This window comes from Eptatretus burgeri, chromosome 3, assembly GCF_056783735.1.
Source record: "Eptatretus burgeri isolate ZD-2024b chromosome 3, Ebu_testis_v1, whole genome shotgun sequence".
In the NCBI taxonomy this organism is placed as follows: domain Eukaryota; kingdom Metazoa; phylum Chordata; class Myxini; order Myxiniformes; family Myxinidae; genus Eptatretus; species Eptatretus burgeri.
The window spans coordinates 38,449,969-38,685,621 of NC_140963.1; the positions used below are offsets into that span (position 1 = coordinate 38,449,969).

The 235,653-nt window shown below is 43.1% G+C and overlaps 2 protein-coding genes, 1 long non-coding RNA gene and 2 pseudogenes across 4 annotated transcripts; 1 reads left to right on the forward strand and 4 right to left on the reverse strand.

The window, feature by feature from the left end:
* Positions 1 to 62,777: 62,777 nt before the first annotated feature.
* Positions 62,778 to 225,115, forward strand: LOC147029721 (protein turtle homolog B-like). 2 transcript variants are annotated; one of them, XM_085872994.1, is made up of 24 exons: positions 62,778 to 63,008; positions 64,649 to 64,694; positions 113,643 to 113,840; positions 115,218 to 115,364; positions 115,596 to 115,747; positions 116,012 to 116,129; positions 127,431 to 127,572; positions 130,193 to 130,338; positions 136,219 to 136,361; positions 139,316 to 139,456; positions 139,637 to 139,753; positions 145,075 to 145,225; positions 146,901 to 147,012; positions 147,174 to 147,349; positions 152,424 to 152,671; positions 155,983 to 156,067; positions 165,102 to 165,248; positions 165,579 to 165,624; positions 190,583 to 190,899; positions 193,165 to 193,313; positions 193,434 to 194,170; positions 196,527 to 196,745; positions 206,785 to 206,816; positions 219,611 to 225,115. In XM_085872994.1, the coding sequence occupies exons 1-23, from the start codon at positions 62,793 to 62,795 to the stop codon at positions 206,813 to 206,815; spliced, it is 3,984 nt and encodes a 1,327-aa protein (XP_085729120.1). In that variant the 5' UTR covers positions 62,778 to 62,792; the 3' UTR covers position 206,816; positions 219,611 to 225,115. The 2 variants fall into 2 exon arrangements, with proteins under 2 accessions (XP_085729120.1, XP_085729121.1); XM_085872995.1 differs by lacking the exons at positions 62,778 to 63,008; positions 64,649 to 64,694 and adding an exon at positions 110,108 to 110,353 and having other exon boundaries at positions 130,149 to 130,342.
* On the reverse strand, positions 69,941 to 70,702 carry LOC147029722 (uncharacterized). The gene has a single exon (XM_085872018.1). The coding sequence runs from the start codon at positions 70,700 to 70,702 to the stop codon at positions 69,941 to 69,943; it is 762 nt and encodes a 253-aa protein (XP_085728144.1).
* On the reverse strand, positions 72,644 to 72,785 carry LOC147029723 (signal recognition particle RNA; annotated as a pseudogene).
* Positions 95,476 to 110,738, reverse strand: LOC147029724 (uncharacterized). The gene is made up of 3 exons (XR_015056056.1): positions 110,454 to 110,738; positions 95,769 to 95,883; positions 95,476 to 95,550 (listed from the first exon to the last, which is right to left on the reverse strand). It is a non-coding gene; the product is annotated as an uncharacterized LOC147029724 (long non-coding RNA).
* Positions 171,175 to 173,160, reverse strand: LOC147029725 (uncharacterized; annotated as a pseudogene).
* Positions 225,116 to 235,653: the final 10,538 nt, after the last annotated feature.

The window sequence follows — 235,653 nt, forward strand, 5'->3', positions numbered from 1 at the left end:
CTTTCCCATTTCTCTGATGCTGATTGTCCTGTTGTTGGAGACTCCCAATCTACATGACCCATTTCTCTCCTCATACCCTCAAAGTTTACCTTCCTGAAATATAATAGCCTTACCCTACTATCCTGAACTCTAACCCTCAACAGAATCTTTGCAAACACAATGTTATGGTCACTTGCTCCTAAATGCTCCCCAACCTCTACCTCCTCCACTATATGGGGATCGTTACTTAAAAGGAGGTCTAACACTGCACTCCCCCTCGTTGGCTTATCTACAAACTGGGTTAAAAAGCAATCCTGGACTAAAACTTGGAAATCCTCATCCGCTCTGCCCTTTCCTTGTTCCTCTGCCCAATCTATCCTTGGCAAGTTAAAATCCCCCATAATCAATACTCTTCCCTTACCACACGCCCTTTTGAATTCTTCATGCATTCTTCCTTTCTCGTCTTCCTTCCCACCCAGAGCCCTATAAAAGTATCCTCCCAGTATCTTACTGTTTTTACAATCTCGAATCTCCACCCATACAGAATTCTCAACATTTATTCCTTCCTCAATGTCATCCCTTTCTCTTGATGCAATGCTTTCCTTTACCCAGATTGCTACTCCTCCTATTCTCTCCTTCCTATCACACCGATACACCTTGCAGCCTTCTCATCCTGTCCTCAAGTTACTCTCCTTCTTAAACCATGTCTCACTCACTGCAATTATATCGTACTCCTCCCTATCTACTTTGGCTTCAAGCTCTTCCATCTTATTATTTAAACTTCTGGAATTGGTATCGAATATATTTAACTTTTCCCTTCCTGAAATTCTATTTTCCTGCCTGGCCTTACTCATCCCAATTACATTATCAGTTCCTTCCTTAATACTTTCCCCTCCCTCCGCTGACCTAAAAAAGCCTGAATTCCTTCCTCAATTCCCACTGCAAACCTTGCTGCCCCCTTTCTATTTAATATACGGCCATCATTCCGGAAACACTCCAACCCAGCCACTGTGGTTGCACAAGTTAGTGCACTCTCAGTGCCGGTCCCAAGCCTGGATGAATGGGGAGGGTTGCGTCGGGAAGGGCATCTGGCGTAAAACCTATGCCAAATCGATATGCGGATCATAAACCGGATTTCCATACCGGATTGGTCGAGGCCCGGGTTACCAACGACCGCCACCGGTACTGTTGGCCAGCAGAGTACCGGTGGAAACTGTGTTACTGCTGGGCAGAGGAGGAGGAGAAGGAGAGCGGGAAGGCATGTCCAGAGACATTGGGAGAGGAGGAAGGGTAGAAATGTGGAGGTGAGAGTTGGAACTTTGAATGTTGGTACTATGACTGGCAAAGGGTGAGAGTTGGCTGATATGATGCAGAGGAGAAAGGTAGACATACTGTGTGTACAAGAGACCAAGTGGATGGGGTGTAATGCTAGGAGCATCGGAGGTGGTTTCAAACTGTTCTACCATGGTGTGGATGGGAGGAGAAATGGTGTCGGGGTAATCCAGAAGGAGGATTATGTTAAGCGGTATTGGAGGTGAGGAGAGTGTCTGACCGAGTGATGAGTGTGAAGTTGGAAATTGAAGGGGTGATGATGAATGAAGACAGATGAAGACAGCATCATCAGTGCATATGTCCCGCAAGTGGGGTGTGAGATGGAGGAGTAAGATTTCTGGAGTGGTTAGATGAAGTGGTGGAGAGTGTATCCAAAGAAGAAAGAGTGGTGATTGGAGAGGATTTCAATTGGCATGTTGGGGGAAGGGAATAGAGATGATGAGGAGGTGATGGGTAGGTATGATCTCAATGAGAGGAATGTTGAAGGGCAGATGGTGGTGGATTTTGCAAAAAGAATGGAAATGGCAGTGGTAAATACGTATTTTAAGAAGAAGGAGGATCACAGGGTGACATACAAGAGTGGAGGAAGGTGCACACAGGTGGACTACGTCTTAAGCAGGAGATGCAACCTAAAAGAGATTAGAGACTGTAAGGTGGTGGCAGGGGAGAGTGTAGCAAGACAGCATTGATTGGTGGTTTGTCGGATGATTTTGGTGGTGAGGTTTAGGAAGAGAGTGAGGCATGAACCAAGGACCAGATGGTGGAAGCTGAAGGAGGAAGACTGTTGCGTGAAATTCAGGGAGGAGGTGAGACAGGTGTTGGATGGTGGTAAAGAGGTGTGGGACGACTGGGCAACTACAGCAGAAGTGGTGAGAGAGATAGCTAGTAAGGTAATTGGTGTGACATCTGGACAGAGGAAGGAGGACAAGGAGACTTGGTGGTGGAACAAGGAAGTACAGGAAAGTACAAGGAAGAAGAGGTTGGCGAAAAAGAAGTGGGATAGCCAGAGAGATAAAGAAAGTAGACAGGAGTACAAGGAGTGGTGGCGCAAGGCGAAGAGAGAGGTGGTGAAGGCTAAGGAAAAGGCATATGGCGAGCTATCTGAGAAGTTGGATACAAAGAAGGGGAAAAGGATTTTTACTGATTGGCCAGACAGAGGGACCGAGCTGGGAAGGATGTGCTGCAGGTTGGGGTGATAAAGGATGCAGATGGAAATGTGCTGACAAGCGAGGAGAGTGCGTTGAGAAGGTGAATGGAGTACTTTGAGGAGCTGATGAATGAAGAAAATGAGAGAGACAGACAGACAGACAGACAGACAGACAGAGATGGAAGAGGTGGAAATAGTGAATCAGGAAGTGGGGTGGATCAGTAAGGATGAAGTGAGGACTGCTTTGAAGAGGATGAAAAGTGGAAAGGCGGTTGGCCCAGATGACATACCAGTGGAGGCATGGAAATGTTTAAGAGAGATGGCAGTGGGGTTGTTAACCAGATTGTTTAATAAAATCTTGGAAAGTGTGAGGATGCCGGAGGAGTGGAGATTAAGTGTACTGGTTCCGATTTTCAAGAATAAGGGTGATGTGCAGAGCTGTGGAAATTACAGAGGGATAAAGTTGATAAGCCACACCATGAAGTTGTGGGAAAGAGTAGTGGAAGCTCGGTTGAGAGGAGAGGTGATGATCTGTGAGCAGCAATATGGGTTTATGCCAGGAAAGAGCACCACTGATGCGATGTTTGCTTTGAGAATGTTGATGGAGAAGTATAGGGAAGGCCAGAAGGAGTTACATTGTGTGTTTGTGGATTTAGAGAAAGCTTATGATGGGGTGCCAAGAGAGGAGTTGTGGCATTGTATGAGGAAGACGGGAGTGGTGGAGAAGTATGTGAGGATCATGCAGGATATGTATGAGGACAGTGTGATAGCGGTGAGGTGTGCGGTAGGAATGACGGACTGATTTGAGGTAAAAGTGGGATTGCATCAAGGATCGGCTCTGGGCCCTTTCCTGTTAGCAATGGTGATGGACAGGTTGACGGAAGAGATCAGACAGGAGTCTCCATGGACTATGATGTTCGCGGATGACATCATGATCTGTAGGGAGAGTAGGGAGCAGGCTGAGGCGAGCCTTGAGAGGTGGAGGTATGCACTGGAGAGAAGGGGAATGATAGTCAGTAGGAGTAAGATGGAGTACATGTGCGTAAATGAGAGGGAGGGTGGTGGTATGGTGCGGTTGCAAGGAGTTGAGGTGGTAAAGGTGGATGAATTTAAATACTTGGGATCAACTGTCCAAAGTAACGGAGAGTGTGGGAGAGAAGTGAAAAAGAGAGTGCAGGCAGGATGGAGTGGGTGGAGAAAGAGTTGCAGGAGTGATTTGTGACAGAAGGGTAGATGCAAGAGTGAAGGGGAAAGTATATAAGACGGTAGTGAGACCAGCTATGTTGTATGGTTTGGAGGCGGTGACACTAACAAAAATACAGGAAGCGGAGCTGGAGGTGGCAGAGTTAAAGATGCTGCGATTCTCGTTGGGAGTGACGAAGATGGACAGGATAAGGAATGAGTATATTAGAGGGACAGCGCAGGTAGGACGGTTTGAAGACAAAGTGAGAGAGGCGAGATTGAGATGGTTTGGACATGTGCTCAGGAGGGAAACGGAGTATATTGGGAGAAGGATGTTGAAGATGGAGCCGCCAGGCAGGAGGAGAAGAGGAAGGCCAAAGAAGAGGTTCATGGATGCGGTGAGGGCGGACATGCGGGTGGTTGGAGTGTCAATGGAAGATGTGGAGGACAGAGCGAAATGGAGACGGATGATTCGCTGTGGCGACCCCTAACGAGAGCAGCCAAAAGAAGAAGAAGATTCTGGAAACACTCCCTTTGTCCCTGAAATGATTCCCACTGCTTTTTAAATGTAAAACCTTCCTCCCTCCACCATTATTCCAACCATTGGTTGACGTCTATTGCTCTGCTCATAATTTTTATGTTGTTTCCTAATCTTGGGAGAATCCCAGAAAACATGATCTCACAACCCTTTGATTTCAGACGCTTTCCCAATATCCTATATCGATGTTTCAAAACCTCCGAGTAAACTTTCCCTAAATCATTCACACCTTGGTGTACCTCAACCAACTTCTTCCTGCCACGACCTGATACAATATCGTTTACCCTTCCTTCAATGTCCCAAACTCCCGCTCCTTCAAAACTACACAGAATTCTTTGTCGACGATCCTTGCTGCAGAATGAAGAATCTACATATTTAATTGTCTCATCACCCAAAAAAACGGTCTCATTTCTACCAATTTCTATTTCTGCACCTCCAACACTACCTACACACGCTGTACCACCACTGCCTGCACCTCATGTACCTCCACCACTCCCTGCACTCACTGCACCTCCACCACCGGCTGCACCCACTGCACCTCCACCACTGTCTACCTCAGCTGCACCTCCGCCTGTCCCCGCTGCACCATCACCACCGCCTGTCCCCGCTGCACCATCACCACCGCCTGTCCCAGCTGCACCATCCCCACTGCCCTCCTCCGTTGCACCATCACCACTTCCAATATCCTCAGCAACCTCACTCCACAACCATAACCAATTATTATCTTCAAATTTCTCACATTCTGCTACTTGCTGCAAATTATCGATGCGTTCCTTCAACCCGGTAATAACTATCCTCAAGTGGACGATTTCCTCACACTTCCTGCAACGGTAAGAACCTTCTGCTTCCACTATTGTTGACGTGGCCCACATTGAGCAGCTATCACATTTTATGAACTCCTCTTCCTTTCTCCTTCGGTCTCTCTTTATACGCTTTTTTATCCCCATACTCCCAAGGCCCAAACTGACTTAACGCTAAACTTAACACGAGGCCTCCCCCTGCTTCTTTCAATAAACTAACTCTAATACCCGCTAAAACTGTTATGAACACAAATACAGCTTTTTTTCAATACAGTTCCACAGCCCCGGCCATAAATCAAGATAACAAAACATCGTATGCAAAAAAAATACACAAAAAACACCTGTCTTCTTCTGGTCGAACCTACCCTCTTGCGAACTACCGGAAGTGATGTCCTCACAGTTGTTGTTGTTCATGGTTATTTATTTATATTATATCATCTTTGCTGGGAGGTGAAGGAGTAGGAGATGCACCTTGCTTAAATTTTTTTGAGGGCAGAGGGAAAAAGAACTTGGCTGACAGTCCAGAAGCAACGACTAGAACAATGAAGAGAGAACGAGGCAGAAGACGGAGGCCACGTACAGCCGACGATCACAGGGCGGCTCCTCGACTGAGATCGGGAGACGAACCAAACGGTTCAACACAACAAGACACGATTCGGGACAGAAAAGTTGACAAAAAACCACGGATAACAAAACAGAAACGAAAACAAAGCAACAAAACGACGGAAATGGTCTGGGAAACTTAACTTTAGAGTTTAAAAGAACTGGTGGGAGAGCTCGCCACCCATCCGTCCATGTGCACTGATCCCCAAACCCAACCATCTCACACCATTGAAGGTGTGGGAAGAGGTTTGAGGTATGGAGAGGCGTTTTAGGGGAATTGCAGAAGTTTTATATGGAAGGACGTCGGCAAAGGGTGCATCGGTGAGGGATATAAACCGGGTCTGGTGGATGGAGGACGTAGCGAAGGTAGTTGGCGCAAAGGAGGTTTGGAAGAGGAGGGAGAAGATGAAGGTTAGGAAGAGGCAGCCGGATGCAGGGTTGCTTACATCTGTATGGGCAGAAGAATAAAGCAGCAAGGAGAGCTGTGGATAAGGTGAGAAATGATATGGAAGAGGAGCTGTACAACAAGTTGGAAGACGATGGTGGGGACATGAAAGGGGGGGGTGGAGGGTGGTGATTAAGGATGGTGGTGGGAGGCTAGTGACAGAGAGGGGGCAGCACTGAAGGTGTGGGAAGGATATTTCAAAGAGCTTTTCAACCGGGAAGGAAGCAACGGAGAGCTGGAGCTACAGTGTTATGTAGAGGGGAAAGTGGAGTTGGTGGAGATCACAGAGGAGGAGGTGCAGAAAGCATTGAAGGGGATGAAAAAGGGAAGAGAACTAGGCATTGATGAGGTGTGTACAGAAATAATAATTGCAGTGGAAGAAGTTTTAGTCAGTTGGACAAAGAGGTTGTTGAATGTATGCATGAAAGAGGGTTCGAGTCCAGAGGATTGGAGGACAGGGTTAATTGTGCCAATATGGAGAGGGGAAGGGTGATGTCTAAGATCTGGGGAAGTCTGGGGGCAATACGCTCCTAAGTCATGTCATGAAGGTGCTGTCGAGGATTCTGTATGGGAGGGTGAGGAAGAGTGTGGAGATGGAGATCGGAGAAGAGCAGCAGGGTTTTAGAAAGGGTAGGGGGATGACTGATGGGATGTTCATGCTGAAACATCTGGTAGAGAAGAGGTTGGATGTGCAAGGTGAAATGGCATTGAGAATTGTAGACCTGGAAAAGGCCCACTGCACCGTCCCCAGAGAGATGGTGATGGCGCCACTGAGATGGATGGGAGTGCCGGAAGCAGAAGTTAGGTTGGTGAAAGGGATGTCCTGTTGCGGAAATGGCCCTTAGTGTGTTATTAAATATAGGATTAGCCCAGATCCCCCCCTGAAATGCATGTTTAGCCAGGTTGTTTGGTAATTGGACGTTATATGTGTGCCGGGAGATGTAGCAGGCTCTCCAGTGTTCGTACAGTGGTGGTGTGCCGAGAGGTGGTTTTCTTCTTCTTCCTTCCCCTCTCCAAACTAGCCCCGCCCAGCACTCTGAGTGTCGGTCGGCGAGACGTGTCGGCAGCTGATTGGTGGAGGGCAGCTGCAATCTCGAGCGATGGACCAATCACGGGTCCCGGGGGAGTGTCCAGAAAAGCAAACCCCAAGAAGTAAGGGCCGGTGGAACTGCCTGAGCGTCGAGTCGGGCGGTTGGCAGTAAGAGGAACTGCATGAGGGTTTTTTGCGATCTGCGAAAGGCAAGAGGAACTGCATGAGGTCTGTCTGCCTTCTGCTGGATGAGAGGCTGCTCGAGTTGAGTCTGTGATCTGCTTGGTGATGAGGGAGTTGACGGCTGTTCCTCCTCGGCGATGGACCCAGCGTGCAGGTTGTCCCCGGGTTTATCCTGAATCCAACCACGGAGCCTCTGACTGTCTTTGCTCCCGGCACGGCTTGACACGTTTTTCCATCCCGTTGATCTGCCTGCTGAGCCCAACACCCCGATTTGGCCTCGTCTGGTGAGCAGGCCAGGCCTGGATTTGTATGCTGGACCTTGTGAAAAGCCAGCTGGAGTACACCGTGGATCTTTCGCTCTTGTGCCGTCGACCTTACGGGGGCTGAACACGCCGAGGCTGCGTGCGCAAGCGTCCCGGGAGAACGAGTACGAGCGCCATTTTTCCACGCTGCATGCTCGTGCTGGGTGCTCGAATCCGACGACATCGGCTTGTCACGAGCCGCAATCGTGCCTTTGACACTTTTCCTCTCGTCCATGAGGTATCACCAAGTACTCTGTGTCTTGTCTGCATGTTGCCTGCATGTTGTCTATGGTTTATCTCGCTAGGGCTCCCTTCAAAACCCGTAATCCGTAGCTCCCTAGTTAAGGGCGGGTTATAGATTGATTATAACATTGTCGTGAATGTTTTGCTTGTGTCGTGTTCCCCGATGTGTCCCCAATAAATCTGGCTGATTCATATGAAAGTTACCGCCTTGAGTTTATTCGTGCCATGCTGAGAAACAATTTGCTCGATTGTTATTTATACCAAAACGGGTTACGGACTGGCAGACTCCGCTCGGTCTCTGGCAAATCCAGTCTGTAGCCGGGGTCTATTTCCCTGACTGGTACGGCCCAGGTGTACGTTGGTATCTTGATCCGAGGCACGTGACCCGAGACCTGTGCCGAGCCAGCCGGCGTTATAACCCTGGAGACGGCGGTGCTGTTAAGTGACGCCGAATCTTCAACATTTAGCTATCAAGAATAGGGTGCAAATCCCGCCACCGCCGAATCCTTTACAGTACAAGGGAATTAAAGGAAGAGTTTTGGTTGGTGCTGAGATGTTTGAGGAGTTCAGTGTGAACATTGGTTTGAGGCAGGGAAGCTCTCTCAGCCACCTCATGTTTATCATGGTGATGGAGCTGGTAAGCAGGAAGGTAAACATGAGGGGAATTCTGAGGAGGATGTTGTATGTCAATGATCTGGCTGTTGTGCTGGAGAGTTGGTGGGAGATGCAGGAAGTACTAGGGGGAGTGGAAGGAGGCATTTGGGAAGCATGGGCTGACGATGAGTCTGGAGAAGACTGAGGTGATGTGGATCAGGCAGCAGAGAAAATAAATGAATATCAGGTTAGAGGGGAAGGAGATCAGACTGGGAAATAGGTTTGAGTGTTGAGGAGGAACGGTGACCGGGGATGGTACTTCCAAGGCAGAGGTGCAGAGGAGGATATAGCTGGGTGTGAATGTGTGGAGGAGAGTGAAGGGAGTAATGGCAGACAGAAAGATGTCAAGGAAATTGAAAGTGAAGCTGCTGATGTTGTGTGTAACACGAGCCTACCTTTATGGTCTGGAGATGGTGGCACTGCCAGAGAGACGACAAAAGAGGCTGCAGGATAGGAAGAAGATGGATGAACTTGACGGGGAGATTGGTGAGATGCCATCTGAGATGGGCTGGACACTTGGTGCAGATGGGGAAAAAAGAGAATGGCAAAGAGAGCGGACAGGTTGAGGGAGCAAGGTAGGAGATAAAGAGGAAGACCGTGGTTGAGATGGTATGATTGTGTGAGGACGGATATCAGTAAGGTATGGGTGGTTTGAGATAAGAGATAGAGATATATAGATTATATAATATATAGAGAGATATATGGTTGGTTGGTTGAGGCCAGAGCAGGGTGGAAGAGTATCGTGGTCAAGGCAGGGCAGTAGCTTGGTGCATTTTAAAGGGAAGAAGAAGAAGTTCGAGTACGGAGTTGGAGAATGGGTGTTTGAGAATGAGGTTCGAGTATGTGGAGTTGGAGGATGAGGAAGAGAACAATGGGGATAGTTCTTACTACATTCACAACGGATCTTCCCCTTCCACCAGTATGAGCGGGAGGGGGTAAGTTCGTTAAACAAAAATGCTGCAGATATAATATAACTACATTAGGGAACCCTCATGTGTTGGATGCGACTCCCCAGGGTCTTCCAAAACATTTTTTAGCATACACATTTCAAACAATGTTGTGTTTTTTGACGTTAAAATGGGTTGTCCCAGTCTTCATTTTCATGAAGAAAAAGGATATGATGCTGAGCCTTAGTTATACAGCCATAATTATGTTTTCACCTCTGTCTGTCTGTCTGTCTGTCTGTCTGTCTGTCTGTCTGTGAGAAGGATATCTAAAACTGTTTTCGACAGATTCAGACGAAACTTGGTGGACAGGTTGGGTGTGTTACAAGGACAAATTGATTCGATTTTGGTGAGGAACTGGATCCAGATTTTAATTTTTTAAGTGATTCTTCACAATTGAGAGACAGGGCCAAAACCAATAGTGTGTGTGTGTGTGTGTGTGTGTGTGTGTGTGTGTGTGTGTGTGTGTGTGTGTGTGTGTGTGTGTGTGTGTGTGTATGTGACTCACAATGTATGTATGTATATATATATATATATATATATATATATATATATATATATATGTATATATGTGTTGTTGTTGTTCATCTTTCGGCTGCTCCCGTTAGGGGTCGCCACAGCGGATCATCCGTTATGATCCGCATACTGATTTGGCACAGGTTTTACTCCGGATGCCCTTCCTGACGCAACCCAGGTAGGCTCTTACGACCCAGGGATAAGGATTGGGTTTCGCCATGATTCCGGGCTGCCCTACACCCTCTCATAGCGCGGCCCAGCACAGAGCCCCGTTCTCAAGCGATCCTCCAACCCAAGCCTCCGAGTAGCCGGATTACAGGCGCACGCCACTACACGTGGTCTCAAATATATACATATATATATATATATATATATATATATATATATATATATATATATATATATATATATATATATATATATATATATATATATATATATATATATATATATATATATATCTCATGATATTTTAAAAAGTTTTGGGCGTTTTATTACAAAACTTGGTGGATGAGTTGGATAGGTGACAAGACCAAGATGATTCGATTTTGGTTTGGGTCCGGATGCAGATCCAGCCTATCAGTGAGATACAAAACTTAAACTGTTCAGCCTGGCAGAGGGATGCTCTCTACTAAATGCTGTTCTAGTTTCTTGCTGTAATACAGTCACCCAAACCCGAAGTATGGGGCAGGTTTCATGGCACTCATACCTCTGCTCCATCACACCTGTGCATGGCTGGGCCACCCTGGCTGCAATGTTGGTGCTTATATATCTGACACTGCACCATGCCTGTTGTTTTTTGTCTTTCCTCATACATTGATGCCATTTCTTATCCCATTCTCTTTAATATACTGTCCTGTACACCAAACATTGAATCTGAGTCTGGCCATGGGTGTCATTGTGTTGCTCTGTTCGGTTCACAACTTCTTCCTTCACATCATTTTGAAACCTAGCGTGCCAGCATGCCCGAGATGTTGTAACTTCTTTGCACTAACTATCTTCCAAAACTCGCACAGCTTTCAAATTGCCTTTGAATCAGGTCCCTCCATATTTTCCTTGCTCTGCCAGTGGGCCATGGCTGCGAAAGCCCACCGAAGAGTATCCTTTCGGGAAAGTGATGGTTCGGGATTCTGGCAACATGACCCAGCCGCTCTAGTCTGCGTCTTAGTCACCTTATGAGTTCCCTTGCAAGGAACTTTGCCGCAGAAAGAGACCATAATTGCTATGTGCTATTATTACCAACATATGGTTGTTTGTCCATGTTCTATCCTTTTTAAATGCTGAGTGCCAAGCAAGGAAGCAGCACAACCATTTTGTAAATCTTTGGCATCACTCGGTCAGGGTTCTAACCGCTGACCTCTCAGATTCAGAACGGATGCTCCAATCATTACACCACCAAGGATGGTTAGAAAAACAAACAAACAAACAAAAACAACATTCTTGGATACTTGTTTTGAATCTCCTCCCAGCTCTCTCAATGTGTGTGATATTAAGTGCAGGATCCACTGCCGTCATCTGGAGATGTCGAGGACTGCCCTGATGCATCGAGGGGGGAAGGAATCTAACTTCTTGAGATGTTTGTACATTGGTGTCTAGCACTCTCTCGCTGTACTTCTTGGGCAGCCCTCCTCTCAGTGTCCTCACCCAGTATCACAGGTGAAGCAATCGGTGATCCCAAGTCGGAGATCTCCTGGACAGACTCGATCTCCTCATTCCCCACTTGCAAGAGTTCGGTGTCACTGTCGGTGACTTTTCTATCAGGAACCATCATTTTTGTTTTCCTGAAGCTCATACTTGGTCCAAAATCCATTGCTATTCTCGAGAACTCTCTCATGGCACAAATGTTGTTGCAAACATATTCACAGCATGGCAAGTGAAGCACCAAAAGGATGCACAATTCTTAGCTGAAGATGTTGCTCAGACACGGTTTGCCTGCGTGGAGTCAACTTTGCTAACAATGTAAATTTCAATTCCTGAACCTTAAGAGTAGAGTTTCACAAAATGGTGACCCATGTCATCCGAGTCGATCGTACCAGCAACAACTCGTGTTGCCGGCTATCAGCACAACATTTAAAAACATCATTTAACTTCACACTTCATGCAGAGTTCAACACTTCAACAAAACCTTTTGCGGTTGGAAAAGAAACAAAACAGTATAATGAGAGTTGATAGTCACAGCAACCATCACCTGTGATGTGTGGAGCATTCTAATGAGTCTGCACTGTCCCATCAAGCTTTACACTTGTTCTGTAGAGCTTGTGATAACACCCTCCTACCTCCATCTTAATGGTGGTATGTCACGTTAAGAATGCGGCGCACAGCTAACCACATTGCCCCAAGGAAGCAGAGACACTGAAGGAGTACGAGTCAAGACTTCCAGTTCAAGCAGCAAAACGAATGTGTATTTTGTGTCGCAACTGCTTGGATAAATCGGCCAAATCTCCATGCTGTATGAGGATCAACGTTTTAGTAACAAGTTCAAACGCAGAAGCAGGAGAAACCGGAGCCCGTCTCAAGCCAGCATGTTACTAACTTTGTGCCATCTCGTCGGAAATCACGTACACTATACGTGTACACATCACATGGATATTGTATGTACAGACTAGAATGGTACTTTGTAAAGCATGCCTGGCTGAATGGACAGCTACGACCCTCTATGGACAGCTACGACTCTCGATGGACAGCTACGACCCTCGATGGACAGATACGGCCCTCTATGTACAGCTACGACCCTCGATGGACAGATACGGCCCTCTATGGACAGATACGACCCTCTATGTACAGCTACGGCCCTCAATGGACAGATACAGCCCTCTATGTACAGCGACGACCCTCTATGTACAGCTACGGCCCTCAATGGACAGATACAGCCCTCTATGTACAGCGACGACCCTCTATGTACAGCTACGGCCCTCAATGGACAGATACAGCCCTCTATGTACAGCTACGACCCTCTATGGACAGATACAGCCCTCTATGTACAGCTACGGCCCTCAATGGACAGATACAGCCCTCTATGTACAGCGACGACCCTCTATGTACAGCTACGGCCCTCAATGGACAGATACAGCCCTCTATGTACAGCGACGACCCTCTATGTACAGCTACGGCCCTCAATGGACAGATACAGCCCTCTATGTACAGCTACGACCCTCTATGGACAGCTACGGCCCTCTATGGACAGTTATGGCCCTCTATGGACAGCTACGTCAGCTTTATGTCCTTCCCCAGATGTGGTGACCAAAACTGAACACAATATTCCCATTGCTTTATGACCTCCAGAAATCACCCCTTTGCGCTTATCTTCGACTTAGAATCACAAATACTTCGCGTTGCCTCGCAACTCTTTAGAATGTAACGAATAGTTTTAGTTTACAACTTCTGTGGTATTTACATTAAAATGACTGTAACTGTAAACTAAAACTAAGAGTTCATTGTCATCACTTTTTTTTTATTTACTTGATTTATTTAGCTGCTTTCAGGATGCAACCACAATCCACTTCATATTCTTCTGTACTGCGAGTGCCACAAAGAAGTGTTCTGGACCCAGTCCTATTCCTCATCTTCATAAATGATATCTCTGACTCTGGAAAATCTTCTTTATCTATTTGCTGATGACTATGCCTTGCTGTGACATCCCTCATCCTTTAGATCGGCAGGCTACAGCCTCTTCCCTTTCTTCAGACCTTGACAAAACCACAAAATGGTCAAACTCATGGAATATGTCTTTCAATCCTGACAAACCTCACACTCTATCTCTCTCCAAAAGGAATGTCTGGCAAACCCTCACATCTACTTTCTTAATAATCCACTTGAAGAAGTTCAGTCATGAGAACTCCTGGGTATCACCATCAGCCATGATCTTTCTTGAACAAAACACATTTCAATGTTGGCCTCCAAAGCCATCAGGCGACTCGGCATCCTCCATTGCACAAATTCCTTCCTTGCACACCTGAACTTCTATCCACCTACAAGGCTTTTATCCATAGCTTGATGGAGTACTGCTGTCCCCTCTGGGCTGCCTACCCTGCCTCACATCTTGCTCAGCTTGATGCAGTGGAAACCAAGGCCCTCAAGATCATCGGCATCTCACGCTGAAGCTGAGTCGATCACTTCACCATCACAACCAGGTTAGTGGTCTCTCTGTCTTCTAACACCTCCTTTCTGGTCTCGCACCCTTTGCTCTTCCATGCTTTGTCCCCCACCCCCTCCACCCCCCTCTCACCATGTTTCTGCAGGGCACACACGGTCCACCATCAACCCCCTTTTGGTGAAACCACCTAAATCCAGAATCACTGCTCACCTCCACTCATTTGTTCCTCTTTTGTCGTGTCTGTGGAACTGAGTTCCAGGTCTTCAAGATAGCTGTTCACCACCATCTCAGATTGTCCCCAATCCAAAAAGGGGGAGAAGAGTGTGAAGAGAGGAGGGGTGGGGAAGGGGAGAGTGAGGATGGAGAGCAAGGAAGGGTGGAGGAGGGAAGGGAGAGTGAGGAGGTGGATAAGGAAAGAGAGAGGAGCGATAGGGAGCGAGGAGAGGGTTGTGAGGAGATGTGGGGGAAGGGAAGGCAGCATGACGGGAGGGGAAGGAAGGCAGCTTGAGGTGTTGGGGGTGGGGGGGAGGGGAAGGAAAGGCAGCACGAGGGGAGGGGAAAGGAAGGGCTATAAAACATGCCCAAATAGCAACATCTTATTTTTAACCACCGGGTTCAATATAAAACCGGGTGGGAGTATTTATAACCCCTGCTCTCTACCTGACAAAGGCCGACCTGCCTGCATGTATGCTTGCACATGCAGTGACCTTTGCACCCCTCCGGTCGGCTCACTTCGAATCTGATTCGTACATGATACATTATGAGGAAGAAGTTTTAAATTCAAAACTAATCCGTCAGTCCTTAACTGTCTCCTTAACAGAGAGGGAGTGGTGGGGGAGCAGGGGGAGGGGTGAAAGAGGGATGAGAGAGAAGAGAGAGAAAGAGAGAGAGAGAGAGAGAGAGAGAGAGAGAGAGAGAGAGAGAGAGAGAGAGAGAGAGAGAGAGAGAGAGAGAGAGAGAGAGAGAGAGAGAGAGAGAGAGAGAGAGAGAGAGAGAGAGAGAGAGAGAGAGAGAGAGAGAGAGAGAGAGAGAGAGAGAGAGAGAGAGAGAGAGAGAGAGAGAGAGAGAGAGAGAGAGAGAGAGAGAGAGAGAGAGAGAGAGAGAGAGAGAGAGAGAGAGAGAGAGAGAGAGAGAGAGAGAGAGAGAGAGAGAGAGAGAGAGAGAGAGAGAGAGAGAGAGAGAGAGAGAGAGAGAGAGAGAGAGAGAGAGAGAGAGAGAGAGAGAGAGAGAGAGAGAGAGAGAGAGAGAGAGAGAGAGAGAGAGAGAGAGAGAGAGAGAGAGAGAGAGAGAGAGAGAGAGATATATATATATATATATATATATATATATATATATATATATATATATATATATATATTTTCTCTGGTAGATGTGATGTCCAGTTTAATGTCCCTCCGAGAGACACACAATGATGAATCGTCCTGCCTGTGAAATGCTGGGATGACAATTTATAGCTGGGTCGAGATTTGAACCTGGGCTCGGCAGCTGAGAGCAAGCATGCATACCTCTCGGCTCTGCTGCCTGTGATGTGGCGATTCATTGCTTTGTATCAACTGAAAACATTTTTTTACTCATCGTAATCATCTAATTTATTTTGCCTTCCAATTTATTTTGCTCGGTTCTCCATAGAACCAAGCAGCTGTATTGCCGTCGAAGCTTGAGTGCTCACCAAGTGCCTTAATTACTCAAGCAAGCACTCCAACAAAAAGGTTGCAGAAACTTTAATAAATGAAACGTTTAATTTTGTTTTTTTATATGTATCTATCTTTCCGGAAGTGACGGGGAATATAATGAAAGAACATTGTACGAAAAGAAGAAAAGTGGTGTAAAGAAAAATTTCACATTTTTAGCAAGTAAACCACTGCCCGACTCACTGTCCGAGGCACCGCATGGCCAAATGCAGGTGAATCTTTGTTCAAGTCAATCGATATAATTCAGTGACAGTGCACATATTGTAGAGCACTCGCTAAGTGACGCAAGCACTCCGACGATCTCTTTTAAATTCAGTTTCTCTATATTTTCATTCCACACAGCATCACACCAATCACAAATTAACACTATACCATTAATCTATCTGTAATTCCAGCAATCTCTGTGTGTCCGTCTGTCTGTCTGTCTGTCTGTCTGTCTGTCTGTCTGTCTGTCTGTCTGTGACCGCTGTTTCTCGACAACCACTGGTCCGATCTAATTGAAACTTGCCAGGTATATTGCTGGGGACCTGAGGATGTGCCTTTTCAAGGTTTGATATTAATCAGACAAGTGGTTCCCAAGTTACGCCCATTTATTTACCAAACCAATGACAGGACACGGTGCTATGACGTCACTATTGACGTCACAATTATTCTTTTTTTTTTGCACGTACGGCCATGCACTAGTATAAGAAAATACAATATCACAAGAACTCATGAGGTAAACAAAGAGAAACACTATTCTGACGTTGTATACAGATCAGGAGCAGCTTCTTACGGTATGGATAGAAACTCCAAATCGTAATAGTATTGAGGTATTTGTGAAAACTCTCACCCACCATAGAACACCGGATGGGACCCAAAAACATTCCACATAAGGTTTGGTGGGGAGAGCCCCAAAACTGAGGGAGTAGTTCGGGGACGGACGGACAAACACTCCTGCTTTACAAAGGTTATATGGTTTCTCTTTGTGAGTTTCAAAGCAAAATATATTTGACAACATCCAATTTCTGAGCCGTTCGCTGTATTATCATGTTTTCTAAATTACAGAACCAATTTTTTTTCTTCCACTTGTTACACGACGTGTGTGTGTGTGTGTGTGTGTGTGTGTGTGTGTGTGTGTGTGTGTGTGTGTGTGTGTGTGTGTGTGTGTGTGCCCGTCCGTCCGTCCGTCCGTCTGTCTGTGTGTGTTTGGTTCATAAAGCATAACATTCATTTCTCACTCTCCTACTCACACTACCTCTACCTCTCTCTCTCTCTCTCTCTCTCTCTCTCTCTCTCTCTCTCTCTCTCTCTCTCTCTCTCTCTCTCTCTCTCTCTCTCTCTCTCTCTCTCTCTCTCTCTCTGTCCCATCCTCGCTCCACCCCCTCCTAATACAACACAGCATCCTCCAACACCTCTCTCTTTCTGTCTCAGAGCATATCTGGACGGTGATTATGTCTGGATGATGGTTATCTCCATACCTGTCCAAACGTTGATTATGTCCGGACGGACACTCCCTCATACTGCCTTCCCTTGCCCTCCCTTCATGCTGCCTTCCCTTCCTCCACTCCTCCTTTCTCCCCCACCCCTCCTCACTTCCCCACCCATCCTCGCTCTCCCACCACTTCTTGCTCCCCCCCTGCTTCCTCGCTCCCCCACCCCTCCTCGGGCTCCCTACTTCCTCACTCCTCCACCCCTCTCTGTCCTCTCCCCTTTTTCTCCACCCCCCCCCCCCTGAGTGTACCCGTCATCCGGACGGTGGTTATCTCTGGTTGTGTCCGGACGGTGGTTATCTCTGGTTGTGTCCGGATGGTGGTTATCTCTGGTTGTGTCCGGACGGTGGTTATCTCTGGATGTGGCCGGACGGTGGTTATCTCTGGTTGTGTCCGGATGGTGGTTATGTCCAGATGGACCATCCCCTCACACTGCCTTACCTTGATGTATCTGGATGATGGTTATGTCCGGACAGTGGATATCTCCAGACGTGTCCAGATGGTGGTTGTGTCAGAATGGAACCTCCGCTCCCACTGCCTTCCATTGCCCTCTCCTTACCCTCACGCTGCCTCCCCCCTCCCATCACGCTGCCGCCCCTTCCCTCACACTGCCTCCCTGTCCCCTCGCGCTGCCTTCCCATGCCCTTGCATTGCTTCCCCACCCTTCTGCTGCTTTCCCCCACCTTGTGCTGTCTCTCCCCCTCCCCTCGCGCTGCCTTTCTTTCCCTCCCCTTACGCTATCCTCCTCCCAAACCCCCTCCCCCACCATACAACTCTCCAGAGGTCAAGAAAAGGAAGTGGTGTCAAAGAATGTGTGAATTGGACAAATGAAAGCTTTTTTTTATCCCCCCTCCGGCTTTCCCTCAAGTCTCCCTATCAAATGCATGTCCAGAACACCCCCTTCCTCTCCCCACTACCCCCCTCTCTCCCGCCTCTATTCCTCCCCTCCCTTCTCTCTCATTACCCTCACTCTTTCTCTCCCCTCCCCTTAATATCACCGTCAGCGAGGCGACGGGTTGTATTTTTGGTTCACGAGTCAGTAAGGCCGAAGTCACATTTGCTCTACGGTGAGGATACGGCGGCCGTACGCCCTATGAATTGACAGAAACGTGTGGCGGCCGCAGAGTTTCTGCGGTGGCCTCAGGGTGGCCCTACGCCGTTTGGCTATATTTTTACAGGCTGTAGGGGTCTCCGTGGAATTATAGCGCGGAGTTATAACTTTTTTCATTTCTACATTCACCGTATCAATTCGACAAGCTGAAACAAAAGAACTGGTTAAAAAATAATGATAAAAAAGAACCCACTCGTTACCGTCCGTCTGGCCGCACGTTCGCCTTTGAGCCCTCCTGCGGTCCCCCTGCGGGCACCTTGCGTCTGCCTTGAAAATTCTATGGCCGCCGCAGGGACGCCCTAAGGTTACCGTGCGACATCACATCAAAGACTGTACGGCAACCCCACGTTTTCGGTCTCCACAATTTCTAAATACCCCGTGCGGCTACCCGAAAAATAAAAACATGTGACTGCTACATTGTGTGACCGTGGAAATACTGCGGCCGCCCTATAATTGCTAGTGGCCGTAGATTTTGTAGACACTACAGCCGCCGTGGCAAATGTGACTTTGGCCTAAGTGACAACTATATTCGTTATGTCTGTCTGTCTGTCTGTCTGTCTGTCTGTCTGTCCCGAGCATAGCTCCGTGGGTTTTGATCCAATCCTGATAAAATTTGGGTGGGAGGTTTATATCATGATCTCGTTGTGTTTCCCTGAGAATGGGTGTGCTGTGCCCATTATGGGCGGAGCCACGCCAAAAAACATGACTTTTTAGAGGGTAGCCGATTTCAAGTTACATCTTCTCCAAGGGGGTTTGTCGAATCTGGCAGGAGTTTCGGTATTTGGTTAGCCCAATGGCACCTGCATAGCCCCATGGAGCTCAATTTTTCATTTTCGTCCCAAGGTCAAGGTCACAAGGTCACGAACTTAGAAAATGTCAACAAAATCAATAAATTGGGCATCGAGCTCCTCGGATTTTCAACTGTTTCGAATGAAAGTTGGTATGCAAGTCGTGCTCTTCGAGTACTACAACTTTCATCATTTACGTTTTTCCCGATTCCCGCCAGTTTGCCCGTGGCGTCCCCTCGAAGGTCAAAAAATAAAAAAGGCGAACCGTGTACATTGCTCGTGAACCATCGCAGTCTCTGGACTTGTCTCATTTAAAATAATAAGTTGGTGTTTTGACATCCACCACCAAAGGTGAATAGAGGTTATGTTTTCACCCCTGTCTCTCTCTCTCTCTCTCTCTCTCTCTCTCTCTCTCTCTCTCTCTCTCTCTCTCTCTCTCTCTCTCTCTCTCTCTCTCTCTCTCTCTCTCTCTCTCTGTCTGTCTGTGCAGGATATCTCAAAAAGGTTGTGAACAGATTTGGCCGAAATTTGGTGGAGAGCTTGGGTATGTGACAAGGACGAAATGATTCGGTTGTGGTGAAGCTTTTTAAAAGTGATTTTTCACCATTGAGAGATCGAGCCAAAAACGACAGGATAGCACGATATCTCAAAAGGTTGTGTCCGGATTCAGACCAAACTTGGTGGAGCAGTTGTGAATGTGACGAGGAATCATTGATTTGATTTTGGTGAAGATCTGAATCCGAATCCGAGATTTTTTAAAAAGTCATTCTTCACCATTGTGAGTGATTAGGCTAAAACGATATATAGCACAATATGTGAAAAAAAAAATTGGACGGATTCAGATGAAACTTGGAGGATGAGTTGGTTAAGTGGCAAGAACAACTCAATTAAATTTTAGTTTATGTCTGAATCCAGATCCGGCCTATCAGTGGGATACAAAACGTAAACTAATGAGCCTGGCAGAGGTATGCACTCTACTGAGTTGGCCGTTCTAGTTTTTGTTTGTTTTTCCGAGAACCTTTTGAAGACCCCACGTATGTAGGAGTCTTATTCCAGTTCCCTTTTTGGGTTTCTGTTGGTTTTATCATACTTATTATAGGTGTTTCACATTTGCATATATTTTCTTCTATATTTGCTTTACAGCTCATTCGATGAACTGGATGAGACATTTGTGGAGCACCCAAAATTTATGTTAGTGTATTTTCACAATGACTCAGAAAGATTCCTTTTCCAGTGGATGTGATATAATTCCCCCACAGTGACTAAGACCTGTGAACGAGTTGAAACGCATTTCTCTGAAGAACAAATATAATCAACATGTATTTCCCCCCAGCATGAAAGTCTAATGCCACTTCTAAATATGATTTCAGGTATTTCTTTTTAAACCATGTTGAATGCAAAGATAAGATTCCTTTTAATTTCTGGAATTGTTCCTTAAAAGGCATTGTGTCGATGAGTTTTTATGATTCAATCTTATATAGTGAGTTTTATTTCTTCCTTAGATTGTCCAATGCTCATGGAGGAGATCGGACGCGTACTATTAGATGCGGCATGAGGACATGAGGAGACCTTGCACGAATGGACGTGCAACAGGTGATTTGAAATGGTCACATTTCTCGGAATAAATATACCGAACAGGTTTGGATTTTCACTGATCGAAGTGCGCACATCACACGCGTGCGTGGTGGTGGCACAGAAAATGACGACACACTTACAATTGTGATTTCAAAATTTTGATGAGTATAAAGTAACAAGCACATGTTAATTATCGTGAACAAAGACTTCCTCTGCGACACGACTCTTTGTCAGTTGAATTGCACGATATCTTCTGGTCTTTTCCATGAAAACGTAACTTTTCAAAATTAGTTGCCCGCCTACGCAGTGCTCAGATGAAGTGTTGTTGGCTCCAGGGATATGAGCTGTCCTCTTCTTTTTCTCTTAATAAACGACCTTTCGTTGCCATGACCAAACAAAGCATTGAACAATGTTTCCCAACATTCTCTTATCATTGAAACATCTGATGCAGGGTGCACAATTTACATCGAAAGATTGCTCGGTTAACGAGCAATCTGTGCGATTCTGAACTAGGTCAAATCTAAGCACCAGTGGTATACTGTCTAATTGAGTGTTGACATTGTGACCTTTTATGTGTTGGATTTATAGCGTGTGAACAAGTTTAATAACATGGTTTATTAACCTCCGCCATCGAAGATCAGAGATTACTGTTTCCACCCCTTTCTGATTGTTTGTTTGTTTGTTTGTTTGTGAACAGTATTATGGAAAAACTCCTCGACGGATTTCGACGAAACTTGGTGGGGGGTTAGGTATGGTTCAAGGATCATGCCATTAGATTTTGGACTTTGTCCCCCCCCCCCAAAAAAATTTAGAATTTTTTTTTTTTTGCATTTCTACATGTTTTAAGTGATTTCCAACCCCCCCCCCAAAAAAAATGTTAGAGAAAAGAACTATATAACTGTCAGCACTGTTGAGATCATATTTAATGAATAAGATATAAGGTTCACTTGAGTGACCCAGCAGTATTGGCGGCGGAGGTTTTGCACTCTTCCGATCGTGCTCCCCCTCTAGTTTTTGTAAGTGCACTGTCTCCACTCTGTGGTTCAAGGTTGACCACGAAGCGGTGTGAAATAGGCAAAAGGTGCTTGCAAGGCTAATCCACTCGACCGTCCCTGCAGTTGCATTGCCATTGAGGCCGTGGGGCACCTTTCCCCAAGTTATCAATTGGACCTACGGGACTGACTCACGATATAGGACGCTGCTCTAAAAGTGAATGGCATCCTCCCACTTAGCTAATTATTATATACAGGATGACCCATGAAATTAATGTGGTTTTCTTCTTTTTTTGTTGGATATTTGGGAAGCAGTGAAAGTCTAATTGTTAAGGTGGCTGGCTGAAGATCTTGGAGTCCTTCGAGCCCTTGTCGTGTCATTAAAATAACACCATCTGGGTTGACTCAGCATGTTGTCCTTCGGAGGTCCGCAAAATATGCACCAGCTTACTGGGAAGAATGGGTTATTCGAGTATCTTGTGTTGGAATGGTGACCCGTCCAGGAAGAAAACTGCTTTGGCAGCCCTATATGCATCTGAAGATGAGAAATGAGTGGTTCTTATTCTTTGAAGCAGTGATTGTTCACCCCATGCTTGGAAAAGTTGTTCAGTATCTTTTTATTTTTTCAATATGGAAACTCAAGGCCAAGAGAGAAAAAAGAATAGGACAACTCCTATTCACGTAGATGAAGTAATGGAAATAATTCTTAGAAAGAGGTTTCTAAAGAAAGAGAACACAAAAAGCAATGGGAACAGCATAAAAAAAGGGAATTTCATTTCGGAAAACTGTTCTTTCCAAAGTCCTTGGCCACAATAGGCAGGTTGCAGATGTGACCAAAATGCTGGACCAGGCGTCGAGGGCGAGGGAGAAGGAATGGACGAAGTTGAGCTCAGGCTTTGTCCAGGACAATGTAATGAATGGAATGCTTTGTGCCAAAAAAGGTAAGTAAGCACAACACACGCAGGGAAGCAGGAACACAGGTCAACTGTTGGCACGGCATGGACAGCATGGTCAAGGAGCACGAGCTTGGTTCATGGTGGAAAGGCCGCCCATGATGCACAGCTCATCCAGACGTCGTCCAAGCATTGTTCCCTCACACTCCTAGCTGGCTTGGAGCGGTTGCAACAAATCTTTTCATCTTGAGCTGTTCTTGCTCATCCCTGGTCTCTCTGTTCTTTGTCCGTGCTTCCTCCGACCTCTCTGCAATCTGTGCTTCTATCGCCCTCTCTTATCATTGATGTTTTTTTTTTTGAATTTCTTAAGTTTTGATTGTTTCATGGTATTGTCGTGTCAGGAGAAACTCTGCTGTCGTGACCCATTGGACCAGTGCCGGTGTTCATTCCAGTATCTTATAAATGGAGACCCTTGGAGCCCTGCACATCGTATCTTCCGTACATGCCTGCCCATGAACCTTGTCAGTATCCTCTATAAATTGAGTACCCACATGCTTTAAGTCGGTTTAGGAATGACGAGGCATCGTATAATTTTCAGAGGAGTTACTGCAAGCCATCCGGTTGGTCACAGGTGCATTACTCTGAATGCCGATGCTTCCCTGTACAATGTTCATCACACTCGTTCATTTCTATGGCACTGACAAAGTGCTTTGAGATTATACAGTTCAAAGAGACCTCGTTAAGTTCACCCAAAGGGTTGCAGCCGTTCGTGAGGATCATTATCTTGTCACCCTACCCAGAAGGAACTGCTTTTATAATCACACAATTTCCCAAGAATGATTTTCAAAGAGCAATAAACCATTATATATGGATCCAGACATTCATAACAAGCTGGATGCTAGTGGTATGAGGTCCAGAAGACCATTGCTCCTCGTATCTCGAACACAGCGCCATCGACAGCAGCGCGTGCAAACGGGTGACACAACATTGCAGCTGGAGGATGAACCATCGGCACCATGTTATTTTCACTGAGGAATCTTGATTCTGCTTAGACTTCAATGACGGATGTATTTGAGTCGGAAGACGAGGTGGGGAGCAATTTGTTGATTTTTCCATTCGGCAGCTTGATCGGTTTGGAGGAGGCACTCTGATGTTGGGCTAACGTTCAAGTTGACCAATGAACTGTTGTTCTCATTCAGATGAGTGTCAGAAACAGAGATGAGACCATTATGCTGATGTCATCCCACAGCCAAAGGGCAATGTCACAACCTCATCTTTATGGATAACACCACCCGTCCACACTGTGCACATTTTCCCTGCATTTTAGGACCCCAACATCACTCGCATGGAGCGACCGGCATGATCTCTGAACTTAAATCCGATTGAACATACTTCAGACATCTTAGGAAGACATTTTTGCAGACATCACCAAGTCCACCCACAGTCTCTTGATCAACTGATGGAATTGACGCTGGTTACAGCATGGAGCAAACATCTCACGGCGAGAGATGGATCATCCGATTTGGTCGATGACAAGACACACAAGCTCGTATTCTGGTCAACGGTGATCATCAGCATTATTAAAGCCATTTCTCCCAATGTTGACTTGTCTGTGATGAGTTGTGGACTGGCATCGTTGCAAATTTGAATGCTCATTTCAGATGTCCATATTGTTTTTGCATAACAACTTAATTTTGGCTTCCACTTACATCATGTTTGCTTAATGTTGATGTCCACCAGCTGATCGCCCATCCGAGGGATGCCAGACTTTGGGTTGCAACGCCCGAGCTCTGACGCACCAATCCGACAATTTATCACGTCGAGAATCAAACGCAGACTAAAATTTTAAAGCAAGGGTACGACGTCTGCATTATCCTGTTGGGTAAGAGACTTTCCTACTTGTTCCTAATTTGTAAATTCATAAAAGAATCTTGAAAATCTTATTCATATCAGTTCCGCTTACAAAAGGTGTCCAAATAGTTGGCAATTCTCTGCACCAGAAGGAGGCTCGAGATTCCTTTATTATGATTTTTTGAGTCCACTTGATCATGGTAAGAGAAAGAAAATACATTTTGAGAATAAAATTCTTACATTTTATTAATTTTTCATTTTAGGTTTCGGGATGGCCTCCTTACAATAGAGGAAGTCAGCTCCCCTCGCACCAAGGACTTCCAACTGAAAATATTCCAATATATGGTTTAATCAATGGGGCTTTGCACTGCATTCTATGCCAGCAAACTAATGTCAATGTAGTATCAGCAGGACTTGTAGGTAGCTTGTGCGTGGATGGTGATGGCATCTGGTGTTGGTGTAGCACATGCACGATGGGCCGAAAGGCCTCCTTCTGCGACAAAGTTCCTTATCCTGCAAATCAATGTCATACTTTCATTTGCTACCGTAATCTGAAAAAATATCCCATGGTTTGCAGAAACTGCCAATTTCAAATGATGATCAAGACTTTCCGTATAAGGAAAGTGCACACCAAAATCAATTTGTGCACGTAACACACTCACCTCCGCATTAGCAGTTTCATGATTACAGCGAGGAAGGAGCAATGTACTCGCTTTTAACCCACGCAGGTATGAATCCTCAGTTGATAACAGAGGAGTGACGTTAAAACCCCAAATAGAAGTGGATAGTGAAAAAGAATCATTCCCTTAATGCGTCACTCGATGTGAATTACGCATGACCAGTGTGCACATGATGCTGTATTTGTATGCCAAATGTAGACAAAATTTTTGATTAAAAGATCACAAAGTATAAATAATGATCCATACAAGCTGTACTAATGTGATGATGCACTTGTGGCATCCAGTGATTTTATTATTTTCCAGGGTGATCCTTTTGGTTTTAAAATGCGAAACTCATTAAATACATTCACAGTCACACAATAAAAGGGAAAGGGAAACGGTTGGTGGGACAGCTTTGAGCTGTGTCGCGTGGGTTTGAATGTCGACTTGGCTATAAACTGCCACCCTGGTGTCTCCCATGCATGGCGAGGCATATAATGTGCGTACCGTCCACTTGAAGGATGTGAAGCCGCAGGACCCGGCTGTCTCCTGGCAGCACTTGTTGGTGGATGTTAAAGATTCCATGGTGATTTTCATTCAGAGGAAGAGAGTTATCGCCGGCACCCTGAACAACTTACAAATTCCTGCCACCTTGACTTCGGGCCTGATCAGCCGGTTTGTGAAAGACTTGGGTCGAAAACTTACCCCGGTTAAAGGGAAACTAAACTGATTTCTCAAACCTCGAATTCTAGATGTAGCATGGTGGGCCAGAAATATCTGACACATTTTAAACTTGTACAGAATTCTAAATAATGTTTATATTGATATTGTTTTCATTTCAGATTATGAAGGACCCATGCGAGATTTATTGAGATGGTAGAGTGGATGTTTCCTGACAAAATTCAAATGGTTCAAGAACTTGGTGAAGATGACAAACAAAGAAGGATGGAATTTTGTAACACGTTTCTTCTGATGTTCAAGGAAGATGACAGGTTTATCAAAAGACTAATCATGTCAGATGAAGCTCATTTTGAGTTTACATGTGATGTTAACAAGCAAAATACCAAAGAGCAGTTCCACCAATGACCCTCATACCAGTGAACGCGTCACAGTATGGTGGTAACATTTCTTGTGCTGGAGTCAATGGGACGAAATTTTTTTTTTCCGCTGCCAATGGAGCAACTGCTACAGTGAGTGACATCCTCGCAATATCAAGAAATGACAAGTGATTACTGCAAAACTATGGCACATGGGATTTGATGGTCAAACCTGGTTCCAACAAGGTGACGCAACTACTGATAATGTTGGTGCATCAATGTCACTCCTGAAGGACCTGTTCCCAGATCATGTCATTTCATGATTTGAAGATGTCCCATGGGCAGCCAGAAGACCGGATTTAACAGCGCCTGATTTCTTCTTTGGGGGGATTGGCGGGCGGGGGTACCTTAAAATAACTGTCTACCAGACAAGACCAAGGACTATTCAAGACTTATGTAAGCAAATTGCACTGGAAATAGTCCATATTTTACTTGAAACCTTGAGGAAAGTGATGCAAAACGTCGTTATTCGTGTGTCACTGCGTACACGAAAATGGTGGTCACTTGAAAGGTGTTATTTTCAAGATATCGGTCTTATAATAAAGCGGAAATATTCTCCTGAAACCGCTGTTTTGTATGATATATGAATATTCTCATTTTCTACATGAAATATAAATGTCTTAGTTATTTCTTGCCCACCGTGTGTGTGTGTGTGTGTGTGTGTGTGTGTGTGTGTGTGTGTGTGTGTGTGTGTGTGTGTGTGTGTTACACACACATCATTAAAACATGGTACATATGGAGATGTGTTCCCAACAGCGTCATCTCTTTATTATTAACAAAATAATATCCACGTATAATAACATCAGGAAGTCATACATATACTGCATTACCATTCACCAGTGATTTTTCTCAGAGCTTGGGTTAAGTTTACGACGAGGTCCCATTTTCCAGAACAAACACATTTTCATATCCAATGTTATACTCTTTCTCAACACTTTCGCTGCAGTTCCAACGCTCTCACTTTCAGGCCTTTTTTTTTTTCTTCCAGAAATGATTGTTCTAATCTGCTCAAAAATCATACGAAATGAATCCAAAATGGATGATCTCGGCTCCTTATAGACAAGTCACTGATTGGCTCAACGCACGTTGCTCTCATTGATTGAGTGTCTGCAAGGGAAGATGGGGGAGAGGGATGCGTTTGCTCAGATGTGCTGTGTAATTTTTGCCTCTCTTTCTGGATTTTATTTTTTGGATTCGCTAGATATCCCTTATTGTCGGGTTTTCCGTCTGTGTGTGTGTGTGTGTGTGTGTGTATGTGTGTCTGCAACGCGAGGCTCCACAGCATGAACCAGCAAACCGATTTCGATGAAACTTTGCCAACAGGTGCCATATGGTCTGGGAATGTGCGCGTTTGAATTTCGTTGCCTAGCAACCACCCGTTGCTGTGCAGCGGCCGAAAAACCGCGTACAGTATTTTCAATACTTGTCCTTCAGTTTTGAATGTAGAGAAACGAGACTTCGGAATTAAACACTTCGAGATATTTAGAAAATTTTACTTGAGCCGATTTTTGATTGAGGTTTTATTTTCCAAATGGTAGTCCTTCAAAAATCGGGTGTCTATTCACCATCATTTTTTATGAGGGGCTTCGGAAAGTGGGTGGAGCTTAGGGAAAGTGGACGTGGTTGATGAAAAGTGGGAGTGGCGTAGGAAAGTGGGCGTGGCTTATGGAAAGTGGGCGTGGCTTATGAAAAATATTGTGTGGCTCAGGAGGTGTGGTCAAACAAGAGCATTGAGAGAAGTTTATCGGGTTTTCCGTGTGTGTGTGTGTGTGTGTGTGTGTGTGTGTGTGTGTGTGTGTGTGTGTGTATGTGTGTGTGTGCAATGCAAAGCTCCACAGCACAAACCAGCAAACCAATTATTTTTCAAATTGTAGTCCTTCAAAAATAGTGTGTCTATTTACCGTCATTTTTTATGAGTGCCAGTTGGCAAAATACGCAATAGGAAAAATCTTGCCAGGCAGAGGAACAATTGTATGTGAACCAATACGTCTTGGCAATGAATCTTCGTCGGTGGATCGGTCAGAATGAAAAGCATCGTATCCAGCGCTTCAATCCTCGCGAATCCCTCGTCGCCTACCGGCTTGGTTACTTATTTTTGCCACTACAATGAGCACTATAACTAATCAGCATTCTGCGGGTTCACACTAAGCATGGTATTACTGTATATATGTATGTATGTATATTTAACACCCCCTACACTCCTCTAGCCAAACCTGCTGCATAAAGCAACCCAAGAAGGCCGACACAAGGTAAGCACTTTGCTATTCCGAACCCATCCCAGAGTTCCTCCACAGCTATAAAGAAGCTTCGGCTGGAGGAGTGTGGGAGGTGTTAATTATTTAAATAATCCTAGCCACCTGGGTTTAGTTTATTTGGTGAGAGCTGATTGGCTATTCCCTCCATTTACAGGTGAGAGATGTGGGTGGATCTTTTATATATGGTTATATATATATATATATATATATATATATATATATATATATATATATATGTGTATATATATATATATATATATATATATATATATATATATATATATATATATATATGTATGTATGTCATCGTTTTCTGAAATATTCACTATTTAGCAATAAAATGAAATGATTTGGTTCGTATCACAGTAATTTATGTGGAAGTTGTCTCGTCTTGCTTTTGTGAGTCCTGCACAGTTTGCTGTGAAACGTCAGAAACTTTGTTTATAATCTGTATAACCTCCCATAAAAATGTTTATGCTTAAATGTAATGATTTGTTTTTTTACTATGCTATTGCTTCATGTACAAATGTCTTGAGAAACACCTGTTGTACAAGTATTCAGTGAAAAATCTTTCTTATTAGAAAAGTTGAGGCCTACTAGGTTTTTGAAACATCTTCATTTTCTTCTGTACCGATGGAGCACGTGGCTCTGGATATTAGTATTGTTTCTTTGGGGTGGGGGTGCAACTCTGGCACTTGTGCAGCGCCATCTGTAGGTGAGAGCAGAAATTTAAAAAGAAATTCAGGGTGCTGGAAATATCTCACCTCCTCTTCTCGCAGGACACTGTGGGGTCTTTAACATCTACCAACTAATGCCATCAGACGGGCGTCCAGTTTAACATCCAGGGACAACACACACATTGATGAATCACCCTGCCTGTCAAACGCCGGGACCACAGTTTATAGCTGGGTTGAAATTAAAATCTGGGCTGAAATTCTTCTCTTCATATAACCTCAGGACTATGGCTGGGTGAAAGAAAATTGACCATTGGCCAGAAGCCACAATTTTTTTTTAATTTTATCTCCTGAACTCTCGGAAAACATGTCAGCCTTTGATGCCTACGTCTGTCCTCCCACAACCATTTGTAGTTTTTTCATCGTCTTGTTTTTTTTTTTCTTTTTCTCTACAGTTATTAAAAATATCTAAATGGAACTGAATATTTAAGGTTTTCATCCTGAAATGTATTCGAAGGATGGGAATCTGGCATAAAGGAGAAATTCAGAAAAAGTTGAAAAGTTCACGGTCGGTGTTCGGTCTTGGTTAGCTGCAGCCTTGGGGAAATTTGAAAGGGAAGGGCACGATTGTACAGACGTCGGTAAGGGATTTGCCCATCAGAGAAGGGAGACAAAGGAATGAAATCGATGGGAGACCTTGGAGTGAGGAAGGTTTACAGGGAGTGTGATGGTGTGTGTATTTGTGCAGCCTTAGTGTCAATGATGGGTGGACAAAGTGAGCACCATTAAATCGACCTGCACAACGTAAACCTATTTATTCTGAAAACTTCAAGATGCTTTATAGGTCACAACCATGTGCAGTGATTCCTTTTGGACATTTATTTTTGTTGTCCGATCAAGAAATCAATTGCCATGCGATTTAAACGAGTTCAGCAACAATCGTAAAACATCCGCAGTTGAGTAAATTTGTGTAATCGAAGACTTGCCTCCTCGAAAGCATCGAATACCTTGTGGGTTTACATTTGGCGAGTCACGTCCTAATTCCCTTTGCAATTTCTGTTGAAAAAAGTTTACAATTCAATTTTTTTTTCAAATGACAGCCTTTCATATTTTGCACTTTCAAGAAGGACTTTGCTGCGGGTTTGTGTCTCGGTTGTTTTGGACGGCTCGGTCACTGTTATGGGGTTACATTTTTGTGTCGTAAACCACTTTTTTTTCCAGCAGGCCTGCTTGTTTCCAGCAGTAAACAGGAAAAGACCAGGCGTTTATAGCCCTCCCATCTGGTTCTGTTATTTTTGTTGCTGTGAAACCGCCACCTCAGAACAAATTGACCGTCTTACTGAACACTGTTACTGCTTCTGCACTCCGTCTTCAGAAAATAAAGGTAAGATATTAGTCTCTATTATTAAAATGTTCTATTATAAAAAAAATATTTTCATAAGAAGTACACTTTTTATGTTTGTTTTGCAGATGGCATGACATGCTGCGTTGACACCCTCGTTAGTAAATGGTGTTTACCTCTGTCCAAATGGATATTTGTTCGAAATCGGATGAAATCGGAACAGTTGACTTTCAGATCTGAGTTCATTCAATGCCTATTGGGCTGGCAGCATGGCCAATAGGTATGCACACTCATCCCAAAGCTGTTTATAGCCTGGGTTCAAATCTCGGCCCACCTATAACCTGTCATCCCGGTGTTTCACTGGTAGGGTGATTCATTAATTTGTTGGCCGTCCCTCGGATGGACATTAAACTGGGCATCCTGTCCGTTGTCATTAGTCAGTGGATGTTAAAGCTCGCACGGTGTGCTTTGCAAAGAGTAGGTGAGCTATCGCCACCACCATGTGCCGAAATAATTCCAAAATTCCTGCCCTGACCTTGTGTTCCCCCTGTCCTAAGGGAACAGAGTGCAAAAGGGTCAACCTCCAAGGTGTCGCTTTTCCCCTTAGTAGGGAATGTGGATTGTTAGTAGTAGTTGTAGTACTCAATACCTACGTATATCGGAGCAAGCATTCGGTTGGCCAACCTCAGAGTTCCTATGAGTTAATGCGATTGAAGTTTTGATTAACTTGTTATTTGCAAGAAACAAGGTTGTTTAACTAAGACATTATGCATTTGGAATAAAAAGGAAATCTAAGGCAAGTCGAGACTATCTGGAATGACAGCAAAATGAAAATTAAGCCTTCTCGTATCACTGCACCTGTGAAAATTTAAATCACAATCATAACTGAACAGAAGTAAGCAAGCAGAAAGGGAATGCATTTCCTTGTAAACAGCAACAAGAAAGTGAAACGTGGGAGAAGAAAAGACCGGAATATTTTTTTAAATTTTTTTGCAGCTGCAATAATGTAGCAAAGTTTCCGTTAGTGTGGCAATACGAATTCGCTCAATAAGATGAAGGCTTGCTTTGTAATTACTTGGGAGTCATTTCAGGGAAGCCGATGGCTCGAGTTTTGGTGGATGGCACCATGCTGGAAGACCAGTGGTGATGCCAGATAGCGATACAATGTATAAAGCACAATCTTTGCCTGTGGGGTCAGCGATACCTCACTGACCCCAATCAAAACATCTCATGGTGTCCCAAATGTTTTTGAGCAAATGGACGTCAGCAATGCATTTCCACCATCTGCAAAGAGTTCTGCGAACAGTCTAACTCCATCAATGGAGCGATGGAGCCAAATTAAATAAAAATTAGGCCTAAAATTGTTGGTGCCTGAAAGATGGTATTTAAGTGTCACGACGTTTCTGCAAGGTCAAAGTTGACAGACCTGGACTTGTAGCTCTCATCACCATACATGAAGAACTTTGGCGTTTTCTAGATTTTCAGAACATGTTTCATCCTTGAACACTTGCACGCAAATAGAATATTATCGCTGCTTTCCAATTGTGGGTTTAAATATTTTTGATGAATCATAATATTATACTGGATCATGAAACCGTTTTTGGCAAAAAGGAAAGGATTTTAAAACATTGAAACTTCAATATTAAGGGCACTGCACAACTGAGGCTCAATGCTGTTCAAAACAATGAACAAAATAAATAAACAAACAAATAAATAAATATAAACAATGCCTGAGTTTTGGCCACAAAGTTTATCTCCGTTCTGGATAAAGAAGATTGTACATGCCAGATCTTAATCATTTGCATACCATTATTTATAACAATAGTCAAATTCAATTTAGGGTTTACATGAAACAATATGGAATTCAATCAATTAATTAGTTAGAAAGGACTTTTACTTGAAAATAGATTTTCACTTCAAATGCACATTGGCATATTTTATTAATTGCCTTGTTTTTCACTGAATATTTAAACATAGGAAAGCTGAATTTTTCTTTTGTGTCTGCAGTGAAATTTTGTTATGTATCATTTAAACCTGGTGACAGTGGTGGGATAACTGAGGCCCGAGAGCTATGCGCACTAGCCTCTGAGCTATTGTGCTTGAGTTTGAATCCCGACACAGCCATAAACTGTCATCCCAGTGTTTTACAGGCAGGTGATTCATCAATGTGTGTGCCGTCCCTCAGATGGACGTTAAATTTGGTATCCCATCTCATGGCATTAGTTGATGGACGTTAAAGATCCCACGGTGTCCTTTGTGAACACTCAGCGAGTTGTCGCCGATACCCTCAACAAATTACAAATTACTGCCTGGACTGCGGGTAACAGGTAGTCTGATCATCTTGGATGTTCCTTGACACCAGATTACTTACATGCAAAGGGATAATGCACTTGGTTAAGGATCCTTGAGGGTAAGGGGCTTATAAGAGGGTTGGGTGAAGCAAAAATAGACCAACAATATACTCAGCATGCTCTCACAAATACTGTCTCCTTTTTTTTTTTGTGATACAGTACTTCAAATATACAAAAAACACATACAGGTAAACAAAACCTTTCAGTCCTTCTCATCTGTCATCGACAGTACTTAAGGATTTTAACATTTTTTTAACCCCCCCCCCCTCTCGATAACAAATTACTTGGAGCAGTTATCAAAGCCAACACAAAGCAAGTACGAGCTGTGAATGTCGTGATGATTATGGAGGGCAAATGCTGCAGCCACTGGGGTACCGTCACTTATAATCTACCCCAATCGAAACAGCATTTGCTTCACATAACCATTGCACTCACGTATTTGCCTTTCGTCGATTGGCTAATAATATCGACATTGGCTTCCTTATGGAAATAGTTTCTTGAGTTAGGTGCTGTGATACTTCCATTGCTGCTGTTTTACCTGTTAAAGAAAATGCTACATTGAAAGGGCCGCAACAAATTTTCGACCCCATCAACAATAGCATTATCCCCAAACAGGCAACATGTAGCTGCAGTCATTCAGGGGCAATTGGTCATATTTTGTTGACTTTTTTTTTCTTTATACAGTATTGAAACAGAAGTGACAATGGCCTTCCTCAAAGTTAATTTTTTGCTCACGTTTTTGACATACATATTCAAAATTCATTGACATATTCATTGACATCCAAAATTTGACATCCAAAATACATATTCATTGACAAAAATTGACAATGCAATCACGTTTTTTGATGATATTGATAAGATATTGCCGAAGCTGTATAATATATATATTTATATATATATATATATATATATATATATATATATATATATATATATATATATATATATATATATATATATATATATATGAATATTGATTTCTACAAAAAGTCATTTTGTCCGATATGTTGGCTGCTGTCCAACATTCTGTAACATCCAAGTGGCCGTTGGGTCTGTGGAGACTGGTGGTTGAGATAAGACCGTCCAAACAGTGGGGAAAATCCTCTGAAGTTGTCAGAATGTGCCCCCACCCCCATACGTGGTCGTTTATTTCCTACTCTTCTTAAATTATGTCACCATCGCTACACACCGATTATCATCACTTTGGCAGGTTAAAAACAAGCCAATCTGCATCTCACCATTTTTCACCAAATTATCCTCAATTCCCTTTTTTGTTCACTTACCTGTGGTGTTTGCTTTGGTCACTGTTTTATCTCTCTCTCTCTCTCTCTCTCTCTCTCTCTCTCTCTCTCTCTCTCTCTCTCTCTCTCTCTCTCTCCCTCTCTCTATCTCTCTTTGAATCTCTCTCTCTCTCCCTCTCTGAATCTCTCACCAAATCTCTCTCTCTGAATATCTCTCTCTTTCTCTCCATCTCCCTCTCTCTCTGAATCTCTTCCCTCTCCCCTCAGAATCTCTCTTTATGATTATCTCTCCATCTCACTCAATCCGTCTCCTTCTCTTTCTGATTCTCTCTCCTCTCCCCCTCTGAATCTCTCCTCTCCTTCTTTATTTATCTCTCCCTAAATCTCTCTCTGAAACCGCCTGTCTATATATATATATATATATATATATATATATATATATATATATATATATATATATATATATATATATATATATATATATATATATTCATCCATCGGGACCATACTCTTTGCAGAGCATTGGTGCTGCCAAAGCAGTCTCCTTGGCTATTGGGTACAATCCTTGACAAGTCATCCGCCCCTCCGACACAGTATACCAGCAAGCTGGCACTCATTTTGTTGACTTCGGAAGGATGACAGGTCAAGTTAACCCCACCTGGTATTAATTCAACAGCTGCGTGGGATTTGAACTCAGGACCCATGGATCCCAAGCCCACTTTCCCTAATTATTAAGCCAACATCTGGTATATATATATATATATATATATATATATATATATATATATATATATATATATATATATATATATATATATATATATATATATATATATAGACACCCAATGTCTCTCTCTCGCTCCGCATACTTTTCTCTCCTCTCTTTATTTCTTTGTATCCTTGCCATTTATACACACACACACACACACACACACACACACACACACACACACACACACACACACACACACACACACACACACACACACACACACACACACACACACACGACCGTTTACTGATGGCAGGTAGATTGATGCCAAGCACACTGTCAGTAGCCTGCACAGTTCATCTCGTTTCTACATATTTATAGCCTTACATGGTCTTTTCCACATGCCTCACCATCACCAAAATCCAGGCTTCCATCATGTCTGCAACGTTATCCCCTTATCCCACGACACGATGATTTTGTCCAATTATAGAGTGAGAAGAGTTGAACAGGTTGATTCACAACCTTGAATGCTGGTACCTCAAATCTCTTCTGGCTTAGTATTCAGCTCCTTTGAACAAGTTCAGCAATTCTCCTGTCCTATAGAAGTTCAGGAACAAGTTCTGTCACAAGACCAAGATGTCGGTGGGTTAAACAAGAATATACTCAATGTACTTCACCCAATGTTCAGTTGAGATCCTCGGTAATGTAAGGATGGCAGGTGCAGCCTTGCGCTTGGAGTTTCCTTTTTCTTCATAGCCATATAGGTTCAGAATATCAGTCAGTCTTCTCTTGGTCGGCCTGGAGAGAAAATGTATTGAGATGAAGTCGGAAGGAAATCACAGGAAACTGGTCTCCAGGGATCTATGAAATGCTCTACATTAGAGTCTTGTGGGTTTTGAGGGACAGGGAGAGGAAATAAGGCCTTGAGTGATCACAGAGGCATTCCATGTCTTTCTTCAGGAGGAATAAGTCAAAACTGGATTAATCACATTGTGCTTGGTCCTTTATAGCCACTGCCCCACCCACACGTGGCCACGGCCAAAAGCTAGAGTCGCTGATTAAGGTTGAGTATGAATGGTTGACCCACCCCGAGATGATCTCATTTAGTAAAAGTCCACATCCATGGCCTTCCCTGCACGTGCGTTGGTGTTTAATGGCAGCATGAAGTGGGAAATTCGCATTGGATTTTCTTGGGTCCGCTTCCTAAAAATGTTTTTCTTGTGATATTTTATGATTTTATTTGTGATTACTGCTTGATCCTCACTTCTGATTTTGGGTTTTTACATTGGCGAAAATTGGACATGTAAAGCAATTTAGTCCTTGAGTGATCACAGAGTTTCGTTTACCTTCACGATCAAGGACACGAAGAGGATGCACGATGAAGGACAATTTTGGTTACAAGGTGCGGAGGAAATGGGTATGCTTCAAACGGGCCTGGAACTTGTGGTCCAACACTCCGACCTGAAGAGTATTCACGTCAACCATGTAGACTGTGAGCATGAAGCAGATGCGTGTACACAGGACTCGAACCTAGGATTTAGCATCCCACAAATATGAAGCTGTTCAATTAGCTGTCCTAATTTTACACATTTTTCCTTTTGAAGGATTGATGTGAACTCCTTTCAAACTAAAGGTTCCATCCATCCATTGGACCACACTCTGTACAGAGCATTGGCTATTGACCTATTGACCGAAGCAGTCTCCTTGGCTATTGGGCACAATCCTGGACAGGTCACCACTCCGACACAGGATACCAGCACACTGGCACTCATTTTGCTGACTTCAAAAGGATGACAGGCAGAGTCAACCCCACCTGATATTAATTCAACTGCCGAGGCGTATTTGAACTCAGGATCCTAGGATCCCAAACCCACCACCCTAACCATTAGGCCAACACCAGGCATACAAACTAAAGATTACTTGCAATCAATTACATAAAGTTTGTCTTCAAAAGTGCATTCAATTACTGGGGGGAAATTGCTTCTGCAATTCTTATCAGTTATAAAAATGTTATCATGATTTTGTAGCTTTTTTAAATGTAAATGGGTGGTGTGGGGGGGGGGGAAACACTGAAACAGATTTGCTGATTTTTGAGGGAAATTTTTAAAGTAGGGAAACCCCTCCTCTCACCCCAAATCAGTCCCCTTGCCCTCTACGTTATCTCTTGGTACTTGGAACACCTGGAAGGAAAGCAGTAGGAGCGGAAGAGGCAGTAAAGAGCACAATTAAAAAAAGGCCAAAAGGTGAAACTTGGTTAATTACCTGCAAGTAATTTTTCCTTTCCAAGCGAACACTGTTTTTAATCAGCGGGCAGGTGCCGTGGCGCTGTGCTGTGTGCTGTCTGGCTGTGCCGGACGCCTGTTTATCAGGGCCAGTGAATTGTGCCCATGCACGTTATTCTGGGTGCTGCTGCGATGACTCAGACTGTGATGACCATGTTTTCCCAAGTCTTGAAGACTCAAAGAAATAGGACGAAAAGATCGGTGGAGATACTAGGAGACTATGGAGCTGGGAACAGTTACCGAAGCAGTTTGAATTCACGGTCAACCTACTTTTGCTGAAAAAATTCAATCGAAATTGCTCAATTTCAGAACTGAGCCACAAATGCTGAGGAATCTTTAATGTGCTCGAGTACGTATTGCCCTCGAAGGCATTTATTACTTCAAAATGGCTACGACTACTAATCTACATGCCCAGCTAAGGGGTGTAGTGACCCCCTTATGGGTTGACCCTTTTGCACTTTGTTCCCTGAGGACAGGGGAAATGGCAAGTTAGGGCAGGAATTTTGGAATCTTTTGGATTATGGTGCTAGCAATTGTTTGCCTCCTCTTCGTGAAGGATACCGTGGGGGTCTTTAACGTCCATCAACTGATGCTGGCAGATGAGATTCCCCCTTAACGTCCATCCGAGGGATGGCACATACATTGATGAATCACTGTACCTGTGAAACACTGAGATGACAGGTTATAGCTAGGTCAGGATTCAAACCCAGGCTGGACTAGACAGCGAGTGTGTGTACCTCTCGGCCACCCTCCCAGTCCATTACTTCAAAACATATACAGTGTGTGTGTGTGTGTGTGTGTGTGTGTGTGTGTGTGTGTGTGTGTGTGTGTGTGTGTGTGTGGTATATGTGTGTATATATCTATATATATATATACACACACACACACACACACACACACACACACACACACACACACACACACACACACACACACACACACACACACACACACCTTCTACTATATTGTAAAGGTTCTTAATAAGAGTATGACCTTTCATTTCCATTTTGACACTGTCTGTATTACCTTTGATTGTGGCCTCAAAGGTGCAATAAGTATTATATGGTATGGAACTTACATGATGTTTTAAAATGGTATCAACAGGACAAACTTTTTTTTTTTGACCGACATATTGAAGAGTGTGCAACGACAAATTGACAAGGAAGAAATGCTTGAATACTGTTTGTTAGAATGTTGCTGGAGAAGAAGTAAGAGAGAGAGGAATAGGTTGATAACTGCATCGGGCATGGAGACGTAGGTCGGAACAGGTGGTTAATTATTATTCGTATAACTTTGTATATCTTGTGTTCAAAAATCTCAGCTAATGGAAGAGAGAGGTGACATATTTTAGAAAGACAATGCACTAACAGTGGGTTAGTAACACAACAGGCTGATTCAGCAAGCAGGAAGATGGATGGACGGGGAAAGGAGAGACGAGAGGGAAGGAAACCTAATGACCTGTTAGTAAGAGGGATTGGTTGGGGTGTGACGGGAGCTGTTTTTAATCTTAAGAATTCCCTCTTGAGCCAACGCCATTTTCAGGGACTGGGGAGTGTCCTAAAAATTAATATGCAGAGTGAGCAGGACCAGAAGAGAGGTGGTAAAATAGCAGAGGTGACTGACCGATTTGGGATGAAAGAGCTTCTGTTTATTAGAGAGAGAGAGAGAGAGAGAGAGAGAGAGAGAAGAGAAGAGAAGAGAAGAGAAGAGAAGAGAAGAGAAGAGAAGAGAAGAGAAGAGAAGAGAAGAGAAGAGAAGAGAAGAGAAGAGAAGAGAAGAGAAGAGAAGAGAAGAGAAGAGAAGAGAAGGAGAGAAGAGAGGGATAGGCACAGAGGCACACAGACATATTCATTGGGAATATAAGGATTTACTTTGTGCTCAATGACTACTGATGTGAGTATGTAAACAGAAAAGCAAAAGGTAAAGAGGACAACTGAGTGATCTCTCCAAGTGAGGACCACAGATTGCCTCTCCAAAACACTGCTCATTGGTTGGATCGGTTTTCGGAAGTCTTGTTTGGCCATTTTTGGATTTGCTCTCCTCGTCGGGAAGAGAAGGGGATGTAAGTGCAAGGCCAACACAAGCTATAAAAAGCGAAGCATCATCATTTTTAGGAGGTCTCTTGTAAGCAATTGCCTTTAGAAGGAGACATATAAAAGCATGGATGGGGAGAGAAGATTTGATCTCAAGTTATAGCTCGACCGAGCGTAAAGAAGACATCTGTAAAATGATTTAATAGTTGCTATAAATTAAGTTATTAGAGCATTGAAAAGATGAGTCAAACTCTAGGTCATCGTTTAACCACTGTTGCTGTTAGTAGAGCATGAGAGACAAATGTGGTAAGGACACTTGACTGGCATTCCAGAGTTTCAGATGTGGATGAAGGAAAAGCAATGATTTTGGATTCTAAGCTTCAAGAAGTCAAGATGCTCTTTGGTGAATTACCATATTACTAATACATTGTCAGTATAACTCAGCGAACTCAATGACCTTAACTACTACTACTACTATCATTACTTATTTTTCCACTTTATTGTGGGGCCATCCAAGTGGGAAGTTTGGGCCACGTCTTTCAGGAACTAGCTGGTCAGGCATGATGTTCGATTGGAGATGCTTTACGCAGGTATATGAAATTTGGTCATGGTGTCATCGGTAAATTTGTCTACTCTTCCTGAAAGGCTCCATGGAATCGTTAACATCCACCAAGTGATGCCAGCAGATGAGTCCCTAGTTTAACATTCATCCGAGGGACAGCACACATTATGATGCAACGCTCTTCCTGGCTGGAAAACACCAATCCAACAGTTTTTATGAGGTCCAAGAATCAAACATAGATTAGACAGCTCAAAAATCGTCATATAAATTAATTCATTATTATTATTATTTTTATTAAAGGTAGGTGCGGTGCTTCTTTGCTTTGTCAGATGAATTACCTAGTAAGGTGTGTGTAATGTACCTGTCGCTTTGGTGATGTCAATGTACACACTGTGATTGACTGTTCGTGCTTTCAGGCCAACATGGCATCAGCACAAAAACTCTACATATGAAAAGTCAAGCATTGCCCAAAAGTCTCCCTAATTGGATGGAAAGATTAATTGTCAGACAGAGAAAATGAAATTGTTCACGCCATCTTCAATGATAATAATCATCATCAAAGAGGAGGTATTGAGCTTGGTGTTTAGGTTTATGCAATACAGTATAACCACAGAACCGCTTTCTCTGAATCATGTGCCACGTTCCAGAAACAATATTGGAAAGGAAGGACTTAACGTACCCCGTATAGAACAGCTATGGGAATCAAATGTGCAAATATCTTGATTTGAAAGAAAAGGAGAAAAAAACATCCATCCAGCCATTCCTGGTTTATGCAGAGGAAGGATGTGGTGAGAGTGAGTATTGAGTTTTATTTAGGGACTACAATGGCCAGGAATGGGAATTTTGATTCATTTATTGCTCACTTATAAACTTCAAATTTCATACCATTGCCCACAAAGAAAGATGCCAATAAGGTCAGTTTGCTCGGCCTGCTTGGGATTATGTTTCATTGCACTGGCTTCTTCAAGACCTTTTCCTTTCCCTTCCATATCAATGGAATGATGACCTCCCGACCCCTTACATCCCGATGAACCTTCTGCAACCTTCTGCCACCTTAGAAAAAAACCCCCCTACAGATATTATTGCTATCTTACTTTGAATTATGATTTGCTTGTGGAGGATGATGACAAAGGAGACTGCAAGAAAATTTCCTCTGAAAAGCACCCTGTCCCATTGACATGCAAACCACACCTGTATCCTTGCGTGCTGACATGGAGAAAATAACTAAATGGTCATCCACCTGAAAATAATTAAATGGTCAGCATAAAGAGCGGCGAGCAAATGTCTCTATCTTTTACATTCATGGAACTCATTGGTCTTGACACAAGTTTCCTGGGTAGACGAGATTACAAATTGGCATCAAAGGCTGGCTACGACCTTGTAATGCTCCCAACGAGCCAATACCTTTCTAGGATAGTCTCAGTTTGTAAATGGACGTTTGAAGGAATTTGTCCACAGCACCATGGAGTAGAGCATGACAGTTTAGAGCCCCTGATATGGGCTAGTGCTGCTGTAACCCACCTATATCTCCTGGAAGTAGTGTATTACTAAATTCCAACACCTTCAGGCGAATAGGTATCTCCTATTATGAGGCTGGAGGTACAGGGTCTGCATCTCCCCTATCACAGCATTCCATTTTGTCTCGCTGCTCTAGCCATGTCTGCCCTCCCAAGTACTCACCTGCCCTGCAGGGTAACACGTGATCATTGTCTAACCCCTTCCGAAGTTCAATCATTCTGCCCACTTGCATTCCTTCATTTTCCTTTTCTTTCACCTATGGAACTAATTTCCTGAGGCTGTCCCATATTGCTCTTCCCTCCAATCTTTCAAGATCACAGACTATTTAAACAGCTCCTGTGCCTGTCAATATTTTCTTCTACTTTTGTTACTTCCACCACCGAAGCAGTGACCATCCTCATTTTCATAAATGCCAAGGTGAGCCAATGAAAAAAGCCAAGAATTCACAAGGTTTCAGAAAAGCGATGATAATAGAAAACCTATACGCCAAGAAAACCGATAGAAAACCAAGACGCCAAGGTGAACAACGAATAGCCAAGATCTTGTGAAAAAAGCCAAAGAGTGGTCACACTGCACCGAAGGTGGGCAGAGGTTATGTTTTCACTCCTGTCTGTTTGTCTGTGAACAGAATATCTCAAAAAGTTGTGCACGGATTTGGACGAAACTTGGTGGACAAGTTGGATGTGTGACGAGCAGGAAATGCTTAATTTTTGGTGAAGATCCTGATCTGGCTACTCGAATTTTTTATCTGATTCTCCACCATTGAGAGATAGGGCCAAAATGATATACAGTGTAGCATCGTTATGTCAAAAAGTTCGGGACGGATTTGGACGGAACTCGGTGGATGAGTTTGTTTGGTGACAAGAACAAGGCAGTTAGATTTTGGTTGAGGTCCAGATTGAGATCCGGCCTATCAATGGAGACTAAATGTAAACTGTTCAGCCTGGCAGAGGTATTCGTTCTACTGAGTGCTGTTCTAGTTGACTCTGTTGTAATCTCCATCTATATCTCTGCTTTTCCTTGTTTATGGTATTCATCTTGTTGTCCTTTTTGTCTGTACCCCTTTACCCTGTTGACATTATATCTTCAATTTGCCTTTTGTTGCCTATCTAGATCTATTCTTCCATTAGCCTTGAACAATATCAATATATATATATATATATATATATATATATATATATATATATATATATATATATATATATATATATATATTCCTTTGATTAAGTAGGTTTTTAAGTAATTATTTTCACTTATATGCTCCAACATACTTTTAATCATCATCATTATGCCATATACAGAGCATTGTTGCTGCCAAAGCAGTCATGGGGCTACAATCCGGGATGCCACTCCGACTTACGCATTTGAAATTTCGACGTCAGGTGGCACGCATTTGAAATTTGTCCATGGTGCCGGCAATAGCTTGCCAACTCTTCACGAAGGACAATGTGGGATATTTAACATCCACCAACCAATGCCAGTAGACAGGACGCCCAGTTTAACGTCTATCCTATGGACAGCACACACATTGATGAATCATCTTGCCTCTGAAACACTCGGTTTTGATTGAGTTTTTCTGATTGATTTTTGCTCGGTTGAGATTCAAACCCAGGCTAGACAGCTTAGAGGTGAGTGTGCGTACCTCTCAGCTACCCGGCCAGCCCCTTTTCAGACTTTTTAAAACATTTTTTGGTTACTTGCTGTTTCATTCATTGCTTTTCATCAACCAACCTCGCCCCCCCCCCAGATTCCCAGATTTAATTTAGATTTCTTTTTTTAATTGGGGTAGGGAATGGTTGTTGGCAGGGGAGGGGGGGGTGGAGGACATGATTTCCGTTCTTTCAAGAAATTATCTTGAAAATTTAAAGATGAAAAGTAAAATTTGAATTATTTCAATATTTTTTCATTCACAGATATTCTGCACATCAAGTCAAGTTAAGTTACTTTTGTTGTCATGTGTTTTTAAAAAAAAAACAACCAAGGTTAAGAAACAATGAAATTCTGTTAAGTCACATTGTACTCCTGTCATGTGAAACTGATCTGTCTGTTGAAACGATGACCGTCCCTCGGTATTTTGAGATCAATGTATGTTGTGGATTTTCATCCTCAGTGAAACATGTCAAAATCATGACATCGTAAGTGCATGAGCAAGTCTGTTAGGCATTTACACCATTATATCTGAAACAGTAAATTTCGCAGTCGAAACACAAGGCAGAAAGTGAAGGAAGGTCTGGAGCTGAAACGGTAGATTGTCCACCACGCTGACGGTTGCATCTTGGCAGCTGCTATTCTGTGAGTCAGAAATGGAAATGGTCTGTACCTAGGTTGTGGAAAATCTAGCCCAGCCCTTCTGGGAAGAGGTATCCTGCTACGGGGGAGGAAGGGGAGGGGGGGGGGTGCAGTCGGTATTCATCTTGCTTGGTGTTCAGATGTTCACCGTCAACTCCAACTCCAGCTTAAATTGAACCAACGGTCTTAATTATGGAATATCAGAAAAAAAAATCTCAAACCTGCTGCTGTCGTGGATTGCAATGGGATCCACAAAAAACTTGCCAATTCAACAACCATTGAGAAGGTTGAGTTGGTGACATTGAATGATGAGAAATTAGATCTCCTCGGGTATTCCAGAAGCATGAGGTAACCACTTCCAGGATATTTTGTACTTCCAGTAGAGCGTAGGTGTCAGGGTTCCCCAGTGCCATAGAAAATGCTGTTTCTCATCACTGATGTAAATCACCTCCACTTTGGCACACCATGATGAGTGGTGAACAAATGATTCAATACAAATCAGGTGCTGTTTCAGATGTGGAAGGAGTTAGCAGAACCTCTGGGTGTTCCATTTGCTATTACAACAATCTCGGCTCGTGGAAGAGCAAATTCGTTGATGAGAGAAATAACAAGCAGTTCAATGAACAAATGGGGAAAAGAGGTGAGAGAAAGATGAGTTGGTGTTCCGCATGCAGTCTGTGGCTGCTGGTTGCATTTTCTGGAAGCACTGCTGTGCGGCTGATGCAGTGTCCCTGTTATACCAGTAGGCTGGTACTCATGAAGGATGAGAGGCTGTCAACCCACCTGGTGTTATTTAAAACGGAATGACAGGGGCTCAAACTCAAGACCCTGAGATCTTAAGCCAGCCATCTTAACTGTTAAGCCAACAGCAGGCTTAGAAAGATGAGTAACTTTCAGGTAAGAGGGTAGGATGTCGGTCAGGGGGTGGTTAATGATGGTCGAGATGATTGCCGATAGGGATGGAACTTGAGATGGAGGTGCATTGCCATCTTGAAGCCCTGTAAGCAAGATCAGGATTGCACTGCTGTTAATTTTCCATGTTAGCTGTAAATGACAGGTACATAGAGAGACAGCCGACACAAGTGGAGACTGAACGACTGCTGGCCATTCTTAGAATCCTTAACCACTACTGCCAGCTCTTCAAAGAAAGCTAGCCTGGTCATGAGTGAGTCAGGCAACGGTTAAGGGTTAGCCGCAGATCGCAGCCCAACGAGCACATGTAGTCATCCAGACTGATGGCAGTGAATGACCAAGGCCTCATGCATAGTTCTACCAATCTTTACCGTGAATAAAAACGTTTGTGAACACACCAGGTTTCATGGCACTATATTTAACACACCAGATCAGACTTGGTTGAGGATTTTATGTAATAATGAGGGATGATGTAATGAGATGTAAAATTATTTCTTCCACTTGTTATCTCAAAACCGAAGTTCATGTTATGGGAAAGGCAGGTTTGACATTAATTTAGACAAAGATCATATATTGTAACGATATCAGATCATAAAGGGACATATTAACATATTACATCGACAAAAGATGGATTTTTAACCCCCTCTTCCCCCATCACTCTTTAAATGCCCCACGTATATCTATACCTTGCAATGCTTTCTCTCACCTCCTTTAGTCCCATATCCTTCTTCCCCCTCCCTTACTTTATTCAAATTTATTATTTAAATGAATTTTGAAAAGCAACAGCTGAAGCGAAGCACATGACACCTCCAGCTGTAAGAATTGCCATAAATATCACCAACAGACTATCAACGGGCAAAGAACAGTCTTATTGATTGGTTTTGAGAGAATCATGCTCTGCAGGAAGTAGTCCATGGAGTTCAAACAAGGAATGATATTTATCCTTCATGATCCTTTATGATTGGATACCTCCTTCAGGACCATTTCAACCATTCTGTAAACATCCTGAAATCGACCATGTGGAGCAACATGATGAAGTGGAAGAGGACAGCCAACACCATTGCAAACCATTGATCCAGTGGATAATTGAAAATAATCTCAAATGGAATGAGAATCGTGTGTGTGTGTGTGTGTGTGTGTGTGTGTGTGTGTGTGTGTGTGTGTGTGTGTGTGTGTGTGTACACAGCTATATATCGGTTTCGCTCTTTCTCTCAATGGTGAAGAATCACTGAAAAAACTATCAGATCCGGATTCAGATCTTCAACAAAATTGAATCGGTTCATCCTTGTCACACACCGAACCAGTCCACCAAGTTTCATCCGAATCCGTCCACAACTTTTTGAGATATCCTGCACATAAACAGACAGACAAACAGAGAGGGGAGAAAACATAACCTTCACCTTCGATGACGGAGGTAATAATTAGGACTGTGAGAGCAACCACACACAGCACTGAACTTATCAATAGAATAAAACAACTAGTTCGACATTTACTAACACAGCACTGAACTTATCAATAGATTAAAACAACTATTCAGATGTATACTGACATAGCTTTGAACTTATGAATAGATTAAAACAACTAGTTAGACGTTCACTAACACAGCACTGAACTTATCAATAGATTAAAACAACTCGTTCGACATTTACTAACACAGCACTGAACTTATCAATAGATTAATACAACTAGTCAGATGCCGACTGACATAGCACTGAACTTATCAATATATTAAATCAACTCGTTAGATGTTTACCAACACAGCACTGAACTTATCAATCCATTAAAACAACTCGTCAGACGTTTACTAACACAGTACTGAACTTATCAATAGATTGAAATGAGTCAGATGTTTACTAACACAGCACTGAACTTATCAATAGATTAAAACAACTATTCAGATGTATACTGACACAGCTTTGAACTTATCAAGAGATTAAAACAACTAGTTGTACGTTCACTAACATAGCACGGAACTTATCAATAGATTAAAACAACTAGTTCGACATTTACTAACACAGCACTGAACTTATCAATAGATTAAAACAACTATTCAGATGTATACTGACACAGCTTTGAACTTATGAATAGATGAAAACAACTAGTTAGACGTTCACCAACACAGCACGGAACTTATCAATAGATTAAAACAACTCGTCAGATGTCTACTGACATAGCTCTGAACTTATCCATCGATTAAATCAAGTAGTTAGACGTTTACCAACACAGCACTGAATTTATCAATCCATTGAAACAACTAGTCAGACATTTACTAACACAGCACTGAACTTCTCAATAGATTGAAATGAGTCAGATGTTTACTAACACAGCACTGAACTTATCAAGAGATTAAAACAACTCGTCAGATGTCAACTGACATAGCTCTAAACTTATCCATCGATTAAATCAAGTAGTTAGACGTTTACCAACACAGCACTGAATTTATCAATCCATTGAAACAACTAGTCAGACATTTACTAACACAGCACTGAACTTCTCAATAGATTGAAATGAGTCAGATGTTTACTAACACAGCACTGAACTTATCAAGAGATTAAAGCATCTAGTTAGATGTATATAAACACAGCACTGAACTCATCAATGGATTAAAACAACTAGTCAGACGTTTACTAACACAGCACTGAACTTGTCAATAGATTAAAACAACTAGTCAGATGTTTACTAACACAGGGAGCTTCAGTTATCAGATTAAAACAAGTTTTCTTGAAGATCATAAACTGACACCAAATAGAATTGGTGAAATAAAACACGAATAGTGAAAATATGATTAACGAGATATTAATATAAATAATTATTAAAAACATCTTTGTGTAAACCATTTAAACCCATTTCAGTGGTTGCTCGGAGATGAGGAAACATGTATAAAAACCGTTTATAAATAAACGTTTGGATATTTAAATAACAGTTTGATCTGGAGTTGAGTGGTGGGGTTGTGCTTGTTGGTTGATGTGTTATATTTAAGGTAAGATGTACATGATTTAATGTATTATCATGTAATATGAATGTGTGATGGGAGATGTAACTTTGTGATAATACATTAAATCCTCGAGAGAGTAAAGTTTGATTAGTGATGTTACATTGACGGGTTGACTGACTACCTGGACACAACTGAGGATGTGGATCTACTGGTGTCGGTAATCTACTGATGTGGATCCATGACCAAGGTTGTGGATTCACCGTTTGGAGAGGTTCTGGGTTGAAAGGATCGAAACCTCGAGGAAGAACGATTCCCAGCTGATGATCCGTGTGGTTGGGAAACCATTCAATTGCTTTCAGGTTCGGGTTCTTACTTTGGGTAAGGGAACTATGTTTTGAGGTTTACAATTTTAATAAAGTTGAATGAAGGATGTGAAATTAACGTAATTTATAGCAACTCTTTAGATTATATTATACTTGCAAATACAACCAGTCGCTTCCCTGACGGTACTATTAAAGGGGGGGGGGGTGAAGATGGAGGATGGAGGGAGAGAAAAGATGGAGGGAGAGAAGAGGAGGGAGGGGAGGAGGGGGTGGGGCCAGGAAAGGGGGAGCTGGGAGAGCAAGAAAGGGGTAGGAAGGGGAGTCAAAGATTATGTTATGTTATGTTATGTCAAAACACATGCACGCACGCACGCACGCACGCACGCACGCACGCACGCACGCACGCACGCACGCACGCACGCACGCACACACACACACACACACACACACACACACACACACACACACACACACACTTCCAGGTATTTACGTCATCAATGCATTCCTGGAAAACATCGTTTAAATGGAACTTCAAAATCCCATTGATTTTTAAGATGTACTGGACGACCCGTGAACCCGTTGGGTTCCCGTTGTGACAGCGGATGATGAAAACTCATTTCAAGGAAAAAAAAAAAGGATAGCTCCAGCGAACTATACCGTTGAGGTTGTTTGCATTGATCAAATTCTCCCAAAGAGTACTTGACTGAATCGGGAATTGATTGTTTAATAATTTTTTCGTTGCCCGATTTGATCGAAACTTGATACTGCACACCGCAGGCGAATGGTGAGTAAAGTGGCACTAAAATTTTTGCACTATCGTGTACCGTTTTGGCTGTATTTCGGGAACATATATATATATATATACATATACATATACATACATACATATAAGATGAGAGTTTTAGTAATATATAGATTAAAGGGGAAATGCATTCTTGACAGAAAAAACTAAATTGAGTGGAAATTTTTCAAGGTTGCTTCATTCACCCTCATCCTCCCGCTTTGTTAATCGTTCTTTCTTTCTTTTAATTCGATCTTTAATTCCATTTATTTTGCCTTTCTAACTCCAAAGATTCCCCATGGAGACCCCAGCCGTGGCCGCCTTCACGTTGATCCCGCCGGTTAATTATTTTCGTTTATTTTCGTTGCACTGAATGAAACCAGCTCAATGAAGCTGGTTAATTTTGGCACATTCCTAAATATTTTGTTCACTCAATATAATTCTCCAAACAGTCAAAAAAGAAGTTTAATGCTTTGGAAAGTTCACATTTTCTTGTGTATGTAGAGAAGAGGGAACATAAGCTTGCTTGCTTAATGTAAATAGGTATATCAGTTTCGTAATACGACTTGTTTATTTCTTTAAATTATCAGATTTTACAACGGATTTAGACAACTATTTAGTCCTGACGATATCCGATCTTCAAAACCGAAATCATATTTTGACGATCTACTTTAATTAGTCTGTGAGAGTAGATCGTAGAAAATCGTATCATCCAATGCATGAAATCGTTCCAAGCTCCGAACTGGAAAACGATAGTACTTACAAAAGCGATGTAGCGATGATGAACAGGCATTCGATAATATGAGTGAGGAAAGTGAAAAAAACACTTCATAATTAAGAAGTTGTAGTATCGTGTAAGGCTGAGGTTGTTTGCATTGATCAAATTTTCCCGAAGAGTACTTGACTGAATCGGGAATTGATTGTTTAATAATTTTTTTCGTTGCCAGATTTGAACGAAACTTGATACTGCACACTGCAGGGGAATGGTGAGTAAGGTGGGCCAAAAATATTTGCACTATCGTGTACCGTTTTGGCTGTATCTAGGGAACATACATACATACATATATACATATATATATATATATATATGTATGTATGTATGTATGTATGTCAGTATGATGTCAGTAAGATGGGACGTTGATCAAGCCATTAGGTTTGATGGATGTAGTGGTTTGTTATCGGGAACAGCAAGCAGTGTTGCCCCCCGCTGTTGGCTCAGCCGAGTGAGGCCAACTAGGATGGAATAAATGGCGCTTGATTCTCTTCGTGTGTGTCCTCATCATTGTGCTAAAGACACCACAATTGGTGATGAAGATTTGTCGAACCATGACTATATCGCATGATACAAGGTCCCGGAGTATTCTGGAGACAACTTTGAACTCTTTGCGCAGCAGCTCAGTTTCTATTTCCTCGCTAACAACGTCGCCGATGCTGGGAAACAGAAAGCAATTCTTCTGTCATCACTGCTGGCGTAGGTGTTCTGTCTGCTGTCTGATTTGATTTCACCTGCGAAGGCTTCAGATGATTCTATCACCTACAAATTTGTCGTCAAGACGTTTCATGACCATATTAAACCGGGCAAGTCGCCACAGTTTTCACGGTATGAGTTTGACAACCTGGTTCAGTTTCCCAATGAGAGGGTAGCTTATTTTGTTGCCAGACTCAAGCATCTGGCAGGGGATTGCCATTTTGGTGATGTTGAATGTAGGATCGTTTTTTATCGCTGGTTTGCCGGATGAGAAAATGGTCGCATCAGTTCTTTGGATAAAGTTTGAAGGGATTATGTTTGTTAAAGCGGTTGAAACTGCAGCTGTTGTGGAACAAGCTAGAAAAGATCTTTGCATCATCATTGGGGAGGACTTGTCTGGCAATGCCATAGCTGCCAGCAGGACACATGCTCACAATTTCCCATCTGGGTCAGCATATTAGGAACCTCTTTCATCCCAGCTGCATGCAAGCAGGGCATCGCAGGGCCAGCTGAAACCACAGTGTTGTCAGGGTTGTGGTGGTTCAAACTCTTGTTGGAAATGTTTATTTTGGAATACAGTGCGTCACCGGTGTGATCGGACAGGCTATGTGTCTGTCAGGGCCAGGCACTATCATTGGTTAATCTGGTCAAGGCAAGCAGTGACGTCGATCAACTTGGCATATTCCGGATGACGACAGCTGAAAATCACCCCTTTGAGGTGTCTGTCAGTATGATGGGGAGTTGATCAAGCCATTAGGTTTGATGGATGTAGTGGTTTGTTATCGGGAACAGCAAGCAGTGTTGCCCCCTGCATGTGGTTGATGGTTCAGGACCATCTCTCCTGGGTCGCGACTGTTCATCTGGATTGGGTTGACCTTTACAGTGTTCATACAGCATTCCCGTCTCCTTCCTGGTTGGAGGGAATCTTGGAAAACCACCAAGTTCTATTTGATCCTGGGCTCGGAAAGCTCATAGGTGCTCAAGGTCACCTACACCTGAAGGAGGGTGTCAGTCAGTACGATTCTGCAAGCCTCGACCTGTGCCATATGCTCTTTGTGATCGGGTCAAAGCAGAACTCAACCGATTGGAAAAGGTTGGTGTCATTGAACCGGTGGCGCACTCTCAATGGGCCATGCCCGTGGTTACAGTGCTTAAGCAGAATGGAGGTATCCATCTGTGTGGTGACTTAAAAGCAACCGTTAACCCCAACCTCTGTGTGGAGCAGTTGTCCACTGCCATCCATTGATGAGATATATCTGAAGTTGGCGGGGAGTCGGTATTTCACGAAGTTGGATTTACGCAAAGCCTACTTCCATGTCGAGATCACACCAGAGGATCGTCACCTCCTTACCGTCAATATGTGTCAGGGTATGTACCAGTATACCCGGCTTTGTTTTGGTATCACTTTAGCTCCAGCAATGTGGCAGAAAGCTATGGATTGTCTTTGTGCTGATTTACCGGCACAATGTTACTTGGATGACATCCTCATCGTGAGTGCCATGGTTGAACAGCATCTGGAGAACATTGATAGAGTGACGTCTAAGTTAGCTTCTCAGGGTCTGCGCCTGAACATAGACAAATGTTTATTCTTTCAGAAGGGAGTGGAGTACCTCGGCCACGTCATCACCACGGATGGGCTGTCAAAAGCCCCTCAGAAAGTCGATGCCATAGCCAACACGCCCACCCCAAGAGACAAAGTTCAGCTTCGGTCCTTCATTGGGCTCGTTCAGTATTACCAGCGGTATGCCAGCAACCTAAGCACTGAGCTCGCTCCGCTGAATCGCCTGCTGCGTCGAGATGTGCATTGGATGTGAAGTTTGATGGAATAAGCAGAATTTGAACGAGTCAAATCTTGCCTGACTGCAAACACAGTTCTCTCACCTTAAGAACCTTCATGTCCTTTCATTCTTGCATGTGACAGCTCGTTGTACAGCATTGGTGCCGTCTTATCTCAGTTAATTGGTGACGGTACTGAGTATCCGGTGTGTTTTTGTGTCATGTGCTCTGATGGCTGCAGAGCAGAAATATGCTCAAATTGAGCGTGAGGCACTGAGTCTGGTATGGCGTGTGTTGAAATTTCATCAGTCCTTGATAGGTCGACATTTCCTCCTACAAACTGATCATCAGGCACTTCAGTTTTTGTTCAATCCTCGGAAAGGCATTCCAGTCACCACCGCTTCTCGGCTACAGAGATGGTGTCTCTTCCTCGGTACGTATGGCTATGAAATCAAATTTGGTGCTTTTGAATGGCATGATAACTGTGATGGCCTGTCTCAAATGCCTTTTCTTAAGGTTGGAACCAAATGCACAGGTGAGATTGAGGTGTACATGTTTGAACAGATCGAGTCTGGTCTGGTAATCGCTGCAGAGGTGGCCACTGCCATTCGTCGCGATCCCATATTGTCACGTGCTGTGCATGCTGTATTGTCGGTATGTTGGCGTGAGTTGCCCTCAACATCAGAATATTATCCGTATGTGTTGCGCGCATCTGAGCTATTTTTAACTCAAGGTTGTGTTATGTGGGGCATGAGGGTGGTCATTCCTGCTTCAATACGTGAGTGCTGTCTCAACGAGTTACAGGAGGGTCATTTAGGTGTGGTCAAAACGAAGAGTTTAGCCGGGGGCTTGTTGTTGTGGCTTGGGCTTGATGCAGACATCAAGTGGACGGTAAAAACATGTTCTCTGTTATCATCTGAGCTCACGCGTTTGAACATCGGTATTGCAGCACTCTCTGAGGTTCGGAGACCAGATAGGGAGAGATCTTGGTGGGTGGTTACATCTACTATTGGTCTGGTCGCTCTGATGGTTACCATACCCAAGGAGTTGTTGTAGCTGTGTTCAATAAGCTGACTCCAATGATAATTTAGGTAACACCGGTCAACGAGGATATTACGAGAAGAAGGATTTGTCACTCCTTGGGTGTCGTTTCCCTGGTCTCTGTATATGCTCCGACTGAGGCGAGTGATCTCACCGTGAAGGACGAATTCTATGCCACGCTCGAGTCTGTGGTTGATCAGTGCCCCAGGCGAGATACACTTCTAGTCTTGGGGAATTTCAATGCATCGACTGGAACTGATAGGGATGGTTAGGAGGCATGTGTTGGTCCCCATGGGTCTGGAACTGTGAGCCAGAATAGCACTAAGTTCCTTGACTTTGCAAAAAATCATGGACTTAGGGTGGCTGGTTTATGGTTTCAGTGCCCACAAGCTCATCACTGGACTTGGTATTCAAACACTGGCAATGTGGCAAAGGAGATTGACCATGTGCTCATTGATGGTTACTGGAGGATGATACAGAACTGCAGGGTACACTTGGGTGCTCAGTTCCTCAATACTGACCACAGGCATGTGGTAGCAACACTGAAGTTGCAGCTTAAATCCAGGAGAATGGTATCATCCCAGCCTTGGCTGGATGTTGGCAAGCTCGAGGACGAGAGGGTAGCTGAGGAGTTTGTGAATAGGCTGAGTGGGGATTTGGGGGGGGTCTGGGTGCTTTGGGGGATCCAGAAGAGTTGTGGAGTGCCTTCAAGACCACCATCTTTGATGTTGCGGGTAGATGTCATGGAACTCACCGGAGGGTGAAGAAGAATTTTGTCTCTCAAAGGACACTGGATACCATTGACCAGAGTCACAGGGCCAGGTTGAATGGCAGAGCTGAGCTGTTGAGGGAGTTGAGGCGTAAAACTGTACGTGCACGGAGGGTGGATAAGGCCTATGTGCGAGGAATCTGTGAGGGGGTAGAGCATCACCTGTGGCCAAGTGATTCTCATCCTGCTTACAGGGGAATTCACGCATTGCGTTCCTCCAAGCCCATCCCTCAATGTACTGCAGGTTAGAGCAGATGGTCGTGGGCTCTTGACAGAGCAGTCCGAAATGAAGGCTCGCTGGGCCAGTTACTTTGAGCGGCTGTACCAGGCTGATCCACCAGCTGTTGAGATGGATGTCAGGGGTGTTACTGTCCATATTGCTGATCCTCCAATCAACTGCGATCCTCCTTCGTTTGTGGAAACACAGGATGCGGTGAACCGTTTATAATGGGGTAAAGTTCCTGGGAACTGTGGCATCCATGCTGAACTTTTCAAGGCTGGTGGAAATGCTCTACTCATGTTGTTGCATGCAGTTCTGTGCTCTGCCTGGAATGCAGGCATCATCCCAACTGACATGAAGAGGGGTCTTATTGTCCCTCCCTGGAAAGGGAGGGTGATCGCCAGGACTGCAACAATGACCAAGGGGTGACGCTGCTCTCAGTGCCGGGCAAGGTCTTTGCTCAGATAATTCTTGATAGGGTTCGCCTCCATCTGCTTGAGCAACAATACCCAGAGCAGTCAGGCTTTACAGCAAAGAGTCAACGATAGACCGTATCCTTGCCCTTTGGGTCCTCTCTGAATGCAGACGAGAGTTTCAGCAGTGGCTGCTTGCAGTCCATGTTGATCTCTGCAAAGCGTTTGATTCAGTGAATCGGGATGCCCTCTGGAGGATTCTTGGTCTTCGTAGTGTGTCATCAAAACTAATTAATCTGATGTCTGAACTATACTCCGGTGCTGAGAGTGCTCTGAAATGTGGTGATTCCATATCCAACTTATCTCCAGTTGTTACTGGAGTTCGTCAGGGGTGTGTACTGGCCCCCACACTTTTCAGCACTTGTATGGACTGGATTCTGAGGAGGATGTCGGAGAGATCAAGCTGTGATGCATCATTTAGGAATGTCAAGATCTCGAACCTTGATTTCGCAGATGATGCAGTCATCTTTATGAACTCTGGATATCCTTTTGGGAGCCCTCGAGGTGTTGAATGAGGAGTTGGAGCCGCTGGGATTACGGTTTTCCTGGGTCAAAACTAGGATCCAGGCTTTCAATGACATCTTGGATGCTGCTGTCTTCTCTGTACCTGTTTGTGGTGAGGATGTTGAGGTCACGGAGAGATTCACTTTCCTTGGCAGTGATATTCATGTCTCTGATTGCTGTGAGCCAGAGGTCAATATACATCTGGGTCGGGCCTGGGGAGTCACGGATTCACTGGTTCATGGGGTGTGGCGCTGTTGGTACCTGTGAATGAGGACAACAGTCTGAGTCTTCAGGTCCTTGGTGCTTCCAGTCTTGCTCTTCCAATATGAGAGTTGGACTCTGACCAGAGATCTGAGACAGAGACTTCATTGCTTTGGTTCCAGGTCTCTTCAGAGAATCCTTGGCTATCGCTTGTCAGACTTTGTGTCCAATGAGCGGTTGTTGAGAGAGACTCAAATGAGATTTGTTATCTGAATCATCCGTGAGCGTCAGCTGCGGCTGTATGGACATGTGGCTCCTTTTCCTTTTGCTGATCCTGCTCACCAGATTCTCTCAGCGAGGGAGCCTCGTGAGTGGAGGAGGCCAGTGGGCCAACCATGTGCCTTGTGGTTGCAGCATGTGGATCGGAATCTCAAGGAGATGGGGATGGGCCAGGCATCTGCCTGGGGGATGGCCAGACAGAGGCCCCTGGAATACCGGCAGAAAGTGGACGCAGTGACGCGCTGCTCTGGTGCTTGCTCCCATACCTACCTGACCTGACGTGTCAAACTGATGCTGATAATCCCTCATGTGTCTCGTTGTTGTAGATGCCCACCAATAGATCATGGCAATGCTTTCCTGTGAATTTTGCGGGGCCGATCATGGGCCGTATATTTCTGGTGGTGATCGTCGCTTACTCGGAGTGGCCAGAAGTTGCTATCAGGCAGTCCATTTCGGCAGAGAACATGGTGGAGCATCTGCAGAGTATTTTTTTGCAAACAAAGGTGTTCCAGAGATTTTAGTATCGGACAATGGTCCGCAGTTTGTATCTGAGGTATTTGTTTTGTTCATGCATGGTAATGGTGTCAAGCATCAGTGGTCGGTGCCTTTCCACCCAGCTACAAATGGCCAGGCTAAGTCATTTGTCAAAGCTTTGAAACATGCCTTATGCAGGGGTTCAAGCAGTACGATCTGTGCAGAGTAGGGTCAATGTTTTTGCCTGCCTTTCGGAATGCGGTGCATTGTCCTACGTAGGAAACACCTGCCTTCCGCATATATGGTTGACAGTTGCGGTCGTGGCTGGATTTGCTTTGACCTTGCTTATCGGCAGTTATTACGGCGACCGATGTTTGTTCGTTCATGGTAGACCAGCCAGTTTTCATGTGAGACTACTTGCACCAATAGAATTGGGTACCGGCAACTGTGATCCGAGTTTTTGGACCAACTAACAACCTTGTTCCTACTTCTGCCGGTCTTTCCTGGTCATATCATGTGAATCAATTGTTGGCTCGGGGGCTGTTCATTCATATGCTGCCGATTCCGTTCCACCCTTTGATGTTTCCTCATCCATCGATATGCCCGTGATCACGTCCCAACCACCTGTCCCTCTATCTGTGGATCCTGATGTTCAGGGCAGGGATAGTCGCATGGATGTTCCTCCGGCATCGGTTGCACCTGGTTTGGTATCTGGTGTGGTGCCACCATCTATTTTCAAGATCATGCCGTCGCTGGTCATGTCTGCGGCTCAATGTTGGCGTGTTTCTTCCAGACGTGTTGTACAACCTGTGTATTTGGGTGATTATGTGACTTCTGCTTCAGTCACATTTGGCTTGGCGGCCGTAGGGTCTAAAAAATCTACGGCCACTAGCAATTATAGGGCGGCCGCAGTATTTCCACGGTCACACAATGTAGCAGTCACATATGTTTTTATTTTTCGGGGAGCCGCACGGGTATTTAGAAATTGTGGAGACTGAAAATGTGGGGGTGCCATACGGTCTTTGATTTGATGTCGCACGGTGACCTTAGGGTGTCCCTGCGGCGGCCATAGAATTTTGAAGGCAGACGCAAGGTAGCCTCAATGTGCCTGCAAGGCGACCACGGGGGGGGGGGGGGGCTAAGGCGAACGTGGAAATAGTGCGGCCGTCGTCATTTTTTGGGGGTTGGAAAAATTCATTTTTCATTGATAAGAGCCTACGGAAAACGCACGAATAACGCAAGCCCACCGTACGCCCTACGTATGGTCGACGTGGAACACATCTACATCATGGCTACGGCTTGTCGAATTGCTACGGCCAACCTAGAAATGAAAAAAGTTATAACTCCGCGCTTTAATTCCACGGAGACCCCTACAGCCTGTAAAAGATAGCCATACGGCATAGGGCCACCCTGAGGCCACCTCAGAAACTCTACGGCCGCCGCACGTTTCTGTCAATTCGGGGGGGGGGGCAGGGGTAGGCCGCCGTATCCTAGCCGTAGAGCAAATGTGACTCATGCTTTAAGGAGGGAGGAGTGTAGTATAGTTTCCAGCCGAGTGAGACCTACTGGGATGGAATAAATGGTGTTTGATTCTCTTTGTGTGTCCTCATGATTGTGCTAAAGACACCACAGAAATCGTTGTGGCCTGTTCCAAATCGGGGCATGGTTGAGCTGGGCAAAAAACATGGTGGCTTTCGACCTAAGCGAAGTTTCCGAGGATATGCCTTAAGACTCCATGTAGGGCGAGGTGGCCAATGTTTGCCTGATAAAGGATATAATTAAATATGGCCATTAATTATCTTCAAACGGGGTGTTTTAATTAAGCCAAACACCCAAATTTCACTCTTTTACTTCCTTGGAATTTTCTTCGTATGCATGCAAAGTTTCAGGCAGCTAGGTTTTATAGTTTTAGAGTTATGGAGGAGACACACACACACACACACACACACACACACACACACACACACACACACACACACACACACACACACACGCTCCGACATCCACACGTCTCTCAACATAATCCATATCAATCATGATCAACCCAAAATCTTTCCTATAATCTATAAAGCAGAGATATACCTTCCTTTGATATTCGCTTGCATTTTCCATGATCCACCTCTGATTTGCGATTTGATCTCCAGTACCGGTAGCTCTTCTGTAACCAGTTTGCTCAATTGGCATTTCTCACTCTATGAAGTCTCCTATTCTGTGTTGAATGATCTTTAGTAATATCTTGCTGGAATGTGACATCAAGGCAATGGTTTGGTGATTTGAACATTCTCTTGGATCCTCTTTCTTTGGCAATGGTACATTGTTCTTTCCATTTGCCAGCTCTTTCAGGCCTCGAAGTTAGTACCTCACATTCTGTCACTATTGGTTCTTGCTCATATGATCTTTCTTCAAAGATTGCCATCGTATAGTTGGCTCGTTTTTATAGAGTTTCAGTATAGTCCTTCCATCTTTCTTTCACTTATGTTTCTTTTGTTGGATCTTTTCTGATTCTACTCATAAGGAGCCCAATCATAGACCTAAACATTCCTGTGATCTCTGAGCTTTTTAAAAACTTCTCTTGTTTTTTTCCCCCCCCCCCCCCACTCTGTTGTCACTTTCTATCTCTATGCATGTTTCTTTGAAATATTTATCTTTGACTTCACCAGCTTGTTGTTGGAAGTCGGCATTTAATTGCCTAATGTCCTCTCTTGATGTGCCTTTGGTTTTAATTTCTTCTTCTCTCTGTAATATTAATTGCCTCTTCTGACTGCAGCCATTTAGTCTTCATCTTTCTGCTTGCTTTTGGGATGTTGTTTTTGGCCGCTTCAACGTCTTGCCACAATTCATCTGGCATTCCATCAACCAAGTCCAGCTCTGAAAAACGTTTTTTTTTTGAACCTTTATTACCCCACACACACGAAGTAAAAGGTGGGGTTAAGCAATTGGTTTATGTCTGTCTCTCCACCGGTCTGTCCACAAACGTCAGTTTATGACCGAGGAACAACTTAATTTAAATTTAATGTTGTATTTTGAACACAAATGGAAACATAAACCAGAAAACAAACTTGCCGTTTAGCAGTGCTTTGTCTTTGAATTTGTCTCGATAGTGCATGTGCAGAGAGGAGTCAGACTGTTTTTTGTTCTTTTTGACTCTGTCTGCCTACCTGACAGTCAAACAAAAATGAAAATCATTCCAAACAGGAAAGCGACTGTTTTTAAGGATGTCATGAAGGACACAAACAACAGGCACGAAGAAATAATGTAACATCTTAGATAAGGTGGTGTAGTAGCCATTGCATCAACGGCCATAAAACAGCGGTAAACTTCCGAAACTAATTAATGTATACGACCTTTACAATCTTTATTTTATTCCCCTCGCCGGAGGAGAGGGTGGTGCATTTGGGTCTGTTTGTCTGTTTGTGTGTCTACACAGAACTTTAATGTTTTTCTCTGCATCTGCTTGTAGGACTGACACGAACTTTTCACCATTGGAGCGACGACTCATGTAGAATGATTTATTCGTAATTATGACAACATAGTGACCTATGTTGTTAGGTAACACGTGACTGTGGTGTGGCAGCCATGTTGGAAAAAAGGAAAAAAAAACTTTGGACCTCTGGATCTATGAAATCGCACCAAGGAAAAAAATTGAAACTTGGCACATGACAAGTGCTTCTCATGGGGAATAAGTATGATTCTTTATGATGTCATAGTTGCCTTCATTGCTTTCGTAATGACAATTTCATGAGTAGAATGCTACATCCAATCAATATAAAAAATTTTGTGGGTCATCTCGGGATAAATTGGTCTACAGAAAAAAAAAATTGATGTCGTCGTCGGTCACGTGGTTTTCCAGCCATATTGTTAAAAAAAAAAACCTTCATGAATCTCCTCTGAAAAGGCTGAACAGATCGAGGCAAAACTTTACATGTATGTCTGCCTATTCATGAGAAAAAAAATGTTCACACATATCACGACATAGGTCACATGGTTTGGCAGCCATATTGGATTTACCCTAAAACCTGTAAAAAAAATCTTGTTCTCCAGAACAGCTGGACAGATCGAGGGGAAACTTCACACACATGTTCCCCAAGCCTTGGGGATACCAGGGTGTTCACAAATAATTGAAAGGTCACATGGTCTGGCAGCCATATTGGATTGAGCGAAAATCTTTTAAATAATACTTCCTCTTGAACCGCTTCATCGATCAAAGTGAAACTTCAAAATTATGATCTAACAGTGTTGTGGAATATAGGTTTTAAATTTCAACCTGATCAGATGCATGGTCTGGCAGACAGAATGATTAAATTTTTTGATATGGGTTCTTTTTAATTTTAACTTTTGTTTTGAACAAGACTCACTTGACTGTGTCTGGATAGGTATGAGGGTAGAGTAGCAGCAGCTGAAATGTGAATCCAATCCAGGTTCCTCCTAATGACTTCATCTTTGCTTTTTGCTTGTTTGGGTTCCTTCTGATTACTGCAAGGCAGGACTGTACATATTCAGTTTTCTGTTTGATTTGAATTTATTTTAATCCCATTCTGAATTAAATTGAATAGCAACAAACATCATGGGTCAAGGTGAAGTGCCCGATCAAAGTGGAGTTGCATCAAAACTTGAAGTCTTGGTACCCGGTCATCACTGCCAGCAGTTATAAAGAGGCAGTTCTAGTTTTGTCTATTATTAATTACGTAACATACTAGTATACAAAACCACACAAAATACACGACACAAAAATACAAATACACCACACAAAACAAGTCCTGGCGAGGGTCTGCAATGTCTGATTGCTGTTTTTCTTGTTGAAATTGAATTATATACTTGAACACTGTTGAACAGAAATCTCCTTCTTGTCACTTACAATAAACTCCAATTTTGCAGGACTTGGACATGTTAAATAAGTTGGTGTTTAAGACTGACTGCTTCAATAGCGCTAAACTTCTGTCATTTAAAAAAAATGAACTTTAAAATCATTATTTTATTTGAATTGAAAGATATACTTAACACTGCATGGGGTAATATGTTCTATGAACTTTCTAGTTGCATATTGTTACCTCCGCCACCAAAGGTGAAGGAGGTGATGTTTTCACCCCTCTCTGTTTGTTTGTTACTTGCAAAATTGAAGATTTTGGTATTCTGTCTGTTTGTCTGTTTGTCGCCTACAGGTCACAATTTATACCGATCTTCACCACATGGTGGAGTTTTTCATAAGGAAGAAACCTATTGTTTTTGAGGTCAAAAGGTCAACATAGGCCAAAGGTCAACAACTTAAGTGAGATTTCTAAAATCCTAAATTTTCATCTGATTCACTTGAAATTTGAAGAGGTGTTATATTTCAGGTCGCTTGATTAAACCAGCCAATTGTTTTTGAAGTCAACATAGACCAAAATGTCAATTTAGGCCAAAGGTCAACAACTAAGGAGGTATTTCTAAAATCCTCAATTTTCATCTCATTGACTTGAAATTTGAAGAGGATTTGTGAATCAGGTCACTGAATTCAACCACCATTATTTTCGAGGTCAACATAGACCAAAAGGTCAACATAGGCCCAAGGTCAGCAACGATGGAGGTATTTCTAAAATCCTCAATTTTCATCTCATTGACTTGAAATTTGAAGAGGATTCGTGAATCAGTTTACTGAATTCAACCACCAATTATTTTTGAGGTCAAATTTGTTTTATGGATTTTGCAAGGACCATGCTCTGCATGACATCTTGTTCTTGTTTGTTTGTCTGTTTGCTTGTGTGCAGGATATCTAAAAACGTTGTGGATGGATTCAGATGAAATTTTGTGGACAGATTGGGTGTTTGGCAAGGACGAACTGATTAGATTTTGATGAATATCCAGATAGTAGAATTCTAAAAGTGATTCTTCACCATTGAAAGATAGGGCCAAAAACGATATATAGCATGATATTTGAAAAATATATTGGGCCGAATATGTTCTCGTGGATCAAGCATGTGCCTTTCTAGTTTAGATATGTTTTCAAGGTCGTATCTGGTCAAAGTTTTTGATTTTTTTTTTTGCACCCTTCTCAATTTGACTTGTAGCCTTGCCACAGCCACAAGGAGATCATGATCTGTCCCAAAGTCTGCACCTAGCAGAGTGTTGGCAAATTGCACATCACTTCTCCATCTTCTATGGAAATGTAGTCAGTCTGATTTCTATCTTTCCCATCAGATGAAGTTAATGTGCACAGTCTGCGCTTGGGTTGTTTGAACCATGTGTTTGTAATTACGAGATCATTCTCCACACAGAACTCCAGCATTCGCTCCCCTGGCTCATTTTGGATACCAACTCCATGCTTTCTTGCAATTCCTGATGCTCCTGCTTCTCCAATTTTTGCATTCCAGTCTCATGTAATAATAAAAACATCTCCTTTCGGCATCTGTTCTTCCAGTTCCTGCAACCAAAAACTCCTCAACATTTTCTTCATATGTTGTAGAGGTTGGATTATATATCTGAATGATGGTGGTGTTTACTCGATGAACCTTTCAATCTCACTGATAGGTTAAGACTGTATCATTGACTGGGTTATATCCCACTACTGACTCTGCCATCTTCTCATTGCAAATCACTCCAACTACTTATTTTGCAGGTTTCCTGATCAGAAAAGAATACTTTATAATTGTCAGATTGAAACTGCCCCAAGCCAGTCCATCCATGTTCACTTATCACCAAAATTTCAGTTCCTGTCTTCTTCATCTCTTGTTATTATTACATCTAACTTTCCCTGATTCATTCACCTTACATTCCATGTTCCAATTTTGTGAATGTTTGAGAAGCTCAAGAGTTTGACTTTCAGTTGTTGGACCCACAGCAATTGCATTTCCTTGTGGGGTTTGATCCAGTCCCATCATGACGGCGAGTCCTACACTTCGCCATCATCATCACAACACTTCGCTCTTCCCCAGTAACCATTTTGGTGCTTTCAAACCTGTGTAGCTCATAATCTGAGCCCATGGGCTTTATCTCTTACATTTCTGAACACACTTGTTTTCTTGGCATGCACGGAAGCGGTTTGCCATTGCCTTCTTCCTTCAGCACTTTCACAAGATGGATTATCCTAGCTATTCTCCATAAAGTAATTCTCTGCCGAGCATCAAGGCCATGCAGCTGTTAGACATGTGCCAGCTGCCGACATGGCTGTCGACTACCTGCTCCCATGGCTTCATGTAACCCTGATTGGGGCTAAAATTGTGAAGCACACCTTGCCCAAAGGTGGCTCACCGGTTAACAAATGCAAAGGCTACCCTCTTGACAATGGATTGCTGCCTTTACCCCATTCAACCCATAGCCTTTGGTTTCAAAACCCTAACCACAAGATTATGGTGGATTTGGATTCAGAGCTTTCTTCTCCGAGATGAGCTACCTACCAAGGCTAACAAGAACCAACTGCTCGAAGCAACTGGTTTTACAGCGCAAGTGATTTCCCTTTCACTTCTACACCTGTTCGTGATAACACCCCGCCACGAGAAGGTTAGTGTGAGGCTCAACTGTTTGAGGCTGTTTGAGATGCTCAGCTATTGGAGTATTTTGCACACTTCGAGAGATTAGCCTCCATGGCATAACAGTCGATTGGTGGAGGGGGGGGTGGGGGTTGTTATAAATATACGATATATATATATATATATATATATATATATATATATATATATATATATATATATATATATATATATCCACAATGTGACAGTGAATTTAAGGAGTCATTAGGATGTCAGGCAGGTACCAATGCATTTCATCGACCCTTGATTTACATTGAATCCTCTGGAAAATAATCTCTGCACAAGCCTTTCACCAGTGTGGTCAATACACAGCATTGCATCGTGTGGTACAAATAACAGGTATCTTGGAGTCTTGGATATGATCAAACAGGTATTGAGGAGTGATGAATCCAGGTACATATTGTTTAAATTTGATGGCATTGGCTACGAGATGTTTTGGAAAGCCGATTACAGAGTGTGAACAACAATTACAATATCTGAAAGAACCAGGGCATGAACTATATGAGGAATGATAGAGAATCCTACTTTTAACCGATCAAAAAGTGGTAACAGATTTTAGAGTTGCAGTCCAGGATGTGGTTAGGGTATGGGGAGGGTTGTGACTAACTCTTCAAGATAAGTGGTTTCACACCAAGAACTGTTATGGATTGTCCAAAATATTGCATGTCCATAACCGGGTAGGATTTTGCATTTAATTATCATGTTTCACCTGCGTTTTGCAGATTTTCATCAGGATCTATAACGAAATCTGCTTTTACAAACATACTTGATATAAATGGGAGAAAAAAGAAGAAGTCATTTTTCGCCATTACAAGAAAACATCCGATTAGAGAGTCTTGTACTCAGTTGGGGGGGGGGGGGGGGTGGTGTGAGCACTGAGCAGCAAGGATTTTATAGCCATCATTTTAGTACCCAACCATAGGTATCAAGAGGATAGCAGAAAGTGTGGATTGGCACCACATAGAGGTCAAATCAGGAAGGTTAAAGTAGATCATTATAGTGAGCAATCTGGGAATTTTTTTTGTACAATCTACGAGCAAAATGGGAATTCTCCTGAGACTAGTTCACTTTTCCAGAAGCTTAGAATGCAAGTCCTTAACACTGTAGCTTTCGAAAAGATTTTAACCCACACCATCTTGGGCTCTATTCCAGTGTACTTCACATTTCAATTCCACTGGATGTAACTCGTTGGGTTTTAGCACTGCTTTTCATTGATACTTGTACACCTGCCTTTCTTGTCTTATCTATGGAACTCCCATTGCTGTCCTGCCTTTTGAAAACTTTGTTGTTTGTCCACTCGATCTATCATGTGGTGGATGACTAGTCAAATGTGTTTTGGGGTGACACCATCAATCTGCTGGAAGGTGGGCCGGTTTGCGCTGTGTGTTGTGGACGTCGCTCACATAAGTGAAAATAATCTCACCATCTTCGGTGGTTGTGCAACTTGACAAGAACTATTCATCACAGGAAGATATATGTATTTTGTGACTATTGAATTATGAATATGATGAGTGTATAGTTGCACCATATAAAACCGATTTCTCATCGGTGACTGGGCTGACATGTGGGTGGGAAAGGGGCTTTCATATGTGCTTTTTTTTGTATTTTCAGATCGTTTCCAACAGCAGGATTTCTCAAAAAGTATCCCAACTTACAGGTATGATAAATGCCATGACAAATAAAGCAATGAGACAGTCGAAATTCCATTGTTAAACTTTTTTAATAGGCTAATGTCATGACATTGTTATTTGAATGAAGATTTTTGAAAACGGAGGGAGAAACAAAACATAGACTTTTGCACTTTTAACTTTAAAATATTTGATTAGTTTAGAGTCTGAATTGTGACTTTAGAGTCTGAATGCAATAAAGTCTGAATTGTGACTTGTAAATCAGCCTTATTCATGGTTCAAAGTTCAAACGATGGGGATATGACCAACACTAACACACAAAAAAACAGCCAAATGCTATACCAAGTCCCTTTAGCTATTGAAATGGCAAAAAAGTAGTTCTGGGGGGGGGGGGGGGTTGGAGAGGCCTCACATATCAAGTACCTTCAGCTACTGAAATCATTCAAAATCGGTCCCCCCCGAGTTTGCAGTTTAGCTGAAAACCATAAATTTGGGCAAAAAACAAGACTTTATGTTACAAGTGTACCAGAAGTCTCGGTCTTGTATAAATAAAAATAGGTTTGTGCCATGACTTTAAAATTGCTCTCCAATGAAAATTGAAAAAGTCATGAACTCATAAGTTTAGGTATTCATAGATCCGATAATATGATAATTGTAAAAGAATGAAGAAGACATTTCTGAACTACTGGCGCCTTCATACATCCCAAATCTTCATCACGAGTGTTACAGATGTCAAGCCTTTAGTATTATAGCTTGCGGTCAGATGGTGTTCAGTATTCTCAACCAATAAGATGTACCATACTCTTTACAGAGCTTGGTGCTGCTAAAGCAGATGCTTGGTAAGTGCTACGCTTGGTGGTTTGTCATTGCCTTTCCAACAGTCAATCAATCAGAATTAGTAATTTGTTCAAGATGCCGGCAATAACTTGCCTCCTCCATGAAAGACAGCATGGGATCTCTTAACAATCACCAACAACCAACGCGGGCAAATGGATCCTCAGGCTTACCGTCCATCCAAGGAACAGCACATGCATTGATGAATCACTCTGCCTCTGAAATACCGGGCTGACAGTTTATTGGGTCAGGATTCAAACCCAGGGCGAGACAACTTAGAGGCGAGTGTGCATACCTCTAGACTATCTTTCCAGCCCTTTGAGTGTGATAGATGACTCAAAAAGTTCCCACATGTTACTTTAAAACCACATGAAGTTCTTTGGAGATGTGATGTCATCCTTTGGATTATAACCGAAAGACTGCTTGGAGAGAGGGAGACAAATTTTCCTCTCTCAGCTGCTGCAGAGAAGGTGGCAAGAAGTTGCTATCACTCCAGTTAATTGTTCTACGAGTCCATTCTAAATGTACAATTGATTTTGGCTTTTGAACTGCGATTTTTCTGTTCATTCGTTTTAAAAGTACACTTGTTTTTTTGACCTTGTTGAAATAAATTTTAATCGTCAATCAATTCTTGAGCAGCTATAACAAAGGTTTTCCAAAGATTTAAAATTTTATTCGCAATGTAAGGCTTGTGGAGTAACTTGCGTTGTGGCGTATATTGTGTATTCGTGTATCACTGTCGGCCAAGGACATTACTCGACACTACTTTTTCATATATTACTACCAGGCAATGGACAAAACATTCAAATCCGTGTTCCCCAGCAGCAAGAGCTATAGGTGTTCAAATGAGGATGCCAAACAGACCAATCAAAGATTTGGTCCCAAGGCTCCATCATGTAGGTGGTAAAAATTTCCCAAACATCATGGTGCCTTGATGGTCAGTCGTCTCATGCCAAATAAGAATCAGAAATTTCTCCCTTTCATCAGAATTAAATTTAAAATAACCATTATTTCGGTAAATAATGCCTCATATAATCTGATATGATGTTGCTGGCTCGACCTGGTGAGAGTTGCTGGGAATTATGACAGAAACAGGTGAGCCTAAAATGGTGACATACTAGATGTAACATTCCCGAAAAGTTTCCCCCCAGATCTAGTCTGTTTTGATGTTCTCTTTATATATAGATGTAAAAGGTTATCTATGTATTACATATACACCGTGTTTGTGTGTAAAGGGGGAGGGTGGGGTTAAACGAGAGAGAGAGAGAGAGAGAGAGAGAGAGAGAGAGAGAGAGAGAGAGAGAGAGAGAGAGAGAGAGAGAGAGAGAGAGAGAGAGAGAGAGAGAGAGAGAGAGAGAGAGAGAGAGAGAGAGAGAGAGAGAGAGAGAGAGAGAGAGAGAGAGAGAGAGAGAGAGAGAGAGAGGGAGAGAGGGAGAGAGGGAGAGAGGGAGAGAGGGAGAGAGGGAGAGAGGGAGAGAGGGAGAGAGGGAGAGAGGGAGAGAGGGAGAGAGGGAGAGAGGGAGAGAGGGAGAGAGGGAGAGAGGGAGAGAGGGAGAGAGGGAGAGAGGGAGAGAGGGAGAGAGGGACCGAGGCTTAACTTTAATTACAAAAGCAAGAGAAAATGAAACCAGTTACAAACAATTATTTTTAAGAGGAGACCATAAACAACAAGAAGTTAAGCCATCAAAATAAGCACAAAACAAGTATGTTCACGAGCGGTATTTGACGGTGTAGATTGTTTTAGAAGTCAAGGATGAGACAATGTGATAATGTTTGACCAAGTTATAAAAATGATCAACATGATGTGGTACGAGTGACAGGTTATTAGCTGCAAAATGTCGAAAACTCGGTTTCGCTCAACAACTTTCAAAATTTGACCTTTGCATAACCTTTAAAGGTCACAAAACAATGTTGTGGACATTAAAATAAGGAAACAGGATACGTGCTATAGCTTATTGGAGTTAGTTCATCGAAGAAGGTCAAAAACACGGTTCGATTCCCACAACTTTGAAAATTTGACCTTTGTGGCCTTTAAAGGTCAAAGGTCAAGGAGTTCGACCTTTGGTGCACAACTTCCTCTGGAACATTCCAGGAACAATATAACGTCATATAGGCTATTTGGCATTTCGCACTCCTCGGATTATCCATACTTTGATGAAATCAGCGTAAAAACAAACTTGAAGGGGGCGCCACGGACAAGGTGTTCGAGATAGAGAAAAATGGTTTCAATACTTTAGGTGGGGAATGACCTCAAGATTATGCATAAAAAATATTGTCATCCTAGCTCTCAAAGTTTGAGCGGACGTATGATTTTATGTCAAAATTCACAATTTTCTAAGTTTTTGACCTTGTGACCTTGACCTTGGGACGAAAATGAAAAATCGGACAACGACAAGTTTTAGATAATTCATTTTGCTATTCAAATACCGAAGAACGCATTCCATTCAGTCAATTCCCGAGGAGAAGATAGATTTTTAATCCGACTACCCCCTAAAAATGGCTATTTTTGGGCGTGGGTCCACCCACAATGGGCGTAGCATGCCCTCATCCAGGAAAACACAACTAGACATTGATATCGAACACATAACCAAGTTTCATCAAGATCGGATCAAAGTCCACGGAGTTATGCTCTGGACAGACAGACACACAGACATAACGAATATAGTGGTCACTCTGGTTGGCGCTTGTGAACCAATATGTGTGTGAGATGTCATGCAAGCTGTTCTAGGGTTAGAATTAGCTCAGAATGACTTAATCGTTGCTAAATATATAGGGAATTATGTGTGGTCGGTCATGTTCTCATATGTCCCGAGCCATGGAGCTCAGGATTAGTCCGACAGAATAACAGACTAAAATCCGCCAACCCCAAAATGTCTGTAAAAGTTTTTTTCTCTTCTGATTATTATTGTATAGGGTCCCAGTCAACAACCCCAGGTGGGTGTGGGGATGTCACCCTTGGGCAATTTTAAATATTCATGACTTTTTAGATGTCCCCTCCTGTGGTAAAAGCGAATAATATTTTCAAGTGATTTTTCAAATGTCTCTGATATTATCAATTAAATTTGTCCTTAAAATAAATCAGGTCACAATAAACATGATAAAACACATATGTATCATCATATTTATGCATTTAATATATATATAACTAGATATAATCAATTTGCTGACTCAGCATTTTCCGACTTGTACATATTACGTTCCACATGGCAACTAAATATATGACAATATTTACTGCTTGAGAAACTGAAAGTATAAGTATCACATTATATAATAATATCATTATATAATTGTAGTGTACAATTAAAATGTTACAATCACTCGATTTTAAGTTATAAGCGATAACATTTGTGCATACATATTGCATCACCTCATTCCAATTGACTGGCATGTAGTTATATTTATGACTCTATCGCATATACAATACTGATAGTAAATTTCGTTGACTCAGAATTTTTATACCCATGCCATACAATACAATGATACAACAGAAATACAAATAATAAAAACAGAACCAGAAATGTATAGACGAATCATTCGATCAAGTATCATTTGACATGAACACCGACACAAATGAACACATTTAGAGCATTTGCTCATCTTCGCTTTCATCGCTATCCGATGTGTCTTCATTATCAGATTCATTCTGTGCTTGCAGACCTTCGATGGTTTTCTCGTTGAAACAACTTTCGCCACCAGAGCATGCACAGAACTCAGTACATGCAATATTGGCACTGCTGCAACCGCATCCCTTTGTTTGGCATGGAGAATCACTTCCGCAGGAGTATTTGAGGAGTTTCAACAACTCTTGAGGCACCAGACTGGTGTCGTTTGAAACAGTTACTGGACTTAGAGATGTCCCTTCCTTTTGCCACCCAAATTTTGTAGGATCTAATTGTGGTGGGTCGGTGTGTTTGGCATGTTGCCATGTAGTGACTTGGAAGTGGGCCCGGGCGATGCTTTCGTTGGCTGATTCAGTAGTCGGTGGAAGAGTCTGCAGATTTGGCGATCCTCCAATGCTAGGTGGGTGTGGTTGGTCTTGATGACCAAACATTTTGGCGAGCTTCTCATGGTTTTACATTCCTCGCCACCGTAAAAACACAAGAGGAATTTGGTTGCCTGATCGATAACCTCAGGGAAAGGACAGGCAATATTGCCAATCCTGTCCAGGTTGATCCGCTTCTTGTTGAGAACCTTGATGGCAGTTCCTTTGCCAATTCCGTGGTACGTGGCAACAGTATCGCAACCAGTAAGCCCATGTGCAGCAAGAAGATTGCTCATAATGGGACGGCTTTTGTTGACAGTTGCATTAATATCGATCATTATTCGACCTTTGATGGGAGATATCATCATTACCTGTCCTTTGATATCACCTTGGACGACAAAGTGACAGAGAAGAGTGAAGACATCAGTGCCATCAGCTACAACTACGACTTGCGGCATGTCAGCTTGAATGATTTGTCGGATGAATATCGGTGTCGAAATTGTCAGCAATGACTTGTATGAGTCCATCCTGGTGATTAGCAATACCATGAGACTCATGATACCTTGAAGCAGCAACAGCAGATGATTGTTTAAAGAGGCACACTTCATCATAGCTACAAGTTACTCCATAATCACTGAGGTAACCAAGCTGACTTTTAGAATCTCTGAAGAGAACTCCAAGAGCTACTTGTAGATCGATGGGTTGGGCTCGAACTGCAGAAGTAACAATGTTGCCAATTAATAGTGCTGGCATTGTATTCTTCAGTCTCGGTGAGATTCCAGCCAGTAGATCCATCAAGGTCTCTGAAGTCGCTTCCCGAACTGTACTGTTGTCCACATTTAGATTGTAGTGTGATTTAGTCATTTCGATGGACTTACACTCCTGTGTGATTTGTTTAGCTACCTTTGCTACACTGGGTTTGATGTCTTCTTGGTCACCGGTATCTTTTACAGCTTTTAAAAGTCTTGCAGCCTGGGTGTGAAATGCAAGTATGTGTGCATAACCAGGTGATGATAGGACTAGGATTTCACTGCCAAAATGCTCAGACACTTTACTGACCAGCTGTGCGTGGGATAATTCATTTCCACCATGACATTGGTACATTTCAAACACTTCAATGGAATTCCAGAGCTTGTCCTTTTCATTTGACAATGCATCTATGGTGCTAGCAAGAGCTTGCTGGTTCTGATTCGTATCATTGCCAGGGGTTGATGGGTTCATTGCAACATTCTTATGTCAGGGGTATGATCTGTTATTAAAGAAAGTAGCCATACAGTACTGATGGCAGCGAGCCTCAGCTGCATGTAGATCGCTGACAGCACCATCAATGCGAAGACACACATCTTGAGCCCACTGATCATCACGCTCTGAACATTTGTCCAAAATATTCTACTTGTATGACACCATCTCTTCACCTCTCTTGGACAAGGTTGATCTGCACAAGTAAGCAGGTTTCTACCTGTCAGGATGTTTGCGATCCTTCTCAAGGACACAGTTATCACTGCAGTACAGGCACCGTGTGAAGAAATCAAATGGAGCAAAGGAGTGACGTAACCTCTTTGGAGAAGGAAGGTGAACTTCTGTAGATTTATTGCCATGTTTAGTGTTGGACTTGGAGGTGTATCTAGACACACAATTCTTGTGATAATTAATGGTAAGACCCTTCGTTTCAAAGAGCTTCTGTGTCAAGGCAATATGGAGATCGTCCTCGTTTGCTAGACTAGCAGAAATAATGGAATGGACACGACTTAGCCCCTTGTTCTGGATGCAGGGTTGAACATCACAGTTGTATTTATCCTTGAATATACAGTTTGCTGAATCTGCGTCCATCATTCACTGACCATCACCTGAAAAGAGAACCACCAACAAATCTAATCTATCCATCAACATATTTATATATATATATATATATATATATATATATATATATATATATATATATATATATATATATATATATATATATATATATATATATATATATACATACATAGTATCCGCTGTCTCTGATCCACTTAATGATGTATTGATGAATTCTGAATGAAATAATGAAATAATTTGATTATATATAGTTGAAGTGTCATTTATCACCAAAGGAAATGGATGTATTTCCAATATCACCTGAAATAAATTTAAGAATAATCATGAAATCAATAGAACTATTGATGTAGATTCATTGAATTACCATACCGCTCATAAACTGTGCTAAGAAAAACATGTGAAAACTGCTGATTATGTGCCATTTTGGATACAAAAAATTAACTTAGCAATGTTAAATAAGACAAATAACATATTTTCTAATCAGTAGGCAATATATATAGTTCAACCAGTGGATACCAACAATAAACAAGCACTATATCACGGGATGTGTATGAAATTAGTAAAACATCATATTCGGTTGGCGGCCATTTTGAAAAAAGTCAGTAAAAAAATTTGCCCAAAGGTGAGATCACCACACCCACCCAGAATAAATCATAAATACCTTAGAGAATAGGAATCAGGAGAGAAAAACTTTTACAGGCGATAAGGGGTCTCGGTCAGATTCTCCCGGACTAGATCAGGTAATTGTGAATATGACAATTTATGACTTATGGGGCATACGTACATGCATGCATACATATATTGGGAGCATGCACTTTTTCAGCACGTCTCTGCGTCCACTTTTCGTCAGGACTCCAGGGGCCTCCGTCTGTCCACCCCCCAGGCAGATGCCTGGCCCATCCCCATCTCTTAGGGATAGGACACTCCAGTCACCCACCCAAAGGGACCGCCTCAGGCTAACCCAAATAGACTGCCATCTGGAGGACAACACCTCAGCACCACCCAGATGCACACAACAGTGTGTTTTGTGGCGTGAAGTGTTTTGTGGGGGCTGGAGTGCAAATCATGCCACTAACCTCCTCGGGAAGGTAACCAACTGCAGGAGGATGTCCTCAGACACAGTTGGCACGAGATATGGATGGCTGTTGGCTCATGATGAGCTCCTCTGCCCTTTGACAGGTTTTGTATTTAATCTTACGAGGTATCCATGTCCATACACCCTCCACACCAGGGTGACCTGGTGAAGGGTGACAGTTTCGTCACCACCCTCAACCATGAACAGGTTAGTATGGGTTTTACATGATAACTGTGGCAAGCCACAGATCTGATCTGGACTGGCAATCAGGGTTGGGTTCCATCGTATAGGCCGGGCTGCTTTGTACCATCTATTCGCATGGCACAACGCAGGGCTTTCGTCCTCAAGCGATCCCCCAACCCCAGCCTCCAAGTTGCTGGATTACAGGCGTGCACCACGACGCCCAGCATTATGGGGCAGGTGGACGTGAAATAGCCATTTTGTTATTTTTGGGGCTTGTAGAAGAAAGGCGGAGCCAACAGTGTGAGTGTGATAGATGTAGCCAGATTGGTGGAGGGGACCTGTCAATCATGGCCGCTTGCAGGGACTGGATTGGGCCCGGTGTTACGTAGCTTGCCTTGAGTTGTGGCCATTGCCAAATCCTTAAATAACCAGAGCTGAAAGCATTTTTCCACTCGGTTTGAGCTCACACATCACCTTTTTTTGCTCTGCCCATGCACATCGCCGTCTCATCATTGACACATACCCTCGACAGTCTGCAGTACACATCGCCTGCACTCGACCTGCCAATCTTGCTCTCCCGTACATTCCTGAAGGTGCGTGGTTTTGGTTTATATTTTCATTTATCATCTATCTTCATCCCGAGGTTCATTCAGTTTGTGTCAGTGCAAATGAACTAATTCGTGCTACCACACAATCTCAGGTATGATGGTCGTTCAATGTTTCTATCCTGATGGAGGAGGATACTTCAAGTGATATCTATTTCCCAGATTCAGTCTTATTAGGTATGGAGATACAAAATATGGAGACCACACATATGTATATTTTTCAAATTGCTTCAAGTTGATGAGGGTGAACTACAAGTACATTGGAAAATGAATAGAAAAGTCATGTGATGTGTACTTATCAAGTTTTCGGATTTAACAGAAAATGAATATCAACAAAATTCAAGATGAACATGTTGGAAGTATTGGGAGAAAAGGCAATGGAAGCATCAAATAATGGGTGCCTGAATTCATGGTTGGGAGAGCAGGAAAAGGTGAGCTAAAGTCTGGAAGGCCAGCAGAGGCAGTTGATGAACAAAACGTTTATCTGATGGAATCTGTCATCATAAACGATTGGCGAGTCACTCTTTCACAGAGTGCCGTGAAAGACATCATCGATCAACATCTTCAAAAGAATAAGGTTACGGCCAAACGGAATCCCAAATTGCTCTCCGCTGAACAGAATCAGACATATGTGGATGATTCTCATCAAGTTCTGCATTACTTCTGAGAAAGAAAAAAAAACCACAAAATTTTGTCTCACCAAGAATGAAACATGGATTCATCACTTTGATCAACTACAGCGTTCCGAGAACACGACACCCCATGCAGTGTTTAAGTATATAAAGAGACATGACAGAAGTAAATAGACACCTTAAATTTATTCATTTCATCTGTATAACGCAGTTTTACTCGGTGATTTGTACTAATATTCGACTATTTATTTGCAGAAACGAGTTCCTGGGTCTTGTATGACAATTAACTACACCTCGAACCCAGGGAGCCCACAAACTTTCCGATTTTCAAAGACGACAAATTGTTGGCCAATCGGAAGGTGGAGTCAGCCAGCATCAGATAGCTCAGAACCTTGGCATTCTGCTTTCTACGGTCAATCAGGTGATTGTGCAATTCACCAGCGAAGGCAAGGAATCCATAGCTTCCCGTTATGGTTGATCTGGGCCCTCAGACAGGTGTCTTCCAGCTGTCAAGCGGCCCATTGAGAAAACTCCCCGTTTCAAGGTAGCAGATGTTGCAGAGGAGGTCCAAGTTAGCTCAAGAACTGTCGTGCGGTACCTTCATTAACTGGGCTACTTTGGAAGAGCAGCTAGGAGAAAACCTCTTCTTAGACCAGCCAACATTCAAAGGAGAAAGAAGTGGGCTGACGAGATGGCCACCGGACCCTTGGAGTTTTGGCAAACTGTATTTTTTTAAGATGATTCCCAGTTTACTCAATTTTCTGACAGTGGACGCTTATGGTCTGGAGACTTCCCAGTTAAGAGTTCTCTTTGAACTGATTGCAGCCAACTGTCAAACATGGTGGTTTTTCAGTGATGGTGTGGGGAGCAATCTGGAGCACTGGTCGTTCAGAGCTTGTGGAGTGTGTTGGCAACATCAATTCTACGATACACATTTCTATCCTTGAGGATGGACGTCTCCCCGTCTTCTCCACTGGTCAGATGGTCAAAAACAACACTCTGTTCATGGAGGATGGAGCTCCGTGCCACACTGCAAAAAAGACCAAGGAATGGCAGGACAGAAATTGGATCAAGCAATTTCCATGGCCAAGTAAGTCTCCTGACATGAATCCCATTGAACACCTCTGGGCAATATTGGATTGAGCTGTGCGGAAAAAGTCCAGGAAACCAACATCATGGACAGAATTGCTAACCCGTTTGCGTGAAGCCTGGGCAGAAATCTGCAAATGGGAATTCCACAAAATACGAGTGTGTGTATTAAAATGGATCAAATGAGTTTCAAATGTTCAATAAATAAATTATTTGAAAATCATGGTGTCTATTTACTTCTGTCATGTCTCTGTATGGGCGTCGATTGGTGGGGGCGGGGGGGGGGACATGTCCCCCCCTACTTTTTATCAAGGGGGGGGACAACATATCGATTTCCCCCCCCCCCACTTTTTTCATTGAACGTAAGTTACGTAACACAAAACGAGCTGTTCTAGTACAACCAGGCTGAGATGCTCCTCAAATACAAGAATAAATTTTTTAATCTCTATTAAAGTTTTATTGGTCTATTATAGTTCTATTAAAGATGATAGGTTAACAATTTGTCAACAGTGATCCGTGAGATTGGCGGAAATGATCAGTTCGTTCGACTCGATTAGAAGGAATCTCTGGGGGAGAAAAACGGAGGAAGGGGGTGCTTCCAAGTACTTCCGGTATTTCGTTATCACCTCTGGTTCTGAGTACTTGTATTTTGGTATTGATCGGTAAGGTCCTTATTTTCACTCTTGGGGATCCCCAGGGGATGAGAGTATATGGAGGGGGTACCGGGTGAGGATGATTGGGCGCCCTCGTCAAGAAGTGTTAGAACTTCTCGAGTGTCGGCCATGAAGAGGGGCAGGCCCGGTGATGGAAGTAGTGAAGAGTCAGAGGTGCGGGAAGGGGTTAAGGATAAAGAGGAGCCGGGGGATAAATTCCCAATTATAATTTCGGCTGTGGAAGGGTCCAAGTCGTTAATTTTCAATAACCCTATAAAATTGGCTACCGTAATTGGGAAAGAATTTGGTGACATACATTGTGCAAGGAAACTTCGATCGGGTGACCTTCTGATCCAGTGCAAATCGGTGGCCCAGCGGGAAAAGATTCTGAGAGTCTCTATTTTTGGGGATATTCGAATATCTGCTTACATCCCCAGGTCTTTAAGGGAGTGCCGGGGGGTAATTTACGGGATTTACCTGGACATTGATATGGAGGTTATCAAGAGGCATTTGGCTGACATGGGAGTAGGGGATGCTCGTCGTCTTACGTCGGTGAGGGATGGTGTGAAGGTCGATACCACGTGTGGTGTTGTCCTTCTCCATCCCGGTCCTTCCCCCTAAAGTGTTCCTGGGCTACTAAGTCTTTCCTGATCGGGAGTATATCCCCCCCCTTTACGATGTTACAAATGCCAAAGATTCGGTCATACTGCAACATCCTGTCGGGGTAAACGGCATTGCAGCAAGTGTAATGGAGATCATGAGTATGAAAGTTGTACGTGCATTAAGATGTCCTGTCCCAATTGCGGTGGGGAGCACAGTGCAGCCTACAGAGGCTGTCTGGAATTTCAAAGAGCGGCCCAGATTCAGCAAGTGAAAACCACTGGGAAGTTATCGTATGCGGAGGCGGTGCTCAAGGTCCCCAAAGTTATATTGCCAGTCAAAGAAACGAATAGGATTCCTAAAATTCCAGCGCCAGTTAAGATACAAACAGTTTCGGTTGGTTGCCAGACGGAGACAATAGATCAGGATTGCCAAACTGAGGATTCAAGTGCCATGGTGGTTTTGAACATTTCTAAATTGGGGTTCATTGGATTTATTACTGAGGTCGTAAATTGCACAGCTGTTGTACAAAGGAGATCGGAGAAGATTAGCATGATTGTTTCAGCAGCCTGCAAACATCTGGGTTGGGATGGTATTTCTACCAAGGATATTAATAAGATATTTAACAAGACGGGCAATAAAAAAGAGAGAGAAACCAGTCCTGATGCCAAACAGTCTCAGGACCCAATGTAATTTATGTTAATAATCCAATAATAAACAATCTCAAGATGTCCCCTGTGGATCTCACTCTTATTTCTTCAATAGAAGCTGTGAGATGTGATTGGGAAGTCCATGATGACAACCTAGGGAGTGATCACTTTCCTGTGATCACAAATCTCCAATATGAAAGGGGTTCTGTGGACTCTCTCGGTCCAGCTTCTTGGAACTTTTCTAAGGCGAATTGGGGTCAGTTTTCAGATCGATGTGTCAGGGACGTGAAGGAAGAGATTGGTGTTCACAACATTGATAGCATCAATAAGAATATTGTTCAAATTATGTATAACATTGCTTGGGAAACAATCCCAACCTCAATTCCTTCAGTGGGTAGGAAAATTAAGGTCCCCTGGTGGAATGAGGATTGCAAATTGGCAATCCAGGGAAAATGGGCGGCTCTAAAGAGACTTAGGAAAACCCTCAGGTTGGAGGACGTTATAGAGTATAAGAGGAAAAGGGCGATAGCCCAAAGAACTATAAAACGGGCCAAGTCTGCCTCTTGGAAATCACTTTGTTCATCAGTTAATACGGATACCCCTCTCAAAACTATATGGGGAAGAGTCAAAAGTATACAGGGAGTTAAGTCAGGAGGGAGATCTTTTCCAGTGATTATTTCCCAGAACATAGCCCTGTGTTCTAATGCAGACAAGGCAGAAGCCGTGGGCCAATTCTTTTCTAGTAGTGAGAATATCATAAAGGATGACGTTTTAGAGGCTCGTTTTCCCCAAGTTGTAAGTCAAACCAGGGTGATCACCAATACAGTTCTGCCTTCAAATCCTTCACTCAATGTTGACTTCACTATTTGGAAACTGAAGCAGGTGATTCGTTCGGTTAAGAATAGCGCCCCAGGCCCGGATCGGTTATCGTTCCTTATGTTCAAACACTTGGATGATCGGGTGTTAAGAGTGTTCCTGAGTTTCTTCAATAGGATTTGGGCTTTAGGGAAGCTTCCCGGCGATTGGAAACACGCTTTTGTAATTCCTATCCTGAAAGAGGGGAAAGATGGCACTGTCCCATCTTCATATCACCCGATCTCCCTTATCTCAGTTGTTTGCAAATTAATGGAGAAAATGGTGAATAACCGATTGGTCTTCTTCTGGGAAAAGAACAACCTATTGTATAAAGGCCAGAGCGGTTTTCGAAAGGGACGGTCCGTTATGGATCACATTTCCGCACTGGCAAATGATGCAAGGAAATCCCTAGGTAATCAGGAGTCTCTTCTGGGAGTGTTCCTCAATATCCAAAAGGCATACGATTCAGTCTGGAAAAATGGCCTCCTTTATAAATTGTGTAACCTCGGGGTCAATGGCAGAATGCACGATTGGATTGGTGACTTTTTATCTGATAGAACATTTCAGGTGAGGGTTGGCCTGAGCCTCTCCTCTTCATTTCATTCTGATAAGGGCATTCCCCAGGGAAGCTGCTTAAGCCCAACACTCTTTAGTATTATGATAAATGATGTTGCCTCCATCCGCAAGCTCCATAGCAAGTTATTCCTGTTTGTTGACGACATTGCTATGTGGATTCGTTGTAAAAATCTTGCTATTTCGAGTAAAAAACTTCAGGGCGATATCCGGCTCGTGGAGAAATGGGCCGAAGACTGGGGTTTTAAACTATCAGCTGATAAGTCCAAGTTTATCATATTTTCCCGTAAGAAGAAAACGGATGATATTGCAATGGTAATTAATGGCACTTGCATCCATCCATCTAGAGTGGTGTCTTTCTTAGGAGTCACCTTCTATAAGGGACTAACCTGGACCCCGCAGGTGAAGTAGCTGATAGGTAAATGTGCCAAAGGCATAAATTTATTACGTTGTCTCTCTGGAACAGAGTGGGGAGCACATCGTGACAGTCTTCTCATGATACACAAAGCTAAAATTCATTCCCACCTGGATTACGGATGCCTGGCTTTCGGTGATATGGCCAAGAGCAACCGAAAAAAACTTGAGACTGTCCAGTCAAAAGCCCTTCGTGTATGTTTAGGTGCTTTTACTAGCACTTCAGTGTCTGCCCTTCTAGTGGAAATAGGTGAGATGCCCTTGTCCCTTTGCTGGGAGATGCTGAGAATGAAATATTGGGCTAGATCCATTTCTTCTGGGGACAGCCATCCTGGCAAATCCTTATTTGAAAATTGTTGGGAATACCTGAAGTTAGACAACAACTCTGCTTCCTTGCCTCTTGGCCTTGCCTGTATCAAGTTAGCCAAGGAAATGAAGCTGGACTCCCTTCCAGTCAGCCCCCAACATAAAGTTCCCATTTGGCCCCCCTGGACACTCGAACCCCTCCGTCTCCGCATGGATCTCTGGGGAAAAATGGATTCAGTTACTCCTGTGGTAAAGCGCAACCTGGCTATCGAGTTTATAAATACAAGTTGGAGTCAATCTTTGCATATATATGCGGATGGGTCCAAAGAACCCTCTCTAAGAAGGACAGTGGCGGCTTTATGTATCCCTGATGTCCGTGTGGTCAGGGCTTTTCGGTTAACCGATCATCTTTCAGTTTTCTTGACAGAACTATTTGCAATCGTCCTAGCTATGGAATGGATAATCGAGTTCAATCCTCTTAGTGTAGTTATCTTCTCGGACTCACTTTCGGCATTAAAGGCACTGGAATCCGTCCAGGGTGGCTGCAGATATGACTTGGTCCTAGAAGCTTGGCATTTGTATAACATCATGAACTGGAGGGGTCTGGTGGTGGATTTGTGCTGGATCCCTGCTCATGTGGGCATCAGGAGGAATGAGGCCAGTGACCTTGCAGCAAAACAGGCCCTCAGAATGGACAATGTCACCCAAATCCTCTTGGGACCTTCAGAAATCATTAGTCTGGTCAAGGACCGTATTGTGAGAAAATGGCAATGTCAGTGGGACTCCTGCACAAAGGGGAGATTTTTTTCACAAGGTGCAGTCAGAGGTGGTTCCACTTGTTAAGCTCCCCAGGCTCTCCCGGAGGGACCAGGTCATGCTTTGTAGAATAAGACTCGGGCACTGTCACTTAAATGCATACCTCCATAGAATTGGATGTCACCCAACGGGGTTCTGTGATGTGTGCAGAAAACCTGAAGATTTAAACCACTTATTTCTAAATTGCCCTCTCTATGGGGAATCGAGGCAGCGTCTCGTACGGCGTATAAGAATTATGGGGATAAGGGTGTTGGACCTGCAGGTGATGTTGCGGCAGATGAACTGGAAGCACCCTCAACTCTGTAAGGTAGTATTAAAATTCCTGAAGGAATGTGGGAGACCAATTTAAAATGTATCTGCCTTTGAAGGGCTATGGCTGTAGGCAAGTTTGATCAGATTCTGGTGCGTGGCGTGGATAGAGCCTCCTGGCTCTGACAGCGCCATTAAACCCTCAACAAAAAAGGTTAACAATTCAACATTGAGAATCCATGCTTCCCAAGCCACGGTCTCCCACTGGCCAAGCGTCCATAGCAACGTCACTTTTTGATCCTTTGATGTCGGCTCTTCCTATCATTGCGAAGCAGAATTCACCAAGCGTTGGATTATTCACCCACTAACAGGGAACGTGATCTGGACATTGAGGTATGTTGGGACGTTTTTGGACTTTGTATCATCATTTTATGAGTGTTTAAAGAAATCGTGGCTTCATGGCCCGGAGTGCCACACCTTGGATAGTGTTAGGCCGCAACGGCTCGGGGGCCCCTTTAGCGAACAAAATAGTTTATTTCACCTTTCTAACTTGTATCGCCGGATGCCTGATATTATTACCTGCACGATGATGTGTGTGTTTAATTTTTGTGACTTTGCACCATCGACTTATAAGCCAATAAAAGATTTTGCGGCCTGGTATGCTGATTGAGATGGTGGAGCTTGTGCAGGATGACGCGGTTTCACTCCACCAGCTCGCACAAACGAAGGGAAAGATATTTTGTAATTCTGTTTTCATATTTCGCAGTCGATAATAGTGGCCTAAATCCCAACGTTGAAAACCGGGTGAAAATCGAAGGAAAGTGGGTATTTTGGCGACTAAATTAGCTTTGAATACTTGGGAAACATAAAATAAAATGCGCTGATTCACTCGCTTTTGCGGTGGTTAATGCAAATGATTTTTTCATCGGGACTTGGACTTAGGGGAGGTATAGACCTACAAAACGAGAGGTATCATTCAGTCGTCGGACTTATGAGGATTAAATTATAGATTTTAAAAGGTAGCTGTTGAAAAATATGCAAAATTCACCTCAGCGGTTTGGACAAACGAACGGAAAATTATGTTTGAATTCTGTTCTCGGATTATACAGTATCTATAGGGTAGTAATGAGATTACCTCGAAAATCCGATTAAAAAAAGGCTTAGGCTAAGTAGCTTAGCCGCGGCTTGCAATTTTTACTCGGAAAAATAACGTTCTGGAAGGAATTTCTCTTCTGCCATCATCCGAATAATTTTCCGTTTGCACGAGGACAAAGACGAAGGATAGACCGACAGAATAAGGTGTCTCATTAAACTGTGTGATTTAGAATGATTAAATTAGAGATTTTAAATGCGGCGTTGAAAATAAAATAAAGAAGATTGTCAGCTTCTTCTGCACCATGTCGACCCCGCAACGGTTCTGGACCCCTTTATCGACCAAAATGGTTTATTTCACCTTTCTAACTTATATCGCACTATACTTAAACAAAACGTACGGGCACGCACTATACTTAAACACAGGCACGCGGTTTCAAAGTTGTTGTGTTTTTTTTTCTTTTTTTGCACGTACGGGCACGCACTGGTGGAAATGATGAACGTATTTACAAATCAACAAACTATGTACAATAATTGGAAAGAAGAGAGTGCACGTCCGGACGGCAACAGATCTTAATCCCTCGTCTCCTGGTCTCGTGGTTTGTGAGAGGTAAAGAATTAGATAAATGTTCACATTACAACTGATTTTAGCTCATTCTGTTGGTGAACCCTTTTGATGGCATGCAAATCAAGAACACAATCTTTAACGACGACACTAACTATGAACCAATAATATCATAATCATCTCACTCAACTTTTGCTCATTGGTTAATTAAATGCAGATTAAATAAAATGATGAATATTAATAATCCCAGGTAATAAAATACCAGGGTATCTGACCCTAACCAAAAGTAATAAAAGTAATAAGTGTGTAGCCAGGAACAAAGCGAGTAATGGAATGCTAAATTGGGAGCTCAGATGCTGAATTAAGAACTGAACTCGTATCGGCGCTCTTTTAGTAATACATGTGCTACGCAAAGCTTATCACATGTCGACATTGTGCCTGGAGGTATAGTGACCTAGCCAAAAGTACGTTGACCTTAAAAATGCCCTGTTACGCAAAAATAACCCTTGTAATTCACATGTCAAAATTTATTCAACTGAAATGTAATTCCCTTCTCGTTTCATAGAGGATATGGATATCAGAAAGTTTTTCGCGACAGCATCAAGTAGCACATCCCCGACCACTCTCCTGGAGCAATCAAGTTCCCAGAAAGAGGTGGACGATACAAATGAGAAGATAGCAGAAAAGGATGCATGTGCGAGTGCTTGGCCTAATTTCCCAGATCAGCCTTTTCAACCTCATGATGTCAGTTGTATCCCAGTCCAAATACTGCCAAACCGAAAGTTGAAGTTTCAACAACAGTGGTTTAAAGATTTTCCATGGCTTCATTTTGATCAGAGCATTGGCGGTGTATTCTGTCACACCTGTACGGACGCTTCTCGTGAAAAACTTACTGAACTTGCCCGCTGTGCAGAAGACGCATTTGTCTCAAAGGGCTTTCGGAACTGGAAAAAGGCCACAGAAAAATTCAGACAACACGAACGATCAAGCACACATTGGCTTGTCTTTGAAAATCTGAAATGTCGCAGAAGTCAACCTGGTGTCCATGTGCAGCTGAGCAGCAAACAGCTAGAAGAGCAAAGATCTGCACGGTCAGCACTTCTGAAGATTATCACCTCACTGCAATATTTAGCCCGACAAGGTTTTGCAATTCGTGGGAAGGATTCCTCTGAAGGGAATTTCAAAATGCTCTTACATTTGCGGGCCGAGGATGATGTAAACCTCAAGACGTGGCTGTCAAGGAAGACGACGTTCACAAGTGGAGAAATTCAGAACGAAATTCTACAGTTGATGAGTCATGCCATCCTCAGAAATATCTGCAGTAACATGAATGAAATGTCCACTCAGTTTGGACTCGTAACTGATGGAACACAAGATATTCAGGGTAATGAGCAGGAGTGGGTGTGTGTGCGCTATGTGACGGATTCCTCTGATGTTCAAGAAGATCTCATCGGCCTCTACCAAGTATTGTCAACAGGAGTATCACTTTGTAAGATGCTTCAGGATGTCCTAATTCGGTGTCAACTCCCTATTGAACACCTTAGAGTGCAGACTTACGATGGGGCAAGCAACATGTCCGGAAAGTACAAGGGCTGTCAAGCACAGCTAAAAAAACTCCAACCGCTGGCCAATTATGTTCACTGTGGAGCTCATGTCATCCAACTCATTACATCCAAAGCCCTACAAACTGCACCGTTCATAAGAGACGCCCTTGATTATGTCCAGGTACTCAGCAACATCTACAACAACTCTGGAAAATTCAAGCATCTGTACTGGAATATCCACGCTGACGATGCTGACACTCCTTGCCCTACACGCCTGAGGCCAATTTGCCCGGCGCGTTGGTTAACTCGTTCTCCTGCCGTGAAATCGACATTGGATAACTATGAAGTGGTACTGGATGCCCTTCAACAAGCAAGTGATGACTTTGGTACGAACACGGCATCGCGAGCCAAAGGTATTCGAAGCTGTCTTTCATCAGGAAAGTGTGTTATCGGTCTGTTTGCATCATTGCCCGTTCTCCAATCCCTGGAATACCTCAATAAGGCACTTCAGGGTTCACAAGTTACCGTCTCTGGTATGCTTACTGCTGCAAAGGTAACTGCACAGAATCTCCAATCTCTCCGTACCGACCAGACATTTAAGGAGGTTTTCGAAGCAGCACAACAGAAGCTCCAGCAGTGCCAACTTGATCCAGTGACCCTCCCTCGCAAGCGCAAGCTTCCGAAGAGACTTCATGGAGGCACGCAGGAATACACTGCCAATTCTGCAGAGGAGGTATACAGAGTTGAATTTTTCAAAGTCGTCGACAGCGCATCCGAGAACTTAAACGAGTACTTCACATCAACCGACCTCATGGCGTATAGGGACTTGGGTGAAATGCTCCTGTCTGGGTCATTCAAACCACAAATAGTCCGCAAATATCCCGAACTGTCGGATTCCCTAGAGCAGCATTTCTCAACCTTTGATGGCCCATGGCCCCCCTACCGAATCGCTTAACATTCGTGGTCCCCTGCCCTTCAATAAAAGATGCAGATTTCGTTTTATGAAATTTATTTACTCAGTCTTAAAAGATAAATCAAAGTAAACATTTTTCTAAACAATACAATCAATGAGACACTTGCTGTTGGGCTTGTCTGACGAGGCCTTTTATGTCCGGCTTCGTCTTGGACACAGCAAGGCGAATATCGTTCCCAACGTCAAGACGGTTTCTGGACTTCGTTTTAAGGGTCGCAAGGTCAGAAAATCCAGATTCGCAAAGATATGTTGTGGCAAATTGAATGAGCATTACGGATGCCTTCTTGCTGAGTAGTGGATATGCATCCTGAACAGACAACCAGAATGTGGAGTGGTCTTCTTTGTAACTGAAGACCAGCTTCATTGCTTTTGAAACCTTCAACTCTGCCAGCTCCTCTGCTTCATCTTCAGTAGGTTCAATTTTGGCGTTAAACGGATCTTTGTGCCACGGAACATCCAATGGTGCATCGTCAAAATATGATTTGAACTCAGCGGAGAGATTGTCGAGATGTCTAGTGATGCAATCTTTGATGCCGACGGGAAGCTCAATCCTCTGCGTCTGCAGGTGCTCGTCCAAGAAAGGAAACGAGGCAGTGGACCCGGCCTTGATTCGTGCCTGCCAGACTTCCATTCTAGCAGACAGTCTGGCAAGCTTGTCTTGAACGTCACTGACTGTCACATCACGGCCTTTCAAGGACTGGTTCATTTCCTTGAGTCGGCCGAATATATCGGCCAGGTAGGCGAGCATCATGATGAACTCTTCATTGTCGAAGTGGAAATGGAGGTTGTTTTCGTTGTCTCGCAGGAAGATTTCCACCTCAACCCAGAGTTCATACAGCCGAGAGAGACATTTCCCCCTCGATAGCCAACGAACTTTGGTGTGGAACAGAAGTCCAACATGTTCCGCTCCCATTTCGTTGGCCAGGAGTTGGAAGAGCCGATGATTTTTGGCCTTCGCACGAATGAAGTTGATCACTTTGACCGCGACGTCCATGACTTCCAGCAAACGATGCGGAAGAGTCTTTGACACAAGAGCATTTCGGTGGAGCGAACAGTGGGAGGACGTCACATGGGGCCATTCGTTCTTTGCAAGCGTGACGAACCCTCCTCTGACGCCGACCATCGCTGGGGCACCATCAGTACAAATGTGCTTGAAATTCTGCCAACCGAGTCCATTAGCTTCAAAAAAAAGAGTCCACAATAGCTTTTATATCTGCCGCTGTCATTGTGGTTGGTAGGGTATTGCAGAAGAAGAACTCTTCCTTCATCTTTCCCTTTCTCTCGTAGCGAGCGAAGGCGATCAACTGGCTTTACAGGGCGGTGTCGGTAGACTCGTCTAATTGAAGGTTCGCCTGGAGCGTGCTTTGTTTGATTTCGGAGAAACTTGACGGCACACATCAGCGGCCATGTTCGGCAATCCGTCATCGGATCGTGTCATTAGAGAGCGAAACTTGCTGGATCTTCTTTTTCACCTCTGGTCCGATCATCAATTCCACCATTTTCTCTGTACATGGCTTGATAAGGTCCTCAGCAATAGTGTGCAGCTTCTTGCACTTTGCAATTCGGAATGCCACTTCGTAGCTGGATTGAAGAGCAGGTTTTTCTTCTGGCCGGAATCCAAATTTGGGAAGTGTCGCTTCACGGTCATATAATGATCGTTTCGCAGACAGAGCGTCGATATTATCTTCCTTCCTTCCGGGATGCATCTTGTCGCGATGGTTTAAAATTTTGGAAGGACGTAGTGACACATTTGACATCACGACCGAGCAGTGCAGACATTGCGCGCAGTCCACGCCATCTCGACTGAAATTCGTGAATCCAAACTTGACATAGCTGTCATTCCATTTTCGAACCTTCGACATCTGAGAAAAAAAATTGAAAAAAACAAAATTCTAACGTTTTTGTAAACATTGGTTTACTATGAATGGTCTGTGGGCTCCACCTTCTCTTTTAAAATCGTGGTTAAACTCATCTACCCTTTTTACTTTGACACTATGACCGGAGACTCGTCACCTTAATTGTACATTACAAGCTTCTGCATTCTGAATCGCAGTTTTTCGGCGTCCGCTCATGGCCCCCCGGTCGAAGGCCGATGGCCCCTTTGGGGGGCCACGGGCCCCCGGTTGAGAAACGCTGCCCCAGAGCAAGAACTTGGCTTCTTTCGTAACCAGTTCAGTGGTTCATCTGTTGAGGATTACCGTAAGATATTTGTAGACATGGTGCCGGAAGTCCGTCGAATGTTCCCACAGGTGGAACGTTTGCTTCGGCTTCCATTGGTTTCCCCAGCAAGTTCATGCGAAGCTGAACGGTCATTCAGCACACTCAGACGTATGAAGACTTGGTTACGTTCCACAATGACCCAACAACGCCTCAACCATCTCATGATCTGTCATGTTCACCGAGATCGTCTGACTGCACTTGACGCCCAAGACATTGCAACAAAGTTTTTTTAACTGGATCGGCAGACAAGAGGGTTCATATTGTTACGGCTGTGGAAATTGACAGAACACCATAAAGGTCCCTCGATCAGTTAGGCCGATAAGTCCGTGTCCAGATAGATTTCCCCACCGTTGTTTAAAGGGAACTATTCATGTTAACCGGGCTGTGATCTTTGAGTTAGCCGTTAATCTTTACCATCATTATTTTGGACCAACCACGTCCACCACCAACATCTTTCTCAACAACCGTTTTACAACCACCACCACTAACATCGCTCTCAACAACCGCTTCATACCAACTACCTTCCACCACCACAACCACACCTGCCTCTCACCAAGCCACGCCATCCTCACCACTTCGCCAGCAACCGTCAACATCTCCACACCACAAACATCGCCTCACCTTCGTCTCCGAAACGACGCCATCTTTGCGCCAGCCGTGGCGAGTCGGCATCGAGCGGCGTCACTGTAGGGCGACGTGGGACGTTTGCTCGTCGGATCAAGCTTGGTGGTCTCGTGCACGTCCGCTCTCCGCGCAGAGGTCAGAGGTTAGAGGTCGAGGATCGGAGGCCAAACCGCGTCTCACCAGCCCTGTAAAAGGACGAGCAGAGCGCCAAGCTCGCGTTCGAGTTGATCGGTCGGCCTGAGTCAGCCTGGAGAGGTCGGGGAGTCGGGAGGAAGCCAGAAGCCAAGGAGCTGCGTGGAAATCTGGGCTCGTGGCGGAGTCGGGAGCTTGGAGCTTGCAGTCGGTGGAGAGTCCGGGCGTCGCCAAGGAGACGCGAGCTGGAGGGGCAGCCTTGCCTGCTGTGTCGCGCAAACCGCGCGTTCGTGTGGAGAGAGCCGGAGAGAGCTCGCCAGCCAGCGACAGGTGGTCCAAGGTGATCGGGCTTCGGCGCAGTTCGAGCATCACTGAGGGACGGACAGGTTCTTACAGAGCATCAACTCTAAGAGACCAAAGACCCGTTCGTTCCTCTCAAACGAGTTGCCGACGAGACCGAATCACCCGGCCGCTTGGCAAGGCCCGAGCTCGACCGCGGCTATGCTAGCTGCCGTGGGGAAGGAGCATCGCGGGTCGCCCAAGCGCGTTCGTGTGGAGAGAGCCGGAGAGAGCTCGCCTGCCGCGCGGAAGGCCCGAGCTCGACCGCGGCTACGCCAGCTGCTGTGGGGACGGGACGTCGCGGGTCGCCAAAACCAGACACCACGAGGGTGCAGGTAACCTGCAACGGTCTCGTGGGACTCGTTCGGTCTGCCAAGTCCCACGCCATAAAGACCCAAGAGGTCCAGTCTGACCCCATTGCCTTTGATGGGGTCTTTTTCCTGCTTTTCTTTCGAATGAATGTTGTTGCGCCGAGTCCAGTCAGTAAAACTGTGTAAGTGACTGTACATTAATAATTACTTATAGACGTTTGTAGCGCTTTGTCTTGCCCACGTGCCGTGCCGCATCCATTGCTTGTTCTGTGTACGTGCATGTTGGTGGGTTTGAATGACTGCATGATTGTTCCTGCATACGTAGAGTAAATAAATGTGCTGGTTTAAATGTAAACCTGTTCGTTGCGTCCATGCCCCCATTGAAACGCCATCTTGCATTGCGGAATATTAGTTGGTTGTTAAATAGTCGGTAAAGTGATCGGGTCCAACGGGACTGCACGATATTACCCCGCTCGGTTATCCCAAAAGGAAGCGAGCTGCTTAAGCGGCTCGTTTCCAAGCGGTCCCGTTGAGGTACAACCTCTCGGTAACCTACCTACGCGAATAATTAGGTAAATCGAAGATTTGGCGATCGGACCCTGTAGCGCGGGTAGGGTACGGACAAGGTAGTGGTGGGATTGAAAACCCATCAGTGACTGGTTTCTGACGCCATTGCAGAAAGTCACGACTGGATTGTCCATCCGGTGGGCGAACCGGCTGCTATTGGTGAAAAGCGGTCGTTCGCACGCCGGGCGGGCGGGAATACTACAACTATATTTTTGGCAGGTTTTAAGGTAAGTTGACCGTACTCGTGTAATATCAATTTGTATGTCAGTCTAGTTTTCAGTTTATATTTAGTGAATCAGTTCAAGGGTCGTGAGAAGGAAGCTTGATAAACAATTCTTTATATATATATATATATATATATATATATATATATATATATATATATATATATATATATATATTTGATGACACTTGAAACTTTGAAATGTGTATGATTAATGTTTAATTAATTTCGCTCCGTCTGCTTACATTTGATAAAAAGATGGTCGATAGATGGTCAGATTAATTTAAGGGATTTGTGTGATCAGAAGGCAGCATGTCAACGAGCGTATAAAATGAAGAATTTGCAAGGGTAGACTTGCTGTGTCCACGCCGGCACGAAGTGGGCTTCGTGGTCTGTCTGGACATGCAATGTCCCCCCCACTTTTCAAAAGCAATCGACGCCCATGTGTCTCTGTACTTCAATTTTAATAAAATGGTTTTAAAGGTCGTTAAAAACACGATCTTATCATTAAAGTGCTATTTAAGCAGTCTTGTACATCACCTTTATACAATGTAATAAGACGTTGAGTCACATTTTACGAGATGGAGGCTTTATTGATGACCATAGAATGTAGCATCAATCGGCCTCGTACTTACATAGTCATATTGGTGGACTCGTCTTCACCTCAATACTGTCCCTCTCAATTGTCTCACCCTCTCATGTTATATATCAATATATAGCATGGTTCTTGGAAGTATTGTGAAGGTGATTTGTGTTCCACAGTGTTCAAGTATATAATTCAATTTAAATAAAGGTTTAAAGGCATATAAAAAAATTAATTTACCACCGTTTTACCCAGTGTATTACACTACCCTTTGTAACAAGTTGCAGTCGTTATTCATGCCTGTTTGTGTCCTTTATGACAACTATAAAAACAGTAAGGTTCCTGTTTGGAATGATTTTTAACTCTGACTGCTAGACAGACAGATAAAATAAATCAATTATTTCACTTTTCTGCACCTGTGTGGTTTCAGGATGAATTCAGAGCCAAAGTATGGTAAATGGCAAACTCGTATTCCTCTTCATGTTCTGATTTGTGTTCAAAAGATAACATTTGATTTAAATTAGTTGGTCCTCGATCATAAACTGATAAGACAGACGGACATGAACCAATTGCTTAAGCTTGCTTTTTGCTTCGCGCATGCAGGCTAACAATCTAAAAGACAGTCCATACAGAAGAAGCATACCAAGTCTCCACCTTTAGAAAAAAAAAAAAAACATTCGAGTCAAAAGAATCAGCTGGAAAGGTGTGGACTTCCATTGTTTGGGATGCAGAAGATATTATCATTATTATCTGTAATCATCCATTACTACAAAGAAGCATCCATCCATCTGTGTGTCATGCTTCATTCTGAAAGCGTTCTTGCTGTCATAGAATAATTGGAAAGCTAATTATCGATTTATTTGGAACAATAATGTGCGTCCGTTTAATCATAAGGACTGCTGTTTTAAAAGTCCTTTATAATTCTACAACAGCAGGAACACTTTTTATAAGGACAAGGAAGTAGCACACAAAATTATACATGTAATAATACTTCTCAAAGCAAAATAAAAATATATAAAACAGCACAGTGACAACAACATTTAGTAGAGCGCATATCTCCACCAGGCTGAACAGTTTACGTTTTCTATCCCACTGATAGGCCGGATCTGGATCTGGACCTCCAAATCCGAATCAGCTTGTTTTTGTCACCTACCCAACTCATCTACCAAGTTTCCTCCGAATCAGTTCACAACTTTTTGAAATATCATGCTATATAGCATATTGTGTATGGCCCCATCTCTTAATGGCGAAAAATCACAAGAAAATTAAAAAAAGTCTTATCTGGATCTGGATTGGGATCTTCACCAAAATTTAATTGATCCATCCTTGTCATACACCCAACCTGTCCACCTAGTTTCGTCCAAATCCATTTTGGATGTTCACTTTTGCTGTTCACTGGATCCAGGACCAGACAAAAACAAAAAATCATCATTTTATCTGCAAGCTGACAGAAATTTTTGAACACTAATGAGAAAAATGCCAATGCATTTTAGGAGATTATGTTTAGAAATTATATGGATTCTTTGTATTAACTGTAATGAGTCTACAACTTAACCTCTCCACCTACATGGCCTTCATCCACAGCTTGACGGAGTACTGCTCTCCCCTATGGGACACCTTCACACCTTACTCAGCTTTATGCCATGGAAACCAAGGTCTTCAAGATCATTGGAACCTCCCTCACCGAATCTGAGTCTATGGGCCTATCACTTTCCCATCGCATAGAGGTCGGTGGTCTCTTTCTGTCTTCTACCACCTACTTTGTGGTCTTGCAGCCTCTGCTCTTTCCGTGTTTTGTACCTCCCCAGGTTTCTGCAGGTGCATGCAGTCCACCCTCAATCCACCACATTCTGGAAAAACTCCCAAAATCGAGAATCACTGCTCACCACTCGTATGTTTCTCTTCCCCCTCACCCTGTGGAACCAACTTCCACATTCTTTTCAATCTCATTCTTCCCTCCAAGTCTTATAGACAGATGTTCACCACCATCTCAAGTTATCCCCAATCCAAAACCATGATCTTTTCTACCCCTGTTAGACCTTCCCCCTCTCCCCCACCCCTCAACCCCACCTTCCAAATTTCCAGTGTTTCATTCCTGAGAGGATACAAAAACCTTTGAAACAAAAAAACCCTTCTAGGTTGGGCTTAACTTTTTAAACAACCTTCAGACACACATAATAAGAACATAAAATGTAACAAATCTAGTCCATCAATATTGACAGAAGTCATTATATACTTGGCTTAAATTTATTCAACACTGAATTGGTTCTCTTGGCAACATTTGAATCGAGAAACTTCTGAAAGAAAGAGATAACCTTGGGAGTTGAAAACACACATGTGCAAAGTTCATGACCGGGAATGAACAACAAATCAAAAAAATAGTAATTTATTCTCCATTTCATACCGTATAGTTTGTAGTTGCATACTGCCATTTGGTAACATCTTCCTGGCAGCATAAAAAGTTGATCATATTTTTAATTTTGGGTGAATAACCCTTTTTTACTGCTTACGCTGACCAAAGTTTGAGCTTTGACCATGAAGTACCGAAGAGGCTCGTAATTCCTCCTTGACACTGATAAATGAATTTCCTCAAGGTTGGCTGACTGTACTCAAAATCAGCACAGACTTAGGATGAATATCTGAACTTAGGCTGCTGAAAAAAATAAAAACAATCCCACAAATCCAATTCACCTGGCAGGTGTGGCAAAGTGCAAGGAAAATGTGCCTGCTGTACGTTGTCAGTTTGTAAATAAAACTCTTTTGAAGTGAACTTCAATATCAACCTGGGGGAAAATAACAATTCCTGTTATGACATTGCACAAATGATGTACAAACATTCCAAACATGAATGAATGCCTTCACCATGTTTATACAAATATCACCAAAGTGGAGAAGATGCATATATGAAGAAGTAATGGGAAGTTGCGTGCATTTACAAAACAAGGACTAGTACCAATGAACAAGGACGAGCACTGATAGATCTATTATCTCGACTGTGTCCATTGAGCAAGTCAATCCGACAATGCTGTCTCATGTTAAAGCTCTTTACTTTCCTTGCTCGAGGTTTTCACATCACACACTCATCATCTTTATCATACACAAAACACACGTACGCACACAGTCTTTTTCACAAGTCTGTTCCTCACAAATCAAATCATTCATTGAACAGGAACAGCAACATCCAACATTTATTCCTAAAGCATTGCATTATAACATTTAAAGGATGTTGTAAATGATACTACTTCTGTAACACCCTATATTTAACTTTATCTTAATTGCAAACCTCAAAATAGTTGTTTACTGAAAGTAAAAAAAAAACTTTATTAACTTGTGAGAATTAGAAAACTGATCCATTTTCTGACTACTCAGATCACAGGCTGGGCTCTGTTCTTCCTTTAAGCCCAGAACCTCTCTGAATGGTAGATCCACAATCTCCGCTGTGTCTGGACAGTCAGTCAACCCAACAATGCAACCTCACTATTCAAATTTTTCTATCTTCGTTGTTAGACGGTTTAATGTACTATTGTCATGTATTCATAATGCTCATCACACATTCCATTATATGAGGTCCGTCTAAAAAGTAACGGGACTGACTTCAGAAATTTTATTCTAAAAAATATATTTAAATCACAGCTCGTCCCCTTCAAAATAGTTTCCCTCCAGTCACACACTTGGCCATCCTCTTATTCCACGCTTCGATGCACCCCCGGAAGACTTCTTCTGGAATCCTCCGGAGCTCTGTTGTCACGGCCCTTTTGATGGCCTCCACATCAGAAAATCGCGTCCCCTTGATCCATCCACTTGAGTTTGGGGAATAGGAAAAAAATCACAAGGGGCCAAGTCTGGCGAATACGGGGGTTGCTCCAGAGTTGGCACGTTCCTCTCCGCCAGAAACTGTCAGATGCTCAGGGCACTGTGAGCAGGGGCGTTGTCATGGTGGAGCACCCAGTCGTTGTTCTCCCACAGATCCCTCTTGTCCCGGACTGATCTCATGAAGCGCCGGAGGATCTCCTTGGACACGTATTGATTCACTGTTTGACCCTGTGGTACAAACACAAAGTGGACGATGCCCTTGATGTCAAAAAAACGTGATGAGCATCACCTTGACCTTCGACTTCGACATCTTTGCTTTCTTTGGTCTTGGTGATGGCGGACTTTTCCACTGACGATTTTACCGTTTGGTCTCGGGATCGTATTCGAATATCCATGATTCATCGCCAGTAATAACTCTCCCGAGCAGGTCTGGATCATCCTCGAGAGGCTCGATAATGTCTTGACAGACAGTGACTCTTTGCTGTTTCTGGTCCTCGTTCAACAGCTTGGGGACCATCTTTGCGCACACCTTGCGCATTTCGAGATTTTCAGTGATGATGCTCCAGACAGTGTCCTTGTTGATGGAAAGTTCCTCAGCAATCATCTGGACTGTGAGTCGATGATCTACGCGCACCATCTGTTTCACACGCTCCATGTTGTCTGCCGTTCTGCTCGTTGAAGGTCTTCCAGACCAGGGATCGTCTTCAACCTCCTCCCCGTCCCTCTTTGAACCTCTTGTGCCATTCAAATGCACGTGTACGTGACATCGTTTCTTTCCCATAGACTTGCTTGCGCATAGCGAAGAATTCGGAAGGTGTTTTGCAAAGCTTGACAAGAAAATTCAGATTGGATCTCTGCTCACTTCTCATAGCGTGACGGCTCAGACTTGACAATGTGTAAAGCACAACCTGTAAAAAATTACGCAATGAGCGCAGTCAACCATCACCAATCATATATATATTGCTTGAATGTTGCGAAAGACTGTGATGCAACCCGTTCACTCAAGTTGTGTAAGTGGAGCACACAGCAGGCTCAGTCCCGTTATTTTTTCGACGGATCTCGTATCATAATACATCCAATCATGCACACCCTACCTTGCAGGTTACTGGTACTTATACCTTAACCAACACATCTATTTTACGACCACCAACTCAAGCTATTGAAATACAGAAACTGTCATTTTGGTGAGGCTGCTGTTGAGGCCCAACAGTCAGGGTGACTGAATTTCTTCAGGATTGTAAATAAAGTCGATGGGATAGTTCGCCAGAGGGACATTCCGGAGGGAGTGAGTGTGTGGGATTTGTCTGGATTGAAAGACATATTCCAAATGTTTGACCAGCTTGTGATTTTATCAAGGTCCTCAGAGATGTTTAGTTTCGCACTATCTCTCGATGGTGAAGAATCACTTAAAAATATTATCAGATCCGGATCTGGATTCGGATCTTCACCAAAATGGAATCAATTCTTCCTTGTCACACACCCAACGTGTCCAGCAGGTTTCATCCGAATCCGTCCACAACTTTTTGAGATATCCTGCACACAGACAAACAAACAACCAGACAAACAGACACAAAGGCATGAAAACATAACCTCCTTCACCTCCGGTGGCGGAGGTAATAAACGTCCAAAAACAGCGGAAATACAATATACAATAATAATAATATGGTATAACAAAATCAATGTGGTGCCAACCAGCCTGATAAGGATTGGAACCCTAATAATAATAACGAGAGTAAGAATTGCTTTGCAATAAATGTCCCCGACCAATGTGATATTTTCGAAGTCCAAAAATGGAACAGCTCTGTGAAAAATTGATGAAATGCTCTGAAACTTGAACCATTTCCATAGCTTATCATAATAAATCAATGTCGCAAATTTCAGTTGAATATGTTTAAAGGGTATTGGGAAAAGAAGTCTGAAAAACCATTGGTGGGACAAGCGGACCGACAGACAGACTGACAGCAAACCTGTAATCCCCTCCAGTGAAACCAGTAGGGGACTTATAAACAGAAGATAATCATTAGTTTACCACCAGGATGGCTTGGTACCCTAACAAACAGAAAAAAAAAAATCTTAACCAGCCTGGAAGACTTGGGACCCTCATAATAAACCTGATGAAAAAATGAACATCAACATTATAAAAATAAAAAATAAAACACCTACCTACCGTGTTTTTCATCATCAACTGCAATGTGTACCCTATAGCTCCACCAGGTGGTGCTGGCAGAGTATTACAAGTGAGCTGCCAAGTTCACTCGCAAATTTGCATTGCACACGTGGCGTGGTGTGGTTGCTTTCCTGACCCATGCCTGAGGGAGGGGGTATTTCTCTCCCGTAGGGGGAGGGTTTTTCATACGAGTACCATCCTTGGATTCTCTGCCTCATTCATTTCCTGGGATTCATGCATGTTAATGTTTTGAACTAATCGAAAGAGGTTTATCATTTTCATGGCATATATTGCAAAAAATGACACCACACAAACATCCATCAGGTTTTATTTACAGCATATACTTTATTCAGTGAATAATTAGCATACTCCATCCACCGAAAGGTTGGGGTAAACTGCAAAAAAAACACACACACACACACACACACACACACACACACACACACACACACACACACACACACACACACACACACACACACACACACACACACACACACACACACCAGATTATGTTTGGAAACTTTATCTTCCCTTGCCTTCCTTCCCAATTCCTCCCCCCACCCCCCCCCTTTACCCCAACCCTGAGCATTCCACTGTACATTTGTCTTACCCAGTCCCAAGAATGGCAGCTCCAATGCAAAATGTTCCACAACCACATCCAGGATCAGCCACGAACCGGTTCTGCAGCTCCCCAAAGGACATGTGCATTGTGTGCAGCATTCTTGCTGTGCATATACACACACCAGGCACAAGGAAAAAATAAAAAATAACCGCAAAAGATTAGCCGCATGCAAACATCATCAACCGCCAAAAAAGAAGGAGTCCACACATATGAAAATAGGTAGTGTACAGTCAGGTATCGAGTCCTCATATCCAATAATGTATACAATTTTGATCACGTGAGGAATGACATAGCTGCCATCGAGAGGGTTCAGTGTAGATGGATGAGATTTAATCAGGGCCCAGATAGATTCAGCTATAAGGAGCAGCTGAAGGAGACAGGCTTTTCTATATTGGAAAGGTGGTGATTGTGAGAAGGTGTGATGGAGATCATGAAGGATATTGGAAAATAAATGCAGAAAAGGTTTTTAGGGTGATGTACAGAGAGTGACAGGACCAGGGCCACAGGCTGAGCATGAAGAGGAGAGTTAGAATGGTAGTTTATTAGCCCATGTTGGACTTAGTCCAAAATGGAGGCTTATGGATTTGTTCTCGATTTTTGTGTGCGTGAGTGCGGCCACAACCATATCTCGGACATATACGAACTGACTTTATTTGTACTTGGCACAAAGACAACACATGATGGTACACATATGCACATCATTTTGTTTCGCGATGAGATCAAAGATGGCCGACTGGTGGCCATTTTAACTAAAAAAACCCAACAAAACCCAGTTGAACACGTCCTCAACAATTTTTTGGACTTGCATTTACCGATCTTGTTCAAACTTGGCACACAGATAATGAATGACAGCTTATGTATTCACGTCATTTTGTTTCGATATCAGATCCAAGATGGCTGACTGGCGGCCATTTTGTTATTTATATGTGTCCCCAACCATTTCTCAGACATGCATGGTCCGATTTTGTTCAAGTTTGGCACCAGCACAGCACATGAAGGCATACACTTGCCCCTCATTTTACTTTGCAATTTCATAAAAGATAGCCGACTGATCGACTAGCAGCCATTTTAGTTGTACATAAATATGGGCTTGCCCTTTAACTCCGGATAGCAGAATTACTAAAACAACGGGGAATGTGGCATTTTATGTATTTTTGATTTGCTAAGCAAGGGTCTTTCACTCTTACATCTAATCCAGACATCTTTTGACATCGTTCCATCACAATCCCATAACAAAAGTAAAATGTCAAAATATGTCGTAATGGGAAACAATAAGACGATTGTGGTGTTGTAATGTGGTGTCATTCCTACCTTGTTTTTTTTTGAGATTTCATCCCTCTGTTTCTTCATTTTTTATACGCATTATATATATATATATATATATATATATATATATATATATATATATATATATATATATATATATATATATATATATATATATATATTCTTCTTCTTCTTTCGGCTGCTCCCGTTAGGGGTCGCCACAGCGGATCATCCGTATGATCCGCATCGTGATTTGGCACATGTTTTACGCCGGATGCCCTTCCTGACGCAACCCTGGTCGCCTCTTACGACACAGGGATATTTATATATATATATATATATATATATATATATATATATATATATATATATATATATATATATATATATATATATATATCGGGGCGTATTATGTGATACCGGCCGTCTGTCTGTCCGTCCGTCCATCCATCCATCTGTCTGTCCGTTCCTGTCCGCACAAACTCCCAAAGTTTTCAACTTTCATGGTTCATATTTGGTACATAGGTACAGACTGTGGAGACGGTGTGTCGCGACATACGTTCATCATCTAAAGTGGTTGCCATGGCAACCAGGATGCTGTTTTCCATGTAGTAGCACAATTCTGTATATACCTTCTTGTTTGGGCATATATTGTGCTCACTTGAGCTCTTGTTTCTTATTGTTATAGTAAGGATCATCGAGCCTAATCTCTTTCGATGTGTAATCCACAAGGAAAAGTGTGCATAAGCACTCCACAATATTCAAATCTTTTGGAAATCACAAATAACAACAAAGCTTAGATACCCCACAGATCAGGTCCCAGGTTCGAATTATCAGGTGTCAAAGCTTGAATTCAAGTCAACTGACCCACTATGTGTGCAGACCACTGATGTCCTGCTCCAAGGAAACCTTCGGCCACTCAAAGTGTTTGAGGTGGAACAATTGGACTCGAAATCCTTCAGTATCATTTACGACAACAGTAGCAAGCAATCTGATGGGAAAAATACGCACCACTGACTATCACAGGAAAAACCTGTGCATTGCGAAAATGTTATCCATGAATTATTCGTTGTAGATTCGCGCCAGGAGAAAAAAAAAACTTTGTTGGTGTTTTCGAATCCTTCCTTAGAAAGGAATGGCAGATCACATAACCCGGGCAACGAATAAAGTGTTGAAAGTAGGAAGTAAATACTATTTGTTGTTGATATTTCCCGAAAATTTGGAACCCCCCCCCCGAAAACTACTGCAAACAGTCGATCAGCCATTGCCTGATAGCACTGATACCAATGAGAGGAGATACCAATGAAGTGCAGAAAGGGGTCGAATCCGTGATGGGGAGGGGGTAGAAAAAGTGGGAAGAAGGATGTCGGAACAGTACCAGGCTCATTTTTATGGACAGGATAAGATAACCAGGAAACCAATGGAAGGCATGGATGACCCCCAAAATATGGAACGGATAACAAAGTAAATACCTATGGATTTCTTTTTTTTTAATGCCATGAACAAACTTCGGGACATCAAGGGTGATAAAGGTTGTGGTCAAGTTTCATCGGAATTGTGTATGTCATTTCAGCGAAGAAAGCAAATACATATTTTGGGGGGCAACCCCCAAGTAGAATCCCTAAGATGGCAATTTTTAGCTCTGGCACCAAAGGTGAAGGTTATGTTTTCATTCCTTTCTGTCTGTGTTTGTCTGTTTGTGTACAGGAAATCTCAAATTAGTCTTAGTCTAATTAGTCCGTCAGCGAAGCGACGAGTTGGTTCTGCTCATAAGGATAACAAATGTGTCCAAGAGCCGCGTCCTAAAGGTTTTGTCTTCACCAGAAGAAGAAGAAGAAGAACACGGAGCTCTCTTAGAGCCAGCGTTCGCAATGCGACTCGGCTAAAAATTCATTCCAGAAGTCGAAACATCAGCATTTTGATCACAATAACAATAACAACAACAACTTCCGATATTTCGTCACATGCCTTGATGGAGCCAATAGCGAGACCCGTCATGGAGGCTCCTCGTTCATGACGAGAAAATAGTGTATTTACGAAATTACAACACATTCAATGAAATAATCTTTAAATAGTAACGTGAACTTTTCGAAACTTTAAAGTAAATGTCCGAATATATTTAAAAGTTCATGATAGACGCTCTCAAAAGGAACCCTCAATGTGAGGATGTGTACAGGTGTTTAGTATTTAAGGAGATCCGGATCCTGTATATAAAAGAGCCGCGTCGTAAAGGTTTTGTCTTCAACTGAAGAAGAAGAGGAAAAAGAACAAGAAGAAGAAGAAGAAGAAGAAGAAGAAGAAGAAGAGGAACATCATCATCATCATCAACAACAATGCTGAGCTCTCTTAGAGCCAGTGTTCGCTACGCGAGACGTGGCTGAAAATATGACTGCATGTCCTGAAGCTCACCTGGATCAGGAGCAACAGTCACGCAGCTATTTAAAAAATTGGAGTCTGAGGAGGTTTACAAGGGGGGGGGGGATTGCTCCCCAAAATAGGTATTTGCTATAACATTGGGGGGGGGGATTGCTCCCCAAAATAGGTATTTGCTACAGCATTGGGGGGGGGGGATTGCTCCCCAAAATAGGTATTTGCTATAGCATTGGTTCATTGGTACATTTTGCTGATTCTGTCCCATGTTGACTTCCTCCTCAGTATCATAATTCTTTCAGGTGAGTGCCCAGGGGTGTTGCCCATATTTTTCACAAAATTATGCAGACACTGATTAGTTGTCACAACAGGCAATCAGGTCCGGTCAGGTATGGGAGCATGTGCCAGAACAGCGCGTCGCTGCGTCCACTTTCCGCCGGTACTCCAGGGACCTCCGTCTGGCCATCCCCCAGGCAGATGCCAGGCCCATCCCCATCTCCTTGAGATGATGGTCAACCTGATGCAACCACAAGGCACGTGGTCAGCCCACTGGCCTCCTCCACTCATGAGACTCCCTCACTGAGAGAATCTGGTGAGCAGGATCAGCGTCGGGAAAACGAGCCACATGTCCATACAGCCGCAACTGATGCTCACGGACTATGCAGGTAACAAATCTCATCCGAGTCTCTCTCAGCAACCACTCGTTGGACACAAAATCTGACCAGCGATAGCCAAGGATTCTCCGAAGAGACCTGGTACCAAAGGAATTAAGTCTCCATCTCAGATCCTTGGTCAGAGTCCAAGTCTCGCATCCATAGAGCAAGACTGGAAGTACCAAGGAACTGAAGACTCGGACTTTCGTCCTGCCGCACAGGTACCGGCAGTGCCACACCCCATGATCCAGTGAATCCATGACTCCCCACGCCCGACCCAGATGTCTATTGACCTCTGACTCACAGCCAGCAGAGACATGAATATCACTGCCAAGGTAAGTGAATCTCTCCACGACCTCAACATCCTCACCACAAACAGACACAGAAAGGACAGCAGCATCCAAGATGTCACCGAAAGCCTGGATCTTAGTTTTGACCCAAGAAACCCGTAATCCCAACGGCTCCGACTCCTCATTCAGCACCTCGAGGGCCCTCAAAAGGATATCTAAAGTCTCCGCAAAGATGACTGCATCATCTGCAAAATCAAGGTCCGAGATCTTGACATTCCCAAACGATGCACCGCAGCTTGATCTCTCTGACATCCTCCCTAAAATCCAGTCCATACAAGTGCTGAAAAGTGTGGGGGCCAGTACACACCCCTGACGAACTCCAGTAACAACTGGAAATAAGTCAGAGATGGTACCACCATCTCTGGATAACAGGCAATACTAGCCCCACAAAACGACATTTTTCATTCACTGAATCAATAACTATTGGAACATGTGCCCAGCGAAGAAGTCGCCTATAAATCCATTGACACTGTTCTGGACATGGATCAAATCGTTCATTCCCCTGTTAATTTTCTGAACTTGCTACATTCTCCAGGCATGTCACCTCATGAGCTGAAATTGAAACACCAATCGGAACATTGAAACACCAAAACAAACACCAGTCGGAACACCAATCATGTTTCTTCACAATCTGGATTCCCCTAAATTGTGCAACCAAACTCGGTTGGTCATGCGGCAGCTGATGAAAAATCTCACAGAAGCTACAATCTCCATCAGAGAGTTCTCAGGAGAGAATGTGTTGATTCCCCCACATACCACTCATTCCCAGCGACTCTCCATTTGAATTCAAGGGGCTCCAATTCCCAGTATCTTTGTCATTTGCTATGTCGATAAACAAGGTACAAGGACAAATGCTGCACCAAACAGGACTCTATCTAGCCCAACCTTGTTTTTCACATGGCCAGCTTTATATCGAATGCTCCAGAGTTGGGACTGGAACGAGTTTGTTCATATATGGATATGAAGGACGAATCAGGAATGTAGTAGTATACCCATAAGTTCTCACATAAAATAATCTTGATTCAATCAGTGAATAACAAAGCCTACAATCCTCAAACTGTTCAAGACAGGTATCCTGAAAGTTATATACAAGGTGTTCCAAAAAGACCTGGACAACTTTGGTTGTTAATATATTTAGTACCACAAACAATACAATAATGCACTTTATTTTATATGATACAAAAACACCTAAAGTTTTCTTTACTTTCAAATCTGGTGGTTCAATGTAAAAGAAAATAGCGACTCCACAGGAGAAAGTTCAGTGTATCGAATGGGTCATCAAAATGATATCCGACATGCAAGTTCAGCATAATTTCCGTACAAGGTATGGAAGGAATCTGCCATCACGGTCTAGTATCAGAGAGTGGTACAAGACATTTGAGGAGACTGGAAGTTGTCAGAAACAGAAAAGTACTGATCGACCAAGCACAAGTGCAGCAGACGTTGAACAAGTGCGTGAATCATTTCAACAAAGTCGCAGAAAATCAATCCGACATGCATCCAGAGAACTGGAAGTACCAACCACCACTGTACACAGAATTTTGCATAAAAGACTGAAGCTTTAAGGTTATAAAGGTGGCCATGAAGCCGATAAGGTGCAGATTCTGAAGGAACTCAAACCAAATTATTCCTGCAGATTCTGCAGGCGTTTGCCTTGGAAATGCTCAATTGCATAGAGGATGACAAAGATTACCTAAGAAAGGTCATGTTCGCAGATGAAGCTTGCTTTTATGTATTGGGGGAGGTGAACAGGCACAATGTGAGGATCTGGGGCTCTGAAAACCCCCACATGGTCATTGAATACATATGCGGTAGTCCAAAGGTCAATGGATGGTGTGGCCTTCTCCATGACCACTTGATGGGTCTGTTTTTCTTTGCAGCAGATACAGTGTCCTCAACAATTGACATGAACATGTTCGAAGGATATGCCTTCCCACAGATTGAAGACCTGCAACCTGATATCATTTTTCCACAGGATGGCAATCCCTCTCATTGGGCCTTCGTTGTTCGAGCCATCCTGAATGAAAAATTTTCAGATCGCTGGATTGGCCAAGACAGACCAACTGCCTGGCCCCCACAATCACCGGACATCACCCCCTTGATATTTTTTCTATGGGTGTTTGTCAAAAATGTTGTCTACAACACCAAGGTGGTAAAACTGCAGGATCTTTGTTCTTGGATCACAGCTACGTGTGCACTGGTGGACCCAAACATGCTGAGCCGAGCATGGCAATAAATCGTATACTGCCTTGATGTTCTGTACGCGACAAACAGAGCTCACATTGAAGTGTATTGATAGTGTGTACAAAACTTTACGAGTTTCTGTATCATATACACTAAAGGGTATTGTTGTTGTCATTTATGTCATTTATGGTTCCAAATATATTAAGAACCAAAGCTGTCCATGTCTTTTTGAAACACCATGTATAAGAAAGGAAATTTAATAAAGGCCAGAGAGTAAGTTCCAAGTGGCCATCAGATATTTCGCAAAAATCATCATTTATACACCATAATTTCTCAAAAAGTTCAAGTTCGCTGGTAAGAGTACAACAGTGAAATTCAAGTTTTATCCGGCTTTCACAAAGTGCTCTGAACATTACTGCAGTGTCCGTGCTGCACAAATCATTCTTTATCTTTGATTTCCTCGTCTTGTAAATTGTCATTTTTGCTTGGGAAATGAAAGAGTTTGCAAGAACTTTTGTTTGGAGGTTAAAGGAGTCACTTGGACCAAACATGAGGATTGGGGAACTCACGTCAAGGGAAAGACGTGCAAATAGCACTTTTAAGAAAATAAAGAGAGGAGTTAAACAATTTCATCAAACATATTAGTGGGGCAACTTAGCTAAATATAGCATAACAATCGTGCATTTTGTGAGGAAAGCACCAAATTTGGCACACTAGTAGCCTATCATTTTATGAATAGATTTGGATATTGGGTCATCTCAAAAATTTTGATGGCAGTGGAAAATGGCTGCCACAGCCATCAGCGGCTGAATTTGAGATGGCCGAATATCCAAATCTGTTCATAATATGATAGGCTACTAGTGTGCCAAATTTGGTGCTTTCCTCACAAAATGCACAATTGTTATGCTAAGTTGCCCCACTATATGCATTGGACAAGGTTTCACTCTGTCCACAAAAGGGACACTGATTGCTTATTGCTTGTGAAAAGCGGTGGATAAGCGAGTTCGTGGGCAGTATCCAATTTGCAATTCTCCATTGGAGATCACCAGCACATTTTTGCCACAGGTGTTTTTTTTATACCATCCTCAATTTGTGGAGAAAGGAGGAGTGTGTGGTCGGACTGTGGACCACTTACAAGGTGCTGGGGTAGACAAGGAAGGAAAAAGAGCTTTTAAACATTGTAGTCAAAGGTTTTGCAGTTTTTATTGGAAAAGGAAACTAAGCGGCCAAAATCTATTGGTTCTAAGCTTTTAGAAAAGAGAGAAGGAAGGAAAGATTTTTGGGAGATTGTGAGCAGGGGAAGGAGCATATTGCAGGTAGAGGGGTCATGTCAAAGATTCCGCAATATTGGCATTCATAATAAATATATGGCCACCAATGGAATGATTTATTTTATGATTGCTGATGACACAAAACTGGGAGGTATCATGGAGTATGGTAATATTCCATATAGAGGGATGATATGGAGAAAAAATGGCCACCCATTCAAATATATGTGTGGTGTTGGCTTAATGGTTAGAGTGGTGGGCTTGGGATCCTATGATCCTGAGTTCGAAACCCCACTCGGCTGTTATATTAATACCAGGTGGGGTTGACTCTGCCTGTCATCCTTCCGAGGTTGGCAAAATGAGTGCCAGCTTGCTGGTATCCTGTGTGGGAGTGGTGACCCGTCCAGGATTGTATCCAATAGCCAAGGAGTCTGCTTCGGCAGCACCAACGCTCTGCACCGAGTATGGTCCCAATGGATGGATGGATTCAAATGTGTACGTAATCATATGTGCATAAACAATTATCAAGTGAAGTTACAAGCATTTAAAAACCATACCTTGTATTCTTGAGTGTTTTCTGAACAACCAAGATTTAAAAAGATTCAAGAATACATCGCTAAAGTACCACAAGCAGTTGCAAATCCAGGGGGGTTTCCTGGTTGCCCGGAACCCCCCCCCCAACAAAAAAAATTACCATTACAGTGGCAAACCCAGGGGTTCCCTGGTCACCTAGAACTCCTTCTCGTATGTCATATAGTTGCTAGTATGTCATAAAGGCACTACCATCACTCAGGTAGGTCTCACTAGTCATGATATTTAAGATTGAAACTTGAAGTTTAATGAATTCAAGCTATTTTATTTTTAGTTATGCATTTAAATATTAAATTAAGTAACTTTTATATGTTTTTGCACAATACTTGGATATCAAAGAATATGTGAATGTGCATTTATTTGAAAGCTGCAATAAAGTTTTCATAACGTTCATATGACTTAGATTTTCTGTTATTTGGAAACCCCCCCTACCCAATTCCTGGATTTGCCCCTGACAAGAGATCACTAAAACACCTATTTGTATTTCTTCTTCTGCTTTTTCCCCTCTTAAAAAACAATGTAAAACTGTAGCCCAACCTACCTCAATAACTGCCGAAGCCATGATGGTGATTCCAATGCGAGGAAGTTACTTTGTCTCTGTGCTACTGCACGCAACCCAAAATTTAAAAATATATAAACCATTAATCGTTTTCTTAGGAAAATAAATCAAACGTAAATGTGCACTCAACCAAACCAGTCCAGGATCGTGGGAAGGGGAGGGGTGGAGGGGGGGGGGTGGAATGGAAAGTGGACAGAGCCATTCCAAAAATGACACGTATCCAAATCATCACCCAAATCAACTGAAACAAGTATTAGAACATTTTAATAACATAGATGGATTTAATCCATCCAAAAAAGAACAAGATATATAAAACCTTAAGCATTTTATTGCTTAAAAAAATTGCACAATAAAAATAGAATTAAACTGGAGTAATTTGACTGCGCGCAGTCGGGTATGCCTCCACTCTCCCGCACAAACACTTGAGTATTGACATATTTGACCCTTGACCTTTATCATATCTGGCCCAAAATCGAATCACTTAATTGACTTATCTGACTTTACATTTGTACAAAGTTTAATGAAATTATGTCTTTTATTTCTTGAGTTAGGGCGTAAACAGTAAAATTACAGAGTTTGACCTTGACCTTTGATCCTTGACCTTTATCACATCTGGGCCAAAATCTAATCACTTAAATGCCCTGTCTTACTTTACCTTTTTACCTAGTTGGATGAAATTCTACAATTTGCTTCCTGAGTTATCACGTAAACGAAAATCCGGACGGACGGACAACCCGGAAACATAATGCTTCCGGCACCCTTGGTGCCGAGGCATAAAAATATATAAAACACAAGAAAGCAAAGGCTGTCCGCATCCGTTTTCAGGACATGTATAGAATTTGGCTGGTGTTAGGAGAGAAGAGGGGGAGATTGTTGATGTGGTATTCATCCTAGCCTTTTCAGATGTTGAATACTGAATAATATACAACTCACTAAGAGGAAGATCAAAGTAGAAATGCAAAATGCGAAACCCATCCGCATTCAAAATGTATAGCCTTTTATATTCAGACGTCTTCTTCTGACGGGTGCAGGCAGGCACGCACACCGACACCGATCTGGAGCTACATTTATATGTCGCTTACGCATTTTATGAAAACAAATCGAACGTACAAGTTGACTCCACCCCCCCGCCCCCCCAGATCATTCAGTTTTTATTCCCTGCCGCGTGGCGAAAGGGGGATATTGTTGTCACCTGGGTCGTCCGTCCGGCTGGCTTGGCGTCAACATTTATAGCTCTGAGTGCGATAACTCATAAACTGTTCGCCATATCGATTTGAAATTTGGGTCACACATGTACCACCTGAAAAGGAAGAACCCTATTGATTTTGGGCATGACCGAATCCAAGATTGCCGACTGGGGCGGTCGTCTGTCCGTCCGTCCGTCCGGCTGGCTGGCTGGCTGTCCGGCTGGCCGGGCGTCAACATTTATAGCTGTGAGTGCGATAACTCATAAACTTTTCGCCATATCGATTTGAAACTTGGGTCACACATGTACCACCTGAAAAGGAAGAACCCTATTGATTTTGGGCGTGGCCGGATCCAAGATGGCTGACTGGGGTGGCCATCTTGAAAAAAATGTTTTTTCACCATATCGATTTGAAATTTGGGTCACACATGTACCACCTGAAAAGGAAGAACCTCATTGATTTTGGGCGTGGCCGGATCCAAGATAGCCGATTGGGGCGGCCATCTTGAAGAAAATGTTTTTTTGTAATAAATGGAAAAACGCTTATCTGATTTCAATTATTTTTCAATGGCAGGGGATTCCCCATCTCTGATGGTATATTTATAAGTTTATCATCTGCTGTGGTTCACAACGCCATGCGGATTGCATAACAAGCCAAGGTATGTATGCTTTTAGAGTAGTGATGAAGAAGCAAACATAGTATGCTTTCTTGACATTATATCCCATGTACTAGACATAAATGTTGATCTGAATTGTAGTACCATGGAATACGCTAGTATGGCAGAGTACAGCAGAATCATGGAATACTGTGGTATCATGGAGTATTACCACACTTCATGTTACCCATCACAAAATATATCAACATTAAGCATTTTATTGGTTCACAAGCGCCAGCCAGAGTGACCACTATATTTGTTATGTCTGTGTGTCTGTCTGTCTGTCTGTGTGTCTGTGTGTATGTCTGTCTGTCCAGAGCATAAGTCCATGGACTTTGATCCGATCTTGATGAAACTTGGTTATGTGTTCGATATCAATGTCTAGTTGTGTTTTCCTGGATGAGGGCTACTCCCATTGTGGGCGGAGCCACACCCAAAAATAGCCATTTTTAGTGGGTAGTTGGATTAAAAATCTATCTTCTCCTAGCGAATTGACTGAATAGAATGGGTTCTTCGGTATTTGAATAGCAAAATGAATTATCTAAAACTTGTCGTTGTCCGATTTTTTATTTTCGTCCCAAGGTCAAGGTCACAAGGTCAAAAACTTAGAAAATTGCGAATTTTGACATATAAATCATATGAACGCCCAAACTTTGAGAGCTAGGATGACAATATTTTTTATGCATAATCTTGAGGTCATTCCCCACCTAAAGTCTTGAAACCGTTTTGCTCTATCTTGAACACCTTGTCTGTGGCGCCCCCTTCAAGTTTGTTTTTACACTGATTTCATCAAAGTATGGATAATCCGAGGAGTGTGAAATGCCATATGGCCTATATGACGTTATATTGTTCCTGGAATGTTCCAGAGGAAGTTTTGCACCAAAGGTCATAATCCTTGACCTTTGACCTTTAAAGGTCACAAAGGTCAAATTTTCAAAGTTGTGGGAATCAAACCGTGTTTTCGACCTTCTTCGATGAACTAACTCCAATAAGCTATAGCACGTATCCTGTTTCCTTATTTTAATGTCCACAACATTGTTTTCTGACCTTTAAAGGTTATGCAAAGGTCAAATTTTGAAAGTTGAGAATGAAACAGGGTTTTTGACATTTTGCAGCTGTTGATTGAAGGCCACTATAACTAATTATAACTTGCTCAAAAATTATCACATTGTCTCATCCTTGACTTCTGAAACAATCTACATCGTCAAATACCGATCGTGAACCATTGTCATCTTCAGACTTGTTTCTTTCAATTTCTTCCCAAAAAATGCAGAAACAAGAAATAACAAATTAAAAAACCATAAAATGTAAAAACATAGGCGGGATGAAATCTCAAAAAAACAAAAACCAAATAAGGTAGGAATGACACACCATTATGACGCCACAATCATGGTATCCATGAGGATAGTGCTGTCCTATTGTGGCATCAGAATATGTTGTCATTCCTACCTTGTTTGGTTGTTTTTATTGAGATTTCATCCCTCCTATATTTTTACTTTTTTATGTTTTTTATCCCGCCCCCTCCCGGAGGGAGGGAGCGGGATATTGTAATCGTCCGGTTTGTTTGTCTGTCTGTTTGTTTGTTTGTTTGTTTGTCTGTCTGTCTGTTAGCAACTTTATGGCAAAATGGCTTTAGCAAACACTATCAATTTTAATCCACAGGTGGGCAATGAACCTTGGACGACCCCATTAACTTTTGGGTCCAATTGGATCAAAGGTCAAGGTCAAGGTCACGAAAAGATCAAAATCGTTTTTCGCTCATAACTTCGTCAAAAATGATCTGATTTACTTCAAACTAAGCTTATAGTGAACCTTATTCTATTTGTCACTTATAATCATACCAATTCCTATCGTGAAAAATGCATATTTGTGAAGATCGGTAGGGTCCGAAGTTTTGGGGGTCATGGCCATCGGTCAAAATTACAAATTTTCCATCAAAACTAAAACATGGTTACGAAAATACAACTTTACGGGAAAACGGCTGGCTCAAACACTGTCAAATTGTATCCAAGGGTGGTTAATGAACCTCGGACGACCCCATTAACTTTTGGGTCCAATTAGGTCAAAGGTCAAGGTCAGGTCACGAAAAGGTCAAAATCTTTTTCGCTCATAACTTCGTCAAAAATGGTTTAATTGACTTCAAACTAAGACTAAAATATTCCTTATTCTATTCCTTATAATCAACATTCAGGTTAAGGATGTATCAAATTTAAATTTTATCCCCAAAATAACTGTATGCCTTAAATGGGTGGGATTTGTTGTGCCTGGCACCACTTGTTAATTTTTTTTTCACTCGTTCAATTGTATAAACAAGGCGCAAAACAAAGAGTTGTGTGGTCAACGCAAGTTTCACTTTCTTGGCATGCAAATGAAACAATCATAATTGCTAAAGTTTGCACAAAACTCGAATACCATTGACAACCTGTACTGTACGACTGTCTACCTTCGGTTGTCACAGAGGTGTACGGAATCAATGACCATTTCCAATGGCTCATATATTTCTTCTTGTGCCGTGTATTACAGAAAGTAAAAAGCAACGCAAGACGTACAACGCTCGGAATGGAGGGAGGGGAAGAAGATGTGCGCTTAATGAGCAAGAAGAAGAAGAAGAAGAAGAAGCGCAGTGTGGCAGGCAGCCTTTTGCACGTGCCCTGATCCGCTGCAGACGCGGTGCCTGCGCACCACAGGTACAGTGTGTCCATTCCCAGGCAGCTCGGGTGCATTACGAAGCGGCACACTCTGAATCACATGCAGCGAATTCCTGCAAAATCCCCGAGAGCCTTGTCGGGAGTAACAAGACAGGGGGCGGGGTCAAGCGCATTACACCCAGAAGAAGAAGAAGAAGAAGATGAGAAGGTGGTGAAGGAGGAGAGGCAATTGATTGAGGAAGAGGAAGAAGAGGAGGGGGTGGGTGAGAACGAGATAGAAGAGGTGTAAGAAGAGGAGGTTGAACATGAAATTAGTAGTGAGGTAAAGGGATTGTGGCCAGTATATATATATATATATATATATATATATATATATATATATATATATATATATATATATATATATATATATATATATATATATATATATATATATATATATATATATTGGTTTTGGAGTAAGATTCATGTGATTGTAAGGAGGCAGAATTAAAGCGAAGAGAACATCTGAGGAGAGAGGGGGGAGAGAGAGAGAAGGGAAGGAGAGTGGAGTGGAGGGGTTTGGGAGAAGGGAGGGGGTTAGGGGAGAAGAAAGAGGGGAAAAACGAAGTGGTGCGGAGAAGGAGGGAAGAAGGTCGCAGATGTGGCTCTGCAACTGGGGGAATACGAGCAGAGAAGACGGAGAGCCGGCAAGAAGAGGAAGAGGGAGAGGGGTGGAGGTGGAGGAGAGGAGGAAGGTATAAAGAGGGAAGCGGACGGTCGAGAGAGCGCAGGACGGATGGACGCAGCGCTGGCGGCCGTCTCTCTGCTGCTCATCTCGCAAGCATCTCCGGATTCCGAGAGTAAGGATCGTGAAGCGAATTCCCGCCATTTCCGATGCCCATTGAGACTAGCTACGTGTACTATACGTGTCGTGAGCTGTGCATTGATATCCGTATTGACCTTCAGTTTCTTCCTCATCTTCAAGCAGAGCGTCGTGCCTGAGGTCTCAGTCCTTCACTGCACATTATCCTTCCTTCAGTCTCCGTCGTCTTCCGTTTAATGACGATCATCCCTACTGATCCCCCTCCCCTCCCGCGACGGGATCTCCTTTTCCTTTTCCTTTTCAATTCTCTCCGCCAAACTGCCTGTTCTCGGAGCACTTTTTTATTGCCGCTCAGCCGTTCCTTGATTTACTATTTTCCCAATTTCCGACGATCCTCCATCCTTTCCGCTCCAGCCCGCAGCGTCAGGCAACTTATTAGGCTGGACAGCGGCGTGCCGTGACGTCATTTTGCCGCAGTCATATAGATATAAATAAATATATAATCCACTCATTCTATAGGTTTTCTCGCTCTTAATCTAAGCATTGTGTGCATATATATATATATATATATTTTTTTTTTGAGTCACAGTAACCCTTGGTCATACCTATCACTCAGCTGGAGCGAAACCCATACGTATGGATTGAAATCCTATATGCTGCAAGCCATCCATCAGACTACCTTCACCCAACCAGATTGCTTTAATCTATTGAGCGTCACATGCTGTGGCCATCGTTGCCTAAAGTTGGCCGGTATACCAAGTGACGTGCGTTGACATCTTTGTTTAAATACTTGGGATTTATGTTTTGTAAGTACCATTTGTACAACATGCACTTGGTGAAGACATTCCGGCAGATGTACAATCCACGGACCATGGTGGCCGAGGAATCGACTTATTTCACAAGACGGACCATTTGTCTGCGTTGGACGACAAACTCTCAACCGGAGTGAATGGTGAGCAAGGTCTAACCGGCTCAATTTCCAACTTCCAGGTAGGTGGTCGTTCTTGATGATATTTTGATTTTTGATGTACCGTACTCTTCTTCACAGAGTGTTGGTGCTTTCAAAGTAGTTTCTTGGCCAGGGTTATACTGGGTGGTTTTGCCATTACCTTCCCAGTGTTATTTGTCTGTGCTCTAATTTTCAAGGTCTTTGGGATGACACTCGGACAGGGTTCAAACCACCGACCTCCCAGACTCAGAGAGGATGTTCCAACCGTTACACCGCCGACTCTGGTTTCTTGATGATGATATGTATGCGTAACGCCATATTGCATTTATCAATTACATGCTAGATAGCTAGCTAGCTATCATGTGCAGCTTATGGCTACTAGTTGCATCATTTTCTGAGGCTAACCTCGTGTGCGGCTAATGCAGTGCCCTCTATTCCCGGTACACTGGTATTAATTTTCTTGACCTCAGAAGGATGACAGGCTGAGTCAACCCCGCCCGGTGTTAATTCAACAGCAGACAGGGGCTCAAACTCAAGTCCCAAAGATCTTAAGCCAGCCACCTTAAAAAACTGTTAAGCCGGCACCAGGCTTACATTCTACATGATTTACTCCTTCTCATGCATGTCCTTTTTAAACTCATTTTTACACTTCAGTTTGAAAGTGGCGGAGAAATAGTCCGCGTGTACTCCAGTTTCAATAGATTCGTGTCCACTTTTGCCTGCGTCACTTACGCTCCAACACCCCTTCTCACATTCAGCCTCCCTGCCAACACCGTCATAGTATAATTATTGTGGGTTTGTTGTTGCTAGTTGCCATGGAGATGACAATTTTTTCTCTTAAATGAATCGGTGAAAGCTGAAACGTGCTTGTGGAGCTGGTTGGAGTATGTCGAGTTGACTGAGGATGCTAATGTGGTGCTAGGTCTCATTCGTTGAGCTGGCAATGATACGTGGGTATCATATGATGAGGCTTGAAAGCCCAGCATGTGGCATCTGTTTTACACTGCTCCTTAAAGAGGTGTCACTTGACATTGATCATTAAACATGTAGGAAAGTGAAATGCCTCCCCAAGTACCACGTTGCCTTCGAGCTAACAAAGGGGATTCCTCAGACCACATTCTCCCACGCGTCTCGATTCACACGGTGTTTTTTTTTTTTTTTTTTTTTTTACCAAATCATGCTCGAATGATGTGTCAACAAGTTTGGCTGCTCCTGCTGCCCAGGGCTTCCCATTGCAAACATTTACAGTGGTAAAGCACTTTTATGGAGTCCAATCAAATCGATGATCACATGACTTGATGCCTCTGGGTTCAAGGAAACCTTTTTATGTTGGGATTTGTGTGTTGGGTGAAAGTAAGGATGAGATTTTGATGATGCAGAAATGATTCTTATATCCATTAAGGATGAAGGGTTATTTGTTGAGCAGCCTTTCCTTTAGGGATCAAAAATCGTTGCGTTTCAAGCTAATTGAGGTTTGCTGAGAAATGAGAAGAGCGAAGATTGTGCTTTCATCCCTGTCTGTCTGTTTGTCTATGAGCAGGATATCTCAGAAAGTTGTAGACAGATTCCAACGAAACCTGGTGGACAGGTTGGGTGTGTGACGAGGACGAATCGATTAGATTTTGGTGAAGATCCGGATGCAGAGCTGGCCCATCAGTGGCATACAAAACGTAAACTGTTCAGCCTGGTGGAGCTATGTGCTCTCCTGAGTGCTATTCTAGGTGTTCTAGTTTTGGAGTAGTGTGCTGGGCAGATGGCTTCAAGGTATGCAGACTCACCTTTGAGCTGGTTTCATATCTTGGCTTAACTACATCCTGTCACCGTGGCATTTTCGCAGGCAGTGCAAGGCATCAACGTGTGCACCATCCATTGGAAGGATGTTAAGCTGGAGGACATGTGTTGACTCGGGGCATCTGCAGATGTTCAATTCCCCACCGTGTCTTTTGTGAAGAGAAGGCGAGTTATTGCCGGCACCATGGAACAAATTACAAATTCCTACCACGTTCATTCTAATGTCAGGCCTTGACAGCCGCTTCTTGGAAGACTTTGGCCAAAAACTTTGCCTGTTCAACCCCACAAGAAACTTTAATGAAAATCTGAACATAATGGGAGAGAGGGAGACACAGACACACAATTGTGAAATGAAAAATGCATGGAAAGAGAAAGATGTCTCTTCAATAAATAAAATATAACAGTAACATCTAGGGGCCATTGTCCAATAAAGAACGATCTTACCACAGATTTCCAAGACAACAACCGTGTGTGTGTCATTTCATGTATCTACATCTACTGATGTGTCCCTTACAAATTACACGACCCCATTCATGTTTTTGTTGCTCTTTGTAACTGAGATACATGTGCGTGTACCTGCATGCAGGGCGTGGGGCAGCTAACCTACGGCTGCCCCCGGTGTCAGTACGTGCCGGGGAATCCGCCGTGCTGGGCTGTGACTTGGGCGTAGCACGGAGTGGCCGTGCACCTCCATACGTTATCGAATGGTACAAACGAGGAGTTCCGTTCCCACTTCTCATTCAGTTTGGGTCTTACCCGGCGCGGGTGGATCCCGCATACACAGGTGATCATGTAACCCCGTGTCCATTATCATCACCTGCCAAGTTCTCAGGCAGCTTATAAGTGCTGCGATCGCCATGAACTTGTAATTTTCAATGTACTGTACGATGAAATTGGAGAACGGGTCGTACGTAAATGAACAATTTCAGCCTACAAGGTCAAAGCATGAAAAGACAATTGTGCTTCACATAAACGAGTTCATTTTGGCAACAAGCTCTGTTTTGTACTGTATATCAGGTTCAAGTTTAATCACTGCAATGTGCTGTTTTACACAGTTGTGCTTGTTGAAATCACTCACGTGGCATATGACATAACATTGTTTAATGACAATGTATAAATTGCATCAATTAATATCTCGTATAAGTCAGCTGTTGCATTGGAATAAAAGGACATAAAACGAGATTTAATGTTTTGTTTCTGAGCTTTCAAAACAAATAATTGATCAAAAGCTTGTTGTGGAGCTTGTACATAAATCACAAGCAGGACAAGTACATTAGGAGACATCAGGTACTTTTATGTGAATTAGATAGAAGGGCATTAAGAGATGATGGATAAATACAGCCAGCACAGGCATTTGAAACTGACTTCACTCACGTGATCCAGAGGTTCAGATAGGAATGCTAAGTCGGCCAACCTGTAAGCCCACGAGCCAACCCGTAACCTGACAGGCCAACCTGACACCCTGCAGGCCAACCCGTAACCCTACAGAGCAAGCTATATTACTTGTAAAGTCAACACTATTCCATGCACCTTTGGGTTTTAAAAAAAAAACCTATAATTAAGGTAAATCAGTGTTTTTACAAAATTGGAGCTGTGGCCTGGTTATGGGTCATCTCCATCATTTTTTTCATTCAGATGAATGGAGAGGGAAGAATTTACAATTTTGACATACTTGTCATACAACTGGACCTCCAAATCAAAAGTTTCCTCGTTCTAATTCAAATGCTTATTTTGTACAAATATAAAAAGGATACTCGTTCCAATCCTAAAAAGTTATTCAAATTGATACACTGTAAAATGAAAAATACAAATGTCCCATGCAAGGAAGATGCAAGTACTCTCACGTGGCATAAATTTCACAAATAACTTTTCGTGCCATAATGCCAATTATCGAGTTGTTTGGCTGGTGGAACGTGCATTCAATGGGACATGGGTGAGAATTGTTCAGAATATCACAAACTGAGAGGTCATAAGAGTTACAAAAAGTTATTGCTTAATCAATAATAATGATATACAGTACTTCCTATCTATGAATGGAGGTTAAATAGTTATTTATTTGTTTATTTATGTGTAAGGTCAAAAATATTATTTTGGTGCAACATTTACCCCTGTTGTACTTGATGACCAAAGTCTGCTCTTCCCCATCTCTCATGATTCCAAGGGCGGGCAAGTCTTGTGCAGGCAGCTTCTCTGCATATGCGAGACATACAGGCCGAGGACAGCGGTTGGTACGAGTGTCGAGTCCTATTCTTAGATCGAGACTACGACCCCAGTGCTAACGGGACCTGGGCCTACCTCTCTGTAACTGGTATACTTCTTCAGCAACCAACTTACCTGCCCTCTCATTCAGCGAAATAGGCAAGGCATATATTGCCTGTGACCTGGCTTAGTTTCTGCTTTAGTGCTTTTGCAGAACACAAATGCTCCTCCCTCATTTATCAATACGGGGTAGAGTGGAATTCAGAGCATGGCAGTTGCATTCAGGTTGTAACAGTGGTATTCAGGGCCTGGCTTTTTCGGTGTTTTTTTTTCCCTGCAGCACCACCTCGCTTCCGACATACACCAGCACCTTATGTGGAGGCGAGACAAGGAGCTAATGTTGCCCTATACTGCTCTGCTGTGGGGGAACCAGAGCCACTTGTAGCATGGAAAAAGAACGGGGATCCGCTGCGAGCAAGCCTCCGCTACAAGGTGAGGAATCCAATGAGAAGATCTTTTCTTTTGTTATCGTTCCGTTATTATATAAGTGAGAGTCTCCAGTATTGGTGCACTTCACCATCGCCCACGGCTTCAGCCCTCGCCTCAGATGCAATTTATTTTTACACAATATAGTGTACCATTCTTTATGTACACTTGAGGTTCTGCTTTGCTGTTTCTCAGTTTTATTGTTTGTCATGTTAGGCCAGTTTCAATAAACAGTAATAATATAGCAGCCTTCCCCTCTTGCTTGTGCAGCTGGAAAATGGCCGCCTGGTTATTGTGGGAGCTCAACGGAATGACAGCGGGATCTATGCATGCTGGGCCTCATCTGTGCACGGGGAGGTGGTGCATGTGACACGGCTTCTGGTCCAAGGTTCGTCTTTTTTTTCTCTCAATAGTTGTGAGTCTCTGCTGAGTTTGTGCCACATTAAATGTGTCTGAACAATCCTCAAGGTCACTTGCAAAAGGAACAATAAAAAGAGCAATTAGAGATTGCAGACCCTTGCCAGGACTTGTTTTGTGTGGTGTTTGTGTAGTTTTGTGTAATGTATTTTGTGTGGCGTTTGTGTACTGGTGTGTTACATAATTAATAAGCGACATTACTAGAACTGCCACTTTATAACGGCTGGCAGTGATGACCGGGTACCAAGACATCCCGCTTTGATCGGACACCCGACCCTGACCCATGACGTTTATTCTGATTCAATTTAATTCATAATGGGACTAAAATATATTCAATTTAAATCAAATGAAAGACCAAATAGGTACACTGGTACAGTCCTACATTGGAGTAATCAGTAGGAAACCAAAAAAGCAAAAAGCAAAGATGAAGTCATCAGGAGGAACCTGGATGGGATTCACCTTTCAGCTGCTACTTCTCGACCCTCAAACCCATCCAGGCACTGCCATGTGAGCCATATTTTAAAAAAAAAACTTAAATAATTCTGCCTGTCAGACTATGCATCCGATTAGGTTGAAATTTAAAAGATATTCCTCATCACTACTTGATCATAATTGTGAAGTTTCATGTCAATTGATGAAGTGATTCAAGATAATTTTTCTTTTTAATTTTTGCTCAATTCAATATGACTGCCAGACCATGTGACCTATCAATCACTTGTGAATACCCTGGTATCCTCAAGGCTTGGGGAACATTTGTGTGATGTTTCCCCTCGATCTATCCAGCTGTTTTGAAGAAATGATTTTTTTTATAGGTTTGAGGGTAAATCCAGTATGGCTACCAAACCATGCAACCTATGATGTCATAGGTGTGAACGTTTTGTTCTGCATGCATAGGCGGTCATACCTGTAAAGTTTCGCCTCGATCTGTTCAGTTGTTTCAGAGAAGAAGATTTTTGAAGGTTAATATATATATATATATATATATATATATATATATATATATATATATATATATATATATATATATATATATATATATATATATATATATATATATATATTGTTGCGGATTCGCGCCCGCCGGCGTGCGAGCGGCCACGTAACTCGAATCGCGGCACGTCGCCCACCGGACGGACAATCCCGTCGTGACCCTCTCGGACTAACGCCGGGAACTAGTCACGGGTGGGCCTTTCGGCCTCACCACGATCGTGCCAATCGGCCCCCCGCGTGGGATAGGGTTGCTCGCCAAATTCGACCTACCTAAGTACCCACACGGAGGGTAGACCGGGCGATCGCACCTCGCCGCAGGTCGACTTCGGACACGGGCCACTTTAAGCGACCCGTTCCGTACTATCGGGATAACCGAGCGGTGTTATCGTCAACCTCGACGGTTCGATTAATTATTGGGCGTATTTAGCCCACGACCAACCCTTTACGTGAAGTAAGATGGAGATTCAATTAGAGAAAAGACGAAGCGAAACGGGAAAACAGTTCAACATAAAGCACATTTATTCCGCGGCAAACGGAAAGCACACATATACAATTATACACCAAAAGCAAATGTAAAAGTAGAAGAAACACACAATTCTGCACAAAAAGCAAATGCAACAATGCAGATCTACTACCGACTACCGATCACACGGCAACACTTATACAGTTTTACTTCACAGACGGCGCCGACAACACATATACTCAAAGCAAAAGAAAAAGGGACCACCCTCCACAACAAGGGGGCAGACGGGCCTGGGGCCGAGACCGCGTCGAGCCTACCCGTCTGGTGATGAGCCGCAAGATGGCGGCGGCGCCCCGACTCCGCGGGCCTCGCTGGCACTGCCTGGAATGGGGTGGGAACGGGGCCCCCTTCTCACACTGTCTCAGCGCGGGGGGAAACAGGAGGGGGTTGTTGATGCTCGGGGGAATGAGGATATCTCGCTGGCTCGGGTCCCGCGACGAGCGTCTCCACCACGACCTCGGTCGCGTTACCGGCCTCCCCTCTCCGCAGCTCCCCGACTCTGACACGAGCGCCCTCTCGACTGCCTTCGCCGCCGCCACAACTCTCCACTCTTCTCAACTCCGTCCAACTGCGTCCAACTGCTTTCCTCTTCTCAGAAACTCTCAACTCTTTCCAACTCAACTACTGCCAACTCTTCCCAACTCAACTGCTGCTTTTTCGGTGAGCGAACGTGGCCCTTTATAGCCCCCGGGGCTTCGCTCCTTCACCTTCGAACCTTCACCTCTGGCTGGCTCCCCATTGGACAGAGGAAAAGTGGGCGTGAATGATTTTTGATCCGCGAATCTGCATATAGCGATTATACTCCGACGCACCTGGAGGCGGGGCCAAATCGCCCCACGCTCGCCGATAGGACGGAACAGAAGTGGGCGTGAATCGTTTTTGATCCGATTTCTCGGAAAGGCTGGTGTTTTTGCACCCGCTGCTCGGTGCGCGCCCTGTACGAGTCCAGGATCGGTGCCCACAAGCGGCGCGGGAATGGCGGTGATGCGATGGTTGCGAGAGCGAGATATGACGGCAAGGGTCGTGGCTGTTGTTGTGAAGCGGCGTTGCGGTTGGTGGTTGTTGTGTGATGGCTGTTGAGACGTGGTTGGTGGTGGTTGTGGTGGTAGTAATGGCGGCTGGTCCAAAATAAAGATAGTAAAAGAAAAACGGCTATCTAAAAGGGTCGCAGCCCGAATGAATGACATTTATTCCCTCTAAACAACGGGTTTGGACTAACTACACATATACTTACAGAGATATCTCACCTAAGGGACCTGAATGGTGGTTTGCGAATTTCGTCAACCACAACAATATATATATATATATATATATATATATATATATATATATATATATATATATATATATATATATATATATATATATATATATATATATATATATATATATATATATATATATATATATATATATATATATATATGGCTGCCGAACCATGCGACCAGTGATGTCATCAATATATATCCAGAGATGATCCACAAAAGTTTTCATACTGATCGGATTTTACGTTCTATGTATGTAATTATGACATCATGAAAAATAAATCACACTTATTCCCCATGCAGAGTACTTGCCAAATGCTAAGTTTCAATTTTTTCTGTGGAGCGGTTTCAGAGATGGAGGTCGAAAGTATTTCCATTTTTCCAACATGCCTGCCACACCATGTGGCTGATGACGTCATAATTATCATTAAATAATTCCACAAGAGTAATCGATCCGATAGTGAAAATTTCATGTCAATCCGCCAAGTGGTTGCAGAGGAAAAACTCACATTCTGTGTGGACAAACAAACAAACAAGCAGTCATAGACTGGTACTTACGAAATTGTCAACTTGACCTCTGACCTTGTCTAATAAAAGCTGTCTCTCGAGAAGGTAGCGACGCAAACCAGAAGTTTCTATGATGATTCTGTACCAAACCATCAAAAATCGAATGTTTTGGAGGTTTCACCTCACTGTGACCTTGACCTTCGACCGATTTTGACCAAAATCTAATCAGCACTAGCCATCACCCTCCTGAATCACTTGGTGTAATTTGACATTGGTAGCTTCTTCCGTTCTCGAGTTATCGTGCCTACAAACAAACAAACAAGCAGTCATAGAGTGGTACTTACGAAATCGTCAACTTGACCTCTGACCTTGTCTAATAAAAGCTGTCTCTCAAGAAGGTAGCGACGCAAACCAGAAGTTTCTACGATGATTCTGTATCAAACCATCAAAAATCGTAATGTCGACCGAAGCAAAAATCTCCATTCTCCACGCAATTATACCTTAACGTAACCCAACGACGCGTCTGCTCAAGTGCACTGCATCATGGGACGACCCGTGACGCGTCGAGTGAAATATTTTTTATACAATCTTAAAATGTCTCCAAAACATCCGATTTTTACCAGAATTTCTACAACCGAGTTTTAAGCGTCCTAAGCGATCGCAAAAACCGAAGACAAAATTAAAATCGAAGTTAAAATGAACTCTTAACGTCGAGCGAAGCAAAAATACTCCATTTCTCCACGTGAATTTATGAAATTATGTTTGACCTCACTGTGACCTTGACCTTTGACCGATTTTTTTTGACCAAAATCTAATCAGCACTTGCCATCACCCTCCTGAATCACGTGGTGTAATTTGACATTGGTGGCTTCTTCCGTTCTCGAGTTATCGTGCCTACAAACAAACAAACAAACAAGCAGTCATAGACTGGTACTTACGAAATCGTCAACTTGACCTCTGACCTTTTCTAATAAAAGCTGTCTCTAGAGAAGGTAGCGACGCAAACCAGAAGTTTCTACGATGATTCTGTACCAAACCATCAAAAATCAAATGTTTTGGATGTTTGACCTCACTGTGACCTTGACCTTTGACCGATTTTGATCAAAATCTAATCAGCACTAGCCATCACCCTCCTGAATCACTTGGTGTAATTTGACCTTGGTAGCTTCTTCCGTTCTCGAGTTATCTGTACCAAACCATCAAAAATCGAATATTTGACCTTGCTGTGACCTTTACCTTTGACCGATTTTGACCAAAATCTAATCAGTACGAGCCATCACCCTCCTGAATCACGTGGTGTAATTTGACATCGGTAGCGTCTTCCGTTCTCGAGTTATCGGGCCTACAAACAAACAAACAAACAAACAAACAAACAAACGGAAGGCATCAATATACTTACGAAATCTTTAGATTTTGTAAGTAACAAAAAAACAAACAAGCAGTCATAGACTGGTACTTACGAAATCGTCTACTTGACCTCTGACCTTGTCCAATAAAAGCTGTCTCAAGAGAACGTAGCGACGCAAACCAGAAGTTTCTAAGATGATTCTGTACCAAACCATCAAAAATCGAATGTTTTGAATGTTTGACCTCACTGTGACCTTGACCTTTGACCGATTTTGACCAAAATCTAATCAGCGCTCGCCATCACCCTCCTGAATGACGTGGTGTAATTTGACATTGGTAGCTTCTTCCGTTCTCGAGTTATCTGTACCAAACAATCAAAAATCGAATATTTGACCTTGCTGTGACCTTGAGCTTTGACCGATTTTGAGCAAAATCTAATCAGCACTAGCCATCACCCTCCTGAATCACGTGGTGTAATTTGACGTTGGTAGCTTCTTCCGTTCTCGAGTTATCGTGCCTTCAAACAAACAAACAAACAAACAAACAAACAAACAAACAGAAACGGAAGGCATCAATCTACTTACGAAATCTTTAGATTTCGTAAGTAACAAGCAGTCATAGACTGGTACTTACGAAATTGTCAACTTGACCTCTTAACTTGTCTAATAAAAGCTGTCTCTAGAGAAGGTAGCGACGCAAACCAGAAGTTTCTACGATGATTCAGTACCAAACCATCAAAAATTGAATGTTTTGGATGTTTGACCTCACTGTGACCTTGACATTTGACCGATTTTGACCAAAATCTAATCAGCGCTAGCCACCACCATCCTGAATCACATGGTCTAATTTGACATTGGTAGCTTCTTCCGTTCTCGAGTTATCATTTTTTGGATGTTTGACCTCACTGTGACCTTGACCTTTGACCGATTTTGACCAAAATCTAATCAGCACTAGCCATCACCCTCCTGAATCACGAGGTGGAATTTGACATTGGTAACTTCTTCCGTTCTCGAGTTAGCTGTATCAAACCATCAAAAATTGAATATTTGACGTTGCTGTGACCTTGACCTTTGACCGATTTTGACCAAAATCTAATCAGCACTAGCCATCACCCTCCTGAATCACCTGGTATAATTTGACATTGGTAGCTTCTTCCGTTCTCGAGTTATCGTGCCTACAAACAAACAAACAAAGAGAAATGGAAGGCATCAATATACTTACGAAATCTTTAGATTTTGTAAGTAACAAACAAACAAACAAGCAGTCATAGACTGGTACTTACGAAATCGTCTACTTGACCTCTGACCTTGTCCAATAAAAGCTGTCTCGAGAGAACGTAGCGACGCAAACCAGAAGTTTCTAAGATGATTCTGTACCAAACCATCAAAAATCAAATTTTTTGAATGTTTGACCTCACTGTGACCTTGACCTTTGACCGATTTTGACCAAAATCTAATCAGCACTAGCCATCACCCTCCTGAATCACGAGGTGGAATTTGACATTGGTAGCGTCTTCCGTTCTCGAGTTATCATTTTTTGGATGTTTGACCTCACTGTGACCTTGACCTTTGACCGATTTTGACCAAAATCTAATCAGCACGAGCCATCACCCTCCTGAATCACCTGGTGTAATTTGACATTGGTAGCTTCTTCCGTTCTCGAGTTATCTGTATCAAACCATCAAAAATCGAATATTTGACCTCACTGTGACCTTGACCTTTGACCGATTTTGACCAAAATCTAATCAGCACTCGCCATCACCCTCCTGAATCACGTGGTGTAATTTGACATTGGTAGCTCCTTCCGTTCTAGAGTTATCATGCCTACAAACACAAACAAACAGAAACGGAAGTCATTAATATACTTACAAAATCTTCAGATTTCGTCAGTAACAAACAAACAGAAACGGAAGTCATCAATATACTTACGAAATCTTTAGATTTCGTAAGTAACAAGCAGTCATAGACTGGCACTTACGAAATCGTCAACTTGACCTCTGACCTTGTCTAATAAAAGCTGTCTCGAGAGAAGGTGGCGACGCAAACCAGAAGTTTCTACAATGATTCTGTACGAAACCATCAAAAATCGTAACGTCGACCGAAGCAAAAATGTCCATTTCTCCACGCAATTATTTAACATTATTTTATCAAAGTCACAAAACCATAATATTCGGCCATGCACCAACAATCTTTACATAATCCGACGGCTTAGCGAATCAGGCATGCGACAATAACCTTTATTGGGATAAAAATGACTTTTAAACACCATCTTTATCGAAAACACCATCAGCGCGCACATGGAAAACCTTTACGTGATCAACGACGCCTCTGCTCGAGCGCGCTGCACCATTGACGCGCCGTGACGCGGCGAGTGAAATATTTTTTATACAATCTTAAAACGTCTCCAAAACATCCGATTTTTACCAGAATTTCGACATCCAGTGTTAAGCGTCCAAAACGATCGCAAAAACCGAAGACGAAATTAAAATCGAAGTCAAAACGAACTCGTAATGTCGACCGAAGCAAAAATACTCCATTTCTCTACATGAATTTACGGAATTATGTTTGACCTCACTGTGACCTTGACCTTTGATCGATTTTGACCAAAATCTAATTAGCGCTAGCCATCACCCTCCTGAATCACGTGGTATAATTTGACATTGGTAGCTCCTTCCGTTCTCGAGTTATCATTCCTACAAACACAAACAAACAAACAAACAAACAGAAACGGAAGTCATCAATATACTTACGAAATCTTCAGATTTCGTAAGTAACAAACAAACAGAAACGGAAGTCATCAATATACTTACGAAATCTTTAGATTTCGTAAGTAACAAGCAGTCATAGACTGGCACTTACGAAATCGTCAACTTGACCTCTGACCTTGTCTAATAAAAGCTGTCTCGAGAGAAGGTAGCGACGCACACCAGAAGTTTCTACGATGATTCTGTACCAAACCATCAAAAATCGTAACGTCGACCGAAGCAAAAATGTCCATTTCTCCACGCAATTATTTAATATTATTTTATCAAAGTCACAAAACCGTAATATTCGGCCATGCACCAACAATCTTTACATAATCGGACGGCTTAGCGAGTCAGGCATGCGACAATAACCTTTATTAGGATAAAAAATGACTTTTAAACACCATCTTTATCGAAAACACCGTCAGCGCGCACGGAAAACCTTTACGTGATCAACGACGCCTCTGCTCAAGCGCGCTGCACCATGTGACGAGCCGTGACGCGGCGAGTGAAATATTTTTCATCCAATCTTAAAACGTCTCCAAAACATCCGATTTTTACCAGAATTTCGACAACCAGTGTTAAACGTCCAAAGCGATCGCAAAAACCGAAGACAAAATGAAAATCGAAGTCAAAACGAATTCGTAACGTCGACCGAAGTAAAAATACTCCATTTCTCCACATGAATTTACGGAATTATGTTTGACCTCACTGTGACCTTGACCTTTGATCGATTTTGACCAAAATCTAATTAGCGCTCGCCATCACCCTCCTAAATCACGTGGTGTAATTTGACATTAGTAGCTTCTTCTGTTCTCGAGTTATCATGCCCACACACACACATACACACACACACACACACACACACACACACACACACACACACACACACACACACACACACACACACACACACACACACACACACACACACACACACACACACACACGATGGAAGTCATCGATATACTTATGAAATCTTTAGATTTCGTAAGTAACAAATGAAAAAGCACTCATAGAGCGACACTTGACAAAACAGAACAAAGTAGAACGGCACTCTGCAGAGCGCATACCTCTGCCAGGCTGAACAGTTCGTTTTGTATCCCGCTGATGTGCTGGATCTGAACCAAAATCTAATCCACTTGTTCTTGTCACCTAACTAACTCATCCACCGAGTTTTGTCATAACTCATGCACACCTTTTTGAGATGTCATATATATATATATATATATATATATATATATATATATATATATATATATATATATATATATATATATATATATACATATAGTTTTTGGCCATATCTCTCAATTTTAGAAATTCGACTTTGTTGACCTTTTGACCGTAAAAATAATTGGTGGTTGAACTCACTGACTTGACATGCAAATCCTGTTCAAATTCGAAGTCAATTGGATGAAAATTGAGGATTTTAGAAATTGCACCTGTTGTTGACCTTTGGCCTATGTTGAACTTTTGGTCGATGTTGACCTCAAAAATATTTGGTGGTTGAATTCAGTGACCTGATGTGCAAATCCTCTTCAAATTTGAAGTCAATCGGATGAAAATTGAGGATTTTAGGAATGTAAAAAAGTTGTTGACCTTTGGCCTATGTTGACCTCAAAAACAAAAGGCTTCTTCCTTGTGACAAACTCTACCATATGGTGAAGCTTTGTGAAGATTGGTTTAAAATTGTGGCCTGTATGAGACAGACAAACGGACAAACAGACAGATAGGCAGAGACAGAATAACAAAATCGACTGACCAATATACTTGAAAAATCTTCGATTATGCCAAGTAACAAATGGAAATGATCAACAAACTTGTCAAAAAATATTTTTTGCCAAGTAACAGACACAGACAGACAGACAGACAAACAGATCCAAATGCAATACCTCTCCTCTGGTGAGCGTAACTAGAAATTATCCCAAAATGCAAAGCCCATCCACCTTTGCTTTGTACACTAACTAAACACGACAAAAAACAACAGTTTATTTAAACCAGAGTGGTGTCAAAGCCACCCAATGCTCACCTGTTTTTCAATTTATCGTTTTTTGTTTTTAAAAGACGAGTCTAATCATATTTTTTATAAAGCATTGCAGTGAAGTCTTATCCAAATAATTTTAAAGCAATATATGTATTTGTATATTGCAATCAGTGAAAATAGTGTGGTAGATAAAAACATTAGAAAGGAAAAAATAACTTGCACCAAAAACTTTAACTTTTTCATGCTCACGCTGATGCTGATGCTCACGCCGGGGGTTTTGCTATAGCTCTCTGTTCTTCGAACAGGTGAGCAAAAAAGGTAAATTTTATTCATTAGTTTTCTCCATATTCTCATAATAAAGGTTTGTTGAAAATTTGATGACGAAAACTCAAATCGTAAAACAGTTATATCACACACACACACACACACACACACACACACACACACACACACACACACACACACACACACACACACACACACACACACACACACACACACACACACACACACACACACACACACACACACACACACACACACACACACACACACACACACACACACACACACCTGCTACTGCGTTGTGGAAGAGCTAATTAAATGTGTTTTTATACAAGAAAGAGCAAGAGTTTAAAAACTAACCAGTTTGCAAAGTTATAAGCTTTCACAGATTCTCAATATAACTGGATGATATTCATGGAATACTCAACCTGCACAATCAATGGTTTTGGAGATATGGAGATGCAATGTTTTCCCGTTTTTCCAAGTTGGCGCCTGTATGACATGGCCTATGACATTATGATTATCATTGAAATATTCTACAAGAGAAGGCGCTCCGATGGTGAAAATTTCGCATTCATCAGACCAACAGTTGCTGAGAAAAATAAATTCATAATGATCGGATAAGTGTTGTACTTGTCGAATTATGACGTCATAACGAAGGCACCGATGACATCATCATTAACACATCTTATTCCCCATGGAGAGTCATTGACAATGAGCCAGGTCTCAATTTTTCCCATGGAGTGGTTTCAGAGATATGGAGGTGTGAAGTTTTTCCAAGATGGTGCCTGTACCACGTGATCTATGACGTCATAATTAACATCAACGTATTCTGCAGGAGGAGTCATTCCTATGGTGAAAATTTCATGTCAATCGGTCCAAGAATTGCAGAGATATAAAATTCATACTGATCGAATCAAGCGTTGTACTTGTGAAATTATGATGCCACAATTAAGGTACTGATGACATCATCCTCAACATATCTTATTCCCCATTGGGAGTACTTGACAATGAGCCTTGTTTGATTTTTTTTTCCATTGAGCGGTTTTGGAGATATAGAGGTGTCATGTTTTTCCAAGATGGCGTCCATACCACGTGACCTGTGACGTCCTAGTTATGAAATAAATAAAAAATTCTACAGGCAGAGCCACTCCCACGGTAAAAATTTCGTGTCAAACAGATCAACGGTTGCTGTGAAAATGAATTTTAAAAATGCAGACACGCGCACACGCATGTATGCCACATGTATGCAACCGAATGCCTAACCCTCCTTTTCGCTTCGCGAGTGCAGGTTAATTATTATAGATAACATTGTGTGATACTAGCAATTTTATCAGGCTGCGACTGCAAGGACTAAACTTTTTTTTACTTTATCATACATGTGTGATGGGATTTCTAAACGCAAATTGCAATTGGTTGTTTGTGAAGAGGATATGTGGATCATGAGATTGTTTTTATATTATAGATGAATCTTTAACCAATACACTCCTTGAGCATGTTTGGCGTTTCACTGCATCAACACTTTCTTTCTTTTAAGGTCCAAACTATAGTTGTGAGCTGTGTAAAAATCGGCTTTATGTAAATTGGAGAGACCTGGGTAAGTGAAACTTTATGTCTCCCTCCAGGACCCCCAGTCATTGTGTTACCCCCCAGGAATGTGACTGTCAATGCTTCCCAGCATGCATTGTTTTCATGCCGTGCAGAAGCCTACCCCAGCAATATAAGTTACAGTTGGTTCTACGGTGACATCAATGTGCACAGTCTGCGGTGAGGTCGAACAGCCATGTTGGCACGAGTTAACTTTTGTATCGTTGACGCATTGTTTTGCTAACATATCTCACGCAAACCACATTCTCCATTCTCTATTTTGATTTGCTTGCAGTACTTTCCTTATTCATTCTGAATTGTTACGTCATCTTCAACTGCGCCGAACATACATGATTCCCCAGCTGATAGGGTAGTTCAGAGGTAGTGTTTGTTTCAAGGTTGTTTGTCTTGCCTTTGTTTCCAAATGGAAACCTTATTCTGGTTTTTGGCAAGTATAAACTATTATTGCCTGGTGTTGGCTTTATGGTTAGGGTGGTGGGCTTGGGATCCTAGGATCCTGAGTTCAAATCCCACTTGGCTGTTGAATTAATACCAGGTGGGGTTAACTCTGCCTGTCATCCTTCTGAGGTTGGCAAAATGAGTGTCAGCATGCTGGTATCCTGTGTTGGAGTGGGGACCTGTCCAGGATTGCACCCAATAGCCAAGGAGACTGCTTAGGCAGCACCCATGCTCTGCACAGAGTATGGTTCCAATGGATGGATGGATAAACTATTATTCTGGTTTTAGGAAATCATGGAGTTGCACTAAAAGTACTCAAATAAAGTATGTTGTCCATTTGGATGGGTTAAGCAGGCTGTTTCACATGTTGGAACTCGCCAGTGAACTTGAATCCATCATACATTATAAAGGAGTTTGCCAATTTGAGCCAGTACCTTGTTCAAATACCAAATTCCTACCCCTGCCATTCTACTGATGTGGCAATGGGAAACTATCCAGTGTATTTCTTGCTCAGTAACTTATTTTTGCAATTGTTGAGGCTCATGAAATGCTCAAGAAACAAAGGATGTTTGAGGAGCATACTGACATTGGATGATACAATCAGGCAATTGGAATACAAAGAAGCGTCATTATCCAAGTTGAAGGGTCATTTGTAGGTGCTGATTTAAACTCAAGTCACGACCGACAACAAAGGATGAGATGTGGAGTTAGATTTACAGTTGAAGAAAAAAAGGGTCACAAATGAGTGAAAATGAGGATACAGTTTGAATTTAGCAGATGTTGGTAGGTTCTGAGGAGACAGAGAAAAGTAGAGAGCAGAAGTCTCAAATTTGAGAATATGAAGAATGGTAGAAGACTAAGCAACCACCAACCTCAGTAAAAGAGCATTATGGATTTTGGCTTTTCCTCTTAGTAAGGGCATTCATTCAGATACCACTATTCATATTGATCTATCTATCTGTATCCCTCTGTCTGTCTCCATCTATCTCTATCTATCATTCACTAGACTCAGTGGTGTAATGGTTGAGCATCTGCTCTGAGTCTGGGAGGTTGGTAGTTCAAACACCAGAGTTATTGGTTACGTGCTGCTTCCTTGCTTGATACTCAGCATTTAAGAGGATAGAGCACAGACAAAGAATGCTGGGAGGGCAATGGCAAACCACCCAGTGTAACCCTTACCAAGAAACTGCTTCAGTAGCACAAATGTTCTATAAAGAGTACGGTACATCAAAGTCAAACAAATCTATCATCCCTAACTAAAGCTCTGGATCCACCATTCGGACCGGTTCTGTGTGATTAGGGTCAAAACCTCAATGATGTGCAGTTCCCTGCAGCTGATGATCCTCATTGTCATTGAATCAGGCACTGGATAATTAAAGGAATTCTTCAGCTCTCTCTCTCTCTCTCACTCTCTCTCTCTCTCTCTCTCTCTCTCTCTCTCTCTCTCTCTCTCTCTCTCTCTCTCTCTCTCTCTCTCTTTCTTTCTTTCTTTCTTTCTTTCTTTCTTTCTTTCTTTCTCTCTCTCTCTCTCTCTCTCTCTCTCTCTCTCTCTCTCTCTCTCTCTCTCTCTCTCTCTCTCTCTCTCTCTCTCCCTTTCTTTCTTTCTATCTCTCTCTCTCTCTCTCCCTTTCTTTCTATCTTTCTTTCTATCTCTCTCTCTCTCTCTCCCTTTCTTTCTATCTCTCTCTCTCTCTCTCTCTCTCTCTCTCTCTCTCTCTCTCTCTCGCTCTTTGTTTAATGTGCTGCCAAAGTAGCCTCATAGCAAGGATTACAAAAGGTGGTTTGTATTTGCCTTCTCAGCGAATAGTATAGAAGTGATTATAAATACTTCCTGCCAATAAGTGACAATTCTTACTGTATAAGACAAATGTGCTCATTATTTGAGAAACTGAATGAGCGGATGTATTCATTATTTTGATCCTGGTTGTCCTCTGAACATCTAAAGTTTTATTTTAGGCAAAAGTGTTGTGAATGGAGTGACATTCAAGGAAGAACTGAAGCTTTTTATATTAGATATTTACTTTTTTCATCACCTTTTGTATAGTTTTTGTGCCAGAGCTGACAATTAGTGAATTGCGCTTGAGTCAAACTCGTCACGATTTTTTGTGTCTGAAAACCTCATTTGTAACTCATCTACTCTTTTTATTTGAAATAGCTCATTTAAAGTTGAGCCATAAATGGTGTCACTTGAATGAATCATATTTGTCAACTGAGGTGACTAATTAGACTCAATAAGTGAAGTGACATTTGAGATTCAACACCTCATCTGACTATCTCGTCAACCTGCTGCACCGCAGCATGTTATGTTGGTGGTGTTGTACTATGCCATTCCCCTGTACAGTACCTTGGAGGGCAGGGTTCGGGTGCTGTTGGATGGAAGCCTCCTGCTTTATCGTACTGGTCCAGATGATGCAGGCACATACCGCTGTCTGGCAACCAACGGGCTCGGCCGCCCAGCCACTGCCACAGCGACACTTACAGTGCTCTGTAGGTCTGCACCTCATCCTCTCACCTTCCCTGCTGCACCACACCTGACTTCTCCCAAACATAGGGTTTACAACTTGAACTGTGTACCTGACATCTGCTTAATTTTGAGATATTAATTTAATTACAGTAGAGTTTTGTTCAGAGCAATTGTCTTCGAGATGAATTTATTTCAAGTAATAGCAAAGAAAAATCGAATTAAGAAATAAATAAGTAAATATAAAATCATATTCTTATGATTTCAGTGAAATTTGTCTGAAAGAGTTTCTATTTACAAGACTCCACACTAATACATGTCTGTTTGCCACCATGTCTGCTTTTGGAATACCTGCTGTCTGATCAATTTTTAGATATGGTTTGCAGGCAAGTGTTGAGGCTCATCACTGCTCTTTCTTATATGTAGGTTCATGGAAGAGACTGGGGCAGTGGATCAACAGACAAAATAGGGCAAAAGTAAAACATTGGGATGGAAACACACGGCTGCACCAGAGCACAATGAGAGGAAAATTGGAGGTAAACGGTGAGGACAAGGTCTCAGCAGCTGTAGTTAAGTTCCGTAGTAGAAATGGGAGACACCATGGGGTAATGGTAGGAATCAGACCTGAAATAGTGCAGGGAAGAGCTCTCGAAAACTGACTCAGGAAGGCAGTTCGACAGGGAAGAAAAGAAGAGGATGAAAAAATGGAGGTGAGTATTGAGTATTGAGGAGGATGATAACACTCTGAGGGTTTGTTTCTGCCATAACATCTTTGATCTGGAGGGGTATGGGCAGAGGCGAGAGGGCAGGAGGAGTTGGGCCAAGTAGAGCTAGTAAAGAAACTGCTAGGCTACTAACCTGCCTATGGTGGACAAGTAACAGACCCTGAGACTCAGCTTCCTGGAATGGGATTCCAATGACACAGAAGGCCTTAGTTTCCAATGCTTTTCAAGGGAGTCAAGCTAGGAAACAGCAGCACCAGTTTGTATATTGAGAAACCATGTTCTATGTCGTATTCTCCAGATGAAGGCTTTCTACATCATCAACATGACGGCAGAGGAAGGACTTGGCTCTGCGGATAATTTTGAGACAGTGGCGTCTTTTGGAGGCCAGCTTGGAGATATGATCAACTGGAAAAGGATTGATTCATCCTTGTATAGAGTGTACTGCTTCTCTCATCTGGGGAGATTCTAGCTCCACATATTTACTGGACAGAATTGAATCCAAAGTAATCTGATATCAATTCTCCCAAACTTACCTCAAAACTCGACCTGCTCAAATTATGCCACAAAGTTGGCTCTTTTCTCTTTTTTATTTTATAGATATTACTTCGGTTTCTACTCCTAAAAACTTGCTGCTTGTGTACTTCTGCCATTGGTGAGACCAAAAATACTCAACAAGCCACTACATCACATGATCATTGTGTGGCCTTTGGCAACTCAAGGGTCAGCCATTGTGATGTTCATTTCTTCCCATTCACTGCCAAAGTCGGGAACTCTTTACCTTCTTGTGTCTTTCCTAACAGTTATGACCTTCCCTGTTTTTTTTTTATTATTAAAAAAAACATTTTTTTACTTCCTCAAAAACTCTTTGACTATTCTCTCTTTCTTCACTTTTCTATCTACGCAGTTCTTTTATTTCAGGCCTGACATCAATGAGGACTATATAGCCCGTGACTGGAGCCTTCAACATAATAAAAAGTTATGGCTGATCGTGATGCCCAGGAGCTCCAAAGACACTACCTTTCCCAGAGATTGATCACAGAAATATTGGGGGATTTGCTTTCTGGAGGGATAAAGTGAGAATATGGGTCTTTCTCACATTAAAAGACATGTACTAGGAAGATGATCAGTTGCTTATTTTCTCCAGATAAGCAAAAAGGAGTGTGTATCGTGCCTGGTCTAGGGGGTGCAGAACTATCCTGCACAGGGTAAAGTCACCCTGGCAGGAGGGAATCTCACATGCTGTTGGACGTTTTTCAGTGAGGAGGTATAGAATGTGTACAGGAAGACAGGGATTGGAGTCCATGGCCTTTCCTGCAGAGACAGAGTTAAGGAAGTGAGCCTTGGCATGAGCACCACCCTCATTTCCAAGAATGATGCAAAAAGAGATTCTCTCAACTGTAAGCCAGTAAAATGGAAAACTAGTCTTAATCGTGAAGGCTTCAGTGTTATTCTGTGTTGGCAGAAAGATAGAACAGTGGATGGAACCAATGAAATGCTAGTCACCATAGGAAGCTAACATTTTGGGAATTTAGCATTCATTGGAGCAAAAGAGGGAGACACAATACAGGTGAAGGTTAATGGGAGTGAGTGAGAGGTACATGCGTCAGAGTCAGGTCAGAGATCATGGTGCATATGGGTTGACACCATGAAAGGGAGAGTCAGAGTTCAGAAATAAATTCAGGGTTCTGGGACGAGGTGAAAAGGGGGAATAATACGTAAACAAACAAGAACCAACAAAAACAACTAAGAGAGAAAAGAAGAGGAAAAGGAGGATGGAAAAGCAATGCAAAGTGAAGAGAAGAGGAAAAGGAGGAGAAACAAGGTAGATAAAACAGAGTGGGGGAAAAAAAGAATGAAAACTTGTAAAATACTGGAGGTCTAAGTCAATGAAAAGGAGTCAGCATGGTGATCCTGAAGATTAGGCTCTGGTATTTATGCTTGCGAACGTCCATGGTGCTGAAATGGAGAAAAATACTCGAGACTGCCATATGACCGAGTGAATGTCGCGGAAGAGTGAAGTGTCCAATAACTGACTTGGGGATATTTGTGCTGTTGATTCATTTATGGAGCAAGTGTTCATGGAAGCAATTTCCCAGTCTTTGCATGGTCTTTATGTTTCTACAGCCTTTTTTGCAGCCGCACGACACCAGCTCGAAGCAGCTTTTTGAAGCCTCAGGGAGTGTGATAAAGAGCGGTTCATAGGACCCATCCTCTGTTTGCCGCCAGCCCCAGCTTGTTGGTGATGGAAGCACGGGTTGAGGGACCAAGACCTGCCCCCAGGCATAGCCACCCTGGAAGACTGATCTCTTCACATGCTGTTCCAAAGCATCGTAGGTAGGTGGGATGCGCTGGACGGAGTTCCTCTTGGTGAAGAGTTTCTTTCTGGCCTCGTTGACATCCATATATGGACTAGTGCGGTCATAGAGGAGCACCACAAACCTTTCAATGCAGTGCATTGTGTCACCCTGGATGTTGACTGGCGTGGTGGTCAGGGTCACAAGAGAACCTGTCAGTTCTGGAAACGAGTTCCATGTGGCCCAGGCAGATTTCTTCCCATGCCCCACGAATGCTGATACTGTGACACATCCGGTCATGGCGTGGAAGACAGGGAGGGCACGTGTCTTCTGTGGACCGAGGGAGGCAGCTATTTCATGGGCAGGGATGTAGTGGTAGTTCTTGCCCGTCTCAAAGGCAATCCAGAGTTCATCCATGGAAAATGGATTTTTCCCAATACAATGGTTGGAAATATAATAAATCAACACAAATGACATTTGTATTGTTTTCCTTTGTAAATGCACATCGCATGGAGTATTTATCACCTCTGAGAAACCTACAAAGAGAATAACAATGACAGATATCCCATGTTGTTAAAGTAGAATGGTGGCCATTTTGGAAAATGGCCGCCAAAGCTGACCAAGGCAAAATCTCGAGTGGCTCCATATCCAGAATTGTTCAGAATACATTAGTCAACATATGTACCAATTTTGGTGCTTTTATGAAAAGTCGAACAATTGGTTTTCTATGCTGCAGTACTAATTACAGCAACTTCATGGATGATTAAATGTTTCTGGTGGGAGGTCAGAGGGTAAATGTTCTTTGACCAGGGTATCTCACAAATTTCTGTCCCACCTGAAAGAAAGGTGAAGTGGTTGTGGGGATATCAAGGCAGTTTCAGAATTGTTGTTCCTCTGGATGATCTTGACTCAAAGGTTAATGGGATGGTAGGTCAATGTGAATGGAATCCTTTATTCAGTCTCAGAAGGTTCTGTCATTATTGCGTGGTGCTCTGGTCCACTGGTCACACTGGAGGCAGGGAAAGGTAAACCACCATGGAAAGAAAGGAGAAGCTGACATCAGCTTCTTCTCACTTCACATGGCAGTTAGAAAATTGGATTAATGTTCTGTGTGATTCCACCCACCATTCCATCTATCTCAAGATTAAAGAACTTAACTCTCCAAGCTATTTCATCTTTTAATGCAAATCAAGAGCCAGAAACTCGATCATCACGTTGCTCCTCCTGTCACTGATACACCACAAGAACCTCGGAATACAATTGTATCAATTCCAGACAACTTACCTCTTTCTGAGGCCGAATAATATTTCTTCAGCAAATGTTTAAAATTTGTCACCATCTCACAAAGAATGGCCAATTTACTGCGACAGATGACAAATTTTTTTCCACTGCATTCAACTCAAGGCTTTCTTCGACAACATCAAAGATAATCCTGACCAATCCCTCAGAGATTAATTCAAACTCCTCATCATTCTGAAATTCAATCCAAGTGGACCCCTCCCTCTCACAAAAGATAGCCAGTTTACCTCTGTACACTTTTTTGTCAAAAATTGTCACCTTGAACCACAGTGTCAACCTTTTCAACCTCGCCAAAGAAGAACGGAGTGCACTTAAGTCTCTCTGGAAACGGGATGTCATCATCAAACCATCTGACAAAGGTAGTGCAACAGCAATTTGGCACACCAACTTTTAAAAGCAGAAAGCCTTCTGGCAACTTGCCGACACTACCTTTTACTCCAGGGTGACAAAATGTCTTACCCTGGTGAACCAAAAGTCGATCAAGGGCACCATCAAATATTTGATTTCCAAAGAGGAACTCCCACTGACTGCTCCAAGAACGTCAGACATTTACTTTTTACCAAAGACCCACAAGGCCACCGTCCCTTGAATGAACATTAAATTTGGGTGTCTCGTCTGCCAGCATTAGTATGTGGACGTTAAAAATTTTCAGTGTACTTCGTGAGAATACAGTAGGTGAGGTATTACTGCATGAGAAACATAGCAGCACCCCCAACAATGATGTGAACATGCAGCTATGTGCTGTACACAAAAGAACGAAAGAACCAGGGAGGAAGAGACTTTGAAGAGTTCATTATCTAACTATAGTGCATACCTCAACCAGGCTGAACAGTTTACGCTTTGTGGCCCACTCGCAGGCTGGATCTGCATCCGGACCTTAACCAAAATCTATTGGCTTGTTATTGTAACCTATCCAACTCATCCATCAAGTTTTGTCATAATCCATTTACAAGCTTTTGGGATATCGTGCGACAGATCGGTTTTGGCCCCAAATCTCAATGGTCAATAATCACTTAAAAAAATTATAGCATGCGGATTTGCAGCTTCACCAAAATCGAATCAATTCGTCCTTGTCACACACCTAACCTGTCCACAAATGTTTTTTTTTTTCCGAATCCATGCATAACGTTTTGAGATATCCTGCTAACAGACAGACAGGGGTGAAAACATAACCTCCATCCACCTTCCGCGGTCGTGGTAATGAGACAATGTTAGCAGAGAAAGAATGCACAAGGTTTGAAGGGAATTTAGACATGACCAAGTCAAGCAGATAATGCCAGCCTTCTTGGGAAATACAGGTTCAGAATCCAACAGATTGAGTGATGATGATGTTGTTCATAACAATGCTTCGAATTTCAAACTACTTTTAAAAAAGACAACTCTTTCTTGACAAGAAAGCTACATGACACACCTAATAATACACTTCTCACAATGAATCTTACATTCTCCATCCGATGTGCTAAGGATGATCTATATGCAATTGAAAAGGGATTAAAAATTTGTTGGAGTTGAAGAAGTGGTGGTGGGTGATTTAGATTGAGCCGACATTAGAATCTTGGCATTTCCCTGTTTACTTCCCTCCCATCAGTTCCTGCTCGTGTGGTTGCCATGCCAGCTGTAAGCTACCTGCCAGTGGGCCTCCCCGGCTCTCTGGTGTGTCCAACGGGAGCCATTCCCCCAGTCTCTCATGTTAACTGGATGAGGGGTGGCCAGCCACTGGACCTCAGTCAGGTGCGAATTTTCATCCGACCTGTAAATACCATTGAGTGGACCTGTCTTCCTTTCCTGATTATTTAATCACAACTTTTAGATAACAAATGGAGGGGGAGGAGGGGAGAAGAGGGGGAAGGTGGGGTGGGAATAATGGAATAATAGAATGAGATGTTAAGAGTTATCTTTGGGAATTGTTTTTTTGTGGCTGATTGTGATGTAAAATAAGTGTGTTGATGTGGTTCACTTATTGGAAATAATATTGTTGGTTATCCATTTACATTTTTTGGCATAGTTATCCTGTTTCTTGTCCACTGCGTGCACGTGCAATTTTCAGCATTTCGAGCATCAGTTAATATTCATATTATTTTTTACGAGCATTGGCCCACCTTCAGTGGGCAATTTAAAGTGGCGATAGTTCCACAAAGTGTTGCTTTCTTCTGGAACATATTATACCAGTGAAAACAATAACGATGTAATGGAAACATATTTGGCTTTGTATGTATCTCTCTCTCTCTCTCTCTCTCTCTCTCTCTCTCTCTCTCTCTCTCTCTCTCTCTCTCTGTCTCTGTCTCTGTCTCTGTCTCTGTCTCTGTCTCTGTCTCTGTCTCTGTCTCTGTCTCTGTCTCTGTCTCTGTCTCTGTCTCTGTCTCTGTTTCTCTTTCTCTCTCACGTGCCCTTCCAAACTCTGACCACCAGCTCGTCTCTCTCATCGGCTGGAGGGTCCAACAAAAACTTTGGGGTTTCTTTTCTTTTTGTGTGTGTGACTGCTTGTGGGCTCGTCTATAAGTAGAATTGTTTAAGTGTTTAGTTCATCTTTGTAAATACTGCTCTGCATATTCGCTTCAAGTCTTGCATCCTTGTCTTTTATTGTAAATAAATTATGAGAAATATTCTCAGCTCATTTCCGTCCTTTCTTTATTTGGTCCAGCATGGTCTGGGTCTGAGTTCAGATGGGGTTTCATCCCCGATAATCCGTTAATTCTAGCCGGCACGGCTTTGGCAGTTTCCGCTCGGCTGCAACCGAACCGGAGTTGGTAGTCGGTAGTTGGAACTCTACCACAGTCGGTAGAGTGACCTGGTTTGAGAAAGACGTGCCGAGGGCCTGAATCCCCGGTAGTCAAGTCTGCGTGGTTATTTAGGTATATTGGGATCGAGACAATTAACCCTACGCCACGCGATGGAGATATTGGCGTTTCACGGTCGATTAATCGACCTGCCAGCTTCGGAGTTATCCGGAGCGACGGCCGATAATTCCGGGGAGGGCAGTGGGAGACGGCGTAAACTTCCCCACGAGCGGTCGTTTTCGCCACCGACCCCCGGCCCACAACAATATATATGTTTATATATATATGTATATAGATATATATTTGTATATATATATATATATATATATATATATATGTATACGTTTATGTTTATATCCCATAAGGGATATCGATTTATCGATTTTTTTCGAATATCGGAAGTGTTATGGAAAAAATTTATAGCCAATGACATAAGTTGGACCAAAAGCCATAATCGTACCGAATTTGATTGGAATCCGTTGGAGTTTGTGAAAATGCATCAAAACGAATTTTGAGGGGCCTCTTAAGGAAGACAATAATATTAGTATATGTGCCAAATCTTGTTTCATTTCATGCAGTAACAAAAATCTGATGGTGGAACAAAGAAAGGGGCGTGCCGAAATATTAATATAGATGTATACATGTATATATATATATATATATATATATATATATATATATATATATGTATACGTATGTGTATATATATATATGTGTGTGTGTGTGTGTGTGTGTGTGTGTGTGTGTGTGTATATACATATATATATATATATATATATATATATATATATATATATATATATATCTTTTGTTATGGTTTTGGAAACTTACCCCAGGGAGAGAGCGTACATGGACACGTAGGTGACCTGAGGATCAGTTATTACCTCTGGCACCAAAGGTGAAGAAGGTTATGTTTTCACCCCTTTCTGTCTGTTTGTCTGTGTACAGGATATCTCAAAAAGTTGTGAACGGATCCAGATTAAATTTTGTGGACAGTTTCGGTGTGTGACAAGGGCAAACTGTTTAGATTTTGGTGAAGATCCAGATCCGGATCCGACTACTAGAATTTTTTTAAGTCATTCTCACCATTGAGATGGGGCCAAAAACGATATGTAGCATGATATCTCCAAAAGTTTTATACAGATTCAGATGAAACTTGGTGTACTTGTTGGGTGTGCGACAAGAAAGTATTGTTTCAATTTTGGTGAAGATCGTATTCCAGATCCGGATCTGATAATGTTTTAATTGATTCTTCACCATTGAGAGGTCGGGCGAAAAATATTTATAGCACAATATCTCAAAAAGTTTGGGATGGATTCAGATGAAACTTGGTGGACAGTTTGGGTGTGTGACCCCGACAAATTGTTTCGATTTTGGTGAAGATCCGAATCCGGATCCGACTACTGGAATTTTAAAAGTGATTCTTCACCGTTGAGAGATCGGGCTCAAAAACGATATATAGCACGATATTTCAAAAATATATTGGGCCAGATATATTCTCATGGATCAGGAATTACGGGGCGGAGGTATGCGCTCTACCGATTGTCCTCGTTAGTTATTGCTTTTGAAGATAAGTGGTAAATATGCCATGTTCAGAGTTTTTAGGGTTGTTGTTTATTAGCCCCAGTCAGTTCTGCTCAAAAAGGCCCACGGCACGGAAATAGCCGATCCATCTCCCGGGAGCGACCCAGAGATCCTTCACATCTAAGATGTTGGGTTTTTAATGTTGTTTGCTTTTGTGTAAATTATAGTATTTTGTGTTTGACTTTATGATCTTGGAGTCTTCCACAGAAGTGAGACCTCCACTGGCTTTTCCTCTCATGAAGCAGAGTCAGTGTTTTTGAACTTTCGGTGTTTGAATGATTGGTATCTGTGACTACTTAATCGCCCTGTGGTTTCCCTGTGTAGATGGATGGCTGGGTCCAGGAGTTGGACGGCACTATAACTATTCCACGGCCCACCAAGGCAGATGAGGGCATATATACTTGCACTCCATTTAACAATTTGGGCACCACTGGGCCATCACCTCCAACTCAAGTGCTTCTTAAGGTGAGAATTGTAAATGCACAAGAAAAGCCTAAGAGTCCCGGATTTGATTATTTTATCAGATAGGACATTTGTCAGTGTTGCGATGGTAACTGGAAAAAGCTGTGGCACAACTTTAGGTGTAAAGACTCCATCCATCTCTGCTTATTCTTGTTTCCTTGTACATCTGTGTGCATTTTCCAGCCACCGCCTTACTTTACACGAAAGCCAGATTCTGAGTATTACGAGGAGGCTGGGCGGTTGTTGACAATTCCATGCTCAGCTGAGGGAAGTCCAACACCTCGCATACACTGGAAAAACGTACGACACTTTTCCTGCTTGTCCTCTTGCCCATTTGGTTTATTTGCTCGAGTTATCACCTCTCGGTTAAATACCATTTTGCCACCTATGGCTGAAAATTTTCTCTATAACTGTAAGTACTGTACATATATTATGTACACAAAATGGATTTTTGGACCTCCTCCACTATACAGTATATCCTATAGGTTCTCTTTTTCTTTACCTTCCCTCTTATCCCCCCCACCCCTTTTTCTATCCTCCCATTTCTTTCCTCTTCTCTGCTGGTTTCCTTTCTCCTTACCTCCTCCACCAAAGGTGGAAGAAGGTTATGTTTTCACCGTCATCTGTCTGTTTGTTATTTACAAAATCGGAGATTTTTCAAGTATATTGGTCAGTCGACTTTGTTATTCTGTTTGTCTGTTTGTTATGACGAAAATTGAAATTTTTCATCATATATCGGTCTGTCTCATTTGTATGTATGTATGTATGTACGTACGTATGTTTGAATGTATGCATATTTGTCTGTGAGTGCAATAACTCGCGAACACTTTCAATTATCTTCAGCAAACTTTACCAGAAGATTCTGAAGGACAAAAGTGAGCCTGTCAATGTTTTTTGACTGCCACCTTGTCCTTTGACACACAGTATATGTATGTATATGTATATATATATATATATATATATATATATATATATATATATATATATATATATATATATATATATATCGTTGCATCATTTTCATGATTTCCATCATACCTGTCAGGCTACCGCCTGATGTCTTCTTGTCTGTCTGTCTGTCAACCACCTACAGGTCACAATTTTAAACCGACCCTCACAAAACTTTACCAAGCTGTCGAGGTAGTCACAACTGAGAAGCCTATTGATTTTGAGATCAAATGTTATCTTGAGGTCAGATTTCTAAAATAATTATTTTTCATCCATTTGACTTGAAAGTTGAACAGGATTTGCATATTGTGCCAATGAATTGGGAAACGAACTATTTTTGAGGTCAAAAGGTCAAATATCAAGTCAAGGCGAAACCTCTAAAATCATCAAATTTCATCTGAAAAATTGTCAGTTTTCATCTGATTGACCTGAGCTTTGATTAAGATCGTCAATTAAAATCTTAATGAAATGGATGATTTGATGTATCCATGGCAACTTATCATTTGGGGAGTGGGGGGAGGGGGGTGGGGGTGGGGGTGGATTTTATGGCTGATGTTGGTTTAATGGTTCGGGTGGTGGGCTTGGGATCCCAGGGTCCTGAGTTCAAATACTGCTCACTGTTGAATTCATACCAGGTGGGGTTGACTCAGCCTGTCTTCCTTCTGAGGTCGGCAAAATGAGTGCCAGCATGCTGGTATACTGTGTCGGAGTGGCGACCCATCAAGGATTGCACCCAATAGCCAAGGAGACTTCTTCAGCAGCATCAACGCTTTGCACAGAGTATGGTCCCAACCTCCTCTCCTCATGCGAAGCAAAATGTGTATCATGTTTGTTTGTCTGTGAGCAGGATATCTCAAAAGATGTGGATGGATTCGGACAAAATTGGTGGACAGGTTGGGTGTGTGATGAGGAAGAATTATTTCAATTTTGGTGAAGATCCAAATCCGGATCCAGATACGAGAACTTTTGAAGAGAAGTCTTGCCTGAAGGGAATGTGTGACTATTGCAATGCCGTGTGTGTGTGTGTGTGTGTGTGTGTGTGTGTGTGTGTGTGTGTGTGTGTGTGTCCACATCTATATATTCTCGCTTTAAGAATGGTTTTCTCTGCTACCGCCTCTCCGATCAATGCGAAACTTTAAACATAGGAAGGACTCCCTATTGAGAATATATTTTTGCTAATTCTGATGCTGTAGGTCACATAGTTTGGCATCCCCATTGGATTAAAGGGAAAAAAAGATTGGACATCATTTTCTCCAAAACTGCTCAATGCAAAAAATGGCATCTGTCATCAACAGCCCATGGGGTACATAGGGTGATAATGATGATATCATCGGAGAAGTATTCCAGCTATAATTGGTTGAATTGAAATTCTTTTCTGAAAAACCTGAAACTTCATATATCTGATATATGTCTCTCCTCTACCTTGCGGTGGAATCATGAGTGGAGGTCGGTGCCGGCCCGACGCCTCCTCCTCCAGGGTTATTAGGCCCTGTTCCATTGTCCTCTCCCCCTCCACCACACCCCTTCGCATTTGAAACATTGACCATCATGGCGCAGAAGTGGCAGACTGAAGCTCCAGGCCACCAGGGTGGACATCCGTGGCAGTTTGGGACCATGAAACCATGCATTGGTTCACATGTGGCCCCCTGCGACGCATGCCAACCCAGCATCCAGATCCAGTCCATTGGATCTGAACCCCCTGGTGTGGCAGGCAAGACCATCTGCCCGTAGCGGTGTGGGACATGGTACTCACTGAAAATGCTGAACCTGCGGTGCAAAGCTTACAATGATTCAGCGATTAACCATGTATGGCTAAGCAAACTCAGACGTCTGAGGTTGCCGGCAGAATACCCTTTGCCAACCACAACAGACTCCCTTGAGAGGGCCATGCCGGACGCAGTGTGTCGCAAGTACCGTGGAGAAATTCTGAGGGAGGGAGTAGGACTCGTGTCAGTGGCGCAACCCTTTCGAAGACGCAGTGTTAATACCACGTGCCCCATAGAAGGGACCTGTCCCTACGAGTCCAGCTGAAGCATTGGATGCTGAGCGAATTCAATAGAGCGTCCAATGGGAGGTGGGTCGTGACTCGAGACACCACGTGCTTTGTCCATGAGTCGTAGTTCCAAGACGGAGGCAGACAATGTGAGTGAAGAATTAAATTTATGCCGCTCATAACCTGTGCCAAGAAAGGATGTGACAGAACAGCATGATGCATGGAGGATATGGAAATATGGGCCATAATAGCAATGGGCCATACTAATAGCAGTGTTCAGTTACTCATGGTATTTTTGTTCAGAATGAACGTGTGAGGTGAGACTATGCACTCTACGAGTGCCGTTCTAGTTTTAAAAGTGATTCTTCACCATTGAGGGATGGGGCCAAAAACGATATATCCATCCATCCATTGGGACCATACTCTGTGCAGTATTAGTGCTGCTGAGGCAGTCTCCTTGGCTATTGGGTACAATCCTGGACGGGTCGCCACACCGACACAGGATACCAGCAAACTGGCACTCATTTTGCCGAACTCGGAAGGATGACAGACAGAATCAACCCCAACTGGTATTAATTGAATAGTCGAGTGGGATTTGAACTCAGGATCCTAAGTTCCCAAGCCCATCACCCTAACCATGAAGCCAACACCAAGCATAAAACGATACATAGCATGATATTTCAAAAGGTTGTAGACTAGGTATGACAAAACTAGGTGGGTGAATTGGTTAGGTGACAAGAACAAGCCAACTAGATTTTGGTTCAGGTCTGGATCCAGATCTGACCTTTAAGTGGGTACAAAACGTAAACTGTTCAGCCTGGCGGAGCTATACCCTCTACCGGGTGCCATTGTAGTTTTCGTTTTGTTTTTCTCACAATTTTGTTTTTAGCTTGACTTTAGGGATAGGACTGGTGCAAATTGTAACACTTATCTGAATGATTACAAAAGTACAGGACGATGTGCCATTCTGCATCATTATGATGTCCTTCCATCTGCTTAATCTCCTTTATTTGTGTTTCAATCCCATTGTAAGTTATAACAGGAGCACTTTTGATGGGTAAATAAACGCTTTGGAAGCTGTCGTATATGAAGCTGGGGTCCAGCAATAGCATCATTAATTGCCTCCAACAAGAGATATCATTGTCTTCTGAGGCCTGTCGCCAGGATTTTCAAAGAGGTGGCACAAATCTAAAAATGTAAACTGTTTCCTATCCCTGGCCCACGTGCGAAGAGCGCGACATGCTGGAGGGCTCCAGGGGAATCCTCCTTCCCACGGGAATGAATGTTGTTTTTTTATTCTAAACTTTATTTCCTGCACATTTGAGCATTTTGGAGTCAAATTTTTAGATGAAATGTATTTATCTATTTTAGAAAAAGGAATTGTACTTGAAAAAAATTTCGCCGGCAAAAAGGGGATGAATTCACACCCAACGGACCCCCACCCTCTGGTGATGGGCATGCTTCCCAGGTCTTTTGGTGACTGCCGCAATACCATGTACCATGTAAGATCTTTGCTTCGGTTTAAAAAAAAAAAAAAAAAAAAATATATATATATATATATATATATATATATATATATATATATATATATATATATATATATATACACATACATAGTCGAGGCTCGTGGAAGAGCTTGTACTCATACACTGCATCAGGATGCATCAGGACAAAAGGAATAGCAGAGAGAGGGGAAAAACACCAACAGCAGAGTTCAAGGCCAAGACAGAGGCAGACCTTGATGAACAATTGGTGTGGGGAGGAATGGGACAGGAGAGGATGCATGGGGTGGACAAGATGGATACAGAAGGAAATGCTCAGGAGGGAAAATTGAAATTTAGGAAGGAGGAGGGATTGGGGGTGGGGTGGGAGGGGGTTAACGAGGGTAGAAAACATAATAGTTTTGGATCGGGTATGATCCGATATGGTGGTGAACAGCATTCTTGAAAACTTGGAGGGAAAAATGAAATTGAAGAGAATGTGGAATTTGGTTCCACAGGCAGGAAAAAAACAAGTGGAACAGATGAGTGGAGGTTAGCAGTGATCCTGGATTTAGGTAGTTCCACCAGAAGGGAGTTGATGGTGGACTGTGGGTGGCCTGCAGAAACATTGGGGGGGGGGGCACAGAAAGAGCAGAGGGTGCAAGACCAGAATGGAGGCAGTGGAAGACAGAGAGACCATCAACCTGTCTGCAATGGCGAAGTGATAAGCCCAGAGACTCAGCTTCATCGTGAGAGATTCCAATGATCTTGAAGACCTTGGTTTCCATGGCATGAAGCTGAACAAGATGTGAGGCAGGGCAGCCAGCTCAGAGAGGACAGCAGTACCCCATCAAGCCGCGGATGAAAGCCTTGAACGTGGATAGGAGTTCAGGTGTGCCAAGGAAGGACTTTGTATGACAGAGGATGCCCAATCGGCAGCTGGCTTTGCATGCTGACTTTGAAATGTGGTTTGCCCAAGAAAGATCATGGCTGATGGTGAGATCCAGGAGTTTTCATGACTGAACTTCCTCAAGAGGATTGTTCAGAAAGTAGACAGGAGGGTTTTCCAGATGGTCCTTTCAGAGAGAGATAGTGAGTGTGTGAGATCTGTTAGGGTTGTTGGAAGAAAAACACTTTGTCCTCACTTGTTTTTGTGCTATAATAATTCACAATTCTCAGCTGGCTTAACTTGCTTGCAGATTGATGGTGAGGTATCAGCTGGCCAGCAGGTATTGAGAGACGGGCGCCTTCAGTTCCTCTCCCTCAGCCGGGCAGCAACTGGCTGTTGGGTTTGTGAGGCCAGCAACGCTGTCACCACCATCCGTGCTGAAACCCATATCTTTGTGACAGGTCAGCACATTACCACACACATTTTGATCCCAAACCAACACGTCATGCTTGAAATGTGACATTTGCTGCATTCATTATCTGACATTGGTTCTGCTTTGGGAGGAAGACTTCTGCATTTGGGTCAAATTATGGTCAAGGTGAAATTTCGCCATTTACGGTAATCAAGTAGCAGCAATGTAGAATCCAACATTAAAATGCATGGAAGAGCAAAGCAGAATAACTTGCGCTTGCAGTGGAATGGGATCCTGCTCAAAACGGAATTTTGGAATATATATATAGATATATATATACATGCTGAAACGTAAAGCCTCCCATTCTTTTTCTCCAAAACAGGTAAAGGTATTCAAATGAAGCAGACAGATACTGACATTAATGTTTATTCCACCATGGAGCATATTTATTTCTCAACATAATCACCACTGCGGTCCACATATTTCTGCCCACGTTCAAGTAGTTTTGTGATGCCATCATGATAGAACTGCGGGCCTGCTGATTGAACCAGTGCTTCACAGCAGCCTTGACATCATCGTCGGAAGAAAATGTTCTCCATGAAGGTGTTCCTTAAATTTGGGGAAGAGATGAAAATCTTACAGAGACAAGTCAGGGCTGGTGAATGGTGATCCTTTGTGGTGGTACTCCATTGACTTCCTCTTTCTCTCAAGATCATAATGGTGCACCCAACTCTCATCTCCAGTTAGTCATCTAAACTCTCGTCTCCATTCATCTCCAGTCATCTCCATTCATATCATCTCCTGTCGGTCATCCCAACTCTCATCACCAGTCATCTCATCTCCAATTAATCATCCAAACTCTCGTCTCCAGTCATCTCCATTCATATCATCTCCAGTCGGTCATCCCAACTCTCATCTCCAGTGCTTTTCATTTCTTAAACAACACTTACAACGCCATGCTGCCCCTCCACCATCTTGACTAACCTAGAATGAAGACATCTGGAGTTAGATTCACCAGACTTTGCACCCGTTTGTGGGAAGAAGTAATGTGTGGACTGCACTTTGTTTCATTCGAATATCTTTACCCGTTTTGGAGAAAAACAATGGAGGCATTACTTTTCAACATGCCAACGTAGGTTTAGTATCTAAAAAATAAATGTAAGGATAAATTTTAAAAGTATTGAAATATATAACAACTGATTGGATCCCTCATGCGTATCTTGTACAGTTGGGTCATGCCGCACGACTGGCTCTGCACGAGTGTGGTGTGTGGTGGTGACCTAGATCATTGACTAGATCCCATGGTACCTTTCAAAAAGGATAGGCCAGTGTGTGTGCATGGCTGAATTCTAAATTCCTACGCTGATCTTTGGGGGGCACTGCATCAGCAGCATCACCATGTATCCACATACAACTAGCAGACAGGTGGTGCGTACACATTAATCAAACACATTGACATTTCCTGCATTTTGAATTCAAGTGTTTGGAATTAATTAAAAAATACTACAAAGTTTTGCCTTTTTTGATGGTTTACTCCACCAAGACAACACTTTGATCAGACAACTTTACTAGAACAAGCTTTTAGGTTTCGGGTTACTTGGTGAGAAACGTTTATATTGGCTCTTATAAGGTTGCCCCTGATAATATACTGTATATAATCTATTTAATTGTGCTAAATGTTTGTAATGGGCATTTCTTACCTTGTGTGTTGTTGCTGTGTGTAGGGACAGCCCCTCAGGTTTCACACAGCCTGAATGTGAGTGTGGCAGTCCACTCTGTCAACCTGAGTTGGGAGCCAGGATACAACGGGGGGCATCTGCAAAACTTCAGTGTCTGGTAATGGAATGGAAGTTCGACAGATAAATTCAAAGACAAATGCATAAACGATCGGGAAAACCGAAAGGAGAAATGGCTTATGGACAGAATGACTGATTACTCCTTTTCACTACAGATGCTATTGAAATGCTAATCAGTGGTTGTGGTGGTGCCGGATACAGGAGCAAGCGTGCAGATGGTCGGCCAGCAGAGTGGGCCAGTTGGACAGTGCCTGTAGGACAGACTGAGCTGACTCTGGGTGGTCTTGCGGCCGACACACTCTACCAATTCAGCATTCTCGCCACAAACGTAGTTGGCAGCTCTCCTTTCAGCACCATGGTTACTGCTCATACACTTTGTAAGTACTCAACCACACTTGGAAACACAACACACCTCAAATAGATGTAATTTTTTTTCTATTCTTTTGTAATAAACCATCTTTGTTTTTGAGTGAAGTCACACATTTTCTCACCGAACCACATGAGAGCATAATTTATGGTTGTGCAATAGCTTATATGCTCGTTTTTGAGCTTTTGGGTTTGTGGTTTGGATTCTTTGTTTGGATGCTGTGCCTATGAAGAGAAGGGAGGAGTAGAGGCCAAAAGTTCCCACAACATGTAATAAGTAGCTGTCACAATACACACATAATCTGCTTATGGAACAGTCATTTGAAGGATTGTCTACTGATGTCTTTCCCACTGTGAGGACATGTGGCTACTCAAATGGATTGATTTGTCGAGGAGCACATGATTTTAACAATAACAAGTGCATTAACAGTAGGGTGATTGCCTCACCCCTACAGTGGCGCGTGCTCACGCATACACTCACACACACACACACACACACACACACACTCACACACTCACACACTCACACACTCACACACTCACACACACACACACACACATGGAGGTACATACTTTAAGACCTAATAGGTCTCTGTTCCATCTTCTGAAACCCACCCATGTGTGAAGATAGCAGCCAACAGCAACTTACACACACACACACACACACACACACACACACACACACACACACACACACACACACACACACACACGGAGGGACATACTTTAAGACCTAATAGGTCTCTGTTCCATCTTCTGAAACCCACCCATGTGTGAAGATAGCAGCCAACAGCAACTTTCATGCACACACACACACGCACACACACACACACGCACACACACACACACACACACACGCGCACACACACACACACACACACACACACACACACGCGCACACATACACATACACATACACATACACATGCACATACACATACACACACACACACTCTCACACACACACACACACACACACACACACACACACACACACACACACACACACACACACACACACACACACACACACACACACACACACACACACACACACACACACACACACACACACACGGAGGTACATACTTTAAGACCTAATAGGTCTCTGTTCCATCTTCTGAAACCCACCCATGTGTGAAGATAGCAGCCAACAGCAACTTTCATGCACACACACACACACACATACACACACACACACACATACACACACACACACACACACACACACACACAAACACACACACACACACACACACACACACACACACACACACACACACACACACACACACACACAAACACACACATCTACATATTAATAATGTGTGTTTTTCCTCCATAATTCCAAAACTATGAAACCTAGTAGTCTGAAATTTTGCACACATACTAAGGGAACTCCAAGGAAGTGCATGGGTGTAAATTGGCTGATTGGGTTGATTAAAACACACATGTTAATGATAATTAACGACCTTATTTAATTATATCCTTTATCAGGCGTATTCTTGGACACCCTCGGACACCTCTCTCACACTCAATGGGGTCCTAATTCACCATTTTGTCCGGTCTGTTCAAACATACATCGATTTGGAAACACGATCTACTCTCACGGTCTAATTGAAGTATATAATTGAAAGATTATGTCGGACTTGAGAATTGGATGTGTTGGACAAAATAAGTGTCGAAAATCCGAAAATTTTAACAAATTAGTGCTTTTTAACTGTGTACCCAGGTCGAAAAACCAGTTAAAACCAGTACACATTTTCAACTGGTCTCTATTGGTTCTAATTGGTCTTTAACTGGTCTCTATTGGTTTCAACTGGTACCAGTTAAATTCAGTCAGAATTCCAATTTCCCAGTTGTAAAAACCAGTAGCTCATATTTGTACCAGTTAAAGTCTTACTGGTTCCAGTTGATACCAGTTGCAATGTACTGGTCCCAGTTGATACCAGTTGCAATGTACTGGTCTCCCAGTTGATACCAGTTACAATGTACTGGTCCCAGTTGATACCAGTTAGTTAAATACGATTGTATTTCAACTGGTAATATATCACTCTATTCCAATTTCCATATTAAAACCAGTAAGAAACCAACTGGCTTTACTGGTACCAGTTGGCTACTGGTTTTCAACTGGTACCAGTTGACCAGTAAGCTACTGGTCTTTACTGGTTTTTGACCTGGGTATTTTGTTTTTTTTTTTCAACAAAGCATTAAACTTCACTTTTTCTACTGTTTAGGCGATTATATTGAGTGAAGAAAAGATAAAGGAATGTGAAAAAGTATAACCTCATTAAGCGTAACACCGTGCTTCGTAAAATGCTTTTGCAATCCATGATGGCACAGTCCACAGGGGTCCCTTTTTTGGCAATTACATAAGCAGTTTGCTCTTTCCATTTTGAATGATTTGCTTACATTACAAACTAGAAGGGCACTCGGTGGAGCGCATACCTCCTCCACTGAATGCCTGATTCACGAGAACATATCGGGCCCAATACATTTTTGAAACATCATGCTACACAGTACTATAGCGTTTTGGGCCTAATCTCTCCATGGTGAAAAATCACTGTAAAAAATAAATAATTCTCGTATCCTTATCCGGATTTGGATCCTCACCAAAATCAAATCAATTCGTCCTTGCGACACACCCAATCTGTCTACCAAGTTTCGTCCGAATCCATCTACAACTTTTTGAGATATCGTGCGATATATCGTTTTTGTTCCTATCTTCCAATGGTGAAGAATCACTATAAAAATTCTAGTAGTCGGATGCGGATCTGGATCTTCACCCAAATCTAATCAGTTTGTTCTTGTCACACACACCGAACCTGTCGACAAAATTTCATCCAGATCCGTCTACAACTTTTTGAGATATCCTGTACACAGACAAGCAGATATAACCTCCTTCACCTTCAGTGGCGGGGGTAAATCTTAAATTAAGCAGACTTGTCAACGCCAAATTTTAAAAAAAGTGTGGGAATATAAAATATGTCCAGCGAGGTCCCGAACGGACCGAGAATTGAGGGTGTGAAGTGCCTGAAAAATCTCGGGGGGCCTGGGGGCATGCTCCCCCAGAAAATGTTTGCTTTCTGGTGTGTCTTAGATGCAATTTCCTGCATTCTTGTGTCAAATTCATCCATATCTTTTTCTCAGTCAGAATATATGTTTTTATGTCATGTTGTTACTGTTTAGTCCACTCGCTGGACTAAAACAAATGAAGCAACAGCATGAACAAACAAGACAACCATTTTTTTTTCATCAACAGATCAAATGCTACACAGGAATTAGAACAACCATCATCCTTGTAATTAAGATGTATTATTTCAGCATATTGATAGGATTTCCCATGTATTTTGCGGCGATTTCGCGTGACAAATAAACCCCCAGTACCAAGACATTTCATCCGATCAGGATGGTCGTTAACAATTGACCAATAATACTCCGTCTCTCATATAGGAAGTGCGGAACTATGCGAAGGAATCGGATTTAAGTTGGTATTTAGGAGAAAACATCACACAGTGAGCGTCGCCCATGAAGAATTGTTCTGGCATACCATGGCTTCAGGACGTGAGTTCCCGTCCGAATTTGCAAGCACATGAAAACCATGTTCACAAATGAAAAGCGTCATGGAAGTGGAAAACGGCATGGCAATGGAAAGCACAGTGAGCAGAAAGTGGCATCATGGCACTCAGCGCTATGGCTCATTTGTAAAAAGAAATGATCGATTTAGAGAATGGTACAAGTTGTACACGGAGATATGGATTTTTTGGGGGGATATTTGACAAAATAACAAATAACAAAAAAAGTTGGTGGCATCAAAAAAAGAAGCGGGTGGGGATGATCAACTTTTTTTGTTGTTGTTTGGCCAAATATACTATTATAGTTCTGCCAATATAATGATAGTCAGTAGTTTATGCAAGCGAAGAGGAACTTTTTTGTTGTGGCAAGTGAAGAGGCTTTTTTTTTTTTGCTTTCCACCGTTTTGTGCATGCTTTCATTACCAAATACAGTCATACGCCACTTAACGACGGGGTTACATTCTGAGAAACGCGTCGTTAAGCGACGTCGTTGTTGTGCGAACATCATTTTTTTTTTCGTTTTCGTTTTCGAACATTGTACTTACACAAACCTAGACACCGAGGCTATATGGTGTAGCCTATTGCTCCTCAGATACAAACCTGTACAGCATGTTACTGTACTGAATACTGTCGGCAATTGTAACACATCCAAGAGAGACGGAAGACACGTTAGATTTACCTTTGTGCTGTTCATGATGGCCATCGGTGTTGTTAGCAGCAGCTTACAATCTCCTCTCGCATCGATTATAGAAAGGTGAATAATTAGCGTTTGGATTTTATAAATATGTAATCATTGCATCGATGTTATAATGTACAAATGAAGAAACGAGCACCTGTCAATTGTGATATATATATATTTTCGGAACAGTGCGGTTGTTTTAACAACATAAATAGCTTCACTAAATATAAATTTGTGTTTTAATGTCGACTAAGAACAACGATTTATTCGCAGAATTCTTCAATTCAAAGGCAATTTACTTGCTCAAAGGTAAACGTGGAAACATTGGTTCAGTTTGAAAGCCGATTTCCTTAAATCCCGATTTAGCACGATCCTGTTTTTTTCGCGATGACATTTCATTTTATGGACCTCAACGATCGCATTATAACAGGGCCACACTGTCGTTTATTATCATTATGAAGTATTATGGACTGTACCATGTACACAATTGTATGTGCTATTTTTATACGAGCTGACATCATGGCGATAGGAATTTTTCAGTTACATTTTTTAAATTTTTTTTTTTTTTTTCATAGCTGGCAGATCCGTCGTATATGCGATCCGTCGTTGAATATGTGTACTTCTTAGCTATCCTGGGGCAAATACCTTCAGATAATGATGAGCATCCCATTCTTTCCAGAGATCATTATATTTTCCAATAAATCTTATGTTTACCTTTACATATTTAGAAGTCAGACATGAAGCTATTTGAGAAAAAGCAACTCATTTGAGGCAGAGTGAACCTGTCGTTTTATTTTTTTTTGACCAACCTTTTGAAACTTGCCTTTGCAGCTCTTTTCCCACCTGTTCCGATGCCAACCAATCATGCGGTCACCGGGCTTGGGACCTTGCTTCCACCACGCTGTCTTGTGGCCAATCAAACAGAGCGGGCAGTGTACTTGGTTTGGTTGCCACCTGCCAATGAAACTCATATGTTGTGGAACTACAGTGTGGAAGTGCGGCGCCGTGGTGAGCAATGGGAGCAGATAGAATCACTTCCCAGCTCCCAGACAACCTCTGTGATTGAAGGCCTGGCTAAAGTAAGATTTGTCAACCGTGCCACTTTGATCACAATAATTCATCACTATGTTTTTTCCTGTCTTTCATACCTGTTTTCTAACCTTCTTTTTCTATTCTAATTTATTTTCCAACCTTGTCTTCTATCTGCCCTTACCAGTAAAGGATTTCAGCTCCCTTGCATTCATGATATCTTCCATCTTTAAGGGCTGGAAAAAGAACTTCTTTGCATTTGCTTTGTATCTCAGTTTTGTGTTGCTTGTGAAACTATAGTTTGAAACGGTGCTGTCCAGTACTGATGTTGATATAAAGTATTTAAACCTTTGTAAATAAATGTGACCATTGCAAGTTGTCACATTTCAGTTGTGTGGCCCATGCTCGTGTCCTTTGTACATCTTGTTTTTTTTCTTCACCTTTTTGCCCTTTTCTTTTATTATTTTTATTTTCACATTTCTCCTTCTCAATTCTGTTTCTTTCTAATTTTGTTTTTTTCTTTCACTTGCTCATTCTCTGGCTGGGTGGACGGCCTAGAGATTTGCACAGTGCACAATTGCTTCTGAGCTTTCTAGCCTGGGTTTGAATCTCGACCCAGCTATAAACTGCCATTCTGGTGTTTCACAGGTATGACGATACATCAACATGTGGGTCACCCCTCTGATTGGTGTTAAGCTGGTATCCCTTCTGCTGGCATTATTTGGTGGACATTAAAGTTCCTACGGTGACCGTTGCGAAGAATAGGCAAGCTTTTGACATTGGTGAACCGACGATGTAATAGGTGACTGGCGCTATATGAGCATGAATGCACAAATGACACCCACCTTCGTTTTCCATTGACGTTTGACACTCACTTTCTTCCATCGGGATCGACACTCCGTTCAGCAGCTCTATGGATGCTAACTGGCTCTTGTTTGTGTCGGGCTGAACAGAGAGGTGATTATTGCCGTTGACATTTTGTGAGTGCTTCATGTTTTTGCTCGGTTGTTCCAGCAAATGGCTGCTTTCTGGCGTTTGTCCAGCGCCCTGAAAATGGCGTCGAAAGCAAGGCCTGTGTTAATTGGGAGTTGCATCTCGTTCAATGGTGAGGAGAGAATGATTGCGAGAATTGACGGTTGGAGGTCATGTGCAGCGATGCGCCAATAGGCAAGCTGAATTTGGCTGAAGTCGTGCTTGAGGCTCCGCCCACATTGGTCACCGATAAAAGGACAGCAGGAATGCCTTGTGATGGTTGGTTACAGCTCCTGACAGTCCCTGACCTTTGGTGGCAGCTCCTTACAGCTCCTTACAGCTCCTGACCATTGGTGACAGCTCCTGACCATTGGTGACAGCTCCTGACGGTTGGTGACAGCTCCTGGCAGCTCCTGAAGGTTGCAGACTACAGCAATAGTGCTTAGTAACGGTTGGACCGTTCCTGCTGGTTCTGCTCGGTACCTGGCTCTTGGCGTACCTGGTTCTTGGCGTGCCTGGTTCTTTGCGTTCCTAGTTCCTGGGGGTGACGACGTGACGTCCATTGGTGTTTGAGCCTGTTTGCGGGTGGGTGCACGCCGAGGCAGGGTGCTGGCAGTGGACCAAGGCACGCTCACATATTTTGGTTCATGTTAGTAGACACACAACGACTTTTGCCTTGGTAAGCCGAGACCGGATTTCTTTTCCCCTTGAATGGTCTGATGGGTACCCATGTCTCGTGTTTAATTGTTAAGTAAGGCATAGTGATAAGAATGTGCTCTTTATCCATTTTTCTGGAAATGCTTGTTGACTTCTTTATTTGTTTAAGATTATTTTGTTGATTGAACATTTCATTGATTTGAATTCATTCATTTAATCGACAAGGAAATAAAAAGTTCTTCAATTCATTTATTTTTTTATAAATAATAAATTCCTTGTTGACATTTCAACCTGTCCGTGCTTGTCATTTCCTTCCATTGATCCACCATTGTCCAAACCTAGATAGACTGGGAGGTGTTTCCCAAAGTAATTAACCTGTCATAGTCGGCGTGCACCAGTAGTAAATGCTCGGCCGCATTACTTAAGATCTAATCAAGATAAGATTGGTGCATCACCGAAAGCGTGTTCCCCGGTCAGGAGGCCACGTGACCACTAGTTAAACGGCAAATTAGACGGTGGACACTGGAACTCGTGGTTAACTGATTGGTGTTCGTGGTTGTTAAGCAACCCAACGCACCACAAAGTTAATTGTGAGCAGTGGCCCCTGGTCCAGTTCTTCCGAGGAGACACGGGGATTAACCCCCTCAGAATACACTCAGTACCCTATACAATATTATCTCCACAAGACTAGAACGGCACTCAGTAGAGCGCATACCTCCGCCAGGCTGAACAGTTTATGTTTTGTTTCCCACCGGGCTGGATCTGCATGTGCACCTGAACCAAACTCTAATTGGCTTATTCTCGTCACCTACCCAACTCCTCCACCAAGTTTTGACATAACCTGTCCACAATTTCCCCATCCAAATCCTCGATCTTTTCTACCCCCGTTAATCCACCCCAAACACACCTCCTTCAAATTCCCTGCTTTCCTTCCTGAAAGTCCCTGTAGTGTCCATCTTGTATACCCCATGTTCCCCGCCCCATCCCTCTCCCTTCCACAGATCTCCCAATGCCACTGTTCCTCACTGTTTTGTTCTTCCATTGCCCCTCTTGTCTCATGCCCCCCTTGCTGTTCATTGTGTGTTAGCTCTCATACGAGACTTGACAAGGTATACAAAAAAAAACTTGAAATATCTATCATGCTACATATCGTTTTTGGCTATATCTCTCAACGGTGAAGAATCATTTTTAAATTATGGTATCTGGATCTGAATCCAGATCTTCACCAAAATGTAATCAATTCATGCTTGTCACACACCCAACCTGTACACCAAATTTCATCCGAATCTGTCTATAACTTTTTGGGATATCCTGCTCACAGACAGACAGACAGACAGACAGACAGGCAGACAGGCAGACAGACAGGGGTGAAAACATAACCTTCCATCCACCTTTGGTGGTAGAGGTAACAAGATGAATCGTATCTGCACATGTTGCTTGAATTTGCACATGCTTCAAGTAGCAGCACCTTCAGTATCACTTTTAATCATACTCATTTTGATCTCAATAAACACCTTTTTCTTTGTCTATCATTCTTTTCTCCATTATCTTCATGTTTATCAATCCGATTAATTGGAAAACAAATGCTGAAGAACCTTGTTTATCACCAACTTCAATTTAGCAGCTTACACATGGATGCAATCTCCTCAAACGTCTTATTCTTTCCCTTTTCTTCCCTCTCACCCTCCTCCCAACCCCTCCCCTCCACCCACATTGTTGGAACGGTGCTCAGGGTGCGTGGTATGACCTCAGAGTTCGTACAGTGTCAAAGGACAGCATTAGTGAACCATCCAACATGCTCACCATCTGGACAACCGGTGAGTTAAACTGTCCTTTGGTGGGGAATCAATGGACGTGTGTCAAGTTCAAATAAAGACGAGCACATTTAAGATTTGCAGGTGACTATCAATGGAAGTGGCAATGCTTGTTTTAAAAAAAAAAAATTGGACTCATTTGCTGACACATTATTCATTATGATACGGACAGGAGTTGTCTTTTCATTGACAAGTAGCTTGGAATGCGTGCTGTACATTGTAACTTCATATCTGATGCTGCCCAAACGTAACAACATTTGAGTGATTGCTACCTTCGCAGTAGTATACTCCCTTCCCTCAAAAATCCAGGCCTTATGCCAAACTCTGGAATCTTATCTCCTGTGTTTTACTCTTGGCACTTTGATTAAAATGACCATTCTAATGTGAAACCAGCAGAGGGTGCACTGTAGGTGTTTTCAAGGAAATGTTAAGATGGTTGTCTTATCTCCTGTCAGGCAAAAATATGTCATACCTTACTATCTATTATAAAAATGCATGTCTTTTGATGCGATATTGTGAAGATTCATAAAAATTAAATATTTGAGATGAATTTTTTTATATGATATTGATAATTGCAAAAAAGAAAACTCTTTTCTTGTTTCCTCTGCCACCAAAGGTGGACAGAGGTTATGTTGTCATCGCTGTCTGTCTGTTTGTCTCTGAGCAGGATATCTCAAAATTTGAAAAAGTAATTCTTCACCATTGAGAGATTAGACCAAAAACTATGTGTATATATATATATATATATATATATATATATATATATATATATATATATATATATATATATATATATTATAATATATCATGATATCTCAAACAGTTATGGACAGATTTGGACAAAACTTGGTAGATGAGTTGGTTCGGTGATAAGAACAAGTCGATTAAATTTTGGTTCAGATCCAGATGCAGATCTGGCCTAAACGTGGGATACAAAATGTAAACTGCTCTGTCTGGCGGTGGTATGCGCTCTACCGAGTGCCGTTCTAGTTACCCTCGCCAGAAGAGAGGGTATTGCATTTGGGTCCATTTGTTTGTCTGTTTGTTTATCCTCACAGAATGTGAGTATGTGTATGAATTGCATTAGACCCTTCAGAGCCCTAAGATCCTTTAAGACCCCGAAGTCCCTTTAGATCCTTTACAACCCCGAGGACGCAAAAGACACCAAGGGCCCAAAATACCCAAACGACTCAAAAAAAACCCTTGAAGATCCATAAGACGCTTTAGACCCCAAAGACCCTATGGACCCCGTTGTTACACCTGTAATGTCGTGGTAGAGATGTGAAGAGGCAGACACAAGCGAGGGGATAGCACAACCCTGCTTTATTGCCACGAGCGGGAGTGTGAGCGTACGATGCCTGTAACTCCGCTTTATTACGTACTCGATGCACTCTACAGGCACACGACCTACAGTGCTAATGACAGTACATGCTGCTTCTGACGCTACTCGTGCTACAAGTCCCCAGTGGGCGAGTCGTGACGTATGAAGCCCCAACCACGTGACCACCACCAACCGCGACTAGGGCCACGCCCATACAGTACAGCACCCTTTAGAAACCTTCGACCTCTTAAGCCCTTGAGAAACCCAAAAACCTTTTGACTCCTTTCTGCCCGTTAGACATTTCGACCTTCACACCTTTCAGACCTTTTAATACCCTTTCGAATAATTAGACCATTTCGACCACTTCGACGCAATTAGAACTTTTCATACCTTTTGACCTTAAGCCTGGTGTTGGCTTAGTGGTTAGGGTGGCGGCTTGGGATCCCAGTGTCCTGAGTTCAAGCCCCGTTGGCTGCTGAATTAACACCAGGGGGTTGACTCAGCCTGTCATCCATCTGAGGTCGGCAAAGTGAGTACCAGTGTACTGGTCCCAGTGTATGCCCCGGTTAGAATAGGTGTACCATATCCCTGTGTGTCGTAAGAGGCGACCAGGGTTGGTGTCAGGAAGGGCATCTGGCCATAAAACATTGCCTCAAGAAAAAGCCAAACCCCTGCACAGCAGGGAAAAATGGCTGTAAAAACGGTCATTTTTATTATACCTTTTGACCTTAACACATTTACAAAGAGACCATTTAAACCTTTCATTTGCAATCAACATCCTTTCATTTACTACATACTTCCATCTATTTGCCGCACAAAGCAAGTCCTGGTGAGGGTCCACAATCTGATTGCTGTTTATTGTTTTATTTGTGATTATGTCATCAAAATTCGTCTCAAACACTAGATTTAATGAAAGTTGATGTGTGTATAGGCCTAAACTGGTGAAAATATTTTTGCCACACTTTTGTATGAACAGTGAAAATCGATCCCTGTGGTTCATCAACTTTCAAGGCAAATTTCACAGCAACCATAGGCCGACAGCCCATTGCTTACTACTTATTGAATCAACCATTGCAGAGTGAATTTATTGATGTGAAACTGGTGGATGTCTGGACAGTCTCAGGCTGCTTGCTGCTGTTTTTTTTTTTTTTTCTCCAGAAAGCTGCATCATGTATCTACCAGGCTTTCTTCGAAAAGCATTGCGAGGTTCATTAACTTAATGCATTCCTATATTTATATCTGCCACCCAAGGTGGACGGAGGTTGTGTTTTCACCCCTGTTTGTCTGTTGAACTGTGAGCAGGATATCTCAAAAAGTTATGGACGGATTCGGACAAAACTTGGTGAACAGATGGGTGTGTGTGAAAAGGATGAATATATTAGATTTTGGTGAAGATCTGGATCTGGATACTCAAATTTTAAAGTGATTCTTCACAATTGAGAGATGGGGCCAAACACTATATAATAACGTGATATCTCAAAAAGTTGTGTACGAGTTATGACAAAACAACGTGGATGAGTTGGGTCGGTGACAAGAACAAGGAAATTATATTTTGATTCAGGTACGGATGCAGATCTTGCCTGTCAATGGGATACAAAACATAAACCGTTCGGTCTGGGAGTGGTATGCGCTCGACCGAGTGCAGTTCTGGTGTATATATTGTAGTTCTGTATAGTTCCAGGATAAGGGTCATGGATTCAAGTGAAGAAAGGTACCGTAGATTGTTGCTGAAACATCAGAATCAACAATCTTCTCAGTCTTACCCTGTCACTCTGGAAGGATCATTGACTGGAACCCATCTATCAATCTCCATGACAGACACTGGAAAACAGACAGTTGTTATGTTCACGGGGTGTATTGCAATGGTTTTGCCGTGGTCACTGTGGTTCTCAAGATGGGTTTCTTTCCTGCTTATTTTTTTCTTGTTTTGTTTTGATTCTTCTGCTGCGAGACATTCATTCCCCTTCTGCGTTGTATTCCCCCTTCGAGGCCTCACACGGTCTCTTGTGGCAGAACTGTGTGGATTTTTTGACTGGGGAAAGTATAAAAAACAAATGAAAAAGTAAAAGGAGTCGTAAAGAAGAAAACAAAACAAGAGCGCGCACAGCGGGTGTAATGGCTGGCAAGTTAAGTGAGAGGAAAAGGTGGGAACGAGTGCAAGATGCGTGGTCTGGCTGGTGACGAGAAACTTGGCCTGTAAGACCTCCTTTGAGGATGTGAGTGATCCCTCCAAGGGCCGTCTGTTGGAGGCACCGTCTGTGTTGAAGACACTGGGGCTGAGGCAGAGGAGAGCCTCACTGGTGCACATTGATCGGAGAGGGAGCAGAAGCGTTTCCTCCTCCTGAGCATCACCTGAGCCAACCTGAAGCAACGTGTGGTTTCAAGGTGTTGCAGGAATTGCTCCGGTTTGTTCGTTGGTGAAGTTTGAGGACACATCCAGAGAGAGGGGGAAGGGTGGTGGTGAGGCGTCATCCTTGTGGCCTGTGGCTGGGGTGACGCTGTTGGAACATCAAATCAAACGGGCCTGAATTCTTCTCCCCCCTCCCCCCACCTTTCTCCTTTACCCATTATTTTCTTTATAACTTGGCAAATATTCCTTTGTTATTTTGCTTCCTCCTCCCCCTCGCCCCTTGCGATTAGCTAGGGATATCTGGTGGGCCTTTGAATTGTCTTGCCCATATTGTTTTGGCACCTGTCTGTCCTTTAATTACATCTGCCGCCGAAGTTAAAGGAGGCTATGTTTTCACCCCTTTCTGTCTGCTTGTCTGCTTGTCTGCGTGTCTGTTTGTCTGTTTGTCTGTCTGTTTGTTTGTCTGTTTGTGTACAGGATCTCAAAAAGTTGCAGATGGATCTGGATGAAATTTTGTGGACAGATTGGGTGTGTGACAAGGACGATCTGGTTAGATTTTGGTGAAGATCCGGATGCGGCTACTTGAATTTTTTTAAAGTGATTCTTCGCCATTGAGAGTTAGGGCCAAAAACGATATATAGCACGATATCTCAAAAAAGTTGTAGGTGGATTCGGATGAAACTTAGTGGACAGGTTGGATGTGTCGCAAGGATGAACTGATTCGATTTTGGTGAAGATCCGAATCCGGATATGGATACGATAATTATTTAATTTTCACAGTGATTCTTCACCATTGAGAGAAAGCGCGAAAACGATATCGTACTCTATAGCATAATATTTCAAAAATGTATTGGGCCAGATATGTTCTTGTGGATCAGGCATTATGTGGTGGAGGTATGCGCTCTACCAAGTGCCCTTCTTGTTTAATCTTACTACTCCAGAAAGTGGGATTTTTTATTAACGTGATTTATCCATTGCTTGGTGGTAAACCCTGTGTTTTCTTTATCCTGAGTAAAAGATTTGCATATATTCCACTGTTATGAATTGGCATTGCATTACTGGATTTGCACACATTTGCATACAACACTGTATGTTGAAGAGTGGGATATGTGAATTGCCATCAGCATTCAGATGTTAACTTCGCTCGGTCACATCTGACTGCTTATATGGCGCGACCCCGCACATTGGGTACGTATTGGTCTCCCCAGTACACCAATCAGGACCTCCGGAGCAATAGGCGGAACCCCGAGCCCTCTACCCAAGGGCGAAGTCGTAACAGTCTCTTAAACTTCGAGACCTCGCCATCAGTCATGACTTTTCTTGGGCCAACCATAAAGCAAGGCTGGTCTCCAAAGCCAGCCACAAACTGGTGATCATCCATCATTACAAGACATCCCTTGAAAAATCAGAACTACTGTCAGTCTACACGGCCTTTGTCCATAGCTCAACGGAATATTGCTATCCCTTGTGGTCTGGCACCCCAGCGTCACAGATTTCTCTCATGGATTCTGTGAATTTTAAAGCTCTCAACTTTGTTGGCATGTCTGAAGCACAAATTGTAAGTGGAAGCACAAATCTTGTCAGAGCACAGAACTATCGGTGGCCTCTGTTTTTTTTTTTTTTTGTTGTTTTTTTTTTTTAATACCTTCTCGCTTCTGCTCTCTGCTTCTGCTCTCTAGATCCATCTGCTCTCTCGGCGCTTTGACTTTCCCAATCTCCTCCATGATACACACGTGTTTCTATTAACACTTCCCTGGTTAAACTCCAAAATCCAGGCCACCCTCCTATCTCACACTTGTGGAACTGCGTTCCGGAGATTGATCAATTGCCCTCTTCCCTCCAGGGCATCAAGCAGGCAGTTCACCACCATCTCGTGTCATCCCCCACCCCCCGACATACTCGAGATCTTTTCTATCCTTATTAATCCTCCCTAACCCATCCCTCCTCTCTCTTCTCTTTTCCTGTTTATTCATTCAACTGCTTGTGCCCCATTGTTGGTGCATTGCCTTTTTACTCTCTGTCACCTCTCTCTTCTATGAGCCACGGTTTTGTATAGATAAAAAGAACATAAGCCACAAAACGAGTTTAATTCAGTTTTAAAACAAATTGAATTGGAGTTCATAGAACACGATACTCTATGCAGGTTTTTCTACGTATTTGTTTATACGTAGTCAAGGCTCATGAAAGAGCAAGGATAGTGAATGGAACAGGACTTGGACAAAAAACAGGATGCAAAACACGCATGTATGGGGTGGATAAAATGGATACAGAAGGAAATTCCAAGGAGTGAAAACTGAAAAATTGGAAGGAGGGATTTGGGTGTGGTTTATGAGGGTAGAAAAGATCATGGTTTTGGATTGGGGATCACCTGAGATGGTGGGGAACAGCTGTCTTTAAGACCTAAAGGGAAGAATAAGATTGAAGAGGATGTGGAAGTTGATTCCACAGGCAGGAAATAAAAGAAGAGGAAGAAATAGGTGGACGTGAGCAGTGATCTGGATTTTGGTAGTTTCACCAGAAGGGGGTTGATGGTGCACATGTGAGTCCTGTAGAAACCTGGGGTTGGGGTGGGGGGAGAAGCGGGACAAAACATGGAGAGAGCAGAGGGTTCAAGACCAGAAAGGAGGTGGTACAAGATAGAGGGACCACCAATCTTTCTGCGATGGTGAAGAGTGACAGAGCAATAGACTCAGCTTGAGAGTGGGAGATCCCAATGATGTTGAAGGCCTGGTTTCCATGACATGTAGCTGAGCAATATGTGAGGCAGGGCGAGCCAGCCCAAAGGGGAGAGCAGTACTCCATGAAGCTGCAGATGATGGCCTTGTCGGTGGATTTTAGTTCGGGTGTGCCAAGGAAGGACTTCGTACATTGGAGGATGGATGCCCAGTCGGTGGCTGGCTTTTGAGGCCAATTTAAAAATGTGGTTTGCTCAAGAAGGATGATGGCTGATAGTGAGACCCAGGAGTTTGAATGACTGAACTTCCCAAAGAGCATTGTTAAGAAGGTATGACCGTTTTTACAGCCATTTTTCCCTGCTATGCAGGGGTTTGGCTTTTTCTTGAGGCAATGTTTATGGCCGGATGCCCTTCCTGACGCCAACCCTGGTCGCCTCTTACGACACACAGGGATATGGTACACCTATTCTAACCGGGGCATACACCGGGACCAGTACACTGGCACTCATTTTGCCGACCTCGGAAGGATGACAGGCTGAGTCAACCCCCTGGTGTTAATTCAGCAGCCAACGGGGCTTGAACTCAGGACCCTTGGATCCCAAGCCGCCACCCTAACCACTAAGCCAACACCAGGCTTATTGTTAAGAAGGTATATGGGAGAGTTTTCTCGACGGCCCTTTTTGAGAGAGAGCGAGAGTGTGAGATTTGTCAGGATTGAAAGGGATTTACCACCATTTTACCGATTGTCTATTATATGTTTTGTGCTTTTTTTCTTTGCAGTTTTGTGCTCTGCCTGGAACACAGGCATCATCCCAACTGACTGGAAGAGGGGCATTGTTGTCCCTCTCTGGAAAGGGAAGGGTGATCGCCAAGACTGCAACAACTACCGAGGGGTGAAGCTGCTCTCAGTGCCGGGCAAGGTCTTTGCTCGGATAATTCTCGATAGGGTTCGCCACCATCTGCTTGAGCACCAGCGTCCAGAGCAGTCAGGCTTTACACCAAAGAGGTCAACGATTGACCGTATCCTTGCACTTCGTGTCCTCACCGAACGCAGACAAGAGTTTCGGCAGGGGCTGCTTGCAGCCTATGTTGATCTCTGTAAAGCGTTCGATTCAGTGAATCGGGATGTCCTCTGGAGGATTCTTGGTCTTCGTGGGGTGCCACCAAAACTGATCGATCTGATGTCTGAACTCTACTCTGGTACTGAGAGTGCTGTGAAGTGTGGTGGTACCATCTCTGACTTATTTCCAGTTGTTACTGGAGTTCGTCAGGGATGTGTACTTGCCCCCACACTTTTCAGTACTTGTATGGACTGGATTCTAGGGAGGATGTCGGAGAGATCAAGTTGCGGTGCGTCATTTGGGAATGTCAAGATCTCGGACCTTGACTTTGCAGATGATGCAGTCATCTTTGCGGAGACTTTAGACATCCTCTTGGGGGCCCTCGAGGTGCTGAATGAGGAGTCGGAGCCGTTGGGATTACGGGTTTCTTGGGTCAAAACTAAGATCCAGGCTTTCGGTGACATCTTGGATGCTGCTGTCCTGTCTGTGTCTGTTTGTGGTGAGGATGTTGAGGTCGTGGAGAGATTCACTTACCTTGGCAGTGATATTCATGTCTCTGCTGGCTGCGAGTCAGAGGTCAATAGACGTCTGGGTCGGGCCTGGGGAGTCATGGATTCACTGGATCATGGGGTGTGGCGCTGCCGGTACCTGTGCGGGAGGACGAAAGTCCGAGTCTTCAGGTCCTTGGTACTTCCAGTCTTGCTCTATGGGTGCGAGACTTGGACTCTGACCAAGGATCTGAGACGGAGACTTAATTCCTTTGGTACCAGGTCTCTTCGGAGAATCCTTGGCTATCGCTGGTCGGTTTTGTGTCCAACGAGCGGTTGCTGAGAGAGACTCGGATGAGATTTGTTACCTGCATAGTCCGTGAGCGTCAGTTGCGGCTGTATGGACATGTGGCTCGTTTTCCTGACTCTGATCCTGCTCACCAGATTCTCTCAGCGAGGGAGTCTCATGAGTGGAGGAGGCCAGTGGGTCGACCACGTGCCTCATGGTTGCAACAGGTTGACCATCATCTCAAGGAGATGGGGATGGGCCTGGCATCTGCCTGGGGGATGGCCAGACGGAGGCCCCTGGAGTACCGGCGGAAAGTGGACGCAGCGACGTGCTGTTCTGGCACATGCTCCCATACTTGACCTGACCTATTATATCACCCTATCTAACACGTTACATTAGTTATTTGTGCCTGTTGTTTGTGTCCTTTATAACGTCCTTAAAAACAGTAAGTTTCCTGTTTGGAATTATTTTCAATTTTGTTTGACTCTCAATCAGGCAGATAGAGTATAAATATTATTTCACTCCTCTCTGCTCATGTGTGATCGGTACAAATTCAAAGACAAATTACGATAAAACGGCAAACATGTCTTCCTATTCATGTTCCGATTCATGTTTGAAATATAACATTCGATTTAAATAAGTTCTTCCTCGATCATAAACTGATAAGACAGACAGATATGAATCAATTGCTTAACCCTGCTATTAGCTTCGCGCGTGTAATAAACTGAGCCACATAACCGATGACCTTTTCCCCCTGTTGTGCATTATAGATATGTATGACTGAGTAATGAGTAGTAACAGATGAAATATTAACCCTGGTTTTTTTTTTTTTTGGTTTTTTTACTGGGGGCAGTGAGCCGGGAGGATGACGGACGTTCAGCTGTTGCGGCACCAGTCCTTGCAGCTGTGGTCGCAGCTCTCTCATTCCTTGCCGTCGCCGTCCTTTTCAGCACTGCCACCGCCTGCCTTGTCAACCACAGGAATAACCGTCCACGTTCTGGTATATTGACCCTCTGACCTTTTCTACCACAGGTCTTTAATTTAGGTTATGATCATGCTGATAATTGTATCGTCTCTTGTGGTTCATCATTATTTTCCTCATCACAATAAAGCGATCACAGGTGGTGCTGTGTAGCCAACACACTATCCGACTCGGCATGACATGAACAGCCTAGAGTCATGTTTTTTTTTTCCTCACCCACAGAACACAAATGAATAGTGGGGTTGGCTTGCCAGTGATTGCATGTGTTTTTCGTTCTTTTTTTTCAATGGGAGAATGAAATTGGCAACAGTACTGTTTACCTGGGTCCTTGTTTTCTCAATTTTGCAGTGTCTCAACTATCCATCACCCACTGCAAGAAAAGAACCGAGTCTGAGTAGGTTTGTTTTCGTTCTCAAGCACATCTAAATTCCCACCTCTATCTTTCCATTTCGCCAGTATTATGTCCAATCTCTTTTGTCATTTGCCTTTTCCATCACTTTCTTTCTTTCCCTTTTTCAAGTTATTACCTCATATGCATTCCATCCTATTCAATTGCATATCCAAAGTCGAGGCTTGTGGACGAGCGAGAACACAGAAGGGACATACCAGAACAAGAACAACATGGTGGAAATGGGGGAAACACAAACTGCAAGGTAGAGTGACATAATGGAGGGACACTTAGAGGAAGAATGGGCATGGGGAATAATTTGATCAAAGGGAGGGGGAGGATGACAGGTGGGGGAGGGTGGGGGTGAACAATCTGGATGCATGTTTAAACACAGCAAGGACAGGAAGGGATAAACCAGGAATGAAACAGAAATGGAACAAAAAATATGCTGCGGGAGAGGAGGGGAAAATACAATAACCCGGGATTGTTAATGAGGGTATAAAAGATCATGAGTACGGATGGGGTAGTGACCTGAGGTAGTGGTGAACAGACATCCTGAAGCCCTGGAGGGAAGAATGGGATTGACTTGCCATTCGATACTAATTTATATCTTTTCTTCAGTGATTTTGTGTTTAATATCTATCTTCACGTGAAGCAGCTCATTTCTCACATGCTCGACCTCTAAGGGCCACCCATTGTTTTTGCAAGTTGTCAGGAGTCTGGCACTCTTCACAGCCTGTTTGCCCCCAGCATTCAATTTTTGTGTGTTGTTACTCCTGAGCTGGATGCAATGTTATTCTTTTCACCATTTCTGTCATGCTGGGCTATATAAATAATCCAAACTTTCCTTTGAGTTTAATGTCTATGGAACTTGCACATTTGTCTTTTTTCTCCCACTTAACATGACAATGTTTTTTTTTGTTTTTTGTTTTTTTTTCCCCCTCCAGCGCAATTATGTATACATGGCACAAAAGTCTAATAATAAGGGGCAATCTGCATATTACATCTGGAATACTTATTTTATATCCTTTCATGACCTTCCTTTGTAATCACTGACCTGAATTCACCATCCTTTTACGAGACTTGTACATTTTGTGAATATAATTCAGCTGATGCAGTAGTCTGCACAGGATGTTTTTGGTGATGTACAAGCATAAATTGTGGTGCATAAGCACCGGTGGATAAAAACAATTAATTTTCAGCAGACCAAAAGCAAACTGAATTTTTTTTCCTCTAACCCTTATTTTGTTTGATCACACAAGTGAGGCTCATGGTAGGTTGAGATGACAAAGGATTCAGTGGTATTGTACAACCTGTCAGTGGGGAACAGCTGGACAAACATGGACTGCAGAATATAAATAATTTTCCTTTCATTGCATTGGCCACAAATGGGACACGAACTCTTTGAAATAGTAATACAGTCTGTGTATGTCCACTTTAAGTTATTCCATTATACGCAGTTTGGTGAACGCATATGCATCACCATGTTGGTTTGATGAGTGGTACATCACCTGGTGTATAATGAATTAATCATCACCATCATGATGTTCACTGATTTTCAAGCTTGTCTCATTCCTCAAAGCCTTGGTGGTGCGTTGTCAAGTCTGTCTCTGGTGTATACTCCCCATTCATGGAGACAAACACCGCACGCGCCCGGAGACAAACATCACCCACATGCGCCCGGAGAAAAATACTACCCGCACGAGCCCAGAGACAAACCCCGCCTGCACGAGCCTGGAGACAAAGACCGCCCCCGCACGTGCCCGGAGACAAACACTGCCCGCACGCGCCTGGAGACAAACACTGCTTGCGCCCGGAGACAAACATCACCCACATGCGCCCAGAGAAAAATACCATCCGCACGAGCCCGGAGACAAACCCCGCCCGCACGAGCCTGAAGACAAAGACCGCCCCCATACGTGCCCGGACACAAACACTGCCCGCACCCGCACATGCCCGGAGACAAACACAGCCCGCACGTGCCCAGAGACAAACAACACCCGCACGCGCCCAGAGACAAACACCACCCGCACGTGCCCGGAGACAAACACCACCCGCACACGCCCGGAGACAAACACCGCCCGCACACGCCCGGAGACAAACACCGCCCACACGCGCCCGGAGACAAACACCGCCCGCACGCGCCCGGAGACAAACACCGCCCGCACGCGCCCGGAGACAAACACCGCCCGCAGACAAACACCGCCCGCACGCGCCCGGAGACAAACACCGCCTGCACGCGCCCGGAGACAAACACCGCCCGCACGCGCCCGGAGACAAACATCACCCACATGCGCCCGGTGAAAAATACCACCCGCACGAGCCCAGAGACAAACCCCGCCTGCACGAGCCTGGAGACAAAGACCGCCCCCGCACGTGCCCGGAGACAAACACTGCCCGCACGCGCCTGGAGACAAACACTGCTTGCGCCCGGAGACAAACATCACCCACATGCGCCCGGAGAAAAATACCACCCGCACGAGCCCGGAGACAAACCCCGCCCGCATGAGCCTGAAGACAAAGACCGCCCCCGCACGTGCCCGGAGACAAACACTGCCCGCACGCGCCTGGAGACAAACACTGCTTGCGCCCGGAGACAAACATCACCCACATGCGCCCAGAGAAAATACCACCCGCCGAGCCCGGAGACAAACCCCGCCCGCACGAGCCTGAAGACAAAGACCGCCCCCACACGTGCCCGGACACAAACACTGCCCGCACCCGCACATGCCCGGAGACAAACACAGCCCGCACGTGCCCAGAGACAAACAACACCCGCACGCGCCCAGAGACAAACACCACCCGCACGTGCCCGGAGACAAACACCGCCCGCACACGCCCGGAGACAAACACCGCCCGCACACGCCCGGAGACAAACACCGCCCACACGCGCCCGGAGACAAACACCGCCCGCACGCGCCCGGAGACAAACACCGCCCGCAGACAAACACCGCCCGCACGCGCCCGGAGACAAACACCGCCTGCACGCGCCCGGAGACAAACACCGCCCGCACGCGCCCGGAGACAAACATCACCCACATGCGCCCGGAGAAAAATACCACCCGCACGAGCCCAGAGACAAACCCCGCCTGCACGAGCCTGGAGACAAAGACCGCCCCCGCACGTGCCCGGAGACAAACACTGCCCGCACGCGCCTGGAGACAAACACTGCTTGCGCCCGGAGACAAACATCACCCACATGCGCCCGGAGAAAAATACCACCCGCACGAGCCCGGAGACAAACCCCGCCCGCATGAGCCTGAAGACAAAGACCGCCCCCGCACGTGCCCGGAGACAAACACTGCCCGCACGCGCCTGGAGACAAACACTGCTTGCGCCCGGAGACAAACATCACCCACATGCGCCCAGAGAAAAATACCACCCGCACGAGCCCGGAGACAAACCCCGCCCGCACGAGCCTGAAGACAAAGACCGCCCCCACACGTGCCCGGACACAAACACTGCCCGCACCCGCACATGCCCGGAGACAAACACAGCCCGCACGTGCCCAGAGACAAACAACACCCGCACGCGCCCAGAGACAAACACCACCCGCACGTGCCCGGAGACAAACACCGCCCGCACACGCCCGGAGACAAACACCGCCCGCACACGCCCGGAGACAAACACCGCCCACACGCGCCCGGAGACAAACACCGCCCGCACGCGCCCGGAGACAAACACCGCCCGCAGACAAACACCGCCCGCACGCGCCCGGAGACAAACACCGCCCGCACGCGCCCGGAGACAAACACCGCCCGCACGCGCCCGTAGACAAACACCGCCCGCACGCGCCCGGAGACAAACACCGCCCGCACGCGCCCGGAGACAAACACCGCCCGCACGCGCCCGGAGACAAACACCGCCCGCACGCGCCCGGAGACAAACACCGCCCGCACGCGCCCGGAGACAAACACCGCCCGCCCAGAGACAAACACCACCCACCCTCACCCAGAGACAAACACTGCATGGACAAGCCCATGCACAAAAACCACCCGGCAACGTCCGGAGACGAACACCACCCGGACACGCCCAGACACGTCCTGACACAAACACCGCCTGAACATGTCTGGACACAAACCACATCTGGACATATCCAGACACAAACTCCGCCCGGACACGCCCAGACACGTCCGGAGGGGGTGTGGTGGGAGTAGGTAGGGGTGGGGTGCGAGTCCGGAGGAGGTAGGAGGGGATAGGATGGAAGGGAGTAGGGAGGGGAAGGGTTGGGAGGGGACTCCAGAGGGGGTGTGTGGGAGGAGGAAAGGTTTGTGGTGGGAGGTGGGAGGAGTAAACGGGGTTTCCCAGCAACGCTGGGTAATTTTACTGATGGTAAATAAACATGGAAGCGATCAATATAACCCGGCCATCTTGCGCTGCATGGTCGATGGGCTAATTAGACCTATTTGTACTGACCGGGACTTTGCCCGTCGACATTTTGACCTCAGCATTAATTTGTGTTCTCATTATTCTCATAATAAGGGTTTTTTGAAAATCTGATGACAAAACCTCAAATGATAAAAAAAAAGTTTTATTATGGCCTGGACACACACACTCACACTCACACTCACACTCACTCACACTCACACGCCAAACCGTCTCTCACTACATGATGGACAGGCTAGCTATATTGTATTGCCATTTATTACACCTGTTTGATTATGGCATTTACAGATGACATGCAAAGGATCTGTGTTGCTTTTTGAATACAGAGCAGCAGTACAAAATGCCAGCTTTGCAAGGGACAACCGTTGAGTTATTGCATTGAGAGACATGCTCATGTATCTTTGACAGTGAGAAATGCAGTCCGGCACTTGGTTGAGCGCATACCTCTGCCAGGTTGAACTGTTTACGTTTTGTATCCCACTGATAGGCCGGATCTGGATCTGGACATTAATCAAAATTGAATAGACTTGTTCTTGCCACCTAACCAACCCATCCACTGAGTAGTCAGGCAGTTTAAGACCGGGTTTGAGATGGATATGGACGTTCCGGACAAAGCGCCAATTTTTTCCCCACATGTTACCCGTTACCTTAGCTTTCCATTTTTGAAAGGAATCACTTCTTCCGAATACATTATGGTGGCCATCTTGGATTTTCAAGATGGCCGCCATGTAAAAACATATATCTACCAATATCTCAGCTTCTGGGCCACTTAGGATCAGAATCTTGGTGTCTAAACATATATTTTGTGGGTCAAGGAATACAACTATACCATTTAGAAAAGCAACAGATGATTTTTATTTGCACAAAAAAGAAACTGAACGTAAAACTTTAAAAAAAGGGTATATTGCCATCACACACCACTGCTCATGCATTTTATTCCCAGCCTACTTCTCACAGTGACAACTGCAGAGCTCAGTGCACTTCCAACGTGCCTTTCTGCATGCACACCTCACACCACATCCACTTTGAATCCTGCAGCTACATTTGACTCATTCACTGCAGGCCTTGGAGACCACAGGTAACATGTTCCACACAGGAACCCATTAATTGCTATCCTCATCGAGAGTCCAGCCCCAACCTTCTGGAGAAGGTGCATGTTGTTCAATCTGCTCACTGGTGCACCATATTCCTGCCTGATATGCAACTCGTTTTGTGTGCTTCAATCGTGCATCTTGTGTTTGGGGGAAGTCTCTCCATTGTCTTCCACTTCTGGCAAAACAGCTCCTTTCTAGCTCCATCCACATGTTGCAGGTCACTGGTCTTATCACACAGGATAACAATGAAGCATTTCAGCAGCTGGAAATGGTGAGCACCAACCTCTACTTCTGTGTAAGAATGAAGTGTCATGTAGGTAAAATGCACATATCACATCGTGATAGCAGTTCCAAGCCCCCCATGCTGACTTCTTCCCTCTTCCAAAAATTGCAGATGTAGTATCGCATCCCATGAAACTGTGAAAGATAGGGAGTGCCAGGGATTTCTCCCTACCCAGTTCTTCGTAGATATCATTGATGTGGTGATCTGTAAGGTTCTTGCCCGTACCAAAGGCAACCCAAATGCTCACATCTTGGCACGGGGTGATCAGGTGATGGAATTTGCCAATGAGAATCAACGCTACATCCATGTCAACAGTGTGCACCAGCCAGTTGGTGCAGCCATTCTGAAGAGCATCCTTTAAGTGGATCAGCAGCCTGGTGTCTGCTTCCTCATGATCACATGGTGCCATGGATTGATTGGTTTCTCGAAGAATAGCTGTGGCACCATATGTGATGATGATTTCCTTCTCTTTGGGGCAATCTACAGTGGCAATCTTATTGGAAAGGAATGCAAACAGTTCTTGTTTGTTAGCTGGGTCACGTAAGAAGTCATATAGCTGTGTGATAATCTTTTGCAACCTGGTCTTTGTGTGAATCTTCATTCCGATGAATAGCGGCAATGGTGGTTCCCTATCCAGGGAATGCCGACACTTAGCAGAAGTCGACGCATGTTTCTTGATTTTAAGAGAATGGTCTGAGAGACTGTGAGGTTTGCCTGCGAGTCTGGAATGTTGGTCTTTCAGGTCAGCACCATTCAACAACATTGACACAAGGGTCTTGAGAGTAGATGGCACTGATCCTTGTTGACAACGAGAAGGAAATTTGCTATCAAAGTGGAAACCTTTGTAGCTGACAATATCTTTGTGCACTATCTTGGCAGCCTTAGCCAGCAGTAGTGCATCACCTTCATAATCATCACCTTCATGCCATGGCTTGCTTTAGCATTTGCTGCATACAATGTGCAAATACCAGAATCTTATTTTTGCCATCACTTTGCCCTTGTGCTTATGGGAAGTATGCAAGAACTTTCTCCTTGAATTGGGTTCTGTTAGTCTTCTTAGCAACACCAAGGTATCATACCCGGTTTTCATACAGCTGATGCAAGATCAAAAATTTGAAGTGGAAGGTCCCATCTTACACACAGTTTTGTACAAGAGTAAAGAGCTCCACAAGTGCTCTTCCCTTTATTTTCTTTTCCTCAGAAGAGCCTCGCGATTCCTGCTCATTTTGCCGCATCAGTGATCTGGAGCAATTCCGGAGTTCTGTTAAGCACTACAGATGATGTTTAGCCTCAAATGCTATGAGATTGCCACCTTCTATTCGAGCCATTAACTCTGTTTCCTACAGCTCAGTAGCCATCTGTCTTCTGGTCTCATCAGCTCCAAGTGTTCCAAATTCATGTAGGTGTCCATCCTCTCTGATGACAAAACAGACAGACCATTTTGTCAATCGACTGGCACCGAGGCCATTTAACCCAAGAAGTGCTGCTCTCTGCAGCAGCATTCTTGTCACACTCTTTAGGAGCTCTTTCCATATTCTCTTTGCTGAACTTGACAAAGCAAGATTTGTGCCATGCACCCCAGTTTTTGACCAATTCACCTACAGCCATGTCTTCTCCAAAATTATACACCACTGGCAATGTGCCCAGGGCTCTGAAAGAATTAACGTTATTCAGGAAGGAGTTGTATGGTTCTGACTTGTCCCCACTTTGTGTATTGAGTGGGCATTTCAGAAGGTCCGTAGTCTTTTCTTGACAGATCAAGCACATGTTCCAATCCATCATGCAAGCCACCCTGTAAAATAAATGAAATTATTAATTTCTTTTGAAATAATCATCCGATAAAACATGTCACTTAACTTCTCCATCTGTTTTACTTCTTTTTCTTTCCTCTATGTTGATGGACCTGTTCCGCCTGAAAAAAATTCCCTGAAAATAACCAAGCCTTGTTTTATTTTTGACCAAATAACCAATCTGACACTATCCTAAATGGTATAGCTGTATTCCTTGACCCTGAAAATGTATGTTTTTAGAGACCAAGATTATGATCCGAAGTGACTTAGAAGCTGAGATATTGATAGATATAAGATTTTACATGGCGGCCATCTTGAAATTCCAAGATGGCTGCCATAATGTATTCAGAGGAAGTGGTTCCTACCAAAAATGGAAAGCTAAAGCTATAGGTCGCATGTGGGAAAAATTTAGTGCTTTTGTCCAGAACGTCCACATCCATTTGCTAAGCTACCTGACTATAGCTTTGTCATAACTCATCCACAACTTTTTGAGATATTGCGCTATCTATCATTTTTGGTCCTATCTCTAAGTGGTGAATAATCACTTTTAAAATTCTAGTATCCGGATGCGCATCCTAATCTTCACCAAAATCCAATCTTTTCGTCCTTGTCACGCATCCAACCTCTCCACCAAATTTCGTCCGAATCCGTCCACAACTTTTTGAAATATCCTGTTCAAAGACAAACAGACAGACAGACAGACAGACGGGTGAAAACATAACCTCCATCCACCTTTGGTGGTGGAGGTAAATATACGATGCTGATTTGATTAACTGCAGTTTTATCTGATAGGATGGTGCAGAGGGAGCTCATTGACCGTTGAGCTCTCACTAATCTACGTTTCCTTTCCGACCCAATTATAAACTCGGAATGGCTCTTGCAGACAGGCAGTTCCCAAGCCGAGTAAACATAAACTGGGTGTGCCGTGTGCCTCGCATTAGTTGGTGGATGTTAAAGAACCCACAGCGTCTTTTGACGAAGAGTAGGCGAGTTGTTACCGCACCCTGAATAAATTACAAATTCCTGCCCAAACTTACAGGGGGTACTGCATCAGTGGCATAACTGTGCTCCCATCATTGATGTAAACCAGCAGCTCCATGATGCATTAAAAAAAAGAAATTGAATACAAATCATATCAAGTCGTTTTTTAGCTCGCCTGTTCGAAGAACAGAGAGCTATAGCGATACCCCCGGCGTGAGCGTGAGCGTGAAAATGTTAAAGTTTTTGGTGCAAGTTATTTCCTTTCTAATGTTTTTATCTCCCACACTATTTTTTACTGATTACAATATACAAATACATATATTGCTTTAAAATTATTTGGCCAGACTTCACTGCAATGCTTTATAAAAAATATTATTAGACTAGTTTTTTGTGAGATGAAGTTTTAACATTCCAATATATTGGCATTCGTTATTGTTTAGCGGAGTTTCATATATATATATATATATATATATATATATATATATATATATATATATATATATATACATACATATATATATTCACTGTGATTGTTTGCTTACGTCATCACTTAAAATTTGTAGTTAATTTACCACCAACAATCCTTTGGTATTTAAACCAGTAAATAATCCATTCTCTTGGCTAAGTTACTCCCCCCTCCCCCGTTGTGATTTATGACTTGTGATACCGGCTTCCATTAGGTAGCACAATAAGATACACATTTACAAAGAGAGAATTTGGGTACTCCCCTCATCCTGAACCCCAGGGGCTTATGGGGTTTTTTTTTGGGGGGGGGGGTGTTTAGGCACTAAATTTTATTAAGTGAGGCGTGGGGGGCTTAATACCTAAAACCAATACTGTGAGTACAACCACCAACTCATCTATCCAGTGGTTCAGGAATGTATAGAAGTAAAACAAACACTCAAACTATGATATTTAGTACTGTATGATCATTTCCTCAATTCTGTAATGTCTGTGGTTTTAATGCAGAGAATTGGTGAATTTTATTTTGACTTTAAGTACCGCATACACCGAGAGTGGCACTATACTGTAGATATTTACACTGAGAGTTTATGCCCCCCCCTCCCTGATCCCCAGGGGCTATGAAAAATTTTAGTGCCTAAAACCATCCTGGGCATATCCCGAGTCCAACCACCAGTTTTGAACTCATTCCGTCCAGCGGTTTAGGAATGCATTGAAGTTGCACAACCAAACAAAGCACAAACAAACAAACACACTTCTCATTATTTATAGGATGATTACTATTCCGACTGTGCCATCTTTTTGCAATTTGTGAGTGTGTGGCCACAAATATTGAAACAGATGGATAGAGGATGAAGATTCAATTTTGTCTTCATTTTCACTACTTCCCATGTGCTATGTGATATTCGTTTTCAAATAATTAACAGTGACTTGTTTATTTTGTGATGCTTGTACGAGAGGGAAGAAAGTTCCAAGGGGCTGGGTGACGTTTACATTACAAAGTGATGCTTTGTGTGGTGTTCTTTATCTGTTATTGCTGGGTTAAAAAAAAATTTCTCCCTCATTATCACTTTATCAAAGAAACATTAACCCATTGCATTTGTGCATCAACAATTGTGCTGAAATGAAATATTTAAGCCTCTCCCTTTTAGGATATGGGGAAGCTTATACCTGTTGTATGTTTTCATTGTATACAGTCGAGTCGAGACTTGTGGAAGAGGGTTCAGGATGTAACAGACAAAAACAGGATGCAAAACACGCATGCATGGGGTGGACAAGATGGACAAAGAGGATGCATAGGGTGGACTAGATGGATGTAGTCGGAAACTCCAAGGAGGGAAAACGGGAAAATTGGAAGGAGAAGGGATTTGGGTGGGGTTAACGAGGATAGAAAAGGTTTTGGATTGGGGACAATCTGAGATGGTGGTGAACATGAGCTGTCTCGAAGACCTTGAGGGAAGAATGAGATTGAAGAGGATGTGGAAAGTTGATTCCACAGGCCGGAAAAAAAGAGGAACAAATGAGTGGAGGTGAGCAGTGATCCTGGATTTAGGTAGAGGGTTTGATGGAAACAAACCCTGCAGAAACTTTGGTTGGGGAGGGGAGGGTTTGGGACAAAGCACAGACAGATCACAAGGTGCAAGACCAGAAAGGAAGTGATAGAAGACAGAGACCATTGACCTGTCTGTGATGGTGAAGTGATAAACCATAGACTCAGATTCATCGCGGGAGATTCCAATTATGTTAAATAGACTGGAAGCGAGGCAGAGTTTGTTTAGACATTTGAGCACAAAAGGTTCGAGTGTCTGGTACTGCAGTATATGAGTGCCCGACTCAACAGGTCGTTCTTAAGTTCCACCAAGTTGAACACTGGTTTGTGGCACCTGGTCAAATGGCGTCATTTAAGATTTTAATTCGACTTTTGAGCACAAACTTCGAACCTGTATTACTAAACTCAGAAAGGTTCTCTGATTCTGAAAATGCAACTTTTCAGGTCCTTAAGAACACATTTAATTGGGCTTAATTGATGTTTTAATTAGACTTCCGAGCACAAACATCATCAGGGTCGCAAATTACAGCCAAGTCGAGAGAAAACAAAATATGTAACTTTAGAATGGAAACATGTCGGACAAAGTCACTTAAGAATGACTTTAAGGTAACATAAGATGTGTGCTTATGAAGTCAAAACATGCAAAGATCGATAAATATGAATATAGGTCTAAATAAAGATCTGAAGGCAATTCATATCTTCAAGCATAATCACAATCGCATGTGGACTTGGATTGTTTCTCGAACTTCCATCAAAAATGGGAAACTTAGCAGGAACATGTTGTGGTTTTCTCACCCTCAAAGCCTAGTTTGACAACACGGATATCAGATTTAATCATCACCTTCTTCATTTGATGAAACTACGTGTTCCTTGTCTCTATCAACACTATCATCCGGTTGAAGAGATTCGGGCAGCTGTGCATCCCCAAACCAGATTATATTACATTAATCTCATGGCAATGTTGTTGTATGTAATGCTGGTCTGCACCTGACCACATTATCACAACAAATGCTGCCCGTTTGAGATGCACACTGAACTTAGCCTTCCATGGGAGAAGGCAGCTAGCATCTATCCCTTTGGGCTTATGGAAGGGGTTCTTCGATGCAACTGATTACCTGAATGCCTTCTCAAATGCAAGGAACCTTGCAGAGTTTGTCTGTTGTTGGAAGGCCATACGTTGAGCTGGTGAATTCTTCCAGTGCAGAGATGGTTGAATTGCTGACGTCAAATTCACGTACCAAGCCAGCAAATGCTCTTTGATAGAGATTGGTCTTCTGTAAGAGACAGTGGTATGATCTCACAAAAGTGGATTTATCATCGCAGCCAGTGAACGAGTGAAACCCTGGGAGGGCAGAGCACATCTCAGGCCCGATGGTATTGGCTATCTGTGAGATATTAATGTATCTCCTTGACCTTCCGGTTCCAACGTCCGTCCGTACCATTGTGATATATTTGTGGCAATGATGCATCAAAATAACTGTGACGTCAGTGTCAGATTCCCTGACAAATATATTCCCCTGAGTGCCAGTGTTAAGAAATTGCTCTTCCATGAAGACAGATTCTGGTATCGCCCTCATGGTCTTTTGAAGCCAGAGCCATGATTGGTTCCTTTATAACCTCACTCTAGTTGATGTGAAAATGGTCACATCTGTCCTCAAACCCCACATGTATGATTTGATTGTCAGTCATGCCAGTGTACTCTGGTTTTTCCCATTCTCAGAACAAAAATGGTGGCAATTGACGTTTAAACGACAGGGACTTGAGGGCGTCGGAGAGCTTTCTGGATCTGGCTTGCTCTGGTGCTGTTATGTTGTATTGGATGTCTTGGGACCCCCGTGTTTTTCGCTTGTATTGGTATCTTTGATGGACGGGACTCGATAACGTATCGAACATGATGTCGATATGAACTCGACTGTGGGAAACTGCATGCCTGCATGAGAATGGATCTTGCCAGACCCCCATGTGTCCTCGCCAAATTCGGTGGTAGCGCATGCAGCATGAAATTGCCCTTAATGACGCGTCCATCAGTCATGATGATTAACTCTGATATCCGTGTTGTCAAACTACTAGGTTAGGGGTTAGGAAACCAAAACATGTACCTGCTGTTTCCCATTGTTTTATTGAAGTTTGAGAAACCATCTTAGCCCATTTGCGATTGTGATTTTGGTCGTGCATATGAATTACCTATGGGTCCTAATTGAGACCTATTTCCTCCAAATGATCTACATTCATATTTAATCGATCCTAACATGTTTTGACTTAACAATCACGTGTCTTATCTTACCTTTAAGTCATTCTTGAATGACTTTGTCCGATACTTTTCTATTTTTAAGTTGTATATTTTGTTTTCCATTGACATCGGCTGTAATTTGCAACTATCATGATGTTTGTGCTCAGAAGTCTAATTAAAATGTTAATAAAGCCCGATTAATTGTGTTCTTAAGTACCTTTATCCGACCTCCATGTGTTCTTGAGTTACTTTTGCAGAATCAGAGAGCCTTGCTGTGTTTAGGAATACAGGTTCAATGTTTGTGCTCAAAAGTGGAATGAAAATCTAAAATGGCACCATTTAACCAGGCCTTTCTTTCTGGAATGACCGTTCTTGAGTTTGGCATCCATGTACTACAGTACTCAAACCTTTTGTGCCCAAATGTTTCAACAATCTCTGCGTAGCTCTCCATCTAAAGGGCCTTGGTTTCCATAATCCAAGCTGAGCAAGATGTGAGACAGGGGAGCCAACCCCGAATGGAGAGCAGTACTCTATCAAGCTGTGGATGAAGACCTTGTAGGTTGATAGGAGTTCAGGTGTGCCAAGGAAGGACTTCGTATGACGGAGAATGCCCAGCCAGCTGCTGGCTTTGGAGGCCAACTTTGAAATGTGTTTTGCCCAAAAAAAATCATGGCTGATAGTGATACCTTCGAGTTTGAATGACAACTTTCTCGAGAGAATTCTTAAGAAAGTAGATAGGAGTGTTTGGCAGACGGTCCTTTTAGAGAGAGATAGCGAGTATGAGATTTGTCAGGATTGAAAGACATATTCCAAGTGTTTGATCAGCTTGTGATTTTTTTTTCAAGGTCTGAAAAGAGGGAAGATATCACATTTAGCTTGCCCTTCTGAAGGGTGAGGGATGTCACGAAAGAGGATGGAGTCATCAGAAAATAGATAAAGAGGATTTTCCAGAGAGATCATTGATGAAGATCAGAAATAGGAATGGGCCCAGAACACTGCCTTGGGTCACTCCAGACTTGACAGGGAGAGGAGATGAAAGGATTCCGTTGAGAGCCACGCATTGGCTCTGAGAGTGGAGGAAGTCAGTAATCCAAGAGTGAGGTTGGCCTTGGATGCCACAGGCAGAGAGCTTGAAGAGCATTGCGGGATGCGAGACTGCATCAAAAGCATGAGATATATCCAGAGAGATGTCCCTGATCTCATGTCTGACATTAAGGGCCTCCATCCATTGTTGGGTGAATAGCTGTTAGTGGAGTGGTGGATCTTGATCCAGATATGAGAATGTTAAAAGTGATTCTTCACTATTGAGTGATGAGACTAAAAACGACATATATGTAGCACGATGTCTCAAAATGTTTTACAGTGTGTTACAAAAAGACCCAGACAATTTTGGTTGTTAATATATTTTGAACCGCAAATCATACAATGATATCCTTTGGTTTATATGATACAGAAACTCATAAAGTTTTGTGCATACCATCAACACACTTCAATGTGAGCTCCGTTTGTTGCGAGCAGGACATCAATGCGGTACACGAGTTCTTGCCATGTTCGGCTCGGCATGTTTGCATCCACCAGTTTGCATGCAGCTGTGTTCCGAGAACGAAGATCCTGCAGGTTTCCCACCTTGGTGTTGTAAACGACATGTTTGACAAACAGTCACTGAAAAAAATTCAAGTGGGGTTATGTTTGGTGATCGTGGGGACCAGGCAGTTAGTCGGTCTCAACCAATCCGGGTACCTGGGAATTTTTTCTTTCAGGACGGCTCGAACGACTAAGCCACAATGAGGGGAGCGCCATTTCATTGAAAAATGATATTGGGTTGCAGGTCTTCAATCTGTGGGAAGGTGAATCCTTCCAAAATGTTCATGTAAACTGTTGAGGTCACTGTGTCCTCCGCAAAGAAAAGCGGACCAATAAAGTGGTTTGGAGGCCACATCACGCATTCACCTTTGGACTATTGTGTATGTGTTCAATGACCACATGGGGGTTATCAGAGCCCTAGATCCTCATATTGTGCCTGTTCACCTTCCCCGATACATGAAAGCAAGCTTCGTCTGTGAACATGACCTTTCTCAGGTAATCTTCGTCATCCTCTATGCGATTGAGCATTTCCAAGGCAAACACCTTGCGTTTGGGTCCGTCATTTGGTTTGAGTTCCTGCAGAGTCTGCACCTTATAGACATAAAGCTTCAGTCTTTTATGTAAAATCCTGTGTACAGTGGTGGTTGGTAGTCCCAGTTCTCTAGATGCGTGTCGGATTGATTTTCTTGGACTTTGTTGATTCACCCACTTGAACAACGTCTGCTGCACTTGTGCTTGGTTAACCAGTACTTTTCTGTTTCTGACAACTTCCAGTCTCCTTAAACCTTTTGCACCACTCTCTAATACTAGTCAACGATGGCAGATTCCTTCCATATTTTGTACGGAAATTACACTGAACTTGTGTGTTGGATCTCGTCTCTGAACCATTTGATGTAAAGAGTTTTCTCCTTTGGAGTCGCCATTTTCTTTTGCATTAAACCACCAGACGTGAAAATAAAAAAAACTTTGAGTTTCTGTATTATATAAAACAAAGGGTATCGTTGTATCATTTGTGGTACTAAATATATTAATAACCAAAAGTTGTCCATGTCTTTTGGAACACCCTGTTGATGAATTCGGTCAAAACTTGGTGGGGATGTTGGGTGTATGACGAGGATGAATTGATTCGATTTTGGTGAAGATCCAGATCTGGATTCGAAAATTTGTATATATTTTTAAAGTGTTTCTTCATAATTGGGAGAGAGAGCCAAAAGCAATATACATACAGCATGTTATCTCAAAACGTTTTTGACGGATTCTGACAAAACGTGGTGGATGAATTGGGAGGTGACAAGAACAAACTGATTAGATGTTGGTTAAGGTCCAGATGCAGATCTGGCCTATCGGTGGGATACAAAACGTGAACTGTTCAGCCTGGCAGTGGTATGCACTCTACCGAGTACCATTCTAGTTATCCATGTTATTGTAGTTCAGGCTGGCATGGAATGCCATATGCTTGTGACAACATGAATGAAATGCAGACCCCTTTTAAAGGCTTTCATAAATTGTGACCATCCACAATCTATGAAGACATTTTGTGATGTCGTTTTGCTAAATAAATTTGTTTAAATACCTTACAAAGTTAACCGAACAAGTTCATAGAGTCATCGACATAGATTCATGATCTTGCAGCCACCTGTCTAATGCGTTTACCATTGCAAAAGTATGATATCTTATTGAAATGATTGTCTTCGAAATGTAAAATGTGCATGTGTTGATTACCAGGCAGAGCAAATATGTAGCAGATGCTCACAGACAATAACTTAAATTATTTTTTCATAATTTTCACCATTTTCATTTTTTTTAATTTCTAAGACAAGGCGCACACACACACACACACACACACACACACACACACACACACACACACACACACACACCCACACACACACATACGCACACACACACACACACACACACACACACACACACACAAGCATTTAAAGGCCATTTTCCCCGCTAAAGCGGGGGTTAGCCTTGCGGGCCCCATGACGATCTTCTCCACTTTACCCTGTTTTCTGCATCTCCCCTTCTTAATCCCCTTGCCCACATTTCCTCTTCCACCACATTTAGCCAAGTTTTTCTCGGTCTTCCCCGTCCTCTACTTCCGACTACACTCATTTCCAACACTCCTCTCACCCAGTCACTTTCATCCTTCCTCAACACATGACCCGAACATCTCAACCTGTTTCTCTTCACAACCTCCATCACAGACTGTATTTCCATCATCTTCCGCAAGTCATCATTTGTCTTCCTCTCTCTCAACGATACTCCACACATCCACCGAACCATTCGCATTTCCACCCTTTCCAGCCTTTGTTGCTGCTCCATGTTCAGTACCCATGTCTCACTCCCATAAATCATCGTACTCCTCACACATGAAGCATACACCTTTCCCTTCAGCTTCAACGACACTCCCCTCTTTGTCAGCACACCACTCAGTTCCCGAAACTTCTTCCATGCACATCTCACTCTAGCAACCGTCGAAGTCTGATCCACCTTCTCCATTCAGCATCTCTCCAAGATAGCAAAATGTTTTCACCCCTTCCAGCTTCGCACCATCTCCAAGATCCAACTCAACAATTCCTTCATCTGCTGCTCCCTTGATGCACACCTTACACTTGAATGTAGCTGCCACACTGGTTAATGACCCTCTCACCCCACTACATTTTCGATGAACCCATTCAGCTCACATTGTACACTGAATGGAGTTCACTCCGACACCCTTCCTGCACACAGCACACGGCCACTTCCCAGTCCTTTCCACCTCACCACATGCTTTACCACTTGCCATCACCTTCGTCTTTCCGATATTCACCTTCAAACCTTTTGCCTCCATACATTCCTTCCACTTGTTCATCTTCTCCTTCAGTCCATCCATACTCTCTGCAATCAACACCAGATCATCTGCATACAGCAGCTCCCACGGTAAACCCTCCTTTACCCTCTGAGCCAGCACCTCCATCACAACTACAAATAGAAGTGGACTTAGTACCGACCCCTGGTGCACTCCTACCCTCACCTCAAACTCACCACTGTTCCCATCCTTCGTCCTTACAGCTGTGCGTGCTCTCTCGTACATGGCCATCACTACTCTGATCAACCATTCCTCCACTCCTAACTTCCTCAATGCTCATGTCATTACTTCATGTGGGACCCTATCAAATGCTTTCTCCAGATCAACAAACCCAAAAACAACTTCTTCCTCTTCTCCATGTACTTCTCCTGCAACTGCCTTACAATAAAAATTACATCTGTCGTTCCTCTTCCTGGCATAAATCCAAACTGCATTTCGTCAATCTTTACCTTCTTCCTTATCCTCTTCTCCAACACCCTTTCCAATACCTTCATTCCATGCTCCAATAACTTTATTGCTCTGGAGGAGCCACAGTCCAGAGGGTCACCTTTCCCCTTGTACAGAGGGATGAGGGTACTCGTTCCCAATCCACTGGAATGCGGCCTTCTTTCACCACCAGATTACAGATCTCTGTCATTCTCTTCACACCCCAACTTCCCGCTGCCTTCAACATGTCTCCCACAACTCCCGTCGGCCCTCCTGCTTTTCTACTCTTCATTGCTCTTATAGCTTCCTCAACTTCCTTCTCAGTTATCTTCTCTGCTGGTCCTAAAACCGGATTACTCTCGATGTTTCTATCCCATTCATTTTCTACATTCAACAGCCTTTCCATATATCTCTTCCATCTTCCTTTAATTCCATCTGAATCCACAACAATTTGTCCCACTTCATCCTTCAAGCAACTCACCCCCGTCACATCAAATCTCTCTCTCGCTATCTGCTTTGCGATCCTGAATACCGCTCTCTTACCCTCCTCCGAATCCAAGCGTTCTCCAAACATTTTCCTATGGGCCTCCTGCGCCTTTGCAACCTCTTTCTTTGCAGCCTTCTTGGCTTCCTTATAACTTTCATGTGCAGCCTCTTCTTCCACCGTATCCTTTGCCTTTTGCCATTCCTTGAACTTCTTCCTCTTCTCTTCAATCGTCTTTCCAACTTCATCATCCCACCACCATGTGTCCGAGTGCCTTGGTGGTCCTTTTGTCCATCCACATACCTCACCAACGGCTCCCAATAGACTAGCTTTCATTGACATCCAACCACTTTCAAGCTCAACCACATCATCTTCAACCATACTCAGCCTCTCTCTTAATGCTTCCTTCACTGTCGCCTCTTTCAACCTCCACACCTTCATCCTCGGTTGGTACTTCACCTGCCGAATTCTCCGCGCACCTTTCACCCTTATATCGCAGACAACCAGGTGGTGCTGCGAAACAGTCTCCTCCCCTGGGATCACCTTTGTGTCCCGGAGGTTTCCCCTATCCCGCTGACGCACCATCAGGTAGTCAATGGTTGTCGTCAACCCACCTGACGTGTATGTAATAAGCTTATTATCCGCTTTCTGGAATTGAGTATTACAGAGCAACAAATCAGCTCCATCAGCAAACTCCAAGATCCTTTCACCTTCTCCATTTCTCACACCATATCCATAACCCCCATGGACTCCCTCAAAACCGTCTGGACTCCTTCCCACATGTCCATTCAAGTCTCCTCCAACCACAACAACTTCCTCATCTTTCACATTTTCCATCAACTTCTCCATCGCACACCAGAACATGTTCTTCTCTTCATCGCTTCGACCGACCTGCGGGGAATATCCCGAGATGACGTTCACCAAGAGATTTCCGATCACGATTCTCACCATCATCAACCTTTCACTCACTCTAGTCACACTCACTACACTGTCTACAAACTCAGAAAACATTACACCAACACCATGCACGCCTTCCGGGCACCCTTGCCACATAAACTTGTACTTCTGCCCCTGCCTTCCCTTCACCATTCTCACACCACTTCCCTTCCACCGTGTCTCCTGCACACAACATATGTCCACTCTTCTTCTGACCAATGTTTCAACCACTTCTCCAGATCTCCCTGTCATTGTCCCTACATTCCATGTACCAAACCTCAGAAACCGATCTCCACGTGGGGCATCAGACGATTGGTCATCATAAATGGAAAAATTTCCTCCCTTGCTTCGATCGATCGGGTTCCCCACCTTGAGTTTTAACGAGAGGGGGTGAGGACCCCCACGGGGTACTTCGGGCTGTACCCTGCCCATCAGTTGTACTCATCATGGTTTCCTTTTGAGGCGATGTTTTTATGGCCGGATGCCCTTCCTGACGCCAACCCTTTTAGTCGCCTTTTACGACACGCAGGGATACGGTGTACCTATTCTGACCGGGGTACACACCGGGGGTTCTAAGACAAGGCAGAATACAATAATTTCAATAAGACATGTTTGTTTTAGAGGGGTAGGGTGGGGATGCTTGTATTATCCTGTGAGACAGGAGAAAGGAGACTTTTATATCTAGACTTGCGTGGATCGGGAATGATATTAGGTTCCAGGTCTTCAATCTGTGGGATTGAATCGCTCGCCTCTCCACATGTCGTTGCAGAGATTGATGTCATAGATTTGCTGTGTTGGCATGATTTACACCAATCATAATACAAACATTTATTTTCTTCAAATTTATTTATAATATTGGTGATATTATATTTATTTGAAATTTAATTTGTGATATAAGAAGGTCCAAATGGTCAAAATGATGTAAATGGTCAAGGATTATGATGTCTCAGCTGTCTAATCTGTCTAAAGGGTCTAAGGGGTCTCAAGAGTCTTAGTGGTTTTTGGATCTTCAGGGCCTTTTTGGGGCTTTGGGGTATTTTGAGACTTCTGGGTCTTTTGTGACTATTGGGTCTTTTGGGAATTCCTGGTCTTCAGGGGCTTTTGGGTCTTCAGGGTCTTGTAGGTCTTCAGGGTCTTTTTCGTTGTTTGAGTCTTTTGGGTCCTCTGGGTCCTTGGGGCATTAACGTTCAGACAGGACGTGATTAAAAGGCAAATAGTCGTCACGGACTGACGGACGGCTTCACCGCCTTACCATGCTTTTCCTTTTTAGATATATAGATAACAAAAGCATTTCCAACAAGTAAAAGAGAAATCAGAGATTGCAGACCCTCACCAGGACTTCCTTTGTGTGGTGTAATTTGTGTAATATTTGTGTACTGGTGTGTTACAATAATTAATGAGACTTAATTAGAACTGCCACTTTATAACTGTTGGTAGTGATGACCGGGTACCATGACGTCCCGCTTTGATGCAACCCTGCTTTGATCAGACACCTGACACTGACCCATGACGTTTTAAAAATTATTTTTCATTATTCAATTGAATTCAGAATGGGATTAAAATAAATTCAATTCAAATCAAATGGAAGACCAAATAGGTACAGTCCTGCATTGGAGTAATCAGAAGGAACCCAAACAATCAAAAAGCAAAGATGAAGTCATCAGGAGGAACCTGGATGGGATTCGCCTTTCAGCTGCTACTCCTCGACCCTCAATCCCATCCAGACACAGCCAAGTGATCCTCATTAAAAAAGAAAAAAGGAAAAAAAAAGGACCCATATCAAAAAATTAAAAAATTCTGGCTGCCCGACCGTGCGCCCGATCAAGATGGAATTTAAAATGTATATTCCCCATCACTACTAGATCATAAATGTGAATTTTAACTTCAATCGATTAAGTGGTTTCAGAGAAAGCATTACTTAATAGTTTTTTTCAATCCAATATGGCGGCCAAACCATGTGACCCATCAATTATTCCTTAACATTGAACACCAATGGCTTGGGAAACATTTCTGTGAAGTTTCCCCTCAATCTGTCCAGCCATTCTGGAGAAGATTTTTTTTAATAGGTTTGAGTGTAAATCCAATACGGCTGCCAAACCATGTAACCCATGACATCATATGTGTGAACCTTTTCTTCCTCATGGATAGGTGGTAAGACACATAAAGGTTTGCTTCAATCTGTTCAGCCGCTCAGAAAAGAAGATTTTTGATGGTTGGAAACAAACAAAAAAACAAAACAATATGGCTGCCAAATCACGTGACCGATGACGTCATTTTTTTTTTCTGTGGACAATTTTATCCCAAGACGACCCTCAACAAGCTCAAATGAGCTAAGATCCTCGTCCTCTTAATGATGACGTCATAAAAACGAATATGACGTCATTGTGATGTATCATGTTTGCGATAAATTATCTGTGCTAATGCCCGGCTTGATTCCCACAAACAAAATTCAAACAGCTTGCCTAGTTTCGGAGATAATGGTATAGGCGATTTCCATTAGCGGAGAAATTATGACGTCAACTTTTTTTCTCGGAAGAATTTCCAAAATCGGAGATGGTTACTACCTGCGCGTGGGCTTTCTGCATATACATGGCAAGTTTCACGAAGATCCGATGAAAACTCTGGGTTGTGAAAAAAAAAATGTTAAAAAATAGGAAAGATGTCATAAAAATTGATATGACATCACAGTGATGTATCATATGTGCGGTAATTCATCTCTGCTAATGCCCTGTTCGATTCCCGCAAACAGAATTCAAAAAGCTTGCCTAGTTTCGGAGATAATGGTATTGGCGATTTCCATTAGCGGCGATATTATGACGTCAACATTATTTCTAGGAGGAATTTTCAAAATCGGATGGTTTCAAAATCGAAAAACTGTCTGCGCAGGGTATTTCTACATATATATGCCAAGTTTCAGGAAGTTTCGATGAAAACTGTAGGTTGTGAAACAAAAAAGTCCACAAGAAGAAGATGAAGAACAACAACATGAGTAAGACTTAGAGATCCTCCATGAGGATCTAAAAATATTCATACTGATTGCATGTGGTGTTCTATGAATGCAATTATGATGTCATAATGAAGGCACCTATGACATCCTAAAAAAAATCACTTATTCTCCATAAGGAGAACTTGCTATGTGCCAAGTTTCTGTTTCATTCCTTGGTGCGGTTTCAGAGATCCAGAGGTCTATAGTTTTTTCCTTTTTTCCAATGTGGCTGCCACACCACGTGACCTATGACATCATAATTATGATTGAAGCATTCCACACGAGTGGTCACAGCAATGGTGAAAATTTCGTCTCAATCCGACAAGCAGTTGTGGGGAAAAACATGAAAGTTCTGCATAACTAGTTATACATCTACAAGCAAAGAAACATTAATGTTTAACAAGCAAAGCAAAAGCAGTCGGGCATATAATGAACACAAGGGCTTTGTCTTACAGGGAATAAAGAAACAACATGGAGCAAAAGGTCAACAGACAAAAAAGTGGGACAAAAGGAAAACGAGGACAGGGATGTGCAGATGTTCTCAGTACTTCAATTGCTTGCGTTCATTTATATTCCAATGACATTTTGTTATAAAGCAAAAAATTTAATTCAACTCCTCCCATTAATGCTTCACGAGAAAGAAACTATAGTTGGAAGAAAAAGATAACAAGTAAGAGAACAATGAGAAAAATAATGACATTATCAGTGGCAAGACAAGTCCAAAGCATTCTTAAATGGGTGGCAGATCAGGACAACAACAAAGTTCCCACTTATCCATTGAAAGTCTGCAAATAACAAAAAGTCTCATCATGACATCCCCAGGGCTCTGATAATGATACCCAACGTTGCAACAATCGTTTCTGATTCAGTGTGTTAAACCTTTCTTGCACTTGTACTCCGACAGGTAAGCCTGCACCCTGCTGCCCTCAGCAGCTACTACCCAGTGTGACCACTCCTTGGCCTTTTTCACAAGATCTTGGCTATTCGTTGTTCACCTTGGCGTCTTGGTTTTCTATAGGTTTTCTTGGTGTATAGGTTTACTATTATCATCGCTTTTCCGAAACCTTGTGAATTATTGGCTTATTTTCATCGGCTCACCTTGGCATTTATGAAAATGAGGAGTGGTCACACTGAGCACACTTATACCTCTCACGGTCAAATTTTCTGGGGGAAATGATTGCAGTAAAACAATGTCGCTGTCAGATTTCCACATTCATTATATATTTGCCATCTCGATGATGCATAATCACATCACCACGAGCGATGCCTATAGGCACTCTTCTATTCTGTAGGTAGATGAACGTGAACCGATATTCCCAGTTTCAGAAACAGCATTTCCTTGGCTCCAAGTTAGCATTGCAGAGTATTGAAAGCTGCTATCTATTCCACTGTACTCTACAGAAAATCTTGCTTTTTTTTCCACATGTCCCCCGAGTTCCCAAATCCCTGATTTGTGTGCTGCAATATCCCTGAGTTATTTGAAGTGGGCATGAAAACAAATTAATTTTGTCTCATCAGTCATCCAGCTAATCATAACCATAAACTAGCTTTTCCACCCAAAATGCACTCGGCAGGTTGATTGTGAATCTTCGATAGTATCATAGTGCAATCACTGCTGTGTTCTGCACTCTTTTGGGCCATTTCTTCCATTGTTGATGCAGTGGCTGTGAAACTACACATTGGTGGAGTTTTACTCCATTGTGTAATTAATAACTATAATTGGGTGTCCATACTATCACGGAGCTATGGCAAGTATCTCGACGAATCAAAAAACGTTTCCAAGTGAAAATCAATCCTGGAAGGGTCACCACTCCAATGTAGGCCACACGACTGAAGCTGCAAGAATTTGGAATTGGTTCAGCGTGCAAGTGATAACTCACCTACTCTTCAAAAAATAAACCGTAGGATCTTTAATGTCCACCAATGACCAGAGCTTGTTGACAGATCCTCTGGCTTAACATCTGGCCAATGGACGACCTACACAGTGGTGTATATGTATCGCCCTGAATGCGAAACACCAGGATGACATTTTGTAGCAGGGTCAAAATTCACACCAAGGCTAGAGAAGCTCAGACGTGAGTGTGCATATGTCTACGCTTTCGTTCTAGCCACGTTGTATAACTAGAACTGCATTCGGTAGAATGCGTACCTCTGCCAGACTGAACAGTTTACGTTTAGGAATCCATTGATTGGCCCAATCTGGATCTGGACCTCCCAAATCTAATCAGCTTATTCTTGTCACCTACCAACTCATCCACCAAGTTTCGTTCAAATCCGTCCACAACTTTTGGAGATGTCATGCTATATATCGTTTTTGGCCCAATCTCTCAATGGTGAAGAATCACTGAAAAAAACATGATAGTATCTGGATCCGCATCCGGATCTTCACCAGAAAGTACATTAATCATCAATTCTTCCATGTCATACATCCAACCTGTCTACCAAGTTTCGTCCGAATCTATCAACAACGTTTTTGAGACATCCTGTTCACCGATGGGGGTGAAAACATAACCTTCATTCACCTTCGGTGGTGGAAGCAATTGGTAAGACTTATTTCATCTCCACACAATTCCTCTTTAATTTGAACACACAATACGGTGCCTAAGCCATACTTCAATCTCACACACTCATAATTCCTCACAATAAGTCTATAATATATTGATGTGGATGAGATGTTGGCCAACAGTATAATGAGATTGGATGATGCTGCTTCGTCCATGAAGCTTTACCCACATATTAAATAATTTCCTATATCTTCAATGCTTTTTAAATAGTGCTTATAAGTTATTGTGGCATTTTATCATTACACAAGAACAATATAAAACGATTATCATATCTTATGTCCATAAATTACCCTCATACGTCATCATTCGTTTTGGCCTTCTAGCATTTTCGATCTGCGATGTATTGCTTCAGGTCTTCACTGGGTACTGAGTCCCGTGATGAAGCTGATCAACCACAGCCACTGGAATTGAGGCCTGGACGATCTCACGCTCGTCAGCAAGCCTCAGCACGCCGCCCAGGCCCGACCTCACCGATTGAACTCATTGCTCGAGGTCCAGATGGCCGGTTCCTGCTCGGTGTCGAGGAAGGAGATCGAGCTCCGGTTACTACAGAACAGCAAAGAGTTGGTGGTGGAGGCAGAGGAAGGGGTCGAGGTGTTGCCAGCGAGGCAAGTCGAAAACTGGCCGAGGCTGTGAGAGCAAGACCATCTCCAAGGAGAGGGGGAAGCCGTGAGTAATTTGGAGATTTAAATTCAAATTGACATTTTGATTCCGCATGTTCTAAATGCAATGGGTGTGCGAGTTGTGACACTTGGATGTTTTCACTTTGGTTAATCACCGAATGGAAGGTGCTTTTGATTGGCAATATAATCAATGAGCCTTGTTTTTTTTTTGCTTTTTTTAAGTGATCACAACATCACTGCCTTGAACAGTGGTATCAGGATTATGTATAATGAGAGTGGAAAATATCAGGCGATGGCAGGAATTCTTGGAAACCCATATATGAGTTACAAAAACGTATAAAACTAGAACGGACACTCGGTAGAGCGCATACCTTCGCCGCCGCAACTTTTTTCCGGGCACATTTGAAAAACGTCATTTTAAAACGTCCATGACGTCACAACCGTCAGTCCGATTGACGTCAAATTTGGTGTGTAACCTCCTTGAAGGCAGTCCAACAAAATGGAATGATAAACACTGAAAAATTAAAAAGTTGAAAATGACGTCATCTTTTGACGTCATTTTGACGCACTTCTGGGGACGTCACGTCCAATCCGGGACTACCATTCTGAAAGTTCGTAGTTCACTGAACGTTTTAACGTTGGTTTCATGTCAAAAGCTCTATTAGATCTGAAGTTATGCCTACAAGTATATTTTGACCTTGAGTGTGACCTTGACCTTGACTACAGAGTTAATTGGCAAAACCTGTACATCAATAAACAGATATTTTGGTACTGATCCTAATGCCTGGATTTGGGAGACTTTGCTTTATAAATTATATAGATATTTGAATGTAAAATATCAGGACATTTTAGCCACAATTGAAAAACGTCATGTTCAAACGTCAATGACGTCATAATGGTCAGTCCAATCAAAGTCAAATTTGGTGTGTGACGTCCTTAAGGTAAGTCCTACAAAACGGTATGATCAAAACTGATGAGATCAAAAAGTGAAAATTTACGTCATCTTGTGACGTCATTTAGATGCACTTCCGATGACGTTACGTCAAATCCGACACTACATATCCGAAAGGTATCTCGTCATGGAACAATATGGCGGTGGTTGCATGTCGATAGCTGTATTATGAAGGAAGTTATGCTCAAAAGAGTGTTTTTGACTTTTTCATGACCTTGACCTTGACCTTTGACCCGATCGTTCCCAAAATCTAATCAAATCGTCCTTGGATACTCACAAATCATCCCACCAAATTTCATGCAATTCGGTTTAATACTTTCTGAGTTATGCGAATAACAAACAAACATACATATTCACAAATAAATAAATACACAGCGACCAAAACATAACCTTTCGCAGAATGCGAAGGTAACTACAGGGTGCCCCACAGAAAACCAGGAAATTTGGTACAGTTTATTTAAAACAAAACAAAAGCAAACTTAGATGTAGTGTAAAACAAAGATGCACTTTATTTTCAAACAAAGCAAAAGCAAACTTAGATGTTGTGTGAAACAAAGATACACTTTATTTATATGTTAGTTTATTGATATGGTAAAATACGGCAAAATAAATCTCAAAATCTCAAATTTCCTGGTTTTCTGTGGGGCACCCTGTAGAATGGCACTCATCGACGTCAAGATATGCCTCCGACCACATATTTTTTGAAGAATTTTATGTTAAAAATATGGCTGCCGAACCACGTGACTGATGATGTCATCAATCTTCCCCCCCCCCCCCCTTACAATTTAGACCGAGATGACCCTCAAAAATTTCATACTGATCGGATAAAGCGTTTGATAGATGCAATTATGACGTCATAACGAAGCCACCTATGACATCATCAAAATCACACTTATGTTACATGGGGAGGAGTTGACATGTGCCATAATTATCAGTTAAACATTCTACATAAGTTGTCGAACCTCTGGTGAAAATTTCGTGTCAATCGGATAAGCGGTTGCAGAGAAAACGGAGAAAATTAGTGTGGACGGACATACGTACAGACAAAAAGACAGACGGACAACCCGAAAATACAATTGTCCACGAATGTCCTTGTAAGTCATGTGAAAGTACATTGATCTCTTCTAAAATATTTGTCCTCCATCAACCTTCGATAAATGTAAAAAAAAAAGTTTGAGACATCATATTTAGAATTGTCAGACAGATATTTTAAAATATTCTCAAAACACCGTTTACACTGTCTGGTTCTTCAATCTTACATTTGTCAGCAAAATGAAATTTGGTTTCATCATGTGCGATGATGTGCACAATTGAGCTATTATTTTTGTACGACTTGAATGGGCATTTGTGTTCCGTCAGACCCACCACCAAGACCTAGACCACCCGTGGCACCACGCCAGGCGACTGAGCACAGTCGCGTGAAGAACCAGAGTCTGAAACTTAGCGAGCGTGCTGAAATGAAGATGCAGCTCAAGAAGTCAGGACTTCTGAGCACCCGGAAGCAACAGGTTACAATTTTATTATTCCATCGTTTTCATTCTTCGACATTGATTCATTGCTTTGCTTTGTTCATAGTCTTAAATTTTCATATTTTTCATTTTTCTCTTCTGCCTTCTGTTCTCATCCAGGAACGTGAAAGCCATGCTAAGGTAGAATCTTCACGGGACCCCAGCTCTTCAGAGAAACCTCCTATCCCTGTAGTTCAAGTTGAAAGCCAAGGTCCACCTCATGTTCCACCTTGGGACCCCTTAAGGCTCTCGCTGAGCAGCGCCGAGGGTTCCCCTGACTCGGTAGCCCCTCCGAGACCACCACCTCCAGGCGCCACATCTCCACGCTCCCTTTTCGTATACTCACTTTCACCATCTCTCAGCTCGGCAGGTGCAGCAGCTGGTCTTTCTCCAGTTGTCTCTCCTGCACACTCACCTTCACCGAGCTACAATCGCTGTGTTTTTGGCCAGGGTCGTGGAGAGCCAGGTTCCTGGGGAGAGACCAATATTGGCGATTGTGGGAAAAGTGGTGGTGGAAATGGTTGTGGGGAGCAGACAGTCATGGAACCCTGCCTTGAAGGCTATGGTAGTCGATCATCATGCTGGCCTCATCCATGGAAAGGGCAACATTGGGGGAATGAAAGTCTAGTTTCAGATTGGCATGAGCAGGAAACTTGGGGCAACAACTGTCAGGAATGTAACAATGATGGGCTGGGGCCTTGGCAGCCAAACGTTTCCAGTGGGGATGTGGCTGTCTGTATGACAGTGCCTCCAGATTATGAGGAACTGTTTGATATGCGAGTCACAAAGGTGCCAACAGGAAATCGCAAGCATATGATAGAGCGTCATGCTATGACTGCATTTCGACCACCAACAGGGTGAATAGTACTACATCATTTTTCTATCTTTATAAAACCTTAAAAAAAAAACATGTATGAGGGCAGTTCAAGGTTGACATGGACTTTTTATTGTAGAATATATATATATATATATATATATATATATATATATATATATATATATATATATATATATATATATATAAAATAATAATGTGATGCTGAAATTTTGCACCATGATATTGTGTATGCCCTGGGCATGTTGTATGAGAAGTATCACCAATGCTTTTCATTGTGACTAAGTTAGTGACTAACTTAGTCACATGTGCTGTGAAACGTGCGTCATTAAGTTCCTTGTGAAGGAGAACATGAAATCATCTGAAATTCACAGGAGACTGCACAATTTGGTGATGTACGTCTTTCAAGTAGTTGTATTTATGTTTAAATGGGGGTAACGAGTTCAAAAATGGCTGTGATATGGTGAGCGATTATATTCAAGCAAACATCAGATGTGTTGGAGAAATGCAGAATTACTTACAGTACGCACATGAAATTGTGGAGGAATTGGATGTCAATGTGAGAAGTGGGGAAACATTGATTTGAAATCCAAGAAGGTTAGCGTAAGGGGATGGGGTGGGGGTATCAATGGACAATAACGTTTGACAGAAAGACATCTCATGTCGAGAGATGAGATGGGACACATCTCATCTCATCACTCCATTACAGTGGAGTTTATGAAAGGCTACTAGAGGGAGAGGAATGATTTATTGATTATATTTATTTATTTATTTATTTAACGCAATGATGTGGAGACAAACATTTTGCAGGCAGCAGTCAGGTATGTTGTCTCAGGGCATTACTTTACCGCAGGACAATGCTCATCCTCATACTGCAAATGTGTACACTACTATAGCACATATGGGTTGTGAAGTTCCAAAATAATTCGCTATACAGTCGGCACATGTCACACTTTGACATTCCTCTCTTTGGCCCGCTTAAAGGAAATATGGGTTACATGAGGTTTAGGAATGATGAAGACATCAAAGCAAGAGTCCTGATATAGGTGCGTACCAGTCCCAAAGATTTACACGCGGATGGCATCAAGTTGCTATCACATCGAATTGGCGAGTGTGAATGGGAATACCTTGGTATATACTGGAGGTGAAATTTTCTCAACTTTCTTGCACCTTATGATTTATCGGGAATAAAACGTTCACGTCAACCTTGAACCATTTGCCCTCATATTTGTGATCATGTTCATCCTAATGACTTTGCCTTTTATGGAACAAATGCCTGGATTTTTCGATTTGAGATGGGTGGTGAAAGGTAAACCTGCAACTTTTTTTCTCGAGATAATCATATGAGAAGTGATGCTAAGTTGCACAAAGGATTCGAGGCGTTTCCAACAAAATGGTGAACAGTGTGTGATGTGTTACCTAAGATTACAACTTTCTTGTGAACGGAAATACCACATTAGATGACATTTAAAAGAGATTGGCTTTCTCGTTTGGTGGCATCTCACACCAAAGCATTGCATGTTTAAACAAATTAACAATGGATGCGAGTCAGAAATGTATGCTGGACATGTATGTGTATACTGTGTATACCTGCAAACATTACTTGGATGAAACAGTTAATTTTTGGCAATTGCTCCATCAGTGTTTGCAATGTTATATCAGAACTGTGTACTAGTATTGAGATTGTGGAACCCATGATCATTAACTTGCACCTGAAATTCTTAATCTGGCTGTCTCGTGAGAAGTGAATTCTTACAAATTGTTTCTGGAAGGTTCACTTGGCTGTACCTGGATGGGGTTGAGTGTTGTGGAGTAGTGGCTGAAACCTGAATCCTATCAGGATTCAGCTTCTGATGACTCTATCTTTGCTCTTTGCTTATTCGGGTTTCTTCTGATGACTCCAATGCTGTATTTGGTCTTTAATTTGACTAAATATCACCACAACGCAGCCCCACCACTCCACAGCTCAAATATACAATTCTGTGATTTATATTTGGATCACTCAATAATCTGAATGTCATCAGGTTTCAAGGTTACGGGGATGTGAAAACGGATTCGCGGTAATAGCTGTGTGACCACTCCATAATTATTTGTGCTTTTGCAATGATGGGTTTACCACACTAGTTAGACAAATACTGTATGCACATTTGGTTGGGGAATACCTTGAAAGAACTGGGTTTATAAACTTCACTTTACTTTCAAATTGATGAGAATAAATAGTGCAGGTTAACCTTGAACCACCCTTGTAACATTGCCTGAAGTATAACACTGAACTCATTGTTACACAAGCATTGGTGTAATCTCGATTTTGAAATTTCAATTGTTGTGCAAGACTCTCTGATGAACCTGTTATTTATCCATTTTGTTACTCCACACAGGCCTTTTACTGGATTCTCAGATGTTCACCGCTCCCAAGAAGATACTGCAGCAATGATGGCTGGACCGCCTGGTGAGCATGGACCCCACTATCCACCCCCTCCACCCTACCGGCCTCCAATGGCCGCACCCCGTGGGCCAGGTCGTTGGCACGCCCTGGCCGCTCAGCCTCACACTCCCCCAAACAACCAGCCCAGGTCACCTGCCAGCCGCAAACACAGGTAATATATGTGGCATGAGGCCAAACATGGAGGTTTAGTAATGCTACAAAGCTTAAATCAAATATATTTCCAGTGATAATTTGAAGTTTCATCTCATCCTCCTCAAAAATAACACTTACATGGAGGTAAAACTTTTTCTTGATTTAATATGTAATATCAGATAAAAATCACCCACAGCAGACTATTAGGTCTCGGTGATTAGCTCGGCATAGCAAAACACCCATCACCCTTAGTTTCCGAATCAATTCAACGACAGATGCTTTCCTGTAGAAATGCACTATTAGGCAGCAAATTTCAGTCTTATCATGTCTACACATTTGTGATGTCTGTCTCATGTGTTACAGTCAGTTGGTGATTCACAACCATGTAAGTGATGTCTTGAGGGTGTGTGTGTGTGTGTGTGTGTGTGTGTGTGTGTGTGTGTGTGTGTGTGTGTGTGTGTGTGTGTGTGTGTGTGTGTGTGTGTGTGTGTGTGTGTGTGTGTGTGTGTGTCTTAAATTATTGGAAAGTTCACAAGTTGCATTTGCTGCATAAGATGCATTCTTCATCGAACATTGTTAAGTGAAAGACAAGCTACCTTTTATTGCATAAAAGGGAGAGGTGGGGGGGGATTGGATTAATTGAGAAAAGGAAAAGAAGAGGGAAAATAGTGGTGAAGAGGGAGCCGGAAGGTGAGTAGGGGAGTAGGAGTTTAACCAGAGAGTTGGTGTCAAAGCCACCCAATGCTCGCCTGTTTATACATTTATCGTTGTTAAAAGACGAGTCTAATAATATTTTTTATAAAGCATTGCAGTGAAGTCTGATCCAAATAATTTTAAAGCAATATATGTATTTGTATATTGTAATCAGTAAAAAATAGTGTGGTAGATAAAAACGTTAGAAAGGAAAAAACTTTATCGTTGATGTGCTACAAAAAAGTTAAGTTCAAAACAGGTCAAAAATTAAAAAGAATTTGAAATTATTTTTTAATTTCAACTTCACCACACCAATACTATACCCCAAAGGAACCTCCATGCCAAATATCAGCATCCCAGTACACATATTAAATGAATGGCAAGCTTCTAAATAACTTGCACCAAAAACTTTAACGTTGATGTGCTACAAAAAAGTTAAGTTCAAAACAGGTCAAAAATTAAAAAAAATTAGAAATTATTTTTTAATTTCTACTTCACTACACCAATAGTATACCCTAAAGGAACCTCCATGCCAAATATCAGCATCCTAGTACACATATTAAATGAACGGCAAGCTTCTAAATAACTTGCACCAAAAACTTTAACATTTTCACGCTGACGCTGACGCTCACGTGGGGGTATCGCTATAGCTCTCTGTTTTTCTAAAACAGGCGAGCTAAAAACGGTCGGGAGGAATGGGACTAATGAGGGGGCAGGAATTTGGTTATATGGGAATAAAATTTGGTAAAAATTCTGGAAATTTTGCATACTTTATATAGATTCGTTTATTATTTAATTGAGTGAATTGGTAAGGGAAGAAGTAAAAAGAAGGGGTAGTCAATTTTTTTGATCCTTTTAAAAGTTTTCCAAGTCAAAAACACAACCGATATTATTCCAATCAACTATTCTTTAACAGCTCAAATTAGTTCCACCTTCTTTTGGGGTTGGCCAGGGAACGTTTTTTGCCCAAGTCTTTCGTGATCCGGCTCGTTAGGCCCGACATTCGACTGAAGCTGGCAGGAAATTGTAATTTGTCGAGAGTGCCTGCAATACCTCACATACTCTTTTCATAAGACATTGACGGATCATGAATGTCTAAGCTGTCATGTCGGGTTTGTCTCTGTTGCCGTCGATTGTTGTGCATTTTTGTTGGTGTCCATTTTTTCTTTTTTTTGTGTACCTTGTCGAGGCTCGTGTGAGAGCTAACACACAACGCACAGCAAGGGGGGCATGAGACAAGAGGGGGTGGGAGTGGGAAGGACAAAACAGTGGGGAACAGAGACATTAGGAGATCTGTGGAAGGAAGGGGGATGGGGCGGGGAACATGGGGAATAGAAGATGGACATTACAGGGACTTTCAGGAAGGAAAGCAGGGAATTTGAAGGAGGTGGGCTTGGGTGGATTATCGGGGGTAGAAAAGATCGAGGATTTGGATGGGGGATGATAAGAGGTGGTGATGAACAGCTGTTTTGAAGGCCTGGAGGGAAGAATGGGATTGAATAGAGTGAAGGAGTTTATTCCAAAGGCGGGGAAAAAGAGGAATGAAAGAGTGAAGGTGAGCAGTGATTGGTGATTTTGGTAGTTTTACCAGAAGGGGGTTTTTGGCGGACCATGAGCGCCCTGCGGAAATGTGGTGGGGACAAATCGCAGAGAGAGCGGGGGGGGGGGAGGCTGGAGAGGAGACGATAGAAGACAGAAAGACCACCGACCAACCTGCGGTGATTGAGTAAGAGGCCCAAAGACTCAGCCTCGTTGGTGGAGATTCCGATGATCCAAAATGCCTTGGTTTCCACAGCGTGAAGCCGAGAGAGGTGGGAGGCAGGAGCACCAGCCCAGAGGGGAGAGCAGTACTCCATCAGACTGCGGACAAAAGCTTTGTAAGTGGTCAGGAGCTCAGGAGGGCCGAGGAAGGACTTTGCATGATGGAGGATTCCCAGTCGGCGACTGGCTTTGGAGGCGAGATTTGAAATGTGGCTTTCCCAGGAAAGGTCATGGCAGATAGTGAGACCCAGAAGCTTGAAAGAAAGGACTTCTTCCAGAAGATTGTTGAGAAAGTGGATGGGGGGGGGGGTTCTAAACGGTCCTTTCGGAGAGACTTATTGAGAGTGTGAGATTTGTCCGGATTGAAAGACATGTTCCACGTGTTGGACCAGTTTGTGATTTTATCCAGATCTGCAGTGAGCGAAGAAGCTGCTGCTTGCCGGCCTGAGGGATGACCGATGGTACGGCAGAGGGTGGAGTCATCAGCAAAGAGATATAGAGGATTTTCCAGGGAGTCGGAGAGATCATTGATGAAAACCAGAAAAAGAACAGGGCCCAGAACGCTACCTTGAGGAACTACAGCCTGGACACGAAGAGGGGATGAAAGAACTCCATTTAGGGCCACACGTTGACTGCGACAGGAGAGGAAGTCTGCGAGCCATGACTGGAGATGGCCTTGGATACCATAGGAAGAGAGTTTGGTGAGCAGGGCAGGGTGCCAGACCATGTCAAAAGCACGTGATATGTAATTTTGTGCGCAAGAGCGCATTGTTCATATTATGTGCTCATTACTGTCTTCTCGTGCCTGTTTTATTGTTTTGATATTTTGTGTCTGTCTCGGCGAGTTTGGCTGACCCATTTATTTTCCCCAACTCACATACCCACTTGTTGTACTACCTCATATTGCCTCTCTATCTCAATTCCCACTCTTACTTTAATTTCTTCCTTATACCTTCTAAAATCAAGTTCCTTGTGAACGTGAGTGGAGGAGGCCAATGGGCCGATCACCTGCCTCATGGACTTAGGGTGGCTGGGACATGGTTTTAGCACCCACAGGCTCATCGCTGGACTTGGTATTCCAACGCTGGCGGTGTGATAAAGGAGATCAACCGTGTGCTCGTTGATGGTCACTGGAGTATAATCCAGAACTGCAGGGCACACTTGGGTGCTCAGTTCCTCAATACTGACCACAGGCTTGTGGTAGCAACTCTGAAGTTGGAGTTTAAATCTGGGAGAATGGTACCTTCCCAGCCGAAGCTGGGTGTTGGCAAGCTCAAGGATAAGAGGGTGGCTGAGGAGTTTGTGAACAGGCTGAGTGGGGATTTGGGAGGTCTGGGTGCTTTGGGGAATCCTGAAGAGTTGTGGAGTGCCTTCAAGACCACTATCCGTGATGTTGCCGGTTGATGTCTTGGAACTCACCATCGGGTGAAGAAGAATTTTGTCTCTCAAGGGACACTGGATACCATTGACCAGAGTCACAGGGCCAGGCTGAATGGCAGAGCTGAACTGTTCAGGGAGCTGAGGCGTAAAACTGCACCTGCACGAAAGGTGGACAAGGAGGCCGATGTGCAAGGAATCTGTGAGGGCGTAGAGCATAACCCATGGTCAAGTGATTCTCGACCTGCATACAGTGGAATTCGCGCATTGCGTTCGTCCAAGCCTGTTCCTCAGTGTACTGCAGTTAGAGCAGAAGGTGGGCTCTTGACAGAGGAGTCTGAAGTAACGGCCCGCTGGGCCGTTTTCTTTGAGCAGTTGTACCATGCTGATCCACCAGCTGTCAAGTTGTACATCAGGGGTGTTACAATCCCTGTTGCTGACTCTCCAATGAACTGTGTTCCACCTTCATTTGTGGAAACACAGGCTGCGGTGAATCGGTTGAAATGGGTAAAGCTCCATTGATCTGTGGTATCTCTGCTGAACTTCTCAAGGCTGGTGGAAATGCTGCACTCGCGTCATTGCATGCAGTTCTGTGCTCTGCCTGGAACACAGGCATCATCCCAACTGACATGAAGAGGGGCCTTGTTGTCTCTTTCTGGAAAGGGAAGGGTGATCGCCAGGACTGCAACACCTACTATGGGGAAAGCTGCCGAGCTGTTAGTGTTGGGCAAGGTCTTTGCTCAGATAATTATTGATAGGGTTCACCACCATCTGCTTGAGCACCAGTTCCCAGAGCAATCACGTTTTACACCAAAGAAGTCAACGATTCACCCTATCCTTGCCCTTTGGGTCCTCTCTGATTGCAGACGAGAGTTTTGGCAGGGGCTGCTTGCAGCCAATGTTGATCTCTGCAAAGCATTCGATTCAGTGAATCAGGATGCCCTCTGGAGGATTATTGGTCTTCACGGGGTGCCACCAAAATGGATCAATCTGATTTTTGAACAATGCTCTGGTGCTGAGATTGCTGTGAGGTGTGGTGGTTCCATCTCCGACTTACTTCTAATTGTTGCAAGAGTTTGTCAGGGGTGTGCACTGGTGCCGACGCTTTTCAGTGTTTGTATGGACTGGATTATTGGGAGGATGTCAGAGAGTTCAAGCTGTGGTACATCGTTTGGGAATGTCAAGATCTCAGACCTCGATTTCACAGATTATTCAGTCATCCTTGCGGAGATGCTGGATATTTTTATGGGGGCCCTCGAGGTGCTGAATGAGGAGTTGGAGCCACTGGGATTAGGGGTTTCCTGGGTCAAAATTAAGATCCAGGCTTTCCATGATATCTTGGATGCTGCTGTCTTGCCTGTACCTGTTTGTGGTGAGGATGTTGAGGTCATGGAGAGATTCACTGACCTTGGCAGTGATATTCATGTCTCTGCAGGCTGTGAGTAGAGGTCACTGGACATCTGGGTTGGGCCTGGGGAGTCATGAATTTGCTGCATCATGGGGTGTGGCACTGTCGGTACCGATGCAAGAGGATGAAAGTCTGAATCTTTAAGTTCTTGGTGCTTCCAGTCTTACTCTATGGATGTGAGACATGGTCTCTGACCAGAGATCTGAGATGGAGACCACTCCTTCGGTACCAGGTCTCTTCGTAGAATCCTTGGCTCTCGCTGGTCAGACTTTGCGTCCAATGAGCGGTTACTAAGAGAGACTCAGCCACAGCTGACATCTATACAGCTAACAAATTTCATCTGTTTGGACATATGGCTCATTTTCCTGATGCTGATTCTGCTTAACAGATACTCTCAGCTAGGGAGCCTCATGAGTGGAGGAGGCCAACGGATCTACTACATGGCTTGTGGTTGCAGCATGTTGATCGGCATCTCAAGGCGATGGGGCTGGGCCAGACATCTGCCTGCAGGATGGCCAGATGGAGGCCCCTGGAGTACCAGCAGAAAGTGGATGCTGCAATGTGCTGCTCCAGTGCATGCTCCCATACCTGACCTGACCTGTCTCCCTACCACAATCCTGGTATCAGTCTTCTTCTATCTGTCCTTGGAATTCTCAAATCAAACCCATTTTGTCGAGTGCAGGATTATGGTGGTAAAACTCTTCATATTGGTGGCTTCCCCCACAACATCTTCTTCACACCCAGGTGTCGCCCCCTTCCCACACCCATTCCAGATACCCGCACAACTGTGGAGGGTTGCCTGCTCCCACCACTGCTCTGTTTCCCCCAATTCCATGTACCTCCACTATATCTCCCACCTCTTTGCTCCCCCCACCCCTCTTTGCTTCCTCTGCCCCTCTTTGCTTCCCCCCGAAGTTCTGCTTCCTCACATCCCACCATCTCTCCACTTCGACCAGCCTGAACCACATCCTAGTGGCAGATATACAGTTCACATAAATAATTATTTCTCACTGTCCATGTACTGCTCTCCCCACACTTTTCAGCATTTGTATGGACTGGATTCTGGGGAGGATGTCGGAGAGATCAAGCTGCGGTGCATCGTTTTGGAATGTCAAGATCTCTCCTTGATTTCGCAGATGATGCAGCCATCTTTGCAGAGACTCTCGATATTCTATTGGGGGCCCTCAAGGTGCTGAATGAGGAGTCGGAGCCGCTGGGATTACGGGTTTCCTGTGTCAAAACTGAGATCCAAAGTTTCAATGACATTTTGGATGCTGCTATCCTGTCTGTACCTGTTTGTGGTGAGGATGTTGAGGTCGTGGAGAGATTCACTTACCTTGACAGTGATATTCATGTCTCTCCTGGCTGTGAGCCAGAGGTCAACAGACATCTGGGTCGGGCCTGGGGAGTCATGGATTCACTGGATCATGGGGTGTGGCACTGCCAGTACCTGTGCGGGAGGACGAAAGTCCGAGTCTTCAGGTCCTTGGTGCTTCCAGTCTTTATCTATGGATGTGAGACTTGGACTGACCAGGAATCTGAGACGGAGACTTAATTCCTTTGGTACCAGGTTTCTTTGGAGAATCCTTGGCTATCGCTGGTCGGACTTTGTGTCCAACGAACAGTTGCTGAGAGAGACTCAAATGAGATTTGTTTCCTGCATAGTCCATGAACGTCAGCTGCGGCTGTATGGACATGTAGCTCATTTTCCTGATGCTGATCCTGCTCACCTGATTCTCTCAGCGAGGGAGTCTCGTGAGTGGAGGAGGCCAGTGGGCCGACCACGTCCCTCGTGGTTGCAGCAGGTTGATCAGCATCTCAGGGAGATTGGGATGGGCCAGGCTTCTGCCTGGGGGATGGCCAGACGGAGGCTCCTGGAGTACCGGCGGAAATTGGACGCAGAGACGTGCTGCTCTGCGCATGCTGCCATACTTGACCTGACCTGAAGATATGAGCAGGTGTAAGAGATTCTCAAATGGTTTGATTATCCACTGCGTGGGACTGCCTGGTCCTTTCAAATTCACTTGAACAGGGATCAGAGAAGAATGTAAATGCACTACCCTGCCTCGATGTTTCAGCATCAGCATGCCACTATGTCCTTTATAAAGGTATTTGTTGGGGTTCACAGCGACCTTCAATATATTTCATGCCATGAGATGCGATCAATGATATTCCTTGTCGATGTAAGCATACATGCCTGGTGTTAGCTTAATGGTGAGGATGGTGGGCTTGGGATTCTAGGCTCCTGAGTTCAAATCCCGTTCCACTGTTGAATTAATACCAGGTGGGGTAGACTCTGCCTGTCATCCTTCCGAGGTCGGCAAAATGAGTGCCAGCATGCTGGTCTCCTGTGTCGGAGTTGTGACCCATCCAGGATTGTGTCCAATAGCCAAGGAGACTGCTCAGGCAGCACCAATGCTCTTCACAGAGTATGGTCCCAATGAATGATTGAATGAATGCTCTGCACAGAGTGTGGTCCCAATGGATGGATGGATGGTAGGCATACAATGACTGTAATTTAGGAAGTCTCTGTGGAAGGTTAACGGTGATCTGTGCTCAAGTTAAATTGTACGGAATATTTTTGCTTTGGGTCATACTGTAGAGCACCCGTTCTTCACGTTCGCAGTGTTCTGGATTCTATGGGGGCTATCGATATATCCAATGGTACCCTTTTTTTGACTTGCAGTAAAATGAACTTTAGCCTGTAAGCTGTAACAACTTTTCCACAAAACGCATTTGTTTGTGACACTGAGCCAACTCTATTCTTGAACCCTGAGTTGTTCATTGTACAACTGAGGCATGAGTTATTTGTGAAATGTATGTTTGATCGTGTTATCTTCTCAAATGGTGTTTTCTTGTGTGGCACAAATGCATGATGGTTGAGTCACAATTTCATATACTCTGAAGTTGGTGAGAGAGGAGGAGAGGGGCTGGCACGATAGTCTCGAGGTATGCACACTCATTTTTAAGCCATCGAGCCTTGGTTTGAATCCCGAGCCAGCTATAAACTGGTGTTTCATCATTGTGTGTGCCGTCCCTGAGATGGATGTTAAACTGGATGGACATGTGTTAGTATTACATGGTGGACGTTAAAGATCCCAGTGTCCTTTTATAAAGAGTCGGCGAGTTATCACCGACACCATGGTCAAATTACGGATTCGTGTCCTAACTACTGAGTCGAACATCAGGCCAGCTGGTTCATGAAAGACTTGGGCCAAAAACTTTCGCCAACCAACCAAATAAGAATGTGGGAATAATTGTGGTCGTTAAAAGAAAGAAGTATTTAATGACACGGGTTATCCATCCATCCATTGGGACCATACTCTGTGCAGAGCATTGGTGTTGCCGAAGCAGTCTCATTGGCTATTGGACACAATCCTGGACGGGTCACCACTCCGACACAGGATACCAGCAAGTTGGTACTCATTTTGCCAACCTCAGAAGGATGACAGACAGTCACCCCCACCTGATTTTAATTCAACAGCCAAATGGGATTTCAACTCAAGATCCAAGGATCCCAAGCCCTCTGCCCTAACCATTAAGCCAACACCAGGCGCACAAAGGTTATCTCTTAGTCTAAACATATAGAAGTAGAAAAATAAAAGAACGGTGACTATTTATGAAAAGGTTGAAATCGCTGTTCAATTGCATTTGATTTGGACGACATGGAGAAAGGAATTTAAAATTGTTATACAAAAATTGTATAAATTTATCAGTTGCATTAAATTCCTATGCAACATTTGATCAGCCGCCATATTTTTCCTTTGTATGCAATTGGCTTATTCTTTAATTGTCTCGTTTGAAATGTCATGTCACTTATAAGTGCAAACTTGGCAATTCCTTCTGACCACCCACACTGAAAAAGCTCAGAATAATGCGCGAGATACTCTTGTTGCTTCCGGCAATGTTGAGAATAAACCAAAGTGAGACTTGTATTCCCAGCCTGTTGACTTGCTTAACATATCGACTCATTGCGCAAGCGAGTCTTTGGATCACGTAATGGTGTCGCTCATAAAATCCATATTTTATACTTTCCCCACCAATGACGTGATCACCCTTACACAGTCTTTCTCGAAAGTCTGGTTACATACTTAAATTGGAAAGTCAACTCAAATGACATTTAAACATTTTATGCAAGTGGAAACAAAGGACACAGACACATATCGGCACCATTTTTAGTTCCCTTTTTTGTCCCCCCCCACCCCCACCCCTCCGGCAATGTCGGGGATGGGGGACATTAAAATGAGCTCCGTCCAATCAACCGATCATCCGTCAATGACCGACCGACTGTCCATGTACTTTTGTGTACGTGATATTAAAAAAAAAATCGATGAACATTTTGCTTTCATATTGCAGATATCTATTCCTCATGACATTAGATCATTGCTGTGATTGGCTGAATTATGTTACCATGGCAACCATCTCAGTAACTTGGCTTGTGTTCATGATATTTCAATAAAACAATCAAGATTTAGCTTTCGTATTACACAGAACTATTCCTCATACCACCCAAAAGGTGGCAGATCTCGAGTAATCAGCTCCTTGTTAAACTTATCATGTATAGCTTTCCAACTTGTGTATGTTGCCACTTTATTTCAAGTTAAGTTTCAGCAAAAGCAAAATGAATCTTAAGGAAACAAAATCTGTGCCCCAAACCAAAGTCTCACCTGCTGTTGTAATAGAAAAATAAATGACTGACCATGTGTGGTTTTAGTAGTTTTTGGTGGAATGTGATAAATTTGTTTTAGTAAGGTACAAGGTATGCTGTGTCTGTTGTTTATTATGTGGTTTACCCCATTTGTGTTCTTTCTTTTTCAAGCCTTGAGCATATGCGGGAAAACACACCTTAAGGTGAGCCATAGTAAAGCTTCCTATGTCCTAGTTTACCCATAAAGATGAGCTGATTTGGTGTTCCCAACTGCGCACATAGTTCCTGATACTACAATCTCACATTTATATCATATGTATATATGTATATATATATATATATATATATATATATATATATATATATATATATATATATATATATATATATATTTTTTTTTTTTCCTATTCGTATTCTGGTGTTCTGCCCGAAGGTCGGTCCAATACTGCCGAAGTTATACTGGATAGTTTGCCATTGCCTTCCCAACAGTAGTTATGGCAGGAATTTTTAACTTATTCAGGGTTCCAGCGATAGCTAGCCTTCTCTTTGCAAAGGACACCATGGGATCTTTAACGGCCACCAATTAATGTCGGCGGATGGGACTCCCAGTTTAACATTCATCCGAGGGACGGTACACACATTGATGAATCGCCTTGCCTGTGAAACGCTGGGATGAAAATTTATAGCTAGGTTGGGATTCAAACCCAGGCAAGATAGCTTGGAGGTGAGTATGCATATGTACTGTATATGTACATGATACACTGCATATATTAAACAGCCCAATGCAGCTAAAGCTTGCAAACCTACTCCTCTATCCCTTCACTGACTTCCCCATTCATTCACTCCCCCGTACCTTTTTTGCCCACTTCCTCCTCTATTTATCCACTCCTCCATCTACCTTTTCACCCAGTCTGCCAAATTCTCTGGGTCATCCTTGAGTCTACTACTCTCAAATCGAGCAATTCCAGTTATTCTGTGGCACCTTCTACTTTCATCAAATCGAGGTGGTCATAAAAATTAACATGAAGTTACGAAATAGCACAATATACCAATACAGAAATAACGTAGTCGTACTACACCTATAATGGCTGCTGATTGTTGAGTTGTGTGTCATGTCAAAACTTTACAATCTACAACATTACGTGTTGTGTTGGGTAGCATTCCCCATACTGGCTTGATGACGAAGCAAATATTTTATGGGTCCCCAACCCGAGAAGGAGTAACATAAAGCTGCTTGTGTTTAAAGCCACACACCAACATATCACACAGCATATGCCGAGCCTGAAGCAAATAGCTTTTCAAACAAAGAATTGCTCATGTTAAAATAATTTAAAACCAACAAACACTATTGTATGATAATTGACTCACTTTAATGTTAAAACATATATGGATCGAAACCATCCATCCAAACATTCTAAAAGATTCACTGCACAGTGCACACCCGAAATACTGTTGTGGGACGGGTATCGGCGACGAGCACGACCGCTAAGTGGAGCAGTCGAGCCGGCTCCACCAAACACCCGGAATTCAGATCGTTACCCTCAGATAACTCCGAAGGTACGGGTCCCTTACAGGACCGTGAATCGTCAATAATTCAACCACGTGGTGCAGGGTTATTTGCCAAACTTCAAAATACCTGGAGACCCACGTGGCGAGCTACCGAGGGATTCACACCCTCGATGGGGCTCGAACGGGACGAGTCGTCAGCATGCTCGACCCGTGCGTAACCCGAGCGGATGGTTACCGGGGTCCCGTCGGTCCAAATGTACATCTACAGCAGCAACGGCCTTTTTAATCAGCCAACGCGCACCGCGCTAAACCAATGAAGGAAACACAAAAACGAGCTGAAACATTTAACAGGGGATTTATTTATAATGGGGGGAAATGGAACACACAAAGAGCAGAGTTATCCGACTATAAGAAATGCAATCAATGTACAAGCAAAAGCACTTATCCAGTTGCTACTTAAAGATGGGGCCCACAGACACACACACACGCACACACAAAAGAAACGGACCCAAATGGTCTTTATTCGGCTCTCCAGCTTGAGGACAGATGAGCTGAGAACCAGAGCTTTCTCGGACCTTCCCTCCTCGTGCGGTTTTCGACGTCCTGGGTCAGCGGGACTCGAACCCGCAACTCGATGCTGCTGCGAGCACCGGGTATGGAGGGCAGCGTTGGGCTCCAGCACGCTCCTTCAGCATGCGAGGAAACAAGAGCCAGTGACTCGGCGAGACCAGAAGCTGCGACAGGAGACCAGAGGACCAGAAGCAGCGACACGAGACCAGCAGCTGCGGACTCCGCGCCATCCCGTCTATCTTTCTCGCTGGAGGGAGGGGCCTCTTTTTTTTTGCCACTCGCCTCATTGACCGGGGGAAATCGGTCGTCCCCGTGATTGGTCGGGGGTCGTGTCGGGGCATCACGGTGGACCGCCCCTCAGGAATAGTATCCTGCGTGGGCTGTGCTCATTGGCCGACTGCCGGGGAACTCGCTCGCATCTCCCTGATTGGGCGAAAGAGACGTCAGGTCCTCGTGAACCCCACCCACGTACGTGCTGACACGCACGTAGGCAATGGCGTCGGTGTTGGATGGTGGAAGGAAGCCAAAGCAGATGTCGTCATTGTTGTTGTTGTTATAAAAATCCTAACTATCAAAATAACTCCGCAGCGCATGAACATCCAATTCCCACTAGACTAGGGACGGGACCCTAACTAGAAACACTCACTTACCGATATAACTGAGCTATAGGGGACGGCTGTCTGTCTGTGTACACAAGGCTTCCAAATTCGTAACAATACAACCACCATGTTTCAACTCATTCCATCCAATGGATTAAGAGTGCATACAGAGAAGAGACAGACAGTATTATACAAAGCTAATAAGATTGATGTCAGGGTAGACAAACCTTAGGGTTTCCGACCCTTTCGTGTACGTATGTTGTTTGTGGTGCCGAACCCAGCTCGTTCTCTAATGACTGCAATCCAAGGTTTGCACTTCATGAGTATGAACAATCGTACAGGATGGCTACCAATCAAATGGATCTTTGTCAGTTGGGGGTCTGTGACTTCTGAGTGATGTTACAGTGACCACATCAACAGGATAATGTTTTTGAAACTTGTTTTTCAAATAAACAGATACAAAGTCAAATGTGGAAGTTCACCATTACATACAATGTCCAACTCCGATTCCCACATTGAGTTGTTTCTGCCCAGTGACCCTGTCCTGTGGGCTCAACTCATGCATGTTCACCTGGTCCTCCAGGGCTGTTGAACGATAGTGTCCTGTCACGTCGTTCTCTCTCGTCCACTGGCCTGTTCAGGATGATTGAAGAGCTCAAAGGAATTATTTCCCCATACACAATCTGAATGAGTTTTGATCATCCTGATAATAATCGGCTACACGTGTTAACAACCACTCTAGACATTAACACCTCGTTCACTCTTGAGAGTTAAATAGAGCACGGGGACAATTAAAACGCACATCTCATCACATGTCACCCGTTTCTTTACACCTGCCTCTCGTGGGTTTATATAGTGTCATGTAATGATCCGGTGCCTTCCAACAAATGTGATTCTTGGCTACACTGTAAGTTTCAAAATTAGCTCATTACATCAAGTAGTTTATAATTACAATTCACCGATGCATCCTCCAACCTCTTATAACATGTAACCGTCAATTTTAATCGTTCATTTATAGGCATTTACTAATGCTTATCCACAAATACCACAACCAATGATTACTGGCCAAACCATCCAGCTTTTAACTGACAATTCATTATCGTTGCAGAGAATTGACTTTTTTTTTAAAGACTTGTAATAATACCCACTCCCAGCAAGAATGGTGGTACTACACGATACACATTTATATCGAGGATTTACGTCGACACTTATGCCGAAACAAACTGGGCTACAATTCTTTTTTAACCAGCAGAAGCCACAACCAAAGAGTTTCAACTCATTCCATCCAGCAGTTTAGGAAAGCATACAACGCAGACAGACAGACAGAGGTGGTCAGCTCTGTATGATGTATCATTACACCGAGACCCCAACATTCACAGTTCCAACATTCGCAGGTTCTGCATATTGGCAGTTGATAATTTGTGACATGCTCCAAGATTCGTGGGAAATTGCTCCACGTATTTATGGTTTTCAGGGCAAATTTTTTTTTCCCCACAAGTGCGAGCATAACAGTTCCAAAACATATCTTCCATGAGACACACACAAAGCAGCTGATGTACATACAGTACAATACTGTACGTATGCAAAAAACACATCTTCCATGAGCCACGAACATGACCTGCTTCCTGTACGTGTGTTGTAGCTTCATGGGATAAACATAGTTTCATGGGATGTCTCACCATGTGCACTTTAAACATATGGTAGTGCACATACTGTATTGTAGCTTCGCAGGATAAACATAGTTTCGCGGGACATCTCACCAATGTAACACGTCATTCCGCTCAATGCCATCCCCCGTGAGTTACTTACAGAATGAAAACATTAACAGCGCCAATTGATGTATCCAGTAATTACCAGGTCACCACATATGGACATTACACAATGGAAACATTCAGCGCATCTTAGTGTAAATCACCATCTTGCTACAAACAGCACCATCTGAGCTGTTACACTTCAAAAACGCTTGGCAAAATCTTCCTGTAGATAGGAAAGACGTCATGTCCTGTGAGTTAAAGAATGGAAATGTTCAGTATATCTATTAGTGTAATAAGCAGCTTGCTGCATACTGACTACTTACACAATGACATCGCTCACCACATCTATTATCAGCTGCCAAATACAGCATCACCCGTAAAAAAAAAATCCCCCACAAACATTGCGCAGACTACTCACCCTCAACGCATGCGTCAAGCTCGGAGGTGAGTGTCCCTCCGTGGACCACGATGCGGCCAAGACATTCCCTGTAGAACTCACAAGCCTCATCGAGGAGAAGGAGTCCCAGCTGGAGCAGGTCTTGAATGCTGCTGAGACCAGGTGTTTTTTTTGGAAAAAGATGCTGACCAGAACGTTCATCTCACAGCGCAAGAGCAAAGCAGCCGGCTTCAAGGCCGCAAAGGATCGGGTATCCCTTTTCCTCTGCACAAACGCCGAAAGGGACTTCATGGTAAAGCCCATGATACTCTACCATTCCCTGAACCTGCATGTGCTAAAGAACAAAAACAAGCAGGTGCTGCCTGTGTACTGGAGAGTGAACAGGAAGGTGTAGGCGATGTCTGAACGTTTTATGGACTGGATCCATACCTGTTTCATTCCTAATGTTGAGAGGTACCTGGCAGGAAAGAAGATTTCGTTCAAGGTACTCCTGCTGCTTGACAATGCTCCTGGCCACCCCATGGACCTGAATGGTGCATCTTCTTCTTCATCATCATCATCATCATCATCATCATCATCATCATCATCATCATCATCATCTTCATCATTTTGCAAAGTTACATGTGCTGTGTTTGTTTAATAAAAAAATTGAAACGGTACATGATGATGTCGTTGTTTTTTTTTTTTCGTTTCGCGGTACAGTATGGTATGGTTAAGAGACTGTAAAATGCATTCTTCAATAAATTGGAAATGGTACCTGGTGTTGTCATTTTTTTTATTTGTAAGCATCTTTCATCAAACTAATCATGCATTCGTGGTCGAAAACATTTTCAATGATAAAACTTTCCCCTTTGAACCAGGAACCGTCGTGAACCGATCACATTATCCCCCTTGTCCCCATTGTATCAATTCCCTGACTTTGGTGGTTTGCGGCCTTTTTCACGAACCAGGAACCGCCCTGAACCGATAATGTTATTATCCCCCTTGTCTCCATTATAAAGGGTTGAATACTTTTTGACGCAAGACTGAAATTGATTTCTTTCTCCATTTACATCTCACTTGCCGAAAACATGGACCATCTTCTATCCACTGATCCAAGCTCTCTCTTCCTCATATGCGGTGACTTCAATTGCCATCATGCCAGATGGCTGGGTGTGGTATCTCTCACCTGCAATGGCACTTCAGCAAAGGACTTGTACGACTCATTGGGACTGACTCAATCTGTCAACTTCCCCACCCGGATCTCAGCCAATCATACTCCATCTCTTCTGGATTTGATTTTGATCAATTTCCCAGAAAATGTCTGCTGTTCTTCTTCCACACCAATCGGTTCAGCTGACCATATGCTTGTTAAAGCGGTCATCTCTCAGGCTGTTATTGGAGAACCACCTCAGCGCTAACAAGTCTGGCACTTCACTCTTGCCGACTGGCAGGGTCTTGAAGCAGCCATCAAACTTCCAGACTGGTCTCCCATTTCAACTTTCTCTGACGTCAACTCATCCTGGGAATTCTTTCAAAGAAATTTGCTCTCTCGCATGCACAGATTTATCCTGTCTCACTTTCACTTGTCCTACCCTTCTTCCTGCCTATGGCAGTACACTGAAGCTTGTGGCGATGCAGGTGTCTTGAAACAACTTGCCTTCACCTCATGGAAGGCAACTCCTACTGAAGGCAATCTCAGTTCCTTCCACAAAGCTCGGAACTGTAGACCTGGATAAAAAGATCGGAACAAGTGTGTGTCTATCATGAGGAGAGCCAGGAAACAACGTTTTTGTCATCTCAAGTCTGAACTCTCAAACCTGTCTCCCTCCTGCAAAGCCTGGTGGCATCGAGTTAAGTCCATTTCTGATGTATGTTCCCCCTCGATCCCTTATCTTACCTCAAATGGCTGCACAGCGGGCACTGCACGTGAAAAGGCTGAATGCCTAAACTCTGTGTTTGCTTCTAAATCTTGTGTCCGAAATCCTTTGCTTTCTGTACCCACCTTTCCCAGTCACACCCAGCTGTTCCTGGACTCTGCGTCATTTTCTCCTGACAAGGTGGAGAGCTTGCTGTCAAACCTCGACTCTGATTCTGCAACCGGTCCAGATGGCATCAGCCCTCGTGTTCGAAAAACCTGCTCTGCTGCTCTTGCTCACCCTCTCTCTGTTCGATTCACCCTCTCATTTTCTCAAGGTCATCTGCCATCTGCTTGGAAATCAGCAAACATTACCGCCCTGCATAAAAAGGTGCAAAAACAGATCCCTGCAACTACAGGCCAATCAGTCTCCCAATTATCAGCAAGGTCATGGAATCCATCATCACTTCTGACAAATTCTTCCTCTTCTCCAATGGCTTGATTTCCCACCATTGATATTTAGATTCAGACCAGCTCCCTCAACACTGGAGATGCTGCTTCTGCTTTCACAACAATGGATGGAGGTCCTAAATGCCAAACATGAGATTAGAGCCATCTCCCCAGACATATTGTGAGCTTTCGATGTGATCTGGCATCCCACACTGCTCACCAAACTCTCTTCTTATGGTATCTCAGGCCAACTCCACTCATGGCTTGTGGATTTCCTCTCCTGTCCCAGTCAACGTATGGCTGTTAATGGAACTCTCTCATCCCTTCTTCCTGTCCAGGCTGGAGTTCCTCAAGGCAGTGTTCTTTTTCTGGTTTTCCTGTTCTTTTTGGGTCCTGTTCTTTTTATGGTTTTCATCAATGATCTCTCTGACTCTCTGGAAAATCCTCTTTATCTCTTTGCTTATGACTCCACCCTCTACCGTACCATCTGTCATCCCTCAGACTGGCAAGCAGCAGCTTTTTCGCTCTCTGCAGATCTGGATAAAATCACAAACTGGTTCAACACGTGGAACATGTCTTTCAATCCGGACAAATGTGACACTCTCATGATGTCTCTCTGGAAGAACTGTTTATAACCCTCCTCCCCCCATCTACTTTCTCAACAATCCCCTGGAAGAAGTCCTTTCATTCAAATTTCTGGGTCTCACTTTCTGCCATGATCTTTCCTGGGAAAGTCACATTTCAAACCTGGCCTCCAAAGCCAGTCGCCGACTGGGAATCCTCCGTAATGCAAAATCCTTCCTCAGCACACCTGAGCTCCTGACCACGTACAAAGCTTTCGTCTGCAGCCTCATGGAATACTGTTCTCCCCTCTGGACTAGTGTTCCTGCCTCTCACCTTTCTCATCTTCACGCTGTGAAGACAAAGGCATTCAGGATCATTGGTATCTCCTGCGATGAGGCTGAGTCTTTGGGCCTCTCACTATCTCACCGCAGGCAGGTCGGTGGTCTTTCTGTCTTCTACCGTCACCTCTCCAGTCTCACCCCCCCTGTTCTGTCTGCAATATGTCCCCCCCCCCATATTTCCACAGGGCGCTCAAGGTCCACCAGCAACCCCCTTCTAGTAAAACTACCAAAATCATGAATCACTGCTCACCTTCACTCTTTCATTCCTCTTTTTTCCCACCTTTGAAATAAACTCCCTCACTCTATTCATTCCCATTCTTCCCTCCAGGCCTTCAAAACAACTGTTCACCACCACCTCTTGGCTTCCCCCATCCAAAACCGCAATCTTTTATACCCCCGTTCATCCACCCCAAAACCCACCTTCTTCAAATTCCCTGCTTTCCTTCCTGAAAGTCCCTGTAATGTCCATCTTGTATTCCTCATGTTCTCTGCCCCATCCCTCTCCCTTCCACAGATCTCCTAATATCTCTGTTCCCCACTCTTTTGTCCTTCCCTCTCCCACCCCTCTTGTCTCATGCCCCCCTTGCTGGGTGTTGTGTGTTTGCTCTCATACGAGCCTCGACAATGTATACAAATAAATAAATAAATAACTTTTTCCGTATTGACATTAAAAATGACGATAGTTGTAAATTTTTTAATAATAATAATGGAGCTCAATCTAATTACTAATTCTTGATTTACTTGAGTTGTATAGCTGCTTGCAGAATGCAAGCACAATCCACTTCATGTAATATATAAAACTCTCTCACAATCCACATCATCAAATATGTAAAGCTTGTATTTCTTATGTGTACACATATACACACATGGAAGATTGTTAAGCACATCGACAAAATAGTGCTGTTTGCAAATGTGTTTTTCTTTCATCACTCGACCAAGGCAACTTTGCATACCCAGCATGTACAGCATCACAGGCATATCTTCCCTGAAAAAACACTTTCACCTGGTCAAGGTTGAGTACTCCTGTTGGCAGACTGTTATTGTGGCCCATATGTGATTTGGTAAAGCCTAAAGATGGCAAATTTTTGGGATGTTCCACAATGAAAGTGGTTGTCAACTTGGCCTGTTATCAGCAGTTTGGTCCATAAACATCAACAAAGTAATAATGTTACAGATAGGCCTCAATTTTGATGACTCAGAGTGACCTCTAACAGAGAAATTTACTTCTGGTCAGGCTTGTCAGACATGTTCCTTTTGTCACAGTGGGAGGCTGATTTGCACCAGGAATGGCAACAACTCTTTTTGGATTCTCTCTTGTAGCTTCCTCAGGAGATGAGAATGAGGGTTGTAGTAATCATTTGTTCTTCTGGTGCTTAAACACACATTGTTGATGTTCATCTTTTGAGACATTCATTCAGTTGTGATATTATAGGATATTATTATTCACTGGTCGAGAGCCCTACATCACACAACGTGGTGCCAGCAGCACCATTTGAAAATCATTGTGAGTTATTATTATTATTATTTTTGAATGTCTGCAGTGCCATTACAGACATCCTCATTTTGTGATGAAAAAAAAAAAACAACTAATAATTCAAAACCTCTGAATTTGTCTCATCATTTGTCAAACATGCATACTTCACCATTCAGTATATGGCTTTATTTTGGTAAACTTTACAGTTACCGAATAATTTTCTTGGTTACTGCTGTGATCCAAAAAATGCATATAATTAATAACAATAATAATAACTGGAGAGTTCATCGAACATGTTACCCAATGCAGTGTTCAAGTATATACTTCAATTGAAATAAAATAATGATTTTAAAGTTCGTTTTTTTAAAAAGTCCAGAAGTTTAGTGCTATTGGAGCAGTCTTATACACTACCCTATTTAACATGTCCACTGCAAAACTGGAGGTTTTTGGAAGCACGAAGAAGGTGATTTGTATTCTAGTGTTCAAGAAAATAATGCGAATCCCTGCTCTTGCAGGGAAAATGGCCTTAAAAATGGCCTGTTGTGTGTGTTGTAGTGTTCAAGTATATAATTCAAATTGAATAAAACCAAGATTGTAAAGGTCATATAAAAAGTTAATTCCGAAAGTTTACTGGCTTTTTCCCACTGTTGGCGCAATGTCTAATGCACCACCCTAACGCGCGACATTAGTTCTTCGTGCCTGTTGTTTGTGTCCTCTATGACGTGCTTAAAATCAGTAAGTTTCCTGTTTGGAATGATTTTAAATTTTATGTGACTGCCAGGCAGGCAGACGGAGTAAAAAAAAGTATCAAAAAAGGTTAAAAAAAAAAAAGAAATCAGAATTCAGAGACAAAGTACTGCTAAACGGCAGGTTCGTTTTCAAATTCATGTTCCAGTTGGTGTTCAAAATATAACAATCAATTTGAATTAAGTTGCTCCCAGATCATAAACTGTCGTTTGTAGATGTAGTCGTTTGGAGAGATGGACAGACATGAACCAATTGCTTAACCCTGCTTTTTGCTTCGCGTGCACAGGGTAATGATAATTGTTTTAAAATAATTGTATTTATTACACTCGTCAGAGGACAGGGTATTGTGTATGGATCCATTCCTTTGTGTGTCTGTCTGTCTGACTGTTTGTTTGTCAACACAGAACATGAGCATGGTTTTTTTTCTGCAACCGCTTGTTGGATTGACACAAAATTTTCACCAAAGGAGTGACTCCTCATGTGGAATGTTTTAATGATAATTATGACCCCGTAGGTCACATTTGAACTTCTGTATCTCCTTTGAAAGGAAAAACTTCGAACCTCTGCATCTCCGAAACCGCTCCATGGGAAAAATTTAAACTTATCACATGGGGAGTAGTTGACATGTGCCATGTGTGATTTTTTTTTTGATGATGTCATAAGCAGCGTTATGATGTCATAATTGCATACATAGAACGCTACATCCGATTTGGATGAAAAGTTTTGAGTGTCATCATGGGATAAGTTGGTCGACAGAAAAAAAATTGATGACGTCATCAGTCATGTGGTTTGGCAGCCATTTATTTTTGACCTTCAAAAATCTCAAACGGCTGAACAGATTGAGGCGAAACTTTACAGGTATGCATGCCTATGCATGAGGAGCAAAATGTTCCCACTCTATAAAATCATAGGTCACATGGTTTGGCAGCCATATTGGATTTACCCTAAAACCAATAAAAATCTTCTCCAGAATGGGTGGACAGATCAAGGGGAAACTTCACACACGTTCCCCAAGCCTTAGGGATACCAGCATGTTCACGAATAATTGATAGGTCACATGGTCTGGCCGCCATATTGGATTGAAAGAAAATATTAAAAAAATTATTTCTCTTGAACTGCTTCATCGATCAACGTGAAACGTCACAATTATAATCTAGTAGTGATGTGGAATATACGTTTTAAATTTCAACCTGATCTGATGCATGGTCTGGCAGCCATAAAAAAAAAATTTTGAATCTGGGTTCCTTTTTTTGTTAGCTCACCTGGAACAGAGTTCCGGGGAGCCATACCAAAGTTTGTTCATGACATTAGAATAATCGGGCTCTAATGGGGTGCAAGGGGGGTTGCCCCCCAAAATATGTATTTGCTTTCTTCTGAAAAACTACACAAGCAATTCTGATGAAACTAGACTACAACCTTCGTCACCAATGATGTACCAAAGTTTGTTCACACCATTAAAAAAATTGGAGTCTAAAGTTCTCTACGGGGGTGTGGCCCCCCCAAAAGAGGTATTTGCTTTCTTCTCTGAAATCACACACATAATTTCGATGAAACTTGACCACAACCTTTATCACCCGTGATGTTCCAAAGTTTGTTCACGGCATTAAAAAAAAATCCATAGGTATTTACTTTCTTATTCGGTACATATTTTGTGGGTCATCCATACCTCCCAGTGGTTCCCTGGTTATCTTATCCAGCCGCTACCAGGTAAACGCCCAGGGGTATTGCCCCTATGTTTTTTTGAATATGGCTCATTTGGCTGTGTCTGGATGGGCTTGAGGGTAGAAGAGAAATAGCTGAAATGCATATCCTATCCAGGTTCCTCCTGATGACCCCATCTTTGCTTTTTGCTTATTTGGGTTCCTTCTGATTACTCTAATGCAGGACTGTACCTATTTGGTCTTCCATTTAATTCGAATTTAATTGATTTTAATCACGTTCTGATTTCAATTAAATCATAATAAACGTCATGGGTCAGGTGTCCGATCAAAGCGGGGTTGAATCAAAGCAAGACGTCTTGGTACCCGGTCATCACTGCCAGCAGTTTTCAAGTGGCAGCTCCAGTTATGCCTCCAATTAATTATGTGACACACCAGTACACAAACACCACACGAAATACACCACACAAAACTACACAAACACCACACAAAACAAGTCCCGGCGAGTATCTGCAATCTCTGATTGCTCGTTTTCTTGTTGTAATTGTATTTATATTTGTATTCAATTGTAACTTTTATTTATGGAAATGTATTTATTGTATTTGTATTGTATTTAATTGCATAATTGTATAACATTAATTCATTCTAATATTTGTATTTTAATGAATGCACATTTCTGATTGACCTTCCTGTTGTGACAGAGTTTAAGTCATAGCAATTATACGAGGGAAGGAGAAAGTGATCAGGTATCATGGTGAGTTCCGCCATGTACCATATGCTGCATCGAGAACAGCCATTCTTTAAATCATATTTTATGTAAAATTAGGTAGGAGAGGACGGTGGCTTCCATATGAGGTGGAGATTTAGAGCAGGTGGTGTGGGTGGAAAGGTTGTCTTTTTTTTTTTTTTTACTGGTTACCTTATGTTTGTTTTCTGCCTGAATAACTAATCAAAAAAATCAACAGAAACTCAAGATTATGTGCTCACTGTATTATACAGTTAGGACAGGGGAATGTTTTGGTAAATAGCTTTCATTTTTTTTCTTTCTTTAATCTGTTACCTAATTTCTTTGCTTTCTTTACACGTGTTCACCTCAGGCCACTGCCCACCGGCACGAGCTAAGTCTACCTCAGCTTCAAGCACACTCCAGCAGCGAGCCGGAAGAGAACCAGTTGGTGGCCTGAATGTTTGGGTGGGGAGTGGGGGTGTGGGGGGAGGGGAGAAGGGTTGGGTGTGGGAGTGTACGGCAGTCTGTTCGGCCAGCTGTAGAATTGACATTTGTTTTGGAAAGAGGAAGAGGAGAGATCCTTGTGCACATTGATGTGCAGCATGAAATAATGGGTACTTGGACAAAATGGAGTTCTAGGCAATGCTGCAGTTATTGGAAAAAGAAAGGGGGCCTTTGAAATTGAAAGAAGGGAACTTTATTTTTAGAACATGGGCCCAAGTTCATGTTTTAAATGCATCCGAGCCATTTTTCTTTCATTCAACAGAAACCACTTAGTAAATTACCTTTTCAGTGTAGGCAAGTGTATAACCACCCCTCCCTCCCCCAAGCCCCTGGTATTTTTATCTCTTAACTTGAGAATACACAGAGTTGGACATGGATTCTCAGGTGTATAATTCCCCACTTGCTTGTTATGCCTATAATGCCCAATCTAAGATGGCCTGATCATCTTTTTGTTTTGTTTCACATTACATTTACGTTTTCCTCTCTCAGCCTTTCATTCTTCACTTACTCGTCTATTAATTGCTTTCCTTTGTATGCATCCCTGCTTTTCTAGTCCTCCTTCTTATCCCTCCTGTATGCTTGTTCTTTTTACTTCCTTTCTTTTAATATCCTTTGTGTTTTTTCTAATCTTCAGTTATTGCCTTCTCCTCCTGTCTTGTGTTCCATCACTTGGTTGCTTTTTAATCTATCCTTTCATTCTATTTGGACTAAACCTTCTTTATGAATTTATTTTCTCTTTATTCACCCTCTCCTTTTCTCATTGATAATTTTTGTCTCATTTCTCCTCCCAAGGGAAGGGGGCTTATCTAGATGGAGGGGGTGGAGGATGGCGAGGTCCCAAAAGTTCTACTACATTTGCATAAATAATAAATAGATGGCGCTAAAGTTGAGAGAGAGAAAGAGAGAGTTTGAAACAATATTATACACAAGTAGGAAACACTTGGAGTTTGAAAGGATTAATTTTATTCATTCATATGCAATACAGGGATATTTGCAAGTCCTGTCCCTTCAAACAACACACTAGCAAGCGCTGGCACTTAAGCAGACTAATACCAAGGATTAAGAACATTGTGGCAAACACATTAGCAACAAAGCTATTCTGCAATCTGGTCATAATGCCAAAAACATAATTTGTTACATATTCGGAAAGGTGTTTAGCATGGAAGGAACAGAAAAAGGGCCTCAAACAAAGGAAGTTGGAAATTCTTAGAATAAAAGGAACAAAGCTGGCATCAAACTAAGGCAGGCTAAATGTGGCTACATGACAAACTTTCAGGGACACGGAAACTTTCACACACATTTAAGAAATGGTTTGCCCACCTAAAGGCAAGTCTGTTGAACCACATTAGACTTTCCCAAACCTTTTCACGACTCGCCTTAGCCTGTGTTATGCTTGTGAGTTACAAAGCTGGAAAGGGACAGACACCACTCCATGATGATTTAAGGGTTTATTAAAGGGGAGGAGGGGGGTTAACAGAGATATATAATAAAGGGTGAATATGTCTATAATACAGTGTATGGTACTTCATTGGAATTTAATTTCCATTGTTTTTGTCCATTTTATGTTTTCCAGGTACAATATGTATATAAACAGAATGACAGATATTTGGGGGAGAGAGGGAGAGTGTATTTAATGATCACACAAACTACTTCTGTTACCTTTTCTTTCCTGTTTCAACATAATGGTGCTTTAATTCTATGGATATATTATTATATACTGTTTTTAGACAATAACTGTTTTGGACACCTCCGATTGTTGAGTCACTGTTTGGATAATATGCTTGCCAATCTAATTTAGCACCATTTATTTTCATGGATGAAGACTTGGCTAGCTTGGTGCTTGCAGTTTCCAAGCTGGAATGCTGCTCTTTGCTAGCTTGATTCCCCATGTTGCTAAGAAATGTCACATAGTATGGTATTTGTGCCTAGCCTCCTGTATCTTCAGGGTGGCAGGGTGATTTATGCAGGGCGGCCTTTTTTAGGCTTAGCAACACCGAGCTCAGGCCGCCTCCTTTGTTGCTTCAGTTTTGGTGCTTAAAGAGATTGTATTTTGAACTTCCTGTATGCAGCATGGTGGAAAATCACCTCTGGTCAGCTTGAGGATTGGAGAATGAGCTGCATTCAAACATGTGACTGCATTGCTTCCCCTGAATCTTTTAGAGTTGCTCTTCATAGCATCCTAACTGCCTAATCATGACTGGGCTGATGGCTGCCGTGAATAATATCAGCAATAACCAGCTGCAATCAACTCACCATACATCCCATGGAACATTCCATTCCCAATAGGAACTTCCAAACCACCTGCGTGTTCAAGCCTGCCAGGATATCTGCTGGACGTCCAAGTTGCCATCTTACAACCTGGTTATGGCAGGCCGTACCTGCTGAACTCGCCACATCCTTTCATCAGTTGTTACCCCAAATGTTCTTTGTTTTTGTACAGGATTTCATTGACCTTGCTGGCAAAAAATAATCAAATGTCATCATTGTATGGTGAGTTGACTGGTAACAGTTCTGATCAAGTCATTTGACTGAACTTGTGATGAACAATTTAGAAGAAGAGCAACTACCTTCTTTTTCTGACAGTGAAATGGCTTCAAAACAAATGGCAGGGCTTCTTGCCTTCTGCTATTATATATTGAAATCACTTTCCTGCTATGCAGACCTGCAGTCTTCAGTGACTTCCAAGCTCAAACATAACTCTTTTGGTTTTGAGAAAAGCGCAACTTTCTGTTTGCCAGTTCTCCACCATTCTTGTGGCAATCAAACTCTGCATGGCTATATGGAGGTTGTATTAATGGCTGTCGCCATTGGAATAAACTTTATTAGGAGGGTTGGGTGGTCGGTTTGGAGTGGGAGTGTGTGCGTGTGTGTGTGTGTGTGTATGCGTGCAATTGCCCTGCGTATCAAATATGCTATCTTCGGAAATTTTTGGTGCTGTGCTTTGTATGTGAAACTTTTTTACAGAATCGGTGCTATAAACTTGCAGTGGTGATGTGCAGATTAAAAAATAAATAATTTATTAGTCATTATACTGTATAAGAGTTACACACACACACACACACACACACACACACACACACACACACACACACACACACACACACACACACACACACACACACACACACACACACACACACACATATACATATATACACACACATACACACACTGAATGTCCTGTGCGGTCTGTTAATATTCCATATTTAGTTATATGAATTTACCTATTCCAGTTTATGCTTTTTATTATTGTGACACTATGCAAGAGTGGTGTGGTTAAACATCACCCATTTTCTTCCAAATTATCAAATGTTCGGTTTCTAAAGTGTGATTGTGAGGAAGTAACATATCGGATTATTATAAAACTAACTGGCTCGTCCATTGCTCACCAAAGCATCATTCGGATCCGGAGCGGGTGGTCAGCACGTGCGAGATGTGGCTTTTCCAAATGAATTAATATCGCACAAATGGATTCGATACGAATCGAAAGTTAATTATTTGGGGACGTATCACTGATTAGCAGACCGCACAGAACCCACAGTTCACATTGTTGGCATGCTCAAATAGTGCATTTCTATTTTTAATTATCACGGTAAAGTGTTTGCAGCTACATAATTGAAGAGATGCAATTTCTATGTGTCGCGGCTTTGGGCCTTCGAGGACATGGATTTTTAATCTCGATTTTATTGTGATTTGTGTTTTGCGCTCACAAAGCGCCGTGGTATTCTTATATTGAAAACCAGGCAGACTTTCTTTTTGGTGATTTTTTTTTCTGTTCCGCCGCCGAGTCCTGAACGGCGTACTGTTCTGGAACCTCGGGGTGAGAGTTTGTTTTTAACCTTTGATTGTGAATTTTCCGATAATTAACTATCAGGTTTGTTTCCCAAGCATGTGCTCGACTAATGAGCTTACAGAGCCTTCTTACCTTACGAACAGTCGTTGAAAACAGTATCTGATCTCGCCAGGTCTCTAACTGTATCTCCAACTTTTTCACATGGTGCATAATGCTGTAAAGACATGTTTTGCTATGTATTTACTAGCACATAGAATAAGTACAAAACCACATATATGGTGGATGCATAATATGGTCTTCCCGTTTTATTATTTCTACTTGGTAAGATATTTCCAATGGTACTTTCATAAACCAACCGATCGATGTTACATTGTACCAGTATCACATGCTCATTCTCAACATCCAGACGTCTCTCCGCGCCAAGCAATTGCTCTTAAATTTGACTTCGGTTCTCTGAGATACACAGTTGTAATAGTTCCTTACCTGCCTTTTTTCCTTGAATAGAGGGGCATCTGCAGACAAGATGATTCCTTTTTATTTTGTTTTATTTTTAAATTTTTTTGTATACATAGTCGAGGCTCGTGGAAGAGCTTGTAACTAGTACACTGAACTGAGTGGGATGCAACAGGACAAAACGTACAGGAGAGAGAGAGAGAAGAGGAGAGGAGAGGAGAGGAGAGGAGAGGAGAGAGAGAAGGTAAACACCAACAGCAGAGTTGAAGGCCAAGACGGAGGGAGGTAGACAAAGAATGGGGGCAGGAGAGGATGCATGGGTTGGACATTATGGATACAGAAGGAAACTATCAGGTTAACAAGGGTAGAAAAGATCATGGTTTTAGATTGAGGACAATCTGAGATGGTGGTGAACAGCTGTCTTGAAGACCTAGAGGGAAGAATGAACAGCTGTCTTGAAAGCCTTACATTTCAGAATGAATGGCCACATTGATACCAGATCCGTTGCATTGATTTTTCAATGCCTGGGGTCAAAACATAGCGATTGTCGAGCAAGGTATTAGATTTGTCGACTCACCGCCACAACACCAGGTCAAAAGTGCTGTTTCAATCATCGATGCACTTTGCAAACATGCGTTGTCCTTCATTTGTACTTAATTTTCCCGATGTTGTGGTTGTACTAAAACGGAGACTTGCTGCTGGATATCATTATTTCCAATATTGTGCTGTTGTTTCTGTTTATTATTTTCAACCTTTCTTTTGTTTATTGGAAAGGAAACCTAGAAGCAACTACATTTTTGAAAGGGAGACCCTACCGAGACTGTCATGCTATAAGAAGGCTCAATGTAGAAACCTACACGTTGTCACTAATGTTTGCCACAAAGGCACAAACAAGGCAATAAAACTATTTCACCGATTTCTTCATTCACCAAAATGCAATGACCTATATGATTACAAAAATACAAAGCGCTTGGTTTACATTGTTGACAGGTGTAAGGATTTTGTTTTAAAAGGTTACACAATGTGTCATAAATATTGCCTTAATTTATTCTGCCAATGTCTTTTGTGTGATTTTGTAAGTCTGTCCGCCTGGGTGCGAAATTAAACCTTTGCTGCATCTGCAAACACTTCTTGACTCTTTGTACTTAATATGTGAGAGATAAAAGAGTGACAGTTGGGGGATTAGTCAGGTGGGAGGAAGAAGTGTTATTGAAGGAAGATGATAGATATTTCAATCGCATTGGTCACGTGTTGTTTGCCCCTTCATACTCAAAGAAGGTCGCTCACATAAAACGTGCGAAGCACATGGGAAGTTTGTTTGGAGTGCAGAAGCTGCTGCCCAGACAGCAACTACACTGAGATAACAAGCAGTGTAGTTTGGTGTCAAAGAACCTCTGAGAAGACCAGACCACTAGCTACCCCCAGTCCAAGCAGGAATTTGTAATTTGTTTGGGGTATCAGTGATAACTCACATACTCTTCTCAACGGATACCTTGGGATCTTTAACCATTGCTGTCAGAAGGAAGACCCAGATCAACGTCCTGATGGATGGTATACACATAGATACATCTCAACATGTGAAACGTTAGGGTTGCAGTTTATATGTGGGTCAGGATTCAAACCCAGGCTAGACAGTTCAGAGGCAAGTGGACATACCTCTCAGCTATTCTACCAACCCACCACTTTTGTCATTAGCACATATTTGCATCCTTTTCTGATAAGTACTGCACAAAATTTAATTCAAGAATGCAAAAAGTGGAAAGCATAAAAAACTATTCAACGTTTATGGTGTACTCGCAGGGGATACCCGTGGAGGGTAAGGGGATGCCCGGCTGGGTGAGCTTTTCCTGGTGGTGATTTCAGCACATGTTGGGCATTGAAAAATAATGGAGTTATTGGCCTTGTGGTGAGTACCTTTTGCTTACAGGCCGGTGGCAGCACTGCCTGACCCCACATCCCAATATACACTTTACAGCAACTTTTGTCACCTGGTGTTGGCTTCGTGGTAAGGGTGGCAGCTTGGGATCCGAGGGTCCTGAGTTAAAGCCCCGTTGGCCGCTGAATTAAAATACACCAGGAGGTTGACTCAGCCTGTCATCTTTCCGAGGTCGGCAAAATGAGTACCAGTGCACTGGTAAGGGGGACACTGCATCAGCGGCATAGCCGCGTCCCAACCAATGATGCAACCAGCAGCCACAGGCTGCGAGAGAGAGAGAGAGAGAGAGAGAGAGAGAGAGAGAGAGAGAGAGAGAGAGAGAGAGAGAGAGAGAGAGAGAGAGACACCTTTGATGCCTTCAAAATGGATGTCAAGACCAACGTGCGTTTGCTTAAAACCTTGCCCAGATTCTGAAGTATCTTCACCCAAAATTTGGAGCCTCTCGGTGTTACGGTTCGGCCATGAAAGAATAACGTACAAACACTTGAAAATAGGTGTACAGATAATAATATGAGATCAGAGCTTACGATTTTGAAGAATGGTTAGGAAAACTTGTCAGAGTCAAAAGACAACGAAATAGGTGGGTTTTTTTTTTTGCATAATCCCTTTTATGACAACTGTAACTGAGCTATCACAATTTTAGATTCTTTCAATTTCGATGTTGAATCACCTATTACCTTTTAGTGTCTGTACATATGAGGGACAAGATTCGAGGAAGTTTAAAAGTATGAGACATGAAATCGAATGTCGATCAGTAGAACAGAGAACGAATGGATACAACCTAGTTTGGCACAAATGGGGTGAAGGACTGGAACGTACGAAGAAATGGAAGAGGGCTGGAGGAGGGAGAGGTGTGATGAGGAAGAAGAGATGAGATTGGATAGGAAGAGGTTTAACACCAACCTGTCTGCAAGGCAGTGCTGATCCTTGGGATCATGATGGGTGAGCTTTAAAACACCTTCTCCATCTGAAATTTCAGACTATACAACACTGAAGAGCAAATCATGGCATGCGGGAGCCTAATCCACAATGAAGAGCAATTCCTTTAGTACTTGAGTGTGTTTGGAAAGACTTTGTCGATCCCTAGCTTCGAAGGATATCGGTCACTTCTATTATAGGTCATAGCTAATGTTGAGGTCTCGGAGCTCAAAATGTTTTCTTCCAAGATTATCACAACACAAGATGGTTGGCAAAATGTCCACTCAGTCACAAGATAAGGGTGGGATACTTCCTGTTAAATGTGATATTCCAGTTATCAAACGAGTTTGTCCAGTGATTGAAAGGGATATGTAAATCCTGCCAATCTGTTCCACTGGAATAAGAAGCAGTTTGGCATAATTTTACAGAATAGAGAATTTTCCCAGGTTATATACATTTACAAGGGACAAAATGCTCTCTTGAGGGGCACTCACCTCCACTGGGAGATTATATATCAACAGATGCCAGGTGTGTTTGCATATGCAAAGGAAACTTGTGAAGATGGGATGTGTTCAGTTACCAAGCAACTAGCACTTGCTAAGCCAGCCGTTCCCTATCAATGGTTTCGTTGGAGTGCCTTGGCTGGCAAGATGACCTAGAGGTAGAGACACTCACCTCTAAGTTGTCTAGCCTGGGTTCGAATCCCGACCCAGTTATAAACTGTCTTCCTCGTGGTTCACAGCGAGGTGGTTCATCAATGTGTGTGCCGTCCTTAAGATGGATGTTAAACTGGGTGTACTGTCTAATAGCATTAGTTGCTGGATGTTAAAGATCCCACAGTGTTCTTTGTGAAGAGTCGGTGAGCTATCGCCGGCACCTTGATGAATAAATTACAAATTTCTGCCCTGACTAGCAGAGGGCACTGCTTCAGCGGAAAAGCCATGTCCTCAGCCAATGATGCCACCCTGCAGCCCTGTGCTGCATACGAACGAAGAAGAAATTGGAGTGCTTGCTCGAGTGCTTAAGCCATTTGATGAGTGCTCTACAGGCTCATTGGTGATGGAACGTTCCCCACTGCATTCACAAAGAAATGCAAAATGACCCAGAGTAATACTTGTGGATGTTCCAAGAGAAAAAAACCCCCCAATTTAATGTGGTTAATGGGTTATAATTTCATCTTCATGTGAATTTTTTGACACAACAGGCACTCGTGACCTTACAAGGCATGGGAGGGAATAAAAAAATGATACAGCTCTGCGACCCAGTGCACAGACTCTTATGCTGTTGAGCGTTTTGGAAGGAAAATGAGTCTATGTTTGAGGAGCAAAAGTCATTGCAGGCCAAAAGCCTGCAAATTGAATTCCTTCAGTGGAAATTGGTGTTCCCCTTTAAAACTGAGTTACTCACAGAAAGTGAAAAACATCATGCATCCTGGGGTGGTGGTTAGTGGTGTTGCTGCTGCTGCTGCTGTTTCCCCTGATCAGTTCTGATCGAACAGGCCAGTGGCACGGAGATAGCCGATCGATCTCCCAGAAGTGACCCAGAGACCCTTCACATCTACAATTTTGTGCTCTTGCTTTTGTGGAGCCAGAATTGTGGTCTTCCATAATGTGCTTTATTGTGTGCGGGGTGGCCTGGCAGAAGTTGCAGTGGTGTGTTCCATGACCGATCAGATTGTAGAGCACTCGCCAAGTGGTCACTTGATTTTAAGCACTCAATCAGCACTCCAACAAAACAGTTGACAAGGAATGGCTGGCTTGGCAAGCTGATTAGTAATGGAACAAATTCCCGGTGTCGTCAGTGATATCGTCGAGCTTCTGTTTGCAGCACCCGAGTGTTAAAGATTATCCTGCTGCTACCTCACATGCACACCTATATTTTGTACTGCCACACAGGTGATGACCCCTAAGGGTCAGGCTATCACATGCCAAAATGTCTGTATTTTTGACTGTCTGTCTGTATTTTTGACCGCGATACAGTCGGTTGTTACTTATTGAATCTCAACCAAAGTTCACAGGAGTACTAGGGGTCACACGATGGAGGTTGTAGTGACTTCATTTGCCCCCATCTTGAAGGGATTTTACCTGCCTTTGGCGAAATCCGTGTTCAGGTGTATAATCGCATTAAGATAGATAATCGTGGCATTTTTCCAAGGATGCTTCTAATAACAAAAGTAATAACAACACGAATGATAATGGCATAATATTAATGTTGTTGTTCTTCTTCTTCAACAGCAAACCATTATCCCACTTTTCTTGTGGGGTCGGCCAGGGGGAGTTTGGCCTGAGTCTTCACAAACTAGTTGGCCAGGCCTGATATTTGATGAGTTTGTGTCGGAATTTAGCCATGGTGCTGGCGATAGCTCACTTACTCTTTGTGAAGGACACCGTGGGATCTTTAACACCCACCAATTACTGCTGGCAGGCAGGACACCCAATTTAACATCCATCTGAGGGACGGCACACACGTTGATGAATCACCCTGCCTGTGAAACACCGAACAGTTTATAGCTGGGTCAGGAATCAAACCCAGGTGAAACAGCTTAGAGGTGAGTGCGTGTACCTCTTGGCCATCCTGTCAGCACAATATTAATGTTATTAGAAAACAATATTCATCCTTCTAATATCCCCACTCCCCAAGGAGCTTTTCCTCCTTGGGCAAACGCTGTGTTAATGTGTAAATAGCTTATCGTGGCGTATTGTGGGGCAAGCCTTCCAGAAGTAAAAACTATAATAAACCACAAACACGTACGCTTACCTTTTTAAACAGTCACTACTGCCGTTTAACACTAAACTGAAAGGGAGGAAACCCAATGTTCTTGAGGCATTATATGTTTATCACGTCCCCCATAGACGAATGGACCCGAGCCGAGATATACTATATCTATATACCCCAGCGAGGATAATAACAAGACCCTTCCTGCTGCTCCCCTCGGAAGCAGGTGTATTCTTCATAACAAATACTGTATTGTCAAACCTTTGTCAGCAAGTAAACGGAAGTGAAATCTTGGGCACTGGCCCCGGTCTAATGGTGGATGGAACTCCATTATGTGATGAAACAGTTTTGGGAGCATTTGGGATGTTCGGCAAGCACCAGTACAATTTGTCAGTCCTTGCATTCTCCAAGCCTGTGGGGAGGGGGGGGGGAACTTCCTTAAATTAGTTTTTAAAATAAATGTGAGGAAGTTGTTTTCTGAGGAAGAGCAGAAACGCATGTGTTAGGGCAGCTGCATATCTCGATTTTGTTAAAGAATATAGCTCTACAACTGCAGAATATGCAGAATATAGTCCATTTCCTAATGTGATTATAGTTTACATTTTGTGAATAAGTTGCATGTTTTAAAAAAAAATAATTTGTGAAAGTACAGATAAATTTGACTTGTTTAATGAAAAAAAAAAAGAATGATAAAAACCCCATTTGACTATACATTGGAAATTATTTCTTCTTTTGCTTCTAACCATTCCTTCCATCCCCTTTGTCTGTACAGTCTGGTGCTGCAGGGGGGAAATGTTAGTCGAATTATTGATTGTATGTGTCATGTTTGTTCTTCTGTTGAAGCCCGTCAGGATTTGTGCCTCGTATGTCTGTGTTGTATACCATACTCAGTGACTTAATGGTTCCAGTGTCCGTCCCGAATCTGGAAGGTCGGTGGTCCGAACCCTGGCCGGATCATACCAAATACTTCAAAAATGGTACGTGCTGCTTCGTTGCTTGACGCTGAGCATTTCAAACGACAGAGCACGGCCAATCAACGCTAGGAAGGCAATAGCACGCAACCTTTGCCAAGGAACTACTTCGGCAGCACCGATGCTCTGTAAAGAGTACGGTTCATCAAAAATCAAAATAATGTCTGCGTGGTCGTACCAAGTAATTAACTGGCCTTATGAATTGGTGTTCCATTTTTGGTATTCCAAAATTGTTGATAATTAGCATGGGATATCTTCCTGTTTCATCATTCTGCTCGTGTTTGGAAAAGTTTGTGTTCTGGGAGGTTTGTGCTAACGCAGAGTTTCTCAACCTTTTTTGTCCCACGTCCCACTTTGATTTTCAAAAAAATCATACGTCCCACCATGATTGGAGACACTACAGTATATACTACATATGTATTCAAAAAGCTTTATTAAAACTTTATTGCAAATTTTATTCAATTGCTACTCCAATGGGAGCCCTGCCCTTGACGCTGGCTGCAGATTTGTTTGATTCGAGGAACCAATTTTGTCAGTTTCAGCCTTAAATCACCACGTTTCGTGATTTCCAGTCGATTTCTCTTAGCTTGCGGCAAATCAGTAACAACACTAAATCCACATTCGACGAAATAAGATGATGGAAAATTTATCAATACGTCCCTTGCCAAAGTCGTCGAGTTTGGGTATTTCTTTTCGCTCTCCTCAGACAGCCACATCATGGTTCCTTTGATCTTGGAAAGAGTTTTCACAGACTCATCTTGTTGCAACTCGCATAACTCCTCTTGGTATTGCTCTGGTACTTCAGATAAATCCACCAGAAATGGCTGAGTCAACCAAGAAGGGAACTCATAGCAAAGCTATGAAAGTGATCATATATTGATTCATTAATTCTGAATCCTCATGCCCCACCAAAACATTGCCACGTCCCACCGGTGGGGCGTGCGCCCCACCTTGAGAAACACTGTGCTAACGTTTCGATTCAGACAATTGCTGTTCGACCGTTCTAGGGCAAGTTCCACCGTTCTAGGGCAAATAGACCAGAAGTCCTGAACTTTCATTTCTGTTAAAAGTGCCAAAATGTTTGACCACATGGAGTGATGGGGCCATCCCCCGACCTCACAAAAATGCATTGCTGCCGGTTCTGGGGCATAGCTTTCTCCCCCAAATCACCTAATTAGTGACGCCATTAATGAAAAACCTATTTTCGTCAATATCTCCAAAACTATGCATGATAATATGACAAATACGGTGTCGACACCCATGTTTTATGGCTGGTGTTGGCTTAATGGTTAAGGTGTCTGGCTTAAGATCTTAGGATCCTTGAGTTCAAGGCCATGTTCTGCTGTTGATTTAACACAGGGTGGAATGACTCAGCCTGTCATCCTTCCGAGGTCGGCAAAATCAGTACCAGAATAACAATGGTCATTGCATCAGTGGCACAGCAACTCTCCGAGAGAATGATGCAGCCAAGCAGCCACAGGCTGCATACGAATAAATAAATAAACCCACGTTTTCACGGTCGATGGTCACAATGGCAACAATGGCAACAATTTTTGTGCTTGAAAATGTGTAGTTTGCCCTGAAATGTGCATATTGGAGCAACAGCGTCGCTCTTTTATTGCAATGAGGCAAATAATGAGCTCTTATCCTCCTTATTTCAGAAATTCACATCGTGTCTTCAGGAGGTGGTCCATCACTCTCACCAAACGTTGCATGGCCCTGACAGAACTCTGTGAACTGGTCTGTCTTCAACCAGCGGAGGAACTGGCTCATCAGCTGAGGAAATGGATATTTGAAAGGGTTAATGCTGACATGAATGCCGCCGCCAACACCCTGAACAACATGTGCAACCCATTCGTCACTTATTCTCCTGCTGATCTCATTAACGTGTCATCGGGGACAGCAGTGAAGTAAGCGACCAAGACCTTTCTCCTTGGAACACTGGAATGGGTGGAAAAACTTGAGTCAAAGTTCGAGGGTGAGTGTGCAGTTGATGGTTTGCAGTTTCTGAAGCTAGTTGTAAGGACCAAGTTGTTGAACTTTGCTGCAGAGAATGTAAAGGAATCTAAGACTACAGTGCGGAAAATGAATGCGGCAGAGGGAGTTGGGGATGTCTTTTGTCGAATGTTATCTGTTGCAGCCAAAACAAGCGATGCACTTAACCTCCACCACATTCTTAGCTACCCTGTCACTGAGGTGCCCCTTTCGATCGCCAATAACGATAGGACTCCCCTTAAGACAGAAAAGGCAGCTCTCAGACAAGGCAAAAACACTTGAAAGCAGACAGGAAGTTGTTCTTGTGTACACCAGTCTTCTCTGAATCACAGCCACAATGATTGATGGTGGCATCATCCTCCATGAAACTGCTGTAGCGTAGGAAGTCCACATATGCACCCATGGCTCGGGATCTTTTGGCGAAGGTTTGTTTGAGTCGTGGAGAGCAAATCCACATGATTACGTGACAAGTACCAGTCATTATTCATCAAAGATGATGAGGGAAACCTGTGACGTTCAACTGCACCTCAAGTACTCATCATTACTGCACCTGACCAGGCCCAGCGACAGTGTGTCACAGTGTGACCCAAAATGAATCATTCAAGGAACAGTTCGCCCAGTCCGTCATGCAGGAATGGAAGAAACCCGAATATGGGCCAATCCTTGTAAAAAAAACAAAAAACATTGTATGTTTCACATGGTGGTATGCGGATGGAGATGAAGAACAATGAGGATAATCTACTGCAAATAGAGGAACTGAATCACCTCCAATGTTGACACAAAGAGGTCGATACCCTCATTGCCTTTTACACAAACAGCATTTCCACTGGTAACATTCTGGTCAGGTCCACCGATAAGGAAGTCTTCATCATTCTGCTTGGGTTTTCTGGAAGGTCGGAAGGGATCAGCATCATCATAGACTGTGGATCTGACAACCACCAAAGGTACGTCGGTGTCTGAATGAACGAGCTGCCATTCTTGAGAAGAAACAGCCTGGTATCACTGAAGCACTAATCGGCCTTGAGATTTGTGATAATCGTGATAATTGACCTTGTGATAATCGGCAATAATCGGATGTGATTTCACATCGTGTTTCTTCAGAAAGGGCAAAGTGAAGCCCTTCCAGCAGCTGGAGTCAGATGCAGCTCACGTGATGGCATTGTGATGTCTGACTTCAGAGGAAATAGATATTCCAGCTGTTACCTCCTTTGCTCGCTGTATGGGTTCAAACCTCTGATATAATGAAGCCAACTACAAAGCATTCATGTGCATGGGTGGTGGTAATGAGAAGGAGCCCCTCGCCAGAATAAAGAAGATAAACTGTGCCTCTCTTCCCCCGTGTAGCAAGGTACTTGGCAATCAAATCAAAAGGGCCCAGTATGTGGCAAGAATCTGGAAAAGGGCTGACAAGACTGACCCAACTGGTGGGGTGAGTCCCACAGACTATGGATGAAGTTAATTCAAAACTGCTTTGGACCAGACTGGTACCCAGGAAGTTCAGTCCCAGAGTCCCTCAAAGGCCTACGTACGGATGACGGGGACAGCATGGGAGCTATGTCCACAATGATGAATCAGACAATGCTCGGAATGAGGAAAGTGATGAGAGTGATAGATAAGACATGTAATGCAGAGAAGATTCAGAACAGATACTGTTGTAGAATAATGCTATTTTCCTTCTGAAGGACAATGACTCCACAAGGTGGTGAGTTTCAGGATGAACTACACATTTTCTAGCACTAAAATTGTTGCCATTTTAACCATTGACCATGAAAACATGGGTGGAGACAACCTATTTGTCATATTATCATGCATAGTTTTGAAGATATTGATGAAAATAGGTTTTATGGTAATGGCGTCACTAATTAGGTAATTTGGGGGGAAAGCCAGGCACACCCCAGACCCGGCAGCAATGCAGTGTTGTGATGTCGGGGTTGGTCCCATCAGTCCATAAGGTCAAACTTTTCGGCGCTTTTCATCTAATTAAAAGTTCTGGGTTCCCTCTCTAAAATCCCCGAGTGCACATGAAGGTGAGTGAGTGGCCATTTTCAATGTTGTCTCGTACACACGACAAGTTGTTAATCAGGAGTGACAAGATCACCCTGCAACACCTCTAAGAAAGAAATTAAGATATTTTTGTTATTAAAAAAAGCAATACATTTTCATCTTAATTATCAGATTTGATCGAGTGGTGCTGAGACCATCAAGCAATTCAATGCCAAATTCCAAATTCCTGTTCAAACCTACAGGGGGTACTGCATCAGTGGCACAGCTGCGTTCCCAGAAATGATGCAACCAGAAGCCACAGCCTGCATATAAAATGAATGAATTTCGATCAGATAATTCACCTTGTCTACAAATTACATGTGAAAATTGTGAAATTTTTACATGGACCAAAGAATCGACATGAATCCTGATGGAGAAAGCGTCGACAAATTATCACCAGCACCCTGAACAAATTCCAGCAATGTAACGCCAGGCCTGTGTAGATACGGCTTCGGCGAATTGGCAAGTCCTTGTGCGAATTGAGTATTAACAAGTTCAGTTTACTGCAGGAGGAGTGAGCATGCATTTTGTACAAGCTGGAACAATCCAACAGAGCATCAGGTCATACCAGAAATGTAAAGTTACCCATGCTCTGTGTGGCCGGCCACTCCTTGAGATTTTTCCCAAGATCTTGGGTTTTCGGATTGGATCTTGGAAGCTTGGGAATTTTGTTAAAATTTCAGCGAATCTTGTGATTTTTTTGAAATTTGACAAATGGTGAATATTTTTTTTTTAATGTTTTATGGGCTGACAACAACAGGCAAATCCAGCTTGGTTGGGGATGGTGGTGGGAACAACAACAGCATTCTCAGCCCCACCAGAGGCATAAGTTTTTCACCCAACACACCGTACTAATGAGGTATAATATACTGGTAAAACTCCTGCACCCAATGTGACTTGAAACTGCAGTATAGTATTCTCATTTTGCAAAGGCACTTGCGATGTAATGCAACTGCTTAGATCAACTTCCTTTTCTCTCTCTCCCTCTTTCTTCCAGGCTTTATATCCAATCAGCAAGCAATGCGGAGCAGAACTATCTCGACGACTGTGGTCTCGAAATCTCGCGAACATTCGTCAACATCTCG

Coding starts and splice junctions, on each gene's coding strand:
- LOC147029721 (XM_085872994.1), top strand. CDS start 62,793: ATGGATTGCTGCCTTTACCCCATTCAACCCATAGCCTTTGGTTTCAAA. Junction 113,841..115,217: donor GGTGGATCCCGCATACACAG/GTGATCATGTAA, acceptor CATGATTCCAAG/GGCGGGCAAGTCTTGTGCAG. Junction 130,339..136,218: donor AGCGACACTTACAGTGCTCT/GTAGGTCTGCAC, acceptor CCCTCCCATCAG/TTCCTGCTCGTGTGGTTGCC.
- LOC147029722 (XM_085872018.1), bottom strand. CDS start 70,702: ATGAACCCATCAACCCCTGGCAATGATACGAATCAGAACCAGCAAGCT.